Source organism: Amborella trichopoda, chromosome 3, assembly GCF_054954075.1.
Source record: "Amborella trichopoda isolate Santa Cruz 75 chromosome 3, AtrichopodaSantaCruz75HAP2 v2.0, whole genome shotgun sequence".
NCBI classification, from domain to species: Eukaryota; Viridiplantae; Streptophyta; class Magnoliopsida; order Amborellales; family Amborellaceae; genus Amborella; species Amborella trichopoda.
The window spans coordinates 12,489,313-12,740,996 of NC_142338.1; the positions used below are offsets into that span (position 1 = coordinate 12,489,313).

Consider the following 251,684-nt stretch of genomic DNA (forward strand, 5'->3'; position numbering starts at 1 on the left):
CCATGGATCGAGCCCTTGTTATTGGAATACCGGAGCGTGTTTTAAATGTGAAAAATTGGGGCACCAGATTAGATAATGTCCTAGCTTACAAATGAAACAACTTCCAAAACAGGGAGAGATAGCTCAAAAGCCTTAGATGAAGGAAAAAGTATTTGCCATTACCCAGCAAGACGCTCAGGCCACAAAATCAGTGATCCAAGGTACTATTATTATCTTCTAAAAAGTAGCTCGTGTTTTGATTGATCCTGGATCTACTCATTTATTTGTGTCACCACACTTTGCATGTCACTTAAAGGTAGAACCAGAACAATTAGAATACATTTTAGAGGTAGCCACACCGATGGGAAATTCAAGTGACATCAATATAGTGTACAAATCCTGTGTAATAAAGATAGAAGAAAAGGAACTGTTGGTTGATTTAATACTCCTAGAAATTCAAGATTTGGATGTAATCTTAAGCATGGATTGGCTTTCTGCACACCATGCAAGTATTGATTGTTGCAAGAAAATGATTACCTTTAGTATTCCGAATCAAACAGTATTTTACTTCAATTGTATCAAAGAAGACTCCCCATCATATTTAATCTCCTGTATTTGAGCTAATCGCCTCGTTCAAAAAGGGTTTCAAGGCTTTCTTGCCTATATCAAAGAAGATAGGAAGGAAGAAATAAATTTGGATACCACTCCGGTTATCTGAGAATTTCTCGACATTTTCCCTAAAGAATTGTCAGGATTACCGTCTGACAGGGAAATTGAATAATCTATTGAATTATTACCAGGGGTAGCCCCAATTTCTAAGGCACCTTACAGAATGGCACCTATAGAACTTAAGGAACTTAAACAACAATTGGAAGAATTATTAGAAAAAGGTTTTATCAGACTCAGTGTGTCACCTTGGGGTGCTCCGGTATTGTTTGTTAAAAAGAAAGATGGGACCATGAGATTGTGTATCAATTATAGACAGTTGAACCAAGTGGCAGTGAAAAATAAGTATCCATTACCTAGAATTGATGATTTATTTGATCAATTACAAGGATCACAAGTATTTTAAAAAAATTGATCTTAGATCTGGATACCATCAGCTTAAGATTAAAAGTGAAGATGTTCCCAAGACAGCTTTCAGAACAAGGTATGGCCATTATGAATTTTTAGTCATGCCTTTTGGATTAACCAATGCACCGGTTGCATTTATGGATTTGATGAATCGGGTCTTAAGCCCTTTTCGGATAAATTTATTGTGGCATTCATCTATGATATTTTAATTTATTCCAAGAATCAGAAGAAACATGAGCAGCATGTAAGAATGGTATTGCAAATATTAAGAGAAAATAAATTGTATGCCAAACTTAGTAAATGTGAATTTTGGCTTGAACAAGTGACATTTTAGGACATGTCATATCAAAGGAAGGTCTATCAGCTGATCCTTCAAAGGTTGAAGCCGTTGTTAATTGGAAACAACTAAGTAATGTGACTGAAGTTCGAAGCTTTTTGAGATTGGCAGGATATTACAGAAAATTTGTAGAAGGATTTTCTCGAATCGCAACCCCATTGACTCGATTGACACAGAAAAATGTCAAATTTGAGTGGACATGTGAATGTGATGAGAGTTTTCAAGAATTAAAAGTTCGATTAACTTCAACACCTATTTTAACAGTTCCTGAGGGGAGTGGGGGATTTATGATTTATAGTGATCCTTCACATAAAGGCTTGAGCTGTGTATTAATGCAATATGGGAATGAAGTGGCATATGCATCCAGACAGTTGAAATAATATGAGAAAAAATATCCAATTCATGACTTGAGCTGGCTGGAATAATATTCGCTTTAAAAATGTGGAGGCATTATCTATATGGTGAGCAATTCGAAATATACGCGGATCATAAGAGCTTGAAATACATCTTCCCTCAGAAGGATTTAAATATACGACAGATAAGATGGACGGATTTGTTAAAAGATTATGACTGCACAATTCATTATCATTCAGGAAAAGCTAACGTTGTGGCCGACGCTCTAAGTAGAAAATCTACGGGAGTCTTAGCTCATCTAATGATCTAAGAAATGAGATTGTTAGAGGAAATAGTGGATTGGCATCCGGTTTCGTCCATTAATGGTGTGGTAAGTATGATTGCCAATATTAAGGTAGAACCCCAATTAATCCAACAGATTTGATCGGCACAAAAGAAATACCCTCAGCTTATAACAATTGTAGAAGAGGTGAAGCTGGAAAAAAGAGACGAATTCTCTATATGTAGTGAGGATTTGCTAAGATTCAAAGGTCGGATTTGTATCCCGAGTGATGAAAGTGTGAAGAAAGCTATATTGGAAGAAGCACATCACTCTCGTTATACGATACATCTCGGAAGTATTAAAATGTATCAGGACCTGAAGAAAACCTTTTGGTGGAATAATATGAAAAAAGAGGTAGCACTATTTGTGTCTAAGTGCCTAATATGCCAGCAAGTAAAAACTGAGCATCAAAGGCTTGCTGGGTTGTTGCAGCCTTTACCCGTATCAGAATGGAAGTGGGAGCACATCTCTATGGATTTTGTCTCTAGCTTGCCTAGAACAAATTCATGACATAATAGCATTTGGGTCATTATGGACCGACTGACCAAAGCTGCCCACTTTCTGCCAATTCGCACGACGTACACTTTGGATCGACTGACCCAATTGTACATAAGGAAATAGTGCGTTGCATGGAGTTCCGGTCAGTATTGTATTGGACAGGGATACTCGGTTTACTTCTAAATTTTGAGCTAGGCTACAGTCAACCATGGGGACGAGACTCACCTTTAGCACTGCCTTTCACCCCCAAACTGATGGACAATCGGAGAGGACCATCAAAACCTTGGAAGATATGCTGAGCGCCTGTGTCATTGACTTTACAGGAAGTTGAGATGACCATTTACCCCTGATTGAGTTTGCTTATAATAATAGCTTCCAAGCCAGTATTCAGATGGCACCATATGAAGCCTTGTATGGAAAGAAATGCAGGTCACCCATCTGTTGGGACGGGGTTGGTGAAAGAAAGCTTTTGGGGTCAGAAATTATCCAGGTAACCACATATAAGATAGCATTAATTCGAGAAAGGCTCAAGACAACTCAGAGTCGACAAAAGAGTTATGCCGATAACCGAAGGAGAGATCTTGAATTTGAGGAAGGTGATCGAGTTTTCCTAAAAATCTCATCAATAAAAGGCATTATGAGATTTGGCAAGAAAGGAAAGCTGAGCCCACGTTACATCGGACTATTTGAAATCTTGGAAGGAATCGGATGTGTCGTTTATAGACTTGCCTTACCACCCGAATTGGTAAACGTCCATAATGTATTCCATGTATCATCACTACGAAATTATCAGCACCCATCCCATATCTTGAAATATGAACCTCTACCGATCTGAAAGGACCTATCCTTCATTGAGCAGCCAATTTTGATACTGGATAGAAGAGTATAAGTGTTGCGCAACAAGGAGATTCCTTTGGTTCGTATATTATAGCAGTACCTTTCAAGAGAGAAGTCGACTTGGGAACGAGAAGACGATATTAGAGAAAAATATCCCAATCTTTTTCAGTAATCAGGTACATAAATTTAGAGGACTAAATTTCTTCAAGGGGGGAAGAATGTAATAATCCTAAAAATTCAAAAAAAAAAAAAAACAAGAGAGAAAAGTAACTTTTAATAAGTGATGGTCCATAGGAGCATGATGGTCCTTAGGGACCATCACTATCTTCAAAAGCTTTTGGTTTAAGCTTTTTCCTTTCTTTTACCACGTCCTTAATTGACGTGGGCCTTAATCGTTTCTCGCATAATATTATGGTAACACCTCAGGTATGAGGAGGAGCCTAATAAAATAATATAATAATATGTTATGAGAATTTAAATAGGAGAGGTGAGGACTCCCACCTTAGAAAATTTTGAGAACTCTCTCTAGTCGAAACGCAGTGAGCTATTTCTCTTTCTAGCCGAATTTTATCGGAAGCTCCCTCTCAAATATTTTAGGTAAGTGGCCTCATTGTCTCGAAAAATAATCCATTCTTTTAAAAAATAAAATGAAATAATTACTTCTGCTTCTTATCATGAATTTTAGGCGCAATAAATTTTATGTGCAAGCGACCTCATTATTTCAAAGAATAATCTTTTTAGTGAAAATGGTGACATTTTATCTATTGTAAAATATTTAAAATGCTGTAAATTCTTAGAAATAAATTTATTTATTTTTCTTGTCCATTATTAGAAAATTTTAGATACTGTAAAATTATTAAAAATAAATGTGATATTTCTGTTTTTAGTAAAATTGTGAGATTTCTTTTTACTGTTTTTGAATATTTAGACATTGTAAATTTCATGTGGAAATGACTGCCTTATTATTTGAAAACTGATATTTTTGCATTTGATTATATCATTATCTGTGAAATATTCATTTGCGAATTGACATCCTATAAATTGTGATTATTCTGTATTCATGAATTTCTGTAAGAGTTTTTCTATCCATATTAAATTGGCAATTATGCTAAAATGTCTTTACGAGCTGCTACCTTTCTTCATTTGAGCCCAAAATATTTGACTGGTTATTTTAGAAATGTTATTGAAAGTGTTTGTTATTAATGGTTTCAGTGAAATTCATATTAATAATTTCAGTGATATGTTGAGTACATGATATTGCTGCTTTCGAATGTTTAAAGAGATTTAGAAATACTTTAAGTATGCAAATGGACTCATCCGGTTCACCGGTGAGGTATAAGTGGACCTATCTGGGACGCCGGTAGGGATTAAGTGGACTCATCCGGTATGCCGATGAGGTATAAGTGGACCTGTAGGGATTAAGTGGACCTATCTGGGACGCCGATAGAGATTAAGTGGACCCATCAGGACGCTGATGGGGTATATAAGTGATCTACTTGGGACACCAGTAGGTTAATTTGTGAAATCCTTTGAGTTATGCATTGCCGTTAAAATGTTATACTCATTTCAATCACTCGTATTATACTTAATTATGCATTTTTTTTTTAAAGTGAAACTGTTAATGCATTTCTGTTAATAGATCTTCGTTTTGAAAATATTGATATCTTTCAATCATGATTATTTTTATGATTATGATGATCACTTATTGAGTAGCCAAACTCATCAAATTATGGTAAACATTTTTTCAGGATAACTGCGGTTTCATTTTGAGTGCTCGTCAGGATCAAGTTTGGAAGATACTGTAGTTGTGCTTAAACTTTCTTTTGTACTTTGTAAAAATTCACCACTGTAAATTTGTCCTATCAATGTGATGTATATATGTTTTGACTGTCACATATCAGGAATATCAGTATTGTAAATTCTTGGGGCGTGACAACATATATTTCTCTCTCTTAAATTTGAGCTGGGGGTACCAATTTTAAAAAGTTTGAACCCAAAAAATAGGGCTCTTGCTTGCACGTAGTATCTCTCTAAGAGATTCTCTCTTTCTCTACTCTCATATGTCCTATAATTTATATATACTATCTTTTTCTTCCCTTTGTTTCTCTTCCCCTCTCTACCCTTAAGGGTCTGTTTGATAACTAGAAGTAAGTTCATGAACTGTAAGTTGGAAGTTCCTGAAGAATTATAAATTAGAAGTTTTTTTAAGAAGTTCATGGTTCCTATGTTTGATAACCTCTCTAGGAAGTTAAGAAGTATATAGTTTATGTGTTTAATAACTCCTGGGATATATGGTAAATATCTTATAGTTATATTTACGTTGATAATAATTTAAATATAATTATATAACATTTATAACATACTATAATATATGATATACTATATTTATATTTATTTTTAATATATATATATATATATATATTATATAATATAATATATATATATATATATATATGTATAACATAATATTGTACTTTTTATTTATTTTACTAGATAATATATATATATATATATATATATATATATATATATAAAATAATATAATCTATTATACATTGTATATATTTTATTATGTAATATACATAAAATAGCTATTATATAAATAAAATAAAATATATTATATATTATACAATAAATTATATTGTATATTATACATTAAAAAATATATATATTATATAGTTCCAAGTTTAGAGATTGGAACTTGAACGGTGCCTTGAAGTTTTGTTTGAAGTTCAGTTTTTTATCAAACACGAAACTTGAACCGTATTAAGAAGTTCTAAACTTCCAAGAAGACACTCTCTGTTATCAAACACGCCCTAAGAGTATGGAACCAATATTAGATATGTATGCATATCTTTCTCTCGCTTGAATTTGAGTTGGACGTACCAATTCTAGGAAGTTAAATAGGGCTCTCTCGACGTACTCTCTCTCTCTCTCCTATAATTTAAGCTTTCTCTTTCTCTCTCTCCTATAATTTATGCTTACTCTCTCTCTTTCCTTTCTTTCTCATCTCCTCTCTCTACCCTTAGAGTATGGAAACAATATTAGATATGTATGAATTTGAGTTGGGGGCACCAATTTTAGGAAGTTTGAACCCAAAAAATAGAGTCTAAAATTTATGTGTACCTTCTCTCGCTTTCCTTTTTTCCTCTTCCCCTCTCTCTACGTTTAGAATTAGGAATGTGTCCTAGAATATCTTTACAATTAGGGGCCCTTCTTAGTTTCGCAACATGTGTCCACCCTTTAACTTTTCCTTAATAATGTAGTATAAATAAAATTGTTGATAAAACCATCGACCAATTACTTATTTATGATGATCTATACATGCACCCATAAAAACTATCACGAAATCAATGGAACTTTCGTCATGCATGTATACTATGTTTTTCTTTTTCATCATGCATGCTAGACCTTCATGAAATCAAATAACATATGTTCATTTTTATGTAATGCATGCATATTATATTAAATTTTGATCAATATGCATGTTGTACTTTCATGAAATCAAATAAGATACGTTCATTATTAACTAGTGCAATATTTATCTGGGAAAATATTTTTTCTCTACTAGAAAAAATGTTAAAAGTTTTTGTCTTAATGTAGAAAATTATTATTCTGAGAATTATATATGTATTCATGTAAATACCTGCTAAAATATGCTAGGCCTCGAGAGCTATTGTATTTGTCGCATACAACCCAAATAATTTTCAGCATGTGTTTAACATTTGTAGTGATATTATGTAATAACAAGAAATAGATCATAACCGTAGAAACCACTCACATATTAATTGTTGTATGATTTACCAAATTAGTGTTCAATGTATATTCAAATTTTATAGTAATACTATGCACTAACAGGAAATGGGTTTTGCCAAATTAGTGTTCAATGCATATTCAAATTTTATAGTAATACTATGCAATAACAGGAAATGGGTTTTAGCCCTAGAAACCACTCAATTTATAAGAGTTCTTTTGAACAAAGATAAACATAGAGATACACATTCCCGTGCTCATCATAGAGTGACGTGGTGGATAGATTAGCGTATGCAATATGAACAGTCTCAAGATTCATAGACCTATTATTTAGTCTACTATATGAAACTTGTCCATTTTAAATTAATGAATTTTACTTTAAAAATATTTAAACGTTTTCTAAAATTTTCATATCATCATTTCAAAACTTTTAATATAATTTTATGAATTATTATGCATCCATACTTATTCATAACCAATTTTTACTATTATTATAAACTTTAGAATGTTACAATTTTTTTTGTCTTTACCACAAAGTAGAAATTCAACTTTTCGTATTTTAGAAATTTTTTAATAAATAATGTGATGTTTAAAATTTATTAATATTCTTGATTAATTTTTATATTTTCACAAGGGACTTTTATTTTTTTTTATGAATTTTCACATTTCATTATTAAGGGAAACACACAAAATACAACTAGCAAAAGGTAATTGTGACCTTCTTGTATAAAAAGTAATGTCTCATTGTATATATAGGGAAAGGATGGGGTTAGCCCACTAGCTCATATGAACATATGAGCCCCACGTTTCATATTGATTCTGGGCCGATCTAACGATCACAGATATCCGGTAGTATTTGAATTCTAATTTTATTTCTAGAAATTAAAATCACTTAAACTTTTAGGCGTGTATTTATAAAAAATAGGTGAATCTTCTAAAAATATAAAAAAAATATTTTACATGAAATAAATTGACAAAAATACTCCTGAAACTTTTTAAGGGGTATTTTGGTCATTTTTTTCTTCACGAATAATTATTTTTATATTTTTATTAGGTGAAACTTGATGAGAAGAACACACATCTAAAATTTCAAATTATTTGGATTTGTAAAAAAATAAATAAAATTCAAACACTACCAAACATCCGTGATCGTCAGATCGGCCCAAATTCAATCTGGGCCGTTGGACTCATATGTTCATATGAGCTAGTGGGCTAAGCCCATCTTTTTTCCCATATATATATATATATATATACTAATGATACAATGGGACCCTCCCACACCCATATGTGTAGGACCCCAAAGGATCACCATTAAATTTTGACACGGATATCTAGAAAAGCTATTAATAAACCCATTCACCCAAGTGTCATACCCATGTGATAAGTTTTCTAGAGATAAGTATCAAATTTTATTGATGATTCTTTGGGGCCTACTCACATGGGTATGGGAAGGTCTCATAATATCGTTACTCATATACATATATATATATATCTGAGAAAAGAAGGGATTAACCCACTAGCTCATATGAACATATGAGCCCAAGTCCCAGATTGATTATGGCCCGATTTGACGATCACGGATGTCCGGTAGTATTTGAATTTTAGTTTTTTTTTTTTATAAATCTAAATCACTTAAAATTTTAGATGTGTATTCATAAAAAATATTTGAATCTTGGAAAAAAATATTAAAAAATTATTTTACATAAAATAAATTCACCAAAATACCCCCAAAACGTTTCAGGATGTATTTTGATCATTTTATTTTTCTCAAATAAATTTTTTTATATTTTTATTAGGTGCACCTTGATGAAAAGAACACACACTTAAAATTTCAAATGATTTAGATTAGTAGAAAAAAAAAAGAATTCACGTACTACCAGACATCTATGATCGTCAGATCGGCCGTTGGGCTCATATATTCATAAAAGCTAGTGCGTTAATCGCATCTTTTCCCATATATATATATATATATATATATATATATGTGTGTGTGTGTGTGTGTGTGTGTGTGTGTGTGTGTGTGTGTGTGTGTGTGTGTGTGTGTGTGTGTGTGTGTGTGTGTATGATTAATGATCCTATGAGACTCTCCCACACTCATGTGTAGAACCCCAAATGATCACTATTAAATTTGGCACAGATATCTAGAAAAGTTATCACATGGGTGTGGGACTTGACTTTTCTAAAAGTCTGTGTCAAATTTAATGGTGATCCTTTGGGGTCTTACACACATGGGTGTGGGAGGGTCTCACAAGGTTATTTCCATATATATATATAGGAAAAAGCTGGAATTAGCCCACGAGCTTATATGAACATATCAGCCCAACGACCCAGATTGAATCTGGGCCGATCTGACTGTCACGACCTCATTTCGTGTTTAAATTTTAATTATTTTTCTACAAATTCAAATCACTTGTAATTTTAGGAGTGTGTTCTTCTCATTAAGGCACACTTAATAAAAATATAAAAATAATTATTCGTGAAAAATAAAATGATCAAAATACCCCCGAAACTTTTCAGGGGTATTTTGATCAATTTATTTCATGTAAAATATTTTTTTGATATTTTTCAAAGTTTAAACTATTTTTTATGAGCATACTCCTAAAGATTCAAGTGATTTTTGGATTTGAAAAAAAAATTAAAATTAAAACACCACCGGACATCCGTGATCGTCAGATCGGCCCAGATTCAATCTGGACCGTTGGGCTCATATCTTCATATGTGCATATTGAATCTAGGCCGATCTGACGATCACGGATGTCCGGTAATGATTGAATTTTTTTTTTCTACAGATCCAAATCATTTGAAATTTTAGGTGTGTGTTCTTCTCATTGAGATGCACCTAATAAAAATATCAAAAAACTTATTCGTGAAGAATAAAATTACCAAAATACACCCCAAAATGTTTCGATGGTATTTTGGTCAATTTATTTATGTAGAATATTTTGTTGATATTTTTAGAAAATTCAACTATTTTTGATGAACACACACTTAAAATTTCAAATGATTTGGATTTGTAGAAAGAAAAAAAAACTAAATTTCAAATACTACCGGACATCCGTGACGTCAGATCGACCCAGAATCAATTTGAGACGTTGGGCTCATATGTTCATATGAGCTAGTGGGCTAATATCATCTTTTCCCTATATATATACATATATATAGGGAAAAGTTTATATAAGGTTGCAACCTTAAAATGTAGAACTATGGATGCACTGCAAAAATCTATCGTAAAATGTTATTTTAATGTTGAAAAACACTCTAATTGATCATCTTGACATCGAGATATATGACAACGAAAAATAAAACGAATTTTGAGTCATAAAAATAGTGCATCTTATAACACTTTATCTAGACCATCTATTTTCAAGATTTCCATATGTTTATGGATCGACTTGATTTTAACCATTTTTGGAGTTTAAAATTTACAATTAGATATGAAAATAGATTTTTTGACATAATCCTAAGAATATTTTACACCAAAATTATATGCTATAATAAAATTTGGAAGTGCACCTTAATTGGATTGTTTAAGGTTGAAACCTTATGGAAACCACACCTATATATATATATATATATATATATATATATATATATATATATATATATATATATATATATATATATATATATATATATATATATATATATATATATATATATATATATATATATATATATATATATATATATATATATATATATATATATATATATATATATATATATATATATGTGTGTGTGTGTGTGTGTGTGTGTGTGTGTGTGTGTGTGTGTGTGTGTGTGGACGAAACTACGCAATGCTTATGGGTGAAAATAAATAGTATTTTTGCCCATAGGCTCAGCACCGTCTGGGAAAATCGGACGGTGTGCCGCCATGAACCTAGCATGTCCGTGACGGTAAAAAATTCACTTGGAATCGTAAAGCATCCATTCAATAAACCTCCACGGACATAGCAACTCCATGGAGGTGGCGAAACACTATAGTATCAATAGGCGTTTATATATATATATATATATATATATATATATATATATATATATATATATATATATATATAGAGGAAAAAGATGGGATTAACCCACTAGTTCATATGAACATATGAGCTGATCTGATGATCACGGATGTCTGATAATACTTAAATTTTATTTATTTTTTTACAAATCTAAATCACTTGAAATTTTAGGTGTGTGTTCTTCTCACCAAGGCGCACCTAATAAAAATATAAAAAAATTTATTCATGACAAATAAAATAATTGAAATACCCTCCAAAGCTTTTCGTGGGTATTTTAGTCAATTTATTTCATGTAAAATATTTGTTTTGATATTTTTAAAAAATTCACCTATTTTTTGATGAACAAGCACCTAAAATTTTAAGTGATTTGGATTTATAGAAAAAAAACCTAAAATTCAAATACTACCGGACATCCGTGATCGTCAGATCGGCCCAGAATTAATCTAGAACGTTGCGCTCATATGTTCATTTGAGCTAGTGGGCTAATCCCATCTTTTATATATATATATATCAAAGAGTGGCTCTTTAAAAGTTTAAGCACATACACTTTACAAATGCCATGCCCATGTGCATAACTGTATATGTATCATATCATAAAGTCTGGCCGAGGCGGGCTTCTTGGGACCTATCGTAACTTGGATCTTTAGGCGAAATCCAACTCGTTCAGTCCGTCAGACCATACTTTCTTCCGTAAGTCTACCCGGTATAGGGGATAAGGCAAGATAGATGGATCCTGTCTTGACATCGATTGGACTCACCATGTTATGAAGGGTTGAAGAAGCCTCTCCATCGCCTTCGGTCGATGTAGATCTGGACACTTACCGCAAGAATAAAAAGGGACCCCATGACCTTGAAATAGAGAAGTTTAGGGCATGATGTAGGGTATCATTTTATTTTTCAAAAAATAGTAAAGTGATTGTTTATAATGAGACAATTTACCTTTGGTATTGGTACAAAGAGGTCACAATTATTTATACCCATACGATGTAAATCTGATAGCTTGGATGTCAAAAAGTTTGAAAAAATTTCTTATGTACTTTGAGCTTGGTCAATAAAACAAATGCAGCCACCCAATTTCATATTGAGTGGTCAAGATTAAATGTGACCACCGTGCTTATGAGGTAAAACGTCTCATTACATACTTACATACTTTCCCATTAGTAAATCTTATCTTTTTTAGATTGAGAGAGATTTTAGAATAGGATAGAGAAAATCTATGTACTTTTATTTTATGTTGAAAAATAAAATAATATCCCCTTTTCAGAAGTTTAGGATTTTTATAGGAGTCATAAAGGAATCACATTATTTTTAGATAATTATCTAAAGCTCCATTCTTTTAAGAATTTCAATTTTGTCACATATTTTTATTAGGTGACATGTTTATTACATGTATATGTCACATGTGCCGACTTATGTTTCGCATATTTTATCCACAGAATTTTGGCTATTTCATAATTTAAGTTTATAATTTATTATAAGATTTTTTTATTATACGAATATGTCAAAATTTTACATATTTTTGCAGGTGTGAGTTTAAAAAAAGTGTGGATACTCCAAATTTGGTGTCAAAATGTTTTTGTAACAAAAGAATTAAAATTAAAACAATCTAAAGGCATGACATTGTGATTGGGTCCATCTCAGCCGTCTAATCAAATCGGACGGTTGGAATGGGGGAATTATATAAGTTATCGTTTACGCTCAGATTTGCATCGATTTTTAAGTGATATCAAATTAAATCTCATACGGAACAAGTTAATTTTTAGGAGATCAGTAAAGAGAGTGGGGTCGCTCAAATTATGGGTTCAGAAACATTGCAGATCTATATAGATCCGGTCCTTTTCTGAATCCATTGGCAATGCCAGTCCCAAATCCATATGTTAAACTTTAAAAAGCTTTTAAAATTTAACTAAATTTAAGAAAAAAAATCTCCAGAAAAATAAAATAAAATAGAAAAATAAAGGAAAAAAAAAATGAATAAAACTAAAAGAGAGATAAAGAGGACGTACCTGAGAACCCGGAGTTGGGGCCCCTATCAAGGCCGCATGTTGCTTTATACATTTTGATGCTTTCTTGAAGCATGATTCTAAAGTTATGGATCTAGGAGAACTTGTTTGTAGAATTTAATCTTAGTTTTGGAGAGATTTTGAGAGGATCTGGACTTAGGAACTTTTATCTGAGGTTTTTTTTGTGTATTTTCCAAGATTTTAGAGAAGGGTAATTATAGGTTGAATTAAGGTTATGGTTGAAAATAGACAAATTCGATCAAAGGGTTCAGATTTAGTAAAAAAGTCATGGATTTTCATATTTTTCAGGAATATTTAGATAAAATCGACTTTATTATGTTAATCCACAAAATTTGGGAGAGAAAACCATCACCTCGGGCCCATCGGGTAGCGACATGGGCCACCAGGCATGGCTCAACGCGTCGTGTGGCAAACGGCCCGAGCAGGGGTATTTTTGTCTCTTTTTTTTGGTTCCTTCGAGGCTTCTATTTTCTAATTTGTAGATCTGATTTAAGTGATTCTTAGACTGTTAGAAAGTTCTTGGGTATATTATGATTAAGGATAGGTTTTGGATGGTTTTGAGACAATTAAATTGTTGGGTTTATGTGGCCTTTAAAGGCATTATAAGTGCTTGTAAAATGAAATGATACAATAGAACATGAACTCAGTGGGAGTGTGGTCCCTCGTGGACCATACTAAGTAAACGATGGTTTGCTTATACCGATCTGTGCTTAACAATCTAAGTCAGTCGGTTGGGAAAAACCCATATTGTCTGGGCATAAAGAACAAATCAATGAGGGTTTATGGGTTAGCCCTTGATGAGGTCGGAGAACATGTCTGGATGAGTAAGCTAGGGGACTGTGTGACCCTTGTGTGTGATAGTGGCCAATAGAGACAAAGGGCAAAACCTCATCCATGTACCATCACACGGCATGCATATCGATAGATCGTTCGGGAAAGCCAGAAATCCACCTTTTAGGGTGAAGCGTATGCATGTGCAAGAGATACCCCTATGGGCCATAGAACTGTGGTCGTATAAGGTCTTGATGACCTTGACTTGTCTCTAGGGGAGGACTTGTAATCCACAGATTGGGATTGTGACCCTTTGGCTTATCCGCTAGACTTTGGTGACCCGCTAATGAGCCTCTGCTTAGACTGTGGGTCATGAGAAACACTGGGTCGGTTCGATAAAGCAAGTGTGGTCTGCAGTCTACAGTTGAAGGTAGAGTGCCCCATGATTACAGATTAAATTCCTTAACCATATGGATCCATTTCCCATCAAGTTAATTTAGTTATATTTGTTTTATGATAGAAATTATTTTAGAATTATTATTTGAATTTTTATGAGTCATTTGATATTTTATTTATAATTTTTTTGGACTTATAAAAATAAAGATATTGATTTTACAAAATTATAAAATTCAAATAATGTTTAGAATTTTTTTTTGATAATTTAAAATTATATAAAATATCATGGAGGGGCCTATAGCGCACATGGGCCCACCATGTGTCAAGTGGGTGGTCCCACATGTGCCACACATGGGTGGCACGCCCCGGATTCTTTCTTAAAGTTTAAGTTATTTCATGTTTTGGTAATATTATGTTATGGCATGTGGTCAAATAAGATACGGAATATTTTGATTATATATTGACCAAATATTAGAAGTGTATATTAATTTGATATATCTTTGAAATATTTTGTGAAAGACTATGGAACACATACTATTATAATTAGATTAAATTTATCTAATTTCTATTGATTAGGTTTTTTTAAGGTTTTCCTTGGCTTGTCTTTCATCCCACAAGTCACCCTTGATCGACGGTCTATATTCAATCTCACAAGAAGAGACAAGCCAAGGAAAACCCTAAAAAAACCTAATCTTGTTCAAGCCTATAAAAAAGTGATTGTCTCAACCCAAAATCTCTACACTGTATTTTTCTATCTGTCTTTCTTAAGAAAATTTATCTCTCTCATGTTTGATCTCTCTCTCCCACATTATGAAGAACCTAAGGGTTTAGATTATAGAGTTCTTCTCTCTCCTATCTCTCAAATATGGATTTATGGCTAAGGGTTTTAGGGTTTAGTAAAAAGAGAATCCTTCTCTCTCAAACTAGGTTGCTAATAGAATTCACATAGGGTTTGAGTTTGTGATCTAACAGGACCATGTTCCATTGGTGTGGCTTGGCCGAAATTTGCTTTCCCGATTCGATATTGAAGCTAGACCGTTGATCCCGCGCCATCAGATGGTGGTGACTCAGTGTGGGATATAATAAGCCTGGATGAGGTAATCTCTGGCACTCTTCCTTTGGTTCTTGCAATCTTATCTTTTATTTTCAAACATAGTGCATAGTTGTTTCAATGGCATTAAGTTGTTAAGATCTTGGTTTTATTGTAATGTTGATTTTATTTTGAAATTTATCTTATTATAATAAAGACCACATGTAAGTGATCTTTTGCCAAAAGAAAGGGGTGAAAAAAAAAAAAATGTATTCCTCGTTAAAAGATCACATAGGTCTTTCTTTCATAAACTGGGTTGTGGTGCACTAGGGTTCCAGTTTGTGTGGCCCACGGGACTCAGCATCAAAGGTTTTAGAAATTCGCTTAGTCAGAGTTTCTTAGGGGTTGTCTAAACTTATAAATAATCGGGGTAGTATAAAAAGCCTTCATTAATTCTTATCCATACTATACACCATTAGTATGCCATAGTTAAGCGTGGATAAATTTTGCAAGAACTAAGAGATGACCCTACCTCTAGAGAGCATTTAGAGTAGTTGAATGTAGGGTATGCTATAGGGTAGATGAATTTCTACCTCTTAGGACTCTATTTTGCATATTTTTTGTTTCTAAAACCAATTCTATTCCCACCATCTATGTAGGTTTCTCTCCCCCAATTCTACTTAAAATGTCCTATCCTATCTCCATGCGTGTGCTTCCAATCTAAATTTAAAATCTTTACAAAAACTAAATCATCAGAGTTAAAAATAGAAACAATAGTAATATGCTCATGTTTTCATTTATTTATTTATTTATTGGATAGATCATTGGGGAAGGGTCTCTTGCCGTGTAGAAATAGAACTCAAGACATCAAGTTATGACATTTATCACCCTGACTACCTATACCATGAATCCATTCCAGAAATAACTCATTTTAATTTAGTTTTTATTTATTACTATTCTTAAATAGTTTTTCAAATTTATAAAAAGAAATTTTACCTTTTCTGTTTATAAAAATCCACTCCGTTCATACTTTATCCTCAAAAACCATTTTCAAATATTTTAGATTTGAGATAGGTAGAAATTTTGAGGGCATAAAAATTGCCTAAAACAATACAAGAAAATATAAACTTTATTTCTAGGGGTTTTAGACTTGGGCAAGCTTTCTATGCTTCCCCTACAACATAAAACTTATATACTTCCGCTTATCCAACCGTCCATTCTGATTGGTGGGCTAAAATTGCCCCAATCACAATGTCACGTCTCTACACTATTTTTATTTTATTTTATTATAAACTAGTTTGACACCAAATTTTGGACATCCAATCCTCTATTAAACTCGTACTATTGAAAAATAGAAAAACATTATTTTCAATAAAATAAAATGATAAAAATACCCCTGAAATCTTCAAGGGGTATTTTGGTCATTATATTTTATTATAAATTATTTTTAATATATTTTCTAGGTGCGCCCCAATACGAAGATAGCACGTACCAAATTTCATATTCATTCAATTTGTATTAAAAAAATTAAAAATAAAATACTTTGAGACGTTGAATCTAAGATCAAACGGTGAGTGGCTCTCTTAATCAAAATTGGATGGCTGGATGTTAGGGGAAGCATAGATCTTCTATGTTGTAGGAAAGTATAGAAACCTTCCTTTTAGACTTCCTAGAGGGGTTTTCCTAATTATCTGGATTTTGTTTTTGGAATTTCCCACTTATTTGGGAATTTTCTAACTAATTTTCTAAGGATTTTTCAGTATTTTTGGGGTATTTTTTGGGATTTTAGAGGAGGTATTTATAGGTTCAACTAGGGTTTTGGTTGCAAATAGACCAATTCGATCAAAGGGTCTAGATTTAGTAAAAAAGTCATGGATTTTCGTATTTTTCTAGAATATTCGACTAAAAATGATTTTATTATGTTAATCCCCAGGCCCATCGGGTAGCGTGACGTGCGGCCTGCGTTGGCATGCGACACGGGCCACCCTGTGTGGCTCGACGCACAGTGTGGCCCGCAGCCCATGCATGGGCATTCTTGTCATTTTTGCCTTGGTTCTTCCGAGGCTTCTAATTCCTAATATTTAGGTTCGATTTGAGTTATTCTTGGACTATTGGAAAGTTCTCAGGGTCTACTATGTTTTGAGATAATTTTTTAATAGTTTTGGGACAGTTAAACTGGGTTGCGGTGTACTAGGGTTCACTAAAGTTTATGTGGTCCTTGAGAATCAGAACAGGTTTTTAGAAATTTCATTAACAAGATTTTCTAGGGTTGTGTCTACATTTATATATAGTGAGGAAGTATAGAAAGCTTTCCCTATTTCTTATCTATACATACTATACTATACTATATTGTTAAACCATAGTTAAGGGTAAATACATTTTGCAAAAATGAGAGATGATCCTACCCCTAGAGAGCATTAAGAGCATTTGACCTTTTAAAAAGTAAAAGAATGCAGGGTATGCTATATGGTAGATGATTCGCATCTCTTAAGATTCTATTTTACATATGCTCATGTTTTCATTTATTTATGGGGGAAAAGGCTCCTGTAGTAGAAATGGAACTCAAAACGTCATGTTCTGGCAGTCATCACCCTAACTACCTATGCCATAAGACCATTAGAAAAATACCCATTTTAAACTATTTTACATTTACAATGAATCTTAAATAATTATTAAAATTTATGAAAAACAATTTTGTCTTTTACATATATTGTTTTAGACAATTTTTATGCCCTAAAACAATCTACCTAGCTCAAATCTGAAATAGTTGAAAATAGTTTTTGGTGCGGTAAATATAAAAGGAGTAAATTTTTATAATCGAAGCGGCATCATCACGATTCGCTTTGCTTCGATCTAAGCTTAAAATCCGAAGGCTTCGGCTTCTTTGGCCAAAGCGAAACTAATTTGACAACATTGATTTATATTACAAATTAAGGATAATATTAAATATAAAATTTTACTACCTAAACTTTTCTAAAATTTGAAATTCAAAATTCTAAAGTGTCCCAAATAAAATATGTTGCGGCAAAAGTAAAAAACAAAATTTATATCTATTGTATTTGTGAAATTTTGATTTTTGTTAATGCTTTAAACTTTTGTTTATGAGATAATTGTAAAAATGGATGCTAAATGCTCCAATAGTTTGGCATATTTGTTGAGATGTAAAAATAGTGATGCTTTAAGTTCGGAACAAGCTAACAACAACTTGGCACCAATAATGAGTAATAATATAGGTGGAATCTTAATTATCAAATCTTCATCGGATAATTCAAAATACATGTCACTATCTGAATTTTAGTCTTTTTTTTGTTTGTTTGTAGAAATCAGATTGTGATGAAATTTTAGGCATGTCTACTAAAAAAAAAGGCATAAAATAAAACAATGTAAAACAAATATTTTTCAAAATATAAAATGACCAAAATATCCCTAAAAAATATGGGGGTAATTTGGTCATTTTAAATGCTTAAAAGTAATTTTGTTATCTATTTTTGTATGGTGGACAATAGTGTCAAGTATATACACCCAACACTTCATCTCAATCTGATTTATAGGAAAAAGATTTAAAATTCAGATATTTATATGTATTTTGAACCACCCAATAGAGTTCTGAAAGCTGAGATTCTACCTATATTACTATTCATTATAGCTGCAAAGCTATTGGTAGTTTTACTCTTTAAGTCCCAGCTAACGTTAAATCGGTATATAAAAATTCTGATAATTTTATCCTATCCTACCTATCCTACTTTTCTATCGAATTTTGAATTGGCCATTATTCTTTTAATCAAATTTCTAATAACCAATCAAATGACACATCAAAATGGTTTTGAGATTTATCAAAATACACCTAGAGTAAAATGTTAAATAGTTTAAATATTTGATGTATTTTGTTAAATTTCTTGACAATGGAGCGAACCGATGCCCATGCCCTCAAACCTCAACGCTAGCGGAGTAAGCGAGACCAGCGTTCGACTACTCGGGTGAGTCCTACTATCATGAGTTTTGGTGGTCAAGCTTGGGATCTTAAAATTTCAAAAAAAATTATAAATAAATTAAAATACAGAATTTTATCTGTAATATTTTTTATTTTTTTTATGTTTTCTATCATGTTGGTAAAGATTGGAAAATATTTTGGCCATAAATACTTATTTTTATATTTTTCTCTTCTTTTTATATTATTTTTAAAATACTCACAATTACAAATATATTTTTCAAAATCCATTTTTTTGCTACTTTTTTAACCTCATTTAAATGTATTTTGTTTAATTTTATTTTAAACATATTTTTCACATTTTTTGGGATTATATATATATATATACTATTTATTTTTTTTTATTTTTATTTTGTAATATTGTTTGGACTAACCAGACATGCTCAACAAACTCTGAACTCGGCCCGAGTTATGAGTTACTCGGCTACTCAGGCTCGGCCAATGGCCGAGTTCCGTACCCGAGTTGTGGTTTCCAAATTCCAACGCTGCTATGCACCATTGATATCCGTTTGCACCAATAAAAATTCACGCCAACAGTGCCTTTTCCTTGGCAAGAGGCGACTGAGGGGAGCATCGTTATACTATCTGTGCTTGCATCACAACATGCGAAGCCCTTTTTTTCTGCCTAGTTCGCCCTTTTATCTAATTTTTGTGTCAATTATCAACAATTAAGACCCTTATTAGTTATTATTAAGTCCAAAAAGTTCATTTTCTATTTATGATATTCAATTTTACATAGGCATTGATGGATGGATGGATGAAAGTACAAACATGTCCTATATATAACATAAGTAGTTTCCCACCAAGATTTAATATGACTTTTGATTGAGTAGAATGATAGATCAGGATTCATATAATACATCTCAGTTGGAAATAATGTTTTGATGATAAAGATTTGTTAGCTCCGATGATGATGATAATGACCGAGATTCGTGTAGTGAACCTCAAATAATACAAAAAAAAACTTCGATGATGATGAGTTCCTCGCTCTCCATCATCAGCCCATATTTTCGACATTATTCTTCTCCCTCAACCTAAATAGCGAAAGTACAAAGAATGGAATTGGGGAGGTGGGGGTGGGGGTTTAAAATTCAACCAAAATATTCACCGGATCCGAACCAGAACGATTTCTCTATGATTAAATTAAAAATAAACGCATCATCTGGGAGGATTGTGTGAAGAGAGAGAGAGGAGAGAGAAAGGCATAGCACATTAGAGAGGGAGATGAGAGAGAGGCATAGCATATTTCTGGTTTCCCCGAAACCGTTATTATGGTGCCATTAATCATGCTGTTATTGTTAACTAGGGATTTGTCCCACGCTTTTCCTGCCGTCATTTCTTCCCTCTCCTCTTATTTTATATTTTTCAATCCACTTCTAACCATGTCATTACCTGCTACTGCTGCTAGAGAGAGAGGTTTCTAGAGAGAGAAAGTGGTTTCTACAGAGAGAGGGGATGGGCAGGCCTCCGTGTTGCGACAAGTCGAGTGTGAGAAAGGGGCCATGGACACCAGAAGAAGATGCGAAGATACTGGCTTACATCTCTGGGCATGGCACTGGTAACTGGACCGCTGTTCCCAAGAAAGCAGGTTACAGGAGTTCTTCTTGTAATGGCCTTCTTCCGTTTTCTTTTTTTGGTTTGTTATTTATCACCCCATGTTATCTCTGGTTCCATAAAAGATTGTCGGATAACAAACCAAAAAATTTCTTTTTTGCTCTCTCTCTCTACCTTTGAAATATTACATGCATTTATTTATTTTGATTTAAATTTTCTATATCAATAAAAGAGTTAGAAATGTCAATCTCAAAATAACCTTTTAGATACGACACATGCATATACTAAGTAAATTGGTTTGGAAAAGCCTCTTTTTTTTCTATCTTCATTGGGGTGTTTGCCGTTGTGGCATTAACAGGGCTGAAAAGATGCGGAAAGAGTTGCAGGCTAAGGTGGACAAATTATCTGAGGCCAGATCTGAAGCATGATCGCTTCACTCCGCAAGAAGAGGACCTCATTGTCAGCCTCCATGCTGCCATAGGAAGCAGGTCCTGCTTAGCTTTTTATATTTTTTCTTTCTTTTTCTTTTTTTATTTGAATGTTCTCGGTTAAATTCATTAATAAAAAGAGGGAAGCTCCACTAAGTACAATAAGAAAGAGAAAAGAACTAGCGAAGAATGTAGTTTGCGTACAATAAGAAAGAGAAAAGAACTAGCGAAGAATGTAGTTTGCATAAAGTTGCAACCTTAAACAATGAAATTATGGTGCACCTCCAAATTTTATCATAAATATAATTTGGGTGTCAAAAATTCCAAAGATAGCTTTATAATCTATTTTTATATCTAATTATAACATTTTAAACTTCAAAAATGGTACAAATTAAGTAGATCTATAACTACTTGAAAATCTTGAAAATGAATCAGATAATGTGTTGCAATATACACTATTTTTAGAGTGCAAAATCTTTTTTTATTTTATTTCATTTATCTCGATATTTAGATGATCAATTAGAGAGTTTTGCAACATCAAAACAACCTTTCATGATGGATTTTTGAATAGCACCTTAATTTTATATTTTAAAGTTGCAACCTCATATAAGCTTTTTCTAATAGAGAAATACCAAAGCTGCTTCCTAAATCCGGGGATGATCACCCAGGTCTTGCCTTTTCTCAATCACAATTGCAGGGAATTCCGTTGAATCCATTTGCACATTTACTAGTAAGTGAAATAATTGTGTTTGTATTTCTTTTCTTTTTTTTTAGATCTAAGTTAATTTGTCATAAGCTCATGTGATGGAGAATAACCTGCATCACACGTGCGCCATGGTCGAGTTTTACTAGAATAATTTCCGATTCGTTTGAAGGATATTTGACAACTGTACCAGCACATTTTTTCCACGTCAATAAATAAGTAAAACTTATGAATACCTCTCTCTTATGACATAATGTATGCATCACAAGAATCTTGATGAATTTCATGATCCCTCACACAAACACAAACGCACATAAAAGGAGCTTCTTCCTCTAAAACTGAGCAGCACTCTTCTCTCTCTCTCTCTCTCTCTCTCAAGTTACATAAGGCGTGCCTCAGGCGCAGTTTCATGATCTCTCACACAGATTTTCTTCCTCCATTCTCAATTTTGAGAGAGAGGAAGAGTTTTATATAGCGAGTAGGATGGAAGAAAACTAGACATGGAATGAGAGAGATTTTTTTTTAGTGATTTACGTACGAAAATTTTAGGTAAAATATATATAAAAAAAAAAAAGAAAGGTTCGGCCAACCCATTTTTATTTCAAAATTGCTTCTCGGTAAATCCAAATTTTAATTTTTTTAGTGTTTTTATTTTTTTTATGTTTTTGTTTATAGGGCAGTGCCGCAAGCTTTAATGGAAAAAATAACAAAAAAAAAAAAAAAAAACCAAAATTCTGGTTGACTGAGAACCAATTTTGAAAAAACGAAAAGAAAACGAGGTGACCGATCTTCTTCGTAATTAAGTGGAGCATTCTGTATTTCTTAGAGTCCGTCCATAAATCCCACTTTTTATCTTCTTTCTTACCATTATGTGTACATAATTAATTGCAGGTGGTCTTTGATAGCAGCCCATTTGCCTGGGCGAACCGACAACGACATAAAGAATTACTGGAACACGAAGCTCCGGAAGAAGCTCCGTGAGATGGGGATAGACCCCGTGACCCACAGGCCGATCTCTCAGATCCTAGCCGACTATGGAAACATGGGTCTCACTAACCCGCTAAAATACCATGGCCGCCGACACCACCACTACCGCCACACTAGCCTCAACCCCGAGCCCGAAAACAAGCTTACACCAAACTTAGGAGAGCTGCATCATTTCAATCAAAACACAAACAACCTCCCATCCACTCAAGAAGCGGCTGCTCTGCCTAATAATTACAATAATCATCCATGGGACCTTCTTGCCCAAATCCACGCCATCAAATTTGCCTCTGAGGCTTCCAACTGTAGTTCTGAAACACCAGTTATAGCCGAAAATGCCAACCCGGTAACCAAAATCTCTAATGAAGCGGCGACGGAGACGGAGACGAGCCAACAAGTCCAAGACTATCCCGAATATTCATCATCTAACTCAGGGTTTACTTGGAGCGAGTTTCTCCTCGATGATGAGCTCTGTGCCTCTCAGCCTAATGGCGACACAGAACTGACCCCATTGCTCTTTGAAAAAGAGATGAAAGAAGAGAAGGATGTATTGGGTCCACTTCATCCAATCCAGATGGTAGACGGCGTCGTCGGAAGTCCGAGCATATCACCTTCCGGCAGGGCCTGTGATGACTCGTTTGTACATGGATTGTTGGAGGGAGATAGGCAATCGCTTTTGTGGGAGTTCCCTGAGCTCTTTGATAATCCTTTGCCTTGGTGCAACCAGTAACCACTGGAAACTCCTCCATTTGTGTTAAGAGTGAAAGTACTACCATCAAGGTTGAGGTTTACTTGTTTTTTAGTGTGGTACGTGTTGCTTGTGTAATATCAACCATAATAACTATATGAATGGATATAAGCTGAGCAAAAGTTGTAATAACATTGTGTTTGCGCTCCAATTTGCGCTGATATCTGGGCTAGACAAACTCAAACCTCTTACGGAACTAAATTAATTTTTAAAATTAGTCGAGAAAGTGGGGTCGCTCAAATTATAGGTTTAAGGGCATCACATATTTTTATAGATCCGTTCCTCCTCTAAACCTACTGAAAACGCCATCTCCATAATCTATTTATTAGACCTAAGGAAAACTTCTAATTCTAACGTAATCTAAGAAATAAATAAATACCCAAAAAATAAAACAAAATAAAAATAAATAAATAAAAATAGTAGTAAATAAAAGAGAAAGATAGATTGCATATCTACGAAACCTGGAGTTAGGGCCCATATGAGGACCATAGATTGATTTATACCTTTTGATACCTTCTTTTGCTTTCTTGAAGCATGGCTCTAAGGTTTTGGATATAGGAGAACTTGTTTCTAGGATTTAATCTTGATTTAAGAGAGATTTTCATAGGATCTCGCCTTATGAGCTTTAGCCTAAGGCTTTCTAGGGTTTTTCCTAATTTTCTAAATATTTTCCTGATTTTCTAGGGGTTTTGGAATTTTTCCTATTTTTCTAGGTATTTTGGACGAATTTATTAATTTTTTAAGATTTCCTTAATTTTTTAAAGGGTTTTTCCTAATTATCTAGATTTTTTGAAATTTCCTAATTATCTGAAAATTTTCTTAAGTGCTTTTCCCAGGATTTTTTCAGCGACATTTCTAGGAATTTAGAGGGGGTATTTATAAGTTTTTGATAGGGTTAAGGTTGAAATTAATTGTTCTAATTGCTCCAATTTCCTAGTCCCAAGTGGATTAGGAATAGGCCATTTTTGCAATTTTCTGGAATATTCCAATAAAAATTCAAACTTAAAATCCTAATTAGAAAATGACTTGAGCACCCCGGGCCCATCGAGCCATGCAGCGCGCAACACAAAGCGTATTTCCCATAGGGGAAATACGATAAATTTCTCCCCTTAAACTTCTTGTGCTTTCAACTTTTTAATGGTAGATCCGATTCGAGCGATTCTTAAATTGTTCGAAATCTCTACGGTTTAGGATAGGTTTTGGAAGGTTTTGAAACAATTAAATTGGGTCTAAGTTGACTTTCGCTCACTAGGGTTATCGTGGTTTTTAGGACTTAGAATCAAAAGTTTTTAGGAATTTTCGTAGCCAGAATTTTGAGGGGGTTGTCCACAATTGACCCTCTTTGATATTCACTTAAGATGTTAGGTGAATGAAAAAGAAGTAGACACATAAGCCATGATGGAAAAAAAAATGGGGGTCATCCTTTTGAATGACCAATACCCTCTAAAAGGCGGTATGCTGATGGATATCTTTTATTTGTAAGACATTGAACTGGCACTGCATTATCTTTGAGGTAGTGGCGTCACGAGGTCTCTGATAATCAGGATCCGAAGTGACAGCTAGTAGGAACCATGCTACCTTTGGGCTAGTGACTTTCTCCTTGCAGTGATCACCCCAATGCTACCTCGGATGCTAGTATAGTCATCTTCGACCTTAGACCTTTTCTTTGGGCCTAGTTTTCAATTGAATGGAGCTTTTGAATTTGAGAAGATAAATGATTTATGCTGCAATTGTGGCTAATTGAACTTCTTTTCACATTTTAATTCTAAATTCTAAGAACCATAGGTTTAGGCTTTGTTTTTCCTAAAGCTGAGTTTTATTCCTAAAGATTTCAGCCTATGCTTCAAGACTTTCAAATAAGGCGAAATCACAAAAACATCCTGTACATGGCTTTATAACTCCTTCGTTTTATTTTATTTTTTTACTACTTTTGAAAACAAAGAAAACTTTTGGGAACAAACCCAGGTGACTGGGCATATAATTTCAAAAAAGAAAGTTTACGGTTGATGACAAACATATATCGAAAACCTTTTTAAAAGGGAGAATTTCGAAAACAGGTTGGTAAGCAGTTTAGGCTCATGCTACCATGGAGCTCTCTTCTTCTTCTTTTTTCTTCTTTTTTTTCTTCTTTTTTTTTTTTTTTTTAAATATAAGCTTGCCGAGCCATTACTTGAGACCTTTAGGACGAGGAATCATTGAGTAATCTTTCATCTTCCAATATTGACTCTCGTGTTACAACTCAAGGGAGAGTTTTTTTAAGTTTTCAAGCAAAGTAATGTTTTGGATAACAAGGAATATTGCCCTTGAGTGCTCAAAATCCCCTTGGACTTCCAATTTCATTCCTCCACTACCTACCCTTTCGAAGTTTGCATAATCGGGCCTATTTAGATTTACTTGGACCCTTCAAAGTTCTTTGTTTTTTGATGCCGGTCTGACTTGAGAATAATTTCTAGAGATATTGGAGAAGAAACAAAAAGAGTGAGAACCTTTTTTTTTTTTTTTTATCCCCCAGGGTACCCTTTGGTTGTTTAGCCCAGTGGCTTTTTCCAACGCTTCGGGTTCTGTTTAGATTTTCAGCTGGGTGGAATTTTTTTTTTCTTTTTTTAACTTTTGAAGAAGATAAAGAAAGAGGAGGAGGATAAGAAGAGTCAGTGGTGATTTTTTATTCTTGGCACTTCCTCCTATAACTAGATAAGAACTCAATCATCCTTCATTTTTTCAAGTGGCAAAGAGGTTCTAGTCTTGGTTATCTTTGGATTTCCTTGCCCCTAGTTGATATCAACACTTCCTTGATAGTAGTTGTTGAATTCTTGTTGGATTTTTCCTCCTTGAATTGCTTCAATCGATCCTTTATCTTTAGAATTGAAGTCACTCTCAATTTTTGTGTCATTAAGTTTCCTACTCGAGGCTAGGCTCATTTATATTTTTTTCCCTTGATCGAGCGATTTTTTTCAACTGGCTCCTTGGGTCGCTAATGCCATGGAGTAGGATGCCTAAATAGAGTGTGGATGCTCCACTTGGCTTATTTTAGAGGGAGGAGCAAGTGATCACCCTACTCCTTTTTAATGATCTTTTTCATTTAGAATTTCAAATTGCTATTGATAAGTTGATGACCTTGAGGCATGTTGGGAATCATAGAATGAGGCGTGGGCTGCACCAGTTATCCTTGGTATTTTCTCATCATCAAATGAGGGTGCCCCTATCAAGTGGTTTGGTGGGGCTACCCTTGTAGTGTTTCCTTCATTGGATGAAACCATCCCTATCAATATGTTGGATGTGACAAATTCTATAATGTTTTATCAGATGGGATGATCCCTATCAAACTAGTGGACGGGAGTACTTTTGTGACTCTTTCTACTTCAAAGGCTGGATCTTATTGAATATAGGGTGCCCTACTTAGTAGAGTCATGCCCCTACCCCTGTCTTTTTCTTGGGGGTTCTTCAACACATTTAGTAGGATCATCTAGGAAATCTTGTGAAGATGCCTCAAGCAGTGCCCTTGGAATTTCTAGGGGTTTGATTTCTTCTAATTCTTATAGAGATGTTGAATCTTCAAGAATGATCAAACTTGGGCCCTTTACTTCTTCTAGTTTGATTGTTAGATTAGCCTTAGAGGATAGTCTGATTGACTCTTCTAGGGTCTCCTCATCCCAGATAGGTAGAAGTCGGATGAAGGTGGCTCAAGTGGGCCTCATAGGATTTCCAGAGGTTCAAGTTCTCCCATAAACTTTTGAGAGGACAAGTTTCTTTTTCAAATTAAATATCCTTCCCTTAGTTTTCTTCCATCATCACCTTTTGATTTGCTTCATATGGGATTACTCGCTGATTTATTTCTTCTTGATCTATAGTCTCGAATCTAAGATAGTTCCCATTACTGCGGTCTTGGGAATCCCTAAACTTGAAATCTTGGTCTAGCTCATGGATGGCTAAAGCCTCCTGTGGGTTGTCTACTGCACTTATTTGGAAGGTGGGAGTAATTAGGCCCTTTCTCTTTGTGGTGACATGTATAATAGAGGTATTTTGAGTCTCCAACAAGCTAATTCCTTCCACTTTAATTGAAACTCCTTGTAACTAGACCGGCGGTTAGAGATGGCCTACCGGGGCAAGCTGAACGGGCGGCCCCACATGGTGATGACTCTAGGCTTGAGGTGTGTCGGAACGGATTGAGCTGGCTGGTGCGGCTGTGCAGATGGATAATAGGGTGGTGCAAGAGCCGAATAGGCTGCTTGCAGGTGATAATATGGAGTTGGGGCAGCCTGAAAAAACTTATTTACGCTCTAATTTGTGCCGATCTCTGGGTGAGACCAACTCAAATCTTTGCAAAACTAAGTTCTTTTATGAAGAAGTAGAGAAAGTGGGGTCGCTTGAATTATGGATTCCGAAAGGGACAAATATATTTAGATCTAATTCTTTTATCAGTCCACTGGTAGCACCAGCTTCAAGATCTGTGCATATTACTTTAAAAATACTTCTAAATTTAAACTAATTAATAAAATTACAACAAAATAAACTAAATTAATGAAAAAATAAACTAATATTAAATAGGGAAAGAGATAATTACCTCAGAGACCCGAAATCCAGAGTTTTGGCTTGGATCAGCCCGCCCTTCTTATGCGACCATCTCATTTTGGATGCCTCTTGCTTATGGAATAAGTAGATCTAAGGGTCTTTCATCTATATCTAGGGTTCCTAAGGCTTTGGAGAGCGCTAGGGATTTTTAAGAAGGATCTACCTAAGTTTTTCTTTAGTTTTTAAAGATTTTTGAGATCTCCTAAGATTAAATCTGAATTTCGATATTTTTGGGGAGTTTTCTCTAATTTTTTAGGAACTTTCTAAGGCTTTATCCTATTTTCTGGTATTTGGTTATTTTCTTATTTTCAAATTTCCTATGAATTTAATTTATTTTCTAAGGATTTTTCTATCTATTTTGCACGTTTTTTTAGAGGATTGTGGTCTATTTTTTGTGGGTATTTATAGGTTGAAGTAGGGTTAGCTTTGAAACTAGATCAATTCGATCCAAGGGCCCATATTGAGCCAAAAAAGTCAAATTTCGGATTTTTTTACTGACTTTGAATAATTTAAACCCATCTTGAAAAAGGACTGGGTTGGCCGGGCCGGGTCCATCAGACCATGCGAGGCATGATGCCCTGTGAGGCGCAACGTGGGCTACATCACACGGCCTATGCGTGAGATAGTGATGGCCTGGATAGGGGTAGTTTGGTCATTTTTCTTGTTGTCTTCTGAGGCTTCCAACTTTAGCTCTGGGTTCCGAATTGTGTGATTATTTGACTGTTGGAAAGCTCTCAGGATCTACTTTAATCAGAGATAGTTTTGGGTGGTTTTGGTATAATTCTACTGGGTTTAGGTGTACTACAGTCTACTAGGATTTGTGTGGTCCTTTAGAATCAGAATCGAGGTTTTAGGAGTTCCCTTACTTATAACTTTGAGGAGGGGGGAGGGGGGGAGTTGTCTACAGTTGCCCCTCTTTGGCATTCGCCTAGGGTACCGAGTGAATGGCAAAGAAGTAAATACCTGGGACATGATGGAAATGAAATTTTTTTTGAGAAGTTATTCGTTTGAATGGCTAGTACCTTTTGGGGAGGTGGTACGTCGATGGATATTTTTGATCCGTAAGACATCAAACTGAAACTGCACTATCAAACAACAGAGTTGAAAGGTCTCCATCACTTAGGATTCGAATGACAATCAACAAGAACTATGCTATCTTTGGCCAATGGTACTCCTTGCTGAGCTCACCTTATACTACCTGGGATGCGAATGTAGTCATCTTCAACTTTAGACTTTTTTCTTGGGGTATGGTTTTCAATCGAATAAGATTCTGATTTAGAAGAAATGATGATAATGATGATTTTTTTGCTAGTTGAACTTCTTGTTCGACTTTAATTCCAATTCTTGGAATCCACAAGTTCAGACTTTTAGTTTGGGAACTTATGGATTGGTTTTTCTTTTCTTAAGGGTTTACAACATGGCAACTGGGACCGAAAACATCATGTCTAAGCCTCCTTAAAACTCCTTCATTTTTTTTAATATTTTAGAAGGTTTTGAAGATTAGTCCGATTTTGAAACAGATACAGAGTTCTGAGCTACTTTTTAACCAAAGAAATTAAGGTTTTGAAAAGTTCATCATGACATGAGGGGGGGGGGGGGGGTTACGTCATGTAGTGATGGACATTCCTCGTACCTACCTCGACTTTTTTTTCTGCACATATTTAAAGGTGAATTGTGATTAGTTGACCGGTCTTTTTGTCGTCATACGGGTTTGATGACTTCCTGTTTCGACTCTTTTACGTCACACGAGTTTGACGTTTGATTGGGATTTCCAATTGTCTCACATCTTACGGGTTGGACGTCTTTCGATTGGAGTTCAAGATTGGTGAGCCATTTCAGCTCCTGTCACCTAGGAGTTCTATGACTGTGAAGATGATTTGATGAGGGGTGTCTAACTTCTGATTCTTCTGGAAGGTGCTGGACACAATGGAGGACTACTCTGACTCTTTCGGGCTTCTTTCGAAGCTAAATTCACTTTCTTCAGAGTGTCAGATCTTTGAGTTTTTTTATTTTTCTTGATTTTTCCTTATTTTTTATGGGTCTTGGGACAATTTTGCCCCTAGCCTATTTTCCTGGTCTCTTCTTCTTCTTCTTCTTGTTCTTCTTTTTCTTCTTTTTCCATTACTTTAATGGGTGCGGGGTTCACTGCCCTTGCTCTCTTATATTTTCAATTTCGGCTTTAAAAAAAAAATATATATATTCCACCGTTTGTATGGTATAGACGAACACATGGAGGCTTTTGAGTGCTGGGTGGGGGGGGGGGGGGGGGGAGGAATCTTCGAGTTTTTTGAGTAGGACAGTCCCTTTTAGTCTCATTTCTTCTGGTTTTTTAGATTTTTTGGTACATTTCACATTTTCTTCTTTAGATTAGCATTCCTTGAGTCTTTCATCTTTATATATTATTAGATATGGCAAATCGACGACAATGGTGGGCTGGGGGCCAGCATGTTTCCCGTTCAAAGGGGGCACGTCAAGAACGCAAATTTCTTGCTTCCTGGTGCTTTCTAATCATGTTTTCTTTCATTCTTATTCCTTCTAATGAACTCCCCTAGGTTGTTAGTAACCATGTGGCTTATCAAAACTTGGGACTTGGGCATCCATTGTATGGATTTTGCTTAATTTCAATATGAACTTCTTATGAAAACGTACATACTATGTGTTGGATAGCATGTTTCACTGAATGTTTTCATCTCTTTTAGTCATGCATTGAACATGGAAGTTCTTTACTTTGGCATTCTAAGTATGCATGCTCAATATTGGTGCACGAAATTGTCTATATTTATGGTTTGATTAGTGCGTCATTTTTGTCGCGACTTGTAAAGTCATGCCAGTAGCTATTTTCATAATTTTCTTTTTCCATCATAATCGACTGATTTTTCCATTCCAAGACTATATCATGATTATTACTCATGCTGAATTCATGCTTTTCCCTTCTTTGGAAAATTTTAAGCATGTTTGATATTTTTTTCCTTGTTGTGAAAATTGGAGTTCGACTATGTTTTTGCCTGTATAAATTCTATGGTTGAGCCTGAGTCACGTGAAATCGGCTTGCTAATATTTTCTTGGGAGTACATTAATCTTAATTTCTCTTTCTTTCTCTTCTCAAAGATCATTCATGATTTACCCTAAGACATCTAGTCTTGGGTAAATCACTAAGTTTATTTTTATTATTTTTTGAGTCAATCTAGAGCTCTTCTCCAATGTTGTCTTGATTTTTCTTCTCTTTCGTTCTTGTGGCTATTTCTTTTGTTTCAGACTTATATGGTAGAACATCCTTTCACTTGTATACCATTAGAAGATGGGGCGAGTTTCTGTCTCCATTCCAAGTTCAAACCCTCCCTCCCGACTGGGGAGATGAGTCCCTCTATTGAGGACATGGTGAGGATTATGGGAGTAAGGGGCGATGCCCTTTTTTAGTATCCATATCGAGGATGGAGTGTGTAGACACCCCGATCTTAACTGGAGAAATTATGGATAGGTTGAAATGTCCCAGGTAGACCACCCGAATATTTGAAACATTCATCCTCCCCTGAACCTTTACGTAAACCTAGCATCCACTAACCCGATATTGCCCCAGTGGGATCAAAGGCACCAAAGGTACCAGGCAAGACAAACTCAAAATCGCCTGACTTAGAAACATTTTCAGAAGGGAAGGCTCTAGCATTGCTCCAACGGCCGCCAAAGTTCTGCTAGAACCCAAAGACAAGGCGACAAAGACACCTCAGTCACAAAACATGTGATTAAAATGAACAGAAGTCTGACAACATTACCAATGTCATCAGCTCGACTTTGAATGTCGTCAGACCCCGAGATCTTCCACAAGCGTCCAGAACGGACAGAAGTCTGGCGACATTGTTAATATCGTCCGCTTCATTTTGAACATCGCAGACCCCAACATCTCCAATAGGCTGAAAACAGCCTAACTGATAAGATTGAGGGACATACTGACGTGTGAGACCGTACGTGTAGGCATGGCAAGGTCAGAAGATAGTATAACCAAAGCGCGTGCCAGCTAGCATTTGATGACCTTGCAAATGTCGCCAACGCCATTCAGAGTAGCTTCAAATTGTGATTGGTCCATCTAAAACATCTCATAATATCAAGAAGACTAAACATGCCCAAACATAACTTTGAAGGTAGTTAGAAGGCCGTTTGCACCAAATACTAATAAGGTTGTATCAACCACTTTAAAAGAGAAATTAATATTTGTTGATCGTTATTAATACAACATTAATGACATGACAATGTTCTAAGTGTCGCAGACGCCATTGAAATGTCACCAGAATTCTGATGGACCGAACTTCATACAAAACCGACTTACAAGTAGTGAATGGCTTGTTTTGCATATAAATACCTCCTTTTTCCTCAAGCTTAAGATCCGGATCTTCATGATTTTTTAGCCTAAGCTATGTCCGGATTCTCTTCATCTTTGAGCTTAAGCATGATCAAAGTTTAAGCATAACGTTGTATGAGAGAGCCCCAGGTGTGCGCCCATTTGAGCAACCCCCCATTCCTCCTAAACTGTTGAATCCAAAACTAAAGCCTCTAATCCCTTTAAGCCACCCTATCAAACTGAAAGCGGTCCGGATAATCCAACTTTTCGGGCTCAATTCCTCCTATTTCTATTTGCCTCGTTAAAAATTGAAAGCTCGAGATTGACTATGCAACTATTGGATCTGAATCGGCGTTGACTATGGGCGTCGGGCCTAGGGGCCCGGCCCAAAGAATCATTTTAACTTTTCTTTCCTTATATTTCTTGCTTTTATTCCTTTTTTAATTGTATTTATGACTCTCCAATCTTTTCTCTTCATTTATGATTTAATCTCTTCCTCCCTCTTCTTCTTCTAATGTTGTATTTATTGTTTTTATTTGTTTGCATTTTGTTCTCTTTTTTATCATCTTTTTAGCTAGTATTTATTCCCTTAATTTGTTGTATGTATTTCTCTCGTTTACTCATCTTGTAGTTTAGATCTCTCTCTCTCTCTCTCTCTCTCTCTCTCTCTCTCTCTCTCTCTTCTTTCCTCTTTCTCTTGTATTTATTTTGGTTATTTATTTTATATTTTATTCAATAGCTTGGTATCTCTCTACCTTTTCTTCTTGTATTTATTTTCCTTTATGTATTCATTATCATTCATTACTGTCTTGTATTCATCCCCCTTTTTTTTTCATGTTTAATGCTTCATCCTCATTCCCTTCCTTATTTACCTCCTCTGTAATGCTTTATTCCTTTCCTCCCTCCATCTCATTTAATGTAACATCCTTTCCCCTACTCTCTTTACATACATTTTCTCATCTTCTTATTCTTGTTTCTTTTCTTTAGATATTGTATGTTTGGCTTAGATAGTGGTTTTAGATTGCATAGTTTCCATGCTTTTTTTATCATTTTGTTCTTTTTACATTTTATATTTAGATTCTTTACTTATGTGTACCTCTATTTCCCTAGTTTGTTAATTTATTTGTCTTTATCTTCTCTTCTTTTTGTTTTAAATATATTTTAATTCCTTTTGCCTACAAATACTTTTCTTAAGCTTTCTTGTCGAGTTCCAAGGTTGAAATAAGAGGGAAGCCGGCTTTGAAAACAGGTCTAGGCTCAAGAGTATGTTGCCATTCCTCATCCTATCCTGGGTGAGTTTATAGAGCAGTTCCCCCATGCTCGTAGGTGGTCTTGGAGTTGTTGGAGCCCGACTTGTTGTATCTATGTCCCTTCTTCTCATTGTTCTTTGATACCATGGTTGAGCGGGAGGTTAGTCAAATTCCCCTTTTTTATTTTCTTTCCTTCCTGTTCTTTTGAAATTCTTGGGTCACTTAACTGTGTATATTTCTTCCCTTTTCAGATTACCAGGTCCACTCCTGAAGAGGATAGGACTACTGTTTATGAGGAGGCAGCCCCTGGTTTTCTTACATGTGCTCACTTGATTTGCATGGATGTGGTGGAGGCCTATCATCCTAACTGTGTGTTGTGGTAGTTTGGGCTCCCAATACTCCCCGATAAGTGCCACTAGTGATCAGTGTGAGCTCACAACATGAGTATCTATCAGATATGGCTTCTTGAAGAACAAAGTGGGAGCAGAGTTATGTGCTCAAGTTCTAGCAAAGTGAGGAGGGTGTGATGCTGCCCTTGGCAGTGAATGAGGAGATATTTAGGGCTTCAGCGAGAGATATCATGTATCTTTATTCTCATGCACAAGAGATAATGGAGAGGCCGGGTGTTGGTGGACCCGATGAGTAGGTCAGTACTGAGGTAGTGCATCTGAGGAGCTGACTGGAGCATATGACACGATCTCAGGACTTTGTTGCAACACAGAGTATGGATGTGCATGCTCAGCTTGAGGCTACGACTGCGACACCTTGGAGATTGAAGAGGGAGCAAAAGCGTGCTTTATTCAGGGCTGAGAGGGATCGGACACAACTTGAGTTGGAGTTGATGCAAGTCTCTTAGAGTCGAGCCCAGTCTTTAGGTGCAGGTCCTTCTCAGGTTATTCCTCCTGCGAGCCATGATGTGAGCGTATTGCGTGAGAGTCTCATGTGAGCGAGTTTTGTTTTTTTTTTTATGCTCCATTTCTTTTCCTTCTTTTATCATGCTCTTTTTCATATTTCTGAGTGACTTTTCTTTTGTCTCAATTCTCCAGGATGTGGACATACAACAATTAGAGCTTTTTCAGTCTCAACTCATTGAGATGTTTGCCAATTTTCACTAGGGAGTTTGACATTGGAGTAGGTTGGTGTCGAATCGACGTAGGGGTGGCAATGGACCCAGGCCCGACCCATACCTAACACATGTCCAGGTATGGGTCCAACATTAGGACCCACGGGGAGGGTTCGTGTCCAACAATGTGTAACAAAAAGTTTTGGGTATGGGTACGAGTATTGGTGGACCCTCCTTGTACCCGACCAGAACCCATTTTATTTTACTGTTTTACACTTACTCTCACTCATTAGTGTAATAGTATCCCATTCATTTAACTTTTAGAGAGGGTGAGAGAAAGAGAGGACGGGAGGGTCCTTAGAGAGAGAGAGAGAGAGAGAGAGAGAGAGAGAGAGAGAGAAAGAAGAGTTTCATAACCAAAGAGGGAGAGAGAGAGAGACCTAAGGTTTGGAAAAGGAGAGTTTGAGAGGGGTTTCACATTTCTCCACACCAAAAGGTGAATTGCAGGGTTTCACATTGCTCCACATTAGAGATTGAGACCTAGGGTTTTGAATTGGCTCATAGCTTGAGCTTCCCAGCAATGGCAGATGGCGGTGAATTGGGGGTTTCACATTGCTCGACACCAGAGATTCAGACCTAGGGTTTTGAATTGGCTCAAAGCTTGAGCTTCCCAGCAATGGCTAATGACGCAAAGGAATTGGGGATTTGGGGCTTTTTGTCCGTTACAAGATGGGTAAGTGCAAGCTCTCACACAGGTATGTCACAAATAGTCCCCAATGCTCTCTCTCTTCTCTCTCTCTCTCTCTCTCTCTCTCTCTCTCTCTCTCTCTCTCTCTCTCTTTCTCTGGGAATAACAATCTTCTCTCTTTGACTCTCTCTAGTTACTACATGCTTTTTTGCTATCGATTCCTAAAGTACCTCCTAGACTCTCTCTCTCTCTCTACCCATCTCTGTTTCTATGGTCCTTAATGAATTCTCTATTTCTCTCTCTATCTTGTTTTAAATCTGTATGTATTAAGCATAAGAAATTTGTGTTTCCTTTAATTATTCATCTAAACTCCCTCTTGGAAACTATAAACTCTCTCTCTCTCCTCCTTACTGTAGACATGGTTTTTTGGTAGACCTCTCTCTCTCTCTCTCCCCCCCCCCCCCCCCTCACCAACTATATGCACGATTCTATGTGTAGGTAGACCAACTGTCTGCAACTGGTATACGAACTATCCTACTTATTACCCAAAAAAAAAGGGAAACAAAATTCTCTCTCTAGCTCATGGTCTAGGGTCGGTTACGGGTCCAAAGTTACCCATTGGGCATGAGTATGGTTAAATTGGACCCGTCGGGTACAGATCTGGGTTCTGGTACACATGGTGCATTTCAGGTACGGGCTCATATGTAGATGTGAGTTAGTGGGCCTACACCAACTATATATATATATATATATATATATATATATATATATATATATATATATATATATTGATGAAAAACCTAAAAAATGCCTATAGGCGCAATGCTGCATAAGAAATATGAAGGCGTAAAGATTATTCTTAGTCATTGGATACATAGGCAGTTGATGTGACTATTGGGTGTAGAGATTGTTGGGTGTTTGCTGAACAACTAATGACTGTTAAATGGTTCACAACCGTTCAAATGAACAGTAGAGCCACTTTCGAACTCTATAGGCTTGTTTGATATCTGGAAGCAAGTTCATGAACTGTAAATTGAAAGTTTTTCTTTGTTGAGAAAATAGAAGTTACTATAAGAAGTTCTAGGTTTCTATGTTTGATAACCACTTATAATGTTAAAGAAGTTCTAGGTTTCTATATTTGATAACCTCCTAGAATATTAAGTAAGTTCTAAGTACATGTGTTTGATAACATGCTGAAAGACTACGAAGTTATGCGTATATGTATTGGATTAGCTGGAGAAGTCATAGGCAAGATATAAAATGTTAAAATTGAGACCTAGATATTATTTATTATTTATTAATTTTTAGAATTTTATTTTTTGAGATAAAATATCAATTGAAAGTAAAGTACGCTGGATTGAGAGAGAGAGAGAGATATAGAGAGAGAGAGAGAGAGAGAGAGAGTTTGATTGCAGCAGTCTCTAGAACAATGTCGAGCACAACCTCAATTCAATATTGTGTACTAAATCACTAGTTTCCTAATCGACTGTTTTAAAATAGAAATCAATTTATTTTCTTGACTATCGTGGGTATACAATTTGTTGAGTCTTTTTACAATTATGAAGTGGAATAGGGGTTTAAATTCATAAGTAGGTAGTCGATGACTTTCTTCTTAAACCGAATACAAACTCCCTCTCACTCTCTCGCTATTTCTCACACACACATGCACACTCATATTTATCGACGGTCATAGCAATTATGGATTTGGTTTCATGTATTCTATTGGGTTTTACACAGACAGATCAACACAAGACCAAAAAACCGAAATACATCACAAACCCATAGATATAAAAACATGTCTTTCTCTCGTGATGGGTGCTATGAAAGTCAGTTTAATAGGATCTCAAACTAGAGAATGTTCAGTGTTAACAAGCACACCATAGGGTGAAGCAGTGGTTTAAAAATCGTCGAGTCACCACAGACTCGGGCGATTCGACAAGGGAATCGGTCACCCCGTGTTGATTCTAGCTAAAAACAGGAAACCGCCTGTGCTTAGAAAGAAACCAGGCGAGTCGGGCAACTTTGACATCACGAAACGGTTTATGACTTCACAACACGGGCGGGTCGAGCTTGTACAAGTGTCGCCACGTGTGACGAGCGTGTACAAGCGTCGCCACGTGTGATGGACCGACAACCTTTTCACGCGCGCGATTGATCACGGTACCAATGAGTACTTTATGGACGTCACACTTCTTTAGGTTTTTCGATGTGGGATTTTAGTAAGGTACATAGGCTTGCAAACGTAATATAATATATCTTTTTATTATACAAAATAGAACAACTATTGTTGTGTGGTGTAGTTGGTTATCACTTATATTTCTTTCTCAAGAGGTTCCTAGTTCGAACATCGGGGCAACCACCATCTGATTTTATGACAAAAAATAAAAGTTATTTTGACAAAAAAATAAAAGTTATGATAAAAAGTTAAAAATTACCTTGACAAAAAAATAAATTTTAGTCAAAAAAAATAAAAGCTACCTTGACAAAAAAAAGTTACCTTAAAAGAAAAATAAAAGTTATGACAAAAAAATAAAAGTTACCTTGACAAAAATAGTAAAAGTTATGACAAAAAAAATAAAAAGTTACATTGACAAAAAAATAAAAGTTATGGCAAAAAAATAAAAGTTACCTCAGCGTCATCTTCTTATTTTCTTGTCAAAAAAACAAAAGGTAATAAAACAAGTATTTATTGTTAATAAATAAATAAAAAGTAATACAACAAGTATCATGCTTTTCAAGAACGCATTTGAGTTGCGATTATTCTAGAAACCTTAAAAATTTTGATTTTTGAAACCTAAAAATTTAGATTTTTGAAAAATTAAAGTGTTATATTTTATTTATCAATTTATTTATATTATAAATTATGTAATTTACATTTTTTTCTTACAGTTGTCAACAATATATTTTAAATTAGATGATATTAGAAGACATTTTGGATTTTGTTATTATTTGTATAGTAAAATAATTATAAAATGTAAACCAACAATTTCCATTTCAGTATATAAGATTATAGTTAGTTAGGTTGTAATAATTTTGGATTAATGTTAGTTAGGTTGTAATAATTTTGGATTAATGTTAGTTAGGTTGTAATAACTTGGGCTTTTTTTTAGTGGATTAGGGTTTTTTGCCAATTTGAGATTTTGGTGGCCATTTTTTCATCGATTTAATCCATTTTTTATTGTAGTCCATGTATGATTATATACTTCATGCATGATAATTTTGTATTTTTTCTTTTATGTGACGTAAATTTAATGATTAACATAAGTTCATACAGGGAAAGGACATCTCAATATTCGTATATTGATGAAAAAAAATGAAAGTTAATAATGTAGTGCCTTTATTTCTTATTGGATTCCTAGAAAACAACATTTATAATGAATTTGAATCAATTTTTTGGATTTTTTTTAAGGTTTAATCAGACCGATTCGATCGATTTCTGATCCGAATTGTTGATTCACCAATCCATATGGGTTTTTGGGGTGCCCAATTCGAGGCACCGATCCATTTTAAACCACTGGAGTGAAGTCACTAGCTGCAAGCAATACACATAAGAGGGAATCAGGCATCCATCCAGCTTTACTAAGCCCTAGGATGAAGCCCCCTATAGATTAATATAGAAACATTATATAAACCCTCCACTTTTGGGGGAAGACTCAATTAAAACACAGGCAATGAATCATAATATGAACTACAAATCAGAAAACACAGATAATAAATAAGAAGAAGAACTAGATCAAAGGCAGAATAACCCTCAAAAGCATCTTACCATCCCAGACATAGTTAAAACCCTAAATAAGAAAACATCATACAATATTTCTCCACGAGCCCACATACACATCCAGTTCCCAAAGAAGGGGATGCTTGATGGCAAACAGATCAGATGTAAAAAATAAAGACGACAAATAAATAAGGCCATATTAAAAGTTGTTGATTTCAATGCATTCTTTTTTACAGGTTCACGAGATGTTGCATGAAAATGAAAAAGGCAAATACAAGAAGAACATTAGTTATACATACGAAATACAAAATATGTCATAATTGGGCCAGGTCAATGTCCGCTTGTTGTACTACCATTGGTTCATTATTTTTTTGGTCATGTTCATCTGATTCTTGTGGGTAACTCCACTGTCGTGCATGTCGGTGTCTCAAATTTGTCATGTTGTTTGGAATCTGCTACATACTTATCACACCACTGGAAGAATTTACAATTATCATCTTGATACCGATGGCATTTACTTTGCTTACATCGATAGAATAGTCTATTTGGGTTGTCACTAGTATTAGATGTATATATAACACAATAAACATCACAGTGAGGACATAGACGGGGTGGGAAGCCCCCAGTATTTGTAGATGTTGTCGACATACCTGTTGCATTCACAAATAAATTACAATACAAACAAATTCTACAATTTTTATGTTTCATATAATTACATTGTATAATTATGTCCTTGACTATGATGATCATGACAATATGGTGCAAACCAACATTTAAAATGACGACAGTTATGTTTTATACATTTAATTCATATTCTTAACAAATACAATAGACACATATTTACATAGAAGGTAATTGTTGTTTTAGTTTTATATATAACTAAAAATGGTAAAAACTATTTCAACATAACAAATGGGCCAAACTAATCATGGACTCGACGAGGGTGGGTTGCTTTGATTGGCAATGTCTTTCTATCGGAGTATGGGACCGTCGTCTTTTTATCCAGATGATACTGGGTCATCAGATGAGGATGAGCTAGATTCATCCTGGACTTCTAAGGGGGGCCATCAGAGAATGCAATGTTGGGCCGTTCTAGCTCAATTCTAATGCCACCCCCAATCAATTTGTAGGTCTCATCTACTGTGCCACCCTCATAGATTTTACGTATCTGCGAATTGTTGGGCAAAGTCTTGATATAATATTTATTTGCCCATTCATTCTCTTGCATATAGAAGATCAGAAATTAATTTGTGCGATATTCATATTTCATCATAATCAACAATTTAAAAGTCTATGCAAATGAGTAATTACATACCACTAGGAAATCATTCCAAACAGCAACCTCGGTGGTTGCAATCCTCCTTGTATCATCCCATCTGAAACCAGATACAGCCATAAGCTTTTTTATGTCACCGTACATGTTTGTAAAGAACTTATGCTTGCCATACCCATGCACATTTTTTAAAGCCCCACCCCCACCCCCCTCCCCGCGTTCTTCACAGTCTTGGTCTCCTCCTCCATTAGATCGATAAAATAGTCATCTTCTGATGGTGTCCATTGCAAGTTTCTCTTGAATCCCATATTATCATTAGCCGTACTTGATGATGTGTGGGGGTCCATCTTATTATAGAAAAACAAATAATTTTATTATATTCTATGTAATCATTCAACACCACACATCCATTGAATACATCATTATAGGCTATGCTCCAATATACCTTTTACAATCACCAAATTCTATCATTTCTTACATCACCACTCATCCATCTCAAAAGAGACCCATGGGAGAGAATCATGAATTGTGAGAACCTAGGGGTAATATCCGAAAGATAACTAGGTGAGAGAATTTTGAGTAACTTAGTGCTTTGAACCAAGAATTGTGAGTAACTAAGAGCAATCAAGTGATCAACAAATAACAACAATATCAATCATATCAAAATTTCTTCTACTTCTATCAACCCTATTAAGGGATTTATTTTGAAAGTTCCATCCTAATTTGTATTAGTCTGCTACATAAAAATGGAAATGAGTTTTTTTGGAGCTTTGAGGTCCTTAACGAAGAAGGAATCAACCCACAAATCGAATTGTCACTCAAGCTTAGGACAAATAAGTTCGAAGGCAAAATTTAGCCAGTTGGGGAAAGTGTCATTGAGTATGTTATCATCGAGGAAAGCTCGAAGGCAAATTTACCCTTTTCTGAAAATCCTTTCGCAAAGTGAAAGAAATTTTAAGGTATAAAGTGGAAAAAGAAAGTAGCTAAATAGGTATGAAAAATGTTCTGATATTCATAGATGCTCACATGAAAACCAACAAAATGGAACTTGAAACAAACTAAATTACAATAACCAATACTTTTTTCGGGCCTATAATATTGTTGATTATGTATTTCATCTATTCCATTTTGAAGAAAAAGCATAGAGGCGAGAGAATGGAAAATAAAATTTTCATTCATTCCATTTTGAAGAATGAGGTCCTTCAATTCCATTTTGAAGAAAATTTTCATCCATTCTACTATGAATCAAGGAAATAAATCATATTATACAAGAACATTCTCAGCTTTGTTATATACAAAACATCACCAAAACCCACTAAATAAACAAAAGAAATCCAAAACACAATAGGGGAAAAAAGTCTTTATCGAGGAACAATAACAAGAGATAAAAGTACCATACTTTAAACTGAAATTTCGTGGCTCTCATTTCAAACCGTAAAATAAAGAACTATTGTAGTTCTCTAGAATCAGCAAACTCAAGTCACCAATACATAAATATATGAATCAAGGTTGCTAATTTTTTGCATGTATTTGGGGCATCAAATATCATAAATCAATGAAATAAATCAGATTATCTTGGCTCCCATTTCAAGCTATAAAATAAAGAACTATTGTAGCTCTCTAGAATCAGTAAACTCGAATCACCAATACGTAAATATATAAAATCAAGGTTGCATATTGTTAACATGCATTTGGGGCATCAAGTATCATGAATCAATGAAATAAATCAAGTATGGTGTCCACTTCTGTATGAAAAGAAATGGAACAAGAAATAAGAAGACAGAATAAAATCTAGGAGATTTACAACAGAGAAATATTGGGAAAGCCCCAAATTTTTTATAGCAAATTTACAACAAAAAAAAAGGGGAAAGCCGTAAATCTTTTTACAAGGATTCCTAAAAAAAAACATGAAGGGATCCAAAAACCTTAATTACGAAAAAACAGAAAAAATTGAACTATCTGCATACAACTCACTGATGATTGAGAGGTTGCTACAATTGCTTGCACTGGTTCCTCAACCTCTCGCTCGTAGAGGGTGAGAGAGAGAACAGAGGGAAGGGAGGCTCCAAGAAGATGGAGATTACAGAGAGGCGAAAGAAGAGAGACAAAGACATCTTCCAGAGAAGAGAAGAGAAGAGAGAGAGAGAAAGAGAGAGAGAGAGAGAGCTTTGTCAGAGTGGAAGAAGCTAGGGTTTCTTTCTCTCAACAGAGAATAGAGAGAGGGAGATAGAGAGAGACAAAGAAGAGAGAGAGACTTTGTCAAAGAGGAAGCGGCTAGGGTTTCTGTGTTTGAGCGTCTATGCAAGGGTCTTGCAGTTTTTTCACATGGGATGCATCAAACTTCCCTATGGAACTTTCCATTTTAACTTCCGTCCAAATCGTCGGCAGTTTGTTTAAGCTTGAAGTGGGGAAGTTCTACAATAAGAAGTAACTTACCATTTTAAACTGGCTAAGTTTTATCAAATACAGAACGACTACAGTAACAAGCAACTTACGAGTTCTGTGAAGCAAGTTCCTGTTATCAAACACGCCATATAAATATAATGCGGATTTTTTTTCATTAATAACTTTACAACCGTTCTCTCTAAAACTCAACAATTGTCGTGCATAGGGATCTCGTTGTTCTAGTGCATTGGACCTACAAGATATAATATTATCCTTCTGTTTTTAGATATCATGAGGATAAATCATCATGCACACTGATTTTATTAAGTAGGGGCAAATACTGTTTTAAGATAGCGCTTTTAGAGAGCTCATCTCTTTATAGGCTTAGGGATGTCAACACTCCAAGACGATAAGGCTTGGGTTTGTGTTTGGAGTTTAGGCATGATGGTCGGGACATGATCTGTTTCATGTTCGTGTTCAACTGCAACTTTCACAACTTTGATACTCCCATGACTTGTCTTGGGTCTAAGTCAGACTTACCGTAAAACCTGTGAACCCTACCCATATTTTGGGCTTGGATCCGATGGACCTAGATATATATCGATGTCTAGATCGGGATTTGCCAAGCAAGGTCAACCAAATCCTTTGACCACCCTTATGAATCACAAACATGTAGAATAGTAATGAATGGTGACAAAACTCTAGCCCAGACCGGTGTTTTAAAACCTAGATTGGTGGGGCAGATTGTTTATCTATAGATTTTGTCGGATTGCTGGATTGGTTATCCAGATCGGTTTGGATTGGTTTGAATTTGTAATCCCAAAAATATTAAAAAATAAGTATAAAATAAAATAAAAATTAAAATAAAGACTTGTGAGGTGAGGATTTAAGAGAACTTAAAAAAATATTGAGACAAATTAAAAAAGAAAGAAAAAAGAAAAATATAAAAAAAAAGCTTTTAGGGAAAAACCAGACCGATACTAGAATTATTCTAGAACCAGTTCTATCTTGACCGATTGCTATCCAAATTAACTATCCTAATTAAAAATTGCTTCATTTTAAAACACTACCCGATGCTAAAAACTACACGGGGTTACATGTAGTGTAATATGTTTTCCATTCTTTTATCTGTGGCGGGTGAAGGAAAGAGAGTTTCAAAGCCAGTTTGTTTGTGAAAATAAGCGGAGTGGGTGTCTCCAGCTCCTAAGCCAGTTTGTTTGTGTGTATAACGTGAAAATAAGCGGAGTGGGTGTCTCCAGCTCCTAGGAATGAACGCACGATTGTTGATGGTGGGTGGGAGTATTTATGTGGCCTAGTCCGTCATCTCTGGCACCCTGCGGACCCCTCGAGGATTCAAACTTCCTCATCTCTCTTCCTCTCTCTCACTCTAAAATGCTCCCCAATCTCGACCTCCCTCCTCTCCTCTAACATACAGCACCATTTTCCATCTCTTTGTCTTTCGCTCTCTTCTCCCCTCCTCCTATGGCCGCCAATCCATCTGGCCTCTTTTCGTCGCCTTGCATGGGGCGGAGGCAGCAGCTCTCTTCTTTGGGCATTTATGGATCTGGGTTTTGTAGATTGGATAACAGAAGGGTGATTCATTATAGAACATTGACTGATGTTCATTGCAGCACTGCCCAGGGTGTGGAAGAGCTCACTTCCCCTTCGAAAACTCGCGCCTCCAGGTCCCCCCGTCTCCCATCCCTCTGTTTCTGTTCTTCTTTTTAATCCACATGCATGCTTGATCCTTTCTGATGTCCTCCATTTTATACTTACTCCTTCCTGTATATGTTGTTGGATTGTTTGTGTTTATTTGAAATTCTAATCTTGGTTATGAAGCACTGTATTCTTGAGCTGGTTTCTTTCTCTCTCTTACAAATTTTTCTTGGGATTTAGATTTGAAATGTAGGTTTGATTATTCGCGTGATAGATGAAGTGAGTGTGCGCGCGATTTGTGCGCATTACAGAATGATCTGTGTACTCTTATAGTTAATTGCCTACTTTTTATTCGTGTTAATTAATTGTCGGTTTTCTATTCATCATGGTTACACTCAAATTTTTAAATGCCAATTTATCTGCATCGAACGGAGACATGTTCCATAAATGGAGTTGCTTTATGGCCTCCTCCTCTTCAGTCGTTGATATTGGCATCTTACAAATTTCACTCATGGAATTTTTAGCTGTCAAAAAGCCTTTTTTGATCAAATTTGCTTCTGTTTTCTAAAGCTGTATTTATGATCTATTTCTTCGGAAGCCTTGTTCAAGCATAGCTCAGCTCTGTGTTCCTTTTGTAAATGAGATCATGATTATATGGAAATTTATTTATATCTAGTTTAATGGCTATATGAAAATTTATTCTTTGATGGTTCAAGCCATGCAACTAAAGTTATCAGGTATAGTGTAGTTTTTTAAACGCATCAATCTCTGGAGTAAATCTATGTGTTTGACTAAATCCCTGCTCTCTCTCTCTCTCTCTCTCTCTCTCTCTCTCTCTCTCTCTTTCTCTCTGTCCACACACACACACACACACTCTACATTTGACAGTAGCCACATAATCTATGAACACTCCCCCAGAAGTTGCTCTTTGCCATGGAATATTCATTATTACATGACTTAATATTCTTAACATTGGAGCAATATGAATACTAAAACTTTTCATGTCTCCAATACTTCTGGTGGGAAGCTTTATGAGAGTTCCATTCTCAGTGACTTTGTAGGACTTCGACAGAACTTCACGTTCAATCCACACCACACACAGTTGGATTTAGCTAGCTGTGCTTCAGGGTAAGAAAATCCCAAGTGTCCCCATTACAATCATATTATGGATCTTATGTCAAATTAGTTGCATTTTTGACACGTGTTACCCTATTTTAATCCTTCGAAGTTTTGTATTAGTTGCATGTCTTTTTGGTTCTCATTCATCTTCTTCTTCCTTCCAATCTTGAGTTTCTTGGGTTTGATGTTTCCTAAATGTGTTGATTTCTTTGCCATCATCGACTCCATTGATTCCATTTCCCATATCTTCCTTTCATGTTCTATCGCCATGCTAACATGGTTTACAAATTACAAATAATGGGATTCTCTCATCCTTGTTATAGTATGTTGTACAACACCACTCATGATATGTAGTTGTACCCTTGGAGAGAGGACAAGATGCATGTAAATATTCTTATTTGGATGGTTGTTATGATTTTCATAGTTCACATGATCAAATGGACAGATTTCGTTATCCTTCCGCATTTCTCCCTTTGTTTCCCTAGGGCCTGTATGATTGCTGGAAGGTAAATGTTCCCTGAAAATTGGAAGTTCTTCTTTTCTGGGAAGAAAGAAGTTACTATAAGGAAGTTCTAGGTGTCTGTGTTTGATATCCTGCTAGAATGTTAAAGAAATTCTAGGCACCTGTGTTTGACAACCTATTGGAATATTAGGAAGTTCTTGGTATCTGCGTTTGATTAGCAATTACAAGACTGCACAATTGGCCACTTATACATGCATCAAAAGAGGCTATTATGTCAAGAGATCTATATAAGCATGAGTTTAAAAAATATTAAGACGTTTTGGGTATCTGTGTTTCATTAGCAATTGCAAGACTGCATAGTTGGGCACTTATACATGCATCAAAAGAGGATCATTATGTCAAGAGAGCTATATAAGCATGAGTTTAAATGGCATGAATAAGAAAGAACTCAATGTTTTGTAGAGCTATATAAGCGTTAGTTTGTGTGCCATTTCCTATTACACATATGGGGAAGGATTAGTGATAACTCTATAAAGCACCGTCATGCATGCCATGAGAAATGACACGTTGTGAGCAATAACAAAGTAGAAGCTCCTCCATTTCCACATATTTACATACTCCAGCATATCAAAAGTGCAAATTCAATCACCATTAATCGGCCCAGCCCATTAAATTCAGAAAAAAAAACATTCAAACCACATGCCATACATCTCAACTCCAAATAATAAAAATTGCAATTACATGCAGTGATATAGGTCCAATGTTCTTATCAAAAAAGATATAGGTCGCATGTAAAAACAAGAAGAAACATTCAATCCACATTCCAAAGAGAGTCCAAATACCAGAAAAATACAATCTACATAAAGTAATAGTGTAATACCAAGCCAATTTAAGGATTACAGAGACAATACCAGACATACAGCATGAACGCATTTAGCATGCAAAACAAAAACACAAGGTAACTGATATATAGGTGACAATACTTTCCCTATCAGTGCAATCTTGTGCACTCATGCTTCATGGTGTCCAATCAACTACCCAAAACTGTGGTGGCAAAAACCAAATGGCTCAGGGTAGTATCTCCACCCATTAGTTGAGTGGCATATATAAAAACATGGGTGGCAAAATTTACATCCAAAATAGAGCAATAAAAATGAAAAGTTCACAGTATCAGAAGATCCAAAAATGTAAATTACAGCACAATATTTAAACCGTATGATTTTCTTTTTTTTTAGCAGCAATGTCAACTTATTTCCTGAAAACCCAAGGGAAAAAAAACGAGATCCTTACAACCATTGTATCCTATTTCATCATAAAATGCAATATATTTCAAATGGATTTATTAGGTGATAATGCATAACTTGGTAACACAAAAATCAGCATGCAAGCCCAAAAATTAGAAGCTCTGAAATCACGAAGAGGTTTATGCAAAAAGCACGACATTGAAATCACTGAAAACATAAAGCTCTCGAAACATTATACCTTAATCCAAAAACCAAACCCCATTTTCTTAAAACATAAAGACCAAACCGTATTTTCTTAAAACTTAAGACCCTGAAATTACCAAAATCCTGTAGCTCTATGATCACTAGGTCCCCCAATTCATCAAAAAATAGGGGAGAGAGATAGAGAGAGAGAGAGAGAGAGAGAGAGAGAGAGGTAGGGTTTTGTAGTGGAAAAGCTGTAAACAACATTTTTCTGTAGAGAGAGAGAGTGATAGAGCAGGGGCGAGAGATAGAAGGCGAATAGGAGAGAGACGGAGAGATATGAGATAGGTGCCTGCGAGAGATGAGGGGCGTCTCTTCTCTTGAGAGGAGGCGGAAGCTTGGAGGAGGCAAGCGGGAGTCCAATGGCATGAGGAGGGAGCCGAAGAAGTGAGATTAGGGTTTTTGAAAGAAGGCCTCTTCGAGGGCATAAAGTTCTTATTTTAACTTCTGTCATTTTAGACGGAAGCTTTTTTATATGTGCAATGGTCACTGTGTTACGTTTGTGCATCAAACATGGAAGTTGTACAGTAATGGGGAAGTTCCATCTTCCTCCCCCAAACTTCTAGTTATCAAACACGCCCTTAGTGATTTAAAATCTTCTTGGGGATGTGTGTGCTCCTTATTGATCTTGGTGGTTGAAACTTCTGGCTCCACTCATGTACATCATTGCTCATTTGATGCTAACGATGTTAATGCTAAAGCCATGCTTCTCTTTGTTTTCCGTCTGTCTCCCATACCATTGCTGTGGTCTGTTTACTAGCTATTTCTGCCCCATCTTGTGGGTTATCTAAGCTTTTATATGCTATTGCGGACAGCCTGGTCTTTCCAGTTTATAGTTGACCACTTCTTATGTTTTGGTGGAAGTGTCTATGCGTGTTAAACTTAGATGATATGAGATGTTGGAGTTTGAAACTTCTGGCTGCACTCTTGTGCGTCATTTTTCAATTGTTGTTAAGGATGTTCATGCTATGCATATCTCTTTGTTTTTGTCTCTCGGTCTACCACAACATTGCTGTGGATTACTGGCTGCTTCTGCTGCATCTTGGGTGTCACTGAAGCTTTTATATGCTATTGCAAGTGTGAAACTGCCTGGTCTTGCTAGTTTATGGTGAATCACTTTTTATATTTTGGTGTAAGTGTCCATGCTTGTTAAACTTACTTGATATGATATTTGGGTTGCCCATGAGACTAATTCATTTCACTAGTTCATAAATATGGTATTGCTTACCCTTGTTTCATGGGAGATGGTTCTTTCTGATTCAACTTTATGCAGAATCGTAGGTCGGGGTTCCAAGCTGATTGGTTGTGGTTCAGCTGTGCCAAAGCTTCTTATTTCCAATGATGACCTTGCAAAAATTGTTGAAACTTCAGATGATTGGATTTCTGTACGTACGGGAATTCGCAATCGACGGATCCTTTCAGGTATATGTTCCTGTTGAGCCAAGGTTGGTTATTATGGTGCCTTCCATTATTTTGTTTATGGCACTACTAAAAGTTCTTTGACTCAACTCATCAATTGATTGATAAGAAAAACCCCAACTCATCCATGGTTCTAGTGAAATGATTCTGAATTTTATGTAGATGTCCTACAAATTGTTGGAAGATTCGAGCTAATTGTTTTTTTTTTGGCTAGAAAGCTCAAAATAAAACCTCTATTGTTGTTGTCATTACGTCCATTTTATAGGGGGAGAAACGTTAACTGGGTTGGCCATAGAGGCATCAAAGAAGGCCCTTGAAATGGCTCAGGTTGAAGCAGATGACGTTGACTTGGTACTAATGTGCACGTCTACTCCTGATGACCTGTTTGGCAGTGGTCCACAGGTAAGGTTTGGAAGATTTAACCATCAAATTGACTTCTTGATAGTCATTTTGCTAATCTAATTTATGCCTAGCTAACATTGAAAGAAATTGTGCTCGAAAATCTCTTTTAGTACTGTAGTTGTCTCCTCAAATGTTTATAGTAGTCTATATTTTTTATAGATCCTTGTTCCTTGTAATTTAATATTTTCTCCTCTACAAAAGGGATACCGAAAAGTATAATGGCCCTATACTTTCATATGGGCTTTTGATAGTGTATAAAACCAAGTTCAAGTGCCATGAAATGTTTTCTCAATTCAATACAATAATGCTTCAATTACATTGATCTTACATCAACAATACACAAATCCAACCACCAAACTTGGTTTCAATATACATTTAAAAAGAAAATTACTTGATAAAGTCCAAGACACAAGATACATCAAGGAGATTGATTTAACACATGATAATAGAACTAAAAATATAGCAATATGCAAATACATTGCCAAATAATACATGATTTTAGAATTACATCATAAACTTTAAATTCAATCTCCTCCTCCACCAAATAGAAATATTATATGTGTATAATTGGTTTGATCATGGGAAGCTATACATTGAGCTCATATTTGCCTAGATTATGGCCATAGGATTTAGCTATGTACTATGGGATGACTTCTAGATGACATAAGATATAGCCCAATTTTGCATTACCAAATTAGGAAGTAATTAAGGATCATAGCTTCTACATTTTATTTAAGGCACATTATAAGACAACTTAAGAAATAGGATCCAAGAATGAGTGAAAAAACATGAGGTCACAAATCACTCTCAATTTGGTGAGTAATGGAATAGTATGAGCATGGAGATTAGGGCATAATTGCCTTTTCAAAATCTCACCAAATTACTCTATAAGAGAATGAGTTAACTGGTTAATGTGGATTTAAAAATTGTAGAGAAAATCAGCCAATTAAATCCCAACACAACACAATGAAAATCTCTCCAAACTTAAATCAATCAACTAGGAATCAAATCATCAACCTCAAGAAATAATATAAACTCAAGATCACATGAATCAGATGAAAATAGATCACAATACCTTGCTGTAAATGTGAATTTACAACCATAAAAAATCTTCATGAAAAAGCTTGATGATGATCCCTTCAAAGAATCAAATATCCATGGAGCTCGGGTTTCATCCAAGTTTGAGATCAAGCTCCCATGGAGCTTTAACATGGTTCTCTCTCATTAGATCTTCACATCCTTTTTTCTTTCTCTCATTGAAACTTTGCTCTTATGAAGAAGGAGAGGAATGACTTGAAAAGGGCATGCTACTCATGAGATGATCTCTCTCTCTTTAAAACTTAAGGAAATGTTGGAGGAGATAGAGAGAAGGATAGAGAAGAGGGGCGTACCTCATTTAGACATATTCCTCTCATTAAGAATCTTCAAAATAAAATAGAAAAAGAAATATTAGGTGGGGCGTGCCCCTTTTGAGAGAGAGATAAATTTTGTTGTATGTTGTAGAGATTGAGGGGGTATTTATAGTGTTTAGTGTGGATATGTTTTAAGAACATTCTAGATGAACAATCTTGGCCATTGACGTTCATCATCCATAGTTCCAAAGAGAGGCTTGATCCTAGTCTTCCATCCTCCATCATACCGTCTTGATGTGTGGATATGATTAAAACACCACTACCTCTATTAATCCTTAATTCACTCCGAATTTCCCTTCTATAAAAATGCCCATGCTCATTTCACATAATAAACTTAAAAATCAAAGTTAGGGGCTTGCCCTTATGGGAATTTGGCACATTTCGTAGCAAATATTGGAAATTAAATTTCCCTCAAAACATGTTCAACCAATCATATTGTGCTACATGGGTGAGGTGGTTAAGTGCACCATTATATGTCCTTAGGGGTTTCAATTGAAATATCAAACCTTATGCCCTTTCTAGAAGGTTTCACACATATGCATTTACCACAAAACATGTGCCAAAAATCCAATTTTTGAATTTCCAAAATTCCATCAAAATCCACAACCAAAAACGTCATCAATTAACAAATAATCAAATGAAAAATAGATTCCATTGTGGGGGATGACATCCCCATGTGGGGCTGACGTGGACTCCCCCACAGGCCCACGTAGGCACTCATTGGCCATTTGGGAGCCATGTGTGGGTCCATCAGTTTTGTCCTTTTTTGTCCTTTCTCAAGAACAATACTGGAAATCTAATTTCTTGCTCAGAAAATTTCAAAAAATCTCCAACAATTCCCAAAAAATCACCAAAGCATTCTCCATCAAAATAACACATTTCGGCATCATTTAAAAATATTTAAAAAGGAAATTGGGATCCTTAGAGTTGAATTAGGTATCGGACCACTCCACTCAGTTAGACCGGAATCCAAAGTTACCTTCTCAGTATTGACCTAATAAACTCATGATCCTCAGTGATAATCAAATGTTCAAGAATTCGGAGGCGTCCAGGGTCCCAGATTGGCTAGGTTGCTGGGCGACCACCTAGGCGGCTGTGCTCAGATACCTGAGCGGAACTTTTTTTTGGGAGACCAAAAGGAGGCAGGAGGTTTCTTTATGTGACACACACACATATATATATATATATATATATATATATATATATATATATATATAGAGAGAGAGAGAGAGAGAGAGAGAGAGAGAGTGTTATGAAATGGGGAAAGGATGACATAATCTTGGCAATGCAAAGGGAGACGAAAACGAAGCATTGATTGATGAGTGACTATGTGGCATTGCAAGAGTGCTCCATGTGTAAAGTGAAGGGGTGGAAAAAGTCAAAAAATTTAAAAAGGTTAAAGAGAAAAATGATAGTGATTATTAGTTATAATCAAGAAAAGAAAGAGAGCATTCCATGTGTAGGTTGCTTATTTTGGCTTGTTGGAACTAAACCATCGGTGGGTAGTACCACATGAACCAACACATTAATAAAAGCAGTAACACATGCTTGTCAAAAAAATAAAAAACAGTAACACCTTTAAAACCATAAAGCCATGAGAGAGTACTTAAAAAGGGTGGTTACTAGGCAGGCGCCTTAGTACACCAACATAGGACCTACCACCTAGGCATGGCCCAGGCGGTTTAAGAAAATGGCTGCGTAGGTGGTCGGGCGGTCGAATTTTTGTATATTGGTGCTAATCAGAGGTTCATTATTGGTTTATCAAAGTCAAACCTATAAGTAGCTTGGGACTCTCAAGTTGTAGTGGATTACAGGTGCACCCCCAAGGACATTCACTCTTATAGATGCAGGGGTTCCTCTTTGGGAACATGTGCATATCTCTTCAGAATGGATCCTCTGGAAGAACGGTTTCCCATTTGCGACTATACATGCACATGTAATGAGGTCTAATGGTTTTACCATGTCAAGGATTTAGGCTTATGTCCTCTCAACCCTTAACGTTCCCATACAGGGCTAAATCACACAAAATGCTTGAGCTCATATCATAATCAGTCAATCACATACACAATGCCTTGGCCATCACGCAGGCATGAGGCAAAAATCAATGACCGACCTCATTAGAGGTAACGCTCAGGCCTCAACCCTCTTGGTGCCTCTCCTATATATATATATATATATATATATATATATATATGGAAAAAGTTTATATAAGGTTGCAACCTTATAATGTAGAACTACAGATGCACCTAAAAAATCCATCGGAAAAGGTTGTTTTAATGTTGAAAAACCATGTGATTGATCATCTCGACATCGAGATGTATGACTATGAAAATTAAAAAGATTTTGAGTCTCAAAAATAGTGCATCTTACAACATATTATCTACACTGTCCATTTTCAAGATTTTCATATGTTTATATTTTTACTTGATTTTAACTATTTTTGAAATTTAAAATTTTATAATTAGACATAAAAATAGATTTTGAGATAATCTCAAGAACATTTTACATCAAAATTATATATTATATAAAATGAACAATGATTTTGCCTACCCTCATCATCATCCAAACTTCATCGCACGGTCACTGTTGTCCGGTAGTGTTTCATTTTTCATTTGTTTTTACAAATCTAAATTACTTGAAATTTGGAGCGTGTGTAGGCACATTCATGGGGGTATTTTGGTCAATTTATATTTTACGAATTATTTCTTTCCATATTTTTATTAGGTGCGCCTCACTAAGATGTACGCACGCTTCAAATTTCAGATCATTCCGATTAGTAAAAAAAACATGAAAAATTGAAACACTACCGGACAATTGTGACCGTGCGATGAAGTTTGGATGGTGATGAGGGTAGGCGAAATCACTGTTCACTTTCGCCTATAAGCGTTTTGTAGTATCTTCCTATATATATATATATATATATATATATATATATAATAAAAAGTTGGCGTTTGCCCACTAGCTCACAACTACATATGAGCCCAACGGCCCAAATTCAATCTGAGACGATCTAGCTGCCATGTCCATGTTTCGCATTTGAATTTGGATTTTTGTTTTTACAAATCATCACTTGAAATTTCGGCGTGTGTTCTTCAAAAATAGGAGAATCTAATAAAATATCAAATAACTAATTTGCAAAAAATAAATTGACCAAAATGCCCTTGAAAATTTGTAAGGGTATTTGGGTCAATTTATTTATTGCGGATTAATTTTTAATATTTTTATTAGGTGCGCCTTGATGGGAAGAATAAACACCTAAAATTTCATGTGATTTGGATTTGTTAAAAAAAAATTAAAATGAAAATTAAAATACGAAACAAGGTCGTGGCCGATTCGTCCAAGATTGAATCTGGGCCGTTGGGTTTATATGTAGCTGTGAGCTAGTGGGCCTACACCAGCTTGTTCCATATATATATATATATATATATATACACTCCAGCCTCATGACTCTCTCGGGGTTATATGATTCTTTGTCTTAGTGCACCAAGATCCTAGAGTCACATGGCTCTTGTACTCTTCAACTGTGTTCAAGAGTTATAATATGTAGAGGTTGCAAGGCCTTAAAAGGCCACAGCTCCAACAATTTTAACCTCCAGAATAAGCTAGGAAACTAAATTTATAATTGCATACAATTTAGCGATGACAACGCATCAGCCCATTAATTTTCGACATTTAGAAAAATAAATCCTGTATAGATATTTTGTTCTTATTTTCTAGTTTTGCGAAGATTCAGTCCTTTCTCTTTTTGTGGTTTGTGGTTTATAAATTCACAATATCACCATTTGTAACAACAGTTTAATTTGTCTCCAAATCCTTTTTCCAGTTAACCTCTAATGTTGCCTCAGCACATATCTTGTGTTCAACTCATGCCCATTTCCAACCTATTAACAGTTATGATCCTCGGATACCTCTGTGTGTCCAAGGTACCAGTGTCAATACGGGCTGATACCACCACTGATAAAGGATATTATGGTGGGGATGCAGTTGAGCTGTGTACTGCTTGTTACTCCACGGTTTGTCAAGATTTTGACCCCCTAGGCCCCTACTTTACATAGTAACTATATAATAGTAAGGATTATATGTAAAATAATTTATAATACTTATTATCTACAAAAACCACCTAGTTAATTCTAATCAAGGGCGGTCACTTCCTACTTTTTAATGCTTATCATTTACTAGATAGGTCACATTATACACATACATTTGTGTACATTTATATATATAATATATATAAGTTTTTCATTTTCTAGCTTTGAAGTTTTAGTATTCAAATTATAATATTGAGAAGCGCACTTTATCCCTTTGAGTAAGCCGTTTAATACATTGACCTTCGAATGTAAGGTTATAATTAATCCCATTCTAAGTTAGATACTCCCTATATGTGTTTGGTTTCCAAAAATGATATTGATCGTATTCCTATTGCATTGTATCATATGGTGTCAAGGATACTCATACCTCTATCTGTCTTCTCCAAGTTATTGAGAAAAGCTGAGTCATATCCCCACTTCCATATTCATTTCATGTATGTGTTTGTATCTCTATCCATGAATCATACCCTCTTAGTATTTCACTTCATAGATTAAATACTTTTACAGATGTGTTGGCCCCAGGTCAGGTCTTAAGGTCAATGTATTTAACAATTCAGACACGTGTTTGACACTGTCATGCCAGTCCGCATCTATGTATCATTACTTATTAGGGAGTGGGGAAAGCGCTAAGCCTATCATTCATATCAAGCGAAAGCAATTGTGTCTGCAGCAGCTTATGAACTAGAAAGGTGCATGAATTGGTGAAACCATAGTTGTTGGGATTGGGATCGGAGGGGAGGGAGAATGGGGGATCATGAATGGCTAGAACATCCATATGCTAGGAAGCATTGTTTGTACAATGCATATGTTAGGGATCGAGATCCCCAATTGGGGATGTAAGTTCCAATCTTAAAGAGCATATATGGTCTGGGGCTATCTACATACTGTTTAAAGTATCTCTTTATTCATAGCTGGCTAGCCATGCAACTATATTAAATGTATTGTACTGCTGGCTATTAATAATAAGTTTGGTCCTTATCTTGGTCTTTGAATGGGGATTGAGATCCATAACAGTGAGGCTCAGGATCATAGAATTTAAAAATCGAGATCCCTTGAAGATTGCTTTCCCAGAGCGCTAGTGCTAGATTCCGGAACAAGATTGCCCCTTGGGTTGGGAGATCCCAACAACTAGGGTGAAACATATAATTCCTGAAAGGTCCTAATGTTGGTGCTATTCCTCAGCATGATGCTACTGCCTACTGCACTAATTATATGGGAAAATTATCATAAGAAATTCAAGAATCAAAGGGGCATCTGACTGTATTGCCCTTGGTGTGAGAAGATGAAGGGTCAGTCTCCTAACCCTGGTACTTACTGGATGTGCTTGCTGCCTTCATCTGACATCCACGCCAACTCCCTTTCACGTACCCTCCAATAAATCCTCCACACTCTACAGCCACTCCCTTGCCTCTTCTTTTTTTTCTTTCTTCTCCCACTCTTCTGCCCCTCTTACTCCTCTGCAGCTGCACCTACTGATCTTTCCCAGCACCCGTTTCCTAAGAGCGATAGAAAATGGGTGCAGTCATACATATGGGTATGTGTCTTACAAAGAAAATTGGGTAAGCGAGGATGTACTTCATTACTATTTTACTTTTACTGATAAGAGTCACATCCCAGCAACTTGTATGTTTTCACTCTTTACTTTAAACTAGAACTAATTTACAAATCTGTCTCTCTGTGCAGAAATGATAAAACTTCCCATCACAAGTCCTCAAGTTAGTGCTATGCAATATCTACAATTGGTGTTTAGGTTGTTATCTCTATTACTATTTAAAGCAACCGTGTATTTGAGAGCCCCCATCGCATTTCGGGGTTGGCTTGGCCTATCATCTCCCCAAGGGGAGAGTGAGCGTCATAATTTTTGGTGCATGTCCAATTTTTTCTCTTTTTATTTCTTCTCCCAGAAAAAAATAAGTTTGAAACTGTCCTATATGATAATGAAAGATTGAATCTATGCCAAAATTCAGGGACTTTTAATTTCTTGAGCGCTATTTCCTATTTTATGTGAAGTGTGAATTAGATAATATTTTCTATCCTGCCACAAAAGAATATTACAGGATTTTTCTTGGTAATTTGTAAATGTATTATTGCTCAGCCTTTTTCTAATAACAGGTCCAGAGAGATTTAGGTTGTAAAAATGCTCTGGCCTTTGATATTACGGCTGCATGTAGTGGCTTCGTCTTGGGATTAGTTACGGCCACTCGTTTTATAAAAGGTGAAGATAGTTTATCCATACTCATTCTGATCATACTATTTTGTCTTCTGGATACGAACAACAATCCGTTGCTTTTTGAGTGACAGGAGGCGGTTTCCAGAATATTCTAGTTATTGGTGCTGATGCACTTTCGCGTTATGTTGATTGGACTGATAGGGGATCCTGCATTCTCTTTGGTGATGCAGCTGGGGCTCTACTAGTTCAGGTACATTGCCCCTTTCACTGTCATAGTATTGATATTTCTTTCCCCGAGATTAGAATGATTCACTGGTTTGCGTCCTTGTGTCTCAGGCATTGTGCTACCATCTATGAATGTTATGTATGGATATTTGATGTTCAATTTCATTGTGATGATTTATGTTGTGTTTATATCAATTGTTTGTTCTGCTGCTTTAATTGACACATGATGGAGGTGATTGTGGTGATTAATATCTTGTCGTCTTAATGGTATTTGTTGACTGATATAATCCTAACTCACTTTATGGTTTAGTTTTTGCCTTTCAACTTAGTTACATAATGTCAAGCTTTTCAGTAGTCTTACTTCTGTAAAATTATCAACTGAAGGGATAGTTGTACTGCTCTAAACTGCAGCTGATTTGAAGAAGTTTAGTGCTGGAGGACTAGGGTATTGGTAGTGATGCTATTATGGCCAACCATACCAAACGGTGTTTGCATGCTCTGTCTCTATTTCCTTAACCTTTCCCTTTCCTGGGGCATTTTTCATATTTGTAGAAAAGGGATATTTTTCATATTTGTAGGATGGGCTTATGTTGCACATTTATCCTCTATAGTGCAGACTCATAGGAAATAGGTGGTGCAAGAAGCTCTGGTTTGAGAGAGGGATATTGGTATGATTGGTTTTGTTTTGGAACTATATCTCCATTTTAGCTTTGGATTGCCTGATATCGCTTTGAAAGGGTGGCCCCTTTGGATTGCCTGATACCCATTTGAAAGAGTGGCCCCTTTGGATTGCCTGTATCTTTGGTTTTGTTTTGGAACTATATCTCTATTTTCCCTTTGGATTGCCTGATATTGCTTTGAAAGGGTGGCCCCTTTGGATTACCTTTGGATTACCTGATATCGCTATGAAAGGGTGGCCCCTTTGGTTTTTAAGAGTAGTTTTTAAGAGAAGTGCTTCCTTTTTCTTTTAGTTTGGGGGGATGACTTCATAGATGCCTTTTATATTAAGAATTGAAAATAAGGAACTAGGAGAGTTTCTAAGTTTTAGGATATAAGGTTTAGGGCGAAATTAATTGGGAAATTACCACAAATATACCTTAATTTTTGTCTATTTAGAAAAAAACCCTCAACTTTCATAAACCTCGCCTACACCCATTTTCTTCAATTTTGAGCATTTTTTGACCAAAATAACCTTCACGGTAGTCGTATTACCGTGAAGACAATTACGGTGTATTTAAAGTACCGTAAAAACTAACCTATATTATACGGCACTCAAAATGGCGTAAACCCTTTTCTCTTGTTCATATTTGTCTCTTTCATCTCTCTAATTTTTTTTTTGTTTATCTTTTCTTTTTTTCTCAAATTCTTTTTAATATTTATCTCTTCTTTCTCTTTGTAAATCTTTTCTCTCACTAACTCTCTTTCTCTCTCTACTTCATCAACTCAACAAACACGATTCCAACGCGATACAAATTTGACTCGGTCAAATTTTCATAGGGGATGTGGTTGAAGGGAGTTTTTTTAGGAGATGGTAAGGGATGCACATGTTGTTACACAAATCTCCTTGGAGAGAGAAAGAGAGTTAGAGAGAGAAAAGATTTAGAGAGAGAAAGAAGAGATAAAAAAGAATTAGAGAGAAAAAAAGAGATGAATATTAAAAAGAATTAGAGAGAGAAAGAAGAGATAAATATTAAAAAGAATTAGAGAGAGAAAGAAGAGATAAACATAAAAAGAATTAGAGAGATGAAAGAGATAAATATAAACAGGATGAAAGAGATAAATATAAACAGTAGAAAAGAGTTTACGGCATTTCGAGTGCCGTATAACATGGGGTTCGTTTTTATGGTAATTAAAATGCCGTATTTTATGGGTTAGTTTTTACGGTACTTAAAATGGCGGGTTAGTTTTTATGGTACTTAAAATGCCATATAACAGTTTTAGTATTTACGGTACTTTAAGTACCGTAATTGTGCTTCACGGTAATACGATTACCGTGAAGGTTATTTTGGTAAAAAAAAAACGCCAAATTGAAGAAAAAGTGTGTGGGCGAGGTTTATGAAAGTTAAAGGTTTTTTTTCTAAATAGACGAAAATTAAGGTGTATTTGTGATAATTTCTCAAATTAATTGTGACCAAAGAGGGGCTTTTAATTCTTTTATACCCTCCATTAAATTGCTGTGTTTTTGGGTGGCAATAATTTCCCGTGGGGGGAATTGTTTACCCAAAGAATTTTCAAACATATGATTTGGAGATGCGCATACATTTTCTTTGCCAATGGGATTGCTTAGCAGTCCCAGTCATGTAGTTACAAACATGTAAGAAACCCAAAGCAGAAAATCAAGTGCTTCAGGTCCTACTTGTCTTTGGCAAAGAGGCCTGTAGTTGAACTATTTGGCCTCATTGGCTGAAGGGAAGCAGAAAAAAAATCTTGGTATGTAACCAGATAGCACCACCCTTATAAATGTAGCATGGAGGGACTTCTGATGCAGCGAAATCAAAAGAGAAAGAAGAAATTCACCCACAAACAACCCAAATCCGAGTACAAACACATAACCGAAAACAAGAGAGAGAACAACAAATTATGGATGACTTCAAGGGAGCACGTTACTTTCCTTCTTTCTTTCTTTTTTTTATTTATTTATTTTTAAAAATGTTTTTGATCAAGTGCTGTTTCAGTAACACTAAATTCTTCTTCAAAGAAAGTTGAAATTCCGTAAGAAAAGCTTATGTACGTCAGGGCCATGGCTCCTTCTCTTTTATATGTAAAGAAAAAGAAATAGAGAAATAAGGACTCACTCTTTCTATTCTTGTGAGACTTTCTTTGATGAAGAAAAAGAAAAAAATTTCTAATACTTAAAGAAATCTAAACCGAATCTATCGCCAGATCCCACCAAATTTGGACTCTCATGTGCTTTCCACTTGAATGAAAATCTAAACGTAAAGTAAAGGGTGCAGTGGCATACGGATGCATCCGTAGTTGTTGAGGTACGATGCACCTTCAAATTTTATCATGTTATATAATTTTGATGTACAATGTTCTTAGGATTATCTCAAAATCTATTTTTATATCTAATTATAAAATTTTAAATTTAAAAAATGGTTAAAATCAAGCAGATCTATAAACATATGAAAATCTTGAAAATGGACTGTGTAGATAATATGTTGTAAAATGCACTATTTCTGAGACTTAAAATCTTTATTTTTCATCATCATACATCTCGATGTCGAGATGATCAATCAAAGGGTTTTTCAACATTAAAACTACTTTCTCCGATGTATTTTTGAGGTGCATCCATAGTTCTACATTATAAGGTTGCATCCTTATATAAACGTTTTCCTAAAGTAAATGACAAGACTACACTTTGACAATTACATAATGATCCTGTTGAAAATAATATAAAACATTGAATAATGAAAAAAATGAAAGAAGGATGAAGCCTAAGGGGTGATCACTTATTGCTATATCATTTCCCATCATGTGAGAAGAATTGGGCTCTAGAGTTCTAACATCATAAACTTTATGAATCTTCCCATCAGTAGCCCCTCATATTGACATCTAAGAGCCACATACTCTCTGACTTATGTTTTCCTGACGATTGGAAAAAAAAAAAAACACTATTCACCATTACAAGTCTTGTTGACATCATCATCAAGGATTTGTTTCACTATGCCTTTAGGTGCTTGTCGAATTTGCTAATGCCAAGCACCTATCCCTCGCTGACAAACTTGTTCACCATGATACTCGTAAACATCAGCCACTTTAAAAAGGGGACATATGGTGTCTTGGGAACTCAATCTTATAAGCATTATGTTCCTGTCTTCTTAAGAACTTACATGGCCTGCCTTCTAGAACTTCAGCTTGTGATAAGTCTAGTTGGAAATATTTCCTTTCGCAAATAAACCGTCATGAGATCACCAGCTTGATATTCTTTGAATATTTGATGGGAATGAACCGCCTTGTTTTGGGCATTGCTTTCTTCTGTTGTCTCTTACACCTGCTTATGTAATTCATGGACTCGTTTACATAGCACTTAGCATCATCACTACTCCTGGCTTCAACTGGCAAAGGCACCAAATCAAGAATCTGATTGGGTTGTGTCCATAGGCCACCTGAAAGGGCATCTTGCCATTAGTTTGGTTTTAAGAGTTGTTATAAGTGAACTCTACCTGAGCTAGCATTGAATCTCGTTGATGAAAGGAATGGCTATGTAGAACTCAAGGTAGTAAATTAAAAAAAATTTCTTATTCTTCTATTCAATATACCTGAATTCTATTTACAAGGGCCACTATACACTGCTGTAAAGACAGCTTAGGATCTTTATTTTTACTGCCAAAGCAAATAAAAAAAATCCAGGAGCAATAATCAATCTTCCTATGTAGTTTTGAGTACAAAATATGTTCATGGAAATTTATAGAAAAATACAAAATATGACTGAAAAATAATTTAACCAACTGGGAAGACTTACTAGATGATGCCTGGCACAGGGCTTGATACAAATCACACCCGATTCCTTAACCGATGCACTTTTAATCCTTTAAGTCTTACTGGAATTTCTGATATAGAGAAGCTTTTTAGGTAATACCTTACAGTCTAGGGCTTTAGAGAGCTTAAAAACTTTAATAGGGTTTGTAGAGACCCTATAGGAACAAATTAGGGCTGAACTTGAGGATTGATCTGTCTTTAGGCTGCATGTACCTCTCTTTTCTCTTCAAAGATAACAGTCCCCTCTAAGGGTTTTGTCACACCCCAAGTTTTATAACACTAAAATTCTTGAGATATGACAGTTTATTCTTAAAGAACAAAACAAATATCTATATATATATATATATATATATATAGGTAAAAGCTTGGGTGAGCCCACTAGCTCATGGAATAGTATAAGCCCAAAGGCCCAGATTGAATCTGGGCCTATTTGACGAACACGGATGTTTGGTAGTGTTTGAATTTTAATTTTTTTTCTACAAATCCAAATCACTTGAAATTTTAGGCATGTGTTCTTCTCATCAAGCCGCAACCTAATAAAAATATAAAAATAATAATTTGTGAAAACAAATTGACCAAAATACCCCCAAAACTTTTCGGGGGTATTTTGATCAATTTATTTCATGTAAAATATTTTTTTTTTGATATTTTTCGAAGAGTCACCTATTTTTTGGATTTGTAGAAAAAATTAAAATTCAAACACTACCCGGACATCCGTGATCGTCAGATCGGCCCAGATTCAATCTGGGCCGTTGGGCTCATTTGCTCCTGTGAGCTAGTAGGCTCACCCTAGCATCTTCCAGATATATATATATATATATATATATATATATATATATATATATATATATATATATATATATATATATATATCTTCATGCTATTATAAGCTGTGAAATAGACTTTGTACAAAAAGATTTTGAATGGAAAATTTGTTTTGGAGCAAAATATAGTAAAAATTTCGAATTTGTTTTGTTCTTTAAGAATAGACTGTCACATCTCAAGAATTTTAGTATTATGAAACTTGAGGTGTGACAGGTTTCATGTGCCACTTTTCTTCCTTTTTTTTTTCCTTTGGGTGGCAGCACACATAAAGAGAAGGAGAGAGGGTGGCATGCTAAACTATGTGAGAGAGATCTTTTTTGGGGGCATGAGAGAGAGGGATATTTAGGCATGAGAGAGAGAGATACTATGTCATGATATGAAAGAATGGTTCAAATAGGGATTAAATAGAAAGAAATCTATCTCCCACTAAGAATAGGATTTTTCCAGGTATGCTTTATCTTATTTTCCTAGCATAAAGCCCACATGATGTCCCTTGTGAGGCGTGCCACCCTAGGGACATCATGTGGGCCCCACAAGGCCACACCTCCCACTCATGATGGCACACATGTGGGGGCTGGATCATAAGTCCCCACGTGTGCCTTCGTAGTTCTGAAAATTTTGAAACTATCCTTTTTAATGAATTTATAGCAAAGCATTATTTGGACTCCTTCACCCTCTGGGGATTTCTTTGTGTCCTCGTTCTTTCGAAGTTTTTCACAGCCCCCAACTCTTCCTTTAGCTCCTACTTCCGTTGTCGCACATGCCTTGGTATCTACTACTCCCCCTAAAATCAAGATCTTCATGTGGCTAGCTCTCTCCCAGAGAGTCCTCACAGTTGATCAATTACAAAGAAGAGGAATCCCTCTCCCTAATCGATGTGTCATGTGCCTAGCAGACGAGGAGACAAACGACCATTTGCTCTTGCATTCAATCTATGAGGGGAAATCCTTTGATTTTTCAAGGTTCAGTGGGTGCTCCCTGCAAAGGTGACATCCATTCTTTCTTCCATGAACCCTTCCCTTGGCCTAAGGCAGGGATTCTACTGTGGAAATCAACGGTGGCAGCATCCTTGTGGCCGTTATGGATCGAGTGAAACAATAGAATCTTCCGGGGGAAGTTCTCCCCTTGGTTCAAAGTGTTCACCAAGCTCAAGTTCACTATCATATTTTGGGCCACCAACTACCATAGTTTCAAAGGAGTTCTTGCCTCAGCTTTTCTCCGGGACTAGAGCAATGTCCTATAGCATAACCGCAAGTGCCTACCTAGGGCATCAAAATGGATTCCCCCTCCACAGTGCCAACTAAAGCTCAATTTCAATGGATGCTCCCTCGGAAATCCAAGCCCGTCAGGAGTAGGAGCCATCCTCAGAGACCACCTTGGTACTACTGTGGCTTCGATTTCCAAACACATCGTCCATGCCAACTCTATGGAGGCTGAGGCCGTAGCACTCTTGGAAGGGTTCAAGCTCATTCAACCTCTCAATCTGCACTCCATTGCTGTAGAGGGAGATTCCAAGAACACCATTCTTGGGCACAGAGACCGTCTTCTTCCCCCCCTCCTTGGTTCTTGGCCCAAATGTTTTGACAACATTGATTACCTTTGAAAGAATATACTCGTCGTGTGGACGTATACCTGGAGGGAAGGAAACCGGGAAGCTGATGCTCTAGCGAAGGAAGCAGTTGCTGGAAACTAGAAGACTTTCTTGGGTTTTTCTTGGTTTTTTTGTTTTCTTGATTTTTGGATCGTCATCTTCCTAGGTTGCTGACTACTTGAACTTCACTGTAACTTCCCAAAAGAGGCTTTTGATTCCCCACTTTCCTTTTCTTTTATCTCCTTGAGCATTCGCCTCTATGGATTGCCAAGGCTTTTGTACTTCTCTCTCCTTTCAATTAAAGGTTAACATCATCAAAATGAATTTACAACAAAAAGAAAATTTTAAAATTTTGAAAAATTTATACGTAAAATATTTGTAATACCAAAATAAAATATTTTAGAAGTGAACCGGTACCAATGGGTCAAAATTAGCAACAATAAGGGCACTCCATTTGATCCAAAAACCATGATCCACTATTGTTTTATTATCCAACCCAATAAGGATCCATGACCTACAGTCTAAATGCAAGAGCTCATGATTGGGATGTCAAAAATTGGACAATAAACAACAGAACCATCATTTTGGAATGTGGATTTTAGTTCTTCCCTTTAAAAGCCTGTTCATCACTTATCACTACAATGCAAAGGGGGCTCTCTTTATGCACATGTACATGTATCCCTCTACAGGGCTGCTTCCCAATAATGTAGTTGTCATGTGTACATGTCGTGTAGAAGTTTGTTGAGGCCTTGGCCCTTGCTCTTGCATGCCTACAAATGCACACAGGAGACCACACATTTGTCCTTGTCTACAAACATCATCCTTGGGCATCTCTTTGACCTCATCAAGGGATGACCCATTGTAACCCTTTCTCGGTAGTGCCACATGCCCAGGGATAAGGGTTTTAGATATACCTATGGTCAATCAACACACACAATTCCACTGAAGTGTATATTTCACCATAAATTATCATTTTTACAAGCTCTCTAGGCTTTTAAAGGCCACAAAACCCAACGATTGGCTGGTCTACTCCCATTCTAGATGACTTAATAAGTTTACCAATCTTCTATTTACCATTGCATTCTGCTCATCAATCTGTCTGCTAAATTGGAGGTTGGTACCCAACCTCTTCCATAGTGTCCTCCAACAAAATCCATACTAAGATCCTTCCACAATGCTATAGGTATAGATAATGGCATGTACAACCTGGTATTTGAGCATGATCCTTAGTCAACTGGCAAACTATGCACCTCGTGACATACCTGCCAGCATCTTGGTGAAGCTAGTCCAAAATTACTTTTCTACTACGTAACTGTCTTATCTCACCCAAAGTGTCCCTGTAGGCCTCCCTCATGATGCTCTTCCATTATCTTCTCATGCAAAAAGCCTTTTGGAATGCACAAACACAATTAGACGAAGATACCTGCCGTGTAATAAAAAAACTCTCATGCTACTTAACCATTGACCTTGCACACTGCTCATAACTAGACCTAAAATATGGATCAGTCTACTTGTTAAAGTCAGCAGGAATAGTGTCCAAAAGAGTGGCCATCCTACTAAGAGCATCTACAATGTCATTTTGAGTTGTGGACTTATTCTTGATAACAGAAGTATACTCATGGAGAAAAGTCGTCCACTTTGGATGCCTGTGATTCTAATTCTTTTGAGAATTTACATATCTCAAGGCTTCATGGTTTGAATAAAGGACAAACTCCATTTAGATGGAAAGGTTTAACAATGGAATAGAATTCAAGATCATAAGTAGAGGAATGCCTCATGGCTTCACTCAAATTTTCACTAAACTATGCAATAGGCTTACCCTCCTGTCCAAGGGCAACACCATTACCCACATGTGAAGCATCAAAATTCTACCTTGAAGATCCTTTCAAAATCAACCAAAGATGCATAGATTTTTTAGTGATCTTTTGCTTTACTAGGGTAAAGCTCTCTCTGCAGCCTTGGCCCATGCAAACTTCCCTTTATAGTTGTTGAAAAATTTGTGATTCCAAACCGTTTCAAGATTTGGAATCACAAAATCGCGGGTATCAGATGATTTCTATTCTCAGAATCGTCATCCGTACAATGCAAATCACTGTTGCATGATTCCCACTATATCGGAATCACGAACCAATAAAATAGGAATCATGTGTCCTATCTAGTTGGAATGGGTAACCCATCAGTTTGGTTCCTGCCTTTTTGGAATCGCACATCAATCCCCTCTAGTCAATGCCATACAAAATTGATCTAATAAAATAGGAATTGCCATTCCTTTTTTTTTACATTAGGAATTGTCATTCCTTTATTGTTGGAATTGCTGTCCAGTTAATTTGGAATCGAGATTCCTATCTTTCAGGAATCACACACCATGCACTCGGGACCATGCCAGACATTTTAAGTGAGAAAAGATTTATTGTTTTAAATTATCTATAAGCTTGAATTCTGGACTCTATATATTGAATATAATTACCTAGGGCTTTCATATTATTTGGATCGATGCCATTGACAGCCACCCCTAACAATGGTCTCAGTGTATTGAGTGCCCTGTTGATGTAACTCTCCATAACTAATAAAAACAAGGTCCAGAGCTCCCTTAGGTATCTACTTTCTTTGAATTTCTAGAACTCCTAGAAAACAATATGTCCTTTGTGCTTCTCATGGGAGCTGCATCTTGTAACTAGAAAAGAGTCTTTGAGATGTGAGCATCGTATGCTTCGATACTTTATTGAAAAACCCTTTCAAAATCAGGGTCTATCAAAAGTGAGAAACCAAACCAAGATGTTGTGTGTGTTTTCTATGCATCTTTTGATGATCAAAGAAAGATATGCATCTTCTCACTCGAAAACGAGTCTTTGTGATGTGGCCCTCGAGTTCCTAAAGAGCCATGTGCTTCGACGCTTTATTGAAAACCATTTCGACATCAGGATCTATCAGAAGTGAGAAAAATTACCTTATTTCGTGAGGAGGGTGATGAGCTGGTTAAGTGCTTACCATTGATATTCTCAAGGCGCTCAAGTTGAAAGTTGAAGATTTTGGTTAACACTTACCTACAAAGACCTTACCATCATATTTCGCTAATAAATTCATAAATATTTGCATTTGAGTCTTGATTCTGTGTTACTAGAACTTCGACTCCATGTTGATCGAAACATTGTTTGGTGCATCGATGAACTCCAGGTTTTGATGCAGTGGATCTAGCTTCCAAAAAATATTGATACGCTATACCTAAAAACTGGGATAGGAGTCTCATGTACGTTGAATCCTTGTCTTGTGCACCTCTGAATCATAAATTTTCTGAGATGGAATCTAGATCCCCACCTTCCAGGAATTGGGATTCACAAAATTATTTTGAACGAGATTCGAGAAATTTGGAGTCGTGATTCCTATCTTCCAAGAATCGCGATTGATCCTGGGAAATGTGGAACCTCAGTACACGGTTCGGGTAATCATACTTCCCTTACTTCATTCAGTCTATTATAGTAGCAATAAGTGAGCTAAAATTACAAATGAAATGTCAATAAAAGATATAGCAGAACCATGGAACTCATCACATCTCCAACCAATGGTGGTGTAGCTATATGTTGTAGATAGACTTCTTTGTATCCCAGCTCTTGGTGTCTGTATCCATATCCCTATCTGGGCATCTTAGCTATGGGTGCAGAGTTAAAGGAAATGTAAGCCCTATAAGAGGGGGAAGATTATACGCTATACCCTTAAAGGATGCTGTTAGGTATACGCCGTTTCTTATTATGTTACACGTAGGTTTTAATCAGATATCCATTTCCTACTAGCACAAATATATCTCTTTCTCAATTTTCTCTTCCTTCTTTATGATAGAACAGTTTTTTCTGAACATAGACCTGTGGGGCTTAATTAGATTGCTTTTCCCTTTCTAAGCAACTCCATTCGTTCCTCCACAAATTGCCCATAACATTTCTTAAATTTAACTTGTGTTTGAAGTGGTCACTCTAGGGAAGCGTTTGCTACTGTTGTCTTTGCTATTACTCTGAGAAAAAGGTTTTGGCATAGTTAATATGAAGTTTTAGATATTTTAATATTCCCCAAATAGAGTTACGTCTCCCTAAGGAGCCATATTAGGTGTGCTTTGGACAGCACAAACCCTTGGGCTGCGTACACTCATGTGAGTGTGGTTGGAATTCTAAAAAAGGAAAAAAAAAAAGAAAGTTGCCACATTAGTTTAATTTTACATATCCATCTACAAAACAATTGGACTTCAATGTAAGTTCTCAATGTATCTCTGATTTGATTTGCTTTATTGCTAACATTCCTTCATTCAACCCCATCTGCAACTTAACTAGATTTCTTTAGTTTTGATCAGTGAGAATTATGGTAGAACACTTTATATTGAGTTTAAATGAATTATTGAAATCAAATTCCATAGGTGGTTCACAGACATGCATGACCTGCATATGTCGTACTCCAAACGCTGCATTGGATGGTAAGGACCATGTATACAGAAACTCAACCAGACTCGACAAGCCCCTAGGTGTCTTTGGTCCTTGACAACTTTGATGATTCGAGTTGGTCATGGACCCAAAAGAATAAACTCCATGCCTTTCAGTCTTCAGAAAACCAAAAACATAATGGAAACTTTACTTGATCTAGTGTATCGTGACCCAAACCTGACTTTTCTCCAAGTTGGTTTGATGGCCAGGTCTTCAAAGACTTGATTGGTTCTGTGAACTATTGGTAGGGGCGTGCAATTTTAGATAGATCTTCAATGGTTTTGGAAATCTACAGGCCTTTGAGATTCCACATGTTTCGTGGGCCATCAGACAGATTTGGAACATTGTCAATTCTAATATCTTCTAGACATTTGATCTAAATTAGTTGTTCAAACCTTCATCAAGATTTTGAAAGCATAGAAGGTAATTCTTCATATTCAAATGTTTTAGTGCTTTAGCAACCAATTCAGTGTAGTTGGGGAAGATAAGTGCCTCAGTACTTTTTGCTGTGTTAACCATGGCATAGTCATTGCTTCATTGGTGCAATTTTTTTAACTGATTTTATAAGCTGTAAGAGCTAGTTCCCTTCCTAGAGATGGTAGCTTTTTCACTGATGTTCTATCAACTTTCTGCTTATGTAAAAAATGCATTATTGCATTTGAAACCACCATATGTAATGGTAATGGTTTGTCGTTGAAGTGGACTGTAATGGCACTGAGACATACGTGTGGTTATTCTGTGCACAAGTTTGCTCATTTCCAAGCAAACCATCATACATTTCAGAAAATCCTGATTCCTGCTATCCCTTCTTTGAGGATAACTTGAGGACTTGGTTTCATGGTGAGGCAGGTGATACTGCCACATGTGGACACCCTAAAATTTGGCTGTATGGACGACGATCCCAATACCATAGGAAGCTTCTATCCTATCACGATCCCCCGTTCACGATGCCAAAAACCCTAGCACAAACAATGGAATTGCTTCATCTTCCTCGAGAATTCATAGGATATTTCAACATCAAGGGGACAAATGAGCAACATTTTCAACATTTGGGGATGCACACGTTTCTTTGTACACGGATTAACTGAAAACATGCATTCCAGTGAAATGGTCAAATATTCTTTAGACAAATCAGGAAAGGTGCTTTCTCTCGTTACTGTTCACCTTTTTAAGAAGATTTTGGTATCAGATAGTACCTTCCTTCACTGTTTTTGTAAAGACGAAACTATTGTGTTGTCTGCTTCATGTTTGTTTTCTGTTTCCTCAAGTATTTTCTTTTTAGACATCAAAACAACAAGTTTTCGATTTATCAGGTTGAATACTTTTCATCTATCTTGGTGAACATGCACAGCAATGTATGCTGAATGTGTTGTCCTAAAATAAGATGATCGTAATATCTCTCGCAATGCTCTTTACCAGACCATCCTTATTCTGAATATAAATTTAGAAGTTCGCTATAGTAGTCTAAAAGACATATTACAATCATGGCCACCATTATTTTTTGCTGGCACAGAGAGTTTCCAAAATCTTTTTCTTAGAAAAGAGTCATCAAATTCTTGTTATACTCTTGGATTAGTCATCATTGGTTCGTTGCCTGCAGGAGGCTTTTAGAAGAACTTTTAGGATGCGAGTGGTTTGTTATTTGATGCTATGTGGGGCACTGGGTATAGAAGATTTGATGTCGACTTAGCCAGGGATGCACTTTAGGGGTTTGTGTATAGATCTTTGACTTTTAAAGGAAAGCTAACCAGGGAGGAATATGTCCTTGATATCTTGTAGGACACCACACTCACTTGCAGATGTATGTGCGAGACGGACGGGGGGAGGAAGGAGGGAGGCTCTTTGCTGTTTTGTGAGGGAGGGGGTGCTCTTTGCTGTTTTTTCTGTAAACAAATGTTGTGTTCATTGTTTTGAATTTCACATTCTTAAGAAAGTATACATTGCTCCTGTTTGCTTGCTTCGAGAACACTATTCACAGTTTCCCCTTGCTGTATAAGTTTCGTATTCTGAAAGTCGGAGATGGTGACTTCAATAATAGTTGTTGAGAAAGAGAGTTGAATCAGAATCTGGAAGCAGAGTTAGGAACGGGGATCAATGCTTGCTAGAAGCTCCCTAGTTTGGAGTGCCGTGGGAACACCCTTACAATAGGTATCAAACAAAATAAATGTCCTTTAGAAAAACAAACTTCTAAATTAGCAAAAAGGTTATATGCTATGAGGCATATGTATTCACTTCCTCTGGTAAAATCCTATCTTAAATTGTTCTTAGAACCCCAAGCTCAAAAAGTAATTAAGCGATTTGGATGCCCAAGTACTCTTTCAAATTTGGCTAGAATGAAGAGATTTTTAAACCCAAATACCCCTTGTGATTTCTATAGGTTCGCAATGGAACCTGCCATCAAAGTGGAGGCTCTTAACCACATTACTGGAAGAGTTTCCGAGCAGATGGGGAACGTGTTCCCTCTGCTGAGCACAAAACCATGTCCCTGGAGCAGGAGCACCACTATAGATGGATGATCTCAATAATAATGACTTCGATACCACATGAAAAATCAAGAGATATAAAATAGGACAAAGGAAAATCCGTTTCTTCTCTTTAGATAATGCCTTCTGCCATTTTATGTTAACATCATCTCTACTCAATTAGCCTAGAGAACTAAAGTCAAATTTGCCAAGTTTAATCGAATGAATGAAATATCTTTTCCTTTTCTTCATTTTTTTCCTATTTTAGTAGGAATATACAGACTAGATTCTGGAAATTCTAATGCCTGTACTTGCTCTATGCCTTTGGCATATCTGTGGTTACCCCGGAATTGGGGAAGGATAGTCAAGTATGATGAGAAAACCATATGCTTTGCTGTTTGGTAAATAGTGATACCTTGTTGGGGCTATTTTTTTTATTTAGGCATGTGCTTTTTGTTGCCGAGTTTCCTCTGTTTTTTCTGATATTTCTCTAATCGTCATCATCATCATTTGAGCCTTATCCCAACTAATTTTGGGTTGGCTACAAGAATCATATTCCGCCATTCTGCTTATCAAGAGTCATATTCTTAGTCAGACTATAAATCACTATATTTTTTTCTCACTACTTCCATCTATGTCCTTTAGGGTGTTTCCCGTGTCCTTTTTGAGCCTTCCCCTTAACCAAATCATTCCTCCTAACTGTTGTTGTTCTAGATCGATGTTGTTCATGACCACACCACTTAAGTCTATTTTTCCATATTTTATTGCCTATTGAAGCCACCCCTAAGTTCTCTCAGTTATATTCCTTCCAAATTCTGTCCTTTCTTGTCTTGGCCATTGATCCATCTCAACATCCCCATCTTAGCTACACTCATTCTATGGATATATTGTTTCTTGACTGGGCAACATTTCCTCCCATAAAATATGGCTGGTCTTACCGTTGTTCTATAAAATTTCCCCTCAATTTCATCGGTATAGGACGATCATATAAGACTTCAAAGGCCCATCTCCACTTTGTCCACTCAGCTTTAATTCTGAGCAACATTGTCTTTAATCTCTACTTTCTCATGGGTTATTGACCCAAGATATTGAAACTAATCTCTTTAGATTCTTCTTCGACATCAATCGTAATTAATTCTTTTAATAATAACTTATTTTTCTGATTTTTGCCACTGTAGCAAGTAACAACCATGTTAGGCTGAGACTGCATGCGATGAACTTTTCCAATAAGATGAAAGCTAGATTGTTCCATTTTTCTGTTACCTTAGTTAAGCTGGGCTGTAGATCATAAAGAAACATGCCAGTTTCGATGACATATAAGTTGCTGAACAAAGTAAATACAGTTATTGGTTTCCTCCATTTATATGTTGAAAAGAAGCTTTCTGATATTTTTTTCTTACACAGGCTGGGGATGGAGATGAAGATGGCCTGCTAGGATTTGACCTGCATAGTGATGGCTATGGTCAAAAGTATGTGATTTCTACGTGTAGCCCATCTACATCTATTTTTCCTATTTTATTTTCTGTGCCCTTAGTTTGTGCCTAATCAGTTAAAACCTTAGAAAGGTGATGACTGATAGTTTTGTACCGAACTTTGCAGGCATCTGAATGCTACAGTAAAGGATAATGGGACACCTAGACCCAGCTCAAATGGGTCTGTACTTGTACCACCCACACTATCTTCCTACTCATGTATACATATGAATGGAAAAGAAGTTTTCCGCTTTGCCGTTAGATGTGTTCCTCAGGTGATTGAGGCAGCCCTACAAGAGGCTGGCCTTACAGGCTCCTGTATTGACTGGTTGTTGCTTCATCAGGTACATAATTATGCCTCTCTCTCTCTCTCTCTCTCTCTCTCTCTCTCTCTCAGTATTTTACATTCTTACTCTCGCTCCTTCATTCAGTTGCTCTCACTTATATAGATCTGGTGAAGACTTCATAGTACTCCAGCACTGATTTTTACGTGCTTGGTCCCAGTTTAATGGCTTTTATTACTACTTTTAAGGACATCATTATCGCCTGTTTTCAATCTCTTCCCACACTCCCTCCCTCCCGCCCCACCCCTCCTCTCCTCTCCTCTCCTCTCCCCCTCCCCCTTGCTGGGGCAAGGACATCAACCTTTCCCCTGCTGGGCAGTTTTTACCCCTGTTGTGGCTGTCGCAGCAGCAGTACTTGCCTAGATGACCACATTGCATGTCGGCTCTTGCAATTGTTGCAAGATAAGTAAGACGGATGGTTTACTCACTTGATTTTGTCTCATGATGGGACTGATTTGAAATCATTTGATCATTATGGTCCTGATTTGAACATCACTTTAGAACTTTTTTTTTTTTCTTGTTGGGAATGATGGATGTTGAATTATCACAACTGTAAGTCTGTAACCAATCAAGCCCATGCTTGAAACCCAAAACACAACTAGAACTTCCACCCCTTTTGATTCTTTTTTCCAGGTACTTCTGGCATTTTCAATGTTATTATGAACAGATATGTCTATTCACTGTTTTTAAAGAACTTGCTCCTTGGGTACCCATTTGCCCATTAAAAAGAAAAAATCCTCCCGAGTATTATTTTTCTCTCTTTGAAGGATGGTGGCAGGGTGTCGGTGGCTCCAGAGAGGGAGAGAGACATGTCTTTGCTGTGATATGGTACTGTTGTGAAATTTGTGTGGCTCAATTTTGGGCTTTGTATTTTGGCTCAAACTGGCATTTATATGTTCATTTGCATCATCATAGCCTTTTCCCAATTATATGTTCATTTGTATCATTATACATTTATTAGATGTAACTATGTTAGTGCATATCCTATTATATTTTAAGACAAAGGAACCCCAAAAATGCAGGCAAACCAGAGAATTATTGATGCAGTTGCAGCACGTCTGGAAATTCCATCTGATCGCGTTATATCAAACCTTGCTAACTATGGTAACACAAGTGCTGCTTCCATCCCCTTGGCCCTGGATGAAGCTGTTCGCAGCGGAAAGGTTCAGAAGGGTCACGTTGTTGCCACAGCTGGGTTCGGGGCAGGGCTCACATGGGGTTCTGCTATTGTGAGATGGGGTTGATGCTCATAATGTTGCATTATCAGCTAATAAAATGCTAAGTAAATTCCAATGGGTGGCTTCTCTGTTTTCTCGTTGGCTATTTATTTTAGGGCCCTGCTTATTTAAATCCTATTTATTGCCCTTCATTGGTGTTACCTGTTGTCTCTCTCCCCCCCTCGCGCTCTCTTTCGCTCAAGGTGTTGTAGCTGATTTATATTTGTTGGAGCAAACGAATATTACATTCTTTGTTTGTTAATCTAAATTTTGATAAGGTTGGGTTATTACAATTTAGTAATATGGTTGCCTGTCATTTGTATTGGTAGCTAATAGCTGGGGTGGCCCTAGCCCCTGTAGGGCTGGCCCGTCCCTGGACCAGCCCTGATAGAGCCGAAGAGCCCTGTGGCCTGGCCGAGCCAGGCCAAATACAATAAAAGTTAATTGAAGGAAAACAATAAGAAAGGGCTGGGAGGGGCAAATAGGGCCGGCCCTATTACAAAGCCGGGCCTTGTTCAAATTTGTCAATTATCAATGTTCTACAGTTATTGATCTACAAAAGCCCTTAAAAGTTTTTATTTGAATCAAATAAAATATTTATAAGATCGATTTTTGCTTTTTTCACTATTTTTTCCATTTTTTGCCTGAGATGTTTTATATTTTATTTTTTTATTGTGATTTTTGATTGAAGGAAAAAGTTTATATAGAGCCAAATTCTAAACAATCAAATTAAAGCTCACCTCAAAAATTGAAGAGGTTGTTTTGATGCTCAAATATCCTCAATTTGATCATCTCGACATCGAGATGCATGGACATGAGAAAAAAAAAATGGATTTCAAGGTTTGGAAATAGTTCATCTTGTAAATGTTGGGGGGAGGGGGCGGTGGGGGTACAGTGGGGATTGTGGAGTTGGTTCTAGTATTTTCCTGAAAATGTTCTAGAAATTCTTAATTTTTCATAAATATTGTGTTTAAATTTTTTTTAAATATTATATCAAAATTTTGGTAGGTTTTTTTATTATTATGTTTGTATTTATTTTTTTTTACGTAGAATTAGATTTTATTGTTATGTTTTTCTTTTGAGCATTCTAGATTGTGAAGTGACTGTATTACTCAGGCAAGAATGATACTCGGTATCCACACATTTCCAATGATTTAGTTATAATATATCCGTAGTGTGTTCAGCATCCAATGAATGCATGAAAGGTGGTGGAGAAAGTATGGAACCACTACAACATATGATCAAAGTGGTTGGTCACTCTTTTGCAATCATCCATCAGAAAAACCAATTTAATTGTCTTTCAAAAAATGATATAAACATTAATTAATAATTTTTATGATCAAATAAATTACATTATCATCGTCATCCGAGCTTTATTTTAAACATTTGGATTCGGTTACATGAATGATGTTTTGCTATTTTGCTCTATCAAAGTTTATACCATCAGTCAAACTATAGTAATCATATTTTTTCTCATTATTTCACCCATATTTTTTGAAGCTTTCCTTTTGCCCTTTTAGAGTTTAGTATTTGAACCAAATCACCTTTTATAACTGGTTCCACCTAGTTTATTTTCTCTCATTTTATCATCTATTGGAGCTACCTTTAAGTTCCTTCAAATGTTTTTATTCATTATTATGTCCTTCATTTTCTTGTAACTCATTTACCTCTAAGTTCCCTCAAATGCATTTATTCATTATTATGTCGTTCATTTTCTTGTTACTCATTTATCTCAATATCCTCATCTCAGGCATGTTTATTCTTTGGATATGTTGTTTTTTAGCTATCAAATATTTTGTCCTAGAAAGTATGACTAGTCTTACAGTTGTTATGTAGAACTTCTCCTCCAGTTTCACTGGTATGCGATGGTTACATAAGACTCTAGATGCACATCTTTACGTCATCCACCTAGCTCTAGTTCTTTTTTTTTTTCTTTTTTTTTTGGGTAATTCAGTAGGGAAGACGGACCCTTACCCGTTTTTTAATAGATTGGGAAGTTACATTTTGAAGGTGTTATTGGACGTATCACTGTAGGAATGGGTACCATGATGTAGTAAATGGGTCTAGGGATGCTACCACCACGACCCCAGCCCCTTTCTCATAGATTATCAATTAAAGACATCGAAAATAAACTATATTACGTAATTCTTCATCATCAATTTTAGCTAATTCTTTGTTTCTATTCCTATTATTACTAAATGTATATAGACTTATGTATTAGTTTTGCTATTTTAAAAATCTTTACATTCTAAGCATCCCTCTAAAGTTCATCACGTTTATTTCGTCTCTAGTGTCATCATTCAAACTATGTCTTTTGCAAGCAACATACACCGTAGGACCTCATCCTGTAGATGCCTAGTTATCTTGTCCATCACCAAAGCAAAGAGATATGAGCTCAATGTTGATTCCTAATGTAGGCCTATTTTAAATGAAAACATCACTTGCCTCTCCGTTTATGTCCTCATATTAGTTACTGCTCCTTGTGTTTATCCGTAGCCATGCTAATATATCCTCTTGAGACTTCTTTTTTTTCCAGCGCTCACCAAATTGTGCCTCTAGATATCATGTCGTATACGTTCTTTAAATCAATAAAATCCAAGTGGAAGTCTTTTCTCTTCTACTTAAGTTTTTCAATAAATTGCTTAAGTAGGAAAATATTCTCAATGATTGACCTCCCTGGCATAAATTCAATTTAAATTTTTTTTTTTTTACCATTGGCCATGGAATAAATTTGATTTGATTTTCTAGGCATTCATTTCATGTCTTAGTTGTTGCTCAATTACTCCAACCCATAGTTTCATAGTGTAACCCATAATTTTGATCCCTCAATAGGTCATACAACTCTGTGTATCTTCTTGTTATTGTAAATTGATACTACAATATTTTTTTTCCATTCATGTGTCATTTTTAATGTTCTCAAAATCTTGTTAAATAGCTTGGCCAACCACAACATGCCAATATCTCTCACATACTTCCAAACCTATGTTGATGATAGATAGATAATTTATAAGCTTCTCCAAATTTCAACAAGAGAGTACATTGGTGTGTGGTTATAGGTAGTATGAACTTAGGGAGGTATTCAAAGTACAGGTTAAATTAGAATGTATAGCTTGTTCCAGCAAGATCATACTGTATACTAACTCCCTGGACCAAAAGAGCTATTGGAAGGATTTTTTTATCCGAAATTTTGAGATGTATTTAAAAATCACCAGATGATTATTTTTTAGAAAAATAAAGCATTAGATGTGATTTCTTTAAGGCTTAGATCGTGTCCTCGAAGAATTAGACGGTCTTGTTCGGTTGTTGGACATTATCTTTATTGCCACATATAATGTGTTATTTCATATATTTTTAATTTTTTTAAATGATTTTTTGAGGTTGGTAGCTAGTTACATATCTAAGTTCTAGGGTCATATAAATACTCCGAATATGGCTTTACCCTAGGAAGCAAGTGTACATAATATGCTCCCACAAGATTAAGAAATCATTTGAGAAAGTTGATTGTGTTTGGCGGCGTGAGGCTAGTATCTTTCAACCAACCAATGGGCACTGGCACTGGGTTATGAGATGAGACAGAGAAAAACCATCAATCAAATTGAAAAATGAAAAGTCGCTTATGAGTCGGATGATGCATTCTCATATTTGCGCCCCCAAGGTATCAAACACCTGTTTTAAGATGGACGTAAAGTTGTGGTTCCTCTTGAAAGAATAAAATCTAATGGTTCAAAAATTTTCTCCAAAATATTATATTTTCAATTTTTTTTTTTTTTAACATAATAATAATCTCCATGTTAGGACTCTATATATCCAAAAAATATATATTTTCAATTTTTCTTTTTTAACATATTAATAATCTCCATGTTAGGACTCTATATATCCCAAAAAAAAAAAAAAAGTCCAAATCTATCTAAAGTCAGGTGGTTATGGACTTGGACTTGACCCAATACCTGAGGGGTAGATCCAATCCGGGTCCAAAATTAGACGTGGCGGGTCGGGTCTACGTCCAAATCTTGGACCCAAGCACTATTCAGGTCTGGGTTCGATTGGGTCCTATCCAATCCGCATCCGGGTCCAATTGAGTTTGTTCCAATCTGGGTTCAGATCTAGTAATACTTTTCAGGTCCCAATATATAAAATATATTTAAATATAATTAAAAATATAGATATTTTAATTTTTGAGTGGGGTCTAGATAAAAAATAGACCGGACCCGACCCGACCCAACAGTTGCCAACCCTAATTAAAGTAGGGCCGCACATCTACATGCGAGTCCTAAGGCTCATAGAAACCTTATCCAGGGAGGCCATCCATCCACGTCAATTGCGCCAACCAGGCCACTTTATTTCCATTTTTGTGAGTCCTAGGACTCATAGAAACCTTATCCAGATAGAGGCCATCCATCCACGTCAATTGTGCCAACCAAGGTCCTTTATTTCCATTTTTGTCGCTCTGTCCTCAACTTCCGCTCCGCGTAAATGCAACAAACCAACCCACGTTGACATCGTTTTTTTTTATCTCCAATTAGGGTTAGGTTTTTGCCCTTTTTGGCAGGAAAGTTTGAGAACTTATAGGAACAAACATCAACATTCCATTGATTTAGAGAGAATTGGATTGAGAGCAGAGAGAAGAGCAAAAAAAAGAAAAATTCGAGGAGAGAGAAGGAGGAAGGTTCCTGATGACGGGTGCGTTGCAGAGATCATCTGTATCGTTCAGGAGGCAGGGTTCATCAGGCCTTATATGGGATGATCGCTTCCTCTCTGGAGAGATCAAGCCCAACGCTTTAGCCGGTGCGACAGACAGATGCAGACCTGCCGGTGGATCGGATAAACCCAGCGGCAGCAGCGCCTGCCCGACTCCGGAACGAGGATGCGCGTTCTCCTCTCTCTTTGGCCCTTGCATTGGCTGTTGTTCTTCCACTGCCGCTGCCAAATGAATGGATCCATTCTGTTCCTCGATGTACAGTTGGTTGGGCAAAAGAAGAATGATGATGATCAACTCTGAGCTCAACCATTATTGATATTGATTTGTAATTCAATAGGTACGGACATTTCATTGCTGATTTGAAGCAACTGTTTGGGGAAAGGTTTCATTTATCTAGACTCTAGATGATCAATGAGTGTTCAATTTAAACCCCAGAAATACAAGAGACTAGGGAGCTGAATGCTTCCTAGTAAGCTTGGCAACCAGCCCTGGTTCGTCCCGGCCAAGACGGGGCTTAAAAGGCCTTGGCCTGGGCTTTTTTTAGTGTTAGGCCGATGGGGCCTTACACCCTTATGTGCAGGGTTTTATTTTTAATTCTCTTTTTACAAAATCAATTTGACCTAAAATTTTAGAGAAAGTTTCTTGGCCTAAGCACATAAAAAATGTAAAAATAAAAATAAAAATAAATAATAATCACTCATATTCCCCCTCTATGTCTTGAATGCATGCTTTCTCATGCTTCAATTTGGCATATCTATATGGGAAGAGATTTTATACTAGCTTGTTTTTGTAATATAATGAAACTAGAAAATGATGTATGTGGCATTTATATGACTCTATATTGCACTCTTTTAGTCCCAGCAATCAATCTCAAAAAAATAAAACTTAATTTAATCTAGACCCTCCATTTGGTGAATTTTAAAATCTAGGCCTTCAATAACCCAAAATCATTTTTTCTTTGTTTAATGTTGTTCATGTAATAATAACTAAGGCATCTACAAAATTTGGAAAAGAAAAAAAAAGTTCTTCTAAGTCGTGGATATACCGATGTTAAGTGGGTCAAAAAATACATTTTATTGTGCTTTTTTAAGTTTTGTATTTCTATAATTTTTCATCAAAATGAAAAGAGTATATATTTAAAAATTGGAGGCAAACAAATGGCTCACGCATGATCTTTCAAGATTGTTTCATTATATTACTTTTTTGACAAAAAGTTTCATTATATTACTATAAAACAAGTTTCATGAATGTGTGTGAACACAGTTTTTTTTCTATGGAATACGTTGGTGAAACTTTTGATGACACTTTTTGATAAATCAAGATTCTTGATCAAAATTACTTTCAGTATGCAAATATGAAGACCCCTTTTGACTAAACCTAACTACTACCCCTTGAACCTGAACCTAAACCTAAGAACCTAAGACTAAATATACCCTGGTCTTGAAACCATCAGGAAAGCATATTGTGCACAACTCAATGCACTTGATAGACTATATCAATCCCATTCAAAAAGCTCATTCCGTCTTTGAGACGAGCAACATTTAATCTGTGACGAATTTTGGTCTTTCCCTTGCAAGTAGCAAATGATTTTTTGGTCTAGGATTTGTACTGCGATTATAAAAGCTGAATTGACTTTGAACTCCTTTATGTGAGGCATTTGATTGAGACATTCAAATATGATTGGTTTTATAGCCCTTAATAGACCACCTAAACCATCTTTGCTGTGGTCCAATGGATTTTTCTTTATGCTTTTTGCCTCTGAGACACATTGGTGCCCTCGGGTATCTTCGACAAGCTAGATGTTGTTGCTGGCTTCTCGACTACAACATCCTTGTCTGAGAGGAAAATTTTTTAATCAATCACAAAATTGCCCGATCTAACTGCTAAAGGGTGATCAACCGGTATTTAAAAAAAAATTCAAAAAAATGTATATAAACTCTCAAAAATAAGGAATTTGATTTATAATATATTTTTAAATATTATTTACATTATGATAAAGATTAAAACAAATTTTGGTCATTAATACTCACTTTTATATTTTCCAATCTTTTTTTTAAAAAAATTTAAAATAGCCTTTTGAAAATATAAAATGGGTTAAAATCAATGGTTTAAAAACCGGATCGGTGACCCGGATCGGGCTTTTCAAAAACCGATCCTGATCGGCGAATCGGCGATCCGGATCGGAATCTGGTGAATCGGTCAGAATAAAGCTTCAAAAAAATCCGAAAAAATTATTAAAATTCATTATAAATATTGGTTTTTAGGAATTCAATAAAAAATGAGGGTACTCCATTAAGAATTTTCATGTTTTTGAATGAATATGCGAATATTGATATGTTCTTTCCCTGCATGAACCGCCATTCAGCATTTAATTTACAGTATTTCGTGTTCATCCCTACACTGTTGTTGTTGGGACTCGATATGTGAATAATATGGCTGGGATAGGGTGGCCTCAGAATCATCATCTCTCTCGTTTTCTCTTTGAATAATATGGATTAAAAAAAAAAAAAAACAAATTTTCAAAAAAATCTATCATGGATTAAAAAAAAAATCACAAATTTTCAAAAAATTCTATCATGGATTACAAAAAAAAATTCGATCATGGATTAAACAAAAAAAATCACAAATTTTCAAAAAATTCAATCATGGATTACATAAAATTCGATCATGGATTACATAAAATTCGATCATGGATTACATAAAATTCGATCATGGATTACAAAAAAAAACAAACAAAAAAAACAAAAAATTCAATCGTGGATTACAAAAAAAGAAAAAAATAGTTCGATCATGGATTACAAAAAATTCAATCATGGATTACAAAAAACTCTATCATGGGTTACAAAAAAAGCAAAAAACAAAAAATTCAATCATGGATTAAAAAAAAACAAACAAACATTTCGATCATGGATTACAAAAAAAAAACAAACATTTCGATCATATATTACAAAACATTCGATCATGGATTACAAAAAATTCTATCATGGGTTACAAAAAAAAAAAAAAAAACAAAAAAATCGATCATGGATTACAAGAAAAGAAAACAAACATTTCGATCATGGATTACAAAAAATTCTATTATGGGTTACAAAAAACCAAAAAATTCGATCATGGATTACAAAAAAAATCTATCATGGATTACCAAAAAAAAAAAAAAAAAAAAAAAAAAAAAAAAAAAAAAAAAAAAAAAAAAAAAAAAAAATTCCGTACGGAATCGTCGATTCACTGTTCGGACTCGCCGATTCCGTACAGTGAATCGGCGATTCACTGTACAGAATCGTCCGGTTCTCTCTAGAACCGGACGATTTCCGATTTTTGGGCGATCCGGTTCCTTTTTCACTATTTCCTAGTCGAACCGGGCGAGTCCGGTTCGACTCGGCGTTTTTTAAAACGCTGGTTAAAATCCATGTTTTCATTAATTTTCAACTTTATTTGAATGTGTTTTATTTTAATCATTTTTTATATAAGATCTTTTTTTTGTATTTTTTTATTTTTTTCAACACTTTTTTGACTGTCCGGGACTTGCCCGATTAGAGCGGTTGAATCGGCCGGTTTACCGGTTAGGCCGATTAAACCGCCTTCAGACCCATATCCGATTAACCGTTCCGGTTCGATTTTGGGAGCACTGATCAATATAATAGTTCTTATTGGCACAAACCTTGTTATGCTTCCCATTCTTGAAGTGCGTGAAGAATTGGTAGAGGGTAGAAGGGATGACATCATTATTGTGAAGTCTTGGCCTTCGCCAGGCGTTGTATGAGGCATTGTCTAAAGGGAAAAGTTTATATAAGGTTGCAACCTGTAGAATCACAGATGTACTTCAAAAATCTATTGAAAATGTTGTTTTAATGTTGAAAAAACTCTCTAATTGATCATCTCGACATTGAAATATATGAATATGAAAAAAAAAAGTTTTTGAGTCTCGAAAATAGTGCATCTTGCAACACATTATCTAAACCGTCCATTTTCAAGGTTTTCATATATTTATAAATCTACTTTATTTTAACTATTTTTGGAATTTAAAATTTTTTAATTAGATATGAAAATAAATTTTAAGATAATACTAATAATTTTTTATAACAAAATTATATATTATAATAAATTTTTAAGGTGTGCCTTAATTGGATTGTTTAAGGTTGCATCCTTATAGAAACCGCACCCTTGTATAAATGACATGGAAAACAAACCGCACCCTTGTATAAATGACATGGAAAAAGACAACGGTGTGCAAGTCACTGACTTTGTAAATGTTATGGTTCCTTGGGCCTAGTTGCCAACTTGATTGAACCCTTGAATGATAAGGTTCACTAGCTGCAAGTTACCAATTATTAACTGTGCAATGACTTCAATGACAGAAAGTTGGAACCCTAGTAAAAGCATGGCACTCAATATGCAAACATTCTCCAAATCATTAGTAATCTACAATGCTTGATCGCAAGATTTATGCCCAATTGTAGATTATTGCCAGTGGATGTTATTGAACTCATTTGGCAATGAGTATGTGTGTTATACTCCCATAGGAGCTTATTTTACACCTACTCCGTCGACGACGTATTTAGAAGGATTTTTAAAATTTTAAATTTTGGGAACTACCTAAGAATCACAAGATATTGTTTTTAAAAGAAAATATTTAAATTTGGAGTTTTTTTAATATTTAGATTGCTCCCTCTAAAAATTAGACAGTCTTGGTTCAATCTTTAGACATTATCTTTTAAGTACATAGAGTGTACAATTAGGAATTTTTTTATATTGAAATTAGTATATGAGATGAAGATGTTAAGTTCCGAAAATTTGGGCTCCTAAAATTACTAATAGATTGGATTTTGATGGAGTAAAGGGGCAGTATAACCCTGGAAGAGTATAGTCTTTTGGGTTTTGAAATTGAGGTTGTATTTCATTCTACTTGGAATTTTTTTAATCGAGAAGTGGCATTATACGATGGCATGTTTGGATCATGTGAAAATGTTTTCTAGAAATTATTTTCACATGAAAAAATTCTCTCATGTGGTCACATGTGAGAATATTTTTATATCAATTAGTTGTCAATTGGTATGAAAAGATGCACTAAGATCAATTGGTATGAAAAATATTCATACACTTAACTGTATGAGAGAACTTTTTCATGTGAAAATATTTTCTAGAAAACATTTTCACGCGAACCAAATGTACGATGTCCACATCATCTACAAATTGCAGACTAGCTCTCTGATAAACGACGACCCCAATTACCACTTCATATTTTTCAGATCTATTCTGCTTAATGTTCTATTAATCTCAAGGCAGCTTAATCTTGGTAATTTTCCTCCCAAATTGGAGGGTAATTTACCTGTTTTCAGGGATTCACTTCTACTATGTTGTCCTTGCCCTACGGAAGAGTTCAAATGTGCCCTATTCAACAACCTTTCCATGAGAGAATGACCATCATTAGGTCTAGCAATGGCCAGGGTGCCTTGGTTCGGCCTAGTTGGTCCAGCCCTAGAAAAGTGTGGGCCTAAGTTCAAGGCAGAGCACCATGGCCCCAAGGCCAAGGGCTAAGGTCACGACAGCGTTGGTTCGACCTTTTTTATTCGTTTTCCTTTTATTTTTCTATTCATTTATTTTTGACCCGTCTTTGACAGGTCTAGGGGCGGGGCCTGGTCCAGGGCCTCTTTGGCCCGGTCCGGCCCTATTGGAGCTGGGGCTTTTCCAATCCTAACCATCAATTCATTATTTTGGTGGAACCCCAAGCCCCCAAGTATTCCACTTTAATGTTGGAGGGAGAGTTTGAGCTACTAAACACACCTCACTCTCTTTTGCCCATCAATTGAAGAACATTTACTTTTGCTAAAAGGAGGTCACATTTACTTATAAACATCGTAATATCTCATAGTTTGGGTGGGTCAAAAAATTTGAAAAGATATCTTTGGAATTGTAAGCTTAGTCAATTGAATAAATGTGGCCACCCAATTTTACATCAAATGGTCAAAATTCGTTTTAATTGCCTTTGAACCAAAAATAAATGGTCTCATTGTAATATTTTTCTCTATTGAGAGGTAGTTGAAAGCATGGTATGCATTCCCCAAATTTGGTGGCAAAAGTCAAAATTGGGAGCAGAAAAAAAATCATGAAAAGGTTAAGGCAATCTACAAAAACTATAATTTAATGTTTGAAAAAAGGGATTGGTGACCCGGATCGTCCATCCTGAAAAGTGGGTCGGGTAGGTGGATCGGCGATGCGGAGCCAAGAATCGGCTGGATCCGTCCTGAAGAAAATAAAAAAATTACTAAAAGTCATTATAAATAATGTTATTTGGGTTTTCAAAAAAAAAGTGGGGGTAATGCATTATATATTTTTATTATCTTAAAAAAATAAGTGAATATTGGGACATCGTTTCTTATCTCAGTGTAATTTTGATACAGTTCTTTTACAAAAAATTTAATACTCATGATTTTTAGTGAAGAAAGGAGGGAGAAAGTGATTTTTGTAAGTTTTGATAATAATTCCATGATGCTAGTTGTCATTTTCATGTGCGATTTTTTCTCACACAAATATTAGACCTCTCTATCACACAGATACCCACACATTGGGCATCTCTTTCCCTCAAAAAAAATGTTGAACCACTCTTTCTCTCTTATAGCTTATGTTTTGGTTAAGACTTTATTTATTTTCTTCATTTAAATAAAATACATTTGTGGCAATCTATTCCCTAAATTATTTTTATTTTAATATGCTCTAAAAAAATTTTATTTTCGCATGTTGCATTCGTAGAAGGTGTGGTTTTTTGACATCAGGTTTAGTCTTCGTGTTGCATTAATTAATACAATAATAATAGGAACATTGGGTTGATCATTTCGGTTATCTAAACGTATGGTTTCTTTTTGGCAAACTTCGTCCTCAACCTCCTTGGAATGAAATAAATACAAGGAAAACTTCCAATATAATAAATTCCAGTTATACATACCGAATGGTCCAATATAACGATGGATAAATCTTTACAACTTAGGGGCCCAGTTTGAATGTCAAAGAAAAAAATATTCATATTGAAAAAAAATGCTATTTTTTTCCCTCTTCAATGGAGAAACATTTTCGTTTTATTTTATTATGTTGGTAGACTGTTTGAATGTCTATTAAAATATGAGAAAAAAAATTTATTTGCCAGATATGTCTGTTTAGATGCGTTGCAATTTTATTTTTTTGCATATTCTTGATCACCATAGAGCAGTCGAAAATGGAAGAAAAATAATTTGAAATATGAAATTTTAAAAAAATCGATAAGAAATCTCAAACCCAATTTACACAATTTCAAAATTTGATTATATTGATTCCTCTCTCTCTAGATCTGCAGTTTATTTATAAATGTAAAAAAGAGAGAATGTAAATACATGTAAGACAGAGAGAATAAGAAGACTGAGAAGAACTCATAAGAGAGACTATCAATATTATTATTAGAGAGAAACTTGATGGACAAGGAATCACGATTCCTAGAGATATCGAACATAACCGTGAATTTTGAAGAATCACTATTCCTAGAGATATCGAACATAGCCTTGAATTTCTAGAGAGAGTAATGAAAGTAGAAATTCAATACCCGAAGAATCACGATTCCTAGAGATATCGAACATAACCCTGAATTTTGAAGAATCACGATTCCAAGAGATATCGAACATAACCCTGAATTTCTAGAGAGAGCAATGAAAGTAGAAATTATACGTGTTAATAAGTAAGAGAAGAGAATCTAGAAGTACAACAACTCTCCAACAACCCCGTCGAAATGCTAGGGAGAGTTCTGTGAAATTAGGGGGCAACTTTTTAGAAAGAGAAAGATGGAAAATGTTCATTTTTCAGAGAGAGAAAAAATCGAACTATTACTGGGAGATGGGATATGCATAGTTGAAGATAAGAGAAGGAAAGAGTTGTGAGACCTGCTTGAGAGTGGGCGAGAGACTTTTGTAAATTCGACTTGAAAGGTTGGGGAAAAAGCAAAAAAAAAAATTGGGGGAAAAAGCGAAAAAAAATCTGCATAGTTGTATATGAGAAGGAAAGAACTGTGAGATAAGTTTGAGAGTGGGAGAGATGCTTTTGTAGGTGCGACTCAGAGCTTTTGGAAGAAAGGAGTGAAGAGGGAAGCGAAAAAAATTTAAGCTAAAAAAATCAAAATTTTCTGACTCACATTTTGGACAAATTTGGCTTAGCATCATAATGTGTTTTGTTGGAGAATAAAATCTAATGGGTTATCTAAACGGTTACCAGTTGCTATCTCAATCTTTTTTTTTGTCATTTGAAAATATTTTCAATTTTGGATACATCTAAACTGGCCCTTACCGATTAGAATATCCTCAAATATCTCGCGAATGGTAGAAGCCCAAGCACACAACTGTATCCCCATGGTAGCAACAATAAACATTAAAATTTTCAAATTTAGAATTTTTTTGCTTTGGAAAAAAAAAAAAGGAAATGAAAAAAATCAAGAAATATTTAAAAATAAAGTCGAGCTAGTTTAACAGAAGAACTGGTTGGTTCTTGATATTTAATGGAATTTTTGATCGGCCTAATCAATTGTCGAATCGGATCGGCTGTTGTTTGGAAAAAAAAAAAAAAAAAAAATTAGGTAATGAAAAAAAATCAAGAAATATTAAAAATAAAGTCCAGCTGGTTTAACGAAAGAACCGGCTGGTTTTTGATATTTAATGGAATTTGGATCACCCTAATCAATTGTCGAATTGGATTGGCTGGTTCAATCTGGATCATCGATTTATACTTGTATCTCAAATCTCATCAAATTTCAATCCAGATCAGAGGATATTTAAAACCTTGGTATAACTGTATCTCAAATCTCATCAAATTTCACTGGACAACTCAATGTAGGAAAACCCTTAATAGGAAAACTTTCAAACTAATCATCATGAAAAATATTGATTTGAAAGCTAAAAATAATTTAAAGTCCTACAAATAGTAATATGTATCTAGGGGAAGATACTAGGGTAAACCCACTAGCTCACAGGAAAAAATGAGCTCAATGGTTTAGATTGAATCTAGACCGATCTGACGATCACGGATGTCTGGTAGTGTTTGAATTTTAATTTTTTTTCTACAAATCCAAATCACTTGAAATTTGGCTCATGTGTATATCAAAAATAGGTGAATCTTCAAAAAATATCAAAAAAATATTTTACATGCAATAAATTGATAAAAAAACCCCCAAAAAATTTCGAGGGGTATTTTGGTTAATGTTTTTTTCGTGGATTTATATATATATATATATATATATATATATATATATATATATATATATATATATATATTTATTTATTTATTTATTTATTTATTTATTTATTATGTGCAGCTTGATGAGAAAAACACATGCTTAAAATTTCAAGTGATATGAATTTGTAGAAAAAAATTAAAATTCAAATACTACTAGACATCCGCGTTCGTAAGATCGGCCCAGATTCAATCTGAGCCGTTAGACTTATACTATTTCATGAGCTAGTGGGCTCACCCAAACTTTTTTCATATCTAGGTGGACTATCTTAGTTTATAGATTTGCTAAATCTACATCAATTTTTCAGCTTCAAATTTTTTGTAATCCTAAGAGAAAGAAAGTATCTTTCTTAAAGAAACTCCCGTGAGAAGTACAATTTTTTGTTAGTTTTTTTATAAGCAACTTTAATTTCAGTAAGGTCCAAGCATTACCTAAACATTAGAAAAAAAGGGAAAATTTTACATCTGGTGCCATGACCCATATTCCTATCCATCTAATCATCGGTAGTCTGGTTAACTACGACCAAAATCTTACACCATTGTTGCATTGTGAATTTTCCACTACAAATAAGTTATGAATAAATTTCATGGCATGATCTGCCCTACCGGGGCTCATCCAGTAAAAATAAAAGGAAAATACCATAAACCCCTCACTTTAAATTTTCTACATATATTCCCTACGATAAATTTTCATTTACACTTTAAAAGTTGTCACTATTTTCTTTACATTGACCCTTTTGAAATTTTAAATCATTTTGGATAAAAGTGCCCCACTAAGTCAAAAACAAAGTTTTGAAGTTTCATCGAGTTTGACCTTTGAGAAACTTTTCAAGCATAGGGAGGTCCGGGCTTGTAAGGGTCGAGCCGGCCGTAAACTTAATTTTGGTGTTTCTCTGAGACGGGTATTCAGAAAATAGTTTCTAAAGAGAAGGTATAAAGGAAACTATTTTCTTTATATTGACCTTTGTGAATTTTTAAATCATTTTGGATAGGGGAATAGTTTCTATTATTCCCCTGCAGGAAAGATCCCTAGCAGCCAGCCATCCAATTTTGATCAAGAGAGCCACTCACCGTTTGATTTTAGATCTGACGTCTCAAAGTATTTTATTTTTATTTTATTTATACAAATTGTATGAATATGAAATTTGGTTCGTACCGTATTCTCATTGGGGCACACCTATAAAAAATATTAAAAATAATTTTTCGATAAAATATAATGACCAAAATACCCCTTGAAACTTTCAAAGGTATTTTGGTTATTTTATTTTTTTTAGAAATATTTCGCTGCTGCGAGTTTAATAGAGGATTGGACGTACAAAATTTGGTGTCAAAATAGTTTACAGAAAAAAATTAAAAATAAAATAGTATAGAGACATGACCTTGTGATTGGAGCAATCTTAGCCCTCCATTTAGAATGGACGGTTGGATAAGAGGAAGCATATATGACCTTTGAGAAAGTTTTCAAGGATGTTCGGACCCGCAAGGGGTGAGTCTGCCATTAACTTAATTTTGGTGTTTCTCTAAGAGGGCTTATTTTCATCCAAAAATGAACTAAAAAGAATTCATCCAAGGGTTAATACAAAAGAAAATACTATTGTTTATAATGTAAATAGGAAACTATTAGGGTGGGTTGTTAACCTTCTCTTTTGAAAAAGGGCAAAAAAAAAAAAAAAAAAAAAAAAAAACATATTAGGGTTGGTCCCAGCGTACTGGAGTTCGGTGAAGGGAATTTTACGTAATTTTTTCAAAATAAGAAATAATTTAACCTTCAAGTTCAAAAGTATTTTGGTATTTTTTTATCAAAGATATTTTTCTATTGTTTTTATGGACACGTGCATACCCTAAATTTCACTATAAAATAATTTATAAAATGGCAAACGAAAAATAAAAATAGATGAAGTTTCTACGGGACATAAAGTTTATGAAAACAAAATAAATGCCTCACCTCAAATACTATCCGGAAAGCACTTTGAGCATAATAAATCTTCATGATGGCTCTAAAATCAAATTTCACTACCGATAACAAAATTTATAACTTAAAAAATGATACAGATTTTGAGGATCTATTAATATTTATAATCTATTTTTACTACCAACAATAAAATTTGAAACTAAAAAATAGTACAGATCTATTAACACTTATTTTGAGAGAGATATAAATGGTCTAGATGATTTGCTGTAATATATATTATTTTTAGAATTTGAAATTTTAACTTTTTTACATCTATAATGAGATTAATTGATTTAATAATTTTTTAATATTTGAATTACGATTTTTAATGAGTAAGAAGATAAGGCTTTACTTATTTTAATAGGGGCGCAACGCTTTCAAAAACATGTTCCAATAAACATATACTAGGGGCACACTCTTGGACTCGCTTGTAAGTTGTGACATTACGCTTGACGGTGGGGCGCGAGCCACAGTTTTGACACGGTTGTACCAGGCGGTTTTCCGTCCCCACACCGTTAGCTCCGTTGCTCGGTCTCTTTCGAGGATGATAACCTTCTTGACTCTCTTCACGTCACTTTCCTACCCGATCTTTCGTCTGGACTCTTGCTGAACTTCTGAGCGGTTTTTCCCCTGGACGGAGGCTCATTCTTTTCGCAAGAAGTTGCTGGGTGGTTTTCTGAGTCCAGAGAGGGAATGGAAGGAGAATCGACAGTGAAATTTGACCGGTGGGGTTCCCCTGTTACAACCACTTCTGATGCATGCATCTCCCTTATCAATTCCTACTATCACCAGGTCCATCTCGTTATCTCTATGCAGTTTCGTGCCCTCTGCTAACTGGAACGCATTTAATGGATTTTTGTGTTTTTTATGTTTGGAAGGTTTTGTGTTATGGAAGAGAGAGGAAGGTGATAATGGCCGCCATGGAAGAGGACAGAGAATGTGTTCTCGCAAACGCCTTGGCCGCTCTCTTTCTCTTCTCTCGTGACACTTCTGCGGCTTCCAGACATCTCCAGGTGGCTGCGGCTCGACTGGTCGGTTAGGCTTGGACCATCTTTTCTCCTTTTGTTTTCCTTTGCTTCCCTCTCATGAATAATTCGTCTCAGGGCCGTGCCACCTCCTATGAGAAGTTGTTATATGACTCAGTCTCTTCCATTATGAATGGAACCGATTGTGAAACTGTTGTTGCTCTCCATTCGAAGGTCCCTTTCATCTCTTTTCTCCTGCTGTTCTTTTTGTTTCTCGCTCTTACCATCATAGACATCAAGGCTGTTGCTGCAATCACATAAAGAACACATATCGTTATTCAAATTGATTGCTGGCAAATGAGGTGTTTGGCTAAAGAAATGAAATGGGTGAGGCTATTCCAAATTTTGCTAAGGCCTACGACCTAGCAATAGTAAACACCTACTTTAAAAAGCAAGATGAACACTTAATAACCTATAAAAGTGGATTGCATACAAGCCAGATACATTTCTTCCTAGTTAAGAAGATGGATCGACCATCATGTAAAGACTGTAAGGTTATTCCAAGAGAGAATTTGACTGCCCAATATAGGCTTGTGGTTATGGACATTTGCATAAAGATATGGAAGGAGTGAAATTAATAGGTATCCAAGAACTAGGTGGTAGAATTTAAAAAATGAGAAGATAGACTTATTTAGGGGTAAATTAGTTTTAAAAAAAAAATCTCAACATGAAGTCAATGTTATGTAAAATGAGAATAGCTAATTGTATTAAGAAAGTGGCAAACACCGTTTTAGGAGAATTTAGAGGGAAAAGAAATTTCGATCATTAAACTTGGTGGTGGAGTGATGAGGTTCAGAAGGCCATTAGCAAAAAACGATCATGTTGTAAAATTTGGCAATGTAATAGAAATGATCAAAACTTAGAAGAATATAAAAAGGCTAAGAAAAACTCTAAACAAATAGTAAGCAAGATTAAACTTAAGGCATATGATAATCTACGCAGTAAACTGGAAATAAAAAAGGTAAAAAGATGTCTTCAAATTAGCAAATGAAACAAAAAATGTAGGGATTTAAACCATATTAAACGCATTAAGAGTGAGGATCAAATAGTCTCGGTGAGGAATGAAAAGATCAACAAAAAGTGTAGTGTTTATTTTAAAAAATTATTAAATAACAAACAATATGGGAGCATAGTGGTAGAAGGAACTGTTGGCATAAATGAGGGTGGAGGTCATAGATACATTCATAAGATTAGGATATCAGAAGTGAAAGAAGCTTTGAAGAGGATGAAAATAAGAAAGGCTTTAAGACTAGATGTTATTCTAATAGAGGTTTGGAAGTGCATGGGGGAGATTGACATTGACTGGTTGACCAATCTGTTTAGAACAAAAAAAGTGTCAGACGAATGGAGGAAAACTACTGCGGTACTTACAAGAAAAAAGGAAACATACATAATTGTGCAAATTATTAAGGGATCAAACTTCTGACCCATACTATAAAGTTGTAGGAGAGATTGATTGAGCAACGACTAAGGCATGAAACGAATGTATCAGAAAACCCATTTAGTTTTATGTTAGGAAGGTCAACAATTGAGGCTATTTTCTTACTTAGGCAAGTGATTGAGAAGTTTAGGACGAAGGGAAAAGATCTCCACATGGTCTTTATTGATCTAGAAAAGCTTATGATAAAGTAGCTAGAAATTTGATTTAATAGTTGTTGAAAAAGAAAGGAGTCTCCAGGCACTACATTGACTTGGCGAGAAATATGTACAAGGGAGCCTTAACTAGTCTACGAACAATTAGTGGAGAGATGAATGAGTTTTCAGTGACAATAGATCTACAATAGGGGTTAGCATTGAGCCTATACTTCTTTGTCTAGTTACGGCCCACTTAACTAGGCACCTGCAAGATGAGGTACCATGGTGCATGTTATTCGCGGATGACATAGTTTTGATTGATGAGACCTGAAACATCATCAACACAAAGTTAGAACTTCAGAGGGATGTTTTAGAATCTAAAAGTTTTAAAATTAGCCGGATAAGGACAGAGTATATGGAATGCAAGTTTAGTAGGAAGTAGTTAAGATCAACAATCAAGAAATACCAAAGAGAGCACACTTTCAATATCTTGGATCGATTATCTAGGAAAATGGAGAGATTGATGAAGATGCCACATATAGAATTGGAGCTTGGTGAGCGAAGTGGAGATGTGCAATTGGAGTTTTATGTGATCGCCGCATACTAATGAAGCTGAAGGGTAAGTTCTATAGGACAATTGTGAGACCATCTTTACTTTAAAGGGCGAAATGTTGGGCGGTCAAAATACAACATACCCATAAAATGAGTGTAGTTGATAAGACGATGTTGAGATGGATGTGTGGAAAGACAAGAAGGGATAGAATTCGAACTGAATATATTCATGAGAATTTAGGTGTAACACCAATATGCAATAAGATGACAAAAAATGGACTTAGATGGGCTGGCCATGTGTGGCGCAGGCATAGTACAACACCTGTTAGGAGGTGCGAGTTAGTTCAAGTGGAAGGCTTGAAAAGGGCAAGGGTAGGGCCAAAAGGATATGGTTGAAATAGTGAGAAAAGATAGGGGGACTTATGGCATCACTGAGGGAATAACCCTTAATAGAGCAAAATGGCGGACCAAGATTCATGTAGCCGACCCGAATTAGTTGGGAAAAAGTCTAGTAAAATAAACTTGGACCTTCCTAAGCCAGGTGAATCGGAGAGTCCCAAGTCGAATGAGAGAGCTCTTAAATGTTATCTTAGAAAGTTTCTTAAGGTAGCCCACCATCTCATGGTCAATCGGAGAGTCCCAAGTCGAATGAGAGAGCTCTTAAATATTATCTTAGAAAGTTTCTTGAGGTAGCCCACCATCTCATGGTCAGATTTGGCAAACTCACTACTCTCTCCCCCACGAAAGCCAAAGGAAGAATGTCAAAGAAGAAAGATCCACATCATCCCACTTTTATAGAATTGTGGCCATAATTCTCTCCAAAAACTCTAGTAGGAAAGGGCCTCAAGTTCTTCTTGACACAAACGGACTATCTGCCTAGGAGTACCATGTCGATCATCTTCAATGTTTTATCATCAGAGCACACGGGCAGGAAAATGTCGTCCTACTAGCTAGGCCCTACTCAGGATTGAACGTCCAAGTAGCCCTTAAATAGGAACTCCCTTTAAGTTCCTCCCCAGAAGATAAAAGATAAACAAGAGACTTCCTTTAAATTCTCTCCAGCATCTATGCAAAGAAAAGGGATATGGAAAAGGAAAGAACAAAGCCGAGTGGTATATTGCAGAACTTATCTCCATTGTAGAGAATTTCATCAGATTGATACTACGGTCCAAAATCTTCAAATCAGCTCATTTCAACATGAAAATGAAAAACCACACTAATGATTTCTATGGTGGAGGTATTAACATTTAACTCACTCTTGACCTCCAAATTTCATATCTAGTTTTCATTTTTAGTTCATCTAGAGAAGTGTTTTAGCTGATTGTCCAAGTTTCAACTTTACTATCCATGAACCAATTTCTTGCCTTAAGATAGAAGGGATTCTCTACTAATTTTGACTCTCCAGAGGAGTTAAACATCCAATAGCATGACAAGAATACAAATATATTGAATGTCTTCATACTTATATGGTGTAGAAGGCAGCTAATGTGATATTTGGTTACGGAGTTGTAGTTATAAAATGTCAACCGTGTACTCAGATAATGAAAAGCATAACTACCCATTATCTAAAGAGAAACTTTTAGATTAATTACTCATGACTAAAAGAGAAATGTTTAGATTTGTTGTCTGACAAACGTTTACATTTGTTGTCGCTCTAGCTCGAAACCTTTAGATTTGTTGTTTGTGCCTAACTTGCAATGGTCTGATGCTGAAAATCAAGTGGTAAAAGAGAGAAGGAATTTAAATTGAATAAAGTAAATTGAAACATTGTTGATATTTTTATAAGTGGGTTTTTATTGGGAGTAGATAAACCTGGGCAAGTCATTAAAGTAGTGGCTACATAATCTTATGATTTTGAGAGTCTTATGTATGACTTAGTGATGCAGAAAAAATTATTCTAATTTTTTTTTGTTTTATTTTAAAAGATGTCTATTTTAATTAATCTTATCATTAGGAGTCTTATGTATGACTTAGTGATGCAGGAAAAATTATTCTATTTTTTTTTTTGTTTTATTTTAAAAGATGTCTATTTTAATTTTTGTTTTGGGGTTTATTTTTAGCTTTTAAAGTTTCTGGAAGTTTAGTATTGTTTAGGGGTATTTTAGAGACTTAAATGTTTGCTTGGGTCTTAAGTTAAAGTTTAGAGTTTCATAGGCTTATAAAACGTTGGATGTCACATTTTGGGATGCTTATGTTATTGGAATGAATTTTATTTTATGAAAAAATAAAGTTCTCTTGGCTTGATTTATAACCGTGTTTTTTCTCTATTATTGCTAATTTACTTGTTTAAGCCTCATAAAAAGGGTGGTGGATTGAATTTTCCACCTTACCTTCCTGCATCAAGGATTTCGGGAAGAAAGTCCTTTCCCAGTTTCTTGTCTACTACTCGTGGTGTAATCATGCTGCATTGGATCACTAAATCCTCCCATGGTCAGTAAATGTAACTTTTGGCTCTTCTTCCTCATGTTCCTCATCATAAACATGGACTCCATCAAATTATAGCTTGCTGTCCTCTTCAAGGAACTCCTCTGCAAGGTTCACAAATTTTCTATTCTGGCACCAATAGTAGATGTGTCCAACTCTTGAACACTTAATGCACTTAATGATGCTAATGTTTGGGTGATTTGTGTGACTAGAACTGGCCCCAATGCCTGTTGTATCCTGCTGTTTGGACAGGCCAGCAAGTCGTGGCGACTGTCAAGCCACCAAAGATAGAGAACATTTTTGTGGGTTAACATGCATAGTAGTTGCAACAACTATGCATAACTATTACATTACTGTTACAGCAAGAAATGCATGACTGTTACATGACTATTTCAGCAAGAAATGCATGATCGTTACAATAAGAATCCATAATAATCATTGTAGGCTTAATGGCGTGGGGCTCATAACAATCACTACACTCCCCCTCAAGTTGGAGCATATATATCATTGATGCCCAGCTTGTCCAAAGTGTCCTTTAGCTGAACTCAATTTAGGGCCTTAGCATGTCTGCCAATTGATTCTCAGATCGAACAAATGGAGTGCATATTTTCTTTGGAGCAACCTTTTCTCTAACAAAGTGACAATCGACTTTAGTACGCCTAGTTCGTTCACGAAATACAAGATTTGAAGCAATATAAATTGCGACCTGATTATAACAATGTAGACGAATAGTAGCTGATACATTAACACCCATCTCTTGAAGAAGCAAAGGCAAGCAAATTATTTGATATGTGGCACTTGCATTGCTGGATACTCCGTTTGTGCTGAAGATTAAGCTACAACACACTGCTTCTCGCTCTCCCCGGTGACTAAATTACTACTTGTTGTCGAAAAGTAGCGATTGGTGGATCATCAAACAAGAGAATACCTAGCCCAATATGCATCGCAGAAACCTTGTACATCAAGGTGGCCATGACTGGTATAAAGTAGCCCTTTTGTTGAGCGGATTTCAAATATTGTAAAATGCAATAAACAAATTCTAAGTGATGAGAGCATGGTGCACGTGTAAATTGACTTGCCACATTTATAGCATATGTAACGTTGGCCATGTATCAGTCAAATATATTAGTCTACCCCAGTGGTTTAAAAAATGGATAGGTGGCCCAGATCGGGTACCCCAAAAACCCATCCGGATCGGTGAATTGGAGATCTGGATCGGGAATCGACTGAATCGGTCTGATTAAGCTTTAAAAAAAATCTAAATTTTTTTTAAAAATTCATTATAAATGTTGTTTTTAGAAATCCAATTAGAAATCGGGGTACTACATTATTAATTTTCATTTTTTTCATCAATATGTGAATATTAAGATATTTTTTCTCTGTATGAACTTATTTTAACCATTAAATTACATCACATAAAATAAAAATCATAAAACCAGTGTTTTAAAAATCGCCCTAGTCAATACGGAATTGGCCGATTCGCATCGGGAGTCGGTCATCCTGTGTCGGTTCTTTTGTAAAGTCGGGAATTGTTCGGTTCTAGAGAGGAACTGGCGATTCTGCACAGTAAATCGCCTGGTTCTTCATGTCATGATGTTAGGACCCACAGTCAAAGGGCATTTTTGTAAAATTCGGGGAATTTCGAGGCAAAAATCGTCAGAGACCGGGAGCCCACCGGTCCGTACATTTTGCGCGGACCTAAGTTCTTTCACGCACGTGTGCTCATGATCCACACGCTTCGCATAATCTCATTGCTTCACACGCTCTACAAACGGTGAGTACAAAGAACTATTTATTTATATACATTTGCCTCTCTCTCTTTGATGTGGGACTATGTGAATAGGTAATACCTTAAAATGTTCATATATTATATATTTTGTTAACGGTTTTTTAACATTAAGTTGCAAGTGTTATATCGGTTATTGCATGTCCTCATTGTGAGATGGACGCAGGTTTGATTCCTCTCGTTGATGAGCTGTTTTTTTTTCTCTTTTTTTTGTCAAATTATTTTTTTATCAAAAAAATTAAAGGTTTTTTGTAAAAAGATAAAAATAAAAGGTTTTTATCAATTTCGCTTTTTGTCAAATTTTTGTCTTATCAATAAAATAAAGAGTTTCGTGTAAAAAAAATGAAATTTTTTGTCAAATTTTTTTCTTATAAAACAAATTAAAGGCTTTTTCTAAAAAATAAAAATAAAAGGTTTTTATCAATTTTGCTTTTTGTAAATTTTTTTTTCTTATCTACAAAATAAAAAGTTTCGTATAAAAAAAATGAAAGGTTCTTATCAATTCTTTTTCTTGTCAAAAAAAAATAAAAGGTTTTTGTAAAAAAAAAAAAAAAAGTTATTGTCAAAAAAAAAAAAAGTTCTTATAAAAAAAAATACAAGTATTTTTGTCAAAAAACCTCGTTTCTTATTTTTGTTAAAATAAGTTCATATTTTTGTCAAAAAAACTCATTTCTTATTTTTTTCAAAAATACAAGTATTTTTGTTAAAATAAGTTCATACAGAGAAAAAAAACTCAATATTCACATATTGATGAAAAAAATGAAAATTAATAATGTTGTACCTTGATTTCTTATTGGATTCTTAGAAAACAACATTTTTAATGAATTTTAATAATTTTTTTAGAGCTTAATCCCACCGATTTTCGATTCGAATCGCCGATTCACCGATTCAGATGGGTTTTTGGGGTGCCCGATCCGGGTCACCGATCCGTTTTTTAAACCACTGCATAGAACTATCATGGATGAAGTATATAATCATACATGGACTACAATAAATAATGGTTTTTTGATAAGAACCTTTTAGTGTTTTTTGACAAAAACCTTTTAATTTTTTACAAGAAATGTTTGTCGTATTACATTTTGTTTTTTTTTTAGCAAGAACCTTTTTTTTTGACAAAAAATACTTGGTGTATTATTTTTTTTTTATAAGAACTTTTTTTTTTTGACTAACTTTTTATTTTTTTAACAAAAACCTTTTATTTTTTTGACAAAAAAAGAAATTTGGCAAGAAAAAAGAATTGATAAGAACCTGTCATTTTTTTATAAGAAAATTTTTATTTTATTGATAGGAAATTTTTTTACAAAAAGCGAAATTGATAGAAAAACCTTTCATTTTTTTGATAAGAAAAAAATTTGAGAAAAAAAATGAAAAAAACAACGTTTCCTCTATGAGAGGATTCGAACCAACGTCCTCCACACGATGAAGGTATGTGATAATCGGTATGCCACATGCAACTTAGTGTATTAGATGCGCAGACAAAATACTATAATATATTAATGTTTCAAATTAATACATTTTCACATTATCCCGGTCGAAGAGGTAAACGGAAATGTTGGTAAATAAATACTTCTTCGTACTCACCAAGGATAACGCGTGCAAAGCAATGAGGCCACATGGCGGGGTGTGCGTACGGTAGTTTCCTCTAGTTCTTAACCTATTTTACCTTGAAATTTACAAAAATGCCCATGACTCACACTGTAGAAGAATCGGGCGGGTCATGCACATTGTAGAAGAAGCGGACAGATTATGATGTCATGAAGCGAAGAATCGGAAGATTCATGACGTCACCAGCCGATTTATGGCATTGAATCGCCGGTTCTTCTCTAGAATCGGGCGATTCCCGGTTTTACAAAAGAATCGACACGGGATGACCAATTTTCGGTTCGAATCGGCCGATTTCGTGCCGACTCGACGATTTTTAAAACGCTGGTCTACCCACTAATCTCAGATATATGTCAGGGTTACTCAGAGGCTCTGATTGCTGATCATACAAATTGTGGTTAACCTCAATGGGAGATTCTGCTAGTTGCCTCCAAGCATTCCTATGTCATTAAGGAGATTGAGAGTGTACTTTCTTTGAGACAAAAAAATTCCTTGTTTAGACCTTAGCCACCTCTATTCCAAGGAAGCATTTCAATGGACCAAGATCCTTGATGTCAAAAATACTTCTTAAGAAACCTCACTTTTGAATCTCGTGATCACTATTTTTTGGAAGCACTATCTATCTACATACGCTATCAGTATTGTGGTAGAACAAGAATCTCTTTCAACAAATGCAAAATGGTCTGAAACACTTCTTTGAAATTCGACTGACATACTGGCATACTGAATTTTTCGAACCAAGCCCCAGGTTATTGTTTCAGTCCATATATAGCTTTTTGCAATTTATAGATCTTCCTTTTCTCCCCATGAAGATAAAACCTAGGTGGTAATGCCATATACACTTCCTCTTGCAGATTTCCATGAAAAAAGATATTCTTTACGTCTAATTGATGGAGTGGTCATTTCCTGTTTATTGCGATATATAAAAGTACCCATATTAATTTCAATATTGTCACATGAGCATAAGTCTTCTAATAGTCAACCCCATATAACTATGTAAAACCCTTAGCCATCGGATGAGCTTTGTATCTCTCAATCGAACGATCTGGTTTGTGATTCAGGGTATACATCCACCTGCATCCACATACATGGTGTCCTTCTGGCCGATCAATTATATCCCAAGTTAGCTGCTTCTCTAAGGCAATCACTTCCTTAATCTTGGCCGCTTTCCATTGTAGATGAGCCAATGCATCTACAACATTGGTGGGGATAGGAGCAGAGGAAGTAGAGCAAAGGTATGCATGAAAGTAAGGTTAAAGTGAATCATAAGAAACAAACCTACTAAATTAATGAGAAGTACAAGTCCTTTTTTCTTTTCTTACGGCAATAGGTAAATTGAGTGGAGAAGGCTGAGGTAGAAGGAGAAGTACTTGATGAGTCAACGCCATGGGGTTGATCATTAACATCAGATTTTCCCTTGTTCTTTTTTCGGTATACACGTTTAGTTGTTTCTTAGTAGATTCCAGTTGTTCCTTGTTTGGATTACCGGAACTCTTTGTGATCATTGGAAGATCGATAGGATTATCGGGTGTCATAGTGGATATCAAATCTCTTTGGGATGCCAAATAAGGTATAGTTCTCAAAGAAGGTAACATCCTTTAAGACATATTTTCTTTTAGTTTCCGGACGATAACACTTGTATCCTTTTTGAGAGTTCGAGTATCCTAGGAACACAAATCTGGTAGGTTGAGGTCCCCGGGTATGCTCGAAGCAGACAAAACCAATGATTTTTGGTGGAAGGGAGAACAAAGGAAGTGCATGGTGGAGAAGTTTGAAAGGATAAGCTCCATTTTGAATATGTGTAGGTATTCTATTGATCATATTGGTAGTAGTAAGAACTACTTCATCGTAATATTTCTTAGGAAACTTCATTTTTATTGAGATGCATCTCACCACTTCTAACAAGTGTCCATTTTCCCGTTCTGCCACACTATGCTACTGTGGTGTGTAGAAATACAATGTTTGAGTTTCTATACCATGTTCTAGAAAATAATTTTTTTAATGCATTGTATAGATACTCTCATGCATTATTAGAACAAAAAGTTTTTTCTATTTGGGTCCATACTCAGTCTGAATCATATTATGAAATATTTGAACTACTAAAGGTACTTCATCTCTATTTTTCTTAAGATAGATCCAAGTATAATGAGAGTAGTCATAAATGAATGAGATAAAATGGCAGTATCCATATACAAAAATTAGCGGAGCAGGCCCCTAAACATCAGAATTAACAAGATAGAATGACTTGGAACTTTTATTTTAACTAGAAGAAAGGAGGTTATGCCATGTTTAGACGATTGACAAGTGACATTTTAACTGAGGAACATTCAAAGAAACAAACATATGTGCGAACAATAATTTTAAAGATTTTAGAGACATATGGCTTAAGCAGGTGTGCACAAGAGGACTTGCTCATGACTTTGAGACTCAGAGCTGAGAGCAGTTGAAGTGTATCCCATGTTGAATGGTTACAACTCATTGTCTTCATGACCACCACCAATTGTCTTCCTTGTTTCAGGTCCTAAAAAACACAATGTAAAATGTGACAGTGCCATTTAGTTGTTTTGTCTGCTGCTAACATAAAGAAGATTGGAAGGAAAAGAAGCCCCATGTATTACAAAGGGTAAGGGCAAGGATGAAGAAAGTTTATATTTGCCACCGTAGAGGCATTGGTTGTGGATCCATCAACAAGTTTAACTTCACGAGAAGCAGGACAAAAAGACGAGAACCCAACTTTATTACCACTTATATGGTTAGTAGCCCCTGAGTCAATGATCCAGGGTGTAGAAGAGGTGGAGTTGGAGGCATGGCTTGTAGTTGCATATGTACCTGGCTGCTCTATTGGAGTGTTAGAGTTGAGGGAAGCCTTGAGAGCTGTCACTTGATGCTGTAAATCTTTGATGGCCTCATCTCTTGGATCCGATACCTTGGGTTGTGTGGCTGAGTTTTCCTTCCCTCGCTCGATACAATATGGACACTTGCATTCTTGATATTGTTCTCAAGTGTGGATGCAAGTTCTAACAGTGCTCTCAGGTGTGCCTCCTCTTACCACAATGTGAGCATTACAGTTTCTCCTTGTCAGCTGGAGAAAGTGGACACAATTTAATCCTTTGATACCCACTTTTCCTTGCTTGAAGCTTGTTGCAAAGGCTGATTGTTTAGGATGGATGTTTGAGTTTTGTCCTTCTGCAATAGCCTTTTTACTAGCACCCACTCCTACATAATTATAGACTGATTGAAGAGAAGGCATTTTGTCCTTTCCTAGAATTTGCTCTCGGAAGCTCAGAGTCAGGATGTAGGCATGCTAAAGATTCTTCGTTGGTCAGCCTATTTTTTAATGTCATCAATGTTGGAATTAATAGGGTTTTCCCACTTATGCCTTAATATCCCTAAGCACTCTTCCATAGTGATTTCTCCTTGTTGCAAATTTGCTATTTCGAACCCTAGCCATATCATCTTGTTGTATGTCTTGGTTACCACCACTCATATATCCGTTGTAGTCTTAAGAAATAGCAGCCCCTACTGATACTTGTTGCATGGAATGAATGAGCCATGCTACTATTTTCATGTCCTCACTTCCCATTCATCATGGGATCTCTATCGCTTGTGGGAGGCTCTTTGACCTTTTTGTGACAGAACCCAATTTCCTCCGACTTCCTATGAACATTTTGGTAGATTGAGACCATTCTAATAGGGCTGAGAAATTTTCATATCAGGTCCGGATCCGAATAGTCTATATCCGTTTCGGATGTGATCGGATCCATAATATTTTCGAATTTGGATCCAGATCAGTTCCAATATTACGCCTTCCTATTTGGGTTAATTTTGCTCTTATTTGGGTTAATTCTGCTCTACTTCCAGCCCATAGAAATCCTTTTCTCCTATTTACTTTCTCTCTCCCTCTCTCTCTCTCTCTCTACCTCTGTGTCGCCATATAAAGTGGCCTTTTATTTCTCTCTTTTACTTGTAACATAAACAAACCTCTCTCTGTTTTTCTTTGTGTTGTTGTTTAGAAAGATTAGAAAGAGGCCTTCCTCTCTCTAAGCTGTTGAGTATAGAAACATCTCTGTCTCTGTCTTTCTCTCTCTCTCTAGGATTTTGATTGTTACGGAGAAGAAAGATGAAGGAGGAGCAAGCGAGGTCTCTGTTACATTCATCAAATTAAAAATAAAGTCGTTACAAACTCCATATCCTTACATCCATCATTCTCAAATAAAAAAAACCCATATCCTTACATCCATCAAATTAAAAATAAAATCCATAGAATTTCATCTTTCTTAAATAAAAGAAACCCCATATTCTTACATCCATCAAATTAAAAATAAACATCATGGAATTTCAAAACATCTATAGAATTTCATCATTCTCAAATCAAGGAAACCCCATATCCTTACCTCCATCAAATTAAAAATAAACATCATATAATCATATAAAAAAAACACCATATCCATACATCAATAAATTTCATTACGAGAAACCCCACCAAAAGTAAGATCCGTCAAGGGTCACTTTCAGTTCCACCTCACTTCCTCCACTTAGCATGCATCACTTATGTGAAAGGACTGGTGTGATCTAGCCGATAGTATATAATAATTTTGTTCTTTCTTTTCCAATTATTTTTCTTTTTTTCAAGGCATTGATCACTCACAAGTAGTCCTTTTACAATATAATAACTTCAAATAAAATAAAATAAAAGAATACAATAGGATCTCAAGAACTTGAAGCCATTCAAACCTCACTTTTCATTAACAAAAGAAAAGACACAAATATGCTAGGAAATAAAAGACACAATAATATAATATGGAAGAAACAAAAGAGGGTGCCGGAGATTACTTCAATCGGGCTTCTTACACCCCACACTGAGTCACCATTTTTCGATGGCGTGTGATCTAATGATCAACTTTCAATCTCAACCGGGAAAGCAAGTTTGGACAGACAACACCAATGGAACATGAACCCTTTTGATCACAAAACTCAAACACTAGATTAATCCCCTTAGCAACCTAGTTTGAGGGAGATGCTTCTCTTTTTTACCACAATCCTATTGTCTAAACCGCAATAAGAGATGAGAGATCATGAGAGAGATACCATGAAAGAGATGACAACTCTCAATAGCTTAAACCCCTTAGGTTCTTTCACAATGTGGGAGAGAGAGATCTCAAAAATGAGAGAGTGGGGCGTGCTTCCTTTAGGCTTTCATGAGAGAGAGAGAAACTTTATTAAGAGAGAGATATTCTCAGTGGGGCATGCCCCTTTTGGTAGGTTAAGAGAGAGAGATAGAAAGATAAGGTGCAAAGATTTTGGATAGAGACAATCCCTTTTTAATAGTGTTTGATCAAGATTATCTTAGGGTTTTCCTTGGGTTGCCACTCAAGTGAGATTGAATATGCACCATTGATCTTGGGTGACTTGTGGAGTTTTGAGCTCTCCATACCATAGATGGACCATCAACATCCTATGGAAGGTGTTAGACCATTATCCCCCACTTCCCAAACCATTTTCCCATCAATTAATTCAAATGATAAATTTATAGATTATAATATTATCCTTTCTTATTTTATGCATAAGCCTACTCATACATACCAAAATATCATTCAAAATTTTCTCAAGGCTTAAGCTTACTTAAAACAACACAAACTTATCTCTCAAGCGTAAAGCTTGATCTCCACAAAATAGAAGGTTTCTCTAGGTGGGGCGTGTCACCTATTTGGGCACATAATGGGCCCCACCTAACATGCAATGGTGGGCCCAATAGATCTATTGGGCCTTCCATGCAATTATATTATTTTTATAATTTAAAAAAACGCAAAATTATTATTTGAATAATTAAATCATTATAAAATCAATATCTTTTTTTTTATAAATCCAAATTTGATAAATAAAATATTAAGAGATTCAGAAAACTTCAAATAATAATTCTAAAAATAATATATTATTAAAATAAACAAAATAAGAAGACTTTGATGGGAAAAGGATCCATATGGTCTAGGAATAAATATCCACTGGGATACTCCATGTCCAACCACCAACTACAAACCACATATGCTTTCTCAAATTGACCCAGCGTTGCACATGACCCACAGTCCATGCAAGGGATCATTAGTGGGTCACCAAAGTCTAGCCAATGCGCAAGGGGTCACAGTTCTAGTATATGGATTTCAAGTCATCTTTTGGAGACGAAACCAAAGCCATCCTGACTTGATACAATCCATAGCACAATGGTGCACAGGGGGTATCTCTTGCACATGCACACGTTTCACCCTGAAAGGTGGTTTACTTTATCGAAAATGGCTATCAATGTGCATCCCGTGTGATGGTACAACTGATAAGGCTTTAGTCGTGTCTCTGAAGGCCTCCATCACACACAAGGGTCACACAGTCCTTCGGCTCTCATCCGGGCATACTACGACTTCATCAAGGGTTAACCCACTAAACCCTCCTCGGTTATAACTCTATGCCTAGGTACCTTGGTTTTTTTCGAACCAGACTGACCTAGCACATTAAGCACAGTTCAATATCAACAAACATCGTATGCTTAATATGGTCCACATGGGACCACACTCCTATTGAGTTCATGTTCCACTATATTTTTTCATTTTACAAGCACTCATAAGTCCTTTAATGGCCACACTCACCCAACATTATGTTGAACACCTATGGAGAGAGAAGATCACAAGGAATCATTGAAATAAAAAATTCACAATCCAGAGAAAGTTTAAAAAATAAGAAACATAACAATGAGAAACAAAACACTCATAACAGTGGATAAAAAATCACAATCTAGAGAGTAAAAAATTAGATCAGAGTTTTTCCATCCACACAAACAAAATCTAGGGTTTGGGACACCAACAATTTTCAGTTTTGGTTTCTAGAAGCACACATCACAGAAATTTCATAGAAAGAAGAAACAACTGTTGTTGTTTTTTTCCCGTACCTACTAAAAACATATAAGAAAGATCAAGATTTGGGAAGAGAGAGAAAGTTGTATAGAGATGAGAGAGGAGAGGAAAAAAGATTTAGGATTTACTTGATCGATTTGGGGTTTTTAAGGGATTCGAAGATCTTGAACAACAATAATAAATAAATAAATTAAGAAATGAGAGAGATATCTCAAATTTGGCGGATTTTATAGGTTCGTCAGATGGTCCCTCTATTAAGCCATGACAATGCTCAGATTTGAGCACGGAAACTAAAGATCAATTTAGGGATGCTGTAGGGGATTCAAAGAGCTTCAACAAGAATCCAAAATCATAAAAAAAAACTGAGAGATGAGATAAATCTTGCCTTTGTCAGAAACATTTTTTCGTTCGCGAGAACCCTAAAGCCACTGATAATAGTAAATAAAAGTAGAGAATGGATTGGGCGTACCTGTTTGGAGCAACTGTGTTTCAATCGTAGAGGCATAGGCGCAGAGCAATGGTGGCTTGGCGCAGTGGAATGGCGTAGCGGCAGAGATGGTGGACGATCTGTGTTTTGTTATAGGGAGAGAAGTGAGATGGCTTGGCAATAGGCGCAGCAATTGTGGAGGGATGGATGGGTCATGGATTTACAGGGATTCATAGAAACCCTAGTGTTTATGTTTTGTTTAGAGAGAGAGAGAAGAGAGGATCCCTGCCGTCCATCTTCTATTAACCTACGGTGGAGATTAAGTTAAAATAATTGTATAACATATACATATATATATATATATATATAAATAAAAATATACTATTTAAAAAAATCGGATCGCATCCACCTATACCCAGATCCGATCCTGATTTTTATTTGGATTTGAATTTTGGATCCAGATTTCAGATCTAGAATTCGGGTTTTGAATCCGGATAGGGTAAATTCTCTGCCCTACATTCTAAGTAGTATAGCTTAATTGTGGTGATCATCAATCCTGGGTGGTCAGATTGACTGCTGCCCAAGGAAATATTTTGCTTCATATATGCTTTCCTTCTCGCTGGAACTATAGAAACCCTAAGGCTTTTTTTCAAGGTACTAATTCCTTAGTTTCAAGTGTGAAGCTGCTAATTTTGAGGGCACTGGAAATATAAGGTTGCTGGAAATATGAGGTCATTAAAAAAGAAAGGAGTTTGGGATAAAAACTTACTTATTGGTATAGGAAAACGAGATGATCTTGCTGGAAATAGAAGGTTGCCAATATTCTACAGCTTTGAGCCAAAGAAGGAAGAAAATTCATGATTCTAGGGTTTCTTGAAGTAATGGATATCCTAGGGTTTCAAGCCTTACTCTGATAGCTCGTTGAGATTGGGAGAGAAGAGGGAGATTAATATTCAGGCACAAGAGAAAGAAAATATATAGATGTCTTTTTTCACTCTCTACAAATTGTGGGGAAATGTGCCCTATGTATGCACTGATCTCTATGGGAGTTACAATACAAGTAGATCAACATGCATATGAGTGGCAACTATTATGCATGACTGTTATAGCAAGAAACACATGATTGTTTCATGATTGTTATAGCACAAAATGCATGCTTGTTACAATAAGAATCTATAGTAATTATTGTAGGCTTAATGATGAGGAAAGAAATTAGAAAAATTCAAAAGTTTAGTGTTATTATTATTTTTGTTTATTTTTCTCAGGAATAGGAATTGCCTTAGGGTAAGTTAAGTGGGAGGAGGGAGGATTTTGATGCACGAGTTCTTAAGTGGGAGTATTTTGGGGAATAGATTAGAACTAATCTTTTAGGAAGGATTTGGGAGGGGATAGAGAATCCCATGAGAGGAAATAGGAAGATAGACGTGAGAGAGGAAATAGGGAGAGAGAGAGAGAGAGAGAGAGAGATAAGGGAAAGGTACGTGATTTTTAGAGAGTTTTTTTTTTTGTGGGTTTTATTTATTTATTTATTTTTTCTTTCTTTTTTGTTAGTGTATTTGAAGGGGGGATGTTCTTCATTGTAAAGAGAAGAGATTGGAATTGAGTAAAGTTAATCTTGTGAAAAGATCTTTTTACGGTCGATTCCCTTGCAGACATTGAGAGATGATAGATTCTCTCACCTTTTATTATTATTTTTATTTAATTAGTACTTCCCTCTATTGTTATGCCCTCTCTCATGGTCCGTAAAGAAATCCACCCCAAAAAGATCTTTTTGCAAGATCAACTTTACTCAATTCCAATATTTTCTCTTTACAATGAGGGACATCTCCCCTTTAAATACACTTGGAGGAAAGAAAAAAATAATAATAAATAAACACAAAAAATGAACTCTCTCTAAAAGTCACGTACCTTTCCCTTATCTCTCTCTCTCGCACACACCTCTCTGTATTTCTTCTCTCACCTATCTCCTTGTTTCTTCTCATGTCTATCTTCATATTTCCTCTCACTGGATTCTCTATCCCCTCCCAAATCCTTCTGAAAAGATTAGTTTTAATATATTCCCTAAAATCCTCCCACATAACAACTCGTGCACCAAAATCCTCCCTCCTCCCACTTCACTTATCCTAGGTCAATTCCTATTCCTTAGAAAAATAAACAAAAATAATAATAACACTAAAATTTCTTTCTGCATCACTTAATCGGCATGGGGCCCATAACAGTCACTACACTTCCGATCTTAAACAGTATGTATAGTTCGTAGACTATACATATTCTTTAAAATAATACTCCATTTATTTATAGCCAGCAAGTAATGCAATTGTATTAAAAGTACAATTATGTTGCTATCTGGCTATAAATTAAGAAAATTATCAGTTTTGGTTGTTATCTCGATCCTTAAGGTTGGAATTGAGATCCCTAGCAGTAGGAATAGGTATCCCTCATAGTAAGGGTCGAGATCCCAAAATTCAAAAATCAAGATCCCTTTCTTGGAGTGTCAAAGTGAGATTCTAAAACGGATCGCCACCTATGTTGGGAGATGTTGACAACTATGGCTTGGTAAACCCACTCCCATTCTAAATTCAAATTTGCATGGTCACCACACAAGCTCATGCCTATGACATTTACACATTTCAAATTTGAATCCCACAATTCACAGTTAGTGTCAACACACCTGCCTTAAAGGTGGACTATGTGAGCAGCAAGTCAATACCGATTAAAATCTTTTCTATTTTTTCTATATGTATTGCCACCCGAATCACTCACAACTCACAACCGTCCAAATACAATATATAAACCAATTAAAATGTCAAGGACTCTCATTGGCTTGTCATTAAAACAAGATTATATTCGTAATGTAGATCTGAAAGTTATATAAAAGATGCAATTATATCAAGACAGCATAAAGCAGGAAATTACCGCATACCTTGCCTCATGTTACCCCCAAGGACTTCGTTCACTCCACACTGGGTCTCCTTTACCAATGGCGCACGAGATCTAGGTTTAAGAACTTGCCTCACAACTTGGGAAGCCTAGGCAAAACCAATAGGGAGCATGACATGGGATAAACTAGACCAAAGTTCAACACATGACATAAGGCCAAGACCTAGTGCTAGGCTTTTGTGGCTTGGGCATGCCACTCCTTAGGGTTTATTTTTCTTACCTAAACCCTAATGTTAGAGAGAGAAGAAGAGAGGGATTAGAGAGGGACGTTCCACCCTCCACCCTCCACCCTTTTGGCTCAAAGAGAGAGAGAGATTGAGGTTTCAAGTCTAGAGAATGAGTCCCCCATAGCTAGTTTATATAACATAAAGGCTAAGGTTTTTAGAGTTACGGTTTTACCATCATTTTGAGACTTAATCTTGACTTTTGATCTTGGAGATTGTGGGGTAAAGAGATCACATCCATTCATTCCGTAGACCATCCAACATGATTAAAGGAATGTGGTGGAACCATTTTCCCTCAGTTTTCATTACTCCATTCCCATCAAATATTGTGTAGAGAAAGTATTAAATCTATTTCAATTATTTTCCTACACTTTCTTTTTTGAAAACAATCAAAATCTTTACTTAAAACACTTTCCTAAAATTCTCAAATCAACCCATTAATTAATTGCCAAAATTAAAAAAATAAGAAAGTATAGAGGAGGTGGGGTGCACCACCCCTAAGGTGGCCATGTGGGCTCCACGCCCCACAATATGGTGGGCCCAATGGACCTCAATGGGCCCCCCAATACCTTAAATATAATTTTCAAATAATAAAATAATTTTTATAAAGCCTCAAAATATCTTTTTTTTCTTCTTGCGGATTAAAATAAATCTAGAAAATTGATTTTTCTATATTTAAGAAAATCATTTTTCAATAAAATAGAATACTTAGAGATGTTTAAAAATTCATTTTAATTATCTGAAAAATAATTAAAACATATTTAGGAAGATTTAATGGGAATTGGATCCATAGAGTTAAGATTACAACAAATATACTAAGAACTGCATCATCTTTAGAGATTTCATCTCACTGCATCTTCTCAAACTGGCTCAACAGTTCCCATGACCCATAACCCTTCGTAGGGGTTCATGATTGGACTATCAAAGTCAGCCAATACATGAAGGAGATACGATCCTATTTTACTGATTACAGGTCCCTCCCTGAGGACAAGTCCAGTCCCCATTTCAGTACTATGCTTCATGGGTCCTTCCAAAACAGTTCAGTGTTGCAAGGAGTTATCTCTGTCGCACATGTATATGTCATACACCCTTATCCAAATGGCCGCTTCCCTGACAGCTATCTAGTGTACATGCCTTGTGATGGTAATTATGAGGATTTAGGCCCTTGTCCTCTCAAGTCATCCATCACACACATGGGTCAAATTCATGTCCCTCGGCTAACTGTCATAGGTACAACTCTTGACCTCATTAAGGAATAACCCCACATCAAAACCCTTGTCGGTTGTGCTCATACAATGCTCAGGACTACGAGTTTTTAGGCATCACCTTGAGCCATAGCCTGTCGAAACTCAGGTGAGTCTAGGTATTAGAAATGTCTCACAGTCTAGTGTGGACCAAACTCCTACCGGAGCCAATATTTAATTTCAGTACATGCTCTCATAAGGCCTTTAAATGGCCACATAACCCCAACAGCACTGCCTAGCTAGATTTATGATCTACCGCCTCTTACACATGGTCCATGCCCATGTTCCATCAGGTTAGGTTGCCTATGGGCGGACCAACCAATCCTTAGTTTATTGGTCTCGGTGGTCCACCAAGTCCCACCAACTTAGCCATTTGTCTGTTCCACTAGCCCACAACCTTACACCCGGGGTCTGTGGCTTTAGCCACATTTGCAGGCACATTTGTGCACCAACGCACTAGCCTCACCCCCTGCCCACTGTCGGTCAAGGCTAAAGGTACTTCCCCTCGTATATGTTTGTCGACCTAAAGATTTGGTGCTTCATGAGACATTACTGTACCTCTCAAATTATCTCAAGTCGATATTACAAATTGTTATGTCTCTTAGGGGTTCCACGTGCCCCACTTAGCTTGCATACATGACACTAAGGGAAGGTGTCTGACAATCCTCACCCACCTTAACTTTGATGTCCTTGTCGGATGCTTGTCCTGCACCGATCCCAATATAAGGCGGCTTTGGCCCAAGGCTCTGACATACTTGTTTGGACAAAGCCGCTTGCTAAGTTTTTCTTCTCTATTTCAGGTTTGCCACTTGCTCTAGTCTCTCTACTCATGCACATAGTTGGGTCCTTGACTCTTGTGCTGGCACCATGTGCTCCAATGGGTTATTGGTCAGGTCCACTACTGCCGCCCAAACACCTCATGTGGCCCTTATGAGGAAGGCCCCAGACCAGCCTTACCGTAAGTACGATGATATCTGTGGTACTCATGTCAACTGCCAAATCTCCTCTTCTTTTCCCACTTGGACTAGGTGGATGTCCCCTCGCATCACACAACTCATTAAGTATATCTCTTTCAGGTGCCCACATGGGTTATTGGTCAGGTCCACTACTGCCACCACGGCCCTAACACCTCATGTGGCCCTTACGAGGAAGACCCCAGACCAGCCTTACTGTAAGTATGATGATACCTGTGGTACTCATGTCGACTACCAAATCTCCTCTTCTTTTCCCACTTGGACTAGGTGGATGTCCCCTCGCATCACACAACTCATTAAGGATATCTCTTTCACCTGTGGAGCAGGGTGACATGCCACTGGCTCACCCTTACCAATGATGGTGTATCTCATGACGACCCCACTTGAGTCATCATTGGTTCCGTTGACTCGCCAGCTTTATTGATCCTTAGCTTGGAGTCTTCTCAGGCCTGTACACTGACCCCTACCAGCTGCCATGCATATAGTAGTTGCATTGAGTGGGCCTATGCATGGGCCCCTTCAACTTGTAGAGCCACATTGAAGGGATGATTTTTTGGGTCATCTCTCACCCTGTAATCAACCTTGCATATGAAGCAGTCTGAGAAAGCTTTTGGGATGCCTTTTCTCTTTGGTTGCTCCCGTCTCAGGTCTGGCCCCATTGTGGGGCACCACTCTCTTGGCATTAGCCCTCAAAGGCCCATTCTTGTAGGTTGAATATAACTCGCAACGACGTTTGTACTCTCCTAGGCCCTCAGCTACGGCCATAACAGTGGGCAAGTTGCCTTGTCAACTCTACCTAGGCCCAACTTGACAGACTCAACATGAAGTTGAACAATCAAACATCCTCTGTCATGGTCCTAATGTCAGTATTTACTCCAATTGGTCCTTGAGGTATTTGATATGCTTCCGAATTTCAGTTGAGACGCCATCAGCTATGAGGACATCAACCAAGATCTGATTCCGATTGTCATGGGATGTGATCTTTCTCTTAGCCAAACCCTGTGATGATAGCCAAAGTCGAACCTGGACTGAGGGAAGGCCAATCTTCCACAAACATACACAAGAGGACTGGAGCAAGCAAACAAAAGAAATGCAAGGTGTAAGTGGGCTGGACTTAGGCAACTGCGACCCATCCGTTACGCCAACACGTGTTAAACTCAAGCCCGGCCTAGCTTGAAAAGTCTTAAAGGAGCCTGAATCATGTCTATGTTGTGCTGGGCCTCCAAGCCAGCCCAATAAATTTGTACCTTATTAATTGAAAGTCACCTAAAGTCGGCCTTAATACTACGGCCCTATCCTTGCCCATTTAGTTAATGAGCCTTTAATTAAGGCTCAACCCAGCCCAACGGGCCAATGAAGGGCCCTGAAACTGTCCTATGTTGGGTGGAGCCTACGAGGTCCGCTAGGATGGCCCGGTCTGACCCATTTGCACCTCCAGGCACGCATAAGCTGTATGCAAAGGGCCATAGTGCACTCTTATTGTTCTATACAGTTCTTCATGAACAACCATGGATGCCACTCAATGGTTAGGACAAATGGAAAATATAGCCCCGAGTTGCAAGCCATACACTCACCCTCATTTGCATTGGTCATTAAGGGCCGGAACATATTATTCCCACTAACTATAATCTTAGTTACATCAGCCGATGCTCCACCCTTCAATGACTACTCACATGGCTCATTAAGGAGGTTTAAAGGTTTGTTCCACCCACTTCTCGAGTCATTTCTACCCGTGCATGATAATCCAAACATGCATGGTCACCTCGCACCAATTGTTTTTGTTGCTAGCAAAATGTTGCACTCAAGTTGCATCCAATGATCGGTCAAGGCTGAGGGTCCCCTCATATAGGTTTCTCGGTTTAAGGAACTTACTTGCTAGGAGAGATGGCTTAACCACCTAACATAGCATGAGTCTATACATGATTTTCGGATCCTTTGCAAATTGCTCTTGCGAAAAGGGGTTCCACAAGCCCACTTGGTTCTCATGCATAACACTAAGGAAGCGGTTTGACAGTAATTGGGGCGTCATGAAAGGTACAAATATTGCTAATTTTTTAATGGCCATTATGTGGACCTTATGAGGGTTAGAAAGCCTCAATTAAAGCATTCATCAGTAAGTGATTCGAGCGACTGGCCCTTGAGAAAATTCGTAGTTGTTCTTGATGGTAGTACCATGCGGAAAACCTTGAGACCTTTGCTCAATATACCTACAGCACAAATAAGGCTTGTCAGAAAGCCCTATTGATGGTTCTCATGGTAGTTTTTTGCTGCTTCTTTGTAGTTGTTGGCTGTGGTGAGTGGTTCTCTCAACAACATTTTTTATTTGAAGTATTCTTGGAGATTGGTTTATATGGCCCTGTAGATTACAAAGATTGGTGACATAATCTCCATTTCAAACTCCTATGTTCTTTTGGAAACTAATGGTGGTGCCACTTGGGATGGAGCTAGTGGGATGTTTGCTTCTTTTGGGGATAACACTCTTATCTTCATGGAATCCATTTTATCTTTGTTATCTATCAAAAGCATAGTTATCGGGATCTTCTAAGGAGGTGGTCGCTCCCGCTCTAGAAGCTTGATCCTATGCTCCGAGACATGGGATCTCGATTCGGGCATTTCTTAAATTCAGGGAGCTTGATCCTTAATGGGATCCTCTGGTAAGGCTAAGCTTAAGGTATATGCTGATTCATACGATAAATTGGGGACAAGAGAAGGTGAAAAAGATGTCTTCGAACTGACAATAATGAGAGAGGAATTATAGAGATCTAGATCATGTTAATGCATTAAGAGTGGGGATTAGAGGGGTCATGGTGATGGATGATGAGGTCAGTGACAGGTGGATAATTTATTTTAAAAAATTATTAGATGATAACCACTATGGGCACGCAGTGTTTGGAGGAACCTTTGACATAAATGAAGTTGGAGGTCATAAATACATTTGTAGGATTAGGATATCTGATGTGAAAGAAGCTTTGAGAAAGATGAAGATGGGAAAGACTTTAGGACTAGATGGTATCCCAATAGAGGTTTTGAAGTGCTTGGGAGAGATTGGCATGCATTGGTTGTGCATGATGTTCAACAAGATTTTGAGTACAAAGAAAATGGCTGACGAAAGTAGAAAAAATACCGTGGTACCTATTTACGAGAACAAATGAGAAATATATAATTGTATGAACTATCGCGGGATTAAACTTATAAGCCACATTATGAGAGGTTGTTGACGAGAGTGATTGAGCAACGACTACAATATGAAATGAGTGTATCAGAAAATCAACTCAAGTGTATGCTAGGGAGGTAAACAATTGAGGCTATTTTCCTATTTAGGCAATTGTTTGAGAATTTTAGGGGGAATTGAAAAGACCTTCACATATTCTTTATTTATTTAGAGAAAGGAAATGATAGTGTACTTTGAGAGTTAATTTGGTTGGTGTTCGAAAAGAAAGGAGTCTCTAGAGGATATATTGACATGATGAGAGATATTTATGAGGGAACGCTAACTAGTGTGAGGACAACTAGGGGAGAGACAATTGACTTTTAAGTGACAATATCAGGGATCAACATTGAGCCCATGTCTCTTGTTTTGGCTATAGATGAGTTAGGCTTAGGTGGTCTGGCCATGAGCAGCGTCGACCTAGAACTACACCAGTTAGGAGGGGTGATTTGATTCGAGTGAAAGGCTCTATAAGGGCAAGGGTAAGGCCAAAAGGGACATGGATGGAAGTCGTGATAAGAGATATGATGACTTATGGTGTGATTGAGGGTATGGCCCTTGATGGATCGGAATGACAGAATAGGATTTGTATCGCCGACTCCAAGTGGTTGGGATAAGGCTTAGATGTGATGTATATGTGTGTATGTGTGGAAAACACTTAAAAACACACATTGAGCAAATTTCTATAATATTTCACTCATGGCTCATCACCATCTAAAGTCCATCATACAATCACGATTGATAGTATTTGAATTTGATAATTTTTCAACAAAATAGATTGACTTGTAATTTTGTTGGTGTGTGCGCCTTAGTGAGGCGCACTTAAATAAAATATAAAAAAAGTAATTCAAATAATAAAAAGGACCAAATTACCCCTATAAATATTCAGGGTTACTTTCATCATCTTATTTTTTATTTTTTTAATATTTTTTTTAGGTGCGAGTTGGTTAGACGTACACATGTTTCAAATTTTAGGTTAATCTGATTTTTATAAAAATTATTCAAATTCAAACACTATCAAACAACCATGACCATATTATAGACTTTGGATGATGATGAGCCATGAGTGAGATACTATATAAATTTGCTTGTAAGTGTAAGTGTTTTCATATATATATAAAGAGCTTAGGGCTGATACTTGGGGGATATGTCGGGGGCATCTTAGATTAAATTTGGGCTCAATTCTAAGTCGATTTGCATCCGTTTCTTTTGGCTTCCATTGTCCACTTTTATTAGCTTCTCCATGATCTATTATGTCCATAACTGACTTTAGAGCTCATGGATTTTATTTGTGAGGGCTTTCACCACCCAAAATGAGGATTTGTTTTAGTTTGGGCCCAATATGTATTCATTTGGGGGCCCTTCTACCACTTTCTATTTCCGAAGGTTTTCCAGCATATATAGTATTGGATTGCAGCCAGGGTTGACACACCCCAATAGTTGCAATTTGTCACTTACCCTGCCTTTTAACGGTTTCTTGGATAAAGTGATGTGCGGATACCTGCCCTCAGGTTTTAATTGGGTCGTTTGATATGGACTCGCCATGTTCGGTAAAAATACATCCAAACATATGTGTCAAATACCATTGAGATAAGTTCTATAAGATAAGCTCACGGGCCTAAAACTCTTAAAAGAACTTAGAGAGAAGGACGTAGCCCCCCGTCGCGCTATTATCTACGGTCCACAGAGACCCCGGGACCATGTAAACCCATGAACCTCCTCTTACTCATAAAAAGAGCACCAATAGCCCCCTCTTAATGTTTTTATATAAAACAGATAAATAAATTTTTTGTGTAGAAAAAGGTTGGGGCGGTATTGATCTGAGTTTTTAAAGTGTGTAGGTGGATCATAATTCATAGAGAGGGGAAAAACTTATCTAAGGGGGGATTCATTTGAACCCAAAGTTTACACATGCTCTCTGTTGGACCTAGTGAACAATCTCTAAAGAAACAATCAAAGAAAACTTAGAAAATAGATTCCTTCCAAAGAGTTCAAATGGTGGGAAAATTTGCCATTCCATTTTATATCTAAATCTTTAAGAACTCAAACTCTTTTTTCTTTATTTATTTTTTATTGTTCATCTAGTGATGATGATAACATGCAAGACCAGTTTTTTTCTTTATTTATTTTGTATTGTTCATCTAGTGATGATGATAACATCGAAGATTTTCTTCAAATGGATGAAATTTAATCGCTGCATTTCTCTCCCCAAAAAACTCCTTTTTCTAGGTCGTTTTCAATATGGTCATCTACAAAATTGGGGTCAAACAAGTCTTCTTTATTTTATTTTTATTTGTAATTTTATTTTTTCGGTTTAAGGAATTTAGGACCCGAAAGAAAATTTGACTAAAACCTGGAAAATGGTTTTTTTGTATGGAGAGAATCTATTGACTGCCCATTTTATATTTAAGCTTTTAAGAACTCAAAACTCTTTTTTTTGTTAAATTCATGTAGTGATGATGGGTGCATCTAAAACCATTGTTTCTGTAAATAGATGGCATGTATTCACTGCATTTTCTCTCTCTTAAAAAAGAAACAATTTCTGGAGTTATTCATTTATGTTTTCTTTGAGCATGTTAACTGGGATGACCATGGGCTACCCACAAAATTTTCTCCTCAGATATGCCTTTTTAGGAATTTTGGGCCAATGAGCTAACGTTTAGAAATTAGCTTAGGGGCATTATCATCATCATCATCATCAGAGCCTTTTCCCAACTATATGGGAGATGGCTACCTATTAGTATATGTAGTATATTTCCATCCATTATAGACACACACACACACACATACATACATAAGCAATTTTGAGTTAAGAGAGGTTTGTGGGTCCCAAATTTTACACATCTACATTTTGTCTAGATTTTGATTAATGTGTGAGTGACGTCTAGATCTCGTCTGGATAGAAATATAATAGATCAGACATCCCAGGTTTTTGAAATCTAAACCTACTTCCGCACCTATCTGGCCAAATCAATTAAGAATAAAGTGTAAGTGACGCCAATGATATGCAAAATGTCATCAGTCTAAATTTCTTCTTTGGGAGATATGGTTAATAATTAGAAATACTCATGATACATACATGCATACATACATACATATGTATACACAAAGACATACATAGGATCGACCTCTGTTAGGTTTTCTTTAGAATCTTTGTTGTGCATGTAGCTTCTACCATATCTGTTGGGATCATTCTAAAACTCGAGCATATGGTCTATGTTTTTGTAGCTACTGAGAGAGTTCCCACGTGATTTGGCTTCTTTGAATAGAGCTCAAGCGCTATGCTTCTACATGGGACGCCCAGATCTATCTTTGGGTCTTGTAGAACAGGTTTCTTTCTTTCTGCATTCTTGGGTTTTATGTACTTACTTTTTTATGTGGTCTATTCATATAGAGCTCCTTTGTACTGTCATTTTGGACCACCAGTGATATATTTCTAATGCTTAATATCTTGCATCAATAAATTTGATGGATGAATTTGTTATTGTTTGAGCTGTTTGAAGATCTGATAATTATTTGACAGCAGGTTTTACCAGAAAATCAACAGGAGAGCTACATATATGGGATGCTTGCATTTCCGTTGCTGGAGCTTGGGAGAATGTCTGATGCAGAGATTTCTGCTAGGAAAGGACTTGAAATCAACAAAAGTGATCCTTGGTCACAGCATGCAGTGCGTCATTACTTTAAATTTTTGTTTGATGAAACAAAACAATTTCTTTTTATGATGCATGCCATTCATCTTCTGTTCTTCATTATGGTATTTGGTTTGGAAAACTTACTTATTTATCTTGGTACAATGATTGATATTAACCTTTTAGCTTTGTAACATTCTTTGTATAGATTGTGTTGCTTTCTGTGGGAAACAAGGAAGATGCAAATGACTATACACAAGCTTAAACTGGAAGGGGTGCATTACCACCATCGTTACACATTCTAGAAAATACAAGAACCATTTTCTATTTGTAGTGCGAAGTTTGTGTACTGTCCAAGGTTAAGGGTAAATACAGAAAAATTACTAAATAGCCTAGAGAAAGGTTACTAGAGGAACACAATGGCTACTTTAAATTCTCTTTTCCTCTCCTTTTGATGAGACAACCTTGGCTTAAGTTTGCTTGATTATGTATGCAACATGATAGAAGATGTGCAGCACACTGATTATAGGTAATATGCAACTTTTATTTAAAATTATGATGTTTTCCCTCATATACCACTTTGCGATGTCTTCATTTTCTTCATGTATCATAAATGTCTATGTTTATATGGCAGTTAGCTATGATATTCATCACTGTCTTGCAGAAATGAATGATGCCCCATAAAACCCTATTCCTCCAAACCATGATATGCGAATGAAAACAATTCTCAATCCTCCCTCAATCCTCTTTAGATTGAATGCCGATCTCTATTGATATCAAGGTTTATGACAGAAGCAGCTTCAACTAATTGCTAGTTATGCTTTGGATGACGGTTGTTGTGTTCCATCTACTAGGCCCCTCAGTTATAGGTGCTCTCGCATGAAATAGTTTCATGAAGTGAAGTGTTTTTTATGGTAGTGATCCACTTTTATGTATTTTGGAAAGCAGAGAGTTGGGTTTTGTATTTCTTGAGGCTTCTATTAAATGTCAAATTGACCCTGTAAATCTGGATTTTTTTTTGTTGTTTTTTTTTTTTTTGGGGGGGGGGGGGGGGGGGTATTTCATGTTTGTTTCACGGAAATGGTTGATAGTGATGCATGATAAAATTATTCTTAGTTTTAATTTCTGTAATTTCAAAGGTTGTATACTTTAATTTAATTTTGAATTTAGATTCTACTTTAAGGTTTTAAAGTTTTTTGTATTCTAAGGTTTTTTTTTTTTTTTTTTTGTAATATTGTTAGGATTTTAGGAGTTTTTTAGACAAGTAGTTGGAGTGATTATGGAATATTTTGTTTTGTCAGGGGTAAAAATGTCATTACAAATTTTGTGTTTAAGTTGTGACTATTAATCAATTTTATTTTTACAAAGTTTATTTTGGGCTTTGTACCCTAATTAAAATATAAATAAAGCACATGATAGGCCTACGGTCATTCACTTGAGTTTTAAGGAAGAAAAAGGCAGCTTTTATTTGGAGCTGTAGTTAATGTTTTTGAGAAGGAAACTCATGTTTCCTCCAACTTGTGCTTGTCCTTTACTTGGAATTTGTCAATCTTTTGTTTCTTTATCAAGTCCCTATATCAACTTTGCCGTTTGGTTGGAGAAAACTCATGCTTGAGTTTTGAAGTGTGCTAATATGAATTCAACGTCAAAACCACCTTCCTCAGCCTTCTTTTTTGTTGGCTCAAAGATTTTTTGTGATAAGAAGAAATCCTTAAGAAACCGATCCTGATATCTATATTGAGGAATCATACAAATTTATCAAATTCGGCTATCCTTGAACTCATAGTGAAAATAATGTAAGAAATTCATGATCATCATTATCATCATATGGTTTTCTCAACTATTTAGGGTTGGCTATACGAATATTGGTCGACCATTCTGCTCTATCAAGGTCATACCCTTAGTGAGACCATAAGTTGCCATATCTTTTCTCACTACTTACGACCTTTTTTACCCTTTTTGAGCCTTCTATTTGAATCAACTCGCACCTCCTAACAGGTGTTGTACTGGGTCTACACTGCACATGGCCAGCCCAACTAAGCCTACTTTCTCTCATCTTATCACCTAATTGAAGCCACACGTAAGTTCTCCTTAATGTATCCATTTTGAATTCTATCCCTTCTTATCTTTCCACTCATCTATCTCAATATCCTCATCTCAGCTACACTCATCCTATAGGTATGTTGTTTCTTGACTGCTCAACATTCCACCCCATAAAGCAAAGCTGATCTCATAGCTATCCTATATGACTCCCCCTTCAGCTTCATTGGTACGCGGCGATCATATAAAACTCTCTAATTCTATGTGCAACATCTTCCTCAATGTCTTAATTTACTTGGATGATAGACCCAAGATATCGAAAGTGTGATCTTTTTAGTATTTCTTAGACTTCAATCTTAACTAGTTCCTTGTCTCTACTCTTATCATTAGAAACTTGCATTCCATATACTTTGTATTAGTCTGGCTAATTTTAAGACCTCTAGATTCTAGAGCATCCCTCCAAAGTTCAAACTTTATGTTGACGTTGCTTCGATTCTCATCAATCAAAACTATGGCTTGTGTGAACAACATAAATCATGGTACCTCTTCTTAAAGGTGCCTCGTTAAGTCATTCATAACTAAGACAATGAGGTATGGGCTCAACACTGACTCCTGATGTAGACTTATTGTCACTGAAAACTCACTCATATCTTCACTCATTGTTCGCACACAAGTTACTATTCCCTCATACATCTCTCACAAAGTCGATATAATATGGAGACTCCTTTCTTTTCTAACACCCACCAAATTAAATCTCGAGGTACTCTATCATAAGCTTTTTCTAGATCATTATAATATTATGTGGAGGTCTTTTCTCTTCCTCCCAAACTTCTCAATCAGTTGCTTAAGTAGGAAAATAGCCTCAATTGTTGACCTCCTTGGCATAAAACCGATTGGTTTTCTGATACACTTGTTTTATGCCTTAGTGGTTCCTCAATCACTCTCTCCCGCAGCTTCATAGTATGGCTCATAAGTTTGATCCCTCTATAGTTCACAAAATTTTGTATGTCTGCTTTGTTCTTGTAAATAGGTTCCACAATACTTTTCCTCCATTTATCTGACATTTTCTTTGTTCTCAACACCTTGTTGAACAGCTTGGTCAGCTAGTCAATGCCGATTCCCCCATACACTTCCAAACTTCTATTGGGATACCATTTGGTCCTAAAGCTTTTCCTATATTCATCCTTTTTAAAGATTCCTTTACTTTCGATATCTCAATCCTATGAATGCATTTATGATCTTCACCCTCATTTATGCCAACAGTTCCTTCTACCACTGTGTTTCTATTGGATTCATTATTTAATAATTTTTTAAATAAACTCTCTACCTTTTTGACCTCTTCATCTGTTATCAAGATCCTTTGATTATCACTCTTAATACATTTAATATGGTATAGATCCTTAAACTATTTCTCTTTCATTTTGCTAATTTGAAGACATATTTTTTACCTTCTTATTCCCAGTTTACGGCATAGATCATATGCCTTAAATTTAGCATTATTTACTATTTGCTTAGTATTTTTCTTAGCATTTTTATATTCTTCTAAGTTTTGTTCATTTTTATTACATTGCTAAGTTTTAAAACATAATCGCTTTTCGCTAATGGCCTTCTAAACCTCATCACTCCACCGCCAAGTTTCCTTATCGGAATTTCTTTTCCCTCTAGTTTGTCCTAAAACTTCTTTTGCCACTTTCTTAGTACAGTCAGCCATCTTATTCCACATAACATTGACCTCATGTTCAGAGTTTCATTTTCCTTCTTTAACTAAGTTATTCTTAAATAATTATATTTTCTCATTTTTAAATTCCACCACCTATTTCTTGGATACTTATTAAATTCACGTGTTCTCTTGATTTCTTTATGCAGACATCTATAACCATGAGCCTATGTTACGTGGTTAAGCTCTCTCCTGAGATAATCTTACAGTCTTTACATGATGGTCGCTCTACGTTCTTAGCTATGAAGAAGTGTATCTGGCTTTTATGTGATCTACTTTTATAGGTTATTAAATGTTCATCTCGCTTTAAGTGTTTGCTATTGCTAGGTCATACGCCTCAGCAAAATCTAGAATAACCTCATCCATCTCATTTCTTTCACCAAACCCATATCCCTCATGTACCCTTCATATCATCTACTATCCTTCCCTACATCACCATTTAAGTCTCCTCCTAAAAACGTCCTTTCTCCATATGGTATGTCTTGGGCTAGTCCATTCATGTCCTCCTAGAATTGTCTCTATCCTCTAGTTCTACTTGTGGTGCATAAGCACTACGTATATTAGTTATCTTTTTCCCTAATACAAGTTTAATTAGTAAGAGCCGATCACCTACTCTCTTGACATTAACTATTTTATCTTTAAATCTTTGTCTACTATTATGCCTACGCCATTTCTATTATTATCCTTTCTTAGATACAAAAAATTATATATAATTTCTTAGATTTTTCCCCCTTCCACTTATTTCCATGTAGATAAGCTATGTTTACTCTCTTTTGTCTCATTGTATTTACTAACTTCATATACTTACGTGTAAGCATTCCTACATTCCATGTGGCTATACGAATCAATAAGTAGGAAACTTCAAACCAATATTTTGGCCTATAGATGCTTTCTCCACATTTATTGCATTACTATCTGAATCCAGGGCCACAATTTGAGTTTTACAAGTCAACTACACTTCCCTTGCACTACTATGCTTCCATTGCCCTAAATCCCTTGAATGCTACACCTCTTTGATATGCTTAAGAACTTCAATAGCCTCGATACCAATTCATGTAGGGCTTTGATGAAGAAAATGAAAAAATAACAAACTGCAAACAAAGCACAACCACAAGTTGAAGGAAACCTGATTTGTCTTCCTAGAAAAACTGTAATTATAGCTCCAAGTTAAACTTCCAATTTTTCCTTCCTAATACTCACGTGAACCCTAGGTCTTTCATGCTCTTTCTTTATATTTTAATTTGGGTACAATAATCCAAAATAGCCTGAGCCAAGATAAAATTAGCTAAATAGTCGCAGCTTAAGTGCAAAAGTCATAATGATATTTTTACCCCTGATAAAACAAAATATTCTATAACCACTCAAACTAATTTTTTAAACAACTCCTTAAATCCTAAAAATGTAAAAAAAAAAAAAAAAGAGGAAAAAAAAATGCAAAAGAACTTTATAACCCAAAAAATAAATTCTAAAGATAAAATTAAAATATATATCCTTTGAAATTAAACAAAAATTAAAGGTAAGAATAATTTTGTCTTCCGTGATGTAGTCTTCTTGTGTTTGGTTTGCACAAGAGGGCTTAGCATTTTTCTTACCTTCCTTCCCATCCTTGGGCTTATTTATGGCGGGCAATGGTCTTGACAACCTTATGTAGTATTTGGGTGGAACGGAACTGCCGGATATTTGAAAGCCAAACTTCTAGAGTGGTGAAAGTTGTCGATTGACTAATAATGAAAATGATTTTTTGGGCAAGGGACAACAAAGGCTTTCAATTTTTCTTAATGGAGGACTTCATGCGAAACTGGAGAACTATGCTAGGGCCCAAGCCAATGAAAACCCAACAATCAAGCCACATGGCCCTTGTAGAGCTCGGATCATCGAATTGGACTTTGATGGTTGCTCCCTTGGGAAACTCGGTCCGGCAAGGATTGGGGGCTGTTTCAAAATAGTATGGTACATATACTTACCTTTTCAGGCTCAATTTGGATTACTATCCACTTCTATTGAGGCACATGCCCTGTTAGAATGGCTGAGATTGTTCGATATTGGCTACCATCCTCCCTAGTGTGGTTGAGGGGGGTTCCCAAAATGACATATCATGGACCTCATGTGTATCTCTGATTCTGTGTTGACTGCAACATGTTTTCATCCATATCACCATGATTACTAGCCCACCATACATCTCTTTTTAATATGCATGGAGAGGCAATGCAAAGCTGATGCGCTGGCTAAATAGGGTGGTGTGAGCTCAAGTGACGCTCAATGGGGCACAGTGATGCACTGGACAGTGCTTTTTGACTAGCCAAGAAGTTCTCATGATCCTTTTGACCCAATCAATCCATCTTTTGATTATCCCCTTTATGATGATCCACATCCCAAGGTCACAAGGATATCCGAGAGGAGAAGGCCAACTTTTTGATGGAGTTTATATTTATTTTGTTTTTATTTTTACAGTCTCTTAGTGATTCCCAATGTTCTACTTAAACTTAGGGGTAGATTAGAGATCTTTTATGTTTTAATTCAAGTTCAGGGACTCATGGGGTATTTTTTTAAGGAAAACGTTTATATAAGGTTGTAACCGTAAAATGTAGAATTACAGATGCACCTAAAAAATCCATCGGAGAATGTTGTTTTAATGTTGAAAAATTCTCTAATATCATCTCAACATCGAGATGTATGAATATGAAAAAAAAGAAGATTCTTAGTCCCAAAAATAGTGCATCTTGCAACACATTATCTAGACTGTCCATTTTTAAGATTTCCATATGTTTATACATCTACTTGATTTTAACCATTTTTGGAGTTTAAAATTTTAGAATTAGGTATGAAAATAGATTTTCAGATAATCCTAAGAAATTTTTACATTAAATTGCATGTTATAGTAAAATTAAGAGGTGTGGCTTAATTGGATTGTTTAAGGTTGCAACCTTATGGAAATCACACCTTTTTTTTAATGTTTTAACTTAAGTGGGATAGTTTTGGTCCGTTTCATTATAATTTAATAAAAAGGCCTTTGATTAGGGTTTCTAGGACTTCTAGGGTGTGAACAGTGAAAATGTGGTGTGAACAGTAAAACCAGGCTCTCTTTAGGTTTTGGGTTGTCTTCTTGGTGCAAGAAAATCTAGGTCCACTCAAATATGGCTTCTTTTTGCCTTTTTTTTCTATCTTTCTGCATCAATTGGTATCAGAGTTTAGCTTTTCTTAAAGTGGAAGCTTTCTATGTTCCCACTACAACATAGAAGTTCTATCCTCCCCTTACCATCCAGTCGTCCATTTTTTATCAAGAGAGTCACTCACCATTTGATCTCAGATCCTACCTCTCAAAGTATTTTATTTTTAGTTTTTTTTAATACAAATTTTCTGAATACGAAATTTGGTACGTGCCATCTTCTCATTGGGGCGCTCCTATAAAAAATATTAACAATAATTTTTATATAAAAAATAATGACCAAAATACCCCTTGAAACTTTCAGGGGTATTTTGGTCATTTTATTTTATTGAAATATTTTTTTTATATTTTTTGTTAGTGCGAGTTTAATAGAGGAATGGACGTCCAAAATTTGGTGTCAAAATATTTTATGGAAAAAAAAATTAAAAATAAAATAGTGTAGAGACATGACATTGTGATTGGGGCAATCTTAGCCCTCCATTCAAAGTGAGAGTACATGTGTGTAATCATTGTGTGGGGGGGGGGCATGCATGATGTAGTCATGTGCATTGGGATGGGTGTGTTTTTATGGGGATTTGTGCATACTCTAAAGTATAGTCAAGAGGTGAAGGTTCAATATTTAGATGACATGCAAAATGAGGTGCAACAATAGAATGAGAAGAACCAGGGTCTATCAGAATCCTAGCCTCTCTACCACAAACAAAGAGTATACCTCGAATCACTGAGGTAGAAGCCTTAAACTCCTGCCCTGTGAGTGCAAACACCCGACCCTGAGTCTTCGGCTTGTCCTCTGGCTTCATAATAGGGCAACCCTTGATCAGGTGGCCAGGCTTGCCACATCTGAAACACGCTCTCGTCTTCTTGTAGCACTCAGCTGCAGAGTAGTTGCTCATCCCACAGTACGAGCATGCCAAGCACCGGTTCTCCCTCACATCTCCCGATAAAGTTATTTGATAATCGAGACGTGCAGTCCAAGCTGGAGTAGATTCAAGTAGTGAGAAAGTACCCCCAGTTATTTGATAAGCAGATGAATGATTTAGAGGACTAAATCCTTTTCAAAGGGGGGATGATATAAGTTTCGGGACTTTTTCGATCATTGTTCTTGTTTTCATCCTGAATCATTTCCTACTAATGCTTACCTCAAATTTCTTTTTCGATTTGTTGGATAACCTCTGTCTGGTGTTTTGAGTGGTATCGTGTTATTGTAGGGATCACGAGTTTTCCGACGGTATGAAAATCGCTCAGATCCGAGCTACCCTCAGAAAGTCATAATCCGTACCCCGAATATTTTTCTGCAGGCACCCCAATGCGCCTGCATGCATGCACACACTCTTATGTGCATGAATCCCCATAAAAACACACCTATCCCAATGCATATGATTACAGCATGCATGCCCACCCCACACAATGATTGCACAGATGCACTCTCTCTCCTCTCATATGCTCTCTCTCTTCATGCATGCCTTCTCTCTCCCCATGCATACTCACTTGAGTGTCATATAGCACATGCATGTTTCCACCCCCATCATTGTGTTCCCCATGCATGATAGATCCCATTCATGACCCCCTACCCACATGCCACCATGCTCCCCCATGCTTATTTATACCCCCCATTCACTCATAAATAGGTTTTACTCTCCTCACCCCTTCACTCTCTCACATGCCCCTCTTTCCCCCTTGTTCTTCTTCTTCTCCCTTAGCCATTAAACCCCAAAAAGCACATTAACCCCATAAGCCTTAAACCTTTGAAGCTTGAACCCAATCCATTTGAAGCTTGGCAACCGAAGTGGAGCTTGTAGAACATTTCATCTTGGGGATTTCGATTGGAGCAAATAAGTAGATTTAGTTTTCCATGGTTTTATGCTTATGTTAATACATATTTCGTTGCATGAAATTCAAGTATGTGTGTGTGGGTGTATGCTTACTAAAATTCTGTTAAAGGATATTCATATTTCCAGAATTGTGGTCCCTGTTTGAGTGATTGTTAGGGTACCTTAAACCATACATTACACCATGAATCTTGGTGGGTCAGTAGGATGTTGAATGTGTTCCACATGGAGAAGACCCCTTGTTAATATCTCATGTAATTTGAATGCTATTAACTATTTGTTGCAGCATGCCAGATCTGTGACTTGAAAATCCAGGGATTTGACATGTTTATGTGAGAAGCTTTTGACCGACCAAAATTTACTAGAATGAGATGAAACTACTTTGAAATGTTAGATAAATGAGTCTATATTAATTTTGGTTTTGGGATATGATAATGCTCTCTATAGTCTGAGAGTTACGGTCATTTTTCTAGTAGAATGTCTGCTGTAGTTTCTCCTGCATAGAACAGAAGTTACCCCCTAAAGAATCATATAGTTTGACCAACCTCGGTCCATTTTCTGGTGTTACTTGCTAAATGAAAGTTGTGCATTTCTGAGTCTAGTTTTCACAAAGTTATGCCTCATGAGTAAATTCCACATATTCCGAATGTTGGGGCCTTTTTACTAGAGGGTGGGCAGCCGTGGTTACTGCTGCAGGGCAGAAAATTCACTTCCTGAGGATCAAGTGAATCGACCCATTTAGGTCGATAAATTTGTGTTTCTTCTCGAACAAAAGTTGTATAATTTTGAGTCTATTTTATCTGGGAACAAGTCCCATAATTTAATGCTGGGAACAAGTTATATCCAAATATGCGCATTGTGCTCACTTTGGAAATCCAGAAAATTTAGCTGGATTGGACCCTACTCTCGTCCCATCTTGATATAGTGCATGTGCATAAGTGAGATGCCAATTGCTGTACCTGCCACGTATCTGAGACAATACTTCTTATATATGACATGCTTCTGATATGATTTGTGTGCATAAGAAGCATGACTCTTGTCAATTGGGTGATATACCTTTTGATAAGAATGTGTATGTGACATATCACTAATTATTTATGATATGCCTCTATTATGTGATCTTTTTATGACAATATGTTTCTAATATGATTTTGATATGGCAATGGTATCATGCTTTCGATAAGATATATGTGCATGGAGATATGCTTCTGTTATACGATCTATGTATGGTAACATGCTTTCGATAAGATATGTGTGCATGGAGACATGCTTCTGTTATATGATCTATGCATGGTAACATTGGTTTTGAGTAATCCTTTGTCCACCAATTAGGCTTTCTAGTGTTTATTGGGGCCATTAACTTCACCTTATACATCCCTCGCAACAATTGTCTTCTTTCCTAGAGGAAGAGGAAGCGTATCCCAAGTATGGTTATGTTGTAGCTCTTTTATCTCACATGGGCTATGTCCATTAGGGATCATGACTAGCATCTGAATTGAGAATGAGCAATTGAACATATGAAATAGAACAATGTATTAAGTGCATGTCGCATTTAATTTTGTGTAGTGAAATTGGTGAAGAAAATGAGAATATACTTGGTGGATAGGGAGGCTAATTGTGAGGAACCAAGAGAGGTGGTGGTGTGACAACCATATTTCCACTATCATTGGTTTCCATATGTAAATCTCTTTGTGGTTTTTAGATTGTTCAATGATTTGAAATGTGAAGAGGAAGAGAAATCTCAAGTGAGGAAGATGAATCACTAGGTCTCCTGCCAATCTTCCCCTCAATCACAAATACATTATCTTCCTTTACAAAGTAGCGTTGCTTCTCATGGAACAACATATCACGGCTGAGAAAGGTATGCCTGGTCGAAGGATCAACGAATTTGTGTCCTTTTGAGTCATAGCATACCCATTACAAATTCTTCACTCTACCCTAGGGTATCAAATTTGTACTTCTTGATGTTTGGTTTGTGATGAAACCACGCACAACCTAAAGCATGCAGGCGGTCATACTTCAGAGTCGCCTTAAAGAACCTCATGAGTGGTCTTGCAATCAATAAGTGGTGTCAGAAGCCTATTTGTTATGTAAGCTGCAATAATGACATCTTTCTCAGAATTACTTTTGCGTGTCATTTGAAATAGTAAGGCATGAGTAACTATTGGCAACTCCATGTTGTTTTGAGGAGTGGACACGAGGTTTGATGAATTCATAGTTACCTGAATCTCTCCACCAACCTCGCGATTTTGGTTCAGAAACTTGATTTCGTGTTTCTATTAAGGAATCTTCACGGAAACCGTTTTTCGAAATCTCGATTCAACCCATCTTTAGAAACTATCTTTCGGAGCCAAAGAAACTCAATTCCTTAATTTCGGAATCTTGATTCAACACATCTTTAGAAACCATTTATCGAAACCAAGGAAACTCGATACCTTAATTTTGGAGTCTCAATCCAACACATCTTTAGACTTGAACCCATTAATTGTGGGTAGACGTTCCCAAATATATTGAATCTGGATTCCAGCGACGACTAAATCTTGGTTCAAAAATAAATAAATTCAAAATATCAAAAAAAAAAAGGGGAAAATATCTCCTTATCCCCTATTTTTAACTTCCATATCTCATGAGACCCAAGAATTGAAAATATTACTTGTAAGCAAAAGGTCTCCATCTTTTCTATCTTACAACCCCCTGGACCCCTTTGACCATAAATGTTTTACTCAAACAAACACTAAAATGACATCCTATTCAAACTCTATCTTTCTCTCTCTCTCTAACTCCATCTCTCTCTCTTCGCTTCTCGGTGAGTTTACCAACAAAGGGGTTTAGCTTGAACTCGAACACGAGCACACCTTATGTGTGAGAGAGAGATGGAGTTTTAAAGAGAGATAGAGGGAGTTTGGGTTTTGGAGAGAGATGGAGGTTTAGAGGGAGATGGAGTTTGAGTTTTAGGAGAGAGATGGAGTTTTGAGAGAGAGAGAATAATGTGAGAGAGAAAGAGATAGAGTTTGGGTTTTAGAGAGATGGAGTTTTGAGAGAGAGAGACGATGATGTGAGAGACAGATGGAGTTTTAGAGAAACAGAGAGAAGAGTCATTTTATAAGTTGTTGAGGTCAATAATACATGGTCAAAAGGGTTTAGGGGGTTGGAAGATAGAAAAGATGGAGTCTTTTTGCTTATAAGTAATATTTTCAATTCTTGGGTCTGATGAGATATAGAAGTTAAAAATAGGGGATAATAGGATATTTTCCCAAAAAAGAAACCAATTCAAAGTACATAATGTCGAATGCCTATGATGGTTGTGCACTTCCAAAAGGAAATTGTGTTTTAGTGGTTGTAGGTTTTCATTATTTTACTTGTGCCACCCTAGACCGATTTTACTTTAAATTTAAAATATAACTGGTAAATACAACACATACAATTAAAAGTAAAATCATGGCGTAGACAATCCTATTTTGTCTTTATAATAATGAAGTCAAAATCACACTTAAAAATACTTATCTTTTGTATATAATAACCGTAAGTTCAATAGTCAATAGAATAACTTTAAAATTTGGAAAACTTTTTAATAAGAGATATCCAATATAGGTTCTAAAGTTGATAAGGCTCAAGATGTGCTTGGGGTTTTCTTCTCCATAAAAATGAAATCTTGATTGCTGTCAAATGCATTCCATAGTCCATATTATTATAAATCTCAATCTCAAATTGGTGATCCATATAGTTCAGAAACTTGATTCCAAATATTTTTTTTATAGAATGTTAACCTTAACTAGATTCCAAATATGTTAGAATCACGATGCCAATCAGCAACATATCTATGTTCCACATATGTTAGAAACTTGATTCCATAGATGTCGAAAACTTGATTCTGTATATTAATGAATCTTGACTCCTGGAGTGTCGATTCCAGGGGAATAGGAATCTCAATTCCAAGGAGGATGAAATCTCGATTCCATATATGGATGAAAGTTGGATCTATTTCAGTTGAAACACGATTCTCAAAACCTTGGAATCTCTTTCCCTGCGATTCCTATTGTACGGACAACGATTCCTAAGACATGAATCTTCTAGCCGGCGGCAATTATGGAATTCTAGTTCCTAAAACTATTCGGGTTCCCAGGCGTTTTCAACAACTATGGATGAATTATTCTATTGTCTTGAAGAAAAATTGCATCATGGTGGCATAAAGTCACTTAATTATGGGACCACTCTAATTTCTTTCTCAAAATGTGTCTCAGTTATGGAATCAAATGTCCAAAAATGGAGATTCATTTTATTTTTTCGTGAAATACAACCATGTGTGTCTTGAGTAATCATTAACATAAAGTAAAAGCAATGCTAAGAGGAGGGCTATCGGTCTAATAGGCTCTCACCAACAATAAAGGGAGGGTAGGTTGTACGGCTTCTGGGAAGGATAGGGATACGGCGGTTAAACTTTTTATCATCCTGGCATCAAGCTATTTTTCTGTCCCCTACAGTATTGTCTCCGTAATAGAGTTTAACCGCCAAGTTCAGGATGGATTGGTATGGTTTCTCTACGCCTAGGGCGCCAGAATATTGAACCGTGAATAGAGAAAAGCATTAATCGTCTTCTTTGCTTCCATATGAATTGATGAGACTAAATGTCGTTATCTGGGATAGAGAGTTATTGTTCAACTATAGTTTGAAATGAATTGATTGTTGTTCCAGCTCGCTTCTAGCGACTCGTTTCGGGCTGCTGTTAGTCCAATTGAACCTCGGACTTTGATATGCTATGCAAGAGGATAAACCTATATCCTCGTTCGAACCGGCCTCCCTCTTGGATCAAAGACCTTTAACAGTGGCGTGGAATCTGTCCTTGCTTTGCTTTGGAAGATGGAAACATGCGGTTCCTAAGAAGTAGATGGCAAAGTACTAGGTCCCCATGTATGACAATGGATTAAGTCAAAGGTACTCATATTTCTATCATTATTCAAAACAAACGGCAAGTATGTTTACTCTCCAAGGGACAAATTGGACATAAAGCATAATTATGTCTCTCGCAAATTTATTGTAGGGATTAAACTTATTGAGATAATGTATTGGAGCCTTCCTATAGATGGATGCCCCAACCAGTGATGCCACGATCAGTCGTGATTTTATTGTACACTGAAGTAAACTGTGGCCTCTGTGGTTCCATCTAGATGGCGTGCAAGTCATCTCCAATAGAAGGATGCCCCAATCAGTGATGCCACAAATCAACGGTAATAGTAGGCTATGCTAAAGCTAACTGTGGCAGCTCTGTCTTCCCTCTTGCCAATCATCTTTCTCATCCTCTGATCCAAGAAAACACAAAGGATAGGCAAAAAGATGGCTGAAGAATTAAGTGACCTGGTGAGTTCACATATTAAAAAAAAACAATTAAGTGACTTGGTTATTTTAGGAATGAATAAATATTTAGGCCAATACCAGTCACATGTAATACATCAAAAAGGTCAAGTGTAGGGGTTTAAAGAGACATGGCCAGCAGAATTAATTGAAGAACGCGTAACAATCAGGAGCTTTATTGAACACTTGCCAACATTCTCAAGAGGTGAGTTAAGGATGGTCAGTAACTTTCCATGTGATGTGTAGCTCCTAAGTCAATAATTGAGAGTGGACTATGTGAACTAGCATAGTCTATATAGTTTAACATTTTTCTTTTTCAGTTCCGGCGAGAACCAATGATTACAATAAGAACTCAAATGAATAAATAAAAACTCAAATTTGGATTCTCAGTTGTTGCCACTTTTAAAAACTCTTCATTATATAATAAAAAATTCATCAACTTGAATTTGGGAACAAAAAACATAAGAAAGCAATAGATTAAATAAAACGCCAAAAGATTACCGCGAATGGACTTTGCACACTCCACACCGGGTGTCCTCTACCGATGGCGTATGCGATTTAAGTCTTTCTTAGATATCACAAAGTTGGGAAGCTTTGGCTTGAAACCCTTCTATGTATATGAGAACATGTGGAACAAACAAAGGGGCTTCTCTCTTGTTTCTCTATGTGGGGTGTGCCTCTCTATGCTTACTTCAATGGGGCGTGCCCCCTCTCTTTTCTTAGAGGGGTGAGAGATAGATAGAGATCTAGAGAGGGTAGCATGCCACCTTTGGTGTGTGAGACAGAGAGAGTTCTAGGTGTGTTTAGGGATGATCCCCATTGAGAGATTTTATAGAAGTGAGGCTAGGGTTAGGGTTTAGTCATCCTTATGGAGATCCCATCTAAACCATTGATCATAGGTGACCTGTAGGGTGAGAGACTTAGCAATACAATCCATAGATCAGCTATCATGATCTAATGGAAGGTGTTAGAATCTTATCCTTTGGCTTCCTTAACCTGATCCCTTAGCTTGCTTAACGTCAACCTCTACACATGCTTCTTTCAAAATCAATTATCCTTTATTTACGAAAACTTTCCTTTACTTCTTATGTCGGTTATGAGGGAGAGGGAGAGAAGTGGGGTTGTGCCTCTATGGGCATAGTTGGCCTCACGCCCTCATCAAATATGGTGGGCCCATTATATGCCCATAGTGTATACTAGGCCCCTATGATATTTAATCATTTTAGAAATATAAAAATGATTTTTGAAAAAGGATAAGTAATTTGTTTTCTTATATGAATATTTAAATATCAGAAAATTCCTTTTTAGCTTATTTTAAAATCAATTTTGATGGAATAAAATACTTGAAACTTCTAAACATTTTATTTTATATTCTAAAAATCATTTATAACGAAATTAATTATTTCTAAACTAATTTGATGGGAATCAGATCCAACTTTGTTGAGGAATATGTGAAAGAAATTGGCACTTCATCTCTACTGGTGATCATGTCCCATGCTCACTTTCTCAAACTGACCCAGTAGTTCCCATGACCTACAGTCCATCACAAGGATTCATGATTGGACTACCAAAGCCAACTAATAGGTGATGAGAATAGAATCCTAGTCTATGGACTACTGGTTTCCCCCTAGGGACAAGCCTAGGTCACACAGACCTGTGCACACACATCCCAATTGGTGCATAGGGGCTATCCTCGTGCATGTAAATGCAACACCCTCAATGTTGTTTGCTTTTTAATATGTACATATCGTGTGATGATTATGATGAGATTTGGCTCTTGTCCCTTTAAGCCTACCATTCACGCACAGGGGTCACGAAGTCCCTTGGCCAACTACTCTGGGCATCTCTTTGACCTCATCAAGGGGTAACCCTGCTAACCCTTCTCGGTTGTGCTATATGGGCACATGTTTTAGAACTCAACTCGGCCTAGCTCGTCAAGCCTAGTTTGAGTTTTGGCATTAGTTTTGCCAACTTCGGTCCCGCTGGACTATACTCCCACTGGAATTCTTTGTTCCACTATCATACAATTAATTACATGCTCTCGTAAGGCCTTTAAATAACAATAATCTCTTTAGGAGGAGAACCTGAGGCAGAAACTAAAATTTTTATCTATAGCATTTGCAAAAGGCGCTAATACCTTGAAAAGTTGGGGCATTTGGGGAAAGAGGAGTTGTAACTTGAGGCAGCCCCAAATACAACACATAAAATTGAATACAACACCTCAAGACCTTCCAAAAATTACCTCCTGTTGGGCCTTGCTCTCCATGCGTTATTATATATTCCTTTATTGCTATCTTAAGTGTTCTAATGCTTCTCTATCAAGATCTTCACTAACCATGTGAAAATCAGCAATGGGTTGTTTGGTGCTCATTTTAGTACCATCAGTTAAGATGTCTGTCCGATCAGACCACTCTTATGACTCTTTTCCTGTAGTAAGCTGAGATTGAACATCCTTTATGGTTTTGTAGAGCCCGACAGATCAATGACTGCCTCTGACACTTTGGTGGCATACCATCTTGCGGATACAATCTCCTGTTAGCTACAAAAGAAATCCTCTTATTTTATTGTTTAATTACCAAAAAAACTGGATTTTCCTTTGGTTTCTATATGATATCATGGGTTAGCAGTCTAATATAATTATCAAATGGTTTCCTACTAATCTGTATATAATTGTAATACTTTTCGTGTCCTTAATGTTTCCGTATTATTATGATTTTTGTGGTCACCTTTCGGATATCTTTATGCAGTTATGCCATGTTTTCCAGTACGAATGTCATTTTAGGGAGGCAGTTAAGTTTATGGAAGAATGTTCTCCCTCATGGATTGATTGCTCGTCATTTATGTAAGGAACATTCTGTTGGAATCTATCTTGCAAGTGCCATTTACTATTTAAATGTTTCCCATCTGGCTTCCTTATGTGCTTACGTTTATGTTGTTTCTAGGTATACGCATAATTGGTGGCATGTTGCTCTTTGTTACATGGATGGTCATTCTCCATTAAATAGAATTTTAGATATTTATGACCGTCATATCTGGGCAGAACTGCAAAGAGATGATGCTGACTGTGCAGAGGTGTGTAACTGGATTTGTCTGTCAAATAACTTCAACTTGCAGCATATGTGACAAACTATATTTTCAGGTTTATTTAAATGCTCTAGGCCTATGGTTGCGGGTGGATGTGAGAGGTTGGATTGGTTATACGGGGAATCGTCTTAGAAACTTGGCCAATTGTCTCTTGAATCAGGTAGGATGTATTTTATAATATATCATGTTATATTGTTATATTGACATTATGGATTATGACAGTTGAATAGACTTGCTTTTTCCTATTCATGTCATGTAATACAAAGCATGAATAGAAAAAATGGATCTGCATATGTACTCTTCAAAACATGTTTAACCTTCCCTGGGAGGAATATGCACATTTTCCGCAGGCACTTTCCCATAACACACAACTCAAATGTATAATTACACTTTTCAATGTTTCCTATCAAGCGTTTTTACTCAGGAGGTCTAAATCCCTTTGCTTAATATTAAAATCAACCATATCCGCAAAACAACTCACGCACTACCTTATTCACTAAACAAAAATTAAGCCTTTAAAAAAATAAAATAAAATTTTGATAACCGAAATTTTTATTTGCATCAACATATTATATATTGTACATTATATATATATATATATATATATATATATATATATATATATATATATAAAAAAAAAATATAATATATGGTATAATAAATAATATATAATATGATATTGTATAATATAATATAAATGCCCCACATAAGTGAGCCTAACATTGTGAGGCCCATTAAATCTTGGGCCCCCACATTCTAAATTAAATTTTAAAACTAATAAATTGATTTGTAGAAAACTATAAATATTTTATTTTTCTCTTTGGATATTTAAATACCTGAAAATTTAGTTTTAGCTAATTCAAAAATCAATTTTGATAAAATAAAATGTCCATAGACTTCTAAAAATTATTTTAACATTCTAAAAATTATTTAAAACAAAATTAATTATTTTAAAATTAATTTGATGGGAACAGATCTAACTTCGTTGAGGAAAATGCGAAATTACTGAGGCACTCCATCTCTACTGGTGACTATGTCCCACACTCACTTTCTCAAACTGATCAGTAGTTCCCATAACCCATAGTCCATCACAAGGATTTATGATTGGACAACCAAAGTCAGCCAATAGGTGATGAGAATACAATCCTAGTTTATGGACTGCAAGTTCCCTCAGGCAGAAGCCTAGGTCACACAGACCTGTACACACTTATCGCAATTGCTGTATGGGGGCTATCTTTTGCACATGTACATGTCACACCTTCAATGGTATCTGCTTCCCAATACGGCTATCATATATTCATATGTATATGTGCGATGGTCATGATGAGGATTTGGCTCTTGTCCCTTCGTGCCTTTCAAATTGCACACAAAGTTCACATAGCCCCTTGGCTAACTACGTTGGGCATCTCTCCGACCTCATCAAGGGCTAACCTGCAAACCATTCTCAGTTGTGCTTTATGCTCAGGTCTCGTAGGATTTCAAAACTCAATTCGGCCTAGCTCGTAAAGCTTAGTTTGAGTCTTGGCATCAGTATTGCCAACTTCAAACTCCTTCGCCATCAATCTTTTCACTAAAGATTGATGGATGTAGCCTCTATGGGAGTCATGAAGGCTCTCTCTGCTGCTCGGATCTTGTCCTGAACGTGGCCGTAGTCCATCTTTACGTCCTCAGTTTTTGCATCACGAATCATGGACTCCTTGTGACAGAAGATATGCACGAACACTCTCATCGCAAGGGGTCCTATATCAGCAGCTCAAGGAAGTTCTTCAATTATGCTGCTCAAATTTTTAGCCAGACAACCAGTGCCACATATCCGGGTTTCAAGGTGGACAACATGACAATATGTTGTTCTAGCTGGTCCACCAATCATAAGCAGATACTCCCACTAGAATGCTAAGTTATCTAGATCCCTTCGGCAATTTACAAAAGAATACTTATATATCTGAGCAACTAAAACAGCCGTGGGACTGTAGTAACTCCCGCTCAAATAAAAAATACATGTAACACGTAATGTCTCATCATGCTCATGCTTATGCTATGAGGAAGTTCAGCAAGTCTCATGCCAAAATAACTCAATGCCTGAAGTCTCTCAATATGCAATCCTTTTTTTTTATCGAACCACAAAGGTTACAACCACACTAGTCTCTTGGTTGTAAATCCTTACAAACCAAGTGATCTTATCACAAACCACACTAGTCTCTTGGCATCCTAAGGCATTCCCTATGGTTCATGGTCTTAGGTAATCGAGGATTCTAATGAACTGACTGTCAAGTCACGTAATCGGTACTATAAAAACCTGAGTCAAGACATATGGGTATTTAAAATAGGTGCAAAGATAAATGACACTTTTTCCCATGTTTATAAAATAATTTCAAGACTCAAATGTTTTTCCTTTTTATCAAAACTTTTGACTTGGTAAATTTTTGTAAGCAATAGTTAGAAAATAGAGCGAAGATTTAGTATGATTTTCACAAAGACTGGGTGTACCTTGCAAGACTATGGGGTTTTCTCAAAACCATATTCATAAACCTAGGTTTTTCAACACAAAAGGTCTAGTTCAATTTTTACTTAGTCTTTGAAAATCATTTTACGGCATTCACCTTTAATTTTACCAAGTCTTGTCATATCCACAAAAACAATCATAAAGTCCATCTATGATTTTATCCAAAACAAAAAGCACGACTAAAAGTTGTCTATCAAAACCCAACATATATCCAAAAAAGAGGGGGGCCACCTACTCCTCGATTAAGACACACCACTTTCTCACTTTCCTCCCCTCCCTCTCTTTTGCCTACCCCCCTCAAGCTCCGTTCCTCCCCTTTGAAACCTTCCTTACCTAGTTACCCTATGACCCAACCCCAACCTCTGACCCTCACCCCCAACAACCTAACTTTCTGCCCCCGGCATCTTCCCCCTTGTACCGGACACCCTCCTGATGCTGCCTCACCCCTCCCTTTCCTTCCCCCTGACCTATACCTCTCCAGTCCCACCCCCCAGTTGGCAGATTTTGAAACAGAGCCTCACAAGACCCCAACCTTGGCTCAACCCATGGCCGTGCCCCCGGAGATTGTTTCGGAACCCATCTCTCCCTCCCAAGCTGGCGACGACACAAAGGAGGTCGACAGGGATGGGACTAACAGGATAGAAGATAAAATGCGAGAGATGTACAGATTGATGGGATTCGAATATGATGGACTTGAAGGATCGGCTCACAGATTCATTACAACGGACGCGCTAAGCAGGATGCAAGTGAGATTCAGAGGTCAGAGAGAGCTTTGCAACCTCTTCTCATCCTTAAACTTTGTTGGGAATCTAGTTGAGAGTCGCCCTTCTCCTCTCCCCACGGACTGCCCAAGGAGGTCTCCCAGACTAGCCTCCTCCTCCTCTCTCATCTCCAAAAGATGAAGCTACTTGTTTGGAATGTTAGAGGACTAGGACAGTCCTCCAAAAAGGATGTTGTCAAGGACCTTACCTCCAAACTTTCTCGTGATTCTAGCCCTACTTGAAACCAAACTTCCAGATCCTAACCTTCATCTCATTCGCCAGGTTTGGGGTAGAAGACCTTGTCAATGGGTCTCCTTACCTGCAAATGGGGCATTAGGAGGCATTTGGGTGTTATGGGACCCTTAGACCATACCCTAAACTCCTCCTTTATAGGCGAATTCTCTGTTACTTTACTCCTCTCTAGCAACTAAGATGGGACCCCATGGAAATTTTCGGTTGTTTATGGTCCAAACACCTCCTCCCTCAGGAATAGGCTGTGGACAGAACTGGATCACGTTGCATCCCTACCACACCCCATTTGGTGTCTGGGAGGTGACTTTAACGTCATCTGTTGGTCTTACGAGAAAAACTCCTCTACTCCATTCTCCCTGGACATCAAGGGATTTATCAGGCGAAATGATCTCCTTGATATCCCCCTTCAAGGTTGTAGGTATACTTGGTCCAACCATGCTTCGCGACCCACCTGCTCAAAGTTAGACAGATTCCTCCTCTCTTTGAACTAGGAGCACTTTCCAGGTTCTTCTTCATTAGCCCTTCCCAAGCCTACGTTGGACCACCGTCCTTTTGCTTGATTCTAATGCAGTCAAGAGGGGTCCCAAACCCTTCAGATTTGAACTCCACTGGCTTGAAGAGGAGTCTCTATAAACTCTTGTCCAAACCTGGTGGTACTCCTATGACCATCTTGACTGGGAGGCACTGAGAGAAAAAATCAGGGCTTATCTTCAAAATTGACTGGGAGAAAGCCTATGACCATGTTGACTGATTAATCCTGGAAGAGTCGATGGCTAGAATGGGTTTCGGGGCTAGATGGAAGAAGTGGATGAGAGGCTGTTACTCTCATCCACTTTTTTCTATTCTTATTAACGGAGCCCCAAAAGGATTCCTCCCGTCCTTGAGGGGCCTTCGCCAAGGTGACCCCCCCTCTCCCCCTTCCTGTTTGCTATAGTGGCGAAAGTCTTTAGCCGCTGGCTATATCAGGCAGGTCTTCTGTTTGGATTCAGGAGCAGTAGACATGGCCCAACGGTGTCTCATTTACAATACGCAGATGACACGTTGGTGTTCTTAGATGCCTCCTCCAATGAAGTGGACACCCTCAAACTTTTCCTGAGTTGCTTCCAAACAGCAACTAGGTTCAAAGTCAATATGGACAAATAAAAAATGCTGGGTGTAGCAATGACAAATGCTCACTGATTCCGAATTGGGAGTGTAAAGTGGAGGACCTCCCAACCACCTATCTAGGCCTTCCCTTGGGTATGGGGAAACCCAAGAAGAGGCAATGGTCTCACGCCCTAGACAAGATAGACAGACGTCTGGCAGGGTGGAAAGGCAGATTCCTCAAATTGGCTGGTAGATCAACTTTGATTAAAGCTACATTAGCAAAGTCCCTGGTGTACCTAATGTGCCAACCCAAGTGACCAACCGCTTGGACCAACTCGTGAGGAACTTCCTTTGGTCGGGACAGGCTGACAAGAAGAAGTTTCATCTTATAGCATGGGACAATATTTGCCTACCCAAACATCAGGGAGGTCTAGGAATCAGAGTCCTTCGAAAACATAATTTGGCACTTCTAAGGAAATGGTGGTGGCGTCTAGCCACCTAGCCCAATGCCCTGTGGGCCTAAGTACTTAGAAAAAAGTATAAAATCCTAGAAGGAGCCTGGCTGCCAGAAAAAAACCAGTCGCATAACGCTTCTGGAGCCTCGAAATCCTTTTCCTTGGTCTTTACTCTGTTCGAAAGGTATGTAAGGTTTCATCCAAGGGAAGGTTCTAGGGTGAGGTTTTGGTCAGATCTATGGTTGGGAAACTGCCCTCTACGAGAGGTATTCCCTTCACTTTATTCGCTTGCTCTAAACAAAGATTCTACCGTTGTCGAAGAAATGATCTTGTCAGGAGGGTGTAGAGTTTGGAATCTATTACTCCGAAGGAACCTAACAGAAGAGGAAAACAATCAATTCTTGATGCTCTCCTCAGCCCTACACTTTCTTTTCATCTCTCCTCTTAGCAGAGGTGAAATAGTTTGGACCCTTGCCGCCTCTGGTAAGTTCTCGATAGGATCCTTTTACAAGAGCTTAACTCTACCTCCTACTTTCCTCGGGAATCCTACCTCGGTTCTGTCTCAAGTGTGGTCCACCTTAGCTCCACCCAAGGTTCAGACCTTCAACTGGCTTGCCAGCTCTCTTAGAGCCCTCACGGTGGACCATCTCCAAAAGAGAGGGGTCCCAATCCCTAATAGGTGTGCTTTATGTCAATGCGAGGAGGAATCCAATCCCCATATTTTCATTCTTTGCGACTTTACTCACGATCTTTGGGGTCAGGTCTTGCAACAATTTGGCATCAATTGGGTCATCCCTCCCTCGGTCAAGGCCTTGATTTCGTGCGACTTCGACTTTTGTTGGCCAAAGGCGGAAGAATTCTTTGGACGGCAACAATAGCTGCAACCATTTGGACAGTCTGGGCTGAAAGAAATAATAGAATCTTCCAAGGTCAAAAACTCCACACTTCTGCTTTCCTTCACAAGGTGAAGTCTTTGGTAACCTTCTGGACTTCTAACCATAAGGTTTTTTCAAGCATTCCTGGAAGCATGTTCCTCACACAATGGAAAAACATCCTCAACCTTCAATCGAGGCTGGATACTAGACCTAACAACTGGCAACCACCGCCAATAGGTTGTATCAAGTTAAATTTCGATGGTTGTTCCCTAGGGAACCCAGGCCCGGGAGGGGCAGGGGGGGTCTTCAGAGACCACCAAAGCAACACGCTCCTAACATTTTCGGTACACCTTGGCCTCAAGGATTCCAATCATGCAGAACCCTTGGCCCTCCTCCTAGGCTTGAAAAACTTCAACAGTTCTTGGGGCCAGCACCTCATAGTGGAAGGGGACTCTCAAAATATCATCTCGTGGGCAAGCAAAGTGTCTTCTCCACCATGGCACCTAACCTCTATCTTTGATGAAATTGATCACATTTGCAGGGCTATGGACATCTCTTGGAAGCATATATGGAGGACGTCCAACGACTCCGCGGATCAACTGGTAAAAGAAGGAGCTAGAAGCCAGGGACAAGCTCAAGCCGGGTCCAACTCCTTTTTTGTTTTGGACTGGCATACAACCAAATACCTTTGTATATTGGCATTTTTTGGCCCTGCTGCATTTTTTGGAAGCTCCATGTATATCTATGTAATTGGGCAGCTCTAAAAGCCTTTTTGTATAAGATAGTCTAAACGCATACTTTGCCGAGACCCCCTGCGTGGGTGTCCTCGGATTTCCTTACACATGTAATCTTTCTCCCCAGTAATACAATGTTTACTTTTCTCAAAAAAAAAAATCCAAAAAACATATTTTCTTTGCAATTTGGAGAGCCTAAGATGAGATCCTCATCTGATGTGGCACACCATATTACTGGACCTTACGGGGAGGACAAACGACAGAAACGGTCTTATCGGAGCATACAAGAACTGGTGCAACACTCCATTTGTGCTACACATTTTTGAATGAGGCATACCCATCTCTTGTGGTTGATAGTTAGGCTATAGACCTTGATTAAAACACTAAAATCACATCCCTTGTATTCACTACCTTAGGTGGCTTGCATAAGTATAAGAAGGCACATATATTGTAGGGTAGTCAAAACCAGCTCTTTCAAAATTGTAGCACCTATCAACGAATGTCCTTCTCTCCATACATATACATAAAACCAGTCAAGATGTAAAAAGAAGTATAAAGGTCAAGTTGACTCAAAAGGCTATATGATATTGAATCCTTTTTCCCTATATTACCAAACCATGTAATTCATACCTCAAACCACATAGTGTGATACTTGGCCTTTCTTGGTCCTTGATTTTGCTTTCTAACAAACTTGTATGGGTTTTGGAAGAGCACATAACTGATAAAGAGTCACTTGGTCATTACATCAGGAAAGTGTCCAATTCTTCGGCCCTTGGATTGTCCTTTACTCATATCATGAAGAAATACTCTTCTCCATGCCATCAGTCAATGGTCGCAAATTTGATTTTGCCACTAATAGTTTATGGGCTGCCACACGTGTCTCTACATATTCCTTCATTGTCAAAAATGAATAGAATCTAATATGCCTTTTACAAGTAAATCATGTAATTCTTCACTTTTAATTTTCTGCAATTTCTAGGCTGAGCACCCCTCACATAGGGTTTCATAATTCCTCAATATTCAGGACCTCTCTCTAAAAATTTATTATCATAAAGTGACACATAACACAATAATAGGACTTAGAATAAGCCTTTAAGCTTTCCTATCAATGAGAATACAATTAGTGACTCCACATGTCATACCTTTCGATTTGCTATAGAAAAGAAAGTGAGCATCCTCTGATAAAAACACAATTTCTTTCATCTCACAGTGAGTTTCTCTCTCCAACTTTTTGAATCTGAAAATAAACTCAAAATTTTAAAATAATACGCGATACAATCCCCAATCCATACCATTTAGTGAGTCTATGAACTGGTGACATTCACAGCAGAAAATCGAAATGAACATTCCTTACTAAAATAATTTTTTCTCCCAATCCACAGAGTTTCTTCCTCAAACTTTTTATGTTGAAAACTAGACTCGAAACCACAACTCAACATTATGGTGCAAATCCCAAGTAATGTTATTCAGCAAGGAAGTAAATAAGTGAAATTGACGTCACAAAATAGGTCATCCTGCAGAAATTTAAGATGAGCATTCTCCAGTAAAATTACCTATTTCTCTACCCACATGGAGTTTGCATTTCAATTTTTGTTTAAAATTGGTGTCAAAACAACAAGAAAATTATTGGTATGAGCCCCATATCACTCTATTAAGTAGGCTTGAAAAATAGAGATATTCATCTTATAGTAAAACAGATCAAACTGTAGAAATTCAGGATGCCCATTCTCCAATAAAATAATCTTCTCTTAATGCTCGTGGAGTTTCTGTCACAAATTTTTTGTTAGAAAATAGACTGAAAATAGAAATATAAAACCTCAATGTGGGCTTCAAACCATTCTCCTCAAAGCATTTTGTTAAACAAGGGATATAAAATCATAACATTCACGTCATATAAACATTTTTCATTGCAAAAAATAGCTTTTGAGCACCCTTCAATAAAATAACCACATCTTTCAAACCATGGGTTTTCTCCATGAAATTATTTTTGTTTGAAAGTAGACTCAATTTGAGTGGATTACAGTTAGATATTCACCAAAAATAAATTATTTAGTTGGTGGAAAAATTGACGGAACATAGTATACAGTTCCTGGATTTTGTGGAGCAGAATTGGCACCCCTCAATGATGAGTCCGTCCATAACTCTCAATCCCCACATGATCGCCCACTGAAATTTTGCAGGTAGATACTACAGTGAAAGACACAAATTGTCACTTGGATATGCCCAAGAAAAATACCTCATCCTCTTGTTCATATCAGTGCGCCAAAACAACACAAAATAGCTTAATCTGCTAAGTGCCTCTTGTTGTAGGAAACATGCCAATAATTCTTCCAGAGGTATATCACTTAGCCACATAGCCATTGGCTCTCAAGTTTCTAATTCAAAACTCATCACAAAAAGCAAAAAAAAAGTAATATGGCAGCAAGGAATCTCAATCTAATACTAATGAAAGAGGACAATGTGATCTCGCACAATATGTATTGTTTAAAATTTTCATTCTTTCTTTTGCAATACCGGCTAGATCACTTTCATATGTCCAAAAATACAACCTTAATTTACAGAAGTAAGCTTAAATACAATCTAGGACCTTCTCTTGCATGCCAGTGCAATTCTATACAATCAAACAAAAATACAATGCGTGAAGAATCAAAAAACATGGAGCCATTAAAATTACCGAATACCTTGCCTCAAGTTACCCCAAGGACTTCGTACACCCCACATCGGGTCTCCTCCAATTATGGCGCACATGATCTTGGTCTTTCTTGAATCTCAGCAAATGGAAGCTTTGGCTAAACCCTCTTTTCTTAAAACACAAGAGCATGTATGTCATGACATGGGGCCTCTCTTTATTACAACTATGAGGGGCATGCCCCCGTTCTTTGCACTCTATGGAGTATGACCCCTTTTTTTTTCTTTTTAGGTCTTTGAGAGGGTGAGAGATAGAGATGAGAGTAGATAGAGAGGGTGGCGTGCCACCCTAGGTGGAAGATAGAGAGATCAAATTAGTTGTAGAGAATGGTCCCCCAATATGATGTATTTATAACTCAGAGACTAGGGTTTTGGGGATTAGGGTTAACCATCATTGTAGAGATTCAATATTGATTGTAGATCCTAGGTAACTTGTGGGGTGAGAGTCATACAATCCTTTGATCAGTCATCATGATCTAATGGAAGGTGCTAGAACCTTATCCCTCAGTTGGCTTCAGCTAATCCCATCAAATATTGTGTAGAAAAATATACTATGTAGTATTATATAACTCCAATAAATCTCTACACCTTCCTATTTTGAAAACAATCATCCTTATGTCATAGAACATTCTATTTCAATTTCAAATCACCCAGGTGGCTTCATGGACAAGCCACACTATTCTCAAAATAGGCAAGAGTGAGGCGCTCCACTTATGGATGACACAAGTGGGCCCCATGCCCCACATAAGTGGGCTTAATGTCGTGGGCCCCATTAAATCTTGGGCCCCCACAATCTAAATTAAATTTTGGAATTAATAAATTAATTTTTAGATAACCATAAATATTTTATTTTTCTCTCTGGATATTTAAGTACTTGAAAATTCAGTTTTAGCTAATTTGAAAATCAATTGTGATAAAATAAAATATCCAGAGACTTCTAAAAATTTATTTTAACATTTTAAAATAATAATTATTTAAAATTAATTTGATGGGAATCAGATCCAACTTTGTTAAGAAAAATACGAAATTATTGAGGCACTCCATCTCCACAAGTGACTATGTCCAGCACTCAATTTCTCAAACTAACCCAGTAGTTCTCATGACCCACAATCCATCACAGGAGTTCATGATTGGAGTTCCAAAGCCAACCAATAGGTGATGAAAACACAATCCTAGTTTATGGAGTGCAGGTTGCCCCTAGGAACAAGACTAGGTCACAGAGACCTGTACATGGGGGCAATTGGTGCATGGGGACTTTCTCTTGCACATGTACATGTCACACCATCAATGGTGCCTGCTTCCCAATACGGCTATCACATGTACATGTTGTGCGATGGTCATGATGAGGATTTGACCCTTGTCCCTTCAGGCCCTTCAATCGAACACAAGGGTCACAATCTTTTGGCCAACTACCTTGGGCATCTTTCCAACCTCATCAAGGGCTAAACCTGCAAATCCTTCTCGGTTGTGCTTTATGCCTAGGTCATAGGGTTTTAGATCTCAAGTGTCCTAGCTCGTAAAGCCCAGTTTGAGTCTTGACATCAGTATTGCCAACTTCGGTCACTCTAGACCATGATCCTTTAGTCACTCTGGGACTTACACCCACTGGAGTTATCATATCACTATAGTCATAGTTTTATATGCTCCATAAGGCCTTTTAATGGGCACAAAACCCCAACAGCCCCTAGGCGTCCACCCTGGCATATGTCGCCCAGTGCCCAGTTAGGCGCTCTAAGGTGATAGATTTTCGAAAATATGCATATATGTGTTGTTCAAATGGACATATATACAAATATTTGTGTCAATTTTTAAATTTTTTGCAATTGTATGAATTCTAATTTTTTGTGCAAATATATTTGCATGAATATTGAAACACGTTCATAAGTTCAAACCATTGAAAATTTTGATTCTTTGAATAACTGAAATAGTGCAAAACATAAACAGATCCATAGCTTATTAGTGTCCATACGTCATAGTGGTATAGCCATACTTCGTAGTTCATACAATCATGACATACATATACTCCAAGCCTCTTGTATGACCAATACAAAATGATGCAATATAAAGGATAAGATGCAATACAAAAGAAAGTGATGTTCAATTCTTCAAATCAATAATTTAATCGTCATCTTATTTATCGTCAGAAGCTTCATCATCCCTAGCACTTCCATCTACGTCGAGACCATCATCGTCGCAATCATCACCATCTTCAACATATTGGTCCACTTGCTCAGTTTCTTCTAAATTTGCCTCCTCCCCCTCCTTTATCTGCCTCCTCCTTTGTTAAATACCAATAGCAATTTGGTGCTCGAGTGTCCCTCCTAGGGTAAGAAGCATGACCTTAACCCTCCAGAATCATATCCCAAGTCAAACCCTCCCCAAGGAAGACCTCTTCAATCTCATGCTCTCTAACCAGCTACTTAGTTGCATCCTCTATATCCTTGGAAACAATGGGATCCCTCTTCTCATGCTAATTGAACTTCTCCTTAAGCCTTTGATCATATCTAATACCTAATTATTGAGCTTTCTTAGCTGAAGCATATTGCTTCTATTTAAATGCACCTATAAGAAAACAAATGCATTAGTACTATTACTATGTGTGCCAACTAGATTTTTAAATTTAGACTAAAGAGAGTACTAAAGCAAAACTATACAAATATAATCAGTACTATATATCTATATCTTCTATAATAGAAAAATAAACTTGTAAACAGGAGAAGAACTACACTTACCTTCAAAAACGAACTCCAAGTTTGCTTACAATTAAAAGAGCTAGTTGTTAAACTCAAGATCTGAATAGCCATCTTTTGGAGGTTGGGACTACTACAGCCATGATGGCTCCACCATTGGGCTGCAAATTGGGTGCAACCTCTATAAGTGATACACAAATTAAAAAATTCACTTACAAAGCTCGAGTACAAGCACCAAATAGAAAATTACAGCCACATTATCTTGGGTGAAACCGTCAAGAAAACTAGTTACAATGACTCCGAATAAATAAAATAGACTTCAAATGGTCCTAGACACTTGAGCTTAACTACTCACAAAATACGACTCAAATAACTCAAACAACTCTATACATAACTGTTTTGCATTACAACTCAGAGACATGAAACTACAAGATACATAAGCTCAATCCTTACCAAATGATATCAAAAGACAATGTGCACAAGTTAGTATGACCTAGTATGCCGAAATCAAATTTCTCTTTTGTACCTGGATGACCCCCAGGGATTTAGTTGCAACCCTTGTTATGGTCATTCCCTATAGCTTGAGATTCAAGGCATCGATTCACTCAATGTGAAGCATGCACTTATGATAAGATAATACCACACTAGGAAGTGCTTAAACTCAATAGAAGAGGACCTACTTTCAATCACGTGTGGGATAGAATGAGTGCGTTCAATGCGCGGGAGATATGAGTGAATAGTCTAGGTGTGGGTGCATGGAAGTATCAAGATAGGTGCCATAAAGGACATGGGCATGATGATGGCTCAAAAGAATAGTATTCTAAGGCAATGTGTAGTGTTTCAGCTCACTGTTATCTATGGAAAACTCAGAGAATCTCAGCTGGAAGAAGTTTGTAGGGTGTAGATGCAAAACTACTCAAAATGCTCCAAGCATGCTCCACATGCAAGACTACATGGGGTAGTATTGAGTGGAACCAAATGAGGCAAAATAGATCAAGACTAGGATTTACCTTGCTGTTTTTGATAATTTACAGCAAGCAAAACATCCCCAAAAGATTTGAAGATGAATTTCTCCCAGATACAAGCTCATGCCTTCATGGGTGTGTGTAGGAGAGAGTTCTTTCAATGCACTGTTCACCACATGGTTTTGCATGAACGGATTTTTCTAAGACAACATAAACGGTGGAGCGTGCCACTCAAGTTTTCTTTTCTCACTCTAAAACGTGTCCAAGAAGTGTGAAATTAGGTCTGAAGACCCTTTAATATGTGGTTGTTAGTGTGTGTTTAGGTTTGATTAAGTCTTAGCTTTCGATTGGACCATCCAAGGGTTGAGAGAGGCTTTTGATCCTAGCCTACATCATCACTATCCATGGCTATCATAGAATAGATGGGTGTGTGTAGGAGAGAGTTCTTTCAATGCACTGTTCACCACATATGGTTTTGCATGAAGGGATTTTTCTAAGACGACATAAATGGTGGGGCGTGCCACTCAAGTTTTCTTTTCTCACTCTAAAACGTGTCCAAGAGGTGTGAAATTAGGTCAGAAGACCCTTTTTTATGTGGTTGTTAGTGTGTGTTTAGGTTTGATTAAGTCTTAGCTTTCGATTGGACCATCCAAGGGTTGAGAGAGGCTTTTGATCCTAGCCTACATCATCAGCATCCATGGCTATTATAGAATAGATGTGATTGATTCATCTTTATCACCAATTTAACCCTAATTACTTCCAAATTTCCCTTAGAATGAAGTTGCTTTACATTTGTCAAAAACCTTAATTTTTTAACACCACATTTACCACCATTGATTTTATTCAACAAGGTTCAAGGTCTCATCTCACCGTATCTCTCTATGTGGGGTGTGGCCCTATCTAGGATCTCCCTTTCTCTTTCTGGAATTCAAATTTGAAAAGTAAAAATATCACTCTCAACATGTCCTTCTCCACACATATAGTGTCATAAGATCACACATGTGGTGTCATACTCATACACCTAATTCATAAATCACACATGTGGTGTCATACTCACACACGCAATCAATAGATGATCAACATACTAGGAAATCACTTTTTCATCTCAAATCCTATTAGCTAGAATTTCCAATTTTAAATGTAAAATTTAGAAATTCATTTGTCACGCATGCACATACACACATGTTAAAACTTCACACTACAATTTTAGCATGCCAACGTCATCTCGATGTGGAAATTACGTGGCAGCAATGTGGGGCCCACGTAGCTTGCATTGGCCACTTGTGTGCCACACCCCACATGTGCGGGCTATCCCTAATTGAATTATATGCCAATAAAGTTAAAAGAAATATTTTCACTCAAAATAAAAATTTGTAAAAAAGGCCTTCTACATATACATTGTGCAAAGGAACGGTTTTATCAGCTGTAGCAAAAAAAGAGACTTCATAGGTTTCGGGATATGAAGAAATGGATATGGCCTATATATTGATTTTTATGGATAAAAGATCTAATTGATAGAGGAAGCACCTTAAAGATCAATGATTCTTCAAGTGGTGAATTTGGGCTGTATGTACTTCATTGGGCTAGCTTGGGAACCTTAGGCCATTTTCTTAATTTAACCCACCAAAACCTATGTTCCACAGTCTCTAGCAGGGCCACATGCGTGGTTTATCAAGCTGACCCAATAGGTGTACTGGATTCTGGATGTTCAATGGATTACAGGCGAAGGATATGCATTGTTGTGGATGCGGGGCTTCTGTCTCTAGCTCATGCGCATGGCTCTGATTAAGCAAATCAAAGCTCATCAAAGCTGCTTCCCACTAGCAATTGTCCATGTAAGAAGGCTCAGGTTAGGGATTTAGGTTCATGTACTCTCTAAGCCTAGTCTTTTGACACAAAGGCTTATTCTCTCACATATCTCTATGAAATTAGATTCTCTAGTCCTTTCACTTATGCCTTGGCTCACGCAATCATGAGGTGCTCACACAACGACCTGGCTAGAGGATTCCTCAGACCTCCCGATTTTAATCAAGGCCCGCCAGACTTGCCTCAAGCCTCAAGACTCGGGGTTTTAGGACTTTCTGTATCCAATTCACTAAGATCTGGTAAGTCCAACATTCCTGTTCCTTCCTACTATGCCCAAGAACTATCATTGAACGGCAGAGTCAAGGCCTTGAAAGGCCATAATTCCAACATTTAATGAGTGAATAGAAACCAAATATCATACACTTGGAGTACAACTATGTCAAAACTCAAGACAATACAACTTGATTTTACACAATACACTTGGAATTGAACTTACAAAATGAAATTACAGCAAGGTTACTGCAATTACAGTGGACAAACAATTTTAAAATACACTCAAGAATTGAGGATACAACTCAACTAGTATCCCTTGTCCATCAACAACAAACTACTCAAGAAGATCATGAAACTACACATGTATGAGGTGCTTTTGAAAATTCTGCACCACTCAAGATTACAATGCAAAATTATATATCAATAATCTCCATAAACTCAATATGACATGATCTCCAACATAACAACACACATATGCTCAAGTATTCAATGCGACATGACCATGGAAAGCCAATTAGAGCACTCGGGTGCCCAGTTTATGGCCTTGGATGTTAGCTATGTGCCATTGGGTGACATGTGATGGCATAACTTACAATTCGGCCAAATTTATCATCTCAAGAATGGGAAGCCAAGCCTCTATTGATATACTCTTAAAACATGGAAGGATTTGCAGTGGTCAAAGCAAGTGGAGAAATCGTAGGAAAAATCAAGGCTCTTAAAACACAAAATCGGTTCAATTGAATTCACAAATCAAGCTACATAAATTCAACGTAACATCCTCTTATGAAAATAAGAATATGAGGCATAATCTCCCCTCATGTGTGAAGGGTTAAGGCTTACGGGGGTATTTATAAGCTTCTAGTCATAAAGTGTAAAGATTCTTCTAGATTGATGAATCTTGGCCCTCCATGTCATCATCCAATAGCTACAAAGAGAGGCTTGATCCTAGCCCACCATCCACCATTATGCCATCAAGATGAGTGGTATGGATTCAAACACCTTTATCTTCTTTTAATTCACTCCAATTTCCCTTGTTATTAAAATGCCCATGCTCTTTACATTTACAAATACCCTTGTGGTAATTTGTCAAAATTCCACCAAAAGCAAATCTAAAAAGTTTCCTCCATTTTATAAGAGCATGTGAGGCTAATGAAATCATGCCATATAAGTTAGGTGGTTAATTGCACAATTATCATATACCCTTAGGCTTATGCTTGTAATTACAAACCCTATACCCCTTTTAGAAGCCTCACATATGTTTACAAACCCCTTGCTTTTTCACATTAAACTTGTGATCAAAAACAATTTTCTAAAATCACAATATTCCACAAAATACCAAAATACAATGCCCCTCACCTAATACAACAAAATACAAAAGGACATGGGGGTCCCCATGGGGGTTGATGTTATCCCCACATTATCCTCCACGTGGCATGATGTGGGACCCCCTAGGCCTCCATGTTGACACCCATTGGCTATTTGGATGCCTCGTATGGGTCTCCGGGGACTGTCATCATTTGTCATTTCATCTAAACAAGCCTAGAAAATGCATTATCTTGCTCGGAAAATATTTCAAAAATCTACAAAAATCATTTTAATGATTTTCCATCTAAATAAATCATTTTTACATTGTTTAAAATCATTTACAAGGGAAATTAAGATCCTTGGAGTCGAATTATGAATCAGAGCACTCCACTCGGGTAGACCTGGAATTCAAAGCCTCCTTGGTATGACCTAATAGACTCATGAACTACAATGTATAATCAGGGGCTCATGATCTTAGCCTATCAAAGTCAAACCAATGAGTAACCATGAATCCCCAAGTATAAGTGGATTTCAGGTGTACCCCCTAGAGGACATACACACACATGATGCAGGGGTTCCTCTTTTACATACCTCTTATCAGTGGATCCTTAGAAGAGTGGCTTCTTATGCATTGTGACTGTAGATGCACATGCTACGAGAAGGTTCTAAGAGTCGAGGATTTAGGTCAATGCGCTTTATTGGCCCTAACCTTCGTGTATAGGTCTATCTCATCATCGAGCTCATATCACATAATTATTTAAACATATAAATCTCGTCGCTCTGACACATTACTCAGTCATAAGGAACAAACATAATAACCGACCTTAACTAAGAGGTAACCCTCAACCCTCTCGGTGCCTCCCATGCATGTAACTCCTCCTCATGACTCACTCGGGGTCCATGACTCTTGGTCCCAGTGTGTCAAGATCCTAGAGTCATGTCATGCTTTTACTTCCACTGAAGTTAAGATCTATCCAAATGTCGAAATTTAAGGCCTTGAAAGGACATAATTCTAACATTTAAAACTATCATAAGGAATTTAAAACAATTGAAAATGTGCATTAGTAACTCGAAAGAAAATCTTGAAAATGAAATACGTTACCAGGATTGGATTTGGACCTTTATCTTGCTGCCCTTTTCTTCCCAAACCACTTTAATGCATACTTGTATAAAATGCGTTCCACAGCAAATATATTGGATATCTAGCTCAGGAACAAGTCTCCCACTCACTAAAAATGTCCATGATTGTATCTTTTCTCTCAATTTCTAGGTCAGCATAAGAAACTTCGGGTTCAAATAGTACCCAACTGCAGGCAATTATTTATGAAGCCACGTATCCCACTTTCTATCTATAATATCACAATTGGACAATGCTTACTCTCGACATTGCATATATAAAGACTATAGAGGGCTTGTCACTATCAACCAAGAACAAGACCTTGACTAAGGGTAGAAATACTCTTAATGAGTACTTTATCCCATGCCAGAAGACCTTGGTGAGAATAATATCGCAGGCCCTCTTCCTTTGAGATCTTTAGAACAGTTGTGTTTGTGCCAATCCTCTGAAGTGAACATAGATGTCAATGGGATCCTCCTGTAATATATGCTCTTTAGACTTGAGTAAACAATAGCAAATTTGGTTATCCTTGGCGGCACTAGATCCCTCTTTTTTGTTAAATTGCGCATCATGCTAGGAGTAATGATGTGGCTGTATATGGAAATTGTGATGTCCTTAGCCTTAGTGTCTTTTTTATATTTGGAATCTCGCCAATAGCCTCAAGCATGAGGTCTGTGCAATGTGTTGCGCAAGGTATCTAAAACAAGCGAGGCTTATTCAGGCGAATCAAATGAGCAATGGTGAAATTAGGAGCAGCATTATCTGTGACAACTTAGATTACATGCTCCTCCCAAACCTCCTTAATGCACTTATCAATCAAAGAGAATATGTAATGTGCATCATGAACATATTCAGAAGCATCAATAGATCTCAAAAATATCATACTTAAAGGACAATTTACCAACAGGTTCATGACACTGCACTCCTCGTCACCCCAGAAGATGACATAATGGACACTCCAACTTGAGCCGACTCATTCTTATGGGACTTGAGGTACTCGTTGGTGTACTCTACATCTTTCTTCGGTAATGGCTTTGAGAGCTCATATGAGGTTAGGCCTTCCAACCCTGGTCCAAATTGGCCAATTGCTTCCAGTATTGAATGGAAGCTACTTAAGTGAACAATATTCAAAGAAATGCCCTTCTAATAAACCACCGGGGAATGTATTGAATTACAGGGCCTCTATTTTCCTTCTTGAATATGTTTTCAAGAGTCATTTGCTTCTTCCTCTTGCCGTTGCCTTTCTCTTTCTCAACTGCATCCTTGGGGTTGGGTATAAAAAAAGCACCAATGGGGCCTTTCATACGATGCCTCTTAGACCCAAAACCTCTTTTAGAACTTCGAGAGATTGCCTCCTAACTCACCTCCTCATCCCATTTGTCATCTTCCTCCTCATCATCATCAAAGTATTAATACTTACTCTCATATCTGTTATATCCTTCTTCTTTGTTGCCATCTTTTTTCATTTTTTTTTGGCTTTGATTTACACAAGAAAATCTAATTTCCCATACTCAATAGCGTTTTTACAAGTGGAAGCATCCCCCTTAATACTGGAAAGATGTTCCTTGAACCTATTTATCCTGACATCTGAATTTGACCACAAAAGTTGCACATTATTCTATTTTATCATTTTTATTCATGTTAATACAATATTTCCATCCCAGATATCCACTCCTAATGGACCTCGAAGAAGCCATTTTGCATCCAAGAAAGAAATATCAAATATAGAGATTGTAAATTAACCTTTTTGTTCGATCTCTATTCTTCGATGTTTTAGATGTCTATCAAGCTCGAACTCATCCCAAAAGTCTTCTAATAACCTCACCAGCACCCTAAAAATGATTCCAATAAGGTAGGGAAAGCTTTCAGATGATTCTTCAAACTTTACAAAATTTTCTCGATTCAAAAAAATTCCAAACAGTCAATGTTGGATATTTTAGGGTTTAGGATTGAGTTTTTCCACTCTCCAAGGTTTAGACTACACCTAGAACGCCCTTTCCCAGTTTTCATGGGTCAAAAAGACCCAAATGCCCTCACAGGCAAACATTGTTCTGCCAAACAAGGCCCAGTTCCTGGGCACTAAGCGCCTGCCTAGCCTGTTTGGGCGGGCCCCCAAAACTGGCACCCATAATTACCCACCCAGGCCTACGTGAGGCAGCCTAGGCCCCTGGGGGGCCTAGGCAATGGGCGGGGCGTTTTCTTAAACATTGTTTCTTGTGGGCATCTGATATTATATTGATGGCATCTGTTGAGGCTGACTAGCTGGATAGTCCACCATAGGAAGATCAATTCTTGGGTAGTGAGATATGAGGCTTTGGATCATTCTTCATATGTAACTGTTATGTGGTCAGGTCATCCATGTCACCTTGCTCTTATGCTATCGCACATATGACATGGGGCTTCCTGATTTTGTTAGAATTATAATTCCAAAGTTTTTACTCTTGCTTTACAACATTATTTTGGTTGGACACTTAAGTCATGGTTGGTCATTGCCTTCTTTTTCTTTGTATTTGACATTCGTGGTGAATGAAATGTTGTTGAGTTCTTCATTTGGTTTGTATATTGTGATTGATTAGCTTAACTTTTTAAACATGAATATATTCCTATGATTTTCTTCTCCGAGTCTTATATAATATATGACACCATATGATCTTGCAATAGTTTTGAGTTCAACTTTACTAATAGTTACAGATGAGATGAGCTTTGCTTTTCAATTTTGTGACTCATAAGCTCCTTTAATTCTATTTAACATGAACGTTCAAATCTTAGGAAAGTTGGCATGTGGATTGGTTGCTTGATCTATTATCGGTATGGGCGTTAGCTCATATAGGGGAAATACCAAGAGCAGAGGATTTGGTCAAGAGTATTAAATCTAGGTATGGGAAATCTTGAATTTTCTTTTCGAGGAAACTTTAAATTTATTCGAGAAAAAATTTAAATTTATTCTAGAAACCTTAAATTTTCTACAAAATTACATGGAAGCATTTATAACTTTTCTTTTCTAGGCTTTATTCGATGAGCCAAAAGAAGCAACAATCATTGCATAAGGGAGTGTTGGTATGACCCTTGCACTCTATTCTGTTAGCTTATTGAATCTTTTTTTTAATGATTTTGTTGTCAAAAGTATATGATTGAAATTTTAACTATAGTGTATTTTTTGAAGTTGGTATGGATTGCAAAATATTATTTCTTGAGGATAAATTCTAAAACCAATGCTTGACATTTTATTCTGGCAGTTGTTAGTTGGAACCTCATGAGATTCATATCATTAGAACTTGTGTTCTATGAAGTAAAATCAATAAATTTCCTTATACTACTAATTGGTTGAATAAAAATAATCCATTAGATGCCTAGTTTGTGTGGCATTTAAACTTTTTGCCTCACTATTGTTTCCTACAAAAGCAACTGGAACTGGATTCATAATGGATTTATTGATGGTCTCGACCATTTGATGATCTATTGTATTTAGGCACAATTTCCTAGTTTGATTTTGTCAACCTATTCGTGCTTTTGCTTAAAAAAATTATACACCTCTTTCTTGATACTTCCTCAAACTAGAGTAAGCTATTAGTTCCACATGTATTTTTTTTGTGGGAATATAAGAAAAGTTTTGGTATTCATAATCACCAGTGTTGTTGTCTGTGTAGAACTGCATCTAGCTCATGTCTGTGATGTGCAGGTTACAAACTTCGGCCATATGAGAGGAATATTTGAATTAAACTTTATGCCTTTTTACCAGTTAGTGTGGGTGTGTGTGCATGCATTCGAATGGAATACCTGCTGTTTTGCTATATGCGAGTTGAGACTTAGCTATAATATCTATAAAATCTTTTCTTTTGGGTGAAATTTTAACTATAAATCTGATACCAGGAAAGAATATAACCACTAGGCAATCATAAACTTCAGCCTGCAGTGGCTGCAACATGGTTGCAAGCCTTTTTTTTTCCTTTTTATTTTTCCCTTGGTAATTCTGGTTGCAAGCTATTCTATGTTGCCCCATGGAGGGTACTGTGTCTACCCCATCATCCACATCAAGTAGCTCCTCAGTGTGCCAATCCATTTCCTGATGTTGGTACATAGAAAGTAGTCCATTTGTGGCACTCCAAGTGGTATCATGAGTGGCTGACTCTCCAGCTCTTGAGGTTCATTCCAATGGATCCTTAAACCTTTTGATACTCATGGCTAAATTTTTAGGTCTCATTACAGCTAGGTAAGTCAGTCCTAGCTGATATGTTCCTTTCAGCTGAACTCTCTTCCCAACACGACGACCTTTTGGGTAATATTCATGGGCTTGTAGAGTGAAAGTTCTTTGTAGCCTCATGTGGATTGGTTAGTCTTGATCTTCTCATCCTAAATGTCGTTTTGATTACTAACGAGAGATAAATAGCATAATTTCTCCTACACTGTAGCAGAAATGATGCCATCTTTCTTAAAAGACACCAAAATGAAAAACAAATGGTCATTTGCTATTGTTATGGGGGCCATTTTTTGTCCTAAAGAGATCTTAGGTTAAGTAGAACTAAGATTTATAATTGAGATGACATGTTCTTCTATGGTCATTTTTGGTATTTCTGCTTGCCAATAACTTTTTTCTTCTCAATATAAAAGGGCATTTTTATTTCCTTTAAACTCTGACACCCTGCTATGAAAAATAGAAAATAGAGACTGGAAATAGGGGATGCCCATTTTGCTGTAATCGTTGCTTGCCTTTCTTGTATCAGTGTGGAGTACTCAGTTGTGCATGATGATCTATATCATCAACACTGTCAATGTTTTCCATTTACTAGAACTTCATTTTAATAAAAACCAAGTTTAACTTCTTATGTGTCTAACCAAAGTCTTTAGTTCCTGATAACCTCCTTTCTTTCTTTAGCTTGCTGAAGCTTTATTTGAATATGGAAGAGGAGATTATCAACACGCGTATGACATTCTTGGTCCCGATTTCAATGCCAACAACTTTAAGGTATTGAAGAATGTAGATTTTTCTTCGTTTGTGTTTTACTTTTCCAGTCCTAAGGATAAGACTGTTTTGCTTGAAACAAGCTGAAATTTGATTCCAGGTGATTGGAGCATCTGATGAACAACTTGATGTTTTTAATGAAGTGTGGTATACCATTCTATTAAATACAGGATACACATCTAAAGGTATTCTTGTTTATTTGTCGTTCTCATGATGATGAATCTGTTTTTAGGTTGACTAATTGGAAAACTGATTGCAGCAATTGGAGAAATTGAGAAGCGGCTACAACATAGGAGTGGGGTTCCCTTCTTATGGAACTTACTTGTATGCCTCTCAACTTCAAATTTCTATCTCTAGGTTTTCACATTAATGCAAATATGAGAAAGGGAAATTATCATGTTAGCCTTTCCCCAAAATTTGGTCTTTCATAATAAACCTCCTTAATTTTATCATTCCATGCGGCCTAATAATTTATATCAAACTTTCATGGACCCCCTCACATATGCCTTATTCCATTTCCTCATAGTTTTGTCCCAAAACGTATCTTGTTGAACTCCCTCGTTCCACCTATATCCAAAGTTCTCACATATGCCTTATTCCATTTCCTCATAGTTTTGTCCCAAAACGTATCCTGTTGAACTCCCTCTTTCCACCTATATCCAAAGTTCTAACCAAATCTGTCAATCTCTTACACACTCTCTCTCTAAAGTCCTCCCATTCTGTCTTTAATGCTCCTCTCTCTCTCTCTCTAATCCAATGCTCCTCTCTGCATGGTACGAAAGCCAATGCTCAATTCTCTCTCTCTCTCTCTCTCTCTCTCTCTCTCTCTCTAATCTATTCCAATCCTTATATATTTTAGGATTCATTTTGATGGACCCAATTCTTAGAGAGCTGGAAACTTATAGTGGAAGAAAAGGAACATGGGTGAGTCTTGTTGAATTGGAAGTTATCATTTTTGATAGTTCAGACCATGAAAGAAAGGGATTCTAGATTTATGTTACCAAGAGAAGAGAGAGAAGAGGATTAGACTAGAGAGAGACAATCTGCCTAGGAGTAGCCTAGGTGAGGGGGTCTTGGCAGGCATGCCCAAGGTGCCTTCCTAGGCTGGTTCAAGGTGGGTCTGGGTGCCCGCCTAGTGCCACCCCCCAGAAAAAAGAAGAGAAAAAAAGGCCTCCTTAAGAAGAAAAAATGTTAGGGCCTGTTTATGGCCCCTCTCTCTCTCTCATGGGCCCATGTGCTCTCTCTACCTATAAGAAGAGGAGGAAGATCGCCTTGTTCAATGCGAGGCATCTCTCACACACACACACAAATACACACATGGACCCATGTTTTGTCTTTATGTAAGAAGGAAATGAAGAAGATGACCTCCCAAGTGCTCGATGTGAGGTACTGCTCTCTCTCTCTCTCTCTCTCTCTCTCTCTCTCTCTTTATAGACATATTAGAAGACGAAAAAGAACCTCCTCGAAGTTACACTGTTTTCAATGACTATGAAAGACCCTGATTCTTTATATCATCGCTGTGCACTGAAGTAATGGACTATGATTGTGGGAAAGTGGGACTTATGATTGGGTCATCACCATCCATTTCCCTTCGGCCCCTCCCCAGGAATAAGTCATCCCATTCTTCTCAATCGATGATGATGGTCCAATGGACTATGGTTTTTTGTAGTCCATTGGATTATAGTATACTCTCCTTGAAGAGAAACACTTTAACATAAAGAAGTATAAAGAAAACTAAGGTAAATTTAGGGACAACAGTTGTAGAACATTAAGAGAGTTTGGACTTAATTTGAACATTTTGTAGACAATCTCACCAAAAAGAGAGTTAAGACTGTAACACATCTGAACCAATGTTATGAAGACCGAACAGGACTGGCTTGTCTACTAGTTGGGTCATAAACTGGACACAGAACCACTTCTGTTTAGTCAAAACTTGTTTAGAGCCAGTTGAATTGGGCAGTGCATCTGTTGAACAGGTAGTCATACTGGTTTTGACTGGTTTCTTTATTTATTTTAGTTTCTTCATTTCATTTTTATTAGACCAGTCTAACCATTAAACGAGCCTTCTAAATGGTTGCCATCACTGGTTCGATGACCTGTCCAAATCTTAATAACATTGACCCAATTAACCATACTCCTTTGTTTTTGTTTCCTTGTTTTCCTTGTTTTCTTGATTGACCTACTAATCATAATATAGATGATATGTTATAGTGACATGGGTAACACAACGATGCAGCACAAAGTATTGATGGACAAGATTAAACAGAAAACAGGGCTGGAAATTCAAGATTCAGCAAAACTGAAGCTCACGATGCTTCAATGGAGAAATTTGTAGAGAAATGGCTGTCTCTATAATGATATACCAGTAAAACTCCTCTCTAACCACTTTTCAAAGTTTTTAATAGTCGCTCTTCTAAACCTAAATTATACTAAAACACCAAACTACCCTTACTAATTAATAAGTACTGAACAAATTCAAAAACTCCACACCGCCCATAAACAATATTAAAAATTCAGAAATACCTTGTGAACAATAATTGTGAACAGTACCCATGAACAATAACTTGTGACTGGTAAATAAATAAAAGAGAAACTAAATATTGGAGATGACATCAGCATGATGTCGGTAGGACTACGTCAATCCCCCTGGTTAGAAGGAGAACTTGCCCTCAAGTTCTAGTCAATATATTGGTTCCATCTATCAGGATCTAGCCTTTGAAACTGTCTCCGAAATCCACGAATCTTCTGCTTCAGATTTATCTTTCCAATGCACAAAATACCATATATGTGATCCATGCCTCATGGTATCAGTCTTGGTATCACGGAAAAAATCAATCAAAATGGCTTCAAATCTTGGCAACTGTCAATTCATCTTTCATTGTTCTAACCATGAAAATATATAGATCAACAATGTTAAACATTAGCAAAATATCGTAACTTTTTGGAAGCTCCACTTTATACATATACCTTGTTAAATATTTGCATACCTTTTTAAATATTAGCAAAATATCGTAACTTGTTGGAAGCTCCGCTTTATACATATATCCTTTTGGGATTATGGCATCTCAGAGCCTTGATTCCTCCATTCCTATAGTTCTTGTTCGCAGTGGGAGTGAACATGGATAGCTTGACTAGTTGGTTTTTGGCGAGATGTGATCCGGATTTGGTCGCAAAACCCTGGATTGTGAGGCGAGTGTGCAAGGGACGATTAATCAAAAGAGGTTTGAGGGTTACCTCAAGTCAAAGTCAACTAGAATTCCTCATAGTTGTTATTGCCTGGGCATATTTATTAGATCTTAGAATTCCTCCGAGCCCGAGCATTACTGAATGAGCCCTAAGTGAGATGGATAGGCTTTTAAAAGACATAAGCCAAATCCCTAAATTGAACCATATCACAGCATGTGCATGAAGACTTGCACTATGGGAAGCCGTTCTTTCTAGTTGACCCACTAAAAAGAGGCATGCACAATTGCACCAGAGAAATATCCTAACATCCACAAGAGTGTATGTCCTTGGGGGTCCACTTGTAATCCACGATAATTCCGAGACCCGGACATCTATTGGATCAGCTTTGATGAGTCAAGCATGAGCCCCGTTGTAGTCTCTAGGTCATGGGTATCGTTGACTTCAGAAAATGACTTAAGGTTCCGAGACTAGTCGAGTGGAGTATGTGACTATCCAATCTAATTTTTTAAAGGATCCTAAGTTTCATCAAACTATTTTATCTGGGTCAAAAACAATTCAAAATTATGAGAAAACACTGAGAAATATTTTTTCTAATTTTTTGATTTCTCTTGTGAATTTTTATTCTAGAAAAATTAGCATAATTGAGTTAGTTTGAGAAAATTCCATTTAAGGATGCTTGCATATGTGGTGCATGTGGCATCCAAGTGGCCAATGAATGGAACATGGCCAACATGTGGCTGCGACATCACCACACATGGGTGATGTGGACACGCCACATAGTGGGGCGTCCCATAATGACTTGTTTGTTTGAGCACTTATTTGTGTTTTTGTGCTTTTTTTTTTTTGAGAATTTGGCCCAATGAGGATTTGAGGTCAAAAGGTGTTTTATAGTTTGTTGATCCTCATTAATCAAATGCTTGAGCATTCAGTTATCAAAAAAAAAATGCATGAGCATATGACGTTATGTATGAAGTATGACACACATCTATTGAAAGTAACCCTTTGAAGTAACCCTTTTAAAGTTCGTACTTTACAGAAGAAAGGTATTGTTCCCTAAGGCGCACGCCACTCCTCTAGTACCCATGAGAGGGGTATCTTGGTCAAAAAATTAGGTCATAAGACCTTATACAAAAAATAGGCCTAGTCTTCTGCCAGATAACCCAAAAAATTGTGGTGAAGTAAAAAATGCGGCTTCTAAGAATGCCCGAGTACAAGTGAAAAAGAAAGGTGAACTACTGTTATGGTCCAGAGCAAAAAAGAAGATGGACTGGTCAGGGTCTTCCACACTCGCCCGTGCTCCGTCTTTAGCTAGAAGATCGGCGAGCTCGTTCGACGTTCACCAGGTATGCGTCCATAAGAAGTTCATATCCCTGCATATGTAATGAATTTCGTCAAAAATTCTTGAGTTGTACCAAGGAGGAGGGGAGTTGCCTGTTCCCCAAGCTATGATATTTGTGCGTCTCCTTCCACCACCAAGAAATGACCTCAAGATGGGTTGAACTTTTTGAGAACCAAGAGAAGGGCCAAAGCTTCTGCGAACTGTGAATCTCCTAGTCCCAAATTTTCCAAGTAGGTGAGTAGTATATTGCGATTGTGATCACGGAAGCCCCTCCTGCCCCTGAAGGCCATGGGTTCCCCAGCGAACAACCGTCGAAGTTTAGTTTGACGGCATTTTCTTGGGGGGGCTGCCAGTTGTGAGGTCTTTGAGTCTTGCGAGGTTGGAGGTGCAAGATATCTCCCACTGACTAAGAAATGTGTTATAGAGGATTCCCACGAAATCACTGTGGGTTGAAGCCCAAAAAGTTACTAAAGAAGTAACCTTATGGAACAGCACTGGAGCTTCGTTCTTGAGGCCTCGGAAAACCCTGTCATTCCTTTTTATCCATAAGACCCATATGATAGCAACGATAGCTGATTTCCAGTGGGTTCTACCAGTCTTAGGCCAATGGTGGCCAGAATAGGAGGAGGTGAGTGCGTTAACCGAGGGTGGGAGTACCCAATTAATATGGAACAGTTGAAGTAATAGGCTCCAAAGCTCGAAATCCTAGCTGCAATGTAGGAAAAGGTGAGGGTTCGTCTCTTCCTCTTGCAGGCACATAGCGCATCTGTTAGGAAGAAGGAGGCCTCTTTTTTGAAGTTGATCGACTGTGAGGGCTCGTTAGTGACAAGCTATCCAGTTGAACATTTGGACCTTTGGAGGGGCTATGGTTGAGCAGACTTTGGAAAGGATAAAGGTGGGGTTAAGTGGGTAGGTAGGGGGTTGGGTAAGTTTGTTGTAGAAAGAGGCAACAGAGAATCCTCTGGATGGAGAAAGGGTCCACACTAGAGAATCACTCCCTGATGGAGATAAAAAAATAGGGTGTAAGGCAGCAGACAGAGAAGAGAAGAGGGAGGTCTCTTCTTCAGTAAGGTTTCTCCTGAAAGATGGATTCCACACCCTACGATCCCCTGAACGAACCATTTCATCAGCTACAGTGGAGTCTTTGTTGGAGGAGAGGTGAAAGAGAGAGGGGAAAGGTCCCTCAGACTGGAATGTCCAATCCAAAGGTCAGACCAAAAACGCACTCTCGTTCCTTCTTTGGGATGGAAGCGAATAGATTGACTGAAAAGTGCAAGCGAGGAAGCAAAAGATTTCCAGACTCCTGAGGCCCTACTTTGGGTGGTCCTGTGCGGCAACCACATGTGCTCCGAGATCCTGTATTTGTTGCGAAAGACCTGTGACCAGAGAGAGTTAGGTTGGGTGGCCAATCTCCACCACCCTTTCCCTAGCAATGCCAGGATATGTTTTCTCAGATCCCTGATACCTAGGCCACCTTGTGATTTGGGCAGTCAGACTATGTTCCAAGAGATGAGGTGGTGTCTGGTTTTTTCCCCTTGGCCAGACCAAAGAAAGTTTCTCATGAGCTAGTCCAACCTGTTTGCAACCGAGGATGGCATGTGGAAAATGGACATAAGGTAAACCGGGGCATTGGCTAGTGTAGCTTTAACCAGCGTCGAGCGGCCTGCCAATGAAAGGAACCTTCCTTTCTAGCCACCAAGACGCCTATCTACTCTATCAATAATCTGAGCCCAATGTCTTTTTTTGGGCTTCCGTAACCCCGAAAGAATGCCCAAGTAGTTGGTGGGTAGGTCCTCTACTTTGCAGTCCTAGTTAGGAATGAGGCCTCTTATCTCTTGTGTAGTCAGACCCACCCCCATCATTTTTTATTTGTCCATGTTGACTTTGAAGTCAATGGAAAACTCAAAGCACTTGAGGAAAAGCCTGAGATTGTCAATCTCGAAAGGGGATGCGTCAAGAAAAACTAAGGTATCATCTGCGTATTGCAAATGTGACACCGATGGGCCTTGTGAGCTATTTTGGAAGGCAGAGAGAAGACCTACCTAGTAAAGGCGGGAAATGAACCTGCTGAAAACCTCTGCCACTATTGCGAAGAGAAAAGGAGACAAAGGGTCCCCTTGGTGAAGGCCCCTCGAGGAAGGGAAGAACCCCCCTTTCATTCATTTTCTACAAAGGTGTCCAAAACCCATCCTAGCCATCGTTTCATCAAGTAATGACCAATCAACATGGTCATAGGATTTTTCTCAGTCGATTTTGAACATTAAGCCTGGTTTCTTAGATAAGTGCCTAGTGTGGAGGCACTCATGGGCAACCACAAACCCATCCAGAATCTACCTATCTTGAATGAAGGCATATTGCGACGAGGAGATGATCAGTGGGAGGACATGCTTGAGTCTCGAAGCCAGAGCCTTTGCAAGAATCTTGTAAGAAGAGTTAAGCAAACTAATGGGACGAAAATCCTTTAGCTCCTCTGCCCCTTCAATTTTGGGAACAAGAGCGATAAAGGTAGCATTTATTGCTTTGTTTAAGATCCCCCTATAGTGGAATTCTTCAAAGAAGCTGCAGAGGTCCGGTAGAAAAGTACCCAAAAAGGATTTAAAGGGGGCCATCGGGAAACCATCCAGCCCCGGAGCTTTATCTTTGGCTAGTTGGTCAAAGCACTAGTGATTTCCTCGACTGAGAAAGGTCGTTCCAGCCACTGTGACCATTGAGAAGGAAGGGTTAAAAAGTCTAGAGTGGTCATTCTTGGTCGATAGTCCAAAGAGGCAGTATTGAGAGACTTAAAGTAAGGAAGGCGGATTATATCTCATCGGGCTGAGCTAAGTAGTGGTTATCCACCTTAATGGTGGATATCGAATTATCTCTTCTACGGCAGTTTGCAATGCGGTGGAAGAAAGCAGTGTTTTGGTCCCCTGTTTTTAACCATTTGACTCTGGATCTCTGGTACCAGAAAATTTCTTCTTTCTTGAGGGTGGAAAGGTAGTCCATCTTGGTTTGGGTTCTAAGGTTAGCTTCTGAAACTATAAAGGGTCTAGACTCTTCTATCCCATCTAGATCTTGAATGGATTGAAGCAAGGAGTTTTTAGTTTGAGAGTAGTTTCTAGGTAGAGATTTGCTTCAAGAAATGAGAGCCTTTTTGAGGAGTTGGAGTTTGGTTTGAAACTTAAAACCAGCTCTACCCGAGACTTGGGATAAGAAAGAGGACCACCAGCCTGGGATGAGACCAGAGAGGGAATGCTCTTCTAACTAGGCCAGTTTGAAGCGAAATGGTTCGGCCCCCTAGTAATAGCCTGGGTATTTAGCATGATGGGGCAGTGATCTGAGGTGGATTTAGGCAGGGTGAGAGCATGGGTGCCAAGGAAGGAGGCATCCCAGTCCAGAGATAGTAGGAAACGGTCCAACTTGGCAAGGGAAGGTTGGGCAGAGTTGTTGGACCAAGTAAAACTATTTCCTTGGAGAGGGATGTCTATGAGTTCTTGACGAGACACGAAGTCAGAGAAGTCGAGCATGCCTTGTGAGATATTTGGATTGTGGTTCCTCGCAAAATACCACCTGGTGATTTTGAAATCACCACCCAAACACCAGGCTGTGTGAGGTAAAGAAGCAAAATAATCTAATTCAGACCAAAGGCAAGAACGGAAGGAAGCAGAGTTGGGCCCATAGATAGTAGAGAATTTGAATGGAAACCCGTCTGAGACCCGAGAGAGGAGAACCGTGGCTGAGAACGCGCTTATGTGGGAGGAGAGGATGTTGTGCTCAGTTGGGTTTCAGAGAACCCAAATTCCACCAGAGGCCCCTTCCGCTGGTAGTGTAACCCATTGGTAGGGTCTTCTACCCCACACTTCAGACCAGTCTTAGGTTAGGCTCCAGTTGTTTAGTCTCGGTTAAAGCTAGGATAGCAGGACAAAGTTTGACAGAGAGTTCCCTAACCGAGTCCCTCTTGGACTTCTGTCCCAACCCTCTAATGTTCCAGGAGAGGATCTGCATTGATAGAGGAAGGAACAGCAGGGGAGGCAAGCCTGGCCGACCGCCTAGAAGAGGGAGGAACCGGGGTGGTGGAAGGAGTTTGGGCACCGTCTGTGTTTTCGTCATAGCTAATAGAGGAGAAGAGATTAAGCAACTCCCTTTGACCTTTTACGCTCACCTTGGCTCGACACTGGGCATTAGCTAGCAAGAAGCGATGCGTTGGACCTTCCGGTCCGTCGTGTTCAAAACCCATTACTCGGAAGATGTCCTTCATTCTTTCAGCAACTCTGTTATCCCCATCCCTGTCGACCCTCTCGGCTTCTGCGACTGCCAAGGGGGGAGAGATGGGAGCAGGAGAGGCTCTGTTATCCCCAACCCTCTCGGGTTCTGCAACTGCCAAGGGGGAGAGATGGGAGCAGGTGAGGAGGGGCTGATAGGAGCTCTACGCAACTCACTGATAGGCTGAGATCCAAGCGGAGAGAGGGGCGAAGTCGATTCCAGGGGAGGTTCCGAGGGTGGGAGGATGAAAGAGAGGGGTAAATGTCAGGCGGCAAAGGTGGTGAGTCCACTGAAGTGCGCGTAGGGGGTAGGCCAGTTGGCTCTGCGGACGCAGGGACCTCCGACGTTACAAGGTCGAAAAGGGAATCAGCAGAATTAGTCAGGGTGGGGGCCTGAGAGAATCCCAAGAAGGAAAGGGAGGGGGAAGCACCAAAGGAATAGGGTGAAAAGATGGGGGAAAGAGTTGTTGCGCCATACACGCTGATAGGTCCTAGGCTAAGGGTCGGGTTGTAAAGTGACAGGTAGTGGTGGAGGTAGGGGAGGACAGCTGCGAATGGCTAAGGGGAAACGGTTGGGTAGGGGAAAAGAGCAATAGTGATCCTGCCGAGAGGGACAAGTTGGGGTGAATGGGAATAATATGGGGCGAGGAGAGAAGAGAGGTGGGCCAAGTCTGGGGGAGAGGGGTCAAGGGAGTGAACCGTAATGATGCCATAGGGGTGCAGGGAGGTGTCCACTTCCATAGACAAAAGAGAGGAGACCCACTCAGAAGAGGGTAGTGAAGAGTCACCCTCGAGAGAGAGGTGAAGTGACATGAAAGAAAAAAAAAACAGCAGAGGGCAGCTTAGGGGAGGAGGCTTAGCGGGTGGGGAGGTGACCAGAAAAGGGGGGAAGGGAGAGGAAATCCCCTGGGAATCGGAGGGGGTAGGAGAGAGAAGAGAGGGGAACGTTTGAAGAGGGAGTGGGGAGACATCATCCAAGGGAGGGGGAGAGGGGACAGGTCGTGGAGATCCTGTCTCCGAAGGGACGGCAGTAGGTGTGGAGGGAGAGGAAAGTGGCTGTGTAAAGCCAAGTGTCGAGGCGAGGGGAGAGGTGTCAACAATGGGATAGGAGAGAGGGGCGGAAGCAGAGACAGCAGCGAAGAGGTAAGGGCGGGATGGCGGCTGAGGGTCGCCAGGGTCAAAGTACGTGAGACAGAGGGAGATGAAAGGACAGGCAACGGTGTCAACTGGGGGGTGGAAGGCAAGATCGTTGACCCGATGTCTAGTGATCGTGGCAATGAACAGGGGGGAGCAGAGGGAGCGGGGACAAGTGTTGGAGTCTCCTCAAGGACTCTCGGGATGGGGATCAAGATACAGGGGGAGGAACCCAAAGATCCCTTCGAAGGGGAAACCGGGTCGCTGGCACTGCCCGACGGCCCAAGGGGGGAGGGAAGTCACAATCCACTATAACCTCCTTCCCTGGTCGATGTGATGGAGGGGCCGATAGGCCCACGGAGGACCGACTAGGTTCTGCTACCTCGCCGCCTTTGAGACAAGAGCCAGAGGGGGTGGGCTCGAGACCAAACAGTGGCTCCAGCGTACTGGTGAAGGCTTTTGCAGGGGGAGCCAGGGAGGCACCGCGTGGTCGCCAAGTGGAGAGCTGGTGACGAGGAAGAGGACCGGGCCCAGCGCGGCCCACGTCTGAAACAGGGCCATGGGGCTGGTCTCGGCGGCGCCGCTGGTGGTGGCTAGGATTCTGGGAAACAGTGGACCATGAAGAGGGTGGAGGGCCCTTTACCACGGGAGGCGACTGGTAGTTGAGAAAGAAAACCGAGGGGGGGAAGCCTCCGACCAGGAGAGAGAAATAGGGTAAAAAAGATTATCAGTTTCCACCTGTAAGGTGGGATGAGCTTTGAGTCCAGGACCTTCACCAGCAGAAGGATTTACCCAAGAGGAAGCGTTTTAATGGACTTCCAGTGGTTGGAATTTAGACTGCCACAGGCCTCCGCCACTTTCTAAAAAGTGGACGGAGACCAAACATGAAGTGGCAAATGGTGAAGGGTGAGCCAAATTTTGCGCTTTCTAAAGGACCCTTCGAGAGGGGACCAAGCTCAAAGACAAAGGGAAGCCCCTTTGAAAGCTATACAGTTGGAGTTTCGTAACGCCTGACAAGCAAGTTCAGAGGACGAGAAAGAGAAAAGAGAGTCACCACCGGAAGGACACCTGGTTGTGATATTAGGGTCCTGCCAAAAAAAATTTGACCATTTTTCTATTCCTCTCGCATCGTCTCGTGAGGGCTGAAACATACCAACCAGAGAGGCAGGATATTTGGATTGCAGAAGGGAGGACACATCAGGAGGGATAAAGACAACGAAGGGACAGTACGGGGAGGCCTTAGAAGGGGGGAAGGAATCCCCTTTGAGGTCACGAGAGAAACTGGGGGAGTAGGGGAAGACGAGGGGCAAGCAGTAACCTGTGAGTAGGAAAAGGGGAGGGAAGAGGTGGGGGCCGCTGCCGACGTCCTGCAAAGAGGTGGGAGGAGGGGCTAGTTTGTCCTTTGAGACGAAGAAGCCAGACGCCCGAATGGGGGGCTGCGGCATGGTGGAGACAAGGGAAGCGCGTCGGGAAGGTTTAGAGTAGAGGTCATAGATCAGGTGCCAGTTGAAAGGGGAGGGAGAAGGAGGAGGACGAGGACGAGGACGATGTCTCCTCCCCATGTAGTTCCCTCTTCTCTCTCTAGGTCCCCACTCTCTAGCTATCCCTTTTTGTTCTCTCTCCTTTTCATTTAAGTACCATGGGTCTACTACACAAATCTCGGTCCGCCATTCTGCTATGTTAAGGGTCAAACCCTCAGTGAAGTCATAAGTCCCCATATATTTTTTCACTACTTCTAACCATATCATTTTGGGCCTACCCGTCATTTTTTAGCCTTCCACTTGAGCTAACTTGCACATCCTAACAGGTGTTGTATGGGTCTGCACCACCCAGCCCACCTAAGTCTACTCTCTTTTATCTTATCGCTTATTGGTGTCACACCTAAATTTTTTTGAATGTATTCATTTTGAATTCTATCCCTTCTTGTCTTGTCACTCATCCATGTCAACATCCTCATCTCTGCTATACTCATTTTATGGGCATTTTTTTTTTTTTACCGCCCAACATTCCTTCCCATAGAGAAAAGCTGGTCTCACAGCTATCCTATAGAAATTTCCCTTCATCTTCATTGGTATTCAGCGAACACATAAAATTCCGGTTGTACATCTCCACTTCGCCCACTTAGCTCTAATTATATGTGTGCCATCTTCCTCAATCTCTCTATTTTTTTTGATTATCGACCCAAGATATCAAAAGTACGCTCTTTTTGGTATTTCTTGGCTGTCAATCTTAACTACTTCCTCGTCTTTACTCTTATTATTATTAAACTTGCATTGCATATACTTTGTCTTAGTCTGACTAATTTTAAAACCTTTAAGTACCATGGGAACATTTCCAAAAAGGCCTTAAATGGATTTTGAAATTTGAAAATTCCTTTTATGGGTGGGAAATTTGAAAATTAGGATTTGGATTAGATGGCTAAATCAACATGCTTCATTAGCTAGATGAATTGTTGTATGTGAAAGAAGTGGCTATGTAGAATTTCAAGCTGTAAATTCAAATTTTTCTTTCTTTTCTTTATTAATTACTGGAAATTCTACTTACAAATGCCACATACAAAAATAACCCTACTACAATTTAGGATCTTTAAGCCTTTCTGTCAAATAAAACTTTGTTGAAACTGAATAACAAACTAACAACCTTAGGAAGTAAAAATAATACAGAACAAGGGAAAATAAAATTAAATAACTTAGGGAAGAACTTACTGACTTTTGCCTAAGCTTACCCCTGAGGACTTAGCACACTCCACAGCTGATCACCTGACTAATGGTGGACTTCTAACTTTCGGATCTTGTTGAATCCTAAACCTGAATATGTGAAGCACCTCTAGGACACCCGTATCTGAAGTTATGAGGCTGAGATATAGGGTCACAATTAGGGTTTCAGAAAGAACCCTTTTTGACCTTGTATGGGGCTGAGATATAGGGTCACAATTAGGGTTTTGGAAAGCTTTTTGACCTTGTGGGCGTACTCCCAATGGGCACCTCCCCTTTTAACTAAATGATTGGGGTTGGGCGTGCCCCCCTTTCTAAGCCCTCTAAGAGGTGCGTGCCACCTATTTGAGAGAGAGAGAGAGAGATGAGAAACTAGAGAGGGGGGTGGAGAGAAGAGATGGGAGAGATCTGATGTATGATAATGAGGGGAACCCCCCTTCCTTTTTTTTAATAGGCCTTTAGGCCTTAAGGAGTCCCAATCCAAATAGGATTCAACAAGATCTAGAAAATATTTAGGTAATATGTGAGGTGAGAAAATTAATCTGAGCCATTCATCTTCAAGATCAGCCATCATATCTAAAGTGAATATTTAGGAACTTTATCCCTTGAGATTTGAGCTATATTTAGTTCTAAATAGTCTAGAATTTGTCTCATCATAATCATATCTTCTAGAACATTCTAGAATGATCCAAAATAGTCCAGATTTCCTGACTCTCTCCTCTCCATACCTCTCTCTAGTCTTCTCTCAACTCTCTCTTTTTAAGCTCATCTTTCTCTCTCTTCCTAGGTGGCATGCACCCCCATAAGTGTTGGGGTTGCATGGCCCACTCATTTCCATGGACCATACGTCAAAATTGACTTTACATATATGTTGAAGTCTTTCTATGTTTAAGTCATTAGGAATATCGGTGTACAGCTCCAGTAAGAGATATGCACATCAAACATTATAAGCAGTCGATTACTATAGACTCCCAAAAGCTTCTAGTTTTGCATAAGTTAGGTTTTTCTATCTCAAATGTTAGTCAAGTTCATGATACTTCACCTACGTGCTTGTGGGAAAACGGATGTTTTTTTTAAAGCATTTCCTATATAGAAAGTATATAGAAAGTTCTCTTTTGCTGGATATTAAGGACACCTATGTGCTTGTGGGAAAACAAATGTTTTTTTTAAAGCATTTCCTATAAATCTCTCAACTCGGAGTACTCAAAAAAACTTTTAGACAGACTTTCTTTGAGAGAACATTCGACTTGAAGCCAACTTCTCTATATTGAACTCTTTCATTAAATCCTTTGTGACAAAATTTTACTGGTGCAAACCATAGATCTCTCATTCTCTACACTTTTTCTTCTTTTTCTCATTTACAGAAGAACGCATAATTAACTTGTATCAACTCTTACAATGTCTCCTAACAAGCTGATTTAGTAAATGTTTATACCCTTGTTCCTATTGAGTATCTTTTAAAGTAATGGGGGTTTGTGTGTTCTTGAAATTATGAACAAATCCAATAGAAAGGTAATTTGTCGTGACTCACATGGGTCTTTATTCACCAAAGAAAACTCCAAATAGAAATTGGAAAAGGTGTTATCTGGAGCCATGGAATATCGTACTGAATGGTCTCAGTTGGATTTATTTTTTGGTTAAGAATAGAAGCTCACTTTTTGTGTGTGGTTGTTCAGGAGAAGGCATATATACTTGCAGACAAGAGAGAGGATGCTGCTGTAGCAAAAGAGAAAGTGACAACATTGGAGCACGCATATTTCAAACAGGTTCTATAGAATCTTGAACGTAAGAATTGTATTGTATGTTGAACGTAAGAACGTAAGAATTGTATTGTATGTTGAACGTAAGAGTTGTAAGTTGTAACATATGTGACTTTTTTATGATAAAACTACACTAGAATAAAGTTATTGCAGCACAGAGTTGTAAGCTGTAACATATGTGACTTTTTTTATGATAAAACTACACTAGAATAAAGTTATTGCAACGCAAATGTTTTCTTTCCAATAATGCTTGATTTTTCCTTTTATTTTCTCATCTTATTTAAATCATCTAGACTGGCTCATCTTCATGGTTGGTAATCCTTTGTTTATTTTAAGCGGTTTATCTATAAAGACTGCCTTCATGCCAACCGGTTAGTGTTTTGGATAGTGCTTAGCAGGTCCAGATCTCGCAGAATTATGTTGGTCCAATTACGAAGGAAGTGGAGATAGATTGTGAATTGTGGAAGTTTCATTGGTCATTTTCAAAAAGGGTTTCATGGATACATTGCATAGGATAATGATCCAGTTATCGTGGAACACATTGGACTGTTGTGAGCATATGTCTAATCAATCATGCCATAGCACTTCAGCCTCCTCTGATGACCATCTATATAACCAATTATGTTGAGGTAATCTTCCACAACCACTTAGCAAACAACAAGACGCAGGTCGAACCACTGTCAACATGGAGCCCTGGCATCAGGTACTGTTGCCCAGACGGTCCGTTGTGGCCCAGTGAGAGTCTTGAGGTGCCGTCAAGGCTTGGACTGTCTATTCCTATCCATGCTTACCACCAGAGTGACATGGACATATGGAAGGTATTATCATGGATCAAATCTTGCCACTTCAAATTATAGGCCTCAAGATCGTGTACCTGTTCGTACCACCTTGTAAACTCAAAATCGCCTGAAGTAGTCAATATTGGGTATTTTTGAAGTTTACAAAATCCAATAATCATGAAGATGAGGCTCTCTTTAAAATTTGGAAAAGTATGCAAAGAGACTTTTGGTACAAAAATGTCATAATTAATTTTGTACATTGAATTTCAAATCGGGTTTTTGTAAGAGTCCCATTGATTAGACGGATCAAAAATAAAAGTTTCTCGAATTTCATGAGACACACCAAGCTATCTAATTTGACATTTAATAGTTATGAGTGGGGCCTCTTTGTAATAAAAGATAAATGGTCTCATGGTATATACCCTTAAATTTTTTGGAAAAAGGGTGACACGGACCTTGTCATTTCATTCTATTTTTATTTATTTTTTGGAAATTACCTTTTAAATACATTAAAATTTTGTCATATATTAAAAAATGAAAAATGGCATTATCGTGCATCCGTCAATGTGAATATCCTTTTTAAAATACGACATTCCAAAACTGTTTTTTAGATTTGGGTGCGGTTTGTATAGAGCCTAGGCTCTAAACTTGGAGCTTACCTTCAAATAGTGTCGAGAAATGTAGTTTTAATACTGAAATCTTTGTGATAGCATTAAAATATATTTTTATTTTTATTTATAAAATGTAAAGCTTAAAAAATAGTATAGATCGACATATCTATGAAAATTTTGAAAATTGACGTTTCAAAAATGCGTTACAAAATATACTATTTCCAAAACTTGAATTTATTTTTTTCTCATGTCCATGCATATTGATGTTGAGATGATCAATTTGGGGATATTTGGACATCAAAACAACTTCTTTTAGTGAAATTTTTTAGTAGGCTCGAATTTTATTGTTTCGAGCCTCGGCTTTATATAAACTTTTCTCTTTAGATATTGGAAAAAGTTTATATAAGGATGCAACCTTATCATGTAGAACTACAAATGCACCTCAAAATCCATTGGAAAAGGTAATTTTAATGTTGAAAAACCTTTTGATTGATCATCTCGACGTCGAGATGTATGACCATGAAAAATTAAAAGATTTTAAGTCTCATAAATAGTGCATTTTATAAAATATTATTTGCACCGTCCATTTTCAAGATTTTCATATGTTTATAGATCTATTTGATTTTAACCATTTTTGAAATTTAAAATTTTATAATTGGATATAAAAATAGGTTTTGAGATAATCCTAAGAACATTTTACATTAAAATTATATACCATGATAAAATTTGAAGGCGCATTTTACCTCTACCGCTAATGATGCATCCATATGCCACCTGCACCCTTAGACATTTGATTATTATTATTATAAGTGGAAATGTATAAATATCTTATATATTTCTCAGAATTAAAAATTAATCTCTTTTTTTTTTGTCAATTTTTCCCAAAATACTAACGACCCTTGATGGACTTAATTGCATTTTTGTTTTTTTAATTCATGTGTGGATCAAAGTTTTAAACTAGTTTAAGCTAAAAGAGAGCTGAGCCAACTTCGTGATCCCCTTAAAGTGCAAAACCGGCTTCTTGCAAAAATGAAAACTTAGACTTCAATGACGAACCAAATTCTGGAAAAAAAGAGAACCTAGAATTTAGTTCAACACTTGAAACAGCGAATCGACTTCTCAAAAAAGAAAAGGGAACCTAGAAATGGGTTTGGCAGTTGAAGTGCCGAACCAAATTTTGATAAAAAAAGAAATCCCCAATGTAAATTTTTTTATCCGAACCAAATTTTGATAAAAAAAGAAATCCCCAATGTAAATTTTTTGATAAAAAAAGAGAAAACCCCGATGTAACTTTAAAAATAAAAGTGGTTTGACACTTGAAATGCGGAAACATGGATATTTTTAGAAAAATTTTGATGTAAAAATGTGGACGTAGCATGAAATATGAAAACTTTGAAGCTATTATTTAATTTAAAAAATATGATATTTAGGTAAATATCCCTATTATAAAATGGGAAAGGCTTCTATACTTCCCCCATTGTATAGAAGATATATATTTCTCTTCCATCTAGCCGTCCAATTGAGATCAAGTGAGTCACTGACCGTTTGATCTAGATCGGATGCTTCAAAGTATTTTATTTTTAATTTTTTTATATAAATTACATATATATATGAAATTTGGTATGTGCCATCATATCAATGAGGCGCACCTAAAACCAATATTAAAAAAATATTGTTGATAAAAATATAATGACTACAATATCCTTGAAATTTTTTAGGGGTATTTTGATTATTTTATTTTATTGAAAATATTTTTTATATATGGTGTGAGTTTAAAAGAAGAGTGGATGCCCAAAATTTGGTGTCAAAATGCTCTATAGAAAAAAAAATCAAAAATAAAATAGTATAGAGGCGTGACATTGCGATTGCGGCCATCTCAGCTATCCATTCGGAATCGATTGTTGGATAGGGAGAAATATATATAAACTTTTTATAGTAGGGGAAGTATAGAAAGTTTGCCCTTATAAAATTATTATTATTTTATTATTGGTGTTGTTCTTATTGTTCTTATTGTTATTGTTATTGTTATTGTTATTATTATTATTGTTATTGTTATTATTATTATTGTTATTATTGTTATCATTGTTATTATTGTTATTATTATTATTATTATTATTATTATCATCATCATCATCATCATCATGGAAAGAAAAGTATATGAGATTGCAACATTAACATGTAGAACTAAAGATGCACCTCAAAAATCCATCAAAAAAGGTTGTTTCAGTGTTGAAAAACACTCTAATTGAGCATCTCGACATCAAGATGTAGGAATATGAAGAGAAAAAAAAATATTTTTAGTCGTGAAAAATAGTGCATCTTGCAACACATTATCTAGACAGTCCATTTTCAATATTTTCATATATTTATAGATCTACTTGATTTTAACCAATTTTTTCATATAATCCTAAAAAAAAGTTTACATCAAAATTACATATTATGATAGTTTTGGAGGTGCACCTTAAAACTCCTCCCTAGATCACGAGTTCGAGCTTTCTATTAGTTTAGGAAATTAGTTTTCAAATAATCTCACAAAAATCATTATGGGCTCAAAACATCCATCTGAAATTGCACAGAGTTATCTCCTCAAAAAAAAAAAAAATTTATTTCATGCTGGCTAGACCGCTTTTCTACATATGCAGTCCAAAAAGTGTAAAGCATCCATTTGGATGCAAGTAGGTGTTCCATCTAAAAATAATGGAAAATAACGGTCCAAATGTTTTTTTACTAGAATTATTTTTACTTTTTGAAATTTATTTATTTTTCATATTCATGATCTCCATGTTAGAGATTACATGTCCTTAAAAATTGAGTCTTAAAATCCATCTCAAAAATAAATTTATTAAGAGGCTCTTATTTCTATATAGGCTGGGCTGCGTAGAAACAGGGCCCAAAAAATTATTCTAAATTTTCAAATTACTTATATATAAAAACAACACATTTTGATAATTTAGCTTGAGTCAAATGACTAAAATACTGTTCGTGGTTCAGATTCAGCAACACTCGAAATTAAATATATAGCTCTGACTTCTTGTTGAGAAAATGTACAAAAGCGATTGTTTATTAGCAATGGTTGATCTACTTTCCAGCTCCTAAAACAAAGCGAAACGAGTGAATGCAAGTTCAAAGTATTAGAGTCTAAGAATTAAAAACATAAAATAATTTTATTATAAAAAACAAAAAGCTACTAGCTTTACGATAGGAGCTTGTTCATGGAGCCAAGCTAAATGAAATAGCGTAGGAATAACAGCGGCTACTCTTTTGAGCTAGGAGTTTTGTTATTGTTGTTTAGCTTTTCTTTATGACAAATGAGATTAACGATTATTTTAATATTATATAACTATGTTTGAGTAATTCGTTTTTGGAATATAGGAAAACAGAGAAGTTTCTTTTTATGTTTCAAAGCTCTATGCACCTAAGTTTGAAAAGCAACAATAAACACCATAGTTCTATGAAGTTTTCGAAAGAGAAAGAGAGAAAACTGGATAGAGATAGATGCTCCTTGAAATTTCACTGAGAAATGTGTGTTAAGATAGAGTTGCAAAAGGCTATTTTCATGTGGCATAAGGGACCTTTTTTATAGAGCTATAAGGAAGCTGCACAATTACAGTAGAAGTAGTTATATGCACCATCAAACAGTTACAAGTTACAGGCATACCCTTTAATCTCGATGGCTATTGTTACAAACCTCATTTTTTTCAATGGCTAGATGGTTGTTTTTTCTTCAGTGGCTAGATGGTTGTTTTTTCTTTAATAGCTAGATGATTGTTGGATGCCCCACAAGAGTCATACTTACAAAAAGGTATTGAACCCGTAGACGTGCTTGAGCGAGAGATGCTGATGCAAAGTACAAAGTGAGCCATCGAACGCCCTTGCACCCATGCCCTTGCACATGCACGTGTACCAACACTCTCGCCTTTGTTTTAAAAATATAAGGCATGTGAATGTCTACAATTAAATACTGCTCAATATACTCTCTCATCTTCAATGTATGACTAAAAACCAATAACTTTCTCTCTCTACAAAATACAACTCGACAAAAACCATATTATTTTGAAGTACACAAGTATTTTTCAAAACTGAAAATACTAAAAAATGATACTAACCATCGATGTTCAATGTTAGAATCCCAAAAAAGGTTGTCCAATGAAAAATAATGACTTGCAGTTGGGCACCATGAACAATCAGGGCTATGACTATCATTTTCAGTGTGCCTCTTAATTTGAGGAAAACGATTATATCACCCTTTTTAGGACCTGGATCTTGGATAGAACACATCCAATGTGATGAATTTCGTTCAAGGATCTAAGCTTGAAGAATCAATGATTCATTCATCATTTTTAAAAATAATTAAAATTTTTAATTTGATTTCCTAAGCCGATGAATCAAAGGTTGATTCCAAATTTAGTTTGTGTTAACCTTGGCCTAAACTAATTGACATAAATGTCCTCCCTTGTTGAGGATTGGGAACCCAAAACAAGATACTTAAATTAATTAATTAATTAAAAAACAAAAAAACAAAAAAAAAAAGAAAAAAAAGAAAAGAAAGAAAGCATGAATTCCTAACCTTGATCAAGCAAGTTCGGCTCACATCACTAATGCCAAATTAGCAAAAATTATTCATGTTATTCATTAACATTTGAGATTGGAAAAAGTTTATATAAGGTTGCAACCTTATAATGTAAAGCTACGGATGCACCTCAAAAATCCATTGAAAAATGTAGTTTTAATATTAAAAAACTGTTGATTGATCATCTCGACATCAAGATGTATGACCATGAAAAATAAAAGGATTTTCAGTCTTAGAAATAGTGCATTTTACAACATATTATCTACACCATCTATTTTCAAGATTTTTATATATTTATAGATCTACTTGATTTTAACCATTTTAAAATTTTAAAATTTTATATTAGATATAAAAATAGATTTTGAGATAATCCTAAGGACATTTTACATCAAAATTATATACCATGATAAAATTTAAAGGTGCACCTTACCTCTATTACTTCAGATGCATCTGTATGCCAACTACACCATTTTTTTAATTTAGGTTAATGTATGGGCTGAAAAGTTAAGTTCCTATAATTTGGGTTCCTAAATATAATCCTAGGAGTGTAATATCTTTGGGCTTTTGCACCGACCCAAACTGCGACGTAGTGAAGAGGAGGTTTAAGACGACAAAAACTTAAATTTTAAATAAAGAAAAAGTGCTTTATGCATCATGGGATGCATAACTACATCAACACCCGAGGCATCCATCATAAAGATGGATTTAGAGTTGTGTTCCTTTCTAAAAAAAGATAATAATTAATGGTATGTAGATGTTTTTCAAATAATTGTTATTTTTAAAATTTAGTTTTTACACATTAATGATCGCCACGTTAGAGGGTTTTTTTTTTGTTTGGGTAATTAAGTGGAGATGACGAACCCGTTGGTGCTTTTTTAATGCATTAAACGAGGCTGGAAGCCTAGACTTTAATCGTTAGTCATTTAGGTAAACTTTCATCTCTCTCTAAAAAAAATCTCATTCTTTATAAATCCAATCTCTTTTTCTAAAAACTCCTCCTCTAAAAATCCAATCTTTATCTAAAAACTCTCTCATTCTTGACAAACCTAATCCCTCTTTCTCTCTCTAATAACTATCTCTCTAGAATCTCTGTCTCTCTTTTTCCCTCTAACCAAAAAATAGTGAGCAAAATTATTTTTCTTACAAGAAAATTTTCAAGAGAAAGATTAAAAGAAAAAAAAAGAGAGGCCGGACCCAGGCCTAATGGGACTTTTATAGGCTAGGTCTTATTTGTCAATGGGGGTTTTAAATTTTCTAAATTATGAAATTTTTTTTCCCTACAAGTAAAGACAGATTAAAAAAAAAAGAAAGCCGAGTTTGGCTGGACCAGGCTTAATGGGCAAGCCTTTGGCTCCGTATAAAGATTTCGAGCCTACCCGATGGGCTCCCCCCGCTGACCCGTTGGGCTCCCGCAGACCCAGTGGCTTAGAGAGAGAGAGCGCAGAGCTTTGGGTTTAGGTTTTTGTTCTTCTTTGTTAAAATGGCTGAAGAATGGTACTGCAACGAGATAAGGAGGAGGGGGGTTTTGGAGAGGAGGCTGTGACGGAGGTGATGAAGGGGCTCGATGCTGAGATAACCAGAAGTAGATCTTTGTCTTCTTCCTGCGACACTTACACCTGTGGAAATCATGAGACGTTCGGCCCGTCCTTCTCCGACTCAAAGACCACAGTCATGGTCAGCATCTACATGGCCGGACTGGTTTTTCAGATGCCGAGTTCCAGCGAAAACGAGGACTCCGGCAGCCAGATCCCCGCAGCAACCGAGCCGAGCTGCTCCTTCTCAATTGAAGGGGTGAAGATGTAGAAGATTAGGGAATTTCTTGGTGGTTGGGGATGAAGAGCTTAGGGAATTTCTCTTTGATGACTGATTTGCCTCTAAAGAGAAATGAGGAACATCCTTTCTGCATCTCTTTTTCTCATCCTGTTTCTAAGCCCGTTGTCCTTTCATTACCTGTACCTGTTTTTTCACACTTTTTTATACTGATGGTGTTTTGGGGGATTGGAGCTTGGTAAGAAGACTTGAGGAGCGTCTTCACGGTCAAAAGCAGTGGTTTAAAAAACGGATCGATGATCCGGATTGGGCATGCCAAAAATTGATTCGGATCTATGAATCAGCGATCCAGATCGAAAATCAGACCGAATCGTTCTGATTAAGCTTTAAAAAAATTCAAAAAAATTATTAAAATTCATTATAAATGTTGTTTTTTATAAATCCAATAAGAAATGAGGGTATTATATTATTAACTTTTATTGTTTTCATCAATTTATGAATATTGAGATGTTCTTTCCCTATACGAACTTATATGTTGACCATTAAATTTACATCACATAAAAAAAATCATAGAATTATCATGGATTAAGTATATAATCATATATGGACTACAATAAAGAGTTGACTAAATCGATGAAAAATTGGTCACTAAAATCTCAAATTGGCGAAAAACCCTAATTCGCTAAAAAAACCCAAATTATTACAACCTAACTAACTATAATATTATATACCAACTATATTTTATAATTATTTTATTATATAAATAATACCAAATCCAAAATATTTTATAATATCATCTAATTTAAAATGTATTATTGACAACTGTAAGAAAAATAGTACACTACATGATTTATAATACAAAAATTAATAAATAAAATAAAAGATTTGGTTATCAATGTAGAAATTAGTAGAATGCGTACCAATTTTCTTTAATTTTTTAGGTTTTTAGAATAAATTAGTGGAAGAGATTGTTAGTAGAAAGAGAGAGATTTCAAATGGCCTCATTGTATGAATCCTATCTTTAAATTAATATTAATAAAATTATGTTAAAGACCATCATGTTATAAAAATAAAAAATATAATTAGACCATTTATTCCTAGGTTGTATGAAGAAATACTTTTTATTTTTTTGACAAGAAATATTTATTGTGTTATCTTTTTTTTTTTTTACAAGAAAAATATGATACTTGTTAATTATCTTTGTTTTTTTTTTTTGACAAAAGAAGAAGATGTACTACATTTTTTTTTGCTTGTTGTATTACTTTCTTTTTTTTTTTGCAAGAAAAATGAAAAAATTATGCTGTCAAAGTACATTTTTTTATGCCTTTTGTTTTATTTTTTTTGCAAGAAATACTTGTTATATTACCTTGTATTTTTTTTACAAGAAAAATAAGAAAATGTTGTATTATCTTTTTTATCTTTATCTTGAGAAACCTTTTATTTTATATTTTTTTTATTTTTTTCCAACAGTATTTTCTGCCTTTGTTTATTTTTTTGACAACAAATTGTATTTTTTTTGCAAGAAAAATAAAAAAATGTTGTATTATCTTTTTTATCTTTATCTTAAAAACCTTTTATTTTATATTTTTTCTATTTTTTTACAACAGCATTTTCTGCTTTTGTTTATTTTTTTTTACAACAAAAATTTTTTTGTATTTTTTTGTTGTGCGCTAAGGGGTTCAAACTCAAAACAAAAAAAAAAAAAAAATTGTGCGCTAAGGGGTTCAAACTCGAAACAAAAAAAAAAATATATATTGTGCGCTAAGGGGTTCAAACTCAAAATATTTTTGGGGGTTCGCTATGGAGTTCGAACTCAAGACATACACCACAAAATCGATGATGTCAACCAATACGGCCACATCACCACATGTGATTTTAATAGCGTCTATAATAATATATATTCTATCATCTTGCTTTAATAATTTTTTGTGAGAATTATCCCACATTGAAGAATGAGTGTTGCTTGGTTCTCTATAAAGTCATGTGTCATTGACACTCAATTGCTCGTGTAGAAACGCGAGGGACGCAAACGTGAGGTGAGTTACCACGTGTGGCCACACCTCACTCTCATGAGGTGTGGCCACGCCTCACGAACATGAGGCTGCCACGCGTACGTGTGAATCTAAAAAATACGGGTTTTTTCGTTGAGACTCACGATTCACTATTCGGAATCGCCCGGTTTTCTCTGGACACAGGCGATTCCTGGTTTTTTCGTGGAACCGGCTCGGGCGATTCCTGGTTTTTTCTTGGAACAAGCTCGGGCGATTTCCTGTTTTTTCGTAGAATCGGCTCGGTAGCAGACGATTCTCGAATCGAATCGGGCGAGTCCAGCTTGACTCGACGAGTTTTCAAACACTGGCAAAAAGTTATATACATAAATGAATCTTTATACGCCTGTGCAACTACTGTTCATGCTCTGTCCTAGATTAAATAGGGCGAGTCCGGCTTGATTAGACGAGTTTTCAAACACCGGTATAAAGTTATATACATAAATGAATCGTTATACGCCTGTGCAACTACTGTTCATGCTTTGTCCTGGGTTTCTAAAACACGCCTGTGCAACTACTGTTCATGCTGTGTCCTGGGTTTCTAAAACAAGCGACTGTCTTTTGCGGAAATGGCAAAATGCTACTTGGCCCTTGCTCGTGTTAATCTGCTCATTGGGAAGAATTGTGGTGCACTTTTGTACCGTAGACCACATGTCTATGATGGTGGTCTTTCCTCTCCGAAATGGGAAGGGCCAATTATCAAAAGAAAACAAAGTTGCATTGGATCATATACAACGTCATAATTGTTAATAGCCATTAGATCTTGAATTGGATAGTTTGGGATACGACACAAAGTTTCAAAAATATTTTTTAAAAATTTTAGTCAAGAAAAAATTACAAAAAAAACTCTAAGACCACACTTTCTATGTAACATACACTCAACCAACTTTTTTCTCTTACTTCTTTCCCCAAAGCAAACTTTTTATGCAAATATTACTCAAGGAAAACAGTTCATTTGTTAGATGGAAATGCCCTTCCGATTAACAAAAATCATTTTGGGTAGACTTGATGTTGACTTTTACATCCCACTAGAATATTGCAGGAGCACACTATCACATTGTCGGAATGCACAAGTCCCAGATCGCCGTAAAACAATTATCGGACAGAAACTTAGTACGGCCGAATTACCTTTTACATAGTGTTAGAGCCCTAGAATCCAACAACAGACAACACTTTGCAACTGTCGGACCCCCTTTTTCAATTGCCGGACCCCAATTTATACAGGGCCAGAGTACTATTGCCGGACTGCATTTTACACAGTATCGGAGCCCTATTGCCGGACTGCATGAGCCCTATTGCCGGACTGCACTTTACACAGTATCGAAGTGCTACTGCCAGACCGTACTTATACAGTGCCAAAGCTCCTATATTTTGGTAGGATAGAGGAGATACAGTGCCAAAGCTCCTATATTTTGGTAGGATAGAGGAGATAGAGGAGAGAGAGGCGTCGGTAACGTAAAAGTAAGGGAGGGTAATTAAGGTATTTTTTTATTTCATTTTTGGTTTGGGGTATTTGCATAAAAAGGGTGTTTTGGGAAAAAAAAAAAAAGAAAGAAAAAGTTAGGTTAGAGGTAAGTTGTATAGAAAATATAGTCTTGGGGTTTTTTGGTAATTTTTCCTTTAGTCAATGATCTTTGATACAAAAAGATCACAATTGTTAATAGCCATTAGATCTTAAATTGGATGGTTTGGGGTGTGACACAAAGTTCGAGAAATAGTTTTTTGAAGTTTAAGATTAGTCAATGACATATTCATAACCATCGAATTTGAAATGTGACATATAAGTGTTAGTGTGACCTCTTTGTATTAAGGGTCAGTTTGCATACAACGTAGCTATAGAGGTAAGGTGCACCTTCAAATTTTATCATGGTATATAAATTTGATGTAAAATGTTATTAGGATTATCTCAAAATCTATTTTTATATCTTATTATAAAATTTTAAATTTTAAAAATGATTAAAACCAAGTAGATCTATAAACATATGAAAATCTTGAAAATGGATGGTATAGATAATATGTTGTAAAATGCACTATTTCTGATACTTAAAATCTTTTTTATTTTTCATGGTCATACATCACAATGTCGAGATGATCAATCAAAGGGTTTTTCAACATTAAAACTATCTTGTCCAATGGATTTTTGAAGTGCATCTGCAGCTGTAGAGGTAAGGTTTGCAACCTTACATAAACTTTTTCCTTGTATTAAAAGTAAGGGATTATATACGATGAGACTATTTATTTTTTATAGTCACAATTCCTTACAACCAATTGATGTGAAATTTGATAGCTTAGATGTGTTACAAAATTCAAGAAATTTCCTTTTGAAGTTTGAGCTTGGTCAATATAATAATTACAACCACCCAATTTCACATCCAATGGTCAAGATTAATGTGACCAACTTATATTAAATATAAACGATCTCATTCTATAAGTTCTCGAAAAGTAAATGGATAATCTAAGGTTCACAACCCTTCAAATTACAAAGATTAATGATTTAATGAGTTGTAAATGGTGGATTGATTAATTTTATGATTTATTTTTTTTAAAAAAAAATTTACTTTTTATGATATCTTGCTCAATAAAAAATGATATTTTTGTAAGGGTGCAGTTTTTATAGAGTTTAGGCTCTAAACAATCAAAGTAGAGCCCACCTTCAAATATTGTTGAGAAATGTGGTTTCAATATTAAAAATCTTTGTGATAGCGTTAAAATATATTTTTGTGATAACTTTAAAAATAGTGTAGATCTAGCAGATCTATGAAAACATGAAAACTTGAAAATTGACGGTCCAAAATGCATTACAAAATGCACTATTTTCAAAACTTGAAATCCATTTTTTTCTCATGTCCATGCATATTGATGTTGAGATGATCAATTTAAGGATATCTAGGCATTAAAACAACCTTTTCTAGTAAAAGTTTTGAGGTGGGCTCTAATTTGATTGTTTAGAGCCTCGGCTTTATATAAATTTTTCCTTTATGTAAATAAATATCACTACCAAATAAAGGGTAATTTTGGCATCTACATAAGAGGTAAAGTTGAAATTTTTACTACAATAAAGTTCAAGGATAATAACTTCCAAAATACCATTATACGTTTATATAAATTTAAATTTACCCATGTTTAATAGTTAAATTACCTATTAAAATAAGGACATAGTTTCTATGCGGCCAACCCGTATATTGTAGAAATGCAGGCTTCACAATAAACATATTTTTAAATATAATTTGATCCTAATTTTTAGAGAATATATAAAATTTAACATGGAGATCATGAATATGAAAATAAAAAATTAAAAAAAAAATAATTATATTAAAAAAATATTTGGATCGTTAATTACACTTGTTTTTAGATGGACCACCTTTTTGCATGTATTTTTAAGATGAATGTTGTATACCTGTGGACCGCATATTGTAGAAATCCAGCTTACATGAAACAATTTTCTTTAAATCTTTTAAACAAAAAGTAATGATTTGCTTTTATAAATACCCCATCACAAGTCCCTTTTAATATTAACTTTTGTATTTTGAATGGTTGTTAAGTTTAGACAAACTCGAAAGTAAAAATATTCTCTTTCTATGCATTTCTTTACTTTTAATATATGATGTCGCATTTATTCTTGTCCATTAAATTTCAAATCCGGTGATTGTGTATGTTTATTAAGAGATCCAAAGTTTAAAAAAAAAAATTCTCAAATTTCGTTACACACCCTTAACCATCAAATTTGACATCTAATAGATAGTAGTAATCATAACCTTTTTCCTAACAAACACAAGCGATCTCATAATATGAAATCCCGGTTTTTATTTGGTCATTGTATAAGGATATGGACGCTTATATATTTTCCTTTTTCTTTTTTTTGTGTATTTACATCTAAAGAGCCAAGACAAATAACCTTTTGGCACATAGCCAAAAGAGTTGGTGTTGTAGGAGCATATTTTCCATTTATACCTTAGATAACATTTAATTTAATGGTGACCCAAATAATTGGGATAATATTTGGATGATGATGATAAAATTTTATTTAGTGTAATTTTAAGACTTCAAATAATAGAAATGTAATATTTTTAACCCATATACTAGTCCAATAATTTATGGGTGTGGTTTGTGTAGAGCCGAGGTTCTAAACAATCAAATTAGAGCCCACCTTCAAATAATGCCAAAAAATATGGTTTAAATATTGGAAATCTTTATGATAGCCTTAAAATATATTTTCATCTTTAAATATAAAATTTAAAGCTTAAAAAATAGTGTAGATCGAGTAGATCTATACCGTGAAAATTGACGGTCCAAAAATGCATTATGATATGCACTATTTCCCAAACTTGAAATCCATTTTGTTCTCATGTCCATGCATCTTGATGTCGAGATGATCACTTTGAGGATATTTGGGCATCAAAACAACCTCTTCTAGTGAACTTTTGGAGGTGGGCTCTAATTTGATTGTTTAGAGCCTAGGCTCTATATGAACTTTTTTCCTAATTTATTTATCCTTTTTTTTTCTCCAAATCACTCTCTAGATACTTAGCAAAAATAGCCCTTTGAGATTGAAAGAAACTGTTCAGATTTTAGAGGTTAAGCTCTAAGCTAGTGAACTCAGTCAAATTCTTTTGATAATAATTATCTAACGATTTTTATGTGGTTCCAAAAGACAAAACTATCTTGTACTAGGGAGTTGCCGTGTACTGTGTAGTAAATGCCCCTACATAACCATATTGTTTGCGGCCGATAAAACAACTTAAGAACTTTAAAAATCCCCACGTGGCTTATTAATTGGCTCTCAGACCGAAATAAGTTATGGTGCGGTTTGTATAGAGCCGAGGCTCTAAGCAATCAAATTTGAGCCACCTTTAAACAGTGTCAAAAAATTTGGTTTTAATATTAGAAATTTTTGTAATAGCCTTAAAATATAATTTTATCTTTAATTATAAAATTTAAACTTCAAAAATAGTATAGATCGAGTAGATCTATGAAAAGTTGAAAATCTTGAAAATTGACGGTCAAAATATGCGATACAAGATGCACTATTTCCAAAACTTAACATCTATTTTTTTCTCATGTCCATGTATCTTGATGTCGAGATGATCAATTTGATGTTACTTGGGTATCAAAATAACCTTATCTAGTGAAATTTCTAACATAGGCTCTAATTTGATTGTTTAGAGCCTAGGCTCTATATAAACTTTTCCCAATAAGTTATTATGGACCAAAACCACCCTTGTACCTCTGTGTTCCCGCATTCAGCTGGGGAGAGGAAAGTCCACCAAATGAGACGAATGTTTTTATCAAAATATACTTAAACTTGTGGACTAGTTTATGTTTATTATTTTTAAGTATTGCAATCAATTGAAAAATTGGTGATTAGATCCAGAATCAGACAATCCAGATCGGATATCGACCTGACCGTTTTAGATCCGGATGATTTGTTAGATTGATGACCGAGAGCGATTTGCTACCAATAATGGGAATTGTTTGAGTAATTTTGTTTTTAAAAAGTTCGCGATGGCACAGCCCAACCCTTTACGGTCATAAAACGGGATCGTTGCAGTTGCAGGGGCTTGTAATAAGCCATTTTGAGTTTTTGTTTTTTCGTGTTTTTTTGGTGAATAAGCCATTTTGAGTTGGGAAGAAAAAACCCTTACTTGTTATTAAATTGTTCGTCTATACTAGATTGTTTCTATCTCTCTCTTACTTCAATTCGTCTACATTTTTATTATCTACGAAATAATTTTTTTTAAAAAACAATATTATTTATTTTCTTTATTTATAATATATAAAAAATAAAAGTACATACAGTTAAGTTTTAATTACATATAATTACATAAATAAATTCTATTTAATTAATTTATAAATTAGGATAATTGTATTGAAATTATTATTGTTTATTTATCTTAATAACTTGTTAAACTTATGTAAGTACAATCATATGAATATGATCATATAAAAATTTATAAGGGATTTTATTTTATTTTAATCATATGATGTGGGAGTATTTTCTAATAATTTTTTAATCATATTGATTATTAATAATTAATAGTTATACATTGATAATCAAATCTTGTATTTTATTTATTAATTTATTTATATTATAAATTATGTAATTTATTATTTTTATTATCGTTGTACATAAATATTTTAAATTAGATGATATTATAAAATATTTTAAATATATTTTATATGTATAGTAAAATAATTATAAAATATAAGTTGTAAACCAACAATTTCAATTTCAGTATATAATTTTGTAGTTAGTTAGATTGTGATAATTTTGGAGTAAAATGAATTAATAAATATTTGATACTTTGATGTGATACTAATTTAACTTTATACGGGAGATTATTTTGTTTAATATTATACTATAAAAATATTTTTTGATATTTTTAAATCATTTTTTATGTAATATTATAATATCATATTATAATTAATAATTATACATACATCCAGACGGGAAAATAATATATCAGTATTCACCTACTTTTACAAAGTAATGAAATTACATAATGCACTACTCTTATTAGAAACTAAAGGAACACTGTTTTTAGAGATTTATAGTGATTTTTTAAAGATTTTTTGAAATAAAAATTGCCGATTCGACCGACTCCGATCCGATCCACTGATTCCCCGATCCGACATGGGTATGGGTGTGACCGATTTAAGTAACCGATCCGTTTTTTTTAACTTTAGTTGCAACTCATGATTACATATATTTTTATAGGCCTTCTAAAATTAAATCATAGTAGTAAATATAAATTCTAAAATTAAATCAACAAAAATGCCTATGTAAAAATAATTTATCTCTTAGGTGCATTTTGATAAACTTATCTAAAACCAAATTGAAGAGCACATTAATAATTATATAATACTTTTCTCACTCACACTCACATGGGCACACATGCGCTCGTACAAAGAGAGAGAGAGAGACTTCAAAGAGTTAAAAAGGAAATGCATTTAGAAAATAAAGAACGGAAATAGAAGCACCATTAATATATCAAGACATATATTTTCAAAACAATATTGATGCAGATAAAATTAGTGTTGTTATTTTTTATTTTTAGTATTATCTTTGTTTTAGTTTTTCTTAGGGATGGGAAGTGCACTGCGGGGTATGGGAGGGAAGATTTTGTAGCGTGAGTTATTTTGGGAAGCGTTATCTTTAAACTATAGAAAATCATGAGGGAAGAATGAGATATTTAAGGAGACCTAGATAAAAAAATATAAGAAATATATAAGGAAAATTGAAAAAATGTTACAAGATTAGAGAGAGAAGTGAGGAGAGAATGAAAATAGGGAGATGAGATAAGATAAGAAGGGAGGGAAGTACATAACTTTTTAAAGAGTGAGTATTTCTTTTTTTTTATGGTTCTTTTAAGTTATTTATTTATCTTCATTTGAGTTATATTTAAAAATTAAGAACCATCATTGTAAAAGATAAGAGAATAAGAATTGAGTAAATCTAATATTGTAAAAAGATGTTTTTGAGGTGGATTCCCTTACAAACCTTGAGAGATGGTATATTTTTTTTTTTTTTTTGTTACTATTTCTCCATACTTCAGTAGGTATCAGAGAAAATAAGATCCATCAATTACGATCTAGCCAAAAACTACTCTTACGATCGAGGATATATTGCCGCAACTCATGGATTATGTGGGTTAGCAAATTCAAGAGAGCTTGAACACAACATTTGAGAGTATCCGACATGACATAAGCGAAACCAATCCGGGAATGCAATAGATGAATAAATGATTACAACAGTTGAAGAACGATATTCACCACAAAATCTATATCCTTAAAACGTCTATGAGATCTATTTCATAAATTGCAGTTGGAAGAAGAAGAATATGAAGAGGTAAATCTCAATGCAAAAGATGATGTTGATAGCTCAAACGCGGAAGAAAATTCAAAAATCAATTGTGAAGAAATCGAGATTCATTTTAATATTTCAGAGTTTGATGTCTCAAACTTCTACTACAAATCGTATTGGATATATTATTTATTTAGTCAAAAAAATACATCAAGAGTTGTTTTGGAAAGCCTTTTTCTTTAAACTATAGAAAGTCATGGGGAAGAAAGAGAGATTTAAAGAAATCTAGATGAGATAAATAAGGGAGAATTAAAAAGTTGTTATAAGATTAGAGAGAGACATGAGGAGAGAGAAAAAAATGGGGAAATGAAGAGAGAACATAGGGATAGAGGGAAATGGGGAAATAAAGAGAAAAGATAGGGAGGGAGGGAAGTACATAACTTTTTAGAAAGAGAGTTTACTTTTTTATGGATTCTTTTAAATCATTTATTTATCTTAGTTTGAATTGTATTAAAAGGGGATGAACCCTCATTGTAAAGAGATCAGAGAATGAGAATTGAGTAAATTTGATCTTGTGAAAATAATTATTTATGGTGGATTTCCTTGTAGACCTTGAGCAATGGTATATTCTCTCAAATTGTTTTTTTATCTTTTATTTTTTGGTTTTGTTATTTTATTTTTTATTTTTTAGTTTTATTACTATTTTTCTCTACATTAGATAAGCAACCAACAAATACTTGTGATAGACGATATGTATATCATAATGATACATAATAGCGGTATAACCAAATGGACTTAAGCACATAGTATGCATTAAGTGACAGAGCTTTTATTCAAGCTTCCCTCCTTATATCTTAGATGTGGGATGATTTTTCTCACTACAAGCTCTTCCTCTTTTTATACCTAGGTTGCTCCAATAGTTCTCTCTCTCTCACACACACACACAACCTAGGTGTTTCTCTCTCCTAACAACCTCTCTCCTTGACTAACAATTCATATCTCCCAACTAACTCTCTCTACAAACTTTGTTTCATTAAAAATTCACTTAAATTCTCTCTCTCTCTTTCTCTCTCTCTCTTTTTATTAAGTGGAATTATTTAGGACTTTACATGTTGCTATGGACAAGTTTGGATCAATCATAATATCTTTAGATATATTTGGACTGGTTTTCCAAAATTTGGGTAAATATTAATAGGTTTTGCAAGATTCACTAGATTTGGTGGTTTATAAATATTCTATAGGGATTCCTAGGAACTATGGACTACTGGACTATGGTGTACTATGGTCTACAAAACTAGTGTGGTCCTTAGGGTTTAGAACTACATGTTTATGAGAATTCCCTTAGCCAAAATTTTAAGAGGCTGTCTACATGGTTTCTTTATCTATCATCTTGCAAATGTTGACGTCTATCCCTTTAGTCACTATAACAATGATGAGACCACCTAGAGTTCATTGTTTAGATCATTTCTAGTTTATTAAATATAATGTTTAATTATCGAATTATATATTTCTATGAGCTCATGCCATGCTTTAAGGAGGATAGTCATTAAATAGATTATGTGTAGACCACCTCATGTTAAGGAAAATGTAACATTCGCTTACTTACTTTTTTTTTTTTCTATACTTTCTTAATGGTCTTAACTATATAATAGAATTCCTAGACGCTCATTTGCTCGCTCAATGCTTATGCACTTCTCTCGCTAACTCTATTGCTTACCGATATATGTTGTGGTTTGAAGCAAGCAATGAACAAAGCTTAAAAGTGATTTGTCTAGCCAGATATTTATGAACTAATTGCCTATAGAGAGAAAGAATGAAAAGAAGAATAGAAAGAATGGAAAGAAGAATAGCTAATACATCTAAAAGAAGAAGAGCATATTGCTTTTGAAGAAGAGTCCACTACCTATGAACGAGATATTCAGATTTGCCTACCGCCTTTCTTAAAAAAAGCAAAAGCAAGTTTCCCTCTTTTGCATACTGACTTGGTTGCTCTCTATTTCCTTTTACCAATGTTGACTCTACTTTAGGCTATCGTCTTTACTCACCTTTTTGTACTCCTAAGGAAACCCTCGCTCGTATAGGCGAGGCTAGCTATATTATGGTAAGCTCTCCATAACCGATATTAGTAGCTATTACCAAATATCACACTCGCTCGTACCCCTGCACTATGCCTGTTCACTTCGCTTTTGATAGTCAAGCCTGACTTCCAAGCTTGTTTGTCTACAATATTACTACGAAAAGTACATGATATAATTACTATGTAAGGGAAGGTTAGGTGTAGTATCTTATATTTTATGGTAAGTGTTAGTGTTGTTCAGGTGTTCAAGAGTTTTTGCAATCTTATCATTCATATGTAGAGGTTGTAAACTCCAAGCTATATATCAATATGCAAAGAGTTTTCTTCATAGAAACTTGAGATTCTGTCATGGTATCAGAGCCCTAGAACGCTATCGTGTTTTTTCTGTCTACTCGAGCTTATTATTACTCTATCATATATGTTCTTGTCTACGAACGGTTCTTTGATCAATTTTTTTATAGTTGTTGAATTGGTCCCAGATTTTACTGATTTGGGCTCCAATTTACGCCATCTAAAATCAGTTCTATTGGCTCTTTAAAGCCTCTTTATATTCTTTCATCAATCTTGACTATTTTTCTCTCTCTAACAGAGATGTTAAGTTGCAACTCTTTTCTCTTTATCTCATATGTGTCTAAACAAAACTTTCTTACCAAATCATCTCTGTTTTTTTTTTTCTTGACCTACCAATTCATTTCCAATATTCATTTGATATAATTTACTTTTAATATTTTAGTACAAATATAAGTTCTATCCTCCCCCTACGATCCAGCTGTCCAATTTTGATCAAGAGAGCCACTTACCGTTTGATCTTAGATCCGACGTCTCAAAGTTTTTTTTAGTTGTATGAATATGAAATTTGGTATGTGCCATATTGTCATTGGGGTTCACTTATAAAAAATATGAAAAATAATTTTTCTATAAAATATAATAACCAAAATACCCTTTGAAACTTTTAGGTATATTTTGGTCATTTTATTTTATTGAAAAAAAAATGTTATACTTTTTTCTAGTGCGAGTTTAATAGAGGAATGGACGTCCAAAATTTGGTGTCAAAATAATTTATAGAGAAAAATTAAAAATAAAATAGTATAGAGACGTGACATTGTGATTGGGGCAATCTTAGCCCTTCATTCAAAATGGACGGTTGGATAAGGGAAAGGATAGTACTTCTATATTGTAGGGGAAGCATAGAAAGCTTGCCCCCTTCATTTTGGTTGAATATAAGAACCCTTCTTTCCCATTTGGCTAAATAGATAATGATAAAAAAAAATGTTTTGCTGAACTTTTGTGGCAGCAAACAATTTGCGGCCATTTGGCTGAAGTTTTGTAGTGCTTTTCATAAATATATGAAAGATATGCAATAACTGCGAGGTTAGAGGCCGCAAAAAATAGAGAGAAACACCGTGCGAGGATTGGATCTTATTGCAGGCATTCATTTTATCATTAAATTTGGAAGATTTGCGATAATTGAATCGAATAGTTCTTCTGATTAGATCAACAGATCTTCAGTAAATAGGATAAATTGAAGTATAATCATTGATCTTACCTTATACAAAGTTTTCATAAGGGAAAAAGAGTGTTGAAAATTTATTATTAGTGATAAATTAGATCCCAAAATATCTGATGCATTGAAGGAAGATAATTTATAATTAAATTAGAGGACGAGAAATAAACAATCACAAACTCCTTACATGGATAGCCTAGTCTATTATATCTTTAGTCACTATGGAACCTTGGGAAATTTGAAACTGTCAAAGAGGATTGGGACTTTCTAGCCTCTGGATATATCTAAGCCAACTTTGCTTGAAAATATAAAGTTGAGATAAATATTTGATCATTAAGGCAAAGGAAAGGAAGGTTAGTATTTGATTTCCATTCCCAAATGTCAGTTAATGGGTATCAGTTATCTCCAATGGAGCCAAAGTGGACAACTAGTGTAGACATTTATTACAAGCATAGAGAAGATGTGTTTGGTACAATTTTTTATGGCGCTAGAAGATGATCTCAAATTTGAGCATCTATTCTTTGTAGCACCCCCGTTTTTATTTGTTGATACTGCTCTTTCTAAGTTGATGGCCAAAGAGACGTGAAAATGTACAATTGAGTACTCTCTATTTGATGGAAAATATGTTCTTGTGTTCCAAATGTGCTACCCTACGATCGCTACACAGATCTCCTCTCTTCAGTTGCGATTGGAAATAATAGCTCAAACCAATGGTTTAAAAAACGGATCGGTGACTCGGACCGGGCACCCAAAAAACCGATCCGGATCGACGAATCGACGATTCGGTTCGGGAATCGGGTGAATCGGTCAGGATAAAGCTTAAAAAAAATCCGAAAAAATTATTAAAATTCATTATAAATATTGTTTTTTAGGAATTCAATAAGAAATGAAGGTACTCCATTAAGAATTTTCATGTTTTTGAATGAATATGCGAATATTGATATGTTCTTTCCCTGCATGAACCGTCATTCAGCATTTAATTTACATCACACAAAAGGATAAACATAGAATTATCATGAAATAAGTATACCAACATACATGAACTACAATAAAGCATAAAATTAGTAACATATGATCTAAAAATAAAATGATAGACGACGCTATTGTTCTTCTTGGTCAAGCTGGTGCCATTGATTGAATTCGTTTAACAATTCATTGATTCGATCTAAAAACGAATCATCGATATTAGCAGGCGTCTGACTATTCCCAAATCCCTGAGTGTTAGTATTTTGTTGTGTTCTCAATCCAAAGTCCCCGAAGCTTGTCCATCCTTCATGCTCACCTGCACTGTTGTACTCATCCCTACATTGTTGCTGTTGGGACTCGATATGTGAATAATATGGCTGGGATAGAGTAGCCTCAGAATCATCATCTCTCTCATTTTCTCTTTGAATAATATGGATAAAAAAAAAATAACAAATTTTCAAAAAAATCGATCATGGATTAAAAAAAAAAAATCACAAATTTTCAAAAAATTCTATAATGGATTACAAAAAAAAATTCGATCATGGATTAAAAAAAATAAATCACAAATTTTCAAAAAATTCTATCATGGATTACAAAAAAAAATTCGATCATGGATTAAAAAAAAAAAATCACAAATTTTTAAAAAATTCAATCATGGATTACAAAAAATTCGATCATGGATTACAAAAAATTCGATCATGGATTACATAAAATTCGATCATGGATTACAAAAAAAAAAAAAAACATAAAAAAACAAAAAATTCTATCGTGGATTACAAAAAAAGAAAAAAACAATTCGATCATGGATTACAAAAAATTCAATCGTGGATTACAAAAAACTCTATCATGGGTTACAAAAAAAACAAAAAATTCGATCATAGATTATAAAAAAAAAACAAACATTTCGATCATGGATTACAAAAAAAAAACAAACATTTCGATAATGGATTACAAAACATTCGATCATGGATTACAAAAAATTCTATCATGGGTTACAAAAAAAAAAAAAAAAAAACAAAAAATTCGATCATGGATTACAAGAAAAAAAAACAAACATTTCGATCATGGATTACAAAAAATTCGATCATGGATTACAAAAAATTCTATCATGGGTTACAAAAAAAAAAACAAAAAATTCGATCATGGATTACAAAAAAAAAAAAAAAAACAATTCGATCATGGATTACAAAAAATCGATCAAGTATTACAAAAAAATCTATCATGGATTAAAAAAAAAAAAAAAATATTTCTGTTCTTCCGTACGGACTCGCCGATTCCGTACAGTGAATCGGCGAGTCACTGTGCAGAATCGTCCGGTTCTCTCTAGAACCGGACGATTCTCGTTTTTTTCACTAATTCGAACCATCCATGGCGATTCCCGAGTCGAACCGGGCAAGTCCGGTTCAACTCGGCGTTTTTTTAAGCACTGGCTCAAACATATCCAATATTCAATGCAACTTATTGCAAATAGCTTGGACACATAAAATTTAATTGTCTTATTAAAAAAAAAAGGAAGTCTTTTGTTTAGAAACCTACTACACCTAGGCTCAGCATTAGCCCCATCTCATGTCCTCTCCTCTCCAAATCAACCTACTTCTAAACACATAGAGGATGTCAATAGACAAACTCTTTGTGCAATCAGTAATACATCTATTGCTACATCTTCTTTATCAAAATTCTCAAGTAGGAATTGTTGGGTCATTGATTTTGGATTTTAATAATTGATTATAATCTCTTGAGTTCTCCTATTTCTATTAATTTATATAATAAATGGTTCTATTATGTCCATAACTCACATTGGTTTGACTGAATCATCTTCTACTTAATTATCCCTTCCTAATTGTTTTAACTTCCTAAACTCTCAAATGAACCTGATATCTATTGGACAAGTATATGACTAAGGTTTTGATGTTGTTTTCTCCCTCTCTAGTTGTGTTGTGTAGGATCGTTTGATGAGGAAGCAAATGGGAACATGGCATAAGGTTGGGATATATTACTTCACGAAATTACATGTTCTACAACATTTAGACAATCCATTACTTGCTAGTTTTGAATATTCATTATTTTTATTTTCACTTTGGCATAATAGATCATGTCATGTTTCCGTTTCTAGGCTTAGGTATCTGGTGTCAACTAACAAATATTCGTTATACTGACTGCATATTAGCAAAATACATTGTATTATCATCTTCTAATAGTAACTATTTATTCACCTTTTGATCTTACCCATTCTGATTTATGGGGACTTTCTTCCATCCCATCTATAGCTCATTATTTTGTGTTTTTCGTTGTGAATTTTTAGTTACACCGAGATGTATATATTACAATTCTAAATAAGAATTTTGTGAAGTTTGTAATGAGTTTTCTTCCATAGTCAAAACTCAAATTTTAATAACCATTGAAATTCTTTATTTTGATTCTAGTGAAGAATATTTATATAAACCTTTAAAAGAGTTCTTAATGTCTCACGAAACCTTGTCTCATTTTTTTTGTCCTAGCACATCACAACAAAATCATGCAGCAAAACACAAACACAGTCCTAGATTTGAACTGCTTGTATTTTCTCTATTTGCCACCGTCACTTCAAATGTACCATTGGACTGAGTAGGTAGTTATGCTCTCCAGATGATACTGGGGGTTTTAATAAAATTATGGGTAGACCCACTATCAATTAAGAAGTGAGAGGACAATGTTTTAATGTTCTTAAAATTCTCATGGTTTGGGGAGATCTAGTGCCAGCTATTGCATGTAAGGAGATTTGGGGTGTTTCATCCAGATCTTCTCCCTTTTTAATTTCCTCATGAGTAGCTTTCAACTCATGTTCATCATCGTCCTCTTTTTCATCTTGTTGTAGTCCTCCTACCTAAAACAATTGTTGGGTTTTACATTTATGAAAGGGAGTGAACCTTTCATCATAATGGTAACACAACCCCTTCCTTCTTCGCGCTCTAGCTTCAACTTAAGTTAAGCGTCTGATCACGGGTACCAGATTCTTAACTAGGCTAATGGTTGCCATCGGCCTAGGTCATGGAAATTCAGGTCTCAATGACCTTCGCCTTGCAATTACCTCTTCCTCTTGTAGTCGTGCCAAACCGAAAGCTTCAGGAAGGGTAGTAGGATTCATCTTCTAAACTCCAACCCTTATTTTATCTTTCAATTTACTGATATATACGTCGATCAGATAGCCTTCTGAAAGACCCTTGACTTTGTTTGATAGTCTTTGGAACTCCCTTTGATACTCTAATATGGTACTCATTTGTTGAAATTTGGATAGTCGACCGGCGTAATGTTCACTTCTTGTATGTCCGAATCTAGCATCCATAGCTTCAACAAACTGCTCCCATGAAGCCTCCGGTTGGTATTCAATGTACCAATGATACCATTCGAGTGCTTCTCCATCCATATTAAAAGATGCAATGGCTAGCTATTGAGCTGGCGGTACCTGATGATAATTAAAATATTGTTTTGCTTTGAAAAGCTAACCAGTTGGGTTAGTTCCATCGAAATGAGGAAATTATAACCTCATGGTATAAGTTTGGATGCCTCCATTGTTACCAAATGTTTGACCAGCTCCAATGGGAACGTGTGATCACCTTGTCGATCCTTCAAGATCCCTAGGTACTCCTCTTCATTCATCCAATCGATGTAAAATTTTAGCAAGTACTGCTCCATGTCTTTCAGAAGTTTCTCTATGCACTTCTTGGGAGTTTTGCAAGCTAATTTTTTTTTTCTCCATCCCCTCGGCCGGCTCTAATACCAGATTTCCTGACTCTCTCCTCTCCACGCCTCTCTCTAGCCTTCTCTCTTCTCTCTCTCTTTAAGCTCATCTTTCTATCTCTCTCTTCCTAGGTGGCACGCACCCCTATATATGTTGGGGTGGCATGGCCTACTCATTTCCATGGACCATACATCAAATTTGACTTTATATATATGTTCAAGTCTTCTTATGTTTAATTCAATAGAAGTATCGGTGTACAGCTCCTATAAGAGATATGCACATCAAACATTACAAGCAATGGAATACTATAGACTCCCAAAAGCTTCTGGTTTTTCACAAGTTAGGTTTTTCTATCTCAAATGTTAGTCAAGTCCAGGATACTGCATATGTATGTAGAAAGTTCTCTTCTGCTAGATATTAAGGACACCTACGTGCTTATGGGAAAAGGGATGTTTCTTTTAAAGCATTTCCTATAAAGCTCTCATTTCAAAGTACTCAAAAAAACTTTTAGATATACTTTCTTTGAGAGAACATTCGACTTGAGGCCAACTTCTCTTTGTTGAACTCTTTTATTAAATCCTTTGTGACAAGATTTTACTGGTGCAAACCATAGATCTCTCATTCTCTATACTTTTTCTTCTTTTTCTCTTTTACAGAAGAACACATAATTTACTTGTATCAAGTCCTACAATGTCTCTTGACAAGCTGATTTCGTAAATGGTTATACTCTTGATTCTATTGAGTATCTCTTAAATTATGGGGGGTTTGTGTGTTTCCGAAATTATGAACAAATCCAATAGAAGTGTGATTTGTCATGACTCACATGGGTCTTTATTCACTAAAGAAAACTCCAAATAGAATTGGAAAAGCTAGTATCTGGAGCTCTAGAATATCATACAGAATGGTCTCAGTTGGATTTTTTTTTGGTAAAGAACAAAAGCTCAGGTTTTGTGTGTGGTTGTTTAGGAGAAGCCATATATACTTGCAGATAGGATAGAGGATGCTGCTGTAGCAAAAGATAAAGTGACAACATTGGAGTACGCATATTTCAAACAAGTTCCATAGAGTTTTGAACGTAAGAATTGTATTGTATGTTGAACGTAAGAATTGTACTGTATGTTGAACGTAAGAGTTGTAAGTTGTAACATATGTGGCTTTTTTTTATGATAAAACTACACTAGAATAAAGTTATTGCAGCACAAATATTTTCTTTCCAATAATGCTTGAATTTTCATTTTATTTTCTCATCTTATGTAAATCAACTAGACTGGCTGACCTTCATGGTTGGTTATCCTTTGTTTATTTTAAGCGATTTATCCATAAAGATTGCCTTCATGCCAACCGGTTAGTGTTTTGCATAGTGATTAGCAGGTCTAGATCTCACAGGATTAGGTTGGTCCAATTACGAAATAAGTGGGGATAGATTGTGAATTGTGGAAGGTTCATTGGTCATTTTCAAAAAGTGTTTCATGGATACAATGCATAGGATCATGATCCAGTTATCGTGGATCACATTGAATCGATGTGAGCATGTGTCTAATTAATCATGCCACAACACTTAAGCCTCCTCTGATGACCGTCTATCTAACCAATTATGTTGAGGCAATCTTCCTTAACCACCTAGCAAACAATACGATGCGGGTCGAACGACTATCAACATGGAGCCCTAGCATTAGGTATTGTTGCCCAGACAGCCCATTGTGGGCTCAGTGAGAGTCTTGAGGTGCCCTCTAGTCTTGGACTGGCCGTTCCTATCCATGCTTACCTGAGTGACATGGACATATGGAAGGTATTATCATTGATCAGATCTTGCCACCTCAAATTATAGGCCTCAAGACCGTATAACCGCACCACCTTGTAAACTCAAAATTGCCTGAAGTAGTCAATATTGGGTATTTTGAAGTTTACAGTATCCAATAATCATGAAGATGAGGCTTTTTTTAAAATTTGGAAAAGTATACAAAGAGACTTTGGTACAACAAGGTCACAATCAGAGTCCCATTGACTAGACAGTTCAAAAATAAAGGTTTCTCGAACTTTAGGACACACTAAGCTATCTAATTTGACATCTAATGGCTACGAGTGTGGCCTCCTTGTAATAAAAGATATATGGTCTCATGGTATATAAACCCTTAAATTTTTTGAAAAAGGGTGATATGAACCTTGTCATTTCATTCTATTTTTATTTATATTTTGGAAACTACCATTTAAATTCATTAAAATATTATCATTCCTTGAATGTAATGAAAAATGAAAGATGGCACTATAATGCATCCGTTACATTGCTATGTGAATATCCTTTTTAAAATATCACATTCCAAAACTGTTGTCTTTTAGATATTTGATTATTATTATAAGTGGAAATGTGTAAATATCTTAAATATTTTTCAGAATTAAAAATTAATCCCTTTTTTCAGTCAAATTTTCCCAAAATACTTCCGGCCCTTGATGTGCTTAATTGCATTTCTTTCTTTCTTTTTTTTTAATTCATGTATGGATCAAAGTTTTAAATTAGTTTCGGATAAAAGAGAGCTAAACCAACTTCTGGCAAAAAGGACCCCCCTAGAGTGCCAAACCGGCTTCTTGCAAAAATGAGAACTTAGAATTCAATGGCGAACAAAATTCTGGAAGAAAAGAGAACCTAGAATTTAGTTCAACACTTGAAACAACGAATCGACTTCTCCAAATAAAAGGGGAGCCTAGAAATGGGTATGGCAGTTGAAGTGTCGAACCGAATTTTGATAACAAGAAAAAACCCCAATGTGAGTGTTCTGATAAAAAGAGAAAACCCCAATGTGAGTGTTTTGATAAAAAAGAGAAAACCTCTATGTAAGTTAAAAAAGAAAAGTGGTTCGACACTTCAAATACCAAACCATCGGTATTTTTAGGAAAATTTTGATGTAAAAATGTGGATGTAGCATGAAATATGAAAACTTTGGAGCTATTATTTAATTCAAAAATATGATATTTAGGTAAATATCCCTATTATAAAATGGGAAAGGTTTCTATATTTCCCCTATTATATAGAAGATATATACTTCTCCCTCATCCAGCTGTTCGATCGAGATTAAGTGAGTCACTAACCGTTTGATCTAGATCTGATGCCTCAAAGTATTTTCTTTTTAATTTTTTTTATAAATTATATAAATATGAAATTTGGTATGTGCAATGGGGTGCACCTAAAGCCAATATTAAAAAAAGAAATATTGTTGATAAAAATATAATGACCATAACACCCTTGAAATTTTTTAGGGGTATTTTGATTTTTTTATTTTATTGAAAATATTTTTTATATATTTAATAGGTAAGAGTTTAAAAGAAGAGTGGATGCCCAAAATTTTGTGTCAAATGCTTTGTAGAAAAAAAATTAAAAATAAAATAGTATAAAGGTATGACACTGTGATGGCGGCCATCTCAGCTGTCCATTCGGAATCGATTGTTAGATACGGGGAAATATATAAGTTTTTTATAGTAGGAGAAGTATAGAAAGTTTACCCTTATAAAATTATTATTGTTGTTGTTGTTTCTATTAGTTTGGGAAATTAGTTTCAAATAATCTTACAAAAATCATTATGGGCTCAAAACATCCATTTGACAGTGCATACGGAGTTATCTCCTCGAAAAAAAAAAAAAAAAAGAAATTTGTTTCATTTAGGGTGGATCGCTTTTCTACATATGCAGTCCATAAAATATAAAGATGCAAGTAGGTGTTCCATCTAAAAACAATAAAAACTAACGGTCCAAATGTTTTCTTACTTGAATTATTATTTTTAGTTTTTAAAATTTATTTATTTTTTTTCATATTCATGATCTCTACGTTAGAGATTACATGTCCTTAAAAATTGAGTCGTAAAACCCATCTCAAAAATAGATTTATTAAGAGGCCCCTATTTCTATATATGGGGTCTTGGCCGCATAGAAACCGGGTAAAAAAAAATATTCTTAATTTTCAAATTACTTAACATAGAACCATAACTTGGTTTGAACTAAAATACTCTTAATCGTTCAGGTTCAACAACAATCGAAATTAAATATATGGCTCTGACTTCTTGTTGAGAAAATATACAAGAGCGATTGTTTGCTAGCAATGGTTGATCTACTTTTCAGCACCTAAAAAAGACCGAAACGAGTGAATGAAATTTAAAAGTATTAAAGTTTAATAACTAAAAATATAAAACATTTTATTATAAAAAGCAAAAAGCTACTAGCTTTGTGAGAAGAGCTTGTGCGTGGGCCATGCGCTATAGGAAATCAAATAGCATAGGAGTACCAGTGGCTAGTCTTTTGAGCTACGAGTTTTGTTATGGTTGTTTAGCTTTTCTTTATGACAAGGAACTGCTTTATGAGATGAACGGTTATTTTAATATTATATAACTATGCCCGAGTTCTTAACTTTTCAAAAAAATAATTATTATTATGCTTGATGTACTTAATTTGAGAAAAATGATGATATTATCCATGGTCAGAACAATAATTTCCCATGTAAAATAGTGGGTTTCAGTTTCAAACATTTAACAAGTCGGTGTAAACCCCACTTTTCTCAAGCCACTTAATTTGAGCATAATGATGATGGAAATTATCGGATCAAAAAGATGCAAAAAGGTAATTTAAATTCAGTAAATCGAAAGACGATAATTGCCCCTTTCGATAATGTAATCGGTGTGTGGCCAATTCAATTTTGAGACATACAAAAGTCTCTTTTTATGTTCCAAAGCTCAATGTACCTGAGCTTGGAAAACAAGACACCAAAGTCTTATGAACTTTTAGAAAGAGAGAGAAAAAAATGGGTAGAGAGAGAGTTTAGTTAACAGTTATGCTCTTTGGAATTTTACAGACAAAGATGTGTTGAGAGAGACTTGCTAAAGGTTGTTTTCGTGTGGCAAAAGGGACTTTTTTTTATAGAGTTATAGAGAAGCTGTATATTTATTGTAGAAATGGTTACATGCACCATCAAATATTTACAAGTTACATGCATGCTCTTAAATCTCAACGGCTGTTGTTATCGGCCTCATTTTCTTCAACAGCTAGATAGTTGGTTTTCTTCAATGGCTAGATGACTCTTGGATGTCCCACACGAGTCATACTTACGAGTCATGCTTACAAAAAGATATTGAGCGATATTAAGCCCCGTAGACGTGGTTGAGCGAGAGGCGTCGATGCGAAGTACAAAGTGGGATATCAAGCGCCCTTAGGCCCATGCCCTAGCACACGCACGTGCACTAACATTCTCGCCTTTGTTCTAAGAGTATAAAGCATGTGAATGTCTACAATTAAATACTGCTCAATTTACTCTTTCATCTTCAATGTATGACTAAAACCAACAACTTTCTTTCTCACAAAACACAACTTAAAAATACCTACAAAAACCATGTTATTTTGAAATACACACAAGTATTTTTCAAAACTAAAAATGCTAATGTTAAAATCACAGCATGGGTTGTCCAATGAAAAATAATGAGTTGTAGTTCGGCACTATGAACAATCTAGGCTATGACTATCATTTTCAGTGTGCCACTTAATTTGAGGAAAACTATTATATCACCCTTTTTTAGGATCTGGATCTTTTGGATAGAACACAACCAATTTCTTTTTGGGAGAAGAATCGATGATTCATTCATCATTTTTAAAAATAATTAAAACTTTTATTTTGATTTCCTAAGCCAAGGAATCAAAGGTTGATTCCAAATTTAGTTTGTGTTACCTTGGCCTAAACTAATTGACATAAATGTCTTCCCTTATTCAAGGTTGAGAATCAAGATAAATTAATTATTAAAAAAAAAAAAAAACAGAGGAAGAAGAAGAAGAAAAAGCAAAGAGAAGAGAAGAGAAGAGAAGGGAAGCATGAATTCAAGCAAGCTCACATCACTAATGCCAAATTACCAAAATTATTCATATTCTTCATTAACGTTTGAGATTTGGGTATTTTGGATACAATTTTTTAAAGAAATGACATAGCCATTAGGAAGTTTAATGCTATACTGGTTGATGTAACAGCCTTAACAATTATTATTTGGATGGGCTACTTTGACCCAGTGTTTTCCAAAAACACAGTTGCGATCAGGATTCATCCATTTAGGATTGGGATTCGGCCCGTACTGGTCCAGCTCCAGCCCAAGTATCAACCGGTCCCCAAAAGCTAATTTTTTATGTTTTTTATTTTGGGAATTGTTTTTATGTGAACAATATATGACATGTGACCCCGTTTGGCTGCCGTTCGATCACTACGATTGCACATACCACAATATCTCACCAAACGCTGTTTTGGTTTTCAATTTTTTTTACAAAACATTTTTGGATGAAATTTTGGGTATCCCATCATAAAATTAAAACGAACCTAGAAAAAAATACAAACAAATTATTTTTTGTAAAATAATGATCAAAATGCCCTTTCAATTTTTAGAGGTATTTTCGTATTTTTTTTATCACTAGATATATTTTTTATTGTTTTTAGCATGTGCACCCCTTTCAAATCTATGCATGCCCCCAAATTTTATATATATTTTAATATTTAAAGGGTGAGATTTACATAAGGTTGCCTCTTTATAGGGTGGAAGTAAGGTGCACTTTAAAATTTTGTATGGAGATATAGTTTGAGTTTCATAAACCTTATGATAGCTTGAGAATAGGGTTGGATTTGTGGTGGTAGCACTACTTGTACCCTAGCTAAGGTCTAGGCTTTCATTTTCACCTAATGCCTTCAAAAACTACCAATGATTTAAAAAGTAAGGGCTCTTCATTCCCACTGAATTACCCAAAAAATAAATAAATAAAAATCTTATGATGGCTTGTAAATTTGTATTCAATCCTAGTTATTAAATTAGAAATTTAAAAAGGTTGAAGTTTGCCTAGTGCCGATGCTCTAAACAATCAAAGTAAAGTGCTCCTTCAAGTAGTGTCGAGAAATGTAGTTTCAATACTGGAAATCTTTATGATAGCCTTAAAACATATTTTTAGATTTAATTATAAAAGTTAAAGCTTAAAAAATAGTATATATCGAGTAGATCTATGAAAACTTGAAAATTGACAGTCCAATAATGCATTACAATATATACTATTTTCCAAAACTTTAAATCCAATTTTCTCATGTCCATGTACCTTGAGGTCAAGATGATCAATCTAAATATATTTGGGCATCAAAACAACCTCTTCTTTTGAAATTTTTGAGGTGCACCATAATATGATTGTTTAGAGCCACGCACTTATATAAACTTTTTCCATTTAAAAAAGGGTGTGGTTTCTATAAGGTTGCAATCTTAAACAATCCAAATAAGGCGCACCTCCAAAATTTATCGTAACATGTAGTTTTGGTGTAAAAAATTCTTAGTATTATATTAAAATCTATTGTCATATATAATTAGAAAATTTTAGAACTCAAAAAATTCTTAAAGTCAAGTAGATCAATAAACATATGAAAATCTTGAAAATTGACGGTCTAGATAATATGTTGTAAGATGCACTATTTCTAGGACTCAAAAACTTGTTTTTTTTCATATTCTTATATTTTGATGTCGAGATGATCCATTAAAGGGTTTTTCAACATTAAAACGACATTTTCGATGGATTTTTGAGGTGCATATGTAATTCTACATTTAAAGGTTGCAACCTTATATGAACTTTTTCCTTTAAAAAATAGTACAAATCTAGCAAATCTATAAAACTTGAAAATCTTGAAAATAAACAATCCAGATAATTTAATACAACATGCACTAGTTTTTAGATTTGAAATTCTTTTTCGCTTTTTGAAAAGTATACAAAGAGATATGAAGTCACAAATCACTATTGTCCATCTGATTTCAAAAAAAAAATTATCGAAGTTTGTGACACATTTCAAACTACCCAATTAGACATCTAATGGCTATGAGTAATTGTGACCTATTTGAACAAAAATAAATTTTATCCTAATATATATGCGGGATGCATACTATACATATATGGGCCCCTCTTAAATCATCTTAGAAATGGATTTTCAATCTAAAATTTTAGGGATTTATGATCTCGGTTAAGATGATCATGAACATGAAAAAAGAAATTGATGTTTAAAATGTAATCTATTTGAAAAAAAAAATTACACCATACAAAACTGGTGAGTTTTTTTATAATGTCCATCTTACGTGAATCAGCGGGATCTTGCACACACTGACTCAAGAATGACTTTTTTTATTCTTTATATCTATATATCTCAAAGTCGAAATGATCAAATTACAAGGCTTTCCAACTTTTGAATGCTCTTTTTTTTGTTGGAGTGTTAAGGTTCACCTTACTTATACTTATAGTATAAGATTGCAGCCTTATATAATTATTTTTATATATAAGGGATGTGGTTTGCATAAGGTTTAAACCCTAAAAAATCCAATTAAGGCGAACCTCTAAATTTTTATCATAAATATAATTTTAATATAAAAAATCTTAAGACGGTTTGAGAATCTATTTTTTTCTTTAATTATAAAATATAAAACTTTAAAAATAGTTCAAATCAAGTAGATATGTAAACCCATGAAAAACTTGAAAATGGACGGTCCATATAATGTGTTGCAAGATACATTATTTTCCTTGCTCGAAAAACAAATGTATTTTCAAATTCATACATCTCATTGTCGATATGATAAACTAAAGGGTTTTCTAACATCCAAATAACTTTTTATGATGGATTATTGAAGTATACTTTTACTTCTACATTTCAATACTGCAACCTTATATAGATTTATTTCCATATTTAAAACCACCTTAACTTTGATTATCTTATATTAATTTTAAAAATTTTAATATTGTAATATTTTTCCAAACAATTGTCCAACAATTCGACATGAACGTGTGGGTCGATGATCCCCCCTACCACTCTACCTTCCAATTTTTAAAAAAATCTATTTTTTTTGAGTTTATAAGTAAATAAATAAATAATTTATTTTTTATATAAAGTGGTAATAATTAATCTTGACTTAGATTAAATATGGCATTGAGTGGCTACATTTATTTCGACCAAAATAAAAGTCACAAAAAAAATTTCTCGATACACGGAAACTATCAGATTTCACATCATCAAATAGTTATAAGTAATTATATCACCGTACACCAAAAATATATGGTCTCATATGTATATATAATATTTATTTATTTTATTTGATTATGTTAACACTATTTTCACGTATTTCCCAAAACCTGCGTGGTTCATTTGATTGTTTTGTAAGACTCATTTGACGTGTTTCGGCACGTAAACAAATGTGGCCCCATCTTTACCACGCTGCTCAGTTCATATTCTCATACTCATCTTATTGTACGAGTTTCTCGAGTTTCCTAAAAAACCGCTGTTAGGCGCACGTGCTGACCCTAAAGAGAGACCAACGGTTACTCCTAGTCTTCCATTTATTACTCCCCCACTTTCTTGCATGAAACGACGACACTACTTGACAGCCTTTGTCTACCACAAGTACCCATTCACGTGACTCATTCAAATAATTCAAAATCTATTATATTAAAATAGTGAAAATATCATCGTCTCTCAGTACAATAATAGAGGGAAATCTGCAAAGCTTTTTTTAATTTGTCATTTTTTTTGGGACACTCGAAACTCTCAGTTTCAAAAAATGAACTTGATGTTTATCCATTGCACCTTCTCACTCTCTTTCCAGAGGCCTGAAATGCAGATGCCTCTTATCCCCCAATTCTTCTTCTCCTTCCTCCTGATACTCATACTCGATGAAAGTTCGGCAGCACGAAGCCAGCCCTGCTCAGCTCCGCCCTTTTCCTATCCTTGCCCGCCCTTCGATTCCGATCCTCCGCCTTTCCCTTTCGCGGCGGTGAGCGGATGCGGCCACCCGGGGTTCCGCATCCACTGCGACTCCCCTCATTCCCTCATCTCCATAGACAACTTCATCTTCCAACTCTTCCGAGTCAGCCCTTCCTCTCTCCAGATCGCCTTTCCCCACTCCCTCCCTGCCCGCCCTTTCAACCTCTCCGCCCCATTCGGCCCCTCCCCCTCTTCCTGCGCTCGCCTCAGTCGTGTCCCTGGCGTTGGAGTCACGAACGAGAGCCTCAGCCGATGGCAGCGGCGCCTCCTCCTCCACCCCCTCCTCCTCCTGCCTGCATGTAAACCCCCCTTCTCCCAGTCTCACCACAATGATAGTACTCCTGTGGATCTCCATGAGTACTTGAGATCGGGCGCAATGGAGGTTGTGTGGGATGAGGAGGATGCCTATTTCGGGGGCTGCCAGGTGTGCCGGCTCGCTCATGGTCTCTGTGGCTTCAATGAGACCGATCCTCGCAAACCTTTCCTCTGTTACCCTAGTGCATCTGCTGAGTTATCTCAGCGCGGGGCTTACCACAAGATCCTTGTAGGTAATGTTCCAGCAAGCTCAAATGGTGAATTGACCCTCTTAAATTACAATCACTGGTTTTGTTAATGGCCGTTGATTTTCAGGAATCTGTGTTGTGGCAGTGGCCTTGAGCATTGTGGGGCTGCTGGTGCTGCTTGTTGCTGTGATTTTGAGGTACAAGCGGCGGGGAATGGTGGTGGAACAGGACGACCTGAGCAAGGTTTTCCACAAAGACGCCTTGCTGCTCCACCACATGAGTAAGCCTCTCCATCTCGACCAACAACCACACTCTTTTGCCTACGAGGAGCTCGCAATCTCGACCAACCACTTCGACCCCAAGCGCAAGCTCGGTGATGGTGGGTTCGGTTCGGTGTATCTCGGCCAGCTACCCGACGGTCAGCTCGTGGCGGTCAAGAAGCTGCACAGGCACACCGCAGGCAAGGCTAAATCCTTCCGGAACGAGATCCTAGTCCTCTCCGGCTTAAGCCATCCCCACCTGGTCAAGCTTCATGGCTTTTGCTGCGATTCAAGAGGCCTGCTGCTTGTGTACGAGTATGTCCCCAATGGGACGCTTGCCGACCATCTCCATTGCCGCAGGCACAAGCGGCTGGGGTGGAGCACGCGCCTCTGCATGGCATTGCAGACTGCCGAGGCCATTGCATACCTACACACCGCCGTGAGTCCGCCCATCGTGCACAGAGACGTAACTGCGGCCAACATTTTCGTGGAGAAGGGGCTGAGCATTAAGGTAGGCGACTTCGGCCTGTGCAGACTGCTTTTGGATGGGGGTGGCGGCGGCGGCGGCAGCGGAGGCGGGGTGTGGACCGGGCCGCAGGGTACACCAGGGTATTTAGATCCGGACTACCACCGCTCCTATTGTCTGACAGAGAAGAGTGATGTGTACAGCTTCGGTGTGGTTTTGCTCGAGCTTATATCAGGGAAGAGAGCGGTGGACATGAGCAGGGACAAGAGGGAGGTGGGGCTGGCGGATATGGCAGTGGCCAAGATACAGGTTGGGGCGCTGCACGAGGTGGTTGACCCGGAGGTGCAAGGGGCTATGGCCGCAGTGAGCAGCGTGGCGGAGCTGGCATTCCGATGCGTTGCGGCCGATAAGGACGACAGGCCTGATATGAGGGAGGTGGTGGCGGAGCTTACCAGAATTAGTAGGGATTGCACCTGAGAGCAATGCCAATGCACACAAACAAGTACACTCTTTCTCCCTCTCTGAATTCTGTAAATTGAACCATAGAATTCCAAGTTGATTTTGGAAATCTATCCCTTTTCCCCTGCAGCTGCAACCATTTTCCATTGCATATTGGGGCAACGAGGGTAATGGTGGCAATGGGCCCAACTAGACCAGGGACCCGACGGGTTACCTGAACTCAGGTACGGCCATACCCAACCTGTACCTGTGCCATATTGGCAATTATGCGTGGTTCGGTGCTCATGTTCATATTGCCACAAGGCAACATTTACAGTATTATCGGCCAAAAAAGGAAAAAGAAAAAAAAAACATGGTAATAAGGTATATGATGGTTAAAAAAAAAAAAGAAACAAAAAAAGAAAAAAAAAGAGCAAAAACCGACTGGTCTGGGTACGGATCCAAAATTTAGACCAAATACCATTTGGGTCCGGGTTTGAGTGCAGCCGTACCCGGCCCATTGCCACCGGGCCATTAACTCTTTCTTTTCATAATTGGGCTTGGACATGACTTCTTAGTAGTTGTCGTTAGCAGTGCTACATACTAAGTTCAATTCTTAGTGCTAATCATCCAAAAAAGTTTACACAAAAACTGACCGGTTCTTTTGTAGCCCCGAAGCCCGTTATTTTTAATTTAAAAATCAATTGTATTTTTTTTTTATTTATGAATATTACATTGTCCACCATTTTTAATCCCATTTTAGATCAATTTTAGTAATAATGGATTTACTTTAGCCCCATTTCAGATCTAAAAGTAGTTCTTTATCGAATTTCAGTTTCGGTGAGATATTTTTCAATGAAATATCGTCAGTTTCATCTTAAAACGTTAATCCGCCATTCTTGCATTGTCTTCCATTATTTGGAATTAAATGATTTGATATGCATTAGATAGTTCATGTTGAAGTCCTTTAACCCCAAACAAAACAACAATTTGTTAAATTGTTGGATTGAATTAAAAATAAAATAAAATAATATTGAGATCAAAATTTGAGACTTTTTGTACTCGAAATAAAAAATAAATTTTCTCATTGTTTCACCAAATTCATTGAAATGTGTCCCATAATATTTCTATCCATTAATATAAAAAAACCCTAATAATTTTTAATAAGTATAAAAAAGTTCTAATATCTATTTTTTATTTTTTCCACCATCTTCTTCACAATTTTTTTTGTTATTTGAATTTTGTTATTTTGATTTTGATTTTAACGCCTATTATATAAAATCAAATATTTAATTTTAAATATTTCCAATTTTTTATTTGGCCTTTTCATGGTCTTTCTTTGTCTTCGCGGGTGGTGGGACTTGAGACTATGGGTCAACGGGCCCGTATTAACCTTTGCAACGTGTGGACCTCATGGCCTTCAGCTCCTAAGTTTAGGTAGGGGTGGGGCAATGGGACCCGGACCTAGACCCAAATGTATTTGGGTTTAGGTTTTGGATCTGGATCCGAACCCATTGGGTCTCGGCTATCTTGTCGGGTCTCATGTCTGCTCGGGTCGGGTCCATTGCCACCCTCACGATGACTTTTTTTTTTTTTTTTTTTTTATTGTAGCCGGCGAACATATCAGAGAACTCATTTTTGAGGGGTGGACAATGAGAGAGAGAGACATTTGATATCCAAAGAGAGCTATATCTCCAAGAAATTGAGAGAGCGAGGATGGCGATGGGTTTAGTCGTCTTAAAAACCAGGAAAAGACGAAAAATATTGAAATGATTTTAGGATTGAGGCTTTGGTTTTTGGGTAAACTAAAAGTTCGGGTCTTAGTATTCATCAGGTCGGGTATAGTAAGACCCGTACCTGGACCTAGACCCGGGACTATCCAAGTATGTTTTGTTGGACGCGAACCTGCAGGTCCAAAGCTTAGAACCATAACCAGACTTTTATATAACCAGTGGGTATGGGTCGGGTCTAGGTTCATTGCCACCCCTACCTAAGTTAACATTAACGTGAAGTAGTCTTACGAGTATGGAGATGCATTTTTCACTTAGCAGTCCTTAGAGGTATCAAACATCCATCTTTCATATGCAAAGGTGTGGTCCCTCCTAAAAACAATAAAATCTGACTTACTTAAAACATTAAAAAAGAAATTATCTTTTTAGTTCTGTTTTTTTTTGTCTTTTTTGCATATTAATGATCTTCATCTTTGACTAATATATCTTAAAAAAATTAAGTCGAAATTCTGTCTAAAAAATAAATCAAAGAAGGGGCCGCAATACGTACATGAGAAACCTTGTCCAAATATTAATTAGGTCGTAAACCCCATCGAACTTTATTTTCAGACTTTGGTAGCGATGGATTTGACAAGATGGGAAGATTGGCAGTGTCCCAATGGGCCCACCAAACTAATTTAGCTTTAGTTTTAGGGATAGTATACAATGAGACCATTTATCCATAATACTTATAACCATTTAATGTAAAATTTGATAACTACGGTGGGTTGTAAAGTTTAATTTTTTTTTAAAAAAACTTTGAGCTTAGTCAATAGAATAAATACAAAACCCAATTTTACATAAAATGGTCAAGATTACTTGTGATCATTTTGTACCAAAGATAAATAGTCTCTTAACATACTTTTTTTCTTTCATTTTTTTACTTTCTTAACGAAAAAATTAAGGGAAAAAAAGGCATTCTCTCTCTTCCACACATCTCCCATCTTTTTCTACTGTGATCCATTTCTCATCATCTCTCTCTCTCTTCGGCTTCCTTTTCTATTTTAACCTCCATTAAAAGGACCACTGCAATAAAGATGTGGCCAATGACTTACATAAGTCCCCCCCCCCACACTAAATTCATAGAAACCCTAGCAATTGATGCGGCTAATGACAGTCTCAAGTTTATGTGGAGAGAACTATCTATGAACTAACATATCTTTGAAATATACAAGTTCTATATACGTGATTCCAATGAATGGTAAGAATGGAAAGAAATCATGAATACCTCCACTATACTAACAGTTACAATAAAATACAAAATAGTACACCTACCCTTCTCTTGAATGCTGGTACTCAACTTCAGCATTAGAGTGACCAATCGAATCTTGTTTCCTACTTTCCATGAGATAAGAGAATCACTGACTAAAATAAGGATACTTTCTATGAGATAAGAGAATCACGGACTAAAATAAGGAAACCAGTAATAGGATGGCTATTAGTAACATCTCATGTCTAACCTTGATGAGAATAAACCCAAAGTTCAAGAACAAATTTAGAGGAAAAAAACGGGCCTTTGAAACATAGTACTTCTATTGTAGCCCAAGATTAAAAAACAGTATTAGTAGAGAGCAGAGTGGAGTGCAGCCATAAAATGACACCCCACATGAATGACATGACTAACATTGGGGAGTTATTGTTAAATAATTAAGATTGTCAATAAGTTAGTGCTGGGTAGGATCAGGAAGTATCTCTTCATACAAAACTTGACATTCATATCAAGAGTTATAATTAAGATTGTCAATGAGTTAGTGCTGGGTTGGATCAGGAAGTATTTCTTCATTCAAAACTTGATATTCATCTCAAGAGGAATAACAACAATTTTATTATCCGGTAAAAGCAACCCACATTAGGAGATATGATGCGTACTTGACTTGGAAGAGTATATTTTCGAGCTGATGAATCTACTTCAATAGCAAGAAAATATTGAAGCTGGCCCTGGTTTTTAAATTCAATGCATTTGCTCAAGAAAAGTATCACGTATGCATGCGGAATTACTATCGGTGGTAGCCATACCATCAACATAAAGAAATTACAAAACTCGAGGAGACTGTTGAACAAAAACATCAAAGCCATGGCCACTTTGAATGAATTGAGGGTATAAATAAATGAGAACTTTTCAAAGCAAGTACGAGGTGCCTGTTTATGCGAGGAAGTTTTACAATAATGGGGCATGCCAAGAGAAGGTTTCATGTATAATTCCCTTAATTTATATCACCATGGAGGAAGATATTTTTCACATCTATCTAACGCAAGGGCTGATTGCAGACTAAAGCAACAAAAATGAAAGTCCCTACAAAGGTCAAACGAGCAACTCTGACAACTATTTCTCCATAGTCAACTTAATACGATTGTGTGAACGCTTCGAAAATTTGTCAAGCTTTGTATTATTCAATTGATACCTCTAGGCAGGTCTTAATTTTGAAACGCTTCCCAAGAGGTAGATCAACAAGATGCTAGGTATCGGTTTCGTGCAATGCAATTTTTTTTTGGGTGATTAAGTGGGAAGTGGGGAAGATAGGCCCCTACCCTCTTTTGAAGTAGAAGTAGAGTAAGCTGTTTGAAGATGTTAGTGGTGGGAATAAAAACTACAAGAAGATAGATTAATATGTTGAGGTGCTACTACTATGACCCCAACCCCTTTCATGTGCAATGTATTTAATTCAACCATTCTACAGCTTGCTGCCAATTTGGATTGGATGCGGTTTCTTTATAGTACTTCGGCTCATGAAAGAAAGAACACTAGTTGAGCAGTAGTGAAAATGTCGGAAAATACTGATGTGCAGATCTCACCATTGTAGGATAGGATTCAATAAATATGGGCTATGGTAGCTTTTAGGAGACACAGAATTAGGATGGGGTCCATCAGGTTTGGAATAGGTAGCGTCAATGTCACTATACTAGGTAGTCCTCTTAGCATCCTCAGGGGTAGGTACATCAGATGTGACATCAGAGGCACAAGGTTTACTATGAATGGACAAGAAATTGAAGGGACTCATAACATTGAAATCCTTTCTATTCAATGCCATAACCTAACAACACTCATACGGCAGATTTCTTGGACCACTTATTTTTGTTCATCTTTAGGTAAGAGAATAAAAACTGTGGATCCAAAGATACGTAGCTAAAAATAACCGTTCCCCAAAAATTCTCATGGAAAAGAAGATGAGAGTGACAATGTATGAACAGTCTTAATGATACAACGACATTTGCCACTTGCTACAATGTGCGTCAGGACAAGATGATTGAGCCAAGCTTCCATGAGACAAGCATTATTTAAAAGTCTTAGACAAATATTCTCTGCTAGAATCATAACAACAAATTTAAATTGGTTTAGAATATTGAGTCTTGGATATTGTAGAAAACTCATCATAAACCTGACAAAAAAATCTGATTTAAAATATAATAAATATTGGTAGGTGTAACAAGAAAAATCATTAACAAAAATCACATAATATCGAGCACTACCAATAGATGGCATGGTAGCAGTCCCAATAAATCATAATGTATAACATCTCAAAAGTTGAAGAAAAAAAAATTTCATTATTAGAAAATGATAATACAATATATTTTTCCAATTTGCAATTAATACAACCAATGACATTTTCAGATTGAGCATAACCCAAGTTGCCAATTGACACCAGGTACCTAATCCCCGGAAAGGAAGCATAACATAATCTATTATGCCAAAAAGCAAATGACTATAATGAGTTGACAAGAAATGAATTGCTAAGATGTTGAGGAACACGCAAGTCTTCCACAACATACATCTTCTAATGTTTTGCCCTTATCCCAATTTGCTTCCCTATCAAACGATCCTGCATAACACAACTTGGTGATGGCAAAACGACGTCGAAACCTTCATCATGCAATTATCCAACAAATATCAAGTTCATTGAGATTTTGAGAACTAAAACACATTGGGGAAAAGATAATTTAGTAGAAGAAGATTCAACCAAACCAATGTGAGTTATGGACATAATTGAGCCATTAGCTATATGGATTAGTAATGAGTTATCAAGAAATAAATTGCTCAGATGTTGGGAAACATGCAAGTCTTCTGCAACACACATCTCTTAATATTTTGCTCAATCCCAATTTGCTTTCCAGTCGAGCAATCCTACACAATACAACCAAATGATGGGAAAATGACATCGAAACCTTCATCTTACAATTATCCAAAAGATATCAAGTTCATAGAGATTTTGGGAACTAAAACACATTGGGGAAGAGAGAATTTAGTAGAACGGGATTCAACCAAACCAATATAACTTACGGACATGATAGAGCCATTAACTATATGGATTAGTGGAGGATTATGAAAAAAAATATGAGAACTTAAGAGACCAGAATCAAATGTCATATGGGGGGAAGCTCTAGAATCAAGGAACCGATGATTTATATCTGAGGTTTTTGATAAAGCAGAAGGGGCACCAAATGTATTACCAATAACAAAAAGAGCTTGTCTGATCATGGCCTAAACGTCTTTAGTTGTCAGATGACTTGGTGAGGAGATTTGAGATGGGGTCAATGCTGAAGTGAGGTTTGGTGTAGTGGGTATCTGAATAAAAAGGCTTCTTTTACTGTTCAACAGGACAGTAAAATTTTATGTGTCCGAGCTGTTTGCAATAATTGCATCGAATTTTGGACATGTCCAAGCTGTTCTTTCCAATCACAACCGAAGAGGAGGCGGCCTAAGTAGCAGTCCTAGGATGATGCATCTGACTCATAAGAACATATTCTCCATCTAGCAAAGAATATTCAACTGTGCTTTTTTGTGTCTCTACAACCATCATGCAGGATCAGCAGATGGAAGAGGGATGCCATGAAGAATATATGCTTGACCAGACTCGAAATCATCTTGTAACATCATAATACCAAACACATCTATTCTCTATGCTTACAATAAATTTATGTATGCATTGTCCACTAAGGATCCATGAGATATAACATATCTTAAATAACTGATATTCGAGAATGGAAGTCCAAGATCGTTTGTTCATTCTTTTGCTTCATACCTTGAATATCTATCTCGAATTTATATTTCTTAAATATGGGTTAGACCTTATCTCTCTAAAGAGGGGAAGTGCCTGTAACTTTTCAGAGATTTTGAAGATTAAGCCAATGATGGTAAGCAAGTTTAGAGAGAGAAAACAAGTTCGACTTTGAGATTTTCAATTTGGTCATCTTCTTGCTTGTGGAGGCCAAGGGTAACATAATGAAAATTTAAAGATTTGGGCTTGCTTAATTCTTTAAGGTGTTTTTGTTGCAATACTAAATCCCAATTTCGAATCCTAGAGCTGGACTGCACAAAAGAGAAAAAATTATATAGAATTCTTCACAGGCTGTGCTAATTATCCATTTAAACGATACCAATAATGGCTCAGATAATGCCTTTGCTTGCATGCATGATTTTTGTTTTGGATAGATTTTTCCATATACGTACTACCCAAAATTGGATATTTGTAGAGAATACAAGATTGCAACCTTTAGGATTTGTATTGATGTATTTATAAGATCTCAACCTCTTGTATTCTATACAAATATCCACTTTCGATAGTACGTATATGGAAAAATTTATCCAATGTTTCTACAAATATCCACTTTGGGTAGTAGGGATATGGAAAAATCTATCCAAAGTTTCAAATGGATAGGCTTGTCAACCCCGCTATCCAGCTACGCAGGCCCGGTGTTCCAATCAACTTCTTGCCATCGCCGGTTGATATTCCGACCACGAACACTCCAGAAATTTCTTACCACTGCTCCGCCTCTAGATGACCGGAAAGCCGCTCTTCCGTGCCTTTTTTCTCAAGCGAATCTGAATTCTTTCCATAGGGAACTGAGTTTGCAAATGGCAACCAATGGCAAGTCACCCTGCCAATCCGTAACAGAGAGCCCAAAAACCTATTAAGAAGGTAGTCCGGAAGCATAGAAACCTTTCCCTGTGAGGGGTGATTTCATCACGAGATGGGGTCTTGATTCAACGGCCAATAATTAAAACCACCATATTATACACATGATCATTCCCCTTATTATAAAATACACTTACTATTATGGGCAGGAAACAGGCCTCTGGCTGGGCCAGGCCATGGAAAGCCCGAAATTTGTCCAATGGGCCATGATGGCCAGATAAGCTTGGAATGCCTCGAGCTATGGCCCAAATAAGGCCCAGCTCGGCATGGCCAATTTAGCACTCTTTTTCTTTTCTTTTCTTTTTCACTCTTCAAAATTTTATTATTTGTAGTAAGGAAAAAATAAATACATGCTAAAATATTTTTTTTATAGAATTTGAAATTCATTCTCTCTCTAGAAATCCAATTTCTCTTTTCTTTCTAAAAATTGCAGTGGACCCGACCTCGATTTGTTATATAAGAAAAAATGATAATTTTATATTTACTCACAGCTATAAAATAGGACTGTTTCTTTATGCGTACAAATTGAGATTTTGCCCAAAGAGGAAACCTTTTTATTTTGGTTATCCCCTTCCCATATTTTGCAACCTAGAGAGAGAAAGAAACACAGCTTGAAGGAAGTGTCAACCCTTCTACTTCCTCTGCGTTGCGAAATGCGAGAGAGAGACCCGTTTCAAATGGAGAGAGACCATTTCACTTGTGGAGAGACTGAGATTCATTTGAAATGGAGAGAGAGATATTTCAAATGGAGACAGAGAGACCATTTAGCTTCATTGAATTTGGAAGGAGAGAGAGAGATGATCAGCATGATTGCATGAGCGAGAAAGCCAAGAAATGGGCTTCATTGAATTTGAAGGGGACATGGAACCCATAAGGAGCTTGGCTGGTCTGTGGTGCCCGTGTACGTTCCCCAAAGGCAAGGTGGGGTCCCTTGACCCACTTGTCTAGTAACATTTGTCATATGTGTGTGATTGCAGAAACAGGAGAATACAGGCCAAGGGAGGCGATTCCAAACCAATTTTATGATTGGGGGGCTTTTTCGTGATCTAAGAGGGCACCCACGCGAGCCAGCCCGGGTAAATCCCGAATCCACCTTAAATGCCTCTCTCATCGGTTGGTCTACATGCCCTTGTTCTTGAGCAAGGTTCCCGGGAGAGCGATCTCAAGTCTCGGGTTCCCTTGAAACCTGACAAGCACGACTGGCCTCAACATCGGCTACGTTTTTTTAAACCTCAGTGTCATTTGGCTATTCAAGAAATAGTATTGGCCAACCTCAACGCCAACTGCATTTTCAAAAGACCCAATGCCGATTGAGTGTTCAAGAAATGATCATTGTCGCACGCCCCATGCTAAAGCATGTGCATGTCCTACTATTGTTATCCCCAATAGAGTTGCACCCTGACCGTGACCTATTATCCCCAACGGAGTGGTATCCAGGACGTGACTTCTCATCCCCGGTAGGAGTCATACTCGTACTGTAGCTCATTATCCCCAGTAGAGGGAGGGTCTTTATTTTTACCACTGCAACCCCCAATGGGTCCGCCTCATACTTAGTTATCCTGTCCTCAAGGACTCAAGTACCATTTTTCACCTCTAAGGGACCCACACTTGTTCCCATTATCCCCAATGAAGTCGGTCTTCTTATCTGAACCCCTTGTTGGCCTTAACCATTTTATCCCCAAGGAGTCAGATTTCCATCTACAGACTTATTCCCCATGCAACTTCACCCACATGGAGACCTACACCACGGTCCGCGCTGCATGACCTTAAACTGTACAGCCTCGATCTAGGTGCACGACCCTAAACTGCATGGTCCAAACTATACGACCATAAACTATAGCGGAGGTCTAGCTGCACGACCTTAAACTGTACGGTCCAAACTATATGACCCTAAACAATAGTACACGTCATAGCCGCATGACGTTAAAAGACTCAGCACCCTGGTCCGAACTATATGACCTTAAACAGTAGTGGAGGTCTAGTTGCATGACCTTAAACTGCATGGTCCAAGCTGCATGCTTCTAAACTGCATAGCTATGTTCCAAGCTATATGACCTAAAACCATAGTGCATATCCTGACCGCATGACGTTAAACTACTTAGCACAGGTCCAAGAGGCATGACCTTAAATACGCCCTACCACATATGTGCACACGCCCTTTACGTGTATCTTCATGTACGCCTTTCCTAGCCGACCCGTTCAGGTGCACACCATCTTCACCGACTCCCTAGTGAGTCCACATTTTTTCATTGCCAACATCCGTCATTCCCCAGTGAGTCTCACCCATGCTCACAGAACGGCGAGCCATTTCGCCATCCATACTCGTTGTCAGTTAGTGGGTTACCACTTTCCACCTTCCTTTCATACATCATTCATCTTTCATAGGTAGCCTCGTGTCATCTCCCCAAAGCGAGCTAAAACTACCACCATACTCACTCCATGGCCTCTATAGACTGCCATCCATCCCCACCACGGTCCAGCTGTATGACTTTAAACCATAGTGCACGTCCTGGCCGTATGACGTTAAACTGCTTTGCACAGGTCCCGAAGGCATGACCCTAAACACGCCTTCACAATAATAATAATAATAATGGGCATGGTGCACACCTGGACAAGGGAACGCCATAAGTAAAAATGACGGACGGGCATGGTCACAAAGCCATGAGTAAAAGAGTTCCGTGAAAAAAAAACCTGAGCACGGTGAAAACTTCGAAAGGGCACCGTGAGTAAAAATGAAAAAAAAAGGTGGACATGGCCGAAAGGTCAAGGGTAAACGAGTCCCAAATAAAAAGGAAGTTGGTGAAAACCGTCTCTACGGCGTCGCTTCCCAAAGTCCCAGTGAAAATCCACAAAGGACGCTCGGACCAATAAGCATGTTAATGCAGCACTCGCCTCTATAGGTGGTTTCAGCACGCATTTAAAAAAAGAAAAATCCCTTGTATCACAATACCAAGACTCAAAAATACGAGCTTCAAGGAAAGATTCTGACAGCCTGAGTCCATTTACAGGAAGGACTCGATGAGCAGAAGATTTGCCAAGAAAGCAAGATAAGTCTCATGAAGAAGAGCATCATTCTCAGGAGGTTACCAATACACTCCAAAAATGTTGAAGACGTCCCAAGAAGCCTAAGTCAACCATGACTTTGGTGAGGTAATCAGGATCGATAGGTATCTTGATTGTCAGAACTGCACAACAGTGGGTAGGGGTTATACTCAAAGCTAAGTCACCTCAAAAAACTGAGGTACCCTACTTGCCAAGGAATAACTGGTGCACAAAGTTGATGGCGCCGTCAGAAGGCCCTTCAGCACACCATTCACAAAATCCTCGAAATGTGGCTTAACACCAAATGATACAAACAAACCCAGACCAAATGAGAACAATGCCCTTCGACATGGCACTCAATTACCAGATGGGCTTTATTCTGATCACGAGGTCCTTACAAAATCCTCATCTATCAATCACAACTAGTCCCTTGAGGGTGACGACTTTGACAGGATCCCTCAAAAAATTCTCCTCCTAAAGTCTCTATGGACGGACCTGCGAACAATGCATCCCAACATCAGAGCATCCTAGTTGCAGCATTGTGTGAATCTCCTCGGCATTCACGTGGTCCTGTGGCTATGAAGAAAAAAAGCAATAAAGCCGAAGGAAACTTCGAATGTTGTCCTTCTCGTTTCTCTCGAAGCACAACATTCGACGGGCAAGCTGTTTGAACACATTTTTCAGCACCTTGGTCCTTGATGCAGAATAAAGAGGCAGCCAGTCAATAAAGCCTGACAAAACAGTGGAATTCTCGACAAGTCTCATAATAGCCCCAGAGCTGGTCAAGATCTTCGTAAGCACTCCAAAAGGCCACATGCCAAGTTTCTTCGCATTCCAAAATGTCTAAGGCAATGAACACAAAGAAACAATTTTAGGAAAAACAGCCTCTAGCACCCTGAAACAAACCCCACAACTAGAATTATATTTTCGGTACGTCAAATTACTGTGGGACCACCACCATTAGATCCAGCACAGTCAAAAACCCTTATGAGTCAAGTTTTGGCTTAATCGGACACTCCAGGATAAGTTATGAGCAAAACATTGAAATAGGAGTAGCCGCACACTATTCTCGTGTCGCCACCCTGCATCAAAACACCATTAAAGGTGACTATTTTTACAGTCACAGGCAGTGACTCTCGGGGCCAATATCTCACTCGTCCCGAGTTGGATCGCGTTCAAATTTTGTAAGCGTGTTCTTCTCGTTAAGACGAGCGTTTCGATATGTGGTACACCCCGTGACGACGTCCAAGCAGGGAAAAGCTAGAGAGAAGCTGTTGATTCGTGAAGAAGTTGCAGAAAATTTATCAGCGACACGCCTCACTTGAACGACCAAATCGCGACGCTCGTACATCAGATCGACGCAAAACCAATTCCATTGTGTGCGTAAGGTCCAGAGCTACCATTGGTCCAAGCCCCGTACATGATGAACGGTTGGATTTTGCACACGAAGGCAACACAGTGACCGTAAATTCCGGCTGTCGAATTCTAAATTCCGACCAAAACCCAAAAGTTGCAAAATCTTCGTTCGGGCTCCAAATTGCATCCCGTTTGTTGCCACACAATCGTGACGGCATGCTTAGTGCACTACAGCGAAGAAATCATGGAAAAACATCAAGGAACGAGCACAATATCGATCCGAAGTTTTCAAGATTCATGCAAATTTCAAGTCTTATGATCGTGGCTTAAAAATACGATTCATGGCTCGAAGTTGGTATCAAATTGATCGACATGCAGAACCCTACAAGAAAACAATCATCTTTCGATCAAACGGGCATCAGAGTAACCTCGGATTAGTCATGAGAGATCACGCAAGTTATCGCTCAGTAGCAAGAACTATTATGGAATTCCATCTATTGTTAGGCAGGGGCAAAACAGTCATTTTGCACCGTATTTGTTTAATTTTTTTTAATTCAAAATAATTGTAATTATCATCAATTAGGTTAGTTTTTGGGTATCCACCCATGTTTGGGCCCAGTTTTATATAAACATGCAAAACCTAATTGTAAATAACCTTTGGTTCATTATTCAATCATTCAATAAAGATTTCAATTCTTGCTTAAGTTCCTGGGTGCATCTTGGAGAGAGAAGAAAATGGTCAATACCCTTCGATAAGGTAATTTTCTCTCTCCTCTTTTCTCTCTCATCTCTATCCCTATCTTTCTCTCTCCTCTTTTCTCTCTCATCTCTATCCCTATCTTTCTCTCTCCTCTTTTCTCTCTCATCTCTATCTCTCTCTTTCTTCCTCCTTTCTCTCTCATCTCTTTCTCTCTTCTTTTCTCTCTCCCTTTCTCTTTCTTGCTTTCATTTTTATCTCTTTCTCTCTCTTCCTCCTCTGGTCTATCATGTCTCTCTTTCCTGCTTTCATTTTTATCTCTTTCTCTCTCTTCCTCCTCTGGCTTATCGTGTCCCTCTTTCCCTGCTCCTCTTTCTATCTCCATTCACGTATGGTGGACCTATCGTCTGGTGTGATGCCCTCCTGTTCATGAGACATGAACAGTGAGCCAAGTGGGCTAAGGCTGGGCCTTTGCCAAAATTCTCTCTTTCTTCTCTTTTGTCACAGACGGCGTAAGCATATCGCCGCCTGTGTTTTCTCTCTCTTTCTTCTCCTCTATCACAGACGGCACAAGCCTATCGCCGCCTGTGCTTTCTCTCTTTTTCTTCTCTTCTATCACAGACAGCGCAAGCCTATCGCCGCCTGTGCTTTCTCTCTCTCTTACTTCTCTTCTATCACAGACGACACAAGCTTATCGCCGCCTGTGTTTTCTCTCCCTTTCCTCTCTTTTGTCACAACGCAAGCCTATCGCCGCATGTGCTTTATCTCTCTTTCTTCCCTTTTGTCACAGACGGTGCAAGCCTATCGCCGCTGCCTGCGCTTTCTCTCTCTTTCTTCTCTTCTATCACAGACGGCACAAGTTTATCGTTGCATGTGTTTTCTCTCTCTTTCTTCTCTTCAGTCATAGCCGGCGCAAGCCTAAGGCCACTTGTGTTTTTCATCCTTGTTCTTCTATCACAGGCGGCGAAACCCATCGCCTCCTGTGTTCTTTCCCACTGCTCTTTCTTCTGACACATAGGTGCAAGCCTATTGCCGCCTGTGTTCCTTCTCTCTCTCTGTCTTCTATCATAGACAGCGGAAGCACATCGCCGCCTGTGTTCTTTTTCTCTCTTCTCTCTTTATCATTGTCGTCTGTGTCCTCCTCTTTCCCCTTCTTTTTATTTTCTTCTTCTTCTCTTATCCTTCTTCCTTTCTCTCTCTCTCTGATTTCTATTCTTTCTTTTATTTTTTTGTTTGATTAAGAGGGGTCGAGACTAGTCTTCCATGGTAGTCCTGTCGTTAAGCCGTAATGCCGTTGTGCCGATCAAGGTTATTATGCCCTCTTTACCGTCACGACGGACTAACCATCGTGTTAAGCTAGTCTGTATTGGTTTTGTCGTCTAGTAGTAATTCTGTTGAGCCTGTTTGAGTCATCGAGCTTGTTTTACTGCCACGCCAGATCAATTACTTACTAGTTTAGTCACTGTGTCGGTCTCACCGTCTGGTCAAATTCTTCTAATCCTAATCTTTCTTCCTCACTCTTCTTTTCTTTTTTTTGAATGTGTACGCCTGTGTACGTTCTCCCAAAGGCAAGGTGGGGTCCCTTGACCCACTTGTCTTGTAACATCTGCCATATGTGTATGATTGCAATAACAGGAGCATACAAGCCAAGGGAAGTGATTCCGAACTAGTTTTACGATTGGGGGGCTTTCTTCGTGATCTAAGATGGCGGCCACGCGAGCCAGCCTGAGTAAGTCCCGAACCCACCTTAAATTCCTCTCTCATCTGTTGGTCTACTTGCCCTTATTCTTGAGCAAGGTTTTCGAGAGAGAGATATCAAGTCCCGGGTTCCCTTGAAACCCGAGACATGTGCCGTTCGATCATCCAGATCCAGAGGGCGAGATCGAAGCACCTAACCAGCTTGGTGACTCCACTGGGGAAGCAATGAAAGTGGTGCGCACACACAAACGGGTCGGTTGGGAAGGCATGCGTGACGATGCACATAAAGGACGTGTGCACATGTGTGGGGGCGTCTTTAAGGTCATGCCTCCTGGACCTGGGCAAAGCAATTTAACGTCATGCGGCCAGGATGTGCACTATGGTTTAAGGTCATATAGCTTGGACCGTGGTTATGCAGTTTAAAGTCATGCAACTAGGACCATGCAGTTTAAGGTCGTGCAACTAGACCTCCGCTATAGTTGGTGAAGCCTCCCCAATGGAGTCTGACTCAGGAACTGCCAGCTGTGCTTTGTCTGAGATGGGTCGGGTCAGAGTTGGGCTAGGGTTTGAGATGGGCCGGGTCAGAGTTGTTGGGCCATGGTCTGAGTTGGGCCGGGTCTGAGTTGTGCCGGGTCAGAGTTGGGCCGGGTCTGAGTTGGGCCGAGTTTGAGTTGGTGTTTCCTATGGCCCTAAAATGCGGAACTAGCGTTTACTACTTTTTTTAATTGAGGAGATTCATAAATGGAGCAATTGGGTTTCTGGTACTGTAATGGTGGAAATAGGGATTCTTGCTAACGTATATGGGAAATAGAAAAGGATTGGTCTGCTGAGAGCTCAGGGCCTCTAATGGGAGCTGGAAGCTTGCTTTCCATTTGAGGTTTCACTGAAACTCTGAAATCTAACATGGCCGACATTGGGGCGAAAGTCCTCATCAATTCCAGAGTGTTATGTTTCCAATCACCTGTCAGAAAATGGCAAACCAAGAAGGAGAGTAGAGACTGAATAGAGAGAGCGGATTGAATGGATTCGCAAGCAATTCAAGAACATGACATTTTCTAGTGGATCTCTAGAGTAGATTGAAAAGTGGCTCCTTGTTCCCATGAGCACCTAAGCACTGGTTAAATAATAGCTACTTTATTAATATCATTTCTCTCGTGCTTTTGCTGAAATTGTTTCTGAAAAATTACCCAAAAATGCTACTTCAAATAGTATTTTCACAATTTGGCCTATGAGTAGAGTAAAATTACCAAAATACCCTTAATTCTTTTGGATTCCAAATTTAAAATAATAGATTTTAATTTTAAAAACATATGGTTTGAATATGGAGCCCATAACAAGTGGGGTACTTGTATCATTTGGCTTAGGCCTGATACAAATAACATGGCATAACTGCGTATGCTTGTTTTAGGTTCTATAACTACAATATAAAATTTCAATAAAAACAATTAAATTCTACCTTCTTTTTTTTTTGTCAATATTTCGTAATTTTATTAATCAGAAAGAACTACAAACACATCAAATGAAAATAACATCTGAAATAACCAACTCCTGCATACCACCCCTCTCTTGGCTAAGGTATCAACAATTTGGCTAAGGCATTAGCAATCTCATTCCCTTCCCTATAAACATGTTGGAAGGTAACAGACATATCTATGGTCAAATCCATTCCCTTCCCTATAAACATGTTGGAAGGTAACATACATATCTATGGTCAAATCCATTGCTTCCAGCCATAATGATCTAAGCTTCCAAGGTGGTCTAGAAACCCCATTACACCAATTCACCACATTAAGAGAGTCACATTCAACTACACAACATTCTTGCAAACCCCGCTCTTTAAAAATTTTCAGTCTTTGAACAACAGCCAATATCTTAGCTTCATTTGCCGTCTTGACACTACATGGACCTGCAAAACATAAAATAAACATACCAAGATTGTTCCTTACCACACCTCCAATTCCTATTAGTCTCGGATTACCTATCGAACTACCATCACAATTTAGTTTTAGACTCCCCAAACCAGGCATAATCCATTACCCTTTATGTCGCACCTTAATCATCCTCTGTGATATCAAACCTTAAAGTTACTCTCCATGTCCACCTTAGACACCCCAAATCCTTCTTTGGTAACCGAAAACCAGCTCCACATGGTATGCTGAATTCTCCTCTTGACACAACTGTTCTCCAAAACTGCGCCCTCAAATACATGTCTATTCCTCTCCAACCAAATCTCCCATAACACCGTAACCCTTCCTATTTGAAAAATCAACAATCCCACCTTAGAAAGCCCGTCAGAGGATATCTGATCTATGACATTAGTATGACTCCAAGGTAGAGGGCCAACAACACCAAGCTTATCAAAAAACTGACACCTTATATCATGAGTAAACGAACAATGTAAGAAAATGTGATCACCATTCTCATCACTTTGTTTACATAAAATGCAAACATTTGAATTATCAAACACGATGAAGGGCTAAGATCGCATTTAGAGATTGGTTGAAATGCCAGCCTATTGTCTTGCCCGAGCGACCACAGTCGTGTCCAATTTTCCTATTTGTCAAGTTGTGACTTATAGTATACAAGAATATGACCAACTGTTCTTGAACAGTTATCCCTACAGTGTCTTGCAATGGACCTCGCTCTCTTATCATGAGTTCTAATCGCCTATATGTTCCTTGAGATATTCGAGTATTGACATTGTCCTCATTTTTCTCATAAGCGAGACCCTAATAGAAATCGGTCTACTGATTCTCTGCACTACCAGAACACAAGCTGCATAGACATCTAGTAAGGCTGCTATGAGTTTGTTGCTCTTCCTAAGATCATCTTCCATGCTATCCATGCTAATTTCTGTAGACATCCTTAGGAATAGATCTTAGATAGAAGAAGGCTCTAGTACAAGGACACCCACATATTCATTCTCAATGCACATACTTGTTACCCATGAAAATTACAAACAGATTTCGTAATATCAACAACAACATCAACACATTCAATAACTGCCATACTTAAATGAAAGAAAAAAAAACAGCACTATATGGCTCGTTATCCAATGGTTTCTCTTATATGCATCATCTTAATCTTCATCATAATTGATCATCGTGTATTCTAAACAACATATTGGATCAAACAAATATAAACCACGAAGTTTTCATTGCTGAAAATTCATGATCAAACTATAAACCATTAGAAATGTTCGTAAACAATGCTTCTCTCGATTGTATCAGATTACTAAGGCCAATAGACATTATCTGTTGCCACTTTTTGATGCAAACAATCATCAAGTAATTCAGAAAAACTAGTGGTCAATTGAGATAAACAATTTTGTGATCAAATTGGACTAATCTTGATTCACAAAAATGAATTATGCTCATAAAAAAAACAGCAACATACCTCTGCTGATCACAAAAAACACCAATATCTGGCTCAGTATCCAATTGTTTCTCCGACATGCATTAATAAGCGACATACTCATTGCCAAATAAGTAGAAGCTAGCCAAAATAAGTAGCAAGAACCATTAAAATTGATGTTGTTAAAACATGCAACATTGACATTTGAAAAATCATATGAACCATTAAAATATGAAATCAAGATTAGTCAAACAAACACCAGCCAACAGAGATAAAACCGGATAAATAACACAGAAAAATAACCAACTAAAAAGGAATTGAAATTAATAACTGTATGTCTCATAAGAACGACGGAGACAGAGACTACCAATGCTCAATAAAAAAAATAGACACAAAAATTAATCAATTTTGACTCACCATTTCGATTAAATGAAAACCCCCCCAAAACACCACCAACAACATTGAAACCCTAACACTGATATATGAAGGGTTTCTCTCTCTAGCTTGGTAGAAGACACAAAAGATCTCGAAGAAAAGGGCAAACAGAGAAAAGCAAGGAGGTTGAAAGGTGGAAAACCACCATCTAGGCGACCACTTAACAGATTTACAGGAATGGCTAAACAAACACCAGCCAGCATAGGTTTTTTAGAAATAAAGAATTAGTCACTTGAATGCGGTAGATTTATAGTGGGTGCCTGGTGCCAACGCTTCCAGGCGATGGTCATTTTATAGGCTCACACTAATTACTCTACCCCTTATCTGCCAAGGTTTCGAGACGATAGTCAAGCGTTACTAGTTCACCTTGGTTCCTGTGGCCATTACCTGCCAATGTTTCAAGTTGATGGTCAGCCATTTCCAAATTTTATTTGGCTTGACTGCTTGAGTACTAGTTTTTAATTTGAATTAGAGAAATGTGAATTAAAAAAAATTTTGAAAAATTTTGTCCAATTGAATTCCTATTGTAACCTTAGCTCATAAGGGTTTTCTAAGGCTGAGATTTAATAGTTGGCTTTTCTGGAGTAGGTTTAGCAAAGGGTTTTACTCACTGTTTGGTTGATAATTCTAATTCAAGCAATCCTCCTAGGTCTTGGATTTGGTTGATACTTCTAATTCAAGCAATCCTCCTAGATCTTGGATTCGGAATTGCATCATAAGCATTATATGTCCTCATCTCCAAGCACTAAATTGCTTCTCGGCTAAACAGTTTCGGCCCTCCAAACTCCTACCTTTTTAAAAAGATTTTAAGAGAATTTTTAAAAAATGGGTAGAAATTTTAACAAAGAAATTAAGTTTTTGAAATCACAAGAGACAAAGTTCTAAAAGCATCCAAATTAAAATTGCTCTTGATATACAGTTTTGAAAATAAAATAAGAAATAAAAACTAGAAAAATCTTGAAGATAGAGATTTTTTAAAAACTACATGATTATGGAGCATTTTTTGAAAATTTTCTTGGGTCTTGAAATGATTTTGAAGAAGATTTTAAAAATATTATTTATTTGTTTATTTTATCTGGGATACTAATATGGAGCCAAACCTAACCACGAAGCTAGATTTTGGTAAATAAATTAACCGACAATGTGACGGTCAAGTAATGAAGCTAAGTATCGCTCCTTTGCTCTCACTACAGCTGAACTTTCGATTCAATTTATTCTTCATGATCTCCGTCTTTTTCATATATGCGCTGCAATTCTATTGTGCGAAACTGTATCGCTATATGTTTGGCTGCAAATCCAGTTATGCGACAGAAATCATTGGTGCCAAGATCTATGACGACTAGTTTCTTTTCAAACCAACCCAATAGGACTCATAACCCACATTCATATGTAGGGGCTCATGATTGGCTTCTAAGTTAGCCAATAAACAATGGAACTATAGTCTTAGTATGTGGATTATAGACTCCCTCTTTAAGATAAAGTCAAATGCATGTATCATTATAGGGCAAGATGATCATCTCTATGCACATGTACATGTACTCCTATATAGGGTTGCTTCTCAAAAATGTTGTTATCATCTGTACATATCGTTTATAACTTTTATTGAGGGTTTTGCCTTTGCTCTCATAAGCCTACATCCACACACATAAAACCACGAAGCTATCATGGACTACAAATACTATCATTCGGCATCTCTCCAACCTCAATAAGCAATAACGCTCTATAAACCCTCAATGGTAGTGCATATGCCTAGGGAAAAGGGTTTTGAACATGATTCGATTCATAGATCGCTCAGCCCTAAGTAAATCGACCATCATAACCTCCCACTGAAGTGCACAATGCTCTCACGATTTTTAAAGGCCGAAAAACCCTGATATCGATGCTTCCTATTAAAAATTAAACCAAGCATTAAGCCCAAAGTTGTTATCAAAAGTGGCAATCTCACCTACACATGCAAAGAGCATATTCCAGATGTTTCCGAAGTGGTGGGAATTAAAGAAAATCTAGGGTCGATGTCCTCTGGATTTTACCTTTTCCATAACTTCAATTGTTCATTACATTATAGTTGCTAATTTGATATTTGAATTAGATTTAGAATCACCATGGATCAATTTTGATCCACCTAATTTAAATAAGCAATTTCATAGTCAAACCAATGCATGGGAATTGTAGTTAGAGAGGAATAGAAGAACTCTTGAGAGCATTTCTTTTGGAGATACAATGGCCGAATAAAAGAGTTTTGTATAGAGTGTGGAGCTGGTTTAATATTACTAATGAAGGAACGGGTGTTTATGTCTTTGAAATACATAAAGGCTACACTGAGGTGTAGATGGGAGCCACCAATAGTAGGTTGCTGCAAATTGAATTTTGATGGCTCGTCTTTGAGAAATCCAGGTGTGGCTGGGGTGGATGGTATGTATCGAGATAGTAGTGGCAATGTTGTTTGTTTATCATGCAGGTTTTGTTTTGCAGTTCCTGTGGAATTGCCTCATCTAACCGTACTGAAATTGTTGCTCTATTGCAAGGGGTTTCAATATGGAAAGAGAGACAGTTGGGTAATTTTTTGGCAACAGAAGGTGATTCGCTTAATGTGATTTATTGTTGGAATGAAGAGTCCATACCACTGTGGCACCTTCGTTCGTTGTGGTTGCAAATTATGAATATTATATCTAAGTGGTCGATTACTTTTAACCATGTTTATAAAGATGCTAATGAGGCTGTGGATGGTTTGGCAAAGAGGGAACTTCTTTAGATATGTTGATGGTTTCAGAGGTCCTATTTTGATTATGGCATTGTAATGCATAATTCATTTAAAAGTTAGTACTCTTGTAAAAAACAAAAAAAAAAATTCAGTGCATGGACACATGGATTTTAAAAAGAATAAAAATAAAAATACAAACATTGGGGATTCGTTAATTCCCCGTTCTAGGTCAAAAGGATGTTTACAGTTCAACCCATTGAGCTGAGCATAACAGTGTTTATCTACCTTCTTAGGGAAGAAAGAGTTTGAGCTCAACCGCAACCCGATTTTGTCTAAATTAGACCCGGTCAGGGCTGGGTCCCTGTTAATTGGACCCAAACCCAACTTGTCAGGTCAGTTGGGGTCTCGATACATATGTAAGAAAAACAAAGCAAAAGAAAAACAAAACACATTATCTACATTTTATGTAAATATGTTAGGTGGAGAACCCTTATCCAAACCCGACCGAACCTGAAATTGTCAGAATTGTACATAGATCCAGCCCTAGGCCCAATCCAGCTCAAGTTCAGGTCAAATGGATTCAGAATAGACCCACTGGGTATGTTTTACAAACCAGACCCAGAACCGAGTCAGGTGGACCCCGTAGACCCGGCCCGGTCGACAGCCCTTATGTAATACATTTGGTATCTAGATCGAATCCACTAAGCTGTAAACAAGGACATTGAAATGGTAGAATCTTGTCCGTCACATGACCATCTTCATCCTCCAGTGAGTGGGAAACTCAAAAAGGCAAAAAGGTAAATCACGTTGCATAAATTAGATGCCAGAGGCATATGCAAATACATTTATAAAAACACAAACACACCCAAACCCAGGTCAGCAAGCATTAATTTCAGAGAAAAGATGAACATAGAAGGCTGCTCGCCCAACACCGAAAGTTGAAGCCCACCTCATTTCCTACTCCTCTGCACATGCCTTCCTCCCCCCATAACCGGATCACCAGCTAAAATTAAGAGACCCCCAAAGGCCCCCATTTTCTCTCTCTTACTCTCTCTCTAAGCACAGGCAACTATGAAGCATATGAGGTCGAAGAGGAGGCGAAACCGAAGCGCATCATCGCCGGGCGTCTTTCTCTTCTTCTTTTTGGCCCTGCATTCTTTTCCGGAGAAGTTGTTGGCCCAAGATCAATCTTGCAAGAGCACTTGCGGCAACATCCATGTACAGTACCCGTTTGGCACGGGCAGCGGCTGTGGCGACCTGAGGTTCGCTCCCTACCTTTGCTGTGATGAGGATAAGCAGCAGCTTCTCCTCACCACACACTCGGGCTCGTATCCGGTCCTCTCCATCGACTACCAGAACAACCTCCTCTACATCCAGGACCCTTCCATGTCAACCTGCTCCTGCACTCGCCCCAGTGGTGGTTTTGGCCTCGACTGGGACGCACCTTTCACATTTGCAGACTCAACTGTGTTCGTGCTCCTGGACTGTGACACCTCGTCATCACCAGTCTACAACACAAGTGAACTCGTTTCTGGGCTCTGCGATCCTGGAAGCTCGTCCATCTGCAGCGCCCTCTACTTGTGTCCTGCAGTTGCTGGGATTGGATCGCCTGTATCCACTTGCTGCATATACTCGCCGGTTAACCTCGGGCCAGCATTCGACATGGACCTGAGGAAATTGAACTGTAACTCGTATGCCGCAGTGTACGGATTCGATGCTCAACGATCAGACCCGGGGTCGTGGAGGTATGGGGTTGCACTCAAATACAGGTTCAATGTCGAGAATGACTATCCAGAAATGTGTCGGTCCTGCGAGAGGAGCAATGGGGCGTGCGCCTTCGGGGTCGGGACATACCATTCCTTTGCATGCAGCTGCCCAAATGGGGTGAATACCAGCACTGACTGCTTCTTTCCGGGATGGAGCACCGGAGCCACACTCAAGTCTTGGTTTTTTCCTCCAGGTAATGCGCTTTTTTTTTTTGGGTGAACCTTTGGGAAATTTACGTACGGGTTTTTTTTTTTTTTTTTTTTTCTTCGTTATACCAAAATGGTATGAAAATAGGCCGATATTATCTAGAAAAATGGATCTTAAAATTTTCTTTATTTTTTGCCAAGTTTTTTCTCGGTCCAACTTTTTAAATTTTAAGTAAATAATACAGTCCGATGTTCTAAAAATCAGACCGCCTTCTGTTCTATTTTTTTAAGTAGACCAAGCGGTAAGATAGTTACAATATCGAACCGCCTTCTAATCATTTATTGTTATTGAACAATGCAGTCAGATGTTAGAACCATCGAATTGCTTTCTGTTTAATTTTTGTTATTGACCAATGAGGTTCGATGTTAGAACCATCGGACCGCTTTCTGTTCACTTTTTTAAATAAATTATACAGTCCGATGATTTGAACATCGTACCGTTTTTTTTTCTTTTTTTTAAAGTAATCTAATCGGGACCTGTAAACCCAAACCAGTACTTTTTACGCCCATAGAGGCACAATCACTACTACCATGCTTTTCTCACTGTAGTACCCGTACTATAAAAGTGATAAAAATAAAAAATTTTGGGTTATCAAGCGGTCTAATATTTGAAAAATCGGACCTTAAACAAACTTGACCCAAAAAAAAATAAAAATTGGTGATCCGTTCTTCTAGGTCATAAATGTTGATTTTCGAGTTATTATGTTATAACGGTAAAAAAACCCGATCTATATGTAAATTTTCCATCTTTTTTATATGAATAGAGATAGAGTGCTTAATCTCCGTGAATTGTGTCCGCAAAGTACTCCGCCACTTACAATACCCGTTAAGAAAACAGTAGGCATGAGAGCCATCATTGTGCAATTATAAAATGAACGGCGGTGGAGAGAGAGAGTAGAATCCACTACAATCTCATTTCTTTGCTCCCAGTTTCTCTCTCTTCATGACCATTCGAAGCATTGGTCGCATGGTGGTGATTACTCTCATGACCACTGTTTTCCGTGGTAGTAACGATATAGTTTAGTCTCCCTTCAGTTTAATAGGTGGAAGCTGAGACCATGTTGTTGCAGGTGCATGGTGGACGTTGTCGGTGGCGACGGTGATGGCATTGTTAGAAAGAAAGTTGTAGGAGGTTGAGAAATGGGATCCTTGTGTTGAAGCCCAATGATGAATTGGAATGAAATTACATTGTTGCAACTTTTCTTTAGGTTATTGATATTGGGAAAGAATTTTCTCATTAAAGATGGAGGAGAATTATAGACCTATAGTATACTCTATATTATGCTTCCTTGGGTTCATAATTTCTACTCCCTCAGTCAGAAAACCTATTTATGAGGATTCTTTCAATCTCAAATATTTGGAACCACTTAAGAATTGACTATTGTTAAAACAAAAATTTGAAATTTACGTTTTTTAACACTTAGATCTCACCATCTAAAAATTGGATAAAATTGAATACTCTTTATCCAATCTCAACACATCATTTTTTTTTTTTTCCAGGGCACAGAGGATGCAATTAGAAACAAATTTTTATTAAGGTTAATCTCGGGGTTGAAGAGGTTAGATCGCCAAATTTTAGGGTCCTAAAATGAGTTCTTCGTGGGATTTTACCCGAGGAAATAAATAGATAACATACTCCGGCGCTGAAGTATAATATCTTTTGGCTTGTGTTATTCACATTGGCATTCGGACTCTCTCGAGGTTGTTAGGCGTTGGAAGCCGCAACGCGATCTCCATCGGATCCCCAAAAAAAAATTAAAATAAATAAATAATAAAAAGAAAAAGTTTATATGAGGGTGCAACCTTATAATGTAAAACTACGGATGGTCCTCAAAAATCCATTGGAAAAGGTAGTTTTAATATTGAAAAACCATTTGATTGATCATCTGGACATCGAGATATATGACTATGAAAAATAAAAAGATTTTAAGTCTCATAAATAGTGCATTTTTCAACATATTATCTACACCGTCCATTTTTAAGATTTTCATATGTTTAAAGATCTACTTGATTTTAATCATTTTTGAAAATTAAAATTTTATAATTAGATATAAAAATAAATTTTGAGATAATCCTAATAACATTTTACATCAAAATTATACACCATGATAAAATTTGAAAGTGCACCATACCTCTAAAGCTACGGATGCATCTGTATGCTAACTGCACCCATGATAAAATAACATGAATTGTTTGTTTGTTTTTTTTTTAAATTTCACAATAAAATAGCATGAAATAAAAATTGAGTTCTCACAATAAAGCATTAAAGAAGTATGCGGAAGCAAGAGGCATGTTTCCATCTTTGTGAAAAAATAAAGTTCCTAAAAATTAGAAAATAAGGCCATGTTTTCAATAAAGTGAATAATTCTCAAAAGGAAAATGGTTTGATAGTGCTGCAGCCTTATTAAAATAAGTAAAGCCTCAATTCATGACTCATCAAAAAATGCAATTCAAGCATTTGGGAAATTTTTATATCAATAAACTTGACTAGAACATTATGGTTGTGAAAGAAAAATTAGATTTTAAGCTTTAAAAATAGTATATATTGTAGTAAATTATCTAGACCGTCTATTTCACTCTGAAAATAAGTATTCATAGATCTGCAATATTTGTGCTATTTTTTGAAATTCAAATTTTATTCTCGGTGTTAGAAATTAATTTTAGAGCCAAATTTCCATTGGATTTGAGGTAAGGCTTTATTTTGTTTTCATAAAACATAGGCTTTGTAAAAACTTTGAACTTTTCAAAATGCCTTGTACCATATATGTGTATATACATCCAAAATATTTAATAAAGAATGTATTAAAGAGAGTTTCATTTTTAAATTAGATTTCCAATTAAGCTATAAAGAAAAGTATGGAGCCTAATAGCGTACTCCCGGAGTGGCACTCCACACATTTAATCCCATTAGCAAAAGAGTAACTTGAGGAGCTCTCTGATATGTGGTTTTGGGATTCACCTTTACATGGGTAGTTAAAAAAAAAAGAAAGGATTTTGAGATGTCTGATTGTATGGCCATAGTTCAATTTTAGGACATCATGCTTTTTCCAGCACATATATAGTGTGTTTGATGTTTTGTTTTTCTTTTTGTTTCTTTTAGTTCCTTTTGAGGTCGATTGTTAGATTGAAAAGGTTACATCCCCAAAGTTTTGGGCCCTAATGATACTCCTAGAGGTTTTACCGAAAGGAGTAAATAAATACTATGCTCCAATGGAATATATAATCTTTTGGCACAGTATTTGTTATGGGAATAAGCAGATAATGAATTGAATTAGGATATAGATTACCTAGAACCCTCACTTCGTAGGGAAAGGGGTTGGGTCGTGGTGGTAGCACCCCCCCCCACCCTAGTCACCATATCATGGTTTTTATTCTTGCTGACACCGCTTCCCTAACACCTTCGAAAAACTAACTCCTACTTCGTAAGGTGTTTCAATAATTGTTGAACCTTGAAGTTTTTTGGTATGTTCATAATACGTAATGACTTTCACTTTGATGTGTGAGATGGGTTTGGCTTACACGGCAAAAATTACATATGACGTCCAGCATCAAAACATTTTCATAATTGGAAAACTCTCTTTCAATATTTTTATTTTTTAATTTTCAATAGTTTTTCATATCACATATCCAGACCGATTTATGGATCCAACTCAGAGATCTAGTATGGGAATGGTCACCGATTTGTTATTTCAAATACTAGTTGAGATACTCAATCTGTGTGAGTACGAAAGTTTGGAGCATCGTTGGAGAAATCTAAATAGAGAGAACATGTATCCACCTTTAATTTGAACTTGATGTCGTTCTCTCTAGCGAGATGTCGTAGCTTTTTAAGGTCTCATTGATCAAGTAATGAGGAGAAATTGATTCACTGATGTTTGCACTGTTGGAAATGTGACCTTTCAGGCCCTTTTATCCTGTGAATTTTATTTCAATAATGGTACAAAAACTATATTGTATAGTATATGTGAAATCTCATGTAGTTGACGTGAGGCAATGGCATATACTATAATCCATTTTAGAGCTTTTATAGGATGTCGCACTGGAGGGAAAACCCAGTGATGTGTTTGGATGCTTTGTAAGAACTATTTTTTTGTATTATAGATGTATAAAATTATTTAATATTTAAATATCTTTTATCAAATTGTATAAATGCTTAGATGACATCTTATTATGTGAATCATTAGTGCACTAATGACAAGTTTAACTCATTATATAGGATTAACAGTTTGGTGACAACTTGTTAATCCTAATTATCTACACATAATGGAATTAAGGTAGGAGTTATACTTGGATCTCAACTCTTATAGACCATGAATGTGAGAGTTACAAAAGATGATTCTCTATAAAAAGAGGTTAACCCTCAAGTAAAAAAAAGGGGAGAGAGAGAATGAAGGATAATAGGTGAAAGAGATTCACCAAAGAGGACTCTCAAAGTAGCTTATCACTGGATGGCTTGGTCTATATAGGTTTTGGTATGGAACCTTAAGTCCCTCGTGTGATTTATGGTCTATAGGTTTTGGGGCTATTTTTTTAGGTCTTTTTATTATTGCTCAAAATCAAAATCCTTATGAAAGGCATTTTTGTCCATTTTAACCCCCCTACTTTATACTTAAAAAGATAAAGACGCCCCCATCAAAATCTCCCATAAAGATGAAAGACAAACCTCATACTTCCTTTACTCTCTCTCTAAAATTCTGCGAAGGAGAGATTTGCTCCTAATTTTTTTTGGAAAAATGACTTTTACCCCCCTCTCCAAAACTTTCATCCCTATTAGCCCTTTGGGTTCACTAAAATTCCTTGCATCCCCTCAAATTTAAAATTTTGGGACTGTTAGCCCCTCTAATTGTGTTTTTCTTTGTTGTTTTTACAAATTTAATCTTTTTATTTTACAAACATTTCTCTTCCATTTCTCTTCCGTTGCCTAAAACCAATCTTACCTCCATAGATCTCACTCTATATATTTAGACATGAAAAAAAAATGAATTTTTCTTTAACATTATGACCTATTTTACAATTATGTCAATATCGTTTGAACTTGAAAAATGATATATCAAGATATTTGTTACTATTGTTGATGGTTATTATTAGTTATTTATTAAAAGACTTTATCAAAATACTTATAAGAGATGAAATATTTAACAATTAATATATTATTGTTGTTATTATTGTTATAACAGATATGGATGACTAATGTATGGGTTTGGCATTTTGTAAAACAAAGAGATCAAATTCTTAAAAAGAACAAAGAAAAATATAATTAGGGGGCTAATGGTCCCAAAGTTTAAAACTTGAGGGGCTGCAAGGGATTTTGGTTAACCCAAGGAGGTACTAGGAATGGAAATTTCAGGGAGGGAGTTAGATATATTTGTTTTTTTTGCCATATGTCCAAGTTCATCAAAGAAATCTTGGGGATTCAATGGTGAGAAAATAGCGAGCAGGATAAGGAGCCATAAAAGGTAAGTTTTTTTTTTCCCTTTCTTTTTTCCTTTTTTTTTCTCATCAATTAGGCTTCTTTTTTTACTGCAATGGGCTGCAAGATTGACATATTTTCCCTCTCAACGAATATGGCTGATTCTTGCCAAAAAATAAATTTGTTTCATTTTTCTTCTAAAACGGTCCTTCTGTCTCTTGCGAACATTGCTTCATTTTTCTTTTTCAACGGGCATGACTGTTTTTTGCCAAAATAACTTCTTGGATCATGGGCTACACATTCTAACGACTATATAACGGGTATGTGCTTCATTCACTTCTTATTTTGGTTGCTATGATGTACTATAACAGAGCTTGTAAACCCAATTGCAAGATCAATGCATTCCCGCTTTTGAGATAATAGAGAGTCTTTTTTCTCTAGTGATATCATAATCTGTAATTCTTTTCTTTTTTACTACTGTTTAATCCATTTTGGGATCATCTTTTTTGTTATTATCACTCTTTTGTATTTTTTTTCCCCAAATCTAGAGAGAGAAAATTATCTATTGGAACCCCATCTACTGTTGTTTGTTTGCAATTTGGGTACTTTCTAATGAGACGGCTTGGAAGAATTGTAGATTGAGCTGAATTCACATTGAGTTTCTTGATAGTCCATACTATCGCCTAATAAGATCGCAACTATAGACTAAATTTATTTTTTTGTTCTGTATTTTTTATTATTCATTGATGAAAAGCTAGAATTGAAGATAGAAAGACTCAATGGGCCGAATTATAATACATGGAAAAAAAGATTAGCTTTGATCTTAGAGCATAAAAATTTAGATTATATAATTTCAACTGTAGTTCCTACTGAGCCCACTAATGCTAGCAATAGAGCAGAAATATCAGCTTATAGTAATTGGAAAAAAGAAAATAAGAAGTATAGGAACATAATTTTGATAAATATGGATGATGAATTATTATTGAGCTTTGATGAATTTAAAAATGCCAAAGATATTTTTGATAAATCGAGGATACAATTTGGGGTGACTTCAATGAGTAATTTAAGAGTTTTGACTCCAGAGTACTATTCTTTTAAGATGAAGGAAAATGACTATGTAGTTGAACATGTTAGGAAAATGATTTTGCTAGACAAATAACTTATAAGTGCATGTTACGCTTTGAATGATCAACAACAAGTTTTAACTATACTGAATAGTTTGCCTAATTCTTATGAATCTGTTGTGACTACTTTATCTTTAAACTGCAAGGATCTTACACTTCAATCTTGCTATTGAATTGAAATCTGAAGGGGATCGTAGATCTTCAAGAAGGTCTGATGCACTTTGCATTGCTCAAACTCAAAATCCTTAAAATGGAGAATCCTCTAACAAAAGAAAACCTTATCAACCTTGAAACAATAATAAAAGGCAAAATTTTGAATATAAAAACAAGAAGCCTATACACAATGGACTCAAGGGAGCATGTTGTATTTGTGGGAAGATGAAACACTTTAAATCCAATACCCAAATAAATGGGCACCCAACCAAGGTCGTGACTACTTGGCTTTAGTAGTTGATTGTTTAATAACTAATCTTGCTCCTTTCTGATACTCTTTATACTCATTCCATACGTTGTAACTTGCTTTCAGTCAGGAGGCTTGATGTCAAGGGATATGAAGCTTGTTTCAAGGATGGGAAAGTTTCAATTGAGATTAATAGGAAAATCATTATAGGGGGGAAAGCTCGAGGGGATATGTATTTGCTTGATAAAATAAATGAAATTTCATCTTCTTCTACTTGCTTGAATGTGTGGATGATGAAACTTATTTTTTGTGGCATATGCATTTGGGTCATATTAGTAGAAATATAATTTCTAGACTTGTTAATGATAACTTGATTCCTAAAATGATAAATTTAAATTTTAAAAATTGTGAACCATGTTTATCTGGTAAAATAAGTAGAAAATCTTTTAGTAAAGCAACTAGATCTTATGATTTATTATCTATTATTCATTATGATATTTGTAGGCTACTAAATATGAAAACACATGGGAGTATGAAATATTTTATTTCATTCACTGATGATTATTCGAGATTTCGTTATATTCATCTAATTAGTGGAAAATCTAACGCACTAGATATATTCAAAGAATTTAAATTAGAAGTTGAAAACCAATCAGATAAAAGAATTAAAATCCTTAGAACATACCAAGGAGGGGATACTGTTCGAATTTGTTTGATATTTTTTGTAAAGAAAATGAGATAATACACCATAAGACCATGCCCCACACACCCCAACAAAATGGTGTTGTCGAATGGCGTAACTGAACTCTTATGGAAATAGTGAGATCAATGATGAGTCATGCTAACTTGTTCACAATTTTTTGGCTTGAAGCATTGCATACTGCTATGTATATTTTAAACCGAGTTCCTTTAAAATCCGTAGAGAAAACACCTTATGAGTTATGAACTTGACGTAAACCTTGATTGGAACATTGAAAACTTTGGGGTTGTGATGCTCATGTACTTAGCCCAAGCCATAAGAGATCTAAGTTGCAAGCCAAAACTAGAAAATGCTAATTTATAAGGTATTCTGCTATTTTTAAGGGTTATACGATCTATGACCATGATACCAAATCTTTCGTTGAATCTAGAGATGCACATTTCTTAGAATAACATATGAAAATAGGCAAATTTTCTCTTATAGATATACATGAATTAGATAAAAATTATGAACCAAATGTAGAAAACCTTGATAACTACATGGATAGTGGGAGTGATACATTTGAACTTACTAATGTAGATGCCAATGAACCTAGGAGAAGTTCTAGGATTAGAAGAGCATCATATCATTTAGAATCATATCAGAGTTTTATTTGCATTGACACTTTAGATCAATACTATAATTTTGCTTGTCAAGATATTCCTGAACCTTCCAATTAAAGAAGCTATTAATTCTGATGAATTTGATTTTTCGAATAATGCACCATGTGTATGAATTGGTATATATTTGCCTAGTGGGAGAAAACCCATTAGTTACAAATGGATATTTAAAAATAAAAATCAAGGCTGATGGTAATATAGATAAATATAAAGCATGACTTGTTGCTAAAAGGTATAGCCAAAAGGAAGGTATAGATTTTGTTGATACTTTTTCTCCTATAGTAAGATTTCCTTTTATTATAATTTTGATGTATATTGTAGCTAATCTTGATTTTAAATTGTTTCAAATGGTTATTAAAACTGCAGTTTTCAATGGTAATTTAAACGAAGAGATATACATATTATAACCTGAAGGATATATTGTTGAAGGCAAAGAAAATAAAGTGTGCAAACTAATCAAATCACTATATGGATTGAAGCAATCTTCTAGACAATGATATTTAAAATTTCATGATGCAATTATGAAACTTGGTTTTGTTTTTAAAGAAAGTGATTATTGTATTTATATTAAGATTAGTGGGAGTAAGATAGTGATACTTTCTTTGTATGTAGATACTTTTTTTTATTGCTGGAAATGATATGGATATGATTAATGAAACAAAATCATGGTTGAAATATAATTTTGAAATGAAAGATATGGGGGTTGCATCATATATTTTAGGAATTGAAATTATAAGAGATAAATCGAATAGGATGCTCAGCTTATCCTAAGAGCATTATTTAGAATATGTTATTAAAAAGTTTAAAATGGATTTATGCAAGCCGGTTTTCACCCCTGTTGATAAAACAGTTAAATTATCCATTGATTTATGTCATATTAATGATAATGATGATATGAGAAATATTTTATATTCTCAAGCAATTTGGTACATTAATTATATTGTGTCATGCACTAGGCCATATCTATATTTTGTTATTGGACTTATTAGACAGTAAAAAAGATATTAAGATATATCCAAGAAATAAATAATACAAGTTTTACTATCAATGTTTTTCCCTAAAGCCTCAGGGTTACTCTAATGCAGATTAGAGTGGTGATTATGATGATAGTAAATCCACTTCGGGTTTCATTTTCACACTTGGTGAAGGTGTTATATCATGGTGTAGTAAAAAACATATTGTGTTGCTTTATCAACCATGGAAACAGAATATGTGGCTTGCAGTTTAGGATCACAAGAGGCTGTTCGTTTGAGAAATTTCTTCATGGATTTAAAGTTGGAATGCATTGAAAATGGGCCTATAAACATATTACGTGATAATCAAGCAGATATTGTTCTTATCAAGGATTAAAAAATAAACTCTAAATCCAAATACATTCACAAGAGGTACCACCATATTCGAAATGCAATGGAATATGGAGATATAACAATTGATTATATACATTTAAATGAGATGATTGCAGATCCATTAACTAAGGCTTTGAGCTGGGAAATATTCAAGAAACATGTATCAGCTATGAGACTGAGATAAGTCCAAATGAAAATCCAATAACGGCATATAAAACCATATTGGTGGGTATATGGCAATCCCATATAGAAAACATGAGGCAATGCTATGTACAGGATATCAAAGAGACTTCAGGCTGGGTATATGGAAATCCCATGTGGAAAGCATGAGGCAATATCATGTACAAGATATTAAAGGGCCTTTAGGCCAATTAGGAGATATTGGAAATGTGGTCTTTCAGGCCTTTTTATCTCGGGAATTTAGTTTTCAATAATGGTACAAAAGTCATATTGTATGGTATATGTGAAATCCTGTGTGATTGAAATGAGGCAATGACATATACTAAGATCCATTTTGGAGCTTTTATAGGATGTTGCATTAGAAGGAAAACCCAGTGATGTGTTTGGATTCTTTGTAAGAATTGTTTTTCTATATTATAGATGTACAAAATTATTTAATTTCTAAATATCTTTTATCAAATTATATGAATACTTGGATGACATCCTATTATGTGAGTCATTAGTGCACTAATGACAGGTTTAACTCATAATATATGATTAACAATTTGGTGACAATTTGTTATTCTTAATTGGTTGCACTTAAGGGAATTAAGGCAGGAATTATACTTGGATCTCAACTCCTATAGATCATAAATGTGACAGTTACAAAAGATAGTTCTATATAAAAAGATGTTAACCCCTCAAGTAAAAAAAGAAAGAAAGAGAGAAGGATGGAAAATAGGTGAAAGAGATTCACTAAAGAGGACTCTCAATATTGCTTATCACCTGATGGTTTGGTCAATAGGTTTTGGTATGGAACCTTAAGTCACTCGTGTGATTTAAGGGCAGATCCAAAGAAGTTGTTTGTTTATTTATTTGTTGATTTTTTTTTTATTGGGACTGACATGCCCAACATGGGTTTGGCAATATGATAACAAAGAAACTTTCAAATCCTTATATATTTAGGATTGTTAATGGGTTGTTTGGCAACCGAAAATTCGGCAGCCATAATTGGAAACTTCCTAAATCTGAAGCAATCCCTAGTTTACAAACTAGGATTGCTGCAACGAGAAACTGGAATTGAAAATCTACAAATCTCATTTTCTAGAATTGTGAGATTCTACGTTCCCACCCCCACCCCCAGCCCAAATAGAAAGCTCAATTCCCCGCCAACCCCCCACAAAAAAAGAAAAAAGAAAGGCATTCTCTTATTGGGCTATTTTGTTATTTTGAAAATTTTGGCCCTATCTTCAACTATTTTTCTCTTAACAAGAGAAGATCAAGATGAAATTTAGAAGGTGTGTACCGCTCATTGGACTTATATATAAAAGTAAAATAAAAATTATTTCAAATAAAATAAGATGAGTATTCATTTTATTCTTTTGAAATACTATTTATTTTATTTTTTACATTTACTTCAAGTTGAGAAGTATATGTTAGGATTTAAGAACCATGTTGGATGCGAAAACAAGAATCCCAAAGTTGGATCCCACCAAGATAGTGTACTAATCCAATTAGAAACAAAATAGGGGAGAGCATGGGCCATAATACGAGAAATAAAACATAAAACACACACACTACAAGAATACAAAGTTTTACTTTGTTCACCTCAATAGGGCTACATCCAAGAGCACGGCAAACTGAAATCCACTATACCAAAGAAAGTTACATTACATATTTTGGGACATAGAGTTACCTCTCTAATCCTCGACAAAATCCAATGGAGCAAACCCTTTTAGACCCGCTTTCTTGCTCGACATTACCCACCTATCTCTCATATCTATTTCACAACTCTCTCATATCTATTCCACATCTAAACCACACGGGAGCTACATCTATGGGCATGGCAAACTGAAATCCACTATAGCAATGAAAATTACATTACAGATCTTTAGACATAGAGTTACATCTCTAACCCTCGAGAAAACCCAATCAAGCAAACCCTTTTAGACCCGCTCTCAGACCCTTGAACTGTCCAGGAAAAGACGCTGTTTAGGAAGAGATCCTTGAGGGCAATTGAGATTTTCTCTCTCTAAAAGAGAAACCACCCAAAATCACTCTCTAAAAGAGGAAGCACCTAAAATCTTTATGAGAACCTCTTCTCTACAAGGAAGAGATCCTTGAGAGCAATTAAGATTTTCTCTCTCTAAAAGAGAAAACACCCAAAAGTCACTATCTCTAAAAGAGAAACCATCTAAAATCTTCATGTGAACTGCTTCAAAGAGATCTCAACCCAAAATCTTCATGGGAACCGCTTCGAAGATATCCTTGAGAGCAACCGAGACTTTCTCTCTCTAAAAGAGAAACCACTTAAAATCACTCTCTCTAAAAGAGAAACCACAAAAAATCTTCATGGAACTGCTTCTTTACAAGAAACCAGCCTCTCAATCTACAAGAGTCACAACGTGATGTTTCTCTCTATAAAAAGCTCTCTTCTCTCTAAAATAAGCATCGTGTGTCATGCACTTTAGAGGCATTGCCTTTCATGCACGGGACGTCCTTGCCTCTCTCTAGACGAAGTCACATTTCCTATATGGTGACTCAAATATGACACACAAATTCTTTGCACTTTCATACCATATATATAAGGTTATGAGTTTATACCAAATAAGAAACTTCCTATCGGTGTTACATATATCTTAAAAACCAATAGATATATGTCAGAGTCCTAATCTTTTTGGATTTTTATTTCCTTTAATAAACTTATCAATATTAATCTCAATCCCACATAATATTGGATTTCCTTATGTGGGTGATTTTGGATAATCACCTATCCAACAGTATAAACGTTCAAAATTTAATCTTAATCGAATGTATAGTAAAGAAATATAATTGAAATACTTAAACATGCTCTCAATTGTTCAACAAGAATGGACGGTTGAGATCGATTTCATTTTATGTAAACTATAATGCGGATTACATGGTCATTTTGAAAATATTCGCCACATCTTCATCTAGTTATATTTTGAAAAACAAATTGAAATAAAGTTTGGAGAATGCAAGCACCTCATTGGTGCACATCTATAAAACGATAATTTGAATTATAGAAAATGTTAGAAAATGACAAAAAATATAACTCAATGGTGCTAGGGTGTTTGGTCATTTTTATTTTTAAATATTATTTTTATATAATTTACACATACATGAGGGTAAGAACTAAGAAGCATGAACACACAAAATTTTACTTAATATAATGCATAAATAGACGTACTCGAGTTTTATATGCGAAGTATAGTGTTTTTATATGGTCTAGACCATCCATTTTTTTGGTAATTTTGAACTCTTATTTATTTATGAAATATCACTCGTTTATCAATGAAATTTTCAATGAAAGGACAAAATTGACTATTTTCCATATTTCTAGCTTTTCAAAATCTCAGGTTAAACACAATTTAACGAAACATCGTCTTTTCCATTATTAGGTACTCAAATTTCCTGCTTCTAAATATCATAAACGAATAAAGTTTAAGAACGTGAATCAGTGGGTTCAACTAGTCACCCACCAATCCAAGTCGAATTGAACCAACTCGGCTAATATTTTTTAAAAATAGTAAAAATAGAGAAAACAGATCAAACCAAAATTACATATAATGATAAAATTAAAACCAACCACTTGATTTCATCTAACAAGAGCTATAAAGCAAAATAAAAAATTAAAATCCAAAAATAATTTGGGGTAGAAATAAAAAGCAAAGAAAATCGAAAGCCAATCTTAGATATATTTTTTTTATGACGATTCAAAAAGTTTGTTAGTACTTTTGCAGATTTATGTAATATGAACATTTTAGGATAAATTTGGACGAATTTGGTAAAACAATGAGTGAGAAGTCCAAGATTAATGAGTCTAGATCTTAAATAGCGGATTAATCCAACAAATTATGGTATGGATCTCTTAGAGGGATCCAAAACAATCATTTTAAACATTTCTAATTCTTTCTAAATCGATAGTCATGCTAGATTTGCACCGCCCTAATTAAATGGATGGTGCAGGTACATGCTTGTACTAAAATAGGTGCACCAAGGTTGCACTCTAATTGTATCCTTGTTATTTATTTTATAAAAAATTAAAATGTGGTTTATTTAAATGGACCCCCTTCTGAAAGTCCATTTTAGGGGTGAATTTAGGATCTCAAATATCATTTTAAATATATTATAAGTTTTGATTCATAGTTTTGCAGCTCAAAAAATAGTACATAGCTGCAAAGGATTAAATGAGCGCTGATAAATCTAAAAAAGAATATTTTAAAATTTAATGTAAGACTTAAGAAAAAATGTAATGCCGCATCATAAATCTAATCAAAATTTATAGTTTCAACATTAAGAAAAATTTTAAATCGATCATCTCGACTACAACTATTATGGATGTGAAAAAAAACAAGGTTTAAAGAACAGATCGGTGACCCAAATTGACCACCCCAAAAAACCATGCCAGATTACTGGATCGGCGATCCAGATCAGAGAATCGGGCAGATTGGCCTGTTTTGACTTCAAAAAAATTTCAAAAAATCTCTAAAAGTAATATGTTTTTTAATTTTGAAAAACAAAATAGTAGTGTTGCATTATATGCTTTCATTATTTGCAAAAATGAGTGAATATTGCGATGTTTTTATGTTTGGATGCCTGTATAATTATTAATTATAATATAATAATATAATATTACATCAAAATGATTCATAAAATATTAAAAAATGCTTCCATATGATAAGTTAAAAAAAATAATAACTTTTATAAAGTGAAATTAGTATTACATCAAAGTACCAAACATTTATTAATTCTCTTTACTCATCCAAAATTATAACTATCGAACTAACTATATTATTCTAAACTAAATTTAGAATTGTTGTTTATATTTTATGATTATTTTAATATACAAATAAGAATAAATTTAAAATTTATCTTATAATATTTGATTCGCTTCAGGGGAAGATGTCGAAGCCTTCGGATTTTAGGCCTAGACTGGCGTGAAGTGAAGCTTAGTGTTGTATCTTTGGGCCTATTTTGCCGAAGCTTCTGCTTCTTCGGTTGAAGCAAAGAAATATCTATATTTTTGTTTTAAATTTTTTGAATTTTTTTTTAATTTATATATATATATATATATATATAAAATTTATTTATATTAAATAAAAAAAGGTTCAAAGTCTTCACCCTAATCGGGCAAAACACTGAATTGCTTTGTTTTTCTCACCATATCGAAGAAGACTCCGAAATGAATTTGTCAACATTGTATAACATCATCTAATTTGAAAAATCTTATTTATAACTATAACAAAAAATAATATATCATATAATTTCTAATGCAAATAAAATAAATAAATAAAATAAAATATTTTGTTTTCAATATATAATTATTAATTATAATATTATAATAAACATGATTAAAGAAATATTAGAAAACACTTCCATATCATATGATAAAAAATAAAATTAAAACTCCTTATAAATTTTGATATTATGACGTTAAAAAAAATTCAAAGATATTTTTCCCCTAAAAAATGGAAAATATTTTTCCCCTAAAAAATGGAAAGTAAAAATATCAAAATTCAGGAAATTAAAAAAATAAATAAAACAATATTAAATCATATACTATGTTCATCGTATAGTTTATTTTACTGAATAACAACAACCTTTTATACTTTTTTTTTTAGATATAAATTGTATCTTACTTGAAGTATAAGGTTTACAACTTATACAAAAATCTTACCACTTGTAAAATAATATTTGTTTCTAGTTTCTACGATTTATTAGAGCATCATTTCTCATTGTGGTTAAAGTTAAAGAAAGCAATAAAAAGGCGGGTGACGTTATAACTTGACAAAAAGGGGCAAAGCAAATAGTCCCACATTATAATTTTTTAGAAAAATATCTTTATAGAATTTATTTTTAAATTTCGGTTCTCTATATCTAGGATTTCAAAACCTATCTTGGACATAAATATTTTATATTTATTATATCTTTTAATCTTCTAAGCTAATTTTACTCATTTTTATTCTATATTTTTAACCTAAACTAATTAAAATAAGACATTATTTGTAAACCTTCTCTACCAATTCTTTTTTTTATACGTTGCATGAATCTCCCAATCCCCTCTCTCTCCTTACTTTCCAACTCTTTTTCTCTCTCCCCTCTCTCTCCTTACTTTCCAACTCTTTTTCTCTCTCCCCTGTGCTTCCCCAAATCTCTTTCTCCTCTGTTTTCCCCATCTTCTCTCTTTTGTGCTTCCACAATTCCCATCCTAGCTCTCCTTTTTTCCCATCCCCTCTCTCTCTCTCTCTAAATCACTGAGTTTGTCTCACCCCAAATCACGGTCTCTCTCTCACCCCCAAATAAGTGAAACCGTAGAAGTCTCGAGTAAAATGCGCAAAATTAAGGCAAATTTTTTACAAAGCCTGGTTTAAAGAAATCATGCAGTGAAACTTTGGATATTATCAATGGAGAGCGATTAAGTATGAGTTGTGAAAGAAGTTCCGGTGCTTCCTCATCCGATTACAAAGAACCAAAAGAAATAGAAGAACTTAACCAAGAAGATAAATTTTTGGGATTCCATTGAATTTCCCAGTGCTGATGCTGGATCAAAAGCGAGATCTTGAGCATCTCATGCTCTTTACAACTGTTCTGGTTGGGCTTATTGGTGGCCGATTCGTGGCATTGGTTTTCCATGTGTTCTTTTATTTCCTCTTGAAATTGCCTAAAACATTGTGTAAGAACTGGCGAAATCATTGGAATCTTCACATTGACAAATGGATTGAGTTTTCTAAGTGGGGTATATTACTTTATTCCAACTTATGAAAAGCAAGAGAGAATTTTGAAAGGGAAAATCATTAATGTACCTGATCATACAGAGTCCAACTTAAGCATGCTTATAAATGAACAGAAAAATGGTGGCTTACCTACTCATAAGCCCTTGCCATTTTAGATTGGTAAATAAATGACTTGTAAAGTTTACATGGATGCCACATTGATGCACCAAACCAGTATACCAATATCATGTTACAAGTTGATGAGGATCATGCTAGAAAAGCTTAAGTTGTGATTTGGGGTGAGAGAGAGGCTGTGATTTAGAGAGAGAGAGGATGGGAAAAATAGAAACAGAGGGATTTGGGGGAACACAAGAGAAAGAAAGGATGGGAAAAACATAAAGAGAGATGGATTTGGGAAAGCACGAGGGAGAGTGACCGATTTGAGGAAGCAAAGGATGGGGAAAATTGAGAGAGAGATATTTGGGGAAGCAAGGCAGAGAGAAAGAGGATAGGGAAAAACGTAGAGAGAGAGAGAGAGAGGGATTTGGGGAAGGAGAGAGAGAGGAGTTCGGAAGATTCGTGGGGATAGAGAGAGACATGGGGTTTAGTTAGAAGCTTTTTTTTGAAATTTATTTGGGTTAAAGAGTTGGAGTAAAAATAGATAAAGCTACTTGAGAGGGTTAAAAAATATAATACGGTTTCAAAATCTTGATTCTATAGAGAAATAAAAATATCTTTAGCCTATAAAGATATTTTTTTAAAATTTTTATAAGCCAAGACGGACTATAAAAGGGGATGTAACCCCCTGCCATGCAAAAGGGTTGTGTTGTATTGATGGGCAGGCCCACAATGGTGTTCATAGGAAATACATTATAAAATACGTGCTGGGTTGATGTGAGAACCGGTTGAAGCCCATGGGAACTGTCATTTCACACTTACAAAATAGGTACGAACCGACCTAACCTAGCTAGTTCGAGGGGGACATGGACGGAACTCGATTTATTATGGGATCTAGATCATTATCAACGGTTTTTTATTCTTAACCAGATTGACGATTTTTTAAACCTTGAAAAAAAAAAAAAAAGGATTTCGAGTTCTAAAAAGTCATCTATATTGTAACGTAACATTTAGACCGACTATTTTCTAGTGTTTATAAGTCCACGAGATCTATACCATTTTTTGAGCTACAAATTTCATTATCAATGATGGAATAAGATTTTAGAGTGATTTTAAGGGTTTTTATTTCTGCAGTGTAGAAATGATCGAATGCCCCTATAGTTCCCTTTATTTCGAACTTACCTTTTCTTTCTCGCTTAATACATCCCTACCAATTTCTTAGTAATTTTGCATAAAAAGCACGTTTACCCCTGCCACGAATCTATTATATTCGTGTAACTCTTTACGCAATCCGTCACCCCCCCTCTTCCTCTCGTCAGTTGCCATCGCCGATCTCCGTCCCACGTGCCATCTCCCCTCTCCCTCGCCGATCTCCGTCCCACGTGCCATCTCCCCTCTCCCTCTCCCTCTCCCTCTCCTTCCTAGCTGCCATTGCCCCTCCCTCTCTGTACGGATGCCATCGCTTCATTTTTACATATGATGCCTTTCACAAACGTTTCAGATTGCACCGTGGCTCTATTAGAGCCGTGGCGACCGTTATAGATGTACCATATAAGTGACGATTACAGGCTTCTTGAAGCACCAGGAAGCTTGCCGAAAGGGTTCCAAGAACCCTTCAGCCGTTGTGACTCTAATATAGCTGTGGTGACCGTCACGGGCGTAGCAGGTCCATGACGGTTTATAGGCTTACCTTCGAGCTGTCACGGCTCTAAAGAGCCGTTACGGGGGTAAAAATATTTTTTTAAGCTAAAACTAGATATAGATGTATTAAACGAAAAATAAAAATAAGTTTGAAATATAGGCAATTATGGGGATATATCTGATAAGGGTGATGTTTCAATAAGGTTGCAACATTAAACAATCCAATTAAGGCGTACCTCTAAATTTTATTATAAATATAATTTTGATATAAAAAATTAATAGGATGCTTTGAGAATCTATTTTTATCTCTAATTATAAAACTTTAAACTCTAAAATGAATTCAAATTAAGTAGATT

At 36.4% G+C, this 251,684-nt stretch overlaps 5 protein-coding genes and 3 long non-coding RNA genes across 31 annotated transcripts; 5 read left to right on the forward strand and 3 right to left on the reverse strand.

Annotated features, from left to right (window-relative positions):
- The first annotated feature begins 20,542 nt into the window (after nt 1-20,542).
- On the forward strand, nt 20,543-23,925 carry TDF1 (Duplicated homeodomain-like superfamily protein). 3 transcript variants are annotated; one of them, XM_020666281.2, is made up of 3 exons: nt 20,543-20,982; nt 21,289-21,418; nt 22,953-23,925. In XM_020666281.2, exons 1-3 carry the CDS (start codon nt 20,832-20,834, stop codon nt 23,773-23,775), a joined length of 1,104 nt encoding a protein of 367 aa, XP_020521940.1. In that variant the 5' UTR covers nt 20,543-20,831; the 3' UTR covers nt 23,776-23,925. The 3 variants fall into 3 exon arrangements, with proteins under 3 accessions (XP_020521940.1, XP_006842754.1, XP_088719599.1); XM_006842691.4 differs by having other exon boundaries at nt 20,764-20,964; XM_088863473.1 differs by having other exon boundaries at nt 20,765-20,934.
- Nucleotides 23,926-39,606: 15,681 nt separating this feature from the next.
- Nucleotides 39,607-43,199, reverse strand: LOC148782752 (uncharacterized). Its single transcript, XR_016052214.1, has 2 exons — nt 42,662-43,199; nt 39,607-40,064 (listed from the first exon to the last, which is right to left on the reverse strand). It is a non-coding gene; the product is annotated as an uncharacterized LOC148782752 (long non-coding RNA).
- Nucleotides 43,200-44,228: 1,029 nt separating this feature from the next.
- Nucleotides 44,229-74,656, forward strand: LOC18432585 (3-ketoacyl-acyl carrier protein synthase III). Its single transcript, XM_011624474.3, has 8 exons — nt 44,229-44,757; nt 49,071-49,219; nt 49,482-49,618; nt 57,231-57,333; nt 57,420-57,538; nt 72,741-72,805; nt 72,936-73,152; nt 74,175-74,656. Exons 1-8 carry the CDS (start codon nt 44,555-44,557, stop codon nt 74,394-74,396), a joined length of 1,215 nt encoding a protein of 404 aa, XP_011622776.1. The 5' UTR covers nt 44,229-44,554; the 3' UTR covers nt 74,397-74,656.
- Nucleotides 74,657-90,691: 16,035 nt separating this feature from the next.
- On the forward strand, nt 90,692-173,033 carry LOC18432581 (Tetratricopeptide repeat (TPR)-like superfamily protein). Of its 16 annotated transcripts, none has more exons than XR_016053070.1 (15): nt 90,692-91,051; nt 91,138-91,290; nt 91,363-91,458; nt 118,368-118,469; nt 118,663-118,809; nt 135,620-135,714; nt 135,815-135,944; nt 136,012-136,116; nt 156,236-156,342; nt 156,472-156,523; nt 158,340-158,429; nt 158,510-158,611; nt 158,686-158,750; nt 160,663-160,791; nt 172,720-173,033. XR_016053070.1 is itself a non-coding variant. In XM_020666255.2 (15 exons), exons 1-14 carry the CDS (start codon nt 90,953-90,955, stop codon nt 160,759-160,761), a joined length of 1,425 nt encoding a protein of 474 aa, XP_020521914.1. In that variant the 5' UTR covers nt 90,692-90,952; the 3' UTR covers nt 160,762-160,791; nt 172,720-173,033. The 16 variants fall into 16 exon arrangements, 12 of the variants coding, with proteins under 12 accessions (XP_020521914.1, XP_088719600.1, XP_020521913.1 ...); XR_016053072.1 differs by having other exon boundaries at nt 118,666-118,809; XM_020666255.2 differs by having other exon boundaries at nt 158,527-158,611.
- On the reverse strand, nt 147,305-148,162 carry LOC148782753 (uncharacterized). The gene is made up of 2 exons (XR_016053074.1): nt 148,043-148,162; nt 147,305-147,872 (listed from the first exon to the last, which is right to left on the reverse strand). It is a non-coding gene; the product is annotated as an uncharacterized LOC148782753 (long non-coding RNA).
- Nucleotides 173,034-208,035: 35,002 nt separating the features above from the next.
- On the forward strand, nt 208,036-216,869 carry LOC18432579 (Protein kinase superfamily protein). Of its 7 annotated transcripts, none has more exons than XM_088863484.1 (3): nt 208,038-208,979; nt 209,080-210,162; nt 216,462-216,869. In XM_088863484.1, the coding sequence occupies exons 1-2, from the start codon at nt 208,229-208,231 to the stop codon at nt 210,135-210,137; spliced, it is 1,809 nt and encodes a 602-aa protein (XP_088719610.1). In that variant the 5' UTR covers nt 208,038-208,228; the 3' UTR covers nt 210,138-210,162; nt 216,462-216,869. The 7 variants fall into 7 exon arrangements, with proteins under 7 accessions (XP_088719612.1, XP_088719610.1, XP_088719611.1 ...); XM_088863485.1 differs by having other exon boundaries at nt 216,668-216,869; XM_011624472.3 differs by lacking the exon at nt 216,462-216,869 and adding an exon at nt 210,250-210,911.
- LOC148782754 (uncharacterized) lies at nt 215,391-228,761 on the reverse strand. Its single transcript, XR_016053075.1, has 3 exons — nt 228,344-228,761; nt 227,969-228,067; nt 215,391-215,685 (listed from the first exon to the last, which is right to left on the reverse strand). It is a non-coding gene; the product is annotated as an uncharacterized LOC148782754 (long non-coding RNA).
- A 3,142-nt stretch (nt 228,762-231,903) lies between these two features.
- Nucleotides 231,904-234,336, forward strand: LOC18432578 (uncharacterized). The gene is made up of 2 exons (XM_020666248.2): nt 231,904-233,022; nt 234,106-234,336. Exons 1-2 carry the CDS (start codon nt 232,134-232,136, stop codon nt 234,162-234,164), a joined length of 948 nt encoding a protein of 315 aa, XP_020521907.1. The 5' UTR covers nt 231,904-232,133; the 3' UTR covers nt 234,165-234,336.
- Nucleotides 234,337-251,684: the final 17,348 nt, after the last annotated feature.

Bases quoted from the DNA above. Each gene is read 5' to 3' on its own strand.
- LOC18432585 (XM_011624474.3), top strand. From the start codon at position 44,555: ATGGCCGCCAATCCATCTGGCCTCTTTTCGTCGCCTTGCATGGGGCGG. The intron at 44,758-49,070 runs GTCCCCCCGTCT...AACTTTATGCAG, and splicing joins TCGAAAACTCGCGCCTCCAG to AATCGTAGGTCGGGGTTCCA. The intron at 73,153-74,174 runs GTACATAATTAT...CCAAAAATGCAG, and splicing joins ACTGGTTGTTGCTTCATCAG to GCAAACCAGAGAATTATTGA.
- TDF1 (XM_020666281.2), top strand. From the start codon at position 20,832: ATGGGCAGGCCTCCGTGTTGCGACAAGTCGAGTGTGAGAAAGGGGCCA. The intron at 20,983-21,288 runs GTAATGGCCTTC...TGGCATTAACAG, and splicing joins AGGTTACAGGAGTTCTTCTT to GGCTGAAAAGATGCGGAAAG. The intron at 21,419-22,952 runs GTCCTGCTTAGC...AATTAATTGCAG, and splicing joins CATGCTGCCATAGGAAGCAG to GTGGTCTTTGATAGCAGCCC.
- LOC18432578 (XM_020666248.2), top strand. From the start codon at position 232,134: ATGAAGCATATGAGGTCGAAGAGGAGGCGAAACCGAAGCGCATCATCG. The intron at 233,023-234,105 runs GTAATGCGCTTT...ATGTTGTTGCAG, and splicing joins GTCTTGGTTTTTTCCTCCAG to GTGCATGGTGGACGTTGTCG.
- LOC18432579 (XM_088863486.1), top strand. From the start codon at position 208,229: ATGAACTTGATGTTTATCCATTGCACCTTCTCACTCTCTTTCCAGAGG. The intron at 208,980-209,061 runs GTAATGTTCCAG...GTTGATTTTCAG, and splicing joins TTACCACAAGATCCTTGTAG to GAATCTGTGTTGTGGCAGTG.
- LOC18432581 (XM_020666255.2), top strand. From the start codon at position 90,953: ATGGAAGGAGAATCGACAGTGAAATTTGACCGGTGGGGTTCCCCTGTT. The intron at 91,459-118,367 runs GTCCCTTTCATC...ATGTTTTTGTAG, and splicing joins TTGTTGCTCTCCATTCGAAG to CTACTGAGAGAGTTCCCACG. The intron at 135,715-135,814 runs GTAAGGAACATT...TGTTGTTTCTAG, and splicing joins ATTGATTGCTCGTCATTTAT to GTATACGCATAATTGGTGGC.